Source organism: Molothrus aeneus, chromosome 6 (genome assembly GCF_037042795.1).
Source record: "Molothrus aeneus isolate 106 chromosome 6, BPBGC_Maene_1.0, whole genome shotgun sequence".
In the NCBI taxonomy this organism is placed as follows: Eukaryota; Metazoa; Chordata; class Aves; order Passeriformes; family Icteridae; genus Molothrus; species Molothrus aeneus.
The window spans coordinates 56480894-56769251 of NC_089651.1; the positions used below are offsets into that span (position 1 = coordinate 56480894).

The 288358-nt window shown below is 42.4% G+C and overlaps 1 protein-coding gene across 1 annotated transcript; it reads left to right on the plus strand.

Moving 5' to 3' along the window:
• Window positions 1-20054: 20054 nt before the first annotated feature.
• On the plus strand, window positions 20055-170292 carry KCNH5 (potassium voltage-gated channel subfamily H member 5). The gene is made up of 11 exons (XM_066551915.1): window positions 20055-20176; window positions 33337-33460; window positions 40327-40433; window positions 44737-44865; window positions 59130-59245; window positions 63734-64126; window positions 77944-78373; window positions 119085-119284; window positions 130562-130814; window positions 141337-141533; window positions 168899-170292. The coding sequence occupies exons 1-11, from the start codon at window positions 20104-20106 to the stop codon at window positions 169844-169846; spliced, it is 2970 nt and encodes a 989-aa protein (XP_066408012.1). The 5' UTR covers window positions 20055-20103; the 3' UTR covers window positions 169847-170292.
• Window positions 170293-288358: the final 118066 nt, after the last annotated feature.

Consider the following 288358-nt stretch of genomic DNA (forward strand, 5'->3'; position numbering starts at 1 on the left):
GTGGAACATTATGTAACACAACACTATGTATAACATAATATAGTGATACAATTTAATAATAATATAAAATTTAAAATGCATCTGTTCTTCAAAACCAGGGTCCAAAGCTCATATGGCCCTTCTGGGTGGTCTCTTTCCTTATGTGGAATTGAGATGAAAACCCTTACCTCAAGCTTGTGTCTGCACTGAGTGTATGATCAAAGAACAAACCACAACGATCTTTAAAGTCACCAGAAAGCTGCATGTCTATCAGAGACATATTTAATTATGATTCAGAGATGCCAAAAGCATCATTTTCCTTCAAGGTTTGCCAATTAATTTGAAAGAAGATGTAAAGGATGCATCTGTGCAAAGGCTTGGAGTAACAAAGCTGGAAAAGGGGGAAGCCAGTTGTTTATCCCTTCTTGCATTTGCACAAGCAAACACTGCAGAGGCTGGAAAGGATGTGCCCCACTATTGTATTTGCAGGGACCCTCATGGCAGGGAGGAATGATGAATCTGACTCCATGTTCTCAGAAGGCTAATTTATTATTTTATGATACTATATTATATTAAAGAATACTATATTATACTAAAGAATACAGAAAGGATACTTACAGAATGCTAAAAAGTTAAGAATGAAAACTCATAACTCTTTCCAGAGTCCTGACACAGCTTGGCCCTGATTGGCCAAAGAGTCAAAACAACTCACAGCAGAATCCAATGAAACAATCACTGTGGGTAAACAATCTCCAAACACATTCCACGTGAGCAAAACAGAGGAGAAGCAAATGAGATAAGAATTGTTTTCCTTTTCTCTGAGGCTTCTCAGCTTCCCAGGAGAAAAATCCTGGGCAAAGGGATTTTTTTCAGAGAATGTGAATGCTGCACCCCACACTGTGTCTGTGTCCAGATGTGACTGCTCAGAGAGGAAAAGCTGTGCCTGGCTCTGACCAGAAGCTTTTGGAAGCAATAATGAGCAAAGCTCGTGGCAGCACCAGCTCATCTATGAGACACAGTGATGTTCCCACAGAAATACGCTCCTGTGGTTAAGTACACACCAAGAGAAAACATACGCTATGCAGATTTCTTGCTCAGTTGTTTCTGGCAGGGGCAGACAATTAGAAAGAGGAGTTTTCAGACATAAATCAGCTTTGTTTGGGCTGAGCAGCATTTGTGATGTAAGAAATGGAGGCCCCAGCAATGGCAGATGCTTGGCTGTTTCACTGTATTTCAGTGTTAAAGTGGCTGTCCTGGGAGGAGTCAGGAGCTGGAGTTACCTGGGTTTTAGGGAACTACACCAAATTAATTCATTTTGGGGAAATGTGTTTTGCAAACAGTGAATAAAGATCAAAACCCATGAGGTGACATTATCTCTGACAGCCTGCATTTCTATGGGATATTTTTGTCCTCTGAAAGAGAACCTGCTAGTGATGATTGAAATAGGGTGCTTTTTTTGTTGTTGAAACTAAAAAAAGCAAATACTGTCTGCAATTAGAATTTTCAGTTGGAGTGGGGTTTTTTGGGTATTTTTTTCCCCAGTAGGCTCAAGGATGTTTATTGGGAATTACCAGTAGGAGCTATAAAAAGTTGTCTTGCTATGTATGTGTAAAAGTTAGCTCTTTGAGAAGTGCTTGTTGTTTAGGTCTGTTCATTTTGGTTTTGTTTTCCTGGGTGCCAAGTCCATGAATGAAGGGACCTTGAAGACCATCTTGTTCCAAGACAGCTTCCACTATCCCAGGTTGTTCCAAGCCCCATCCAACCTGGCCTTGGACATTTCCAGGAATGGAGCATTCACAACTTCTCTGGGCACACTGTGCCAGGGCCATACCACCCTCACAATCAATAATTTATTCCTATTCTAAACCTCAGATTGTCCTGACCCATGTGCAGGATGTTGCACCTGGCCTTGTTGAATAATAAACCTTTGTGAGATTTATTATAATTTTTGTATGAGATGTATTTTTCTCAGAATCAGTCGTGATGGCAGCTGCTGCCTTCAGATTTCCTATTACAAACAAACAAAAAACCAGAACTTTTGGTTCAGATATTTGTCTCAGTGTTCAAAGAGCAGCTAGATGAACTCACAGAGGAAGAAGCTGCCTGTCAATGTGAAATGCAAAGGAAACATCTCTGGCTGAGGAAACTCCTGGAGTGCAAAATATCTATTTTGGAGTACATGGACTGTACCCTCATATGGCTGCCGGGTGCTTGTATTCCCTCCCATACACCTGTTCTCAGTCAGTGCTGGAAACAGGACAATGGATCTTTTATCTGCAGCAGCACCTCAGGTTTTTGCCCTTGTGTTTTTATTCTGTGTCATGAAAGCACAAAAACTTTGTAGCTTTGAAAATGTTTCTCAGCAGCAACACACCTGATTTTTGGAGCTACTTTGGCTGCATATCACAGCAGAAGATAAACCAGCTTGTTGATATGGTAATCTACATTGCAAAGTTTGCATATGGAACAAACAAAAAAATAGAGTGTATTGAAACAGAAAGGTGCTGCAGTGAGGGGCACCCAGGTAACTGTGGAAACTGTCACATTTTGAAAGTAACCACTAAAAATTAAAAAGAAATGTGACAAAACCTCATGAAAATCCCTTAAAAGCTTAATACAAACTTCATTAAATAACAATCAGAGCAGTCAAGTATTTGTGGTTCACTCTGGTCATATGAGCTCATTTGTGGCTTGATTTTCTCTTGATTAAATTCTTTGTGAGAGCTGCTCTCAAAGGCAGGAAAAACAATGAGTTAGTTTCATATACCTGATTTAATCAGATTCCCCCAAATTATCATTTTTCAATGCTGCCAGGAAGTCAGAAACAACCTCATACTCTTCTCCTCAGTCCCAGTCATTTTGGCATCCACAGAGTTTGGACCAGGGAAGTGTGAAAGGAACATGTGGTAGCAGCTGTGCAGTGGAAAGTGTCAATAAATGATTCAGGCCAATGCAGCACTTACATGGGGTCATCTGGCTGTAGAAGTCTTGGAGAACTTTGTACTTGAAATAATCAGTGGACCCTCAAGGTGCTGTGAGCCCCAGCTGTGACTTCTCCAGCCCCTTGATGCAACCACTGTCAGTGATGCCTCAGGTTTTAGCTTTTATATTTTTCAGATTCTGTGCTGCTTTAGTATGTAATTCCGAGCTTCATATTAAGGGATGGTGAGCTCTCTCCACAGAGCAGGGAGACAAAACAATTCCTGCTCTAGCTGGGGACCAAGGACAAATGATCCAAATCTCAGGCCCAAGAGCATAAACAGCATGGACTGAAGAGAGAAAAACAAGAAGGATGGGACTTCATAATCTAAAGCTATAATTGGACAATTAACTCCAATATGCAAATGGACCAGAACTTATAAAAGTGAGAGACCTCGTGACCAGTCATCGATTTTGTGACCATTTTGGGTTCACCAGGGGTGCAGCCCTGGCTGGGCTCTTGTGATGCCCAAGGTAGATCCATTGAGGCCTTTTAATAAATCCCTTCTCCATTCTTTAACTCTGTCTAGCTGTCTAGTCTCTGCTCTAGGTCAGCCTTCACAAGGCATCATCAGGACAAAGTGGGAGTTCCTCGATGGATTCACTTTGGTTAAAGAACTGCTGATTGTGTGTTAGAGAAGAAAAGGCCTCTCTGCAGATGCCTAAATAATCTAGTTTATCTGTGCTGAGTGCCTCTTGCCCTCACCTGATGCTATTTGGATGAGCTCTGGTCACAGTGATGCCCCTTGAGGGGTGTATTTGCACCCTGTCTTGTGGTAGCCTGCCTGGAAAATATCCCAGCTGTCAAAAATAAACCTATACATCATTCCCTTTTTTTTTTTTTCTTTCCCCTAAATTTTGTACTCAAGACTTCAAGTTTGATAAGTGAAAAACCATTTAATCAAAACACCTTTCAAAAAAGGAAACTACAAATTAAGAGGACATGTTGCCTTAACAAATGTCTTCAGTTAATTTGAACCAGCCAGCTGCTTGAGGAATCCCAGAAGGATGTAACATAAGGCTATGCCTATTTTTCACCAGCAGTCTCCAAGAAAATTTACCAATTTTTCTATTATTTATTAAGGTCTTCTGTGTTCTTTTATAGAAATCTGCCCAGAAAGAAGCAGGACTCCACTTCTGCTTCTGATGGCCCAAGCAGAATCGCATGCTGTGTTTGATATGCTGGTCCCTCAGAGCCTGGAAAACATGAAGAAATTTGAGATGTCCTGCAGGAATGTGGAAGACATCATGTGCCTTGGAGCTTGGTGAATTTCCAGCAAAATTTACTTTTGCTCCAGATTCATATTAATTCCTCAAAATCTGCCAGTTGAGACACTCTTAGCTAGGAAAGCTGGAGGAAATTGAAAATCGGGGTAGAGCAGAGGCACCCTTGCACACAGGGTCTGAGTTATGTGGAAAGAACAACTTTAGGTATCCCTGTGAACCTGGGGAAAATGTCTCCACAATGCAAAGCAGCTGTGAAAAGCCAAGAACGTTATGGAAGCTGTGTTAACAAGGGAATAGGGAGTAATACAGAAAGTCCAGGGGCTTGACAAATTAATCAGAGCTGGGCAGCAGTTTAAGAAACCTCACAAGGATATAAACCAGAGCTGCTCAAGTGATTTCCACCAAGAGCTGCTGGAGAGATGTAAACACTGCAAGGGGTTGGGTTGTTTCACTTCGGAGGGATCTCAGGTTATTCAGGAGTGCTGGGGAGAGGGAGGGGGATTGGCAGCACCAAAGGGAAGCCAGGGGTGATGCTCTGGGGGAGGTGTGTGTGACATTGAGCTCCTGTGTGTGACACAAAGCTGTGTCTGTGCAGGGCACAGATGGGATGCAGAGGGATTGGATCACGTGGGGCCATGGACAAGGGGGAATGGCTTTATGATGAAGGAAGACAGATTTAGATTTTATATGAAATTCTTCCCTGTGAGGGTGCTGAGGCACTGGCACAGGCTGCCCAGAGGAACTGTGGCTGCTTCATCCCTGGAAGTGTTCAAGGCCATTTTGGATGGGGTTTTCAAGAACCGGGTGTAGTGGAAGATGTCCCTGTCCGTGGCAGGAGGTCGGAATGAGATGATCTTTAAGGTCCCTTCCAACCCAAACCATTTGGTGATCCTGTGATTGATTGATTGATCGATTGATTGATTGATTTATTGTGGGCTGAAACAGGATTCAGAACATAAGGACAGCCTGAAGCTGCAGGATTTGAGAAATAAAATAGTAGATGGAGTAAGAAAAAAACATAGATGATCTGAATAAAAAGAATTTCAGGCAATATTTTCTACACTGAGTCTCTCTTCAGATTACACAATATAGGATTAGTAAATCTTATTCATTAAAAGAAGAATTGCATTATTTAATTCCCAGTTTATAGGTATATTTCAACCTCCTAGGCAAAGACAACAGAATAACTGGAGACAGACCTGCTCATGCTGCAGATCAAATTGCTTTTATCTCTTAAGGGTTCCTTACTGATGCAGCTCCTTGTTCCTCTGCCTGCTTATGCCAGCTCACAGATCACCACACTATATTCACATTTCTAAAATACATAATGCTTTGCCTGAAACCTTCTTAAAATTGGCCATGGGTAAAGATTATTTTCAGATCCAGATCACTATTACTCATGATATGGAACATGAAAGAGAGGAGTGTTCTTTTCCCTTTGTAAAAACACCATATCCTTGGGTGAGTTTGGTGGTTCAGTCCATTGCAGTGCTGCTCTCTGAATCCATTGTGTTTATTTGTTCTGAACCTGTTCTACTCTTGGAAGAGGCAGGTGGAGGAGGTAAGTGCAAAAAGAGGAGTTTAATAGGCAAGAGATCAGGGTCAAAAGGAGGAAAAAGGAGAGGGGTGAGAAGAAAAAAAGGGAGGGAGAAAGAAAAGGCTGTACAAGGAGGGAAAGGCACAGATACTCTGAGCTGGGAGGATGGGGGAGCCATTGGAGCCTGGCAGAGGACCCAGCACTGGGCCTGAAGGGCACAGGGAACCTGCAGAGCCTGAACCATCAAGTGCATCCCAATGTCTTCTGCTCAGCCCATGGGACTGGGCTTGGGCATCACCTGGAAGGAGGCTGAAATCATGGAAACACTTCGGTGTCAGGAATTGATGTAACCAGGACAAAAGAATGGTTTAGGAGAGGCAGGCAGTTTTGCTTCACAGCATAGATAATTCTGATTGTATTATGTTTTCTGTTTTTGTTGGCAAATATCTGACAGCATGAGACAACAAATGGCTTTTAACTTATTCTTTTCTCTAAGGAAAGCATTATTTTTTAAAGATCTCCCCATTAAATCTGCATATACTTGGAGCCCGAAGAAAAGAATCTGATGGAGCAAGGGGATGGAAGAGCAGGAAATCTATTTGCTAAGTCCTGCAATGGAGAATATATATTTTAATGCAAATCAGTGATGGCAAGGGAAGCTTTAGACAGCTTCAAAGCTAAAGCATCCAGGCAGGCAGTCCTGCAGGACTTCAAAACCTTGCGTGGAGACAAAGCTTACTGTACATCAGAGCTTGAAATTCAAATCAAGCAGAGATCAAGCCAAGCCAACTTTGAGCATTTTGCACTTACTTGATGTCCTTAAAGGCTGCAAGAGTTTCTTGATCATTTTCTTGCATCATATGCCATTTTCAGTGCTTTTTTGCAGGAGTTTCTTTGCTCCTTTTCTTCCAGTTTCCTTGAGTGGTTACACAGATTTGTAGTGTATCACATGTGTTTTTGAAAGCTTTTGTTCAGCTGGATTCCCCTTCCCTCCCTTCAGCCTCAAAGGCAGATTTACAGGAATCTTTCAGAGATATGACACTGCATTATTTTAAAAGCTTTGCTCTTCTTATCTTCATGGCCTTGGAGGTCACAAAGAACTGCATGTGAGGATAAACATCAGGTTCCCCAGCATGGAATAAAGTCAGGCTGGATTGCAAAAACCACTTTGACACATTAATCCAGATACTCTTTGCAGTGTCTCCCCTCTCTCCTATCACTGATGAGATTTCTTGAATTTATTGAAAAGAAAGGAGGGGAAAGTGCCAGGAAGAGAAAAAATATCACCAAACCTTTTTCAAAGGACCTGAAATAACATTTTAATTCCATCCAAATAATGCTGGTACAAGAGTGGCTCAGTAAAGATATTTTATGACAAAAGCAGCAAAGGAATTTTGTTGCCTAACTACTGATAGGGTTTACATTTCATGAATGAATATCCAAAATATCATCTCATGTAGAATGTTTTCATACTAAGGGCAGAGAGGAAATTACATTTGCTTTTGTTGAAGGAGCAACTGGATATTGGAAAATTGTTGCAGGCTTTGCTGGATTAGATTCAGAGAAATGCTTACAGCTTGGTTCTCTGTTGCCTGTGTTTTTTACTGTAATTTCAGCCATGCTGTTTCTCTATGTGCTGCTGCAATTAAGGAACCTGAGTCTTTTATAACTTACAGCTGGGTCAGGGATGGGAAACTGGGAGACTTTGGGTATGAAACTTAGGTTTGCCCACATCCAGAGACAACTGAGATGGCTGGAGGGGTGTCACCCCAAATCTTGGCTCCCAGGGTGCAATATCAAAACCTGCACCTGCTGCCCCCTGATCTGCTGGATGGGACCCAGGTGGCTGAATTAGCACCAACCCACCCTCTGCCTGGGACAAAGAATGAAAATGGGACAAATCAGCCTGGTTTTGCCAGTGCCACAGTGCCCCTGCAGGGCACCAAGGGGGTGGGTGGCACTTGGGGGGCTCCCAGGCTCCCACTCTGGGTCCCTGGGGATTTCAGCAGTGCTGGGTGCCACTTACAGCCTGGCAGGGAGTGAGGAGAGGGCCCTGAGAAAAGCTGTGCAGGGTTGGGGCAGGCAGAAACAGCTCTGCAGTGATTTAAGCAAGACCAAGGAGCAGTGCTGGTTTTGGCTGTGCCTGCTGAGGCTGAGGGAGATGAGGTTCATGTGGCCAGCAGATACAAAATACCTCCTTGCGTTCCCCAGCATTTCAGGGTTCTGTCTTTTCACAGAGAGTTCAGTTTGTCCCTCTTGCTCCTAACCCTGCTGTCACTGGCATGCTTTTAATCTGAAGACAGAAATTAGGCTGTGCTACAAGGAGAGGAGCTACTCCAGGAGCTGAGCTAAGGGAATGGAGTGGGATTAAGGGGCAATGTTTTCAAACTGAGAGAGGGCTGGCTTAGATTAGATATTAGAAGGAATTTCTGGACTGTGAGGGAGGTGAGGCCCTGGCAGAGGTTGCCCAGAGCAGCTGTGGATGCCCCATCCCTGGAAATGTTCAAGGCCAGGCTGGATGGGACTTTGAGCAACCTGGTCTGGTGGAAGGTGAACCTGACCATAGCAGGGGATTTGGAATAGAGAATCTTTAAGGTCCCTTCCAACCCAAACCATTCTGTAATTCTGTGACACTGGAAGTCCCTTCAGCTCTGAACAGTTCCTCCATCAGTGTGGTGGACACCCCAGGAGGAGGCTGCTGCTGCAGATCCCCAGCCCTGGCCTCCCTGACTCTGAGGAAACCTGGAGTTTGTTGCATCACAGGCTCAAACAAGAGGGGGTGGCACAGGAACCCTCACAAATGGAACAGCCTCAATGGTGGCATTTGCAGTAAAATGTGAGAGGATGGTGATTCCTGCTGTGTGTCTCCAGTTCTGATGGTATTTCCAGCTGAGGACAAGAGGATGATCTTTGCATTTTGCTCTGCTGCATAGGTCTGAGCTATTCATCGCTTCCATAACCTTAAAGGTCTTTTCCAGCTGGAATGGCTCTGTGATTCCATACTGAGTGGTGTCTTTCTGAGGGACAAGGTGCTCAGGAGGATTGGTCCAGCATCTCCTCTGGGGATGTGTCTGCCAGGTAGGAGGGACAGGATGTCACCCTAGGACACGAAAGAACACGAGCGCACACACCGCTGCTCTCAAGGTGAAGAAAAAAGGGCAGTTTATTTTCTGACTCCAACATTTATAGTTTTCCAAAAGTGACAGCGGATTGGAGGGTGACAGTGCCACCTCTCCAATGACACTGGACAAACCAGCAGTCCATCAAATTTCTCCTCCTCCATAAAAGAATGCAAAACAATAAGTTATTTAGGGAAAGTGTGTGAGAAAGTTTGCTGCAAGAATGTCAACATCAGAAGGCTTAGAAAAACTTAAAAAAACAGGGCAACAACAGAGAGTGTTCAGCTGTGGCTGGCAGAGGTTTTTGCTGAAAGGCAGAGGTACAGAGAGGGGTACAAGCAGCCTCCCTTCACTCACAGGAGTGATTCCTGCCTCTGAAGATGTTGGCTCTTGCTGCTCCTGAGACCACAGGCAGCAGGAGTCTCTCAGCATCTTCTGCTGTGCAGACCCAGGTGAGCCACTGTGCTCAATATTCACTCAGCAGAAAATGTGCTACTGGCCAGAGGAATTTTGGTAAAAAGCCCTTCACTTAATTTTGTGTATTTTTGTTTAATCGTTCCTAAGACTTTTTTTTCAAGGAAGGGCAATTCCAAATTTAGGTTAAATTGACTACAGAATACACACCCAGCTGGAGATGCTGTTAGTTTTCAGTTTGGAGCTCTCCTCAGAAACCAGTGAAATGTGTTGTGGAAAGGCCAAAAACCCCAAGTAATTTTGGCTTTAAACACCTGACCCCCAATTAGCATTTTGCCTTTTTCTAACAGGGAACACAGAAGCCCCAGGCTGTGGCTGCTGGCTGCTTAGTCAGGAGAGCAGGAGACTCAGGGGGGACCTTGCTGCTCTCTACAGCTCCCTGCAAGGAGGCTGCAGCCAGGTGGGAGTTGGTCTCTTCTCCCAGGTGATGGGACAAGTGAAAATGTCCTTAAGCTGTGCCAGGGGAGGTTGAGATTAGATTTTTGGAATAGCTTTGTTGCTGAAGGAGTGTCAAGCACTGGAACAGGCTGCCAAGGGCAGTGGTGGAGTCACCATCCCTGGAGGGATCTGAGAGATGTGTAGATGTGGCACCTGGGGACGTGGGTTAGTGGTGGGCTTGGCAGTGCTGGGTTAAAATCCGGGCTCAGTGATCTTAGAGGTGTTTTTGACCCTAATGATTCTATGAATCCATTTTCCTGCAATTTCCATGTGCAGAGATTGAGGACAGGATGTTGCAGAGCACTCTGATGGTATGGGCTGCCCTTGTAGGTACAGAAACAATTCATATACCAGAATGTGACTCTGTGCCTGTGAGGGAGGAGAGAAATTAATTCAGGTGAGTCTGGAGCATAATCTCTGTGCCCATGCAAAGCCTTAAATGTTCTGTGGGATGCTTGAGTCAGCAGGAGGAGATGAGGAGTCCCCGTGGGCGCAGGCGAGGGTTAAAGCTGTGTATAACCAACAGGGGGCATTAGGTTTATGCTTATTAAATGTGTATTTCTATTCCTAGCAGAGAAAAATCTCCGACTACTTTGATTGAAAACAGCAGGATGTGAATCTTGTACCCTATAAAAGATGCAGGATTCTGTTGTTTGGTGGTTTTTTTTTTTCCCCCAGAAGATTTAGTAACTGTATAAATCTGCTTTTCTTTAGGTCTAGCCTGTATCTATTCTGAGACAAAGATAAGTGAGATAGATGTAATTAACAATCAGATGATTTTTGCATGATTTGCAGCTCAAAAAGCACTTGAAAAATAGAAGTGTTTCTGGTACAAATTTGTTTGTATTGATAATTCCCTGTTTTCTAACCAGAAATTAATGCAAGGCTGCAATTATATCTTTCTGATGGAAATGAGATTCAGTAGTGCACAGTCAACTGCTGCCCTTAATTTTGGAGAAATCCTTTCCCTGAATTATTTGATTACTGAATGCAAAGGATTCCAGTGAGCAGCTACAGTGCAAGCACAAATTGCGGTCTTTGGAAATGAAAGTAATATTTATTACAGAGATAATTATTATGGCTACACCACTCATACTCCTGTACATGGCATTATTCATATACATGTTCCTTTTGTATTTATATTTTGTATTCACAGCACTGAGTGTAGGAGCAACATTTTTCTCTTCACACATGAAGTGGAAAACTGTAGCCTGCTCTGCACTCCTGTCACACCCCAGCAGCTGGAAAACTTTTTTAGGTGAAGTGATTTCTACAATCTGTAGTTAACTTGAGCTGCATTTGGAAACATGGAAATAGATAAAGGACTTAGATGTCAAAGAGTCAGGGGATACAGCTGTGACCTGCTTTCATAAAGCAATGTCAAAAAAAATTACTGTCCAAAATGTTCAGATGCTCTTTTTCAATATGTGGATTTAATTACTGCCTTATGTTAAAATGGGTTTTACACCACCTAATAACTTCTTTCAAAGTAAAGTAAAAATTAGGATTTTGAAATAAAGAAATTATCAACCTGTAGCAGTTGCAGACTTTTATCCTGGGATACTCTCAGCACCTCTTGTTCCCCCACTGTCAGAGAAGAGAGATTCTAATGGATCAGGGGCACACAGTAACTCCTTTCCCTTGAGCCCTCTTTAAACCCCTGTCATAAAAAAAAAAAAAAAAAAAAAAAAAAAAAAAAAAAAAAAAAAAAAAAAAAGAAGGCAGGATGAGCTTGGTTCATTTTTGGTTCATTTTTATCCAGCCAGAAATTGTTTGGAGGGGAGGGTTGGATCCGATTAATCAGTGGCTTTACTCTGAGGGACACCTCATCCAAAGACTTTTTCCTACAGTCCCAATGTGCTGCAGGCAGCTCAAGGTCTGTAGGCTTCAGGCTGGTCCCCCACTAGAAACAGAAATGTGTGTTTTATCTTACCCTGTTTGTCAACACAAGGGAAGGAGGGAAGGAACCAGATCACCTAGAAAGAATTATTTTTTTATTTACATTTGCTTGGTCAGTGCCCTGGCACATCCTTCCTTCCCACTGAGCAGAATTTTGTGTCCTCCAGTGCTAAACTCAGGCTGAGCAGCATTATAAGCAGGATCCCATCTGCTGGGCCAGTTTGTGTTAGTGAGGAGTGGTGTTACTCTATGTATCCAACAGAACAGCAAATTAGGAACACCTTTTCCATGCTAATCAATTAGTCACATAAGATGCTCCTGCTTTCCAAAGAAGTGCTGGAGTAGCATCTGTGTGACTTGTTATGAAAGGTCTGTGTGTCAGCAGATTCTGCCTCTATGTTGTGTTTTTCTGCAGAGCCAGCAGCAAATCCTAATAAAACTTAATGTGAGAAAACATTGCCAGTGAGGTGATAGGTTGAGATTAACTGCACTAAAGAGAGGCAATTCCATGCTAAGTCTTTTTTAACTTCTCTGTAGAGTCACTATTATAAACATACCAATTTAAGGGCTTCTTTCTGCTCCCGTGAAAATCAATATGAAAACTCACACTGAATTAATCTAAAAAAGAAAAAGCAGCCAGCCAGCTGCTCATCCTACACTTGGACAGCTACGCTTCCTGGCTTTCCAGTAACACAAGTTCTAACAAGTTTGTTTAAACTCAAAATTAGCCCCATGCTGAGCTCTAATGACAATTTCTAAAAAAAGAATAATAAAATTGCAATTGAGGTAAGCTCTGATGCAAGTAATTTCCTTCTCGAAGATAATTTTTATAAACAAGTGTATATAAATAAGTTTAAAATTGGAAAAAAACACCCAACAACTTGTTCTTAACTGCATCACTGTTATTATAACATATTCCCCCAAACACATAAAACACTTAACTTAGAATTCCTACATTAGAAGCAAATGTTGTGTTTAACACCTTTTTCTGGTGTTTGGGTTTTTAGGTACCTAAGTTCCAGGACTTTTTATGTCACCCACTTATGTCCCTCCTTCATCTGCCAGAAAGTCTTGAGATCTTCAAGTGTTCTTGGGGCACAACCCCCAGGCTCTCAGAGGTTTCCCTGTAACATAAAATGTGGTGAACACAGTGGACTTTCAGTTCTGGGGAAGGTTTTTTTCTGTAGCTCCTGCTGTTTTCAGAAGAGGCCCCAAAACTGGCACGATTCTCACATGGAGAAGGGTCCAGAAGAGGTGTCAGCTATGGAATAACCTGTAGCACCTCTGGGGAGGAAAATGAAGTGTTTCACTTTGCCCCAGGCACCTGTGATCACTGACTGCTCTGTCCCCCTTCCTGCCAGTGCAGTTTCCCATGGGTGGGCTACCACCTGTGGAAGGACAAAAATATTCACCATCCAAAAAAATAAAAAAAGAGCCATGATGAAAATTAGAGCCCCAGATCCCCGAGTCATAGGAGCAGGGACTCTCAGCTTGCCCTTTTTTACCAAAGAAAATGTCTTCACTTTGGAATCCCCCAAAAAGCCTGGTCAGAGCACAGCCTATGAAGCAATTCATGTCTTGGAGTCTGCAGGAAGCCTGAAAAACAGCTCTGATGCAGAAAATGGCTCCATTCTCCTGCAGGGTGCTCGCTCTCCTCTCATCTCCCACATGTGGCCATGGCTCCAAAGAGTGGGGGTTATTTGCTGCTGCTCCTTTCACACTCCCCCAGTTCCCCTCTGACGGGATTGTGACCTTTGGGGTGCAGTGGGGGGTGTCATCCTGTTGGGGCTTCTATCAGACTTAATCCAGGCTATTATCTACTCCTGCCTGAAAAAATATCCCTTTCTGCTACTAGGGTAGCATTTATTTCTGAGTTTCCTGCCCCTCTGGTGCCAAGGATTTATGGTTCAAGTAGTCCAGAGACTTCCCCAAAATGTGGAACCCTGGAGTCAAGAGCAGGGTGTTTTTCAAGTGTATTGCAAACTGTACCCAGGAAGGACCTGTGAGCCTGTGCAGTCCTTGCTTCTGTCATGGATTTCCTCAGAGCATGCCTGCAAGGATGATTTTGGGGTAAAAATCCAGGATTAGTCAAAAAGGTCAAGAGAAGTGGAATGAGCTTCTGTGACATGTTCTTAGATGGACACTGCTTTAAATGCAAAATGCTTCTTCTAAGATAAACCAGTGGATTGTTTCCAATTCTGAATCTTTTCTGTGGTGATTCAGCTATTGGCAAAAATAAGCTGAAGAGTATGATGTTGAAGCACTGTCATCCCATCTTCCCATGATTGTTATTTAATGTATTACCTGTTCAGGGCACAAATATTTTCCCCTTTAAAAAACCACCAACCCCCTCCCCCCCCCAAAAAAAACCCCAACAAACCAAAACCCCCCCCACCAAAAACAACAACAAAAAACCCCAACCCCCCACAAAACAAACAAAAAAACCCCCGACAAAAACCCCAACAAACAAACAAACAAAAACCCAAAAAACCTCCCCCAAAACAACAGCAACAAGAAAAGGGGATGAGTCCATTTCTCTTGGTCCTCTGTAATTAATGCAGTGATTTATCTCTGTAAAGCCTGCCAATAAATTATTGGTTGCTATCAACTTATTCCTCAGGATGAATCCCTGGGAGAGGAAGTTGCCATGGACTCATCAGAGCCCCCAGTGATTAATGTGGGTGCTGATATTTGCTGTCCTTATGATGGAAGAACATTTCCTGCCCTTATTCCACATCCATTTTTGACTACTGAACACCAACCATTTATTTTTCACACCTGACTCTGACTGTGATTTACTTGTCCCAAAAATTGTTTCCTGGGCATCTGCAAGCTGCCATCCTATGGCACTGGTCATCCTGGGGCTTTAGGTTAAATCAGAGGACTCTTCTCTCCTTTCCAAGTAGGAGTTTGAGATTTCCACCTCTTTTCTCCTGAAAGGTCCTGAAGACATGAAAACTTTCACTCTTATCACTGTATGCTTCCCTAGCCCCAGATGTGCTGCAGCAGGTGTCAGGATTTCCTTTCAGGGTTAGAATTATGAGCTCTGTACCCTTAAAAATGAGACACTCCCTTCCTCCCAGGGAGAAAGTACACAGGAGCCTTGGTTTGGGCCTTGCAGCACCTGCCTGATGCTGTGATAATGGACTTTGAAAGTTCAGATGCTGTTCAATTCTAGGTGTTATTTTAGGTCATTTCAGAAGGTTTAATGGCTCCCTGTGTCTGCACAGCTGGACTCATGATAACTGAAGCACAGACCTTGCAGGTGAAGGAATATGAAAAACAGCATTAATAAAATGATGATGTGTTAAAGGCTCTTTTCCTAAGTTCCAGATTCTGGCTAAAGAAAAGGCTGTGGAAAAGAAAAATTTGGTTTCTAGTCAATCCAAAGGGAGGCAATGGCCATATAGTGGCTGGGTTGCTTCTGCCTTTATGTCTGTGCATTGCAACACAGTCTTCAGTTACATTCCCCACAATATTTCATGTATGTGCATGAATAAACTTTGGCCTGTAATATCTTTGTGTGTGCCCACCAGAGAAAATGAAAGTGATGAAATAATAAGGCAAGGGCTATAAAAAGTGTCATGTTAAAAGCAAGCAAGAGGTGTTACTGTTAAATCTCCTGTTAAACAGGGATCCTCATGAAGCTGTGCAAGTCATTCAAGCCTAGGCTCTCCCATTCTTCCTCTATTTTTCATGAGCTCCTGGAGAATGCAGAGGTTGTGATTTGGAGAGTTGCTTTGCTCTCACAGCTGTAACCAAAGCCTCCAGATACTGAATGCACAAACTTCTGCTGAACTGGGACTCCTCTGCTAAAGCATCCTGGATGTCTCAAGTTGGACACTGTTATTTCCCTGACCATTTTGACCTTAATCTCCCTGTGCTCCAGTTTCCTGTCTGATCCTGGTATGACGAGGTAAAATGCAGAAGATATTCAATGGTGCCTACAAAGCACCAGCAGATTAGTGATGAGCACCACACACACAAAAAATTAATCATGCCATCCTTGAGCAGAGGTTGGCTGGGGTCCCAGGAAGGTGGCACAGGGCCATATTGGATGAGAAGTGTAAAAGGGAGAGGCTTAGCCATTATCCATGCACTGAGCCATCCTCAGTGCATCCCAGGTGCAGGATACACAGGGAGCCTTAATTCTTCCTGATTCCTGTGTGCTTGACTCAGCTGAATGCTGTTGCTTGCCTTAAGTTCTTCATTCCTTTGCTTTGCACTGCCAATGGGACTGAGGGACAGGACATTCATAACCTCCAGGTCTAGCTGTCCAGACTTAACTTGCCCAACACAACAGAGAATAAAGAATTCTCATTGGTGCCAAATTAGAACCCAGCGAGTACTTTAGGTCTGAGGTTTCATCAATACTTTCCATCAATTTTTATACCAAAAGCAGCGAGTTTTGTCAAGTTTTTATTGATTTCCTGTCTGCCAAAGTGCTTTTTCAAATTTGTAATGGGGTAAGAAGCAAAACCCCTCAAAACAGGGAAGGAAAGAAACAGCAACTTTTTATTTTTAGGAAAGAAACAGCAACTTATTTCCTTCCTCCCCCTCTCTATTTTTTGTCACCTAAGTATTTTTCTGGTATTATCAGCTGCTGCTGTGAGCAGAGGTATTTCCTCCTTTTTGAAGGCTACTGTCTGAAGGCAATGCAGAAATGCAGATCTGATGCCATCCCCTTAGCAACTTTCAGACTCAGATTCCATTTTTATAGTGAGCAGGATGATGGGCTCAGAGATGCTTCTTTCCTTCCTGCAGATTTCTGACAAACCTCTCCACAGTTCTTGGGTAATGTTCCTGGAGTCAGTAAAAAAACCCCTGACCTAATAGTCCTCCTTGCTGAGGAGAAGTTGCAGTATGAGCTCCCCTGTTGTCCTACCCCAGTATCTGACAACAGATGTACTTCACTCACGGAGAGAGATTTATTAAGGGTCTAATGCCTCTTAGCAGAAAAGTCTCTTCTATCACATCCTTTGGTGTAGATTTTTTTGCCTTTAAGGAGAAAAGTCTACCTGCTTTTCCCCCATTAAATGTTAAGGATGCTAAAATGAAGGACGTTAAATCCTTCAAATGTCTGTCTCTGGCATTTGTTTCCCACTTGAGCTGTTGTTACAGTAATACATGCAGGTCATTGGAAATCAAATAGTGCTGACTTGGAGTTCATATGCACCAATCACATTGTTCATAACAAAAGCCCGCGTTCATCTTGATGGTGGTTTTTAGAATGGGAAGTCTTCTGTGTGCACCTGGGCTAGCACTCAGCTCTGAGCCCTGCCAAGGGTATCCCATGACTCAGCTCTGCTCACAACATTTTTAGACCTACACGGGTGAGTCTCACTGGGTCCCCAGGGCGGTCCCAGGGAACCTGACTCACCTTGTTACACACAGCACTGAGAGCAAAGGAGATGTGGAGCTGTTCAGCAGCTGGGATGTGCCAATGACTCAGGCTGTTGGATTGGATCAGTGCCTGACCTGTTTATGCTGCTCTGTGTCTCCCTCCTCTCCTAGGAGCCCTGGGAGCGATGATTCTTCAATTCATAAATTCACAGAAGACACATTTAAAGCTCTGTGCTGTGAATAAGAACCAGTTCTGAAATGTTTAATAGTCCCTGAAGGAAAATAACCCTCTCCTGTAGGTTTGGATTCCAAGGGTCAGCTCTTCACCACGTGCAGCTGAACTTCATAGTGTGTGCTGTCTCCACTTGCTGTGGGAGCTCGGTGCTTGCCCACTGATGGGTGGATTTGGGGGATTGTGCCTTTTGTAGAAATACCAGAAAAGAGGAAAGTCACCCTGAGCAGGTGCTTCAAATTTCAGAAGAAAGGAAAGGGTGAAGCAGAAGAGGAAGGAATCGTGACTACTTTTACTCTGGTACAGCAATGTGCTCATTCCCTTTCTCCCTTTTTCCTTTTAGGAAAGGAAAACTCATTTCTTCCCTTAAAGAAACAAAGTTTGCAAGCCAGGAAGAAAGAAGAACTAGGAATGCTCTGATCATCCATCAGGAATGTTGTTACATTTAGCTTAAACGACTTTTTTTTTCCTTTTTAATGTTTTAACAATTAATTAATTCCTTAAAATTGAAACTGTTTTGACTTACGTATTCTGGAAAAAAAAAGGCATTTTGAATCACAGTGGGTCTTCTGCCACACTTGAGAACAGCAGGTTGAGACTGGGGTATTTTTGATGTGGAAAGAAGCTCCCTAGCTGTCTTTTTCCTACTTACACTGACCTCAAACCTTTCTGACAGTTTCCTGCGTGGCGGTTCGATGCTGTTTCCAAGCACAATTTGAAGATTCCCAAAAGAAGACAAGAGTCTCTTTGCAGTTCCCAGTTTGCTTTGTTTGTCAGACTTTTCTTTTCAAGATTATCTTTAGCCTTGTCCAGCATTCCAGGAGAAGAAAGAAGTGTCCTCTGGAGTTTTTTGCACCCTTGGTATAGAAACATCTCACCACGTCTTGCCATTTCTATCTGATGTCTGTGACATTTAAAGATATGTTTTTGGAGCTTGTCCCTCTCCATAACCTATTGTTTAATTAGTGCCACTGGAAATACAGCAAGAGAACTTAAAAATAAGGGATCTGAAGTTGAGGAGATGGAGTAGGGAGGGTGAACTGACTCCTGGGCATGAAAAGTTTAGTGGAAAGGGTGAACAAGAAGGAGTTTGATGAAAAGGGGCGTGTGAGGGCAAGTAGCAAGTCTAGGTTTCAAAATGAGGGTGGGAAGTGAGTAGAAAAATTCAGACTTGTTGGGAGGGAGGGAACTGAGGAGCAAGAGGTCCTGGCAGCACTGTCCAGACAGATCAGTCACTCAGTATTTGCCTGTGCACAGCTGGGTTAGGTGAGCTACAGGTCACTTGAAACAAACAAAGGTGTTGCCCTCCACCATCCGATTACCAAGAGAAAAATTCCCCTGCACCTCGGGGCAGCACTCAGCAGGAGCATCTTTTAAACCACACCGCTCTAAGGAAAGCCCTGAAGATGCCAGACCTGGGAGGAAAACAGGAATGTTTGATAAATCGGGCATGGTTCACACCTCAAACTTGTTTTCTGTCAGCATTCCCAATTGAGCTGCTCCTAATTTGCATGTGTTTAAATGAAAGGAAAACCAGACATTTTCCAGGAACAGCAGTAGTGGCACCCAGGAAAGTGCTGCTCCGGCAACAGCTCCTGGTGTTGTAGAGATTTTAAACTTTAAGCCTTGGAGTGCGGGTGACCTCAGTGTGCCTTGCTGGACCAAGACTCAAGCACAGGAAGGAGCAGGTGTTGCAAGCAGAATAAAAAAATAAATAAATTGATTTTTCCACAGTGGAATGATGTCCTCTGGGAGAAGCGCTGCTGCTTGCGCCAAGCAGGGCAGGAGCGTGCGGCACAGCGGGATGTGCTCCGCAGAGCGTGCTCCTGTTCTGGACAAACACTGATTTTCCATGTCTTATTCCTTCTACCATCCTTGCCTGTCTGCAGCAGCATGCTAAATTAGCAGAGGCAGAAGCAGTAGGTCGAGAAATTCCTTCCAGGATTTTACTGTCCATAGCTTTAAAAAATACTGTCCTAGTCAAGAAAGGGCTGGAGGGAGGAGGGCGGCTGGGTCAGGAACAGGGCAGAGCGGACTCGGGAGCTCGGGTGTGGCGGCTCCCGGCACTGACTCACCTGCTCCTCTGGGGCTCCGGCGCGGCAGAGCCTGCTCCCTGAATACGAGGAGAAAAGAGAAAATACGAGGAGAGAAACCCCAAATCCGCCTCCTGTTGCCTCGCACGGAGAGGGGGGAATCCTCCAAGAAATGTCTTGATGCCTTCAGGCAAGGCTAGTGGCGTTTAACACGTTACGTTGCACTTTGCGTTTATCTTTTGCGGGCAAAGCGCGGCCGCCTTCCCGTGTGCCACACAAGCATTCCCGAGTGTTTTCCCTCAAACCCAACCGCTGGGGAAAAAAAAACAAAACCCACACAACCCAAAGAACAACCACAGACAAAACAACGTACAGATGCAAAACCAGGGCGTTTGCTGAGTTTCGCTCGGGGCAGAACTTCGCAGGGGACCAGCGAAGGCGGGGTGGGGTGGGGTGGGATGCTCGGGGGATGCTCGCGGACTCCGCGCGGTGCCTCCCGCATCCTCCCCATCCCGGGGCGTCCTTCCCCATCCCCTCCCGTCCCCCCCGCATCCTCCCCATCCCCTCCCGTCCCCCCCCATCCCCGGGCGTCCCCCGGGCCGGCGGGGCGGGCGCGCAGGCGCAGGGGGGGCGGGCGCGGCGCTGGGAGCGCGGAGCGCGGCGCGGCCCCAGACCGCGCTGCAGCCGCCGCGGGGGCGCCACTACCATGAGCGGCCGCGGCCGCCCCTGCGCGACTCACGGGCACCGGGCGCTGCCGCCGCCGCCGCCGCCGGCCCCCCCCCGCCGCCGCCGCCGCCGCCGCTGCCGCCGCGCACCCCCGGCCCCCGAGCCCGGCGCTGCAGGATGCCGGGGGGCAAGAGAGGGCTGGTGGCACCGCAGAACACCTTCCTGGAGAACATCGTCCGGCGCTCCAGCGGTGAGAGATCCCCCCCGTCATGCGTCCATCCGTCCGTCCGTCCGTCCATCCATCCATCCCTCGGTCCCTCCGGCGTTGCCGCGCCGGTGGGTCCGTGCCAAAGCGGTGCCTTCAAGGAACGCGATCCGCTCGTCCCCTCCGGAGCATCCCCTCGCGGTCCTTGCCCTGTCTCCCCGCACTTCTCACATCGCAATCGCTACTGCCAATTCGAACCTTCTTCTCTTTTATGATTATCTATTTATCCTCTTCGCTCATCGTGTCTTTAAATTTTTAAATATTTTTCTTCTTGTTCTTTAGTTTTGTAATAATTAGGACTTGTAACTATTTCCATTCAGGGGGTTCAAAGTTTTTTTGCAATTCTGTGGCACTTTAAAGTCTGTGGCAAAGGTGCCGGGAAAGCGGTGAGGGAGTGCCTGTGGTTTGGATGATGGCAGTCCTGTGGCTGAGCAAATGGGTTAAGAACTGTCTGCACTTGGTCATTTATGGCTCCTCTGTTAGGTGAATATTTACAGGGCTAGTTCAGGACTGTGGCATCCAGTTATTCCTTGCTGCTGGACTTAATTTCACCCTTTCTATTGCAAAGCAGTGATCAAGAGCACTGTACACAGCTCCATTAAAGTTACGATGTGTTTGCAGCCCACTGCCTCTTTGGGTGTGCTGGTGTAGATGCTGCTTTAGGCAAGTCCTGTGCTACTTATATTAATTTTTTAATGTAGTTTTTGCACTGGCACAGAGCTACTGAGACATAGGAGTGTTTGCAAAATGTAGGAGAGCTTGGCTTTGGGTTTTGCTAAAAGATAACTCCTTGGTAAGCCCAAGTTTAGGGTGATGCTGCCATGGGGAAGCACTGCTGTGCCAGCGTACACCTGGGGACAGGAGTGGGAAAGGTGAGCAGAGCAGAGCATAGAGAAAAATTACTACATTTAGTATTAATCAAGACACCAATGGATTGTGAAATTATGCTGAAAAATGTTCCTTTCCACCTTTCCATTTTGCACAGTGCTGGATGTACCTCTCAGTCACACCAGTGTGGTCTGGTGTGCTGGCTTGGAGTGGATTTAGACAGCAGGTAGTGAACTGGTGATTCATGGATTTTCCTCATGAGCAGGAGTGGGATGAGGAGTTGGAATTTGTTTTAAAATGTTGTGTTAAAATGTTGTTTTGTTTTAAAATGTTGTGTTAAAATGTTTAAAATGTTTAAAATGTTTTAAAATGTTGTGTTAAAATGCCAGCTTTGTATTAAGCTGTTTTTTGGGGTCTTCCTCCCTGTTGTGCTGCCTCTGTCAGTTCTGTGGTCGGCAGCTGACTCCCTGTCAAGCCCTGTGGCTGCCCGATCTCCAAGAGCTGCTTTCCCACAATAGTGTATTTATTTCCCAGAATAGTAAATGCAGGCTTAATTAACAGGCATTTATATAGCACTTTCCCTCTGACAATTTCAAAGTGTTGGGTGGAATTTAATTACACTTCATGGCTCCTTGTGGAAGAGGACATACAGAGGTTTTCTCAACCTGTTCATCCAATTGTGGCGTGAATGGGGGCTTGGGGCATCACAGCTGATTTCCCTAGGTCAGGCAGCATGTCAGTGGTAGGGCTGGGAGCACGGTTTGGGAATGCCATGGTTTTGTATTTTGTATACATGGTTTTGTATTTAATTAAATCCCACATCCTCCCTGGTGAAAGCTCAGTAAAGCTTTGGACATCAAAAACTGGAAAAGCTCAGAAGGCTTTTGAACATTATACTTAAAAAGAATGTATCCCCTCCAGTTTTTAACCTGGTTTAATTTAGGAGCATAAATCATGTTGATCTGGTCATTCATTCTGCTTTTTTTATGCCACTGATGATGTCTAAGCATGGTGCTCACTAGAGAGGTAAATCTTCCCTGTTGGACCCAAAGAGGAAAGTAGACTGGGAATTTGTATTTAACTCATGTAAGTTGTCAGTGTTGTGAGCTGAAACATGATTTAGTTCTTATTTTTGTCATCCAGCCTTATTTATCTTTTATAGAAATAGTAATTTGCATTGGATTCAGTGCTGTTTAATCCAAACTTAATAGTATACAGTGGAGCAAATCTGGTTCGAGTATCTGCCAGTGCTTGGAAGAAGACAAGGATTTGGTCTGCTGGGCTTGTTTTTAGACTTGGATTCACCAAGTTCCAAGGGATTTTTCATTGACAATTTGAGGAATGGGATGAAGGAAAGACTGATGATTGTTTTTTAAAATACATCTTCAACATTCCCCCCAAAAGGTTTTCTGTCACTGTTCCTGGTTCAGGAACATCCTCTTTTGAGATTTGTCACATTTATGCAATCCCACTGCACTTCTTGATCATAAATCTTTTCTTAACAACCAAGAGAGGGTTTGTAGGTACAGGTAATAACTTCTATTAGGCTACGGACACTGCTGAAAAAAATCAGGCAGGTATTTCAGCAGATAGGTTCTTCTTCAGGTGAAATAGAAGCAATGGCTTCAAAATGAAGTGTTGATGGAGATAAATTACTCAGAGTTGCCAGAGATGGATCCTAATAACAAAATTTATAGACAGAATTGTAATAATTTTAAAATGTGGAAAGTCAGGACTGGGAGCGGTGTGCAGGCTTGGTGTGGTGTCTAGCCTGGTGTTAAAAGCAATCATATATAAAATTTTCAGCATTATTTGGGCACTTTCTCTTTAGGAATGTCATGAACCCTTCCTTTTTACCTCATCTTTGGCTGCTCATCAGGTTAAAATTGTGGGAGAAGCCCTCACAGTGTACAGCCATGAGCAAAGCACCAAGGAGCCGAGCAGAAAGAAACAGGGTGGCTGTGGCTGGGCTGGCCATGAAATGGTGACCAAGGCTCTTTGCCCTCTGTGTGGGAGACTGGGAGAGCTGGGCTGCCCTGCTGGATGCCTCTCTCCATGCCAGGGTGTTTGGGAAGGATGGAGCTGCTGCCAGAGCGATGGAGAGGTGCCCACCGTGTTCCCTTGGGGGAACAACGTCTCCTTTTGGAGACAGTTTTACACCTTGGAGCTTGTGAAGTGTTTTAGGTCAGCGTTGAAGGTTGGTTTATGGGCAGCATCACAGGCTGCAGGTCCTTCCCAAAGCATGGGGGGTGCATGGCAGCCTCTGCTTTGCAGGGTCTTTGCCCTCATCACAGCTGAGCTCCCCTTAAGGAGAGCCAAAGCCCACAGCGAGAGCCCTCTGTCCTTAGGGCTGCTGTGCCTGGTGAAAGGGACAAGCAGACCTGTCTTCAGGGTAATCTCAGTGCACTCCCTGCAATCTTTATTTTCCCCCTTTCTTCTTTTAAAGCACAGGAAAAATACGCTGAGGCTTATCTGAGGCTCACAAAGGTTGATACGATCTCGCTCCAGCCTTGGCTGTGCCCTAGATCTTAAGAGCACCAGGTGTTTTGCTGAGCTGAAAGGTGTTTTGTGAGAGCACTGGGCTAAATCACATTAAGGTGACTGCCTTTTATTGCCATTAGTATTTGGGATGTTTAATAAGGACCATCCTAAGGGCAATGTTCTCTCCCAAGATGTTCTCAGCAGGCTGTGCCCATTATTACTGATATTGTGTTCACTTCTTCAGTGCATTCAGAGCTCTGAGTGATACTGACCTGTGCTCAGCACTGTGCAAGTGCAGAGGGTACAGAATTGGGCAAGTCTCTAGATCAGGGCTGGGATTTATGGACCTGTCCCATGGGCAGAGTCACCCAGCAAGTTGAGCCATACAAGTTTTGTTTCACTTACACAAATTCTATCAGCAGAAAAATTAAGTATATGTTAATGGCATAATTTGCTTTTATGGTAGAGCATGTATTTGTGGAAAGGGTGAGTCTTGGCAGCAATCTGCAATAAAGACTGCTAACAGTTTGGAAGAGGGGATGAATTTAGTGAAAAACTATATAATCTTACCTATATGATAAGAATCATCATTATTTGATATTGTTTCTGTTGCAATAACTCTTAGAAGCTTCCTCATGAAAGTGGGTCTTTTCACAAATGCATTTGGACACTGGGATGAAATTTTGGCTCTCTAAGGCTTACATGGGAATTTCAGCATGAGTTTTAATGAAGCTAGCATTTTATTCCTGGCCTTTTTCAGCTTTATGCTGTGTTCCTAAAAAGCAATTCCTTCCCACAGACCTTTATGCCCTGCTGGGTCCCTGTGACTGGTGGGTGAAAGGATCAGCCCCGTTCACAGGTGGTTTTTGCCAAGGCAGGTTACTTGGAAAGGAAGGGGAAACAAGTGCCACATCTGTATCAGTAAGACACCTTTCTAATTGTTATTCCACTGGTATTACAGCTAAAATAAGTGTCTCTTGTCTCTTCTGTTCTTACTAGCTGTGTAGGGTTCCTGTCTTCCAGGCAGGGATGTGGGACGTGATGCATGTGGGCTTCTCTCCCCTGCATTAACCCAAGCTGCATTTTCATCTGGCACCCATTAAATCACACATGCTGCACAGAGAAAGTTCTTTAAAGCAAAGTACTTCGGGTTTAGTGGGTGTCTCTCACTTGGGATCCTCTGAGAAAAATGCAGAGCTCAGCAGTTCCCTAAATCCCTGCTTGAAAGCAGGATGCACCATGGGGTGAAGGTTTGCATCCTCCAGTTCAACTCAGAAGTTAAAGAAGGGATTGCCAAGGTGCTCATGTCATTGGGGTTTTCTTTGGCATTCGAAGGCACAGGGTTCCTTCTGCAGTTTCTGTGACTGCAGGGAGCTTGCTGACACATAAATCAATGCAAAGTGGATTTTTACACTGACAAGCATTACTAGATGACATATGTGAGGGGTTTGCAATTGCAGACACCCTGTTTTCCTTGCTTTTCAAGTGGGCTCGCTGAGCACAGACAGATTAAGCATCTCTGTTTGCTGCTGCTGAAATTAGGGGAGTTCTGAATGGTCTAAAGCGTTTATTTTTACTTCTAAAAAATAGTTAGGGAAGCTCTGTGCCATTTTATTTAGAAACTTAGAGAATGCCATGTTGTTAGTGAAAGGAAAAGCTGGATTTTCTTGAGATATGATCAGCTGCTTTGTGGTTTTATTTCTAATTGTGGCTCTGCTTTCCCTTCCTTCCTTCCTTCCTTCCTTCCTTCCTTCCTTCCTTCCTTCCTTCCTTCCTTCCTTCCTTCCTTCCTTCCTTCCTTCCTTCCTTCCTTCCTTCCTTCCTTCCTTCCTTCCTTCCTTCCTTCCTTCCTTCCTTCCTTCCTTTTTCTTATTTTTCTTTCTTATCTTTCGTTCTGTTTTTGGTGGGGTGGTGGGAGAGGTTTCCATCCTCTCTTTTTGGGGGAAGTTTGAGAGCTGCTGAGCGCTTGCCACAAGAGGTCACTGCAAGAGTTGCTGCATTCCCAGGTTAATGTTGAAACCTGTGAGAAGGAAAATAATTACATTGATTTTTTTTTTTTTTAGGAAACATTCAGGTTTTCTTGTTGCAGTTGGAAAGATTTTGCAGCCAAAGAATAATTTCAGGAAGTGGAAATACATTTAATTAGCCTGTTTTATAGAGTGCTGTCTGGTGGTAAACTGGGATTTGAAGTTATTCTCTTGGATAGCTGAAGGAAATAGGATTTTCTGATTTGATAACATTAAATAATAGAAGATTTTGGAGTTGGTACTCTAATAATCTGCTTTTCAGATAAAAAACCAGGACAATACTTGTTTAATCAGCACACTCAGGGGACTGGCTATTGGAACTGCTAAGCCCTGGCTATCCCAAGTGCCCAGGGCCTGACTCCCCACCCAGGAGGGGTTCTGGGATCAGTCCTGTGGAAAGCTTTGCTCCAGCCCCTGGCACAGAGAGGAGAGCACAGAGGCTGCAGCTGATTTTCTGCCCAAGCAGTTTTTTGGAGAAGCAGCCAGGCCCTGTGGAACTTCAGCCAGGACTCGCTCAGTGTTTACAAGAGGAGCCCTGTGTCTGAAGAGCTCCTGGTACCACAATTTTCTCCTCTGGGAATGTGAAGGCAGCACTTTCATTTGTGTAAAGCTGCAAGTCTGGATTCTGCTTCTCCCTGAGGGTACCCGTGTGCCTTGAGTGAGAGCTACAGCGTGCTCCAGTTTGAATTTCGTCCCAGTACATCTATGTTGTGTTCTGCATAATTTTATTAGAGAGCAGATTCAGCAGTGGCATTTAGATGATAACTGGGATAGGTGAGGGTTAGTTTAATTCTAGGATAAATGGATGCGTGGGGGAGAAACTGTGATCAGAATTGTGTGAAATGTCATTTTTTCAGGTAATTCATAGAGATGCTCTCATGTCTTTACTGCCTCAGAGCTCTTCCTGGGGTCAGTGATGTGCCACAGGAAAGGCAGGGGCTCTTTGTGGGCTTCCACATTCCAAATGACTGCAGTTCATTTTCTGACTTTTGAGGAGGAAAATTTCAGGCAGGCCCTAATTTTTCTTCTTGAGCTCGCTTGCTAAATTGCTGAAAGCTGCTGTGTTCCCAGCTGAGTGGCTTACATGTGGATTTAATATTTCAGCCAGGGCTGGATTATTCATCTTCTGTTTTAGTTGAGGAGCACGTTTTTGAGGCAGGAAGTAGATAATTTCAGCATAGTCAGTGTGATCACACCTTGCTCTGGCTTTAGCCCTCTGCATCTTCATAATATGAGCATTAAATAAAGACAACACTGGCACAGAAAGATGACGTAAAGAGTCAGTCCTTTGAGAGGTTTTTTTTTGTTTTTTTTCAGGCAAGCAACACTTAATGTACTGGGTAAATTGGATGACACTGATGTTTTGCATGCTTTAAGGACACTGGGGAAACACTAGTTTGTTAGAAAAGAGCGCTGTGGTTTTACAGACAGGAGTACAAAGTGCTGGTGGAGGTTGTGCTTCAAGAGCAGAGGTTTGTCTGCAGCCAGCCCCAGAGCTGGAGGGATGCTGGTGCCTGTTGAGGCAGATTTCAGAGGGCTGTGCCCTCCAAGAGGGTTTAGGATCTTCCTCTGTATTCCATGGGGATGCAGCACATCTGCAGCACGTGGCTGGAGTCAGCAGAAGAAACATCTGGGATTGTCAGGGCCAGGACTTGCGCAGAAAAGCGAAGAAAATTAAAAAAGAGACGTTTTTTATTGCACCTCTCCTGAGCACACCCTTCCCAAGATGCTCTAAACAAGTCTGCAGCAATTTGCTGACCCTGTGTAGTTTTGAGGAGAATCAACTGACAGCAGTTGAAGTGGTTTGGGGCTTTTCTATTAGGGAAAAAAAAGGCAAATTGCAGATATTTCCCAGCCCCCATGAGGTCTGAGCTGCCTTTGCTGTGCAGTGGAAGGTGGCAGTTCTGAAGCTCTGTGTAAAGTTGACAGAGGTAGGAATTTGCCGCTAGATGAAAACGCTGCTGCTTTTTGTTATTATAATCATTACTGTTGTTTGGGTTCTGCCACTACTTTATTTTCTTTAGAACCTCTTTTCAGTGGTGACCTCTCTAAAAGAGGTCAGTTGCCAGTTTCCTTGAGAAGAAAGGGAATTCTCAAAAATGATGATTTAAACAATTTTGGTTGCAAGTGGTACCCAAACATTCTTGAGAAAAGATGATTAGAGACAATGTTTCTCACTTGGTTAAGCATATCTCCTGGAATGAATTAGCTCTTCTTGCTCTCCTGTCATTACATAACAAGAATTTTACACTGCTTTAGGCATTTTGTTAGTTTAAAAAATTGCTCGCCCGCTGTGGTCTTTTTATTTTGTTTTAATAACAAACACAAGGCTCAGCACCGTGTTGAGTGCCAGCTACTGCAAGATAGAGTAAGATTAAAAGCTTGCTGCTCTACAGCATAGGCTGCCTTTATACAAAAGAGCCTTTTTTACAAAATAAAATCGTGGCAACAGCAAATGCAGTGCCTTTTAAAAAATTGTTTTCTTCAGTTGTGTTTTCCAACGTGAAGTTTTGCTGACTGAATGCCTCTAATACCCTGTTTCCTTGCCATCAGCATTAAACCTTGCAAATAGGAGAGTTATGTTAGTTAATAAAAAGCCTGCTGCCTTCCTGAGAGGAATCTGGCAACTCTGAGACAGATAAATCTGCTGGCAGGCCCTGCTTTCCTTACAGACAGACAGACAGACAGACAGACAGAGAGACACTGGTGTTCAGAGGTGTTCAGTCAAGGAGCATGCACAACCTACAGAGCTGTGATTTGGGTTCCCTACAGCGCATCAGAAAGGGGAATGGGTGGAGAAGATGGTTGGTGGAGGCAATGACATCAAGACAAGCTTAGAAATAATAAAAATTGGCCTTTTACCTGTAAGGAAATGGGATGTGGACGTGCACTTTCAGTGCATTGGTGAAATCCAAGAAGGATGAACCATCACCAGGGATTTCTGGATAATCATAATGTGAGTTTTGAAATTAGCTGCATGTAAGTGTTTTCAGAGTACAAGATACCACACCATGGTCATCTGGATCCCAGTTTCCTGGAGTTTCACCACATGCTGGATCAGACCAGAGCCTGCCAGAGTTACTGTCCTGCTTGCAGCAGTCACCAGTGTCTCTCTGACCAGTGGGGAGGTCCCCAGCTTCTGTAGAAAAACACTTGTGAGGTTGGGAGCTTCTCAGAGAGAGATTTTCCTTTCTGGCCACAGCAGGGATGTTGCACAAATTTTGGTTTACAGCACCTTAGAGATGACATCAGCTGTATTTGTGCCCTGCCATTCATAACTTTGGCTGTCCTTGGCAATCCCTGCTGTGATCTTTCAGTGAAGTTGTGACAAAATTAAAGTAAATTCATGTGTTCTGGTGTAGGTGTAGTGACTGGATTCACTGATGCCCAGTTAAAAGTAACTAAACTCTGTTAAGAAACACTTTTTATTGACAATACCTCCAACAGAACATATTCTCTCAAAAGACTTGCTTGCAGAATAAAGTTCTTGTCTATTGGATCTGACAGGAATGTGGCTATGGAGGTTCTAGTGCTGCTGCCATGCCCATCACCCTGCCATTCCAGACATTTTCTTAGCTCCTTTTTCTTCTGAAGAGGGCCTAAAACTCCCCTTTTATCTGTCAAAGACTTGAGCAGGGAAGGAGAGGTTGCCTCTCCCATGAAGGGAGTCTGAACACCTCCAGTTTTGGCTGCCCTGTGGCAACTGGGGATGGAGATAAAATGAGGTTTTTTCCAGCCTTTGTTTCTTACACCTGGGTCAGGCAGCCAGCTGGAAATTGGAGAGAGTGGAATTTGCCATAGACTTGTGGAAATAATAATCAAAGATACAACTGTGATGACCTTTCTTAGCCAGGAAATCATGAATCTGAACTTTGGGAATATGAAAGTCAGCCATGCAGGATTTAGTCCAGAAATGGCTGTGGATCCATCCTCATTGGAGGGAACTGCAGAAATGGACTTTCAATGAATAGTTAGCGGTGATAACATGATTTTATAAAATTACAGTCAAAACCAGAGAGGTTTTCTCAAAATGTCCTGTCATCCAGTACACAGTTTGGATTTTTGCAGCTGGGTATGGACTGGCTCATGTAGAATTAAATCTGCATGGAGTTATGATTTGTTACTGTAGAAATAGGGAAGAATTAATGGTGTCTTGGCTGAAGAAAATAATGACTCATGATAAAATAGGAGGCAGGTTAAATACAGAGGGTCCTGTGAACACTGAGATTTGGGTACTCAATAAAACTGAAGGGTCAGACACTGACCTGTTCTTCCTTCAATTTTATCAAGTTGCTCAGTGAGCAGCTGCATTAATGAAACATGGATTCCTGTGGATTTGTGCATGCACTTGGATTTATTGGTCTCTAACAAGAGGCAAAGATTGATTTAATATTTTCCTTTGACTGGAATTGCACAGACACACACACACACACACACACACACACACACACACACACACACACACACACACACAGATATTGGTAATGGACCTGGCAGTGCTGAGTTTGCAGTTGGGCTCAATAATCTTGGAGGTCTTTTCAAACCTAAAAGATTCTATGATTCATTTTCCTGTGCTGAGAATGGATGAATGAGCTTTGCTTCATTAGGAGACAAGGGTAAAGGAAAAAAGTCAATTAAGTAAAGGAAAATTCAAGGGGACAAAAAAAAACCCCACTGTCTAAAATCAGGTCAAGTTTCTAATATGAATATTATGGATCTGATCTAACATTAAAAATTAAAAATACTAATATCTACCAAGATGTTTCTAGTGTCTTTTTTACTTCAAACTTTATGGGATTGAAAAGAAAAACAGACCTACAACAATTTGTCAATAGCTTGGCTTTACATTTTGTCCCCTCCTAAGTTTCTTGTGTGGATTTGATCAGTTTGTTGAATGCCTTATCAAATATTTTGAGACCCTCAGGTGCAAAGAAGTATAAAATCTATAGAAAACAACCATTAAATGCTATTTACCTGGCTGCACCACATATCTTCTGCTGTGTGCCCTGTGTCGTGAAACAGGGATGTGGTGGGAGTACCCAACTGAGTTCATGTCTGAGGCTGGGGAGGCTTTGCAGGAGCTTTGTCTGCTCTTGGACTGTGGCCCTCTGGGGAGCTCAGGGATGTGCAGAGCATCCCTGAGTGCATCATCACCAGGCTGTGCCTTTTGTGTCAAGGTGTGTTGTTGGAACCCAGGACATCCCTCTGGCTGTCCTGATCAGCCCAGACCCCTGCCAGGGGGCTCAGAGACCCTGGCACAGAGCCCAAGATGCCCCTGTGGTTTTGATTATGACCCATGGAGCAAGTTACCAACCTTAGATGAAGATCTGCAAGCCATGACAAATTAAGTAGAATGAGAGTGAATTTATCACAAGGTGAAAAAGCAGATTTTTGGGTTTTTAGAATGGGGGTTCAGGGTGCAAGATGGAGGGATCTGGGCATGTCCAGCCTTTCTCCTTCTTCTTCTTGGCCTCCATCTTCTGCTGTGATGTTGGCACTTTTGGATTGGTTTAGAGTAGAAGCTCACTGTCTAACATAGGTGATAGGTGTTGGAAAGTAATTGTAAACATTGCACACGTAGTTTTTAGTATAAAGACATAACACTGCCCTGGGGCAGGCAGAGTGCCTGGAACTGCCCTGCTGGATGGACCTCGGCAGGACAGCAGGAAGAATTTTACAGATAAGGAGCAATAAACAACCTTGAGACAGAGAAATGAAGAGCCCTGACTCCTTCTTCAAGCACTGGGCTGGGAAAAGAGACTTTCCAGCTTTTCTTGGGGTCACTCTGACCAGCGAGAGATCCCAAGAGTGTGTGAGCAGAATTTCGGCCAGAGATGGTTCTATAAAGACAATCTTTCCAAATCTAACTTGCAGCCTTGGGTTGTGTCCCTGTGGGATGGGAAATTCAGAATTGCTGATGCTCCCAGCACCTCCAGCTTCTGGAGTGTGGTGGTGATGGGGTGGCAGCCATGGGGACAGCCCAGGTTTGGGGGTGTCTCCCCTTTTCCAAACTGGAGGTGCTGCCTAATGACAAAAGGAAAAAAGCCTTGCAACAGTGTTGAAGTGGTAAAATAAAAAGCAACTCTTTAATGAAAGCTGCAAAATACGGTGCACAAATACGGCTCTGTGCACACATGAGAAAAGATTTTCACAATTTTTTTTAAGGTTAATTAATTAGTGTATCAGGCCAGTGCCTCCAATAGGAAATCAGTTACCCCAGTAACCCACCCTTGGGTCAGCCCTTTGGAGTTGCTCCCAGGGCTTCTTTGCCCTATTTTCTTGTTATATTTTTTAAGTTCTGGTGGAAAACAAAACGTCCTTATGAGAAATTCTCTCCTTAAGTATAAGATTAAACAGAATTTCGAGAATGTGATAGAAAAGGGTTTAGCTCATTACGAGAAAGGGCAGGAAAAGTACTAGAAGGTATACAAATATTAAAAATCTACAAGGCTAAAAATATATGAAAATATGTAAAAAGCTAAAAAATCTTTAGATATCAGTGGAGATGCAGGTGTGGGGGGACTGCAGCCAGTACAGTGAGATGAGCTCCAGCAAACCCAGGGGCCCAGGGGTTTGAGCTGGTGGAATCCAGGGATATTTTATGTAATGCTCAGGTTTTACTCTGTGTCTTCTGCTGTTTGTAGACAGGGCATCTTTCTGGGCAGGAAAGCAAATTTTTAAAGTTGACATTTAGGCTTAAAGACTATTTGTAAAGGATCTGAATAAATGCCTTGAGTGTAAAAGTAGATTTCACAAAATCTAAACTTCTATTTCTTCCATTGGTTGGCTTTTAAATATTTTAAAATCTGCTTTTCTGTGAAAATCCAATAATCTCCAGATTATTTTTTTTTCAAAATTCATGCTTATAAAGAAAAAAGATAGAATTACTGTTTTTTAAAATACATGTTCCATATCCAATAGAATAATATTTGCAGAATGTACAATCCAGTCACAGTTATAAACACTCTGAGTAGGGCATGTGTAGCTCATGCAAACTCAGTGTCACTTTTATGTTTAAATCAGTATGCACACCTGAGTAAATGTCTGTTGTTGTCATAACCATTCTTTGGCTATTATGAGGAAAATTTGTAAAAATATCCCTTTTTTTCCCCACCAAGAACTGCTGAAAAGAACATTTCCTGTAATTTTTATGCAGCAGTGATTGTTAATAGCTACATTTTAATAGCTTTTTAGCAGCAGTGAATGGGACCATATAGTTCCATAGCTGTAGTGAAAATGGAATTGAAAACTAACAGTAAAAATAAGGAAAACTGAAGATTACCATGGACTGCAATTTTAAAACATCTGCTTTCCCCAGCATCACCTGGCACTCTGTCCTTCATCCCAGGGATGCTGGCTGTGTCCTGCAAAACAGACTCAGACCTGTCAGGAAGAAAAAATTCCTTCTCTCAAGCAAAAGAGTCATTATCAGCTTTGGTCATGGATACAATTCAGCATTTAAAACTCAGTTTGCCCGTTAATTTAATGTTGCTTTCAAGATATGTATCAAATAAAAATAAAACGTGCTGTCTTGCCCATATGTGGTTAATAAATGAATGCTTTCTAAATTGTTAAAGTATTGGGGCTTATATTGGTGTTTTGTGGTGTAGGAAGCTCCTTGCATTGCCAGGAGTTATCCTGTTTGATCCCAAATTCTTTTCAGATGTCCACTTGGATTTCCCTCTGAAACGCCAAGGTAGAAATCGCTGTCACAAAAAACTCTGCATCTGCTGTGTAACACAAGAAGGATTTCATTGTGCTTTGCCACTGACAGCAGCCCTTTCTCCCTTGTGCTCTTTGCCTTTTCAGAATCCAGTTTTTTGTTGGGAAACGCCCAGATCGTGGACTGGCCCGTAGTTTACAGTAATGACGGATTTTGCAAACTCTCTGGATACCACCGAGCTGACGTCATGCAGAAGAGCAGCACCTGCAGGTATGCCCATTGCCTTTTTTGCTGCCCCCTGGTGCACTTGGAAACTTTTTAATCTGCTGGGAAGAATGGTGAGGGTTTGGGAGAAAGGATTGAGGTAAGAAAGGCACTGTTTTGTGGGTGTTGAAGTCTTAAAAGAGGATTTAAATGAAGCTGATACAGAATTTATACAGCTCACGACTTATACAGAACATGGTATAAAGCACCTTGAAATTTATCCTGGCTAGTATTGGTGAGAATACACTCTAGCTAATGGTCCAGTAAAGAGGGTGGGGTTTTAGGTGATATAGTTCAAAGGCACTTTTGCTAGATTGTTCTGAGTTCTGCTGTTGCATGCCAGGAGGCAGTGGGCTCTTCTGCTGGCCCCTATTATTAAGCACACACAGAGCCCAGTAATGCACAAAGTGCATCTTTATTCCCAAGAGAGTGATTAGGCTGCTGATATATTTACTCTAAGCATTGCAGCTTTATGGCTTTTTTCTTTTATTGGTGGTCTTTCAGGAGCCAGCAGCTGTGATTTGTGGCTGGATGTGCATTTGAGCTGTGCCTGCTGCCTCCTTTAGAAAGGGATGCTTTTGGAGGAGGACTGGATCCCTGATGTGTGTAAATGTGTGTGAGCAAAGCAAACAAGGGACAGGGGCAAGAAGGGAGGGTTGAGATACAAGTCTGTGTAGGTTTTCCCTTTCTGCCTTCAGGGACTGACCAGTTCCAGGCACTGGGGACAGAGGATGCAATGTTTGGAAGTGTTCAAGGCCAGGCTGGACAGAGCTTGGAGGAACCTGGTCTGGTGGAAGGTGTCCCTGCCCATGGCAGGGGATTTGCATCTTTAAGGTCCCTTTCAACCCAAACCATTCTGTGATTCTGTGATGATTCTGTGATCTAAAGTGTTGATTTCTGGGAGATGATGCTGCCATACACTGGTGATCAGCTGGCAGGGGCAGGGTGGGCAGGGAGCCTGTCCCTGGATGGCAGTCACTGCTTCCTCCAGAAAGCAACATGTGCTGGTTATTGTAAACAAGGTGCCCTGACAAAGGCAGGAATGATGCATCTGACTCCATGTTCTCAGAAGGCTCATTTATTACTTTATTACGTTATATTATATTAAAGAATACCATGCTATACTAAAGAATACAGAAAGGATACTTACTGAACTGTGTTTGCTGTGAGCCAGTGCTTTTATAGCCTGTGCACATTAAAATAATTACAAAACCAGAATGGGATTGTAGGACACTGTTGAGGAAAGGAAGATTTAGCAATACCTGTCTGATAATGATGCACGTGTGCTTCAAATATTGAGGGGACCAAAAGGTTTGTTCCATCTGGGTGCTTACTGTGAACATGATAATCTCCTGTTACTATTTATAAGGATCCTGTTTTGAGCACATTCAAACAGGTCATTGAGATGAATTGTACAAATTGAGGAGGAATAACTGTGGAAAATGGAATTGGTAGTAAAGATTGTTTTTTTTCTTTCACCTTCATTCTAGACACCCATATCTGGATTTTGAGGGGAGCCCTCTCTAGTCAAGGCATGACCAGCACTGTTGTGTCTGGCTCTTGGACAGGCTGGATGGGGCTTTGAGCAAACTGGTCTGGTGGAAGATGTCCCTGCCCATGGCAGGGGGTTGGAACGGGATGATCTGTAGGGTCCCTTCCAACCCAGACCATTCAGGGATTCTATGAGTTACATGAGCAGAGAGATGTTCCTAACTTGTTGGGAGACATTCCAGAGCTGTAAGAGCTGGACAGATTTTGGATTAAGTGAGAGCTGGACAGATTTTCAGTGTAGGTAACATGGAACATGCAGCCTTCCAGAGCAGCTGGAGCTGCTCTCTGATGAGAGGTGTGGAGATGGTTGGTATTAAAGGCCAATGGTGCCTCCTTAGACCATTCAGCAGAATGCCATTGGAGGTTTTTTTGATATCTGGGGCTATTATTTACAGCAGTTTCCGAGTCAGGCTCCCAGTCCAGTTTTGCTATGTTATGCCCAGATTATGTTACATTATATATAAAATTTGATTTAGATGCAGGGTTTGTTTTACTGCTCTAAGACAAGTGCTTTGGGCTAAGAGTGCTGTGGTGCCACCTCCTTTGGAAGGGTCTGCTTTTCAATGCCAAAAATCCAACCAAATTAAATATACAGATACAAACAATGTATATCTAGCTCCTGATCCAAGTTGTTTTTATTACTGATCATGAGTGTGATAAAAGACAATTTATAAATATTGCAATGTTTGGTCAACTGGCCTCAGGCTTTAAGTGTTTCAAAATCATCTTTCAGCCCTACTTTTCTCCTGATAGTCCAGTGAGAATTCACTATATTCTCTTTCCCACCCTATCCCCTGCATTGGGACTGTTCATGTGCTGTGTTGGTGTGGCACTCATGGACATGGTTTAGTGATGGATGTGGCAGTGTTGGGTTAGCAGTTGGATTTGATGATCTTAAAGGTCTTTCCCAACCTAAATAATTCCGTGGTTCTGTGATTTTAAGTCTTAGATGGTCTTGCCTGATACAGATTACAGGGAGGGGTGGATCAGCTGAAGGCATTGTAGGTGTGAGTGAGTTTTGTTCCAGCTCAGGCAGTGAGCTAGTCCTGTGACAGGCTGGTAATTCCTTTGAATTTGTACTTCCCTCATCTTTTTAATCAGCAACAGGATGCTCACTGGCAGGAAAATCACTTAGAAATCCCTCACAGTATGAGTGCCAGTCTCCTTAGTTTCACAGGCACTATATAAAAAGCACATTGTACATAGGAGTCAGGCTATATTGGATGATGGGAGTTGATATCTGTTCTTTCTGAGCTCACATGGCACTCAAAACTGCATGTGTAGCTTGGGCTGATATATAGAATAATTGGTATAAGTGAGTGCTAAAATGCAGAGAATTTTTAGGTGGAAGAACTTTTCATCTGCTGTGCCAGGTGAAAATGAGCTGGCAGTCCAGGAGGAATGGGGTTCATGTGTGACTGAGACACCTCTAACATCCATTTAACCAAAAAAAAGCCCTGCCTGGAGGTGTAGGTCAACCAGCATCCAGGAAAATCACTGTGCCCAGTTGTCCCCAGACATGACCATGTGTGTCTTCATGAAAGAATAAACAGTTGTAAAACACTGAAATGCAGTTTAATGTTGCAGGTTATTTCAGTGTTCTCTAAATATTGCTGCTTGTCAGCTAAGCTCTGTGATTTCATCATACCTTAGGAAGAGCAGGCATCCTTTAATGGACCCACCCTGGCATTTGGCACTTGGCATTCACCTCAGGCTTTGCTCTGCTTGCCTTTCCTTGCACATGAGATTTTCACAGCCACTGTTCCCACTGGAACACTTGGTCAGCATCTCTGCCCTGCCTTGTTTTGATTTACTGGCCTGACAAGTGGGATTAAAAACCAGTCTGCAAGGGAAATCCTGGCTCCAGTGAAGCTAAAGGCAAAATTCCCACTGTGCTCAAAGAAATGGGATTGTGTGTGGTGGGTACAGCTGGACTTGAAGAAGGGTGGATTTGGTGCTGGGATGGCACCTCTGTGGCCTGAGTTTTGTGTTCTTGCAGTGCCAATGGTGTTTGCTCTTCACCTTGCAGAGTTTTGAAGCTAAATGTGTACAGATGTGTATCTGTATTTGCTGTTCCTGCTCTGCGGGTGTTTGTCTCCTGTAATTGATGCCCTGTCTGCTTTTGGATGAAGAGAGCTGTAAATTTGGTGTAGGGTTGGATGCCTTCTGTGCTTCACTTTTCCTCTGTCCTGGATAATTCCAGTCAAAGGAAGGAGGAATTTTTGCAGTATGCTGCTGCCCTGCAAACCCAGACCTGCTCTGATGCTGCTGCTCTGCATCCTGGCAAAGGACAGAGCAGCACGATGTGAACCTTCAGATGAGGCTTTTCTGTGCCAAGAGATGCTTTAACAGGAAAGTGGGAGCCCAGGCATCCTAAATGACAACTGGTCTGTTTTAGAGGTGGAGAAAATATCTAAGATTGTGCCTCTCTCTCTGTGTACTTCAGCAAGTCTTGCTTCTCTTTGATAAGTGTGTTTTCTGTGTAGTAAGATTCCCAGTAGCAGAGTGGGTTTGATATTTATGTCTTGTACAGCTTGCACTCAAGGCATTTGACAAGCACAAAATAACAAAAAAAAAAAAAAAAAAGAAAAGGCAGAAAAAGACAGAGTGATTGACTAAAGAAGTAGGAGTCCCTCCATGTGTACAAAATAGGACAGACTAAATTAAATTAAACTTGTGATAAGCAAAAATCTTATATAACTCATGCAGTAAAAGGCTCAGAGTTTCCTTTGGTGCTGTTAAAAATTGCCTTCTGAAAAATGTTTTTATTGTTCCAGAAGCCTTTATAATGTCTCTTTATGTGTGAATATAATATGAGATTTGAGCATTACAGGTTTACAGCAGCAATAAGCTGCTTGTAATTTAAAACATAAAGTTGATTGATCATGTTCTGCAGCACTAACTGGTATCGTCCACCTCTCATCATCAAGTAGGATTTGTCATTTTAACACTAATTAGTGATGACTTTCTGTATTATAAATGATGGAAAATCAAGCACTCAACAAATTCTTGCTATTTTTTCCTTCAGGATTATGAGAAACATTGTTTTAAGTCTCAAGAAAACAAAAAAGAGATGCATCAGAGCATTAAAAAGGCATAGATTAAAAAAAAAAATATGAAACTCTTTTTGTTGTCCTCTCCTGTATAAAGGTATAAAAGGTTATCAGGTGAAATGAGAAAAGGCAGATCATTTGAAAAGCAGCAGCAGGCTGTGTTCTGCATGTCCTCGAGACACCTGTGCATGTCAATGACAATCAGGGCATTACTGAAGCCTCGTGCCTGGGTAAAACCATTCCCTGCTGTCAGCTCCTCTGGTGGCACCTCCTTTGCCATCCCAAAGGTGACACTACCCCAGCACTGCCACCTTCACCACGCAGCCACGTTCCCAAGTGCCACATCCTCGTGTTTTCTGAGCACTTCCAGGGTTGGTGATCCCACAGCATTCCTGGGCAGCCTGCTCCAGTGCCTGAGCACCCTTTCAGTGATGTTTTTCCCAATACCCCATCTAATCAATGCCTGTGCCTGTGTTAGCAGTGGAGAGGAAGCTGTAGTGACACTCAGATGTTGCAGCCACTCTGGTGCCTCCATCACCCAGACCAGGTGTTGTGTTTGCTGGGAATGTCCCAACAAAGGCAGGAATGATGAATCTGACTCCATGTTCTCAGAAGGCTAATTAATTACTTTATAATATTATATTAAAGAATGATATACTATAATAAAGAATACAGACAGGATACTTATTAAATGCTAAAAAAAGCTAATAATTAAAACTGGTGACTTTTTCTGGAGTCTCAACACAGCTTGGCCCTGACTGGCCAAAAAGTCAAAGCAACTCACAGCAGAATCCAATGGAACAATCACCTGTGGGTAAACAATCTCCAAACACATTCCACGTGAGCAAAACAGAGGAGAAGCAAATGAGATAAGAATTGTTTTCCTTTTCTCTGAGGCTTCTCAGCTTCCCAGGAGAAAAATCCTGGGTGAAGGGATTTTTTCAGAGAATGTGAATGCTACAACCAGGCACCATCCTGTTGTGGGAACAGCTCCATTGCTTCCCTGGGCTGGCTGTGAAGGGAAAAGATTCATGGTCTGGCCTTCATTGAGTACTTTAATGCTTGCTGAGCCTCTAACCACTGTGTTGTTTTATTGTTTCTTTCAGAGCAGTAGACATAAAATAAATGTTTATTGAACCTTTGGAGGTCTGTTGATCAATAAGAGAAGCTGCACTGAAACCACAGAGGCACTGAGAGCTTTTCCCTTTCATATTCTCGGGGTTTTCTGTTGTAGGTTTCATCTGAGGCTCAAACTGTTTGTGAACTAAGAGAATGGGGGGGAAAAAGTCTGATCAATTAAAAGTATATTCATCCAAGTGTCTGGAAGCTTTTATCTGATGCTCCATTTTCTTTCAGTCCTGTAATTGGGAATTTGCACAGAGCAGCCTTCACTTATTTTTAATCCAGAGGAGAATGACAATAAAAGCCTGGCTGTTTCCTTACAAAGGCTGTCAAAAGCAAGGTCAGGGGGTTGGGTTTGCTTACACCAGCTGGAGGTCTGACCTGGAAAAGAATGCAAAGATGAGGTGCTTAAGTGGCAAGAAATAGCAGAGTTAAAATTACATTTTTATATTCTCAGCCTGGAGAGAGATGAGTCTCCAAAAGCTTTTTAGTATTTTCCACTGAACTATTAAAGAAATGCAGTATACAGTAAGGAAAATGAGGATGAATTTGGTTGTCTGATAGTAGTGCAGACATAGCTACACATTGCAGTCATTGCTCCTCACTGTTTAAATCCTACCTCTATTTAGATTGGTATTTAGTAAAAGAATTCCAAATATCTTATTGTCCCAGATGCATCTTGACACGATTAGATTTGCATCCATTGGTTCAGCCAACAGCCTTTACCTGTAGTAGCTTACATCCCTCCTCCAGAAGGATTTTCAGGAGGATTGAAGAAAATTTGGGAGATTTTAGAGGTTTTGTTCAATTTTCTCTGTTTTGACAGGAATACTGCCATGGCCTGCAGCTGTGGTGATAATGGTTTCATAAGCTATCAGCTTTTTCTAACCTTATATCCTTAAAGATATACTCAGTAAAGCACTTAATGAAGCATTATGTTGGATTTATTTCCAGTAAGAAGGTGGTCATGGTTACTCACTATTGTAGGTGTCCTTGTGACACTCTAAATATTTAAGTGGAGTGTAAATCATAATTAAACCTTGGTAAATGACAGTTCATAGCATCTTTAATGCTTCTGCTATTTTGGGTGACTGTAACAATGTTGTTGCTTGTCTAGAAAAAAAGAGAATTTTTTTCTTTTTTCAGTTTTATGTATGGTGAACTGACAGACAAGAAGACCATTGAAAAAGTCAGACAGACTTTTGACAACTATGAGTCAAACTGCTTTGAAATTCTCCTCTACAAGAAAAACAGTATGTATACATTTGTGTGTGGTGCTGGGAGTGATAAAGCATATTTAAAGCATGCAATAGACTGAAAGAAATTTTCATTTTGACATATGGGTAAATTTGGGGCAAGATTTGGAGAAGAAACAGGCATTTTGGTTGCCACAACTCAGAAAGAGATTTCTCTTTTCAGGCCAAGCATTCAGATTGCCAAGAATAGTAGTTGTTCCCTGCTGTCTCTAGTCTGACTCCTTCTTTCAAAAATATATTTAGTTTTGAGGATTGTTTCCCTGAAGGGAAACTGACTGGGTTAAGTGAAAGGAAATGCTGAATGAGATTCCCCCACATCCCTCAGGAAACTCCCCCATGTCTCCAGAAGTGAGAAGCCAGGCCCTGGTTGTGGAGTGGCTGCTCCTGGTGGTGTTGAGATGCCTCTTGTGTGTGTAAACCAACACGTGCCAGCTCTGGGGAGAGCACTAAGCTGGCACATGGCCCAGGGCTTAGTTAGAAAAACAGGGACTTCCATGGCTCAGTGAGATTCAGGGCCTCTGTTCCTTCTTCTTGGTGGCATTGGGTTTGCAGGAAGTTGCCAGAACTGGAGATTTTCTTCATTTTGTCTTAACCACGAGCCATTCCAGCCACATTTTCTGTCCTGGGCAGTACTGGCTTGTTGATTTAGAGCACATTCTGAGCACAGCCCATGCTGTTCTGTGGCCTCCTGCTGGACTTGTGCATGGTGAACAGATCTGCTGAGCTGGTGGTTGTGATTCCTGTTGTTGTCAGTGGAAATGAGCAGTCTCCTTCACTAGCACAGGCCATCTTCCAAGATAGAAAGCCAAAATTCAGATTAAAGGTGGTGGTTCCTCTATCTGCACAGAATTAGTCCAGGTGACTGGATTGGTGGCCAAGAGCAGCCCAAGACCAATCCTGATGGAGATGTTCTCAGTTTGGCTCTCAGTACAGGGTGCAGGTGCTGTGTGGGGCTGGGGATCTTCCTCCCTGGTTCACCTGCCTGGAGCCCAGAATCTGAGGCCATGCTTCCCCTGGGTGGGCTTTGATGCTCACATGGGATTGACAGAGCTTTGCCTTTGATGCTGACAGGGGATTACCAGAGCTTTTCCCTGCATGCTGGGGCTGGGGGAAGGGAATGCTGTGCCTCAGGAAAGAGCTCCCTGTGCCTGACTGCCCCATTTCACTGCAAACTCACCCAAACCTTTCATGACATTGAAGGGAGCGTCCTGGACACCTCCTCTGATGCTTTACCTCTGCTTTCCCTTTTCTAGACTCAATCTTCCTGTGTGGGCACTAAAATAGCAGGAAATGCCTGTAGAGTTCTCAGTTCTGCCTGCATCAAGGCATTTTAGCCAACATATTAATTAAAGAGAGAAGGCAGAGCAGCTCTGAAGTCCAGCTGTTCCTGCAGGTGCCCAGGGGAGCCCTCCAAATGACCTCTCTTTGGTTCCTAAGCATATGGATGTGTCTATTCCACAGATCTTCTGCTTCTCTTCCCATTTCCTGTGCATTCCAGGTCACCTGGATGTCCCCTCACATCAGGGGAATCTCCTGGGACAGGCTCATGTTGGGTATCTTTGCCAGTGGTGGTGCCCAGCACTGCTGTGCCCTGTGTCCATGTGATTTCCAAAGTGGATCCCAGAGACCCTGTGCTCACTCCAACCCTGGCTTCTCTTAGTAAATGCTGCTCTTGGCTCTTGCTCTAGAATGGACCTGAATTTTATTCCTTCCTATTTTATTTATGTATAAAAAGAGAAAAGTCTTCTCGTGGTGACTTTCCTGTAACAAGGCAGATGCTTTTTTGCTTTGGGTTGTGGATTGTCTGCTGGAGCTTGATGATGCTGCAGAGATTTATTGAGCTGCAGTTACCTTAATAAAATCTTCACCTTTGCCCAGATCTCCAAGCCTACACTTTCCATAAATTATGCAGGATTACAGAAGGACTTTATGGAAAATTACTCAGTATTTCTCTCTGGGTTTGAGTCACTTCCCATCCATAACATCTGTTGTCAGCTTTCTTCTCCATCGCCCAAAGCCCAGAACCTCAACCCCTCACTGATGCTAACAGGCTCACTCTGGGCTCAGCAGCTGCTCTGCTCAGGGTTTCCTTCCATTTGTCATTCTCTGAGCCTTGTGGAAGATGCTCCTTAGGAAGACACTGCCTGCTAATCCACCAGCTGAAAATTGGAGCAGAGAAGGAAATAAGGATTAGCTATCTGTTGGTATGAATGTACTTCTGCAGAGTGTAGGTGTGGAAAGGCTTGTGTTTATCACCTACATGAGGCTTGCAATGCCTTCAGAGCACTGTCCCACCCACATTTTCAAACTGAAGGTCCAGATGTGCTGTGAATTTTTGATAATGTGGTACAATATGGGGTTATTTTGTTGATGTTGGGTTTTTTTTGTTTGTTTGGCTTTTTTTTGCCTTTACCCATTCCCTTTTGCTTCTGGCAGAGGGAGATTTTGAGGTTTTCAGGTTGTTTTCCCATCCTTCTCTGCTGTGTTAGAGATGATCTTTAAGGGCTGATGTTCTCTTGCAGCATCTGTTTCACTGCTGCCTTCAGCATTCCCCTTGGTGTTCTAACCCAGCTTGTAGATTCCAGCTTCAAGACTTGAAAGCTTGCTGCAACTCTCTTCTGCTTTGCTGCATTCCCTTATTACATAGTCCTTACATATGCCCACACAACTATTCACCAACCACATTAGGCATGCCTACATATATATATACACATGTATATGCATGCCTCTCTCTATATCTCTATATATGAATATCTATATGGTAATACGGGAAACATCTTCACTGCTTTTTCTCATTTTGCTGCTTCTACAGCAGTAGCCACCTTGCCTCTGTCTTGGATTTTTGTCAGCACCCTTGTGCAGGGTGTTTTGCCCACTTGCTTTTATCTCCAAGGGTACCAATGGATTCCCAGGTATAAGTGCAAATTACTTCTCCAGAAAGCTGCAGCACTCTGTTTTAGTAGTTATGAAAAGTCTTTTGTCTTGGGTTAGCAACTGGGAATTAAGATGATCAAGTAATCAGCATAATAGCTTTGGAATTATCACAAAAAGCAGTCCCACATCTCTCCCACTTCTCCAGTTAACTGGTAGTGAGTTACTGGTTTAATCTGGGTTGAATTTCAATAAACCCTTGTGGGTTTTAACCTTCCCCACAGTAATCCTAGCCCAAATGGTTTTCTCTGCCCTCTGGGATCTGTGCTGCAGCTCCTGGCACAGCTCCCGGACCTGGTGCATCAGAGGAGATTTGGGGGGGCCAGGAGTGCCCCTGTGGGATAACAGTGGGCAAGAGGCTTGTGTCAGTGTGTCAGCTCTCAGGCAGCTCAGGAGAAAAGCCATTCTGTCAACTGGCTGAAAGCACATCAAATCCCAGAGGTAATTATCTGGCTGTGAAGGCTTTTATGGCGCAGCGTGCGTAGGTGCTCATTTGGGAGGGAGGGACACAGAGCTCTGCTGGATGGAGAACATCTGACATTCCCAGCCCTGCAGGGAAACAGGGTTTTCCAAGAAAATTGCTCCAGTGTTCTGGGATTTCACCTCTGCATATATGTAGGGGACTGCCATGTGTGTGTTAGCCTGGAAGCTGCAGCTCCTGAGCACCTGCAGGAGCTCTCTGGGATTTACCAAAAGCCAAGCTGGCCATTCTAAAACCAAGGGCTCTTTTTAGCTGTTTATTTGGTGGGTGGTAGGATTTGAAAAACACTTGGTTTTATTTCAGAAGTTAGGTAGAGATAACTGTGCTGGGAGAGTGCTGCACTGGGCAGGGCAGTGAGGAGGTGGAGGTGTGACCTGAAACACAAAAAAAAAAAATCAAATCTGATTTGTCCTGATAGGACATTGAGAGTCCAACTCAGGTCCTCTTAAATAATGTAGTCATATAATATTTGGAGCAATTCACAGTATATTCCATCATTTTTGGATTTGATAGCTCCATATTATGTAAAGAGGGAATCAAAGATGCCATTCACCTGGCTTTTTCTCACCTTTCTACATTTCAGACCTCAGTTTGTGCAACATGCTGGGAAAAAACAAGAGCAAGAGGGGAAAAGCAATGCATTTTATTTCAGAATAAATTTTTATATAGCCTTCTGTCTCTGTTTATCATCTAGTTAGATTAATGAATCTGTAAAAATGGGAATATGTTGTTTTCCTTGGAGGAAGTAAAATTAAAAACTCTGAAAAATGCAGAAATATTGAGGTACACAGCTAAACTACGTGTGTGTTTTAATAATGTGTAAATGTTATGGGTTGGGGGTAGTTTGTGCTACACCACATTCCAATGTCACTTTTTTCTCTGCTCCAGGAACCCCAGTTTGGTTCTACATGCAAATTGCACCTATAAGAAATGAGCACGAAAAAGTGGTTTTGTTCTTGTGCACTTTTAAGGATATCACTTTATTCAAGCAACCGATCGAAGATGATTCAACAAAAGGTAAACATGAAATACATTTTTATTTTTGTGAAGGATAGAAGTAAATGCTTGAGCTCAGACCTGTCATGTCTGTGATCTGTGTCTTGAACTGAGGAAATGTTTTGTGACCTGTCAGAGTTTCAATGCCACTCTCCTAAATTATTTAGGAAAAAAAGGTTAAATCACCATGAGTGGAAATTCCCTACCAATATTTTTGTAGAGTCACAAACCTTCATTTTTCTTTGTAATTCACTTCTTCATCACTACAGCAGGCATTTCCTAAAAATTACACAGTTTTGAGTGGTTTGAATGCTGTTCTGTTTTGGGAGATCTTTCTGTTATGGGACAGGTGTCATCTTTTCAGGAAAAAAATAATTCCAGCTCCTTGTGATGAGATGCTGATATTTCTTCCCATTCTCCCTCTTGGAGGTGAAATGTGAGACATCCTGCTTGAGTAATTTATTACTGCTGAGGAGTGATGACTGCATGGCAGTGGGCATTGTGCTTGTTACTTATCAGCTGCAGGGCAGGATTTTGTTGGAATGCTCTTGTCACTGAACAGCTCCTGGCCAGGCCTGCAGCCTTGCAGGAGAAATTTGTGGGGAAAGGTACAGAGGATCTGACAGCATCATCCTCTGCTTTAGTTACAAAACACGTGTCTTGTGTCAGGTTTACATGTGTATTGCTTTGGGTGAAACAATGCATGCTTGCATAAAGAAGGACATTATCCACATCTCTTGGAAGTTGCCTCCTGATGATTAATTCTTTACTATGTTTTTCCCTTCATGCTTGAAGAAGGTATGATATCTCACTTGGAGCTGGTGTGCTCTAAGCCATCTTCTTTAGGATAAAACGTTGGTGCCATTTGAATGCAAACAGCTTCTTAATATCTAGATAGCACTTATTGCAAGTGTTTGGATAACTGAGAAATCAGTTTATAAAGGCAGACTCAAAATGAAAGGCTCCCCTCTGAGCTAACACTAAATATGACAGGGTTTTTTTTTGTCTAGAGAGTATTATCCATAAAATTATAAGATCCTGATATAGGAATACCTTCTCAGCCATCATAAACTTTATTGCCTTTACAATTTAGCTAGCAACCTGCAAATGTTCTGTATTTCACTTTCAGCTCCATAATGTGGAATTCTTCTGCCTGGAAAGAATCAGAATTTTTTAGGGTAAATGTCAGTTAATTAAAAGGACTTTATAGGTATCTGAAGGCATGGGACTGGCTCCTTGCTGCAGTGTATGTAATACATAGTGTGAGCCCATCAAGGAAAAAGCCAGTCTTTGCAAGAATCCTCTTGTAAGGTTCCCTATTTGATGCTTTCTGGGGGAACCAAGATGAATCTCACATGGAATAGCTCCCAAATCTCCCCTTTTTCCCAGCTCTGCCCCACTTCCCACAGGACTGAGTTGCACTGAGAAGTGTTGGTCTGCAGCAGGACAGAGAGAACATACTGAAGGTGGCTCTCAGATGCAGAAATGATGAATGTTGCCTCCTTTGGATTCTCAGCCTGGGGGATTCTCAAACTCTGCTGCCTTCCCAGGGGAGGCAGGGATGTGCTCTAGAGGCTGAGCTCTTCCCCTCCCCATCTTGTGGCTGAGGAGGAGCAGAACCCACGTGGCATCCAGAACAGGAATATGTGTTCCTATGGGAAAGAGCAGTAGCAGTGAAATGCATGACTTGAGTGCTGCTGCTCTGCACTGGAGAGCACCATTAATTAAAATGCCAGGTATTAATGATGGGCATCACAAAATACTGCCCTCAGAAGCCAGAGAGGCTTGACTCTATGTCTAAAGAGCCCTTATTTCTGTCAAAGTTATACTCTAAAACCCCCAAAACTCAAACAGAACATTGCAGAAGGAGTGCAGCCACATTTCCCACATTTCTTTAAAGCACAGAATTGGAGCCTTAAGAATCTGCTTTGGTTAGAGCATTGAAGTGCATTGATCTGTTCCTCCAAGAAACCTCATCATCACAAACCACTGACCCAATTTTTCTTCTGCTTCTGTATAAATTAAAGCTTGTCTTTTGCATCCTTGATATAAGGAAAACATATTCAAATATTTGCAGCACTTTGCTACAGGGTGGGAAAACAGCACTGTTGCATCACCCTGTGTGTCTCAGCTGTGTGGGTCTCTGGGATCCCACGGCACTGGGATCATAGTGGTTTTGTGTCAGACATGGTGCTATGAGAGATACATAATTCATTGTCCCTGCAGATAACGTTACAATGTGCTTAGAAGCTGCCAGGCCACTTCCTTTTTGAATTATGAGATTGGTAAATATTCACGTTAAAATTTAGCAGAGAATTTTTAGTGTCTTGTGGGAAAGGGTTTCAATAAGATGCTGCTGTTGAGTGCTGGGATTTGCCATTGAAAAGGCTATTTTTTTTTTCCTTTTTAAAAGAAGGATATTTCTTAAGAAATTCTGCCAGGACCATGCAATACATAATACATAAGTAACTATGGTGCAGATGAGTTACTGTGTGTTACTTATGGGAGCAGTAAATTTGAGATAAAAAATTCAGCAGGAATAAAATATTGATGTCATTATGCAATAATCTCTCCATACCAAAATGTTCTGCACTGTTCAAAGGTGTGTTGCTTTGTTGTGAAGCTTCAGTATATCATGCCATGTGAGGTATTTAAATCATGCCACTGGTTGTATCTACACTGCAGAGTGTCTGTGTGTCCCCACTCCTGGAAATACCTGGTGGGGTTGGCATCTCGTGGAGACCTTGCCAAGGAACAGCAGGTTTGGGGGACAGAGAGTGGTGCTGAGGATGCAGATCTGCCCAAAAGTGTCAAGCAGCTTGTTGGGTTTGGAAAACAGGACACACAAATGAAACAGTTGTCTTACTACAAAGCACTTTGGCAGGGTGAGGTGGGATTTTTTGTTTTCCTGATGTGGGTTTAAAAATGTCTTTGTTGAGCGCAAAAAATGCAGTTGACTTCACGGGGAGAAGCCTCGTGTGAGCAGAGGGAGTCAGAGAGGTCTGGGACACTGTGACAGATGGTGTGTCTCTGCTTACCTGTGTGCTCACCATTTACTCTGTTAATGCTGAAAGGAGGAGGAGGAGGAGGAGGAAGAAGGGAGGAGGAGGGAGCTTTGCTTGCCAGAGGGAGTAAGAGTAATGAAAACTTTTCCTGGGCTCACCCAGGGGGCTGTGAATTTGCTGCAGACCAGAAAGCTGTTGAAACTTTCTGGACTGTAAGCAAGACTTGAGAAAAGGGATATTTTAAAGCCACCTTCCTCTCATAAAATACAGTGACAGAGATCAAGACCCTTGTTTTCTGAGAGGGTACAGGCAGTTGACTGAAGATTGGACTGACTTTTCTTGTTACTTGTGCTCCAGTCTGTTATTGCTGGGTGATGCGTGGGAGACCTATGATGTATGGCAATATAACAGTGACCAAAACCTGCTGTAAAGCCATTCCTTGTAAATGGAAAATTACTTCAAAAAGTGTCTAACCAGTCAAAAGTGTCAAAACCCCCCAGCAACTCCAGCAGAAGCAGCAAAACTGATGATGGAAGGAAGGATCGGCCTCCTGGTTGAAGGAAGGATCAGCCTCCTGGTTGATGTGTTCCCTCTGGGGTAAAGGTGCCACTGGCAGCTTGGAGGTCTGGAGGGTAGAGAGAACCCCCTCCATTGGTTTGGGTTTGGATTTTTAGTGCCCCAGCTCCTGAGCCAGTGGTTGATGAGCCGTGGATATGGGGGCAGTGTGGAAGAAGAAGAGGTGTGAGAATTCATGGTGAGGCAGGAGGTGATGGCTGCCCTTGGTGGTCACTGGGCCAGTGCTTTATTTTCTGGTTAAGGAGCTGTGCTCTGCTTGTCTGATCTCTCCTTTCCTTCTGCTCCTCTTTGCTAATGGGAGTGTTTTTCTGATGTGGATTCAGAAACAAGCAGCAGGTCCCACCTGTGGTAGCAGAGGGCCAGATGCCCAGGTCTCTGTGCTCAGCAGAGGTGGAAGGCCATTACAAGCATATGAAAGATCCTATTATGTATTTTCTTTAGGCGAATAAAACCCAAAGGATCTTTTTTTTTTTAATGTTTGTACCATTGTCAGGTCACAGTTGGATGCTTTTATCAGCTTGCTGAGCTTTTATTCTGTCTTTACCCAATGGCCTTTTAAAAACATCTGAAGACTTTCAATTCCTCCAAAGACACACAGTGGTAATAATCTTCTGTTTATTTGTCAGGAAAAAAATTAAGCCATTTTTTTGGGCTCTAACTATTGGAAGGGTGAATGGGGCCACTTAAAATGTTAACACCATTTGAAGCCAGGAGGGCTGTAGAGTCTATGGAACAAAAAGTTTAAGTATAGGGAAAAAAAAAAAAAGACCAGCAATTTTGGTTAATAGTGGAGTTTCACCTAGTTGTGCAATGATTTTATTCGCTTTGTTATCATCAGTGAAGAAAAAACGTGGCCTCTATGTAAACTTTGAATTTTTTGTTGGCTGGGATTCTCACTTGTTATCTGGAGCCTCTGTGGAGTGAGACATCAGGCTTGTCACATCTGTAGTGATGGGGAAGTTCTAGTGAATAGCGATGGGATGTAGAATCAGGATGCAAAGTTGTGTTAATGAGCCCCCTACAACTCAGAATGGTGTGCTGTTAACAGATGGGATCAGGAAATGGCACAGCAGGATCCTGAAGTTGCTTTTTTTTTTCTTTTCCCTTTTCACTTGCTAGAGCCAGACTCTGATAATCAAGTCTGTCTGGGACAATGCTGTAATGCTTCCAGTGATATAACTCTTCATGGTTATATAACTCTATATAATGATACAACTCTATCTCAGAGTGTGACAGGGCTATAAAAAGTGTAGTAGTTGCAGAAATATGCACTTATGGCTTGCTAATCCTTCCTAAGCCTATAATTCTGATCCTTTTTTATCTTTAATAAGTGCAAGTTATTAAGCATATATAACTAGTTGCACATGGGAACCTTTTTTTCCTTGAGGAGATATCCATCCTGATAATAGAAGAAGTGGGTGGAGAGATTAGAGCATGAAAATAAGGTTTCTACCTTTAGCTGAAGCACAGTGTACCCTGTTGAGTACATCACCTTGACAGTAATCCATCACAGTAATTTAATAGGTTACAATTTGGATATCCTTAACATGTTTTTATTGCTCTTTTCTATGGCTGTAATAACAAGGGTCACAATAGAGACCCACTTGTTCTCATGCTGCTTCCTTCTGCTGTGATCTGAATTTTCCCTCCCTTCCAGGCAGCAAGGAGATCACCCCCAGTTCTCCATTCTCCCCTGGGTCTAGAGTGCAGCAGAAAGGGCTTTGGTTTGGGAGGGGTGGCAAGAATGGGCGTTTGCCAGGACACCAGGTGGGTTTTCAGTGCCAAGAGCAGACAACTCAGAGCAGTGATGCTGAGAGGGAATATCTTTTAGTATTTAGACTGTTAGATAGTATTCAGATAAAATACTATTTTAGGTAGTATTTTAAACCATCCATTTGGGATAGGCACAGCTTGCCATTTACCTGGAAGACCTTCCAAGGTTGCTTTTTTCCTGTTCCTGCAGGACAAGCATCCCTGTTATTCATCCCTGTTAATGTCTTCAGTGGTGTGCTGCTGGCACTTTCTGCAGACACTGCACAGGCTGAATAGTCCCAGAGAGATTTACTTCCTCACTTTCAGGAGTGATGCTCCAAGGCCTTATTTCCACTCCCTCTTCCCTCTCTGTATCCTTTTTTGCTTTACTGCTGCTGGAGACCCACCGTGTTGAAGAAGGGGGAATTTCCATTTCCATATTCAGGGCTGTTTAGTTTCTTTCACAGAAATGAAATACTTTTTCTCTGAATCTGTTACAGCCTTTGGAGCCCTTTGTGTGCTCCATCAGCAACCTATCAATGCACATTAACTGTCTGCAAATTTCTGGAAGTTTAATGTGCAATGAAAATGAAATCCCATTGAAATGAAATCTAGCCCTGTGAGAGATTGAATTAAACTGGAAGCTGATCTTTGAAGCAGAAGCTGTTTGTAGATGGATACACTTTGTGTGTAGAAAACTGAACACTCATCATTAGCCAAATCTAAAATAATAACTATAAATGTAGTGGGGTTTAAAAGTCTGATCTGTGTAACACAGGCCATTCCACTTCACTAAGTTGCTCCTCTGCTGAACCCATGAACTTGTGTGTAACTAAATCATCCCCTCCAGGGAGGCATCCAGTATTGATTTAGAAGAGGCTGAGCATGCACTACATTACTTACTATGTTTTGTGCTTCTCCATTAGGCTTTTGGCATTAAAGAAGTGTCAAATTAGCCTGGCTTCAGCTTCTTGAAATGGCATCTTCTTATGTCTCCTTTCCCACTGTATTAAGAAAGTCCCACTAAGGCACTTACACATATAATCAGCTCATCACTGTGCCTCCATTTGATAAAGTAAATGAGTTCAGCTCCTTAAACCTCTGTCTAGACTGAGTTTGAAGGTCTGGTGATGGCAGATACGTGGATATTTTAGGTCCCCTTTAATCCAGATCATTGGCAGCAGTAGGGATGAAGCTGTGGTGGCCTGGATTTCATCCCCCCAGGTCCCCAGTGAGTTTCTGCAGCAATTATTGTGGCCAGGTGGGTTTCCAGCTAATTCCTCATTATTGCTCATTGCTCAGCCTCCAAGCCGAGTTCTTACTGTTATGTATCCAAGGAGCAGGTGACTTTTTGCCAAAGCCAATTACATGCTGAATTGCTCATCTACCCAGACCTTTGGATCCTTTTCAGACCTATTCTTTCCCTGGGACATTTCCCCCTCCTGTGCTGGAGTTAAAATTTTCATTGCTTTTCTCTGGATGACTGTTTTCCATTTTAAACGTGTTTTAATGGCACGTGCCCAGGCATCAAGCACAGCCTCCTGACTGTCCTCAGTGCTGTTTAACATTCCTCTAATCCTCCTGTCATTTGACACTTCTATCAGTCATTTTATAAGGACTTTCATACCCTGGAGATAAGCACTGAATAGGATGCCTGGCCACTGGTGTCCAGAAGGATCCCAGTAATAAATTTTTACTATTTCCCACTGCTCCTCGTTTGATGCTTGCCAAGAAATAAATTTTTCACCCATTTAACCTGTAATTTACTGAACTGTGTGGTCTCAATATCTTGTTGAGAGTGTCACACAAGGGTCAATTTGGTGAAGATTGCTGTGCAAGAGGCTTTGGCCACTCTGTGTCTCTGGGGTGATTCAAATGCAGAGCCAGAATGAGATGATGTGATGGGATGAGCACTTTGCTATCTGACCAACTAGTAAAAGCCAGTTAACGGATATTTACACTAATTAGTATTTTTCCCCCTTCTTCTTCCCCAAAATTGCACCTGTTTTTCTACACTTATGGAAACTAATACCCCAGTGGCCCTGTGTTTGTGTATAAAATTTCTGCCTTATTTGCAGAAAAGTGAAATGTAAGAAGTTGGGCACTGTACATTTAAGGCTATTTGAGAATTAAATTAAAAAATATTTTGCAATTTTAAAATGTATGCCTAGTGTAGTCTAGAGTTATATAAATCTTAGCTCTCCTTATCAGTAGATCTCAAAATGGCTTGCAAATTAGATAATTAGCATTATCTTCATTTTAAGGAGGAGAAGCTGAAGCTCAGAGAGGTAAAATGATATGCCCAAGATTACCCAATAGTTCTTCATCCATACTGAGCTCCCCAGCAGTTGCAGTGGGTGGATAGTAACTGGGAAGACAACACTGAGCAAGAAGGGAGGTTGGATGTAAAAATTATCCCAGGAGTGCTGTGCATTTTCAGACAGTGGAACACACAGAGTTTTAATTCCAGAAATTTATCCCAATATTTTGAATTTCATTTTAATAGGCTCTAAGTCCAGAAATATTTTTACTGCACCATGGGAATGATTGAACATTGTTTGACTATTAAGCTGTTTATTCAGAAATCTTGTTTATTCCCCTGTGTCTCTAAAAACCCAATACTGGGATTATCAAGTTTTTCAGAGAGACAGTGAACTCTTTCAGACATACTTTGCCTGCAGTAAAGAGCAAACAGCCAGCCATTGTCATGATTTTACTGCTTGAGAGCCTAGAAATAGTTAGGATTTATACATGCTAACTATTTATGCCAAAGGATGATCTGTGTTACCAATTGAATTCCACACTTCCTAACTCTGAGCAGTGCTAGCTCTTTGCTCTTGTGGGTAAGTCATAAATTATGTATTATTTAAGCATTCTGCATGTTAACTGCTTTGTGCTTCTCAATTACATCAGAACAATCTTCCCATGGCTGGGATCTGTTCCCTGTGCTCCTGCAGGCAGGAATCAACACAAGCACTGCTGGAATTGTTTTTTTACACTGAATATAATTCTTAACCCAAGTGTATTCCCTGTAATCTAAGGTAGGGGATAGTTCCCTGTTATACTGATTTAAAAGTCATTATTATTTAAGACCAGACAAACCCTGACAAAAAGGTTAATTGCAACCCAGTAGAGTTGCATTAATGCTTTATTAGGGGCAGCTAGTCATGTCGAGGTTTTTCAGAGCAAGTGCACCATAAAGGACATTAACATTTCACCTTGAGATTTTAAACTCTTCATAAACTCTGATATATGAATTTAGCTTTAAAATAACATAATGTAGTTTATGAACTAAGTATTTTTTTTTCAGTGTGGATGCTAGCTGGGTGGTTAGATCTGCATTTGAAACTGTGCACAAACCCAGTCAGAGAGACTGCAAATTTTCAACTCCTAATTAAATTATGGTGAGAGTTCTAAAGGTTTTATCACTTGCATTTAGTTATATTTGAAAATATTTTCTGTTTTGTGAGCTTTGTGAGCGTGGATATCCTTCTGATTCCAAGGTTTTGTCTCCACATAACCTTCAGGAAAGAGTCTCAGATGTCTTTTCCAACCTAAACGATTCAATGATTCTGTCTCATCCATTCCAGCATCACTTCTGCTTGGGGAAGCCTCTCTTGCTGCACTTTCTTTGGAAAGATTTTAGTCTGTTTTTTGTTTTTTTTTATGCTCTGCCATACACTGCATCAATGTCTTGGAGCTGGCTGATGTTTCTCCCTGCCCAGGGAAGGCAGCAGGGATGAGGAGCAGTGTTGGAGCTGCTGGGGGTGTTTGTGTGCTGGACCCATCTGCAGGGTGTGTTGTTGGGGAGCAGGCTGGTGACCAGAAGGGCACAGAGAGGTCCCTGTGGCAGTGCAAGGGTGCAGCTGGCAGAAATGTGAAAATGTGAAGCCTCTAAATGAGTCTGGAAAGGATTTTGCACACAGAGAAAGCAGCGAGTGCGGCTGTGGAGGGGAGGCTTGTCCAGAGCAGCTGCCCCAGAGCTGTGCCCATCCCAGAGATGCTGCACAGATGTGCCCATCCCAGCAGTCCAGTGTAAAACAGAAGGATGGATTTGGGATCCCAGGGAGAGAGATGTGTGGGCATAATAATTTTATTGGAGGAGGAGCTGATGGAAAGGCATGTGCTGTGAGTGGGATATTTTGGACTTCCTGGTGGTGGAGGGACAAAAGGATCAACTTCTAACCTTGAAATACCATTTCCCCCTCAGGAGCCATGTAGTTTCTGTAGGGGTGTAAGAATCTATACATTCATAAATCACTGAATTCATCAGACCCTTCTGGAAAGCTTTTCCTCCTCTGTGCTCTGTGGAGGTGTTTGGGTGCTCTGACTGCTTCACCTGACTATTCCCTACCTCCCCCCTGTGCTCCTGCACTCCCCCAGGAATCCTGTCACAACATCAACAGCTTCAACCAGTGTCACAGCATCTAAGGTTTAGAAAAAATACCTTTTTTAAAAATTAATTTGGTATTCCTGTTTTTATTTCTCTTCAGAGAAACCTCTGGCTCAGCTGTTGTGTAAAGGACATCACAAAGTCATCTCTGTCTCAGTTAGACCCACAGTCAGAGGGCTGTCAAATTGGCAGTGTGGTTTAGGGCAAGAGGCATGGAGAATAGTGGATGTAAAATATTTAATTGTGTCTAAAATGCATGGAGGAAGAAGGAAGTTTCCTGCTTGGGAGGGCAGCATTACAGCTGGGCCAAGGCAGAGAGTAGTTTAGCCCATGTCTATCAGCATGCTTGCCTTCTTCATGTCCTGTTCTTGTAACTGTTAAACCTCCAGTTTACTGAGAATGCAGTAATTATACTTTGAATAATGGATAGAAACAGGCAAATATTTTGCTAGGTTTCTGTTTAAGAGATCATTGTTTTGGATCCTGAGAGTGAATGCAGATCACGAGGGTTTTTTTTTTAAAGCAGGGAACAAACGCTTCTTATTTTGTCCCTGGATAAGAAAGTAATTAAAGAGAATCAGGGGAAACAATAATTTTATTTATAAGCTACTCCAGAATTTTCCATTTGAGGTGGTCTCTGTGTGAAACACCCAGTTTAACTGCTTGTAAGGAGAAGCAGCTGCTGGCCTGATCTGGTGTGTGACCTGATGATGATGCTTTTATTCCCCAGAATCTGAGTGCAGTGGTGCAAGTTCAGGGTGCTTTTTTCAGGCAGTGCTGTGGAAGAAAGATGCAATCCAGCTGAGCTGAAGAAAGGATCAAAAGTGTTGCATTTTCTCATAAGTACATTTTTGTTTTTGCCCCTCTTGCACCTGCTATTTGTGCATCTCCTTTACTCCTTCCAGACTGAAAATATCTGTGAGGACAGACGGTCACTAATACTTGAGATAAAATTATCATTCTTTTCAAGTGTCTGTCTAAAGAGGAAAAGAAAGGAGAGAATCTTTTGAAGAAACATTGACAGCAGTAGGCAGCTATGCAAATTTTCCCTGGTCTATTTAAACATACACATTGGTTTCAAATATAATTCTGAACTTGTCTAGTCTACAACAAGGTCAAGAAAGAGAGAAATGTACCCTGTGCAGATTATTTCAGACACAAGGCAGCCTGTGTGCATTTTCACCTTCCCACTCATAACCCAGCATCTTTCTGTTGCTGTGTTTTTATTTCTCTGGGGTTGTAAATAGGAAACAAAAGAACTTGGTACTTTTTTTCACACTATTGCAGATGGGTAGATTGGAGCAGGTAAAATAATGCTGGACTTGGTGCTGAATTGGAGATAAAAGTCATGTTAGTGTATTCTGTGCTTCCAGTGTCCAGAATCATGGGCTTCACAGGGCTGAAAGAAATGTGAAAATGTGAAGTCTCTAAATGAGGCTGGGAGGGTTTTGCAGAAGGTCTGCTCTGGCACAAAGCAAAGCTTTGGTCTTGGTGGAGAAAGGACACGATGAAATGGTTTGTCCTGTGAAAAGAAGAGGTCACAGCAGATGAGCAGAGGAGTAACCTTGAATGCTAAAATATGTGGCTTCTTTCTTTCACATGACATTGATGATTTCATGTGGTGGTAAAGAAGGATTGAAAAAAATCATAGTTTTTCCTTTCTTCTTATTTTTACAGCAAAAGGGTTGCTGTTGTCTGGTGTGCAGCTTATTGCTCCATCTTCCCTAACTCCCCCAGGAATTCTGCATTTATGGTTATTGCAGGACAGATGCTTTTCTTACCTAGAACAGTGACAAGGGATTTCTTACCAGTTCTGCTTTTATAAGAGAGGTATTTTAAATCCTGTATTTTTATGAGAGGGATCTCTCAGCCTGCAAAGCACCATGACAGAGGGTTTCTAGAGAGTGCATGAAGCATCTCCTGTCATTGGCAGCCTCTGACTCTTCTCCAAATCCTCCTCACTGCAGGAACTGGCCTGAGCAGTGAGGAGGAGATGGGAGGGATCACCCTCCTGGACCTGCTGGCAGTTCTGTGTCTCACTCAGCCAAGGATTTCCACCATGGACACATTCAGCTCAGTCCTCTGGGAATTCCCACACCATTTTCTGCCAAACCACTTCTCAGCATATATTGTCCATGGGGTTGTACCTCCTTAGGTACAGGGCTTTTCACTTCTCCCTGCTGGACATCCCCATGGCCCTGTCACTACTGCATGGAGCTGGAGTAGTGACAACACTGGGATTTGACAAATGAGAGTGACTTGGGCTGCACCCAGCAGTTTGTCTGTGGTGGTTTTGTTTTTGCTGAGCACTTTTCCATCACTCTTGTACTAGCTGTGAGGCAGGATGACAAAGGTTGGCTGGACCATATTTGTCCTTCTGGACCACAGGGAAATATTTTTCCAGGGGAAGAGGACCATGACTGAGTACATGCTGGTACCTGTGAGTACCTGCCCAGGACTGGAAGTGAATGAACACCTTCCTCGAGGAGAGCTGTTCTTTTTCCCTGGTTCTTGCTGTGTGTGTGCAGTGACCCAAAATAAATCACCTGCATGCAATGTGGCCTCCAGCAATTACTAGAAATGCTGGGGCAGAGCTGTCACAATGCTGTTACCAGGCTCACTTGAAATTGCTGGTTTAGAAAAATAAAGAACAGTTCTGACTTCTGTCTTAAAGCTTCTGCAGTTTTAGAGACAATTAGGAGAAGGAAAAGTGCAAGGACTTTTTAAATAGAAATTAATAGTTCACAGATCACTGTATTCTGCCTTGAACTTGTTAAATAGAGAAAGTGCATATTCCTAATTGAATATCCCTGTAATCTCCAGAAGCATGAGACATATCCAAACCTCACATTTAAAGTTTACATTTGAAAAGTTAATAAAATGCTTCTATTTTTTACCTTTTCCCAGTGAATTTTTTATGTGCATTTTTGAGGTCATGTATAAATAGCCAGACACAAATGTTTGTGCAGTGCTGGTGGCGTGTCATGGTATTTTAAGCTGTTCTGATTGTGAAATGATGAACAATGGATTTACATTTATGTGAATGCGATATGTATGTGGTAAATGGCAAAGCCAAGTTTGTGCATCATTTTTTCTTGAAGTTTTGCTGTCTTTTCTCTTCCCTGCTTGATATTTCGTCTCCCTCAGGGCTTCCCTTAACATTCCAAGTCCCTGACTTGGAATTTAAAGCATTTAAAATATAAAGCATTTAAAAATAAGCCTAGCACTGGCACAGGTTGCCCAGAGCAGCTGTGGGTGCCCCATCCCTGGGAGTGTTCAGGGCCAGGTTGGATGGGGCATGGAGGAACCTGGTGTGGTGGAAGATGTCCCTGTCCATGGCAGGAAGTTGGAATGAGATGGTCTTTAAGGTCCCTTCCAACCCAAGCCATGCTGTGGTTCTGAGATGATTCTAACGTAGAAATGCTATGTTTCCTTTCTCAAATATGAATGTTTTTCCTAATTTTCACCTACTCAGTATTCAAATTAAATAGAAGTTAAACCTTCTCCTGAACCCCTTTTCTGTCTGTAACTTGTTTGATATTTTATCCATAACTCTCTGATAAAACAATGACATTATACCTGGCTAAAATGAATGTTCAGCATCTCCTTCCATGTCCTTGGGAATATATTTCCTTCCTAAAGATACTTGGATTTTCAATTTTTCTGCTTAATACTGAGGTGCTATGCTGCTGAAAATCCTGGTGTTTTCTTTGCTGTACCCATCTGCCCCATCAACTGATGCATCCACACCATCACAAACACTGGGGTGTTTTTCCAGCAGGAATGACTTGCTGACATGTCCCTGGGCTGGTGCTGCTGTCAGTAACAAAGTGCTCCTTGTCAGGTGTTGCAGGAAAATGTTCCTCAGGGGCATCTCACTGTGTGGGTCCCAGGCTACAATTAAAGCAGATGTTTATCATTAGTATAATAGCTAAATGTATTTCTTAATGCCATTTGAAATCAAGTTCTTAAACTGAATTCAAATGCTTAATGATTTTTTTTTTTTTTTTTTAGTTTGAAGCATTGCTGCTGGTACAGTCTTTTTAATTTTTTTCCAGTTTATTTTTGTCCCTGAAGTCTAGCTGGGGCAAAAACCAGTAAAGACTTAAGGATCAGACTTCTGGGGCTGCTCCAGTGGTCCTGAATCAGCAGGAGCCTTTCTGTAGCTGGGAAGGATTTTCCTTCAGCAGGATTTGCAGGCTTGGGAAGCTTCTGCCTGAACTTCAGTGGCTTAGAATTAAATTTCAGCAGCAGAGAATGTCCCCAGAAGGCTGAAAATGGGATGTCACCCCTCTAACACAATGTCTCCAGAAGGCAGAAGAAAGAATGTTTTGATTCCTTTCACATTTACCTGTGCTGCCTTGAAGGAGCAGCATTTTCCCTCTTTTACAAGCTCTTTAAGCCCGGAGCCTGAAGCTGCTCTTTCTCTGTGGCAATATAGAGAAACCATTCATGTCTGAGACTGAATATCACTGAGCAGAAAGGATCTTAACTAGCACTGGATGATGCCTGAGTAGTTCTGATGTGATTTCTGACCCGGTTCCCTTCTTTTCCTGCAGGCTGGACCAAGTTTGCCCGGCTGACGCGGGCGCTGACCAACAGCCGCAGCGTGCTGCAGCAGCTGACGCCCATGAACAAGGCTGAGGTGGTGCACAAGCACTCCCGCTTGGCCGAAGTAAGTGCCTGTCCTGGGCTGACTCTATGATGCTTTTATCCCCCATCATCTTGTCCTGTTGATGCTGAATAATAAGATTTGCACCTTTAAGACTTGTTCCAGAGAGTGAAGGGGGGAGAGGAGAAGCTGCAGTTTGTTTTCAGACACTGCACTCACTCCTCCACATTCCTGCTCCTGGACTGTGTTGTCTGTGGATGGACAGACAGTGGGACAGAGCTCTCCTTTCTCCTTTGTTTTAGTTAGTTTAGCTAGCTGAGGCAAAGAAGTTCCTTGGACTGGGGTTTTTTTCCCTTTTCTTTGGGCCTGTTCAAACCTGCTCTGGCCTGAACACCCAGCAGAGCACGGGCAGCTCCACCTGAGGCCCACTAGGCCAGGCCTGGGCTGCGGCATTTCCAGCACTGGAGGGGCTGATAAGAGACTGAGTGAGCTGAACTGCACCATGGGGAGGGACTTTCCCAGTTTGTCACCTCTTTTGGAGCAGCAATGGGTTTTATTGTTTAATATTGTTTAGGTTTTATTGTTTAATAAACAGGTTTTTTTCCACTTTTCTCCAAGGAGGTATTTTTCTCCCGGAGCAGCTGTGGAAAGGGGCCGATTGAATCTGCTTTCCTAGAGGAGCCCCTTTGGGGGGTTCTCTCCTAAATTTGCCCTGAACCAGGACAGTGGGGTGGACACCAGCCTGCTCCTTTCCTGGGGAGGTGGGGGGAAGAAAACCCACCCTGATTCCTATTGGCAAAGGATGTTAGAGGAAAATATTCCTGACTCTAATTTTTTCAGCCTTGCCTCTACTTGTCGTAAAGCAGCATCACGTGTCAAGCTCACGTGTTTAGGACAGGTCATAAAAACCCTTTTACTTAAATGACACTCTTTCTGTGCACACAGTCCTCAGCTTCCTGGGTGTTCCTTAACTTGGGGTGCACAGTGTACTTCTCTACTGTGCTGGAACATGGAACCAGGATTGATGTCCTTGAATCCCTCTCCCAGAAAAATGGGATTGTTTGAGAAACCTCTTTGGAATCATCCCAGTCTGGGTCCCCGTGGACTGTATATATACCCTGATCTTGACTTTCCTGCAAAGCCATTCCTCCAATATTTCCCTCATCACTTTTATCTTCAGAACTGATGAAATGAACTCTTTGGCAGGTTGCAAATGTCTCCTTAACAGTGCAGGTGGTGCAACAAGTGAATACCTTCAGGTTAACTTATGAAACAGAGGTACTGCCTTCATCTTCATGTCCACTGGTAATGAAAAATAAATTGGTCAAAAATACAGGGTCAAAGTATATGAGCTACTGAAAAAGACAGCCCTTTTGCCAGAGAACTTATCCTGTAGAAGTGATAGCAGCTTTAAATGTTTGATTTTTTGGTTTCATTACCTTTCTGGTTTTAGAAAACTTTGATAATAAAAATCTCAAATTATCGTAATGAAAACCCACAGTTTTCAGGTGTTGGCAGTGTGGCATTTTCCCTTGAATGATCCCATACCAATAGCTTGCATAAATGCTGGATTACTGACACCTCATGCTTTTCAAAATCATGATGTTTCAGTGTCCTGTAAATCCAGTTACAGCCATTCTTGGAAATTGTTCACTAGGAGCACTATAGCTAGAGGAAAAAAAAATGGCAAGGGAGATTTAGATCAGGCAGCAGCAAAACCTCAGGTAAGGGAGTAGGTGTGCTCAGGAATAGCTGGGATGAGGTTGTACTCAGGAGTAGTTGCTTGCAGAGTGTGCAAACTCCTCTCTTGAAAGTAGTTTATGGATGGAAAGAGCTTTGTGGGCAAAGTGCTGTGAGGAAGGCAGACTGAGGGGGGTTCACCATTGCTGTACAGGCCCCATTTTCCATATTTCTGTTTCTGAGGAGGAGCATTACTTCCATGGCTCATCCTTTGCAGAATGTGCTGCTCACCTTATCAGACTTAACAGTTACCAGTCATTTTTATTAGCTGTACACAGGAATAATTCAGACAGTCTGTGGTGAATGCAGCTGACTAACAAGATATTGTGTATTCTTTGGTGATTAAAAATCCATGCAGCATGAAAGAAATAATCATTATAGTTCAGTGGTCTCCACAGCCGCTTGCCACCCACTCACCATGTCAAACTCAGCATGAGATTATGTTAAGAATAATAATTATGCTTTTACAGTATCGTGGGAGCTCCCAAGCACTCCACCACCAGAGGCACAGGGAACTATCAAGCATATGCTAATCACATTCTGCTTGAGCCCTAAGTAGTTTATTTTTCCAGCTCTGGTGAGGACATTTCCAGCTCCTGCCCCAGTGAACAAGGCAAGGAACAAACAGGCCTGAAGAAACCAGGGAAAGAAGTCCCAGTGCTGATTTATCAGCAAAGTGTTGGGCACTAATGTGTCCAAAGAGATATCTGGAGATAACAACCAAATTACGAGGCAAAGCCAAAATGGTATGTTAAGTGCAGGTGGAAATTTTCACTTTGAAAGAAATTTTCACAACGCTGCTGTGAGAAAATGACTGTGTTGATTGCTGCTTTAATTCCAGGGAAAACCCCATGGATCCACCAACAAGTTCAGTGTGCTGCAGTGGTTGTAGGAGTGTAGAAGTGCTGACAGTGAGTCTGTCCTGGGCACTGGGAGAGGGACACCTGGAGTTTGATGGTTTATAGGTCTCACCAGGGGTTTGGCATCTGTGCTTGTCTCTGGCAAGTGCCATTGGGACCACACCACTCCACAGAGGGCTCTGGGTTACACTGGGGCTGGTGTGACATGAGGCTGTTGGCAAAGGGAGCAGCCATGGGCTCCTGGAGGTCTCTGCTGCTCTCTCACTGCTGCCTATGTGGTGGGTGCAGTGCTTTTCTGGCCATGGGATAAATCTGTGCAATTCTGCTGATCCTGTAGAAAAGAATTGGCTAATTAATGTAACAAGTTAGTTTTTCATTGTGTCAGCTCCACTGACTTTCCCTACAGATCCTGATTGCTAAATATGGGCTGAGGGAGAGTGGGACCAGGTAGGCAGGAGCAGGTTTGCATCCCTTCAGCCTGACATTGGCCCAGATTTGACATCTTGGGAAGTCATATCCCCCATCACAGAATGAGGGAGGCTGCTGTAGTTGTCCCTTGGTGTTTCCTGGAGAACAGATTTTCAGCAGAGCCAGACTTTTACTGTCTGATCTCAGCAAAAGCTTTCTCTTAAAAGCATCTAAAATACAAGACTGCAAAGAATTAATGGAGAATCCCAATTTGTGGTGCTTGAGTTCATATTCTTAGTTATTATACAGTTTATTCAGAGCCATTTACTCCTCTCCATTGACGAAAGATCCTGTGTTTCATCAACTTTATACATCTGAGGCTGCTGTTTTCAATCCTGAAAATATGGTGCATCACCCAGTATGGGGCAGGTGTAGGGCTGAAATGAGTTTTAAAGTTGTTGTAATTACTTATTTTATCCCATACAGACTTCAGATCCCCAGATGGATCCCCAAATGCATCTTTCAGTTGTCAGTGCAATAAATTGCCATGTGTGCATTCCTTTGTGCTTTTGTCTCTTGTGTTGGACTGAGATAAGAGGTAATTAGATTAGCTGGGAATGCCTTAAGTGAATTTGGCTTGGTTTTTGCAGTGTTTCCAGTTCCACTATTTTACAGCAGTGAGCATGCAGGAGATTATAGTCCTATGCAGAAAAAATGAGAAGTAATTACAGGAAATAAAGGAGAACCCACTAGTGATATTGAGCTTGTGGGAGCAACAACTTTTTGAAGAAAATATGAAGGAAGTGTGATATTGGCAGGGTTTTAGGCAGAGGTTGTGCACATGATGCCTCATTTTAGGGATCAGCCAGCAAGGCTGGGGTCACCTTTGATAGGGTGTTGCTCTAGCTCAGCGGTGATTTAAAAAAGAGGTCAGGCACAAAGAATTAGTCTTGTAACTATTACAAATCTGAATGAGTGTTCATGTTTAGATTACCTGTTAGGAAGAAACTCCTTTCTGTGAGGCTGGTGAGGCACAGGAGCAGGTTGCCAGAGAAGCTGTGGCTGCCCCATCCCTGAAAATGTTCAAGGCCAGGCTGTATAGGGCTTGGAACAACCTGATGTAGTGGAAGATTCCCTGCCCATGGCAGGAGGGTTGGAGATAGATCATCTTTTAGGTCCCTTCCTACCTTAACCATTCTATGATTCTATGTTCATAACTGCAAACCATCTGCTGGTGTGGCAGTACCCAAAACCTCTGTATGGAGCCTCTCTTCCCTTGCTGTTGGCATGGTTTCCCCTCAGTCCATCTGCAAAGACCTTCCTTTTTGCAGGAATATCCTCAGATGCCATGCTGCTCCCTTTCATTGAGTGATAGCTGCCTCTACATGTCCTAAATAAATCAGATTATTTAGAAACTGTGGGTTGCCTTGCAATGTCCAACAAGCACAGTCCCATCTCTGCTGCTCCTCACAGAAATCTGTAAGACCCCTCTCTGGATCCTATTGACTAAAAACTGTAACATTTTCCTCTCTGCCTCTTACAGGTTCTCCAGCTGGGATCTGATATTCTTCCTCAGTACAAGCAAGAAGCTCCAAAGACTCCACCACACATTATACTCCACTATTGTGCTTTTAAGACCACCTGGGACTGGGTCATCTTAATTCTAACCTTCTACACAGCAATCATGGTTCCATATAACGTGTCCTTCAAGACAAAGCAGAACAACATTGCCTGGCTGGTGCTGGACAGTGTCGTGGATGTTATTTTTCTGGTGGACATTGTTTTGAACTTTCACACCACCTTTGTTGGCCCTGGGGGAGAGGTTATATCTGATCCCAAGCTCATAAGGATGAACTACCTGAAGACGTGGTTTGTGATTGATCTTCTGTCCTGTTTACCATATGACATCATCAATGCCTTTGAGAATGTGGATGAGGTGAGTGGCTGTAGTCTGTCTCAAAAGGGTTGTTTTAATTAAGGATTCGTTTAGAAGCTTCTTCCCTGATGCCTTGTGAAGGCTGACCTAGAGACTAGACAGAGTTAAAGAATAAAGTAGGGATTTATTAAAAGGCCTCAGTGGATCCATCTTGGGCAGCACAACAGCCCAACCAGGGCTACACCCAAAATGAACCCAAAATGGTCACAAAATGGACAACTGGTCATAGGGTCTCTCACTTTTATAAGTTCTGCTCCATTTGCATATTGGAGTTAATTGTCCAATTACAGCTCCAGCCCGTGAATTCCCATCCTTCTTGTTTTTCTCTCTTCAGTCCATGTTGTTTGTGCTCTTGGGCCTGAGATTCGGATCATTTGTCCTTGGTCCCCAGCTAGAGAAGGAATTGTTTTGTCTCTCTATTCTGTGAAGAGAGCTCACCATCCCTTAATAAGAAGCTCAGAACTAAACACTAAAGTGGCACAGAATCTCAAAAATATAAAAGCTAAAACCTGAGGCATCACCCAGTGAGGCAGCTCATGTTCTGTGCAAATACAAGGGGGTGGCCTTGAGCTGCTGGGATTTACCAGCAAGACATTCCTGTGTTGGTGAAGAGGGGTCTGAGGGTTCCAGCACCATGTGTGGATTTTTATTTTAGAGATGGGGGTTTTAGAATGGCTTGAGTGTCATCCAAAACCATCTGCAATATTTGTGACAGGGAAGAGAATCTTGACACAGAGCATTATAATTGAGATACACCTAAAGTGACAAACTTTAATCAAAATGTAATAACCATAGCAAGGTATCATGAACTCCAGTGATCCTAGAGCAGCTGTCATTTGCTTTCAAACAAATGAAACATTAACTCCTTTTTAATAAAGGAGACAACAGTAAGATTCCCTTGTCATGAAGAGCTGTGTTATGGCTCTGGAGCCTCCAGCAGGTTTGTATTTGTTTGATTTCCCTCCCCTCCATCTCCATCTTTCCCTAGTGTCTGAAAAGAATTTAAGTGATTTTGAAAACAGGTATGTAAACAGTCAGCCTTTCCTCCCTGGGTCCACATTTTCTCTTTTCCCTGTCCTTCAGGGAAGATCTTGTTATTTTTTTTGTGATATGTCTTCATTTGTGACATTTAAGTCTTTCAAGCTGGTTGGTGTGTTCTGGGTGGTTGCAGTTATTAATGCTCTTTATCTTCATTTGGTTTTTAACATTTATTTTAGCTGGTGCTTCTTGCCTGGGATTTAACTTTTTGGCCCCCCAGCAGCAGGGTGTTCAAACACTGCTCACAGGTAAAGAATAAGGAAATCCATAATCTTAATTTGGGAGAGATACTCTGATTAAAAGCAATGTTTCTCATTAGATAGTGGGTGTTTCCTTCTTAAGGCAAGCAGGAGAGAGAAGAGTTCTTTTAGGTCTTGATTCTGCAAGGTTTTAGCTCTTTGTCTTGGCCCTGGGTGTTGGATAAAAGTCTTAAAGTTGATGATTGTGGCATTTCAGATAAAGTTGCAGAAAATGAGCTTAGCAATAAAGACCTTGGGTGCAGGTCCTGGTGCTCTTTGAGTTCTTGGTATGGTGGTGAGGGATGGACCCAAATCAGAGTGAACAGCCCTAAATGCCAGCTGAGTGAAAGGTGACTTCCCAAATTTCCCTTGTTTTTCCTACATCTGACCCTTGTTTCCACATAAAGCATCAAATGCTTTTTTACTAGTTGTTAAGGAGCTGGATGAGAAGGGGGAGCACCATTGGGGGGGGTTTCATTTCCTCCCTATGGGCAAATCTCTCACTCATGAAGAAGGATATGGCCAAGGAGGGTTGGGATTTTGTCTCTCTGTTGTATCTGTAGACTGCTCTATGTGATACAGGTGCTTGAAATGAACTAAGATGCCTTAAGCACTGGAGTGTTTTTTATGATGCCAAAATTAAGGAAATAAATTGGAAGATTAAAAAAAAAGGCTGATAAAAGGAAATGTGTGGTTTTTTACCAAGGGTTTTAGTCCTTCAAATGCATCCAAGGTAGGAACTGTGTCATTGCCCTCACAGACAGCTTCAGGTGAAGGCTGGAGTTCCCACCTGAGGCAATCATGACTGCAAATCAAAGTTTTTGTTGCTGACTACATGTAGAGCCTTGTTAGAAGGATTTGATGGAGAGGATTCTGACACACAAATTGAGACCTGGGGGGGATTAAGATGATTTGAGGCAGAATTAGAGCTGTTGGTTTCCAAGCCTGGAGTTACAGAGCCAGGCTGTTGGAGTCTGCTCAGGAGGATTGGGATGTGTGAGAGGGAGGGGGAAAGTAACATAATGAGAAACACCTTGTTGACATCTAAGTTATGTGATGGATGAGGAATTAAGTGCCTAAGTGGTATTGAAAGGGCAGGAAAACAAGGTAAAATAGGCTGGAGAAAAATGAACTAATGGGGAGGAAAGTGGAATCCTTAGTGGGACATTTGATTTAGGAAACTTGCTAGGATGATAGTCCCAGAAAATCAGAAAAATGCATGATATCTTCTCTAATTAGGCAGCATATCCTGCACTGAAATACGTTTTGGCTGAATCAAAACCATACAGAAAAACTTTCCTTTACATAAGTGAGACAGGGGACAGCATAGTACATACTGGGGAATCCAGGCAGTTTTCAAGCAACAAACCAGAACAGAGTGTGTGTGCTCAGAGTCTCTGAAACGTGGCTGAAATTTTTTTTTTTAGTATAAGGGTTCTCTGAAACTTCAGATTTAGTTAAAAAAAATAATAAAAATACACTAAACTTTGGATTAAAGGGGAATATCGTGTTTGGATCCAAAGATTTTGGTCCCATCAGGTTCCTGTAGGTATTAGGATGTGAAGTGTGTAGAGACTGGAAATTAGATTTTTGTCTTGAAGTTCCATGTTGCTTGTAGTGCTTCTAATTTTCTTTTCCCTGAGTAATGACCTGCATGTAACAACTCTTCCACTCCTGTATGGCCCAGTTTATAAAATTTATAAAATCACGACTCCCTGCTTTTGAAGCTGGAAAATTATGTTACCTTGAGACTTAGCCTTTTTATGTTCTGCCTGTTGGAGAGAGAAATATCCAACCTCTCTCTGGGCTACCAAACAATTGTTTGTAACCATTTTTTCCATACAAGTCAGAATTATCAAATTTATATTATGGTGAAATTGTCAGCAAATTTGCAGGATGCAAGGATGCTGATCAGGTATGGTCAAACTATGCTAAAATCTCCCTTCGGGACCAAATACATTGATTGACATACCAGGACACCAGGATGTTGGGCAGGTGTTTGGTTCTTTTCTTCACATGCATTTGAGCCTCTGGAAGTAAGTATTTTGAGTAAATATTCCTCAAACTAGATGGATAGACAAGCTTTTGGCCAAATGGAAAATTCTTCCACAAATTAAGGGTTAAACTCAGCTGAGAAAGCCTCTTATTATTTTGAAACATATGATTTTTTTTCTGGGAATTTTAACTGAGATTCATGAATTTCTGAGTCATGAAATAATACCTAGAAGCTAGATCTCCTCTGTGCCAGCAACATGGTCCTGAAATGACAAATCATGAACTGTGAAGAAAGGGACGCAAAGTCAGGGTGGGGTCCAGATGGTTTTCAGATGAGTTGTATAAAAGATCATCCTTTCTGCAGAAATTAATTTTTGCAAGCCAGTGGCTGGAAATGAAAGCAGAGAAATTCAAATGACCTAAACCAAAGTTCTGTGCCTGTTGTTTAATAATGTAAGACTACATGACCCAGTGGCCTTTAAAATTTAGTGATCTATGCAGGGCACATAAAGCACGGACTCCTTGTAATTGTAATTTTCTTTTAATTGCTATTATCGATCTATTTCAGCACTGTCAGGAACTTCTTTGTATCACTGCAATTAATAGAAACTAAAATTGCAATGCCTGTAAATTGAAAGCAAATAAAAGCTGATTAAGCTGGTGCAGCCATGTTCACACCTGCAGTGCTGTACTGCAAACATTCCCTTTGTGGGAGGTATTTGAAGGAGAGTTTTTGGGCACCAGGCTGAGTGATGCATGCAAGGTGAAGATAAATTGGTGTCTTTCAAGAGTGTGACTTTGGCTCTGAAGTACAGTCTGTGGCTAACTAGCTTTTTTAAATCTTGGTGGCTGACATGGAGAAAATAATTCCCAGAACTAAATCCTGGCTGCAACCAGTGTTAAACTACAATGCAAATTCCCAGCAAGTAATGACAGAAGAACTAACCCTGGGACCTGGCATTTCCCCCCTTGTTATGCACTCAGAAGACAATTAAATGTGGAGAATGCTGTCATTGTTGTAGTGAATGAAAACCCATAGTAGAATAATACAGTGGCATGGGTATGGTATTAAGTTATACATGTATCTACTGTAGGTATATATTTTGTAAAATTTCCACCATTTTCACTCCTTTCACTTAGTCATCTCTATCACCCATTGCACTGACTCGCAGAATTGCATCTATTTGGCTTTTATTCTAAGGTTTTATTAAAGTTCTGCCACCGTTTAATTAATCAGCTTTTAATTTTTTTTTTCTTAATTAATTAACCAGCTACTTTAATGCTGTACAAGGTCTGGGATATGTCTGCAGGTTTCCCTGTGGGAACACCTGAAAGTCTCCATGATGTGAGAGGCAACTTGTGAAAGGAAGGAGCTGAGCCAGAGCCAGGGCAGGGGGTGGTGGGTGACCTGACAGCCTCATACACCTCTCTGATGTGGGTTCTGGCATATGAACTGTAATTAGATGTCCCAGTGGTCTTCTTTTGTTTCATTTTTTAAAATATTTTATTTTAATGTGATGTATATATATCTGGGAAGCAGATGTTGGGTACAAGCCATTTAAATCAAATCTTCCGTCAGAGCTGTATAAGCTCTGAGTCAGAGTCCAGCAGAGGAAATTGTTTGTGGAGCACTTTCAAGGGAAGCTTGGAGTCCTGTGTGATCCCTTTTGCTCACAAAGGAAGGGAAGGCTTACAAAGGAGATGAGGAAATGAAATCATCTGATCAGATGCTCACTGAAGTGATGGTGATGGGAGTAGCACAAATTCCCATTTTGTCCTCTGCCCACCTTCTCTACGTGAGTGAAAATTATAATATTTCATGATGCTGTCTTTTTTCTCTTTTTTGGGCACAGTCATGCACTAACAAATAAGTAGTTCAAGATGCCACATCCCCCTTCTATCTGAAAGAAATATTTTGTAATCACCCTTCTCTTCTCTTTATAACCTCAGTTATTTACTGTTTGTCATGTGCTGCACTGTAGGGTTGTGCCATAAACAGTTCACTGGAATTTTATTTATAATGTTACAGCTTATTGACATTTGTGTTAGAGGAAAAAAAAAGGAAAGTTTCTCCATGCCCCTGGTAAAAAACCAGAAGATAAATCCCAAGCAATAAATTTAGGGGTACTTTTGGAAAATGCACTAAGAAACCTGCTTGCTTTCATTTTGCTGTAAGGACTGAAATCTTTGCTCACTGAAGTCGCTACTCCCATTACTTCCAGTGGTGCAGGGTCATGTATTAACTGGGCTCTGCTTGTATCTGGACCTGGGATCTAGGTAGCTGCTGCAGAAGGAAAGCCCTTTACTCCTGTGTGTATCTACATAATTGAATACAACTCTAAATTCTGCTTTTAAAGTCGTGATAAATCAGAAATGTTGCTGTTTTTTGTTTTGTTTTTTGTCATTTGCTTGTTTTGACATGTAGCTCCATAGCTCTGCAGCTTTATTGTATTAATTGTTTACCAAGAAATAAAGATTTCTGATACAAGTTAGAAGATTTATTTTAACATTAACTCCAGGAAAGCAGAATTAAGGAGCTAACCAGGGATTTTGGAGCTAAGCTCTATTTAAGTAGCTAAGCTCGAAAATTTCTTTTGGGAATGATTTTCTGGTTGCATTTCAAAGAGCCTTTACCTCCTCCAAGATACTCCTCCTGCTCTGCACAGAATAGAAGTTTTTGGTTGTGTGCCTGCAGGCTCACCTGCTGATGTTGGCAGGGCTCACCATTTCAGTCATTCCCAAAATCTGTAAGCACTTTGTTTCCTCTTACATCGTGGAACAACTGTTTGGTGGAGATTGCCCAAGGTTTACAAAAATCCTGCCTCTTTCACCACTTCAATGCTTTAATTACAGAATTCACAGAATCAGCCATGTGATTTATTTCAGAGATTTTTTGTTTTTGTTTTTTTACTTCTGGTGAGAGAAAGGTAAGGAAAATTTTGCCCACGCATCTTTAAGGAAAGTTTTTGGAAAGTGTTTCAAAATGTGCTAAGCATGGGATTCACCTGATGAAACATGGGGCCAGGCATTGTCCACAAGGAGGTACAGGCACATTTGGGGCATGGCTCCTCCTGTTCTAAGATTCAACTCCAGTGTAGGTCTGAGGAGTCATTCTGCCCTAAAACTTCCATTTCTCACCCTTGAATGTAGTGACACTGCTGTGATAGCTCAGATGCAAATTCCTCTGTGGTCTAGTTTAGGCTGGGGTGAAATATATCCCCCCTTGAGACTGTATTTGCTTCACTTTGATTTTTCAAAGGATAAAAGCTAAAGCAGAAAAAAAATATAAAACTCATGGGGTCCTTTTGAGTCTCTGAGTCATCAGCTTTGGTGAGCAGGTTCATTGTATCACCCATCCTATAAACTGGTCAAAAATCCACCTTTCCTCATGATGTCTTAATAAATCTCTCTTAATTTGCAGTCTGTACATTCCTCCCTGTGCTAACCTCCTTGGTTAAATATTTCTTTTCCCTCCCTCATGTTTGTCTCCTTGATGTACTTAGAAAGAAGTGTCATCCCTCCCCTGCATAAACACCCCTATTTTCCTTTCCTTAGTTGAGGCAAACTGATCTTGTCTAGACAACTCATTTATGAAATTTTATGAGCATTTTTGTGGCTGTTCCAGCTGCCTCTCTCTGCAGGAAGTGAAATTCAAATACATCTCTTTAGGGCAGAGCTTTACAGGTTACTCCAGGTGGAGAATTCATCTTCACTTTGCAACTGGGGTTTGGCTTTTCCTGTTGATGGTGGAAACATTCAGCAGATCTGTCCTGGAGCTGGATTAGCCTCTTCTGTGAGTGCAGCTCACTGATTGCTCTGAGTTATGTGGGCTGGGTATGTGGGATTAACCCATATATTCAAATATTTCTTTTTCTCAGTAATCTACAGTTAAAGACCCTTGTAGTTGTAGACATTTTTGATAATTTGTGCTGTAATGGATGCCTTGGGACTCTATATTGCCAAGCTTTATCATATTTTCCTTTATTCCCACAAGGTTATTCTCTGTTCCTGACAGTGTGTTCCAAAGGTGCCATTAGCAGGTTCTGTGACCATATACTATTTATGTTTATGTCACTAAGAAGCCAGAAAAATCACTAGGAGTCACCACTTGTAACCCCTGCTAGACTTCCCTTTTAGTATTTCCATTTTTCCACTCGGTCCACAAGTTCTTCAGTCACCCTGATATCACAGTGGTGGTCCCTGTTTTCCCTGTGTTTCATAATAATTTCACTTCTTATGTTACTGAAATACTACATTTCTTATATTTAGAAAATGGTTTGTGTTATCAGAGAAAGCTATCAGGAAACCTTGGATAGATCCCAGCTAGCCTGAGCTCAGCTAACGTACTGCTCCACTGATTGCATTTTGATTTATCTCAAAGTTTCTAATTACTCTTTCCCTTAACATTTGTTCAGGTAATGTATTTGTTTATTTCCTTCTTGATGCATTAGATTTTATGGGAAATAGCAACATCATTTTTGGAAACTAATGCTCTGGATTCATTTAATTTTTAGCCCAAGCCTATTTTTACTTCATTGCAGCTTGATCACTTTAGGGATTTTGTTTTGTTTTTGTCGTTTTCTTTTGTTGTTGTTGTTTTTTTTTTTTGTGTCTGCATGGTTTTTTTGTTTGTTTGTTTGTTTGTTTTTCAATTTTGAATTTGAAGGATCTTTGGGTATTTGTTTTAGTGTTCTTTGGAATGAAAAGTAGTTCAACCTGGCATTTGGCACTTCTTACTTTAATTCCTCTCAAAAGTGTAGTTTTCTGTTCATCAGTTTTTATTTCATATATATTGTCAGTTCTGTTTGTTTTCTTCCTCTGGGTGATTATTTACTCATTTATAACTGATGCTCAGCTTTACAAGTTTTTCCATTTCTTTGAGTTACAACCTTTTGTACCTTTTGATGTAAGGGCATTCCAGGTGCCTGACTCTTCTACCTCTCATAGTCCACCTGTCTTCACTTTTTCCTATCTCTAGTTCAATATTTATCATTTACCAGCTCTTGCCCTTTGGAGAGCAAGAACCCCAGTCCAGTTTACTTTGTGATTGTTCACTTTTTTATGAACTGATTCAATTCCTTCCTCAAGCCAATGGGGACTTGTGCAAAGCCCTGCCAGAACCGTAGGTAGTGTAGCATCACATTATGTGGAGTAATTGGCTGTTAAATGAAGAAATGAGCATGCTGCTGCATCTGCAGAGCCTCTCAGCCTCCTGTTATTAATAGCATTTATTCCCCAAGCTCCCCTGGAGCAGGATCAGTCTCACCTTGGGAGGCAGTGCTCTGTATTTTCTGTTTCTCTGGTGCACAGCACAGATTGGGTTGTGTGCAGATCCATCTCTCTGGGTTTCTGGGGGTGGGTTTGATTTCTCCTCACAGCAGCAGTGCCAGCAATAGCCCTCAGCTCCCGTGTGCTCAGTGGCAGGGGAGGGAGGTGATTCATCCCCTCCCCATCTGGCAGAGGTGGATGGGGTGAATCACTCCCCTGACATGCCCCACTCCTCCTCTCTGGGAGGAAGGATGGGCTGCTCACAGGGACAGGGTGCTTGGCCACCAGCTTGCAGCGTTCTGTGGGATCCAGAGGGTGCTTGGAGCTCAGTCCATGCTGTGGCCACACAAAACCCATTTTGCTCTTGCACACAAGTGAGCCCTGGCTGCAAAATCCCCTGAGGATTTGATCACTTTGATGGAAGTTTTGCTGTAGTTGCTTGTGTCCAGCATAAAGATACTAGCTTAAATTCAGTTTAACATTTGTATATGGTGCAATCACCCTTTCACTGCTTTTGCAACACATCCTACCAACATTTCATAGCTCTGGTTCTTGGCCACCCCATAAATTCTTCAAAGCCATAGTGTGCTGAACATTAAAATTGAGTGAAAAGTTGTTTTTTTCCTCTGACCTTTTCTGAGACAGTGCTTTCTATTAAATGATGCAGTACTGATCCCCATTTTCAAAGCTCAGAGTATTTCAGTTTTAGAACACATTTAAAATGCATACTTAGTTTCTTTTTGTTGTTGTCATTGCGTGTGTACCCACAGCTAACAACAAATAAATAAATAATCATGGAGTGAAATCTAATTGAAAAAGTGCCTAGAGTTAAAAACACATTGTTCCCTAGCAGAAAGAAAAAGATATGCATGATTTACCATTCCAGTATACTGGGATTTAATTTTGAGGTTTAAGCAGAATTTTGTAAATTTAGATGGTTGAAACTAATGGCTGTTTTTGTTTTTTATTTTACTTTAAAAAATAATTTATGCAATAATTTCCAACTTCAGAAAAGATTAATTAGATTAGCAAGTAACCAGCTATTCTTTTTCAGATTTTACAAACATGCAACTCTGCTATTCTGCTGCTGCTTCAGTGTAGAACAGACTCCACTCTTTTCCCTGGTTTAGGAGGTTTTAGGTAGAGTCATTTTGGACTCAGATGATTTCCTGCCCCTGTTAACCTTCCTTTTCCTTTGGTGACAGTGTTCCCTTCATCCTCTTGCATGTTTGGCTCTTGACCCCTGTATAACACAACTTTATCAGCTTCATCCTTCCTGCTGCCTGGCTTGTCAGGGATTCATTAAGTGCAAGAGAACTTTGCTCCCTGTTCTTGCTGGAGGTGCAAAGATCTGTTCCCACGCCATTCATGGCAATTTTGGGAAACATCTGTCTCACTGCTGTGTCTGGAAAAGTTCAGCTGGATGCAGACACACAGCTTAGACACTTCTTTCATTCTGGAGAACAACAGTTTGACAGTGTGGTTACATCTAGGGTCTGAAATGGCAAGAGTCAGGTAGTTTGAAAGGAAGGATTGGTCCCTCTGCATGTCAGACTGAGTGCTGTTATCAGTTGTGGCTCCACTATTAATTTCCCTTCTTAGTGTATCAAGAGGATTTGAGAACACAGACTTTGCAAGGTGCTTGTGTCAAGCAACCTGGGCTTTGTTTAATCATGAATGTCTGAGTTAATTCCAAAGTTAAACATCCATCCCTCAAAAATATCTTTGTGGATAAATTTGACAGAGTCTACATCTTTTGTAGAGCTTCAGCTGTCTCCTGAATTGAAATGGTGGCACAAAAATGGCTGGTTCAGAGTCACTGCTCTTGTCCTCTCCTGATCCAGTGGCTTTAGAAGTCCCTGGGAAGGACTCCTGTGATTCACATTTGGAATAGTTAAGTGGATGATGTGTGTCAGATGGGAATTTGGTTCCAAACTTGACACCCAAAGCGCAGTTTTGGAGTAGGTGGTTTTTCAGTGGAAAGATTTTTGCAGCTGAGATGATTGATGATGAGCAGGCTGAGTGTCCTCATCTGATTAGGAGGTGATAAAATACATTATCCAAAACCCCAAGGGGCTGGATTGGATGGTTGATAACATAAGGAGATATTCTCAATTAGAGAACACAGCCCAGCAGCTGTTACAGACAGTTGGCCCAGTTGAAATGGCAATGGAGTCACAAATGCTCCTCTCAGAAGGCTGGATCTCCAGGATCCAACATGTGCTTTATTCACAGGATAAATAAATCCAAACTGGATTACATGCCCCATTCACAATTTCTAATCACCTCTCTGTTCCTTGAATGCTGAAGTTACTTCTGTCAGAGGAGATGCTCATCCTGGAGCAGGAGGGTTTCCAAAGTATTCATTATGAAGCATAAATACAGTTAAAAGAAAAATGAAATTAAAGGCATCCTGCAATCAATTGAGTTTAGAAAACTGAATTTCTTAATTGCCCAAACGTAATTCAAGGCAGTTAAGTCTATCACATAACTTCTGTCAAAGATGTTGCTGAGTCTGAGGCAGAGATTTGCATATTAACAATTGTGTATTAATTGTTGGTGATTTTGTAAGTATGAAGGTACCAGCTTGACCCAACGGTAGTTAGTGCATATGTGATTTATATATATATATATATATATATGTATATACACACACACATATATACTCTATACCTGATATATCACATATTCATTTAGCATTTGTTTAGTTGCTGTTTCCTACAAAGTGCTTTATGGAAGAAGCTTTTGAAGCTGCCAATATTGTCTTCCTATTTTGGAAGATTAGACATAAAATGTCAATGTTCAATATGTCTTGTTTTTTTGGCCTTAATTAAGGGGTCAAACTGAAGAGGTTTTAAGATTTACAGTGAAAGTTTTAACAATTAATTTGTTAAATTAAATGAATTGCTACTTGGAAATAATACATTTCAATGTCAGCTAAAATGAAGTATTTCTCTTTGTTTTATACATAAGAGATGTGATTGTTACCTGTGCTTAGGGAAAAAGAAAAAGACAGCACAAACTTTCTCCCAGACTTTGAAATAAATGCTGTATTTTTGTATTATTTGTATAACTGCTAAATTGTCCATGTAACTTAGAGAAGATGAAGTGTGGGTGGGGGATGGAGGTGAGGTCACTCTGTAAACTCTTATGTTCAAGGGTTGTTTGGGCAGTAAAAAGTGCAGTGTAAGCTGTGCCACTGGGACAAACTTAAACTACTGGGTGTAAAAATGGGCCCCCCAAGTTTGAATCCCAGGTTTTTAGCTCCTTCCCTAGCCTTAATCCTGGAAATGAATGGTCACAATTTAATAAAAAACAGAATTAATGCATCTCTGTTTGACCAATGCAACAGGATTGGGTCCTAAGAGAAAAACACTGTGCTGTCTTCTCCCTCTTTTGTCAGTTGTAACCTTTCAAAGTCAAGGTTAACTCAGTAAAATATACTGACAATTTTCAGAATAACTATGAAATTAGTTTAAAGTTCTCTCTTTTTTTTTTAATGTATATATTTTTATTATGGTGTTGGACCCTCGTTCAGTAGTCCATTGGCCACAGTCCATTGTGTCAGGAATATTGGAAGGGACTTCCCAGTTTATTGGAAAAGTTGGTTGCTCAGAGTGTCTCCCGGTCATAAATCCTAAAGCAAATAAGTAGATATACATTTAGATGGAAATAAGGATGATACTCTGATCTCTGTCTTGTGTAAATGCAAAATGCAGAAATCAGAATTGGGAAAATTCCACTTCCCTCTGTGGTATTAGTCATCATGAGAGCTTGAATGCAAATATAGAGCTTCAATTTATTAAGGATTTGGGGATCTGAAACACATTCCAACAGGATTTAAAAAGCATACAAGAACTGTGCCAAACAGATTACATCTAGAAATATCAGATGTATGTTACCCTTCAAATGCTGGGAAAAGGGAGGGAAGGTGCAAAAGAAAGAGAAACAGAGGTGCAAAAGAGACAAATGTTTTTCTGGTATGGAAAACTCCAGAAACTCCAGTCTTTTACTGTTTGATAATATAATTAGCCAGTGTTTTGACTAGACTGATTTGATAATGATGCATAGAAAAGGGCAATTTAATCTTGGCACAGTAACGAGGAATGTTTGCCTCATTGCTTTCTATGTCTTAATTTCTACTTTAAATTAAATGTCTTCAGCTTCTGAATGTTTTATATTAGAAACCTTCCTTTACAAACCTTCTATTTTGAGCCACTAGTTAATTTAATGCACAAGTTAGTTATATCATGGGATTGCAGTAGATCAAGAGCATATTTTTGTTCTCTTTCTGCATCTCCAAACTCCCAAACCATTTGTGCATTGAGAAGGACATACGCATTTCTCATCCCTTCTCAGATGTTTCTATTAACTTTCTGATGGTCCTTGTGGTCTTATTCCCTAAATATTTGTATTTCCATTTATTTGTATGTCATCTATCTTGCATGACAGGAAAAAACAACAACACTGCACCAACACTTGCTTTAGGAAAATATCTGTTGATTGGAAAGGAAATTAACCCTATAAGGCCTTGTGGTCTGTGTTTCCCTTGCTCAAGGAAGGTGATGTGCCCCCAGTTGTTTAATTCCATGGTCAATCAGTGAGGCTTCTTGTAAATAAAAAAATATCTAGAGTTATGTTTGAAGGATAATAAGAGGTGGAGAGTCTTGTACTGGAGGAAATTACTCAGCTCCTGTTTGGGGGATGAGAGTAGCAATAGGAAGATTTCTCTGAGTTTCCCACTGAGATTACATTCTGATGTTTCTCTTGAGCATCTCTTAATGTTGAGGGTTCTTAAAGTAGGTGTGCCTCCATTTTGGCCAGAATAACAATCCTCTGCTTGGGTTTAATAGAAGGCTGTTCTCTGGGAAGACTCCACAGGGTTGCTGTAGTCCCATCTGTGACTCCTCTTCCACTTCCTTTTATCTTCTTGGGGTCAAAAGAGTCTCCAATTTACTTCAAACTGGTGAAGCATTGAACCACTCCTTTTGTAATAAACTTGCTGTTTCCACTTTGGATTCTACAGAACCCTTCTGTTGCTTTGAAAGACCGAGTTTGAACAAAGTAATTTATCCACCTAGTGAGTGCCAAACTCAATTTAGCCTGACGAGGACAAAAGCACTGGAGGGACAGGAGGGTTTGATCTTGTATTCTGTTATCTGAGGCCTGAAAAATTACATAGAAAGATTTTAAGCAGATGCAGGAATTGCTGTATAGCCTTCTGTGCTAAACCAGCAGGATATTTCAGATCAAATAATGCTTTTTATTCCTTTCCAGGGAATCAGTAGCCTCTTCAGCTCCTTAAAAGTGGTGCGCCTTCTGCGGCTGGGCCGGGTGGCCAGGAAGCTGGACCATTACCTGGAATATGGTGCTGCTGTGCTGGTGCTCCTGGTGTGTGTGTTTGGGCTGGTGGCCCACTGGCTGGCCTGCATCTGGTACAGCATTGGGGACTACGAAGTGATTGATGAACTGACCAACACCATCAAAACAGACAGCTGGCTCTACCAGCTGGCCCTGAGCATCGGGACCCCATATCGCTACAACACCACGGGCTCGGGCCAGTGGGAAGGAGGGCCCAGCAAAGACTCCTTGTACATATCCTCCCTCTACTTTACCATGACAAGCCTTACAACCATAGGATTTGGGAACATAGCACCCACCACCGATGGGGAGAAGATTTTTTCGGTGGCTATGATGATGGTTGGCTGTAAGTAAAATCTGATTTTCTTGTGTTCTGTGGCCAATACCGTGCTTGTAGAGGACACAGTATCAAGCTATGCCAGGGAAGGTATAGGTTGGATATTAGGAAAAAATTTTTCACCAAAAGAATAATAAAGTACTGGAATGCTCTTCCCAGGGAGGTGGTAGAATCACCATCTCTGGATGTGTTTAAAAATGTCTGGACATGGCACTTGGTGCTATAGCCTAGTTAGGGTGTTAGGGCATAGATTGGGCTCAATGATCTTAGAAGTCTCTTCCAACCTCATTATTCTGTGTGTGATTCTGTGTGATTCTTGTATAGTGCACTTTCTTTAAGCTTTCTGGACATCCTAAAAAAACCTGTGTTGCCTGTAAATAATCATGAAATGAACTTGGAATTCTTGAAAATAGGTATTGAAATTATGTAGTTGCTGTACCTTTTAAATTGCTGGCAGGGCTAAGTGGTCTGGGTACATAAGTGTGCCCAGTGGCAAGTTTATACTTGGAGACTCATCTTTGCACTTTAAAGATGGCTTTTATCATGTTTGTAAGGTCTTTGCTAGAATTTGGTTCAAAGTTACAAAGTGTATTTGAATTCAGGTAGTCTGTGTTTTGCTTATAAACTTACACAAGCCTGGAATTGTTTGATGTGGTTTTATCCAATTCTTGAAACATTTAGTGATTCCATAAATTGATTGTTTACTTTATGGCACTGCTTTGAGATATAAATCCAGAGTTTGTCTTCTGAGTGTGGTGGCCTTTGTCACCAGCAAAGCTGGAAGTGTAGGAAATGATGAGACAATGTATTGCACCTTTTTTTCTGCTTCCTGCTATTTCACAGCTCTGCTGAAATAGTCCAAAATCAAGGAGTGGTAAGGCACAACTCTCATTTCATGGTTACATCACTGCCAAGGTTACATCACTGAGGGGCTCTACAGATAACCAGAAATCTTCAAAATATAGTAGAGACAACTTAAAATGTTAATACTATTTGGAGAATTATTTTTCTGTTAAATCAATAACTCGTGGTATTTATCTGGTGCTTTCTATTTCCTGAGCACCATGCAAACACTAAGCAATTATGTAACAAGAGAGCAAACAAAACCTTTTGATAATAAGATCTGCATAATCTCTCTGATAATTATCTCAGCTAACACTTTGAGCTCATCTCTGAGAAATACTGAACTATAAAAAGGAAGTTTTCTCGCCACAGTCTTTCTAGATCTTTAGAAGATTAAAGACATTTGTTTGGAGATTTTAAAATGTTTTTTAAAAAGAGAGGTTGCAATTTTAGGACTCTTGCAGCATGGTGCAATGAAATTTCTGCTGAACACCTTCTATACATGATGGGCTGATGTGTTGCAAAACATTTCCAAGTCCATAAAAAGCAAATGCCCAAGCCAGAGCACTAGTGAGCTATTGCAGATAGGTCATCAAAAGCCCATAGGAGCTGATGTGCTGTTTGTTGACACTGATTTGTGGTATTTACAGAACCTGGGGATTTGGAGAATAAAGTAGATATAGAACATTTTTATACATTGTAATAGTTGCTTCCCTTGTTTTGTTTTGGGTTTGGGGTTTTTTTTTTGGTTTTTTTGGTTGGTTTGTTTGTTTGTTTGTTTTGGTTTTGTTTTGTTTTTTTTTTTTATTTGTGGGGACTTCTGTTGTCCTATTGAGGGAGATTTGACAGAAAAAGCTGTGGTAAATGACTTAGGGTGTGATGAGAGCCATAAAAACATAATGCCACTACTACTATTTATGATGATAACAACAACAAAATACATGCATGGCCTCAGCAGGTGAAAAGGAAGGGGAGATTGTAACCTGCTTTGTGTCTGTTCTAGGTGGGTTGCTTCCTTGCTTTTTCATCTCTGAAACTCATCCTAAAGGTGGGGAATACAAAGTAGCAGCATCAAAATTGGCACTGACAAGAGCCTGTGTATGTGGCACAGGCTAATAATTTCCATAAGTATTACCTACAAAATTAATAAATGTTCACATCAAATTTATAAGTGGCAACTGTGAATTTAGCAGTTGGAAATTGTGTGTAGGATTACAAGCTTTCAGACAAAGTCACAAGTAGAATCTAAAATTTAAGAAGTGTGGCAAAAGGACTACTGAGTTGCTTATTGCATCAAAATAATAACACCAAAATAAATGTGCCTTCCCTTGTGGAGTGAAAAGCACTGTGGCAGGCAGGAAAGCTACAGACAGGAGAAACCTTTTTGGTTTATTTACAAGTAAAATTTACAAGTAAAAGTGTTCAATTATCATCAAATAGTGAATCTTCTTCAACAACATCAGTGCAGATTTAAAGATTCCTAATCCATGCACATCAGTGTGATGAGTGCTCCTGACTGAAATCCAAACCTTGATTGATCTTTTTCCACTGGTTAGAAAATAAACCAGCTTTGGAACAGGCTCTGGTCATAAGCTTAATATTTGCAATATTTGTGCAGATAGATTAGACCTGCAGGATTGTAGAGACATGCTTTTCAGAGCCAGCTGCTGAAAGCCTGGCACTCTGAGCTCCAAAATGAAACAGAGAGGCACAACAAATAGTTGAGGGAAAATGCAATTTCCCAGGCATTCAGTGTCCACTGAGCTCGGGAGAAGGATTTGGCCTCGTGAAAAGGTGTAACTAAGAACTGAGTTATTTTCAAACCAAGATGATTTAGTTTCTCTTTTGAAACAGTGTTTTGAGATAAACATTCAGTAAAATTCAATTACAGTTCAGTCAATAAATATGTCTGGTCCACAAACACGCTCCTGTTATAAGCAGAGAGAGGCTGTGAAATTCCTTTGGTATTTCTCCTGAAGAAGTTTGCTAATACCGATAGCTGATATTGGCAGTGGGTTTTTTTCTAACAGACTATGCCAAATAAATGTTTTAAACTTAGCACTGGAATCAGAGATAGTAATTCATCACAATCCCAGCTGCCTACTCATGCAAACTGGAGATAGGAAAGGAAATCTTGCCAGCCTTGTCAGCGAGCTGCAGCTTGTTCTGAAAGCCCCAAGTTTCCTATTCATGCTGGCAAAGTTATCAGGACCTGGGAGGAGTATTTGGAGAGGTTTGCAAATCCTTCTGGGTGGGCAGGATTGCAGGATGGTGTTCTTGTTAAAAATAGCCAGATTCAGATTCTGTAGGTGCTGATGAAGCACTGCTTGGTGCGGGGCAGGGGCGGGGGAAGCCCTGATGGATGGGGAGCTTTTCAGCTGGATTGGCAGCTTGTCACCTGCTTGTTCACTGAGGACAGATCGAGTGGGATATTTAAGCTGAAATACATCACCTGTCTTGCAGGAAAGAGAGCTTTGAATAACTTAACCTCATCTTGTGGAGCTTGCTTCAGATTTCTTTTTCCCTCACTTGTTTTATCTTGGTGTCCAGTGCTGTTCAGCAGTATTTTTTTCTGTTGCTTCTTGACACTTGAAAAGCTAAAAATAGACAACAAAGCATCCTATGACAAGGGAGCAAGGTTTTTTACCAGGGTTGTTGTTTGAATACCTATTGTGTGTTTGCTGCCTAGAGTTGCTGAATATGCATTGAAAATCTGATTTTTGTAGCGCCTTTTGTGTTGATCTAGGTCATTTCATCCCCTCTCTATGCAGAGCAGAACAAATAGGTAGGTCTGTCAGATCCTTCGAATGCACCAGGAACCATTTATCATTCAGGAAGGACCTTTGTTGTAAACCCCCCATTATCTTCTGTCAGCTCAGAGCCTCCAAACAAAATCTCAGCCTGTTCTGCTGCGTGTTGCTCTACTTCTGTCCACAAGCAGCTCTAAGGCTCCTGCAGCACAGCCATAGATGCAGAGGTAAAACTGACTAGGATTGTGTCTTTCACAAAAAGAATCCCAAAAAACCCCAAGAAAACCAACAACAACCCCCTCAAAAAAACCCCCAAAAAACCCCAAACACCAAAAAACCCCAAATCTTATCATGAAAGAGAACAGAAAGAAACTTTTGGTGCATACACCACTATCACTATCTTGATACTCAGCACAAACCAGGCCTTTAGTGAGCAGAAAATAAAAGGGAGAAAGCATTTTGGGGAAGGTGTCAGTGTGGTTGGGTGAAATAGCTTGAAAAGTTCAGGAGAGATGGGGTTTTTTGAAGGAACGAGTGTGATTATTTAAACAACACCAGTACAGTCATATGCTTTCTTCCTTCCCGTACTTTCACTGTGAGGGCAGCAGGCAGCTTCCCAAAGTCCTTGTTTAGGCAGGGATAGAGTTAGTTTTCTTCCCAGTAACTGGTACAGTGCTGTGTGTTGGATTTAGAATGAGAATGATGTTGCTGTTGCTGGGCAGTGCTCTCTGGAAGTCAAGGACTTTTCAGCTCCTCATTCCCTGCCAGCGAGGAGGCTGGGGGGCACAGGAGCCGTCAGGGGACACAGCTGGGACAGTGACCCAAACTGGCCAAAGGGACTTGCATACCATATGGCATCATGTTAAACAATAAAACTGGGAGGGCTGGAGGGTGGCTGGTCAGCAGGCAGTGAGCAATAGCATTGTGCATCACTCGCTTGTTGTATTCTTTTATCATTATTATTATTTTTTTCCCACTTCCTTTTCTGTCCTGTGAAGCTGTGCTTATATCAGCCCATGAGTTTTGCCTTTTTTTCTGATTCTTTCCCCATTCCAGTGGGGGAGAGGGAGTGAGCAGGTGGCTGGGGGAGTTTTAGCTGCCTGCTAGGTTGAAGCACAGCACCCAGCCTGGGGCTCAGAGGGTCTCTGACACATTTCATGCTGCTGCTGTAATCTGGAGTAATGGGTTTGGCCCTGTCCATGTGCACCAGTGAAATGGCTCAGTGTGGCACAGAGCAGATTGCAGCATCAGTCTGGCCCCATAAATACAGCAATTACAGGAGTTTATTTGTCCAGCTGAGTGGAGCTGGCATGTACATCCAGGCAGTTGGAGAAATCCAGTATATTCCACTGATCACTGAAATGCTCTGATGATCTGTGCAGCAAGGGAAGGGCAGAATGAGACATTGAAGGCAGGGTGTCAGTGAACATTGAATAATTCACTGTTTCTCAGGCTGTGAAAAACTCAGAAGAATCTCTTAGTTATCCATTGGTCCCCAGAATGGCTGAGCAAAGCATGCTTTGTTGTTCTTCCTTTAGGGAAATACTTTTATCTATATACATAATTATTTTGGCTCCTATTTACTCCAGTTTTATGGGGAGATGTTGTGAGAGAGATGATATTTTTCAGTGACTGGTTTTAAATTATGGTGAAAACAGGCCTGGCAATTCACATTGGTTTTGCATATGAGCAGAAGAATTTGTTGTAGTGATTGTACAGGAAACCTCCTCTGGAAAATGGGATTCATTTCTAGATTACTCTTTCCAGGAGTTTCTAGTTTAATGGCTCAAAATGCTAACTTCTTGTTTTCCTCTTAAAATACCCAGGTTCATGATTTTCAGCTCTGAGAAGGAGACAGAAGTGATTGCTGTCACTTGGACCCCAAGTTATTATTGCTCATGGGAGAGATGATGAAGGAGAGTGTGGGTGGGTTCCTCTTGATATCCCACAATCACAGAATGCTTTGGGTTGGAAAGGACCTTAAAGATCATCCTGTATCAACCTCCCTGCCATGTGCTGGGACTTGTGTCACCAGAAGGTGTCTGCTAGACGCATAAATATAGATATCAGTGATATCTCAGTTATCTCTATTAAACACATAGGTGTCCTGCCCTCCTTCTAATTTTATTAAACAGAGAGAATAGAGGACACAGTCTCAAGCTATGTCAGGGAAGGTATAGGTTGGATATTAGGAAAAAATTTTTCACCAAAAGAATAATAAAGTACTGGAATGCTCTTCCCAGGGGGATGGCAGAATCACCATCTCTGGATGTGTTTAAAAAAAGTCTGGACATGGCACTTGGTGCTATAGCCTAGTTGAGGTGTTAGGGCACAGGTTGGACTCAATGATCTTAGAGGTCTCTTCCAACCTCATTATTCTGTGATTCTGTGACTTGCTCTTTCCTTTTTAAAATCAGTCAGATGCTCTCATCTGAGCCACCTCTGGCCCTAAACCCTCCTGTATTAGGGAAACAGCACTGAGAGGCTGCTGACTGCTCATGGCACCCCCCTTGCTGCTGCTCAGCTTGTTCAGAGCTGTGATTTGGGGTGCCAGAGGCTGTCAGTCAAGCCTCCATTGATCTGTCAAACCAAATTCATGATTTGAGTGGCTTTTCTCATTGTTCCAGCAGCATTCAGCAGTTCCCTGCCAATATTTGGTAGTTAGCCACTTGAATGCTGTTTGGATGAATCATGGAAGTTTATCCAGCAAATTTTTTAAGCAGTGGCTGAGCCCACGCGCTGCCACAACAGTGTATCATTGTAGGGAAGCGCTTGTCTGGCAGCCTCCCAGACAAGCAATCCCAAGAGCCCATAGGATTTAATTTTTGATCCTGAGGAAAGTGTGTAAGATAGCACCTTCTAGCAAAAATCACTGCCAGCAATGTGGATTGAATTGTATTTTTCCTAGCAACAGATACTAATATGAGAAGGTTTTACACCTGTAGGAATTGATAGGTTGGAGTGTTTAGCTGTGGTTGAAATCCAGGTCTGCCCCTAAGGGTGTCCTACAAGAGTCAGTTCTGTGGAAGGGCAGTTTCTTTTCCTTTCTTTCTTTCTTTTCCTTCCTTTTCCAGAGGTCTGGGATGTGGGAGAGACGTGGCTCTGCATCAAGGAGCTGCAGAAGGGTTTGTTTGACCTCTTCAGCAGTAGAGGACTGGTGCCATTTTTGTGCCACTCCTAAAGTTTCTTAAAATAGGGGCCAGCAAGGGCAACGTCTCTTCCAACAATACAGCCCTGCTAGCAAGCTCTTAATTTTTTCTTAGAATCACAAAGTGATAAAATTATTTGAGCTGGAAGGAACCTTTAAGATCATCTGGGTGCAAACCCCTGGCATGAGCAGGGACATCTTCTACCAGGTTGCTGAGGGTCCAGTCCCTGGCCTTGAACACTTCCAGGGATGGTACATCCACAATTTCACTGTGCAACCTGGTCTGCTACAAACAGATGTAATCCTTAAGCAATGAGAAAGGTGATAAGTTCTTCAATATCCAAATCAGGAGAGAGTAAAACTGTACATTCACATTTACCCATTAGTGCAAAAAGAAGAAAGTGGCACAGAAAGTTACAAGAAGTTGCCTTGCAAGGGAAAATTTCTCCTCTTGAGTGCTATTGAAAAAGCATTTTGACACTTCTGGATTGCTGAACCATAGCCCAAGTGCTATTAGCTCTACAAAGAAAGGATATCAGGGTCTTTCTGTGATATCTTTTAGCTGTTACCAATCTTACTTATGTCTCACAGCTGGGGCAGATGAAGTATTTTGAGCCAGGTTATTGGTGTCAGTGCAGCAGTTGAACTTGGCAATCTCAATATTCTCTGAGCAGCTGCATGGAAAAGCCTTAAGAGTATAATCACATCTCAATAGCCTACAGTAAAAAAAAAAATCAAATTACTCTTAGGGAGTAAAAGATGTAGCATCATCTACTTTTTAATGGAACTTGAGTGTAAGAGTGAGATTGTAAAATCATCGTTTAAGTTGGAAAAGAGTTGTAATGTCATTGAGCCAAACCATTACTGTGGGGTAAGCTGCCAAGCCCACCACTAAACCACATCCCCAAATACCACATCTACATGTCTTCTAAATATCTCTAGGGATGGTGATTTTACCACTGCCCTGGGCAGCCTGTTCTGGTGCTTGACACCCCTTCCATGAAGAAATTGTTCCTAATATCCAATCTAAACCTCCCCTGGTGCAGCCTGAGGCTGTTTCCTCATGTCCTGTGGCTTGCTTGTGGGAGAAGATGCTACCACCCTCTGGCTACACCCTCCTTTCAGGGATTTGTAGGGAGCAATGAGATCCCTCGCATCTTTCTTTTCTCCAGGCTAAACACCCCCAGCTCCCTCAGCTGCTCCTCATCAGGTTTATGCTCCAGACCCTTCCCCAGCTCTGTTTCCCCTCTCAGGACATGCTTCAGCACCTGGTTGTATCCATCAGATTGGGGCCATATGTGCTTTGTTTTGCTGTACTTCTGTCAGAGCAGGAGATTTTTAGATATTCAGGTTCTAGTTTATAGCAAAAACATGTGTCTTTATATAAAGAGCTTTAAAACTGTAAAACAGCCTCCTTGGGAAGCTTTATGGGATTTTTTTTTCTCAAGGTTATAGCTAGCGTGTGTTTATATAAGGTTCACTTTTATTGTCATTGGCTTGAAGTGTTTAAAGGAAATTATGGTATCAAGAGAGATAGGACAGTGAGTGGAAGAGGTAACAATGAAGAAGGAAATGTTATTTCATGCTACTGGGCTATATTATTTAAAACAACTGAAAATTGTTATTGAATAAATGATACGTAAATGTTGAAAATGAACTTTTATGCTCACACACAGAATGCAGGCAATCACCTGAGATGGTCCCAGAGGGATTATCAAGTAGTCCTGGATTACTCAAAACAACAGTATCTCTCAGGAAACAGAAAGTTTTAATTAGCCCAGCTAGATCAGCAAATATATCTGACTGGCTAAGAACACAACACAGCCCAGTTTTATAGCTTTATAGAGGGATAAACAAATCTGAGATAAAAGATAACCCCCAGGGTGTCACACTGCTTGGATGGAAGGGGCTCGGGAGCCCCTTTGTGTTTGCCTGTTCTGAAGTTTCAGGGAGCCAAGTGAGCGATCTGAGTCTGTGTCTGCACAGAGATCCTTGGTTAATTTTGTGTACCCAGGAGATAATACTTCTGTGTGGCTGGCATTTGAAAGGGAGAGTTACCCAAGTAAGTCAGGCCAGTGAACAGGTAAGTCCTGCCTGAAAAAGAGGTATTTTCTCTTAAATCTCATTAATATTGGCCCAATTCTGCTTGCAGATAATTGCTGTGTTTTATCAGCTGGAGTGGAAATTAGGATGGGCAGTTCAGCAAGGAGACAACTTGTTTTAACAAGTGTCCTGTTGCAGAAAATTTGAATCATGCCACTTAAGCAGGCCTTAAAATACCATTTTTCATGTCCAGCAATAGATTTCCATGCTTAAATTTTATTAGGTTGACTTTCAGAAAATTTTATTAGGTTGACTTTCAGAAAATCCGTGTGACATTGTCACACATCCAGAGACGCTGACCGAGCTGGGGGATTTTGTGTTGTTTCTGTAGAATATACAAAAATCCTCAGTCTCTGGGAGGTTTCATTATCACAGTACTGCCTGTGGTGCTGAAACACATTTGGTGGTACTGGGAGATATCAGATAAATTGGATGAAAGATGACAGATACCAGTTCTTGTTTTCTAGTTGCTTCCCTTCTGTAGATCTGAACTGGTGCAATGTCATGTTCCTCTTGAACATTCTGAGCACTGAGGACTCAGCCTCTGTGTCTCTCATCCTCGTTCATCTTTCCTGTGGCTTTTTCTGCAAAAACTTTGGTAGAACCAGGAAAAACAAGCATCCTCTGTGTGGGAGAATGACTGTGGATTACTCCTTAAAGAGCTTTACTCCTTTCCCTTCCATTTTGGAGGAAGGATGGGAGAGCATCCAAACTGGCATCTCTCCCCTGGGTACCTGCTGTGCATCCCTGCGAGTGCTGAGTCAAATCCAGTTGTGTTTCAGTAGGAATATTTTGGTCAGGAATGATTAAGACTAATTTTCTTCCACTGGCCAGCAGCCAGCGTGGATTTGTCAAGAGGAGTTCATGGAAAATTAATCTGATTTCTCTCTTTGACAAGATAACTGCCTAGAGAATAAAAGGAATTGAGTAGATACAATATATCTGAACTTTTTAGAAGTCTTTCTGACAGTTTTTTACTTAGTGGCCTTACAGCAAATGTGTGAAAGATGATCTCAACACAGTCATAACAAAGTTGGTGATCACTGATTGAACAATCTCTCTCAAAATATAATCAAGGGCTTTGCTGTCAAACTTGGAGGGAATTGCCAGCGAGATTTTTGCCCTGCGTGTGATTCTGCTCAACACTTTCATTAGCAGAGATGAGTGACAGAACAGAGAGAGCACATTGGGAGAGTTCTGGGCAGGGTTGCAAGCAGTTCAGATGACAGCATCAGAATCCATAATCATCCCAATCTATTGGAAAGGCGTCCCCAAACCAGCAAGGTGAATGTCAAGAGAGGGAAATGCAGTGCACCACATGCAAAGAGGGCAAATCAAATGCATAAGCACAGTCTAGCACAGTCTATGGAATAACTGGGTCTGCTGCTGCAAGGCTGGAGAGGATTTTGGAGGGTATTGGAGGAGAAAAGGGATAGGTGACTGTAGACTGAATGTAGCCGCAAAGCAGTGGGGTAAAACCTGTAAATTTCACTCTGGAAGCTATCAGGAGCAGTGCTACAAACAAGCTGAAAAGGTATTTATTCTGCTGGGACTAGGACTGGGTAGGCACCTTTTTCCTTTCTTTTTTACAAAGGAAACAGCACTTTAAGGGAGCTGTAGACCAGCTGGAGGGAGAGGAGATCATAAAAATGTGTTACAAGGCAGGATCTCAAGGGAACAGTTGGAAGAACTGACTTTGGCTTAAGCTGATGGAAGCTTAAGGGGAGCATGAAGATTGACTTCTATCATGGAAAGAATGTGCTTGAAAGGAAAAAAATGTTGATCTTCTGTGTTTCCTGGAGGGCAGTCAGGTCACTTAGAAGGGAACAAAAGACTGATGTTGGAAACAGGGATTTCCAACACCTGTCCACCAAAAATTTTACAGCTTGGGCAAAACTTTGCAGATCATGGGCAGAGCCAGCACCAGATTTGGTAGACTTCAGTTCATTGATGAGCATTGCTACAGGTAATCCTTGCTCCTCCCTCAGGATTGCAGTCCCTTGAGGTCCCTCCCAAGCCCACAAATCTCTGATGCTGGAGGGAGAGTGAGGCACAGCTACAAATCCATGTTTTGTCTTAGCAAGGCCAAGCTGGCAAAGCTCATTTTTCTAGTGGTTGACCATCCCTAAACATCTAGTGATTAATTTCAGTACAAGAGTTCTGACTTTTTTTGACTTTAAAAATTTTTGTAACTGAAATACAGCTCTGAGCTAAAAGTTCTTGCCTCTGGGTTTTCATAATGACTTTTTCATTAATAAAGGTTTACACTAAGGAAAGAAAAAAATAATGTAAGACATTTTGTTCCTCTCCCCCCATTTTTTTTCCTTGTCTTTATTTCTTTAAAGTTTGGTGTTTTTTAAAAATACTGCATATTTTGGTATAACATGCTGAAAGTATAGTAGAAGAATGGAAGTAAAATTTTCCTTGAAGACTGAGAAAAAAAAAAAAGAGAAATTTGGGAGCAATTTTTTTACTTTCAGCCATTTCTCTCTTTTTTCTAGGGGAAACTAAGCAAGTAGGTAAAAAGAAGACCAACAGAGAGAAAAAGATATTTTAAAAAAATTGAAAGATCAGTAAGCTTTTATCTTACTTTGTCTACATTTTTGTTGCATAACAACATGAAGGATTTTCTAATAGAGCAGAATATTTAATTTCTTCCAAAGTGTCTCATGAAAATTAAAACACATCTCAAAGCTCCATTGTGAAGTGTAATCAGAATCGAAATAGGATGAAGTTGATGGAAAAGGGTTTATAAATATATGCTGCTGATTTCTGCATGGTGATGTGACAAAGGGAGATGGAGTGGAGGCTGCATCCCTCTGCAGGAAAAGCCCAGCTCTGTACTGATGGCATCATGGTGGGAGAATTTTGTCAGCTCTTCCTCAGTGGAAGATGGTCAGTTCTGAGGTAAAAGCCCCTTAAAGTGATTTTTTCATGTATTTGGAACACTGGGAGGAGCAATCATACCCATGGCCCTACAAAATCTGTGGTTTTGCCTGTACATTCCAACAGTAATGGTGGCAGCTACAGAAAAATTGTGATTCTGACATTGTATGGGCAAGGTTGAACAACCTGAACTCAGCATCAGTGTCACCCAGGCAAACACTGCCTCCCTGTGAATGGGTGCTGCATCCCTCAGGCCTCATCTCTCTTGCCTCATATGTGATCAAAGGATGTTAAGTTAAAGGCTAGGAGGGCAGAATGAGGTGTGATGAATTCCTGTCTATTTTTAAAATTCATTTTACCCAGTCCTTCAGTGCTTCCTGAACTGGGAACTTTAAACTCATGGTGTGTTTTTAAGTCCCATTGACCTCATTGTTGCTCAATGAGAACTTACCTTTATGTGTTCTCTGGCCACAAACCGTGATGAAGGGAACATTTCTGACATTTCAGGTTTATTGGTGAATCTTCCAAGTATTGGCAAGAGGGAATTAGGGGGTTAAGCCCCATTTTTAGGCTCATGCCTAAAATCCATGTAGGTGTGTTGTAAAAACCTCAGCATCCATTTCAATGAGGTCCCATGTATGAAAATTATTTTTTTTTACATTATATGTTTGAATGAGATGGGATTGGTAAAGACATTGGAAAACACCATCATTCCTGTATATGGTGAAAGGACAAGCTTAATTTTCCTCCTTCTTCCTCCTCATCCAGGAATATTTCAAAGCACAAAATCTGATGCCTCTTTCCACTCCCTTACTTTTGAATAGGAGATGGAGGCATAAAGAAGTTTACTACTGAGCTTCATTAATGCAAGCATTTCCTGCTGAAATTGATAATCCACCTTTACCTAAAGGAAATGTAACTTCCTAGTTAATCAAACATAATCTATCTTTTAAGGGGAAAAAAAAGGGCAAGACCATAATGTAAGAAAGAAGTTCAGGATAAAGCTGCTGGCAGCAGTGCCAAGATAGGAAACTATTTAATGGCTGTGAGTCTGAGATAATTAAGTGTGAGTGAAGATTGGTCATGCAAGAAGGATCTTGTAATCAAATCTTCTTGTCTGAAAATGAATAAAGGAGGAGAGAAGGGGAAGACAAGCGTGTGAGATCCCTACAAAACCTGTGGCATGGCCACAGCCCTTGGAGATTGTTGGCCAGCCCTGCCCTGCCCTGTGCACAAGGTGATTTCAGCAGAGCCCTGTCCAGTGAGGAGCCAGGCTGGGTGTGTGTGATTCCATGGCAGTGATGCTGTGCTGAGCCCCATCACATCTTGCACTTCCTCTGGGAAGTCAAGGGTTGGCACTGGCTGTTAAATGGGATGTAAAATGATAGAATTGGAGAGATTTATCTGAAACATTACTCTGTGTCAAAATAATAAATCTTCATTGGCTGAACTTAATATTTTTCAGGGGTTGCAACAGATGCTCTTTATTTGTGTGTGTGTTGATGAGCAGGGTTGGAGCAGGGTTACAGTTTTACTTTGTAGATCCCACAGACTGATTTGAATATTTTTGAAGAAATTTTTTTTTCCCAAGCTTCTGAGTGGGACCCAGCACTGCAGCTCTTTTTTTATATTCCACCAACTGCTAAGGGAGCAAAGCAAATGAAAGCACAAGCTTAGAACAAGTTTCTGTTTACTCTGTTAAAAACCCAAACAAGCCCAGGAATAGCAGAAAATATTAATGAATTAAATCCTGAGTGCTTTGCTAAACAGAGGATTTAATGATAAATGTTGGGGCCCTCCCACTTCTTCCTGTCTTAGGAACAGCTGAGATTTAAACTCCCCTGCATTACAGACAAAATAGCAAGAAAATTATTCATATGCTTTAAACATGGATGTGCTCTTGTTTAAATGCTTCTTATAAGCATTTAAACAAATGTTTCTAAATGGTTGCAATATTCCATGGGTGATTAGAGGCTTTGGAAGGAGTTTAATGGAAGCTGCAGCAGTACTGAACACCCACATGGACACCCAGAACAGGAGGGACAGGAAGCCGAGCTGAGCAGATTTGATCCAGCCTAATTAGTCAGGTTGTTGTTGTTTTTACAGTCTATTATTGATACACAAACATGCTGCTGAAGAATTAGTAATCTACAACACTGCAGTTCATTAGAGTTTTTAGTGGTGCTCTAATAGCCACGCTCCATCTGGATGATAATAAGAAATAATGGGCCATAGAGAAGTTATGCATCCTCACCTTCTAATCCATTTTCAGCCAGCTGAGAAGGCAACAAAGAGGATGTTTGCTGAAATATTATAAATTCAAAGGGAACAGAGTCCTCTGTTCTTTATCTCTGCAAAAGGCATTTATCTCTTTATTCCTTTGTGTGCAGCTCTACTGTTTGTAACCAAATTTCTGCTGTGGATAAAGGCAGATCATCGTGTCAAAGTGACATAGACATCTCTGCAGTGGCATGATATCTTTAATGGGTTTTATGTTACTACAATGAGAATGTCAGAATTATTCAGACTTTCTCATAAGTTTATTGTCTGTCAGGTTATAATTGCAGCAGCAAGGCATGCTCAGGTGTAATGGCAACACATGGAGGTTGTTTACTGATGGGTTTTCATGTGTACATGAAAAGGAGAAGGACTCAGCTGTGGCTGCTTTTAATTGGCAATGTTTAATATAGAAACAAGGGATTTTGGGTCGAGGTGTCTAAAGGCTGAGGCTTTCATCTAGGAAAGTGAAACTTTTTTGGTTTAATTTCCAGATCTGACATTTTGTAGAATTGTGGACTTTGATGTTTGATAAATATTGTGGCGCTTTATTCCTCTCCAAACCCACACCTGATTTCTTGGTTTAAATGTTAAATGGTTGGGGGCAGGAACTCCACGTTTTTGTAAAGTGTCTACCAAACCATATTATGAGTTACAGGGAATTAAGAAAAACAAATTGCAGTATTCCAGGAATCAAAAGAAAAAAACCTAAAAAAACCATCTGACTGCACTGAATTAATCTGAATTTCTGTAGCTGACTCCACATAACTGGTTCAGACCTTGGGTTAAGTTCAAAGAGCGCAGGAGACATTTAATCTTTGCCAATCTAAGCTTAAAAGCTGAGGTGAAGGCAGAGGTAAATGTAGGATAGTGTGCATTGCTGTGGCTGGCCTAATTGTCTGCAGTCAGGATTTTCCATGATAGCCAAGAGATCACATGGGCCTGGGCTGTAGTATTTGTGGGAATAAATCAGATGAACCTTGTAGTTCATCCTAATTTAAAAAATAATAAAATACATACATTGTTTTGCTTCAGTGGATGGAGCCTAACAAGGAGGCTGGAGGCAATTCTTTCTACCAGGAGCAGTGTGTTCCATGGTAAATAGTTCCAGGATTATTATAGCCAGGGTACATGGGAACTGTACAGATTTGTGCTGAAATTAGTCCCTGTCTCATGCTTCTCAGACAAATGTGATGAACATATGTAGGCATAAAGGCAATGGTCTGATACATCCTGATCTTTTAAATTGATAGAGTAACATGTTTAAGGCAGAGCCAATGTTATTTAGTTGAATGGCAAGAAATACCTGGCTGACATTGCTAAGCCACAACAGCTATCTGCTATAAATATGCCAAAGTCCCCTAACAGACACTGGAAATGGGAGCTATATAGGATAATGTGCAAATATTGAAAACACCAACACAGCTTTGGGGAGTTTTATGTCCCATTCCCTGTCAGAGAGATCTTGGCTTTAACATCATGTCCCTGTGTTCTGTAAGGCTTTCCCATTGCAATCAATATAGAACATTTCAAACTGGTTTAGGATCTGCTCCTTGCTCTCCTTTTGCTCTCCAAACCAACACAATAATATTAGTCACAAAAAGGAAATGTAAGATAATAGCAAGGTTAAGAGAAGCCATCAAGCCACCACTCAGAGGCTCCTGACCTCTGAGCATGAGATCTTGGAGTGCTAAGCCTTAAGAGTAAATTTATATTAGACACTTCTTTTTTGCTTCATAAAGAACAGGAAACCAAAGTCTCACTGGTTTCAGTTTTTATATTGCTTTGCACTTTCTGCATTAGATTTTCATGGTTTTTTGTTCTTTCAACCTGTTTCTGTCTGAAACATTTTGGATTAAGTTTTAAAAAACCCACAATAAATCCAGTTCTTCTGTAGATGAACAAATGTTGGTTTTGAATGCTTTTCATATTACAAGGATATTTCCAAAGTTTTTATGTGCATTTTATCCTACTGTGATCAAAAATTGCGTTGAATTTGAGGTGTGTGTGCCAATAGCTGCTGTTGCTCTTAGACATACTTCCAAAAATTAATGAAAAAGTCTGTATTTTTCATGTAGAGCGACAACAGATCAAAACCAGCCAAAATAATTTTCCCTCAGATTTCCTAGGAACATTCACCTTGACGTTGGAAAATATCAGGCCAAAACAAATTAGTCTGACGAAAGGAAGGAAGTTTAGAGTGGGAGGCGAAACTGTCTCAGCTGTGGAATGCAGTGTTCAGTCTGCAGATGATAGTTTAATTTTCTTACTTTTTAATTAAAAAAAAACCAATGCTGACTATACTTTTGTGAGACATAGTATTGCCTTACTTCAATTTCCTGCCCCAAATGAAATTTGGCAATCAGCTTTATATTTGCAATATCCTCTTTCCTTCTTTTTATAGTTGCTTCACATTCAAGACACCTAAATAAAAATATCCAGAAAATTATTATCCTACTCAGCAGATTTGGTTGAGAGTATCACAAAATAAGGACAGATTTGATTTTTGACAAATCCATTTCTTAGGTTTTGATTCTGTTAGTTCATTTCAGAACCCAGTACTAACCAATGGACTTTACTCAATTCCATTTAAGCAGTCTGGGTGTCTCATTGATCAGATTGAGATGTTTTGTCAATAATTCTGTTGTTATCCTCAGAGATTTATACACTGTTTTTCTTGAAATGGTTTCTGTGAAGATGATAATTAATATTTTTCCTAATCTTTCTCCCGAAATTGCTGTTGTGGCACAACTATGGAGTTCTGTTTGGCTATAATTGGGATCAGACCATCTGTGTTGTCCCAGGGCAAAATCCTGAAATTAACCCTGTTGTTTTGACAATAAGGGAAAACCTACAGGATGCATGGGCTCAGCTATGCAACATGATAATAATTTCAACTTACTTTCTGTGACAAGGTAGAACATGGAGTGTGTTACCTTGGAGGCTGATCCTTTCAATAAAACAAGGAAATCCTCAATCCTTCTCCTCTTCTCTTCTTCTCTTCTCTCTTCTCTCTTCTCTCTCACCAAGCCAGCTTTAGTCAGGGTGTATTTGTGATGTTGAGATGTAAAAGTGAGTATCTCTCAAATCAGAGTTATTTTTTATGGCTGATCTGTTTCTATAAGCCTGTGTTGTGCATCACAGTAGAATATGGAATTGCAAGAAAAATACTTTTTTTTTTGTTTCGTTATGAGATAATCCATGTGATCCCATCATGCAGTGGAAATAGCATGGAACATGGGAAATAATTGCTGCTAATTAAACCTTCCTGATTTAAAACCATTTCTGTAATCTAATTAGGCTAAGTATGTAGCTCAGTACTGTATGGATTAGTTAATGAAAATATTTTTGAACATGAATCATGATGAAATTAGAAAAGGTTAAAATTAATTATGGTCAGGAATTTTTCTTCCTCTTTTCCAATCCTATCCATGTAAATTAACTGGGATGTGAGGTCTCCTCCCTGTGTTTCTTTGTGCTAGCAGAGGAGAGAGATTCTGCTGTTGTCTGAAACATTTATCACAGCAACAGCCATAAGTATTTTCTTTCCTTTGGGAGGTGAGTGCTCTGTGTTCTTTATGCAGGATAAATAAGCTTTTTCACAGAATTATGTTGTCAAAGTCTTTAAGTACAGAATATTGGAGACATTTTAAACATCTATTAAAAAGGCACTTTGGGCCCATTTCGTAGCAGTCATTCTGTTTGCTTTGGCTTTAATCTTGCCCATTTCTCACTAGAAAATCTGATGCACACTTTTCCCACACAAAGGACAGACTCCCACCTTTTTGTAGTCAGCACCTACAGAGCTGTCCATTAATCAAGTACTTAACAGAGAGTACAGCAAACTTATTTCAGATGCAAAGGACTCCCACTTTTAAGGAAATACAGGTACCAAATAGCTGTGCTAAATGCTCCAAGGAGGAGGATTCAGTTTGCCTTCTCCTTCCAGTGGCTGCATTGGCAGAGCTTGTTTCTGTGTGTTTTATGCATATCCCTGAGATTTCACCTCAGCAAAGGATGAGCAAAACTACAGGCAGAGATGGTCCAAGGGAAAAATGGCAGAGAAGTGTGGTTTTCCTCATCCAGACCTCATGGAAATAAAAGGGCCCAGACTTTGGAGTGTCAGTAGTGACCTGGATGAAACTGGAATGGTTGTTCTGTGCAAGGGGCTTGTTTGCAGTGGTAGTGCCTTCATAGAAAGGACAGTGCATAATTTTGTTTATAATAAAATAAGTGCATTTCAATTCTAAAATTTCCATAAGTGAAGCAATCAACATAGTCAGATTGAAATGTTCTGAGCTTTTAGTCTGTCAGTTCTTTTATTAGCCTGAAAAAAAAAAAAGCAGTGGGGAAAGAAGGAAAAAAGAAGGACAGCATCTTCTGCTTGGAGAATGCAGTGGGGAATTTCAAGGTCCTTTCTCCTCCTCCTCGAGAAGTTTATTCCTTTACCTCAGGATCCTAATTCCATCAGAAATTTTGTTGCTCAACCTCGTGGTTTTAATCCCTTTGCTAATTCCACTCCAGGGCTCCAGGTTGAGTGGAGTTTTGTGTAAGCACATCTTTAAATCTGGTACAGTGCCTTTTTACCTTGTTTCTGATTAAAGGCTGACATGGTGGGAAGAGAATTAGAAAATGCTTTTGTGCACATACCCAAAAACATTCCAAGGGACAACCAGTGATTTCTGATCTCAGGAGTTATTGTGGGACATTTAGGGCAGGAAATGTTGGCAAGCAGTGGCAAGTTACCTTACCAGGGGTATCATTGGCTTAGATGAACGTTAAACTGCTCCTGTGATGAGTCTTGTGAATGTGATTATCATATTATTGCAGCAGTGTCCTCTGGGAGGATCTGAGTTAGGAAGATTTGCAATGAAGAGTTGGATGTTGAGGCTCAGAGAGTACCAGGAAGGTTTGGGTTTGAGTGTGCTGTGCCTGTATTTGAACCCAGCCAGGAATATGGATTTACTGGCCAGCACTGAGCAGAGGCTGAGGATGGAGAGATGAAAGCCTGTACATCCTAAAATTCCTCTCCTTTTGAGCTTTTCAGCTTCCCAGGATGCATCAATTTTTAAAATGAGACTTCAATCTACAATATTTTAGCCCCTTTAATGAAGGTTTGGGTTTTTTCCTTTACTTTTCCCTTTTCGCCACTTATGTAAAACCATCTGCTATTTACATTCTGCCACTTTGAGTGCTCAATCCCTTTCTTTATTTTGTTTCCTTCTGTCTTTCACTTTGTGGAAATAATCCTGCAATTTGTAAGTTTGATTTGGAAGTTGCTTTGTGTTTGTCTGTGGTGAGTCCAAAGGCTGGCAAGCACACTAAGGCTTGGAGGTCCTGTGACACCCTTGATACTCAGGGTTGATGCTCAGGGTTGATTTTCCAAGGGCAGAGTGAGTGCAGGAGGCTGGCAATGGCTCCCAGCATCCACAGGAGCAGCTCTGCAGGGATGTGCTGTTGTGCAGCTGTGGCCTAGAACTGGTTTTCAGGATAGCCTGCAGCTCAGCATTGTAGTAATTTATTTTCTGGGCCCTGTGAAGATCTGGTTTTTCTTCCACCTTCTGTAGAAGATGTAGGGGAGAAAAGGTTAATGTGAGTAAATTTGGGGTTTGATGCTCAACTACTGCTAAGCAATTATTCCTACTGACAGCAGGAAGGCATTTTTCAAATGCTGGTTTATTTTTTACTCTCACTTTGCTGGAAAATCCACAGATTACTGCTTTACAACTTCTCCATTTGCTTATCCCAGCTTTTGATCAGCTCTAGAGGTACATATTAAAACTGCTGACAAGATGTTCATCAAGAGCATCAAACAAAAAAGAGGAGGAAATGGATTGTCAAATTTGTTCCTGAACATCCTCTTCTTCCTTTTTATCCCAATGACTCTGTTTCTTAGTCTTGCCTGACTTGGGGTAAAATTCATCAGTGCAAATTATCATCCCAATTATTATTTAAATACCACTGGTTTTAATTAAAGAGAAGATTTTTGTCTGCTATTCTTCCACTTCTCCTGTTTTTTATTTCCATCCTCTTTTTAAAAAATTAAATGCCAGCTGTGTATGCACTGAACAGCCTTTGCAGTGTAAACATTAAATACCTGACAGTACATTGACTCTCAAAGATGATACATTGGAAGAGCTCTAATGCAAAAAACCCTTGGAAAAACCCCCCAAAACCAAGAATGTCAGTGCAGTCTACATTTTAGTGTTGGTCTTAGTTGTGTTTCATTTGTTAAATGCAGAAGCAGTGGTGTGAAAGACAAGAGACCTGATGTTAGACAGGTCTGGCTCTTTAACCTGTCTTGTTCACTGGGTTAAGCTGAGGGATCATTTAACCTCTTCCCTGAGATGATGTGATAGTGCAAAGACTGAATCCCTATTTTATAGAAATATTGCAGCGAGAAGAAGCTTTGATATTATGACAAAATCACAAATGCTGCATAATCTGATGTTAAAGTAGCTTAGATAATAATTTCTTAATTATGAAGAAGAGTTGAAATGGACTGTGTTTGTAGTCTGATGGAAGCCATAGCTTAGTTATGCTGGAGATTTTTAATTGCAGTTTTCCAGGGTGGTTCTCAGCCCAGAGTTTTCTCTATGCTTTATCTTGTGGCAGATGCTTTACAGGCATTTCAGTCACTAGGCTGCTATATTTAATTCCTGTATTACTGTTACCACAGAAGGTGTTATTATCCATAATGATATTTCCCCTTGAAAAAGCCAGCAGCATTTATTCTTGCTCTTTGTCTTTAAGGTGATTGTCAAGATTTTGCTATGTTTGGAGAAGGAAATTATGACATTCAAGCCACCTCAGAGTAGTAATTCCATTAGAGTACTTTTCAATTCCTTAGCTATAGCCTTGACTTCTTTAATTAGCAGAGAAATTTAATAGAGATGTATTAGTGAAAGGAAACTAGCTTTGGAGTGTTATCTGAAGACAAAAATAAATACCCACTTTCAAGGGTGACTGAATGTGGACAGCTAAACTGGATCCACAGGATTTTCTCCAAGGATTTGTCTTGCAGGATGAACACCAGAGGTTACAAAAATGCCCCACCATGTCAAATCCTCAAAGCACTGGCTGAGGCTACAAACCTTATAAATTCTGTCCAGGGGAAGGAGCGTTTTCCCTGCCTTCTGCATGGGAGCATGGGGCAGAACTATGGAAATGGCCAAATGAGTTCAAGGTTTAGTGGATTTCTTGTTGAACACAGTGAGTATTTAAATGCTGGGAATCCCACGAGCAGAAGGTTATAAGGCAGGGTGGCTGCCAGGATGCTCTGCCCATCTGGGACCCAGCCCCACAAGGGCAGCTGGAGTCAGGAGCTGCTCTTTGAGCCAGGGGTGATTCCCCATGGAAGAGTCACTACCCTCCCCTGGGTCCTGAGGGGGAGCTGGGCATCTGCTTCCCTAGGAAAATCTCCCTGAAGAACCATCTCTGGGCTGAGGGGTTTCAGTCCCTCATCATTCACCCTCTAGAGGTTCCAGGTCACCTTTCTGGCTTATCCCTCTTCCTGCCCTGGGCTCCTGCCTGTTTTTTCCCCAGGTGTTCCCTCCCAGGTGAACTCACTCATCTAGGACCAAGCCTGGCCACTCTTCTGAACCCTTTCCCACATCCTCTGAGTTTTCAGCAACCTCCACTGATTGCAGGTCCTTCTGCCTGGTCCCTCCCATATCTTTGCTGAGTCTCTCAGTCTCTGCAGAAAAGCAACATTCAAGGTGACTCGGGAATATTTAGATTAAAAAGAGAAGCAGCTGATGGTTCTGAGTAATTCCAGGGTTAGCCCTTATTGCAACACAATGATGCAGGCATCAGAATTTTCTTAAAGTTTGTTTTCTGCTTCTGTTTTTGCTCTGGATCTGTTCCACGCTGTCCAAAGACCCTAACAATGATTCAGTTTTCACTTTGCACGGCACTCATCCAAGTGAAATTCTGCATCCTGAATGTTTATGCTGAAATGCTCTGGCATCACAGCAAAGCTGCCTGTACAGACCAGTTTTGCCTGCAGTACCCTGCCCCTGGTTCTTTTTTTAAAAAAAAAAATTCTGTGACTAAGAGCATTTAATACAATTACATAATTGCATTAGGAGAAAAAGTAAATTTTTTTTAAGTGGAGTGCTTCTTCCAAAATTGGTATTTTAAAAGACTTAAAAAAAAGCCTGCTTCTTGGAAAAAATCAAATTATCAAGATGGTGTTTTTTGTGCAAATGCTTCCTACTTTTGAAGGCTTTATTTTTCAACTTTTGCAAAAACAGTTGAGTACATTAACAAGCAATTAAAAAACATCTGAGAACACCGTAGCCATTTTATACTCCTTACGAAGAAGGGAGAAAATGAAGATAATGTTTTGCCTTTTTTTAAAAAGGTATACTTTTTGCATAAGTAATAGGCTTTTATTTGTCAAATGCCTTTCCCTGCATGTTTACTCCTATTTGTGGGAAAAGCAGCAGCTATAGTATGTTTCTTGAGAAGAAAAGCTGAAAACAGGCAGCTTAAAATAACCACGGTCAGGTGCTTGTTGTGGATACGGGTAGAGAGGAGAAGATTGCACCTGTGTTTGCCATCGCAGTGCAGCTGACTTCTTAAAATCTTTGATCACCCAGTTTGTCATGTCTTTTCTCAGTCAGAAATAGTGCTTGGCTAGCAAAGCAAAGCACTATCTAAATTCTTTTGCCTTTTCCCTTTCATTTCCTCTTTACTTCTGCCGGTGCTAAAATCAATACACAACTCCCAGAAACATCTCTGGAGTTGCCTGGAGCAAAGGAGTCAGTCAGGAGGTTTTGTTGTCAGTGGTGTTAATTCAGCACCTCCAACAATGCAGATAATGTCAAACTGTCAGGATACAGACACTTTTTGGGTTCTCAAAATAGGTGGCAGCTTTTCTGTATCGATTTTGAATGGATCATGAAAAGTTCATGTAGCGAAGGTAAAAAGATTCTAAAACCGTTACTACCAACAACAGGAAAAAATATTAAAAATTTTCAGTCTTGCCTCAGTCCTCCTTCCTCATCTTTCACCCTTTTCCATCCCCTTCCTTTCCCTTCCCAGCCAGGGACTGTTTAAAAGTTCTGTCAGCTCTTAGGGAAGGACTGCGGCAATCACTGGAGTTTGATTCTTCTGATTCCAGTTTTATGTAACCTTTTTTCCTCCAGAACGTCTATTGTCACTCTTCTCTGAATAGAAGACATTACACTTAATACAGATTCTTCTTGTCTTTTTGTCATTTAAATGTAAAGCCCATAAATTTAGAACCTGTTAAAAATTATTTTTAGTTAGGAAAAGAAAGTGCTGGGTAATGTTCTTTTCTCTGACCAACTGCTGGATACAAAGAGCTGGTGAACAGCCTCCAGAGCCTCCAGTTCATCAGTGACAGTGACAGCATTAAGTCATCTTTTAGATCCATGCAGAGGACAAAGCCACTGCTCCTCTGTGGACAGGTGTGCTTGCCCCTGTCATGATTGTAACAAAGAGGAGTTTTAATGATTCAGTTTCTATTTGAAATAAAGTAGGTGAAACACACTGAGAAATAGACTTGCTTCTGAAAGATTGTGCTGTGTATTTTTAGAAGTTGGCACTGAGAAGTTCTATTTTTTATTTTTCTCTGAAGGAAAGTGAAAAATATCATGTGGGGATCAGTCATGGTAAATGTGCTCAGTAGCCTTTCCCAGATGTCATCTCAGCCCATGTGAGGATCTGAGATCAAAAAGAGAAGAGTTTTCTTCTTCCACTAATTAAGAAAAATCAAGGTACTGGATGAACAATTGCTTTCAAATTGCTTGGAGTAATTTAGTACTGGACTGTGCCACAGTGGTAACTGGCCTGAACATCCTCATGAGTTTCAATACACGGATATTCAGTGTGGCCCTTGTGAGTCTGAATGCTCTGAATGCAAATACCATTGGAGCATTGCAGAAATCCCTTCCTATGAAACAAATTGGGAGATTATTAAAGCCAGTTAAAATCTTTGAAGGAGAATATTATATCAATAGAAGAAGCTAATTTGTCAAAAAAGGAGGCATTTAACTGATCTTGCCAAAATATCTTTAAAAACCTTGTTAGCACTCCGTGTCCCCTTCATTCCATTATGAACTGGTAAATTCCATATGGGACAAACTGACCTATCAATTTTGTCATTAACCATCCTTAACTTTGAGATTTTTATTGTCTCATGTTACCTAGTGGAATATAAAATAGTGCAAAACCAATTTAATTTTAATTTCTATCACCATAACCCAACCCCACCTGCCCACAGTTTTTAAATCTAAAAGTTATTCTTTCTTTCCCATTTGGACTCAAAATCAAAGCTTCCTGGGAAGAAGAAAATCTGAGCCATATCAATCTCTACATATTTTTGAGGGGGATGGCAAAGGCAAATATAAAAATATATATGGTACCTATTAATTAGGAGACCATGAGGGGACACACTTTGCCATATGTGCTTCATTAATGTCTTGGTGACATTAATTTATTTTACTTATCAAATTATGGAGCAATTAATGACTCCATGTCTGCTTGTGGCAGTAGATTTATAGGGTAGACACAGGTTTGCTTAAATTATCTGTTGGCTCTGAGCAGGGTCAAAAAGATCATTTCTCACTCTCCACACAGTCCTTCTGAGTCTATGTTCTTTGAAATACTTGCTGTTGGCTGACTGCTTGTAGGGGAGGAACCTGGAAGTGGACTGTAAATTCATTTTGTGTAAATGAGATGGGAGATGGGCAAGCTCTTAGTAATTATAGTCAGTAAATTGTAGCTTTTGAGAATTTTAATTTGCTGTTACTTTGGTTGCAGCACTCAGAAATGTTTCACAAATTAAAATAAATATATTAGCTGAAGAAATCAGTTATCGAATCTGGTGTGAATCTGCCCCAAATAATAATTTAAAAAATGGAATTTCATAATAGCCTTATGCCTCTGAAGTGTGAAAGGGAGATAACATGAAGGACTTCAGATACAGTTTTGTTATTTGACTTTTTCCTTAAGTTTTCATTAGCTTTTTATCCTAGCCTTGTGAATGAATCTTCATCAACAACAATAAAAGCAGGTTTTACTCAGCAAGTTTCTTAGTAATGTATAAATGAAAATAAATGGATTTTTTTCTTACGTGCAAAGCTTGGCTATCCCCAATCTGTATAATTTCTGCAGTATTGAGTGCATAGTTTTGAAGAGCAGTAGCACAACTCCAATGGTGTGTGTAAGTAAAAATAATGAATATAGTTAATATTCTGTTTTGCTAGAGACATTCACAAGGACAAATGGACTGTGTCCATGCTGTGCATTTCTGACTGCCTCAGATACAAACTGTGGTCCTCTAAACTGTTCATAATTGCCCAGAGGGTTGGAATATCAGCAGTGTGATTACTGTCCAAAGCCAGGCCAAAAGGGACTGTAGGGATTGAGCTGTGAATGTTGCTTGTGGTGTACTTAACATGCTTTGGCTTCATTTCATGTTTTCCAATTAATTTTCTAATTATGTTTTCCTGGTTGGAAAGGTCTGGGTCAGGAGGTAGAGGAGGTTGTGAGAAAATTGGGATTAAAGTTTGGAGTGATATAGGGGCCAGGCAGGAGGGGTTGGGGTTGTCAGAATTGAGGGGAACTTGTACCAAGGACCACCCTTCTAATTAGGATGTCAAATTAGTCTGGAGCTCCTGGCTGTGCTCCTACTCTTTGCAGGAACTCCTCTCAAGGTGAACCTTTTTCTGTAGCTGTACACCTCCTCAAGAGCTGCAGAGCTCTGAAAATCAGCTCAGCCATTCATGTCTGCTCTGAAATGCACTGTCTTAAATCACATTGCTGGAAATTCAGGAAGCTTGCCTGGCCCTTTAGGGTGAGGCTCCATCTTAGGCATCTGTGTACTGAAAACTGCATTTTCTTCCTTCCATGTTTTTAATTGATGTGAATGGCGAGGGGTCTTTGCAAAAGGACTCAGCTGTCACCCAGCTTGTCTCCTAAACCATATCCTCATCAGCTGCCTCATGCTGATGGTGCTGTGCCACCTCATTGCTTGTTGCCTTCCTCTGGGTGCCCTTGGCTTGTCACACCAAGCATGGCCTATGTCCCTCCACATCCTGGATTGTACCAGCAGCAGTGTGGCCAGCAGGACCAGGCAGTGATTGTCCCCCTGTGCTGGACACTGCTGAGGCTGCACCTCAAATCCTGTGTCCAATTTTGGGGCCCTCTTGACAAGATGGATGTGGAGGGGCTGGAGCATGTGCAGAGAAGGGAACAGAGCTGGGGAAGGGTATGGAGCACAAGTCAGATGAGGAGCAGCTGAGGGAGCTGGGAGTGTTTAGCCTGGAGAAAAGCAGGTTCAGGGAAGAGCTCATCACTCTGTACAACTCCCTGATAGGAGGATGCAGCCAGGTGGGGGTTGGGCTCTGCTCCTGGGTAAAAGGTGATGGGGAAAAGGAAATGGTGTCCAGTTGCTCCAGGAGAGGTTTAAATTGAATACTAGGAATAATTTCTTCATGGAAGGGTTTGTCAAGCACTGGCACAGGCTGCCCAGGGCCGTGGTGTTTCGGGGTCTCTTGCTGGTCAGAGTGACCCCGAGAAATGTTAGAAAGTCTCTTTTCCCAGGCCAGTGCTTGAAGAAGGAGTCAGGGCTCTTCATTTCTCTGTCTCAAGGTTGTTTATTGTTCCTTATCTATAAAATTCCTTCTCCTGTCCAGCTGAGATCAGCTCAGCAACAGTCCAGGCACTCTGCCTGCCCCTGGGGCAGTGTTATGTCTTTATACCAAAAACTGTGTACAATGTTTACAATTACTTTTCAATACCTATCGTCTATGTTAGACAGTGAGCTTCTACTCTAAACCAATCTAAAAGTGCCAGCATCACAGCAGAAGATGGAGGCCAAGAAGAAGAAGAAGAAGGAGAAAGGCTGGACATGCCCAGATCCCTCCATCTTGCCTCCTGAATCCCCATTCTAAAAAACCCCAAAATCTCCTTTTTCACCTCGTGATAAATTCACTGTCATCCTACTTAATTTGTCATGGCTTACAGATCTTCATCTAAGGTTGGTAACTTGCTCCAGGGGTCATAATCAAAACCACAGGGGCATCTTGGGCTCTGTGCCAGGGTCTCTGAGCCTGGACAGCCAGAGGGATGTCCTGGGTCCTGATAGTGGTGGAGTCTCCATCCCTGGTAGGATTTGAAATAGATGTGAACGTGGCACTTGGGGTTTAATGGTGGCCTTGCAGTGTTGGGTGAAGAGTTGGACTCAGCGATCTCAAGGGTCTTCTCCAACCTAAACAATTCTGTGATTGCATAAAGCTGTGCAGTCTTGGTTACTATCAGCAGAGGAAGGCTTTACAAAAAACCACCCCCAATTTTAGCCCTATTATTCCAGTGAAATCTGCCTGCAAGGATTAGCTCATTAATTATTTTTTATGGATGTGCGAAGGTAGGGAGCTGGTGAAGATGTTCTGCATAAATTCTTCAGGAAGATCCAGGAATGGAGAAATATGGAGTAATTTCTTACAGTGTCATGGCAACCAGCTCTATCCAGAGGAGGCATCCTATCAATTAGGCTAAATAATTATGAGCAACATTGAGTAAAATGAAGAAAAACAGCTTAGAGTCATGTCAGGTGGGAGGCAGCTGAGCTACTAAACAAAATAAAAAATAAGCTATATCACTTCTGGAAGAATTCATGAGAGGCTGAAGGCAGATGTAGAGAGGAGGGAGAAATGAGGGGAGTTAATGAGATAGTTTCCACCACAAGTTTTTTTTTTCACTTACTCAGATAAAATAAGAAGTGTTTGGGAAAATCCTTAGTTTTGTTGAAAATTTATTCTTATTCTTAATTATGTATTTTGAGGAAAAGAATTGATATACACAAGGGTTTTTCTTTTAATATCTGAACTAATATCCTTGTTTTCCAGAAAACTGAAAAGTCCTCTCTTGACCATTCTCTTGCTCTGCTATTCAGATTTTTCTTTTCACACTACAGTGAAATGAAAAAAATCCTTCCCTTGGTTTTTCTGCTGGAAAAATGGGAGGAAATCTTAATTTATTATAAAAAAATCTTTACTTGGATGTTGGAAAAGTAGAACATATTGAAGAAAAATAGGACATTTGACTTCTACTTTGACTTTAGAAGGTCTTCTGCAGTTATTAATTCAGACTAAGACTCAGGTTAAGGTTTTTTTTTTTTTTTTTTACTAAAGCTTATCCTCTTTCATAGAATAAAAGCAGCAAAATAATGAAGTGGGAAATAGTAATTTTTAAAACCAAGACTGCACGTCTCAATTTTATAAAATATTTCATTCTGAATTTCGTAATGAAAAATAGAACAGGAACAATTGACATGAATGATTAAGTGTGGAACTTAATCATAAATGTTTAAGTATGGAACAAAATTGAATAATTTACCTTTCTTTGTAAAATGTATGTATTAATGAGAAATGTGAAGTGACTGTGAAATGATGATGATGATTGTTATTATTCCTAATTCTAACTATGAATAGGCATGAAGAAAATTAAAATTGTGTCCCAAAGGCCTTTTCTCCTGCCTTTGGGAAATTTCTCATACAGCTTCTCAAAGGAAAATACACTCCTACATGTTTATTGCCAGCCCTAAAACTCACTAACATCAGCAGCTACTTTTTATTGACCTCAGTGAATTATGGACCACAACCTCTGGGAAAAATGACTTCAGATTAATATCATTAAGAACTAAAGCAGGTTAGCTTGCAAATTTGGTTCAAACTGTTTTTATTTAGGTTAGGTAAAAGTGTTTTAATGTTATGCTTACTAATATGTGGTCGCAGGAACGAGCACTTGTATAAAATGAGAAATATGTGAAAGATTGTTTCTCCCAGACCATGAGTAGAGGAGATGAAGAGGCTCTGCTCCATAGTTAATAAATCTGAATGCCTGAAAAGATTAAAGGAAATATTTGCAATTTGATCAAACAACTGTGGGGAATAAGATGAACTCCTTTGGGATTAGGTTTGCGAAACTGAATAAAAAATGTAAAGAAAAGAGCTTTGCAAAGTCAACTGCAATTAATAGTTCAGTATAAAATTAATGCACTATACTGCAAGGGCTTGGGGAGAAGCAGGCTGGAAGGCCTGAAGAGATGTGCTAATAGGTGGATTGTTGAATATCATTTTCCTGAGGTTTGAAGACTCCATCCTGCAGGGCTTCCAGCAGTTTCTTACAGAAGTGGTTGGTGGTAGGACAGCTCAATGTGAGTGATATTTGCAGGTGTTTAGAAGCACACAAAAACCACGAATGTATTGTCAAACTCCCCATTCCATGTGCAATGCCTGTTTTGTATGTAATTTCAGATGTCATTGTCTCTAAAAAAGGACATTATTGGCACACATGACCAGCTGTGAGTGCCTTGCAACAGCTGAGAAACAACTGAGGGTGGCAAAATAACTGGGGGGAGAGACCCTGCAGTCATTGTCTCAGCTCTTAACATGTGAACAAATATGTCAAAGGCATCAAGGCCAGTGAAATGAACCTCTTGCATTTGTGGCTGATCTCACTGGTGTGTGAGTAAAGAAAACAAGATGTTCAGTGTTAATGGCACATTCAGGCTACCAGACTGGAGGGCTGGACGTGTCTTTTAGAAATTCATGCTTTCTCCTGCTGCTAAAGAGTTAATGCTTGAGAGATATCCCATCCCATAACTGTTATAACTGTTGGGTCAAATCTTGGTATTTTTATTCTGTCAAATCTCTCGTTTATTTTTACTGGACTTTCAGGGTTGGCTTAGTCACTCTTGGGTAACATCCAAGAACAGCTTTGTCTTGCTCTGGGAAATAGTCAGTCCTGCTTGTAGTAGAAAGATGATAAAATCTTCCCAATTATTGTGACCTAAGCTGTGATACCGGCATAAACCTAAAAAAAAATTAAAAATATTAAATTTTGCACAGACTTCTATTTTTAACTCATAGTTGTATTTAAATGCAGCTTAGGAGACAACTTAGCTTAGGAGAAGCATAGGAGAAAACTCCCTTGTGCTGCAGGTCTGCTGAAATCTGAAATCAGGATTTCTGGTTTGGTCCAGCAATCCCCACCACAGGATTGTGAAAAGGACTGATGAAATTCAGTGTCAATGCACACAAATGAGGAGGTAGCTATACCTACACAGTAATGTTTTCTAAATTAGCAGTTCCCACTGAGGGATGACACCTGACTCTTGCTGCTGAGACTCTCTTGAAAATATCGGTGCAATATTCAGTACCAGTCAACAAAAGGCAAATAGGATTCCTGGGCAGGCAATTGAAATTAATGTTGTTGCACTACACTGCACTGCTCTGCAGCAAGATGCTGTAAGATTAAAAAGGGTGTCTGAAAGGTGACAGGAATGAGGCATGGCATGAGGGCTGCAAACACAGAGTGGGCAATGGTTTAAAAATCAAGAGTGGTGTGGAGGAGATGGAGAGGAGCAATTACTCTCTTTCTAGAAAGGGTGGCTGAGGGTGGTCAGTGTAAAGGCTGGGGCAGGCAGGCTTGCAGAATAGCACCAAAAAAATAATGTTTTGGTGAGGAAAAAAAACCCAGAAATGGATTTGTGGAGTGGTATGAGATATTCTGGTTGGAGATAGTCGGTGTGAGCGCAGTCCCTGGGCTCTCTGGGTTTGTGGAAACCTGAAAGGAGTGGCCCAGGGCAGGAGTGCACTCTGCACCCTCTTTCTTGAGCTCTTCTCATACATATCTGGAGGGGGCTGCAGTCAGGAGATGGGTTTTGGCTGGGTGAGCAGTTAGTGTGGTGCTGCTTGTCACATTTATCACTGTCCACATCTCTGTGTTCCCATCCCTGGCATCCTCCAGGCACTGTCTGGAGCTTTACAGCAAGAACTCCTTGGTCCCACAGAGCAACTTCACTGCAGCATCCCAGAGCAGAGTGAGTGCATTTTAGTGAAATGGGACATTTTAAAACGCCATGAAACAGTCATCAAAAAAGTCGAAGGAAAGTGGTAAAATACACTCAATTATTCTCCTCAGACACTCTCCAGACACCAGTGTAATTTCATTGACTTCAGTGAAATTAGTGTTAATGTAGGAATGGAAATGCAGCAAATCTAATTCCAGCATCTCCTTCCTGGAATAGTGAGCAAGAAAAACAGAGAGGTAATCAGGTAGAAACAAGTGCTGATCAGAAGGAGTTGGACAGGGAGGAGAGGAGCTCCAGGAGCTGCTGCCAGGAAATAAAGATACTTTTCCAGTCTCACATAGTCATGGAGAGTTCAGCAGTATGTGCACTGATGCCAAAATAAAAAAACAGGCTTTTTTTTTCTCTTAATTTGACAGTATATGCAGTCTGTTGTTCTTTTGAATATTCTTAAACCCCTTTTGCCAGGACAACACTGATGGCTAGAAATGTTTTGGTATTGATGCCTAGCTAGTCCTGTGCAAACATTTACCTTTGCACAGGACTTTGTGCAGTGTGCTAGCAATGTTTCCAGGAATGTTTTTTATTTTTGGTGGTATGGAGAAGGGAATGGTACAGAGCTGTGGGACTGGTGGAGAGAAGTGGAGGTAATGTGACTATTACAATACTTGGACAGCTTGTTTTACCTCAAAATAGATCTTTTTATAGCCTTCAGAGTGCTGATGGCCAGTTCTACATATAAATTTATAAATAAATAAAAAAATAAAAAGATCTATTACTATCTGGCTTTATGTCCTCTGATGCAAGTGCAAAAACATTTTGGGGTGTTGCCTGCCATTTTGCCCTGCACAAGGGTGCTTTGTGTCACTTGGCAAAGGTGAGCACAGAGTCTTCGTAGGACCATAGGTGTTCTCTGAAATGCTGTAAAAACTCCCCAAATATACTGGAATTCAAATCAACATCATTTAGGGAATGAAGCCTTTTCCTTAAGCACATTCACCTTCCCCACAGAGCCTTCTCCCCTGGTAAAAAGTGGTTTTGTGGCAGCTCTGAGTGACTGCCAAGCCACAGACCTGTGACAAACGCGGTCCCACCAACATGTCAGGCAGGGGGGTGGATGATGTGCTTTGAGTACACAAAGGGTTAATTGATAGTGCTGAGTGCCAAATTGAGAGGCCAGTTTCTTTCCTCCTCCCAGAGGGATGCAGCACAGAGCAGGACAAGTGATTTCATAGAGTATGAAAGTGGGAAACGTGCTTGTTTTCACAGTTGGGTTTCCCTTGGCGATTGGCTGTTCTACAAGACAGCCACAGAGGAAGCTCTGAAGAAGCTGTCAGCATTGGTGACAGCTCAGCATCTGTCACAGCTAAATCAATACTGCCATGGAGGACAGGTTTCCAGAGTGAATAATCAAAGTAGAGTAAAGCTAATTCACCTTGAAAGTCTGAAAACGTTGGTGTGAAATTTTTTAGACAAAACCAGCATTATTCCAGCAAAAGACAAGAGGTGCTGAGGCCCAGCCCTGAGCTCTGCCCCAGAGTGGGAGTGGGGAGCAGGTTTCACACTAGTCATGTGCACAAATGTGCTGATAAAATGGAAATCTGGTGCTAATGAATTGGGCAATAAGGAGTTTCGATTGGCCCTTATTGCTACCAGTGTTCTAGGAACTCATGGCTTGGTTTTGTGGAAAATATTCCATTGCAGTATAAACTGAGGGTATGTGTGAAGATAATGAATGTTCCACTTTTTTTTAGGCTGTTAAGGCTCTTTATTTGCACCAAAATGTGATTTTCTTCCATTGTTCAGGTTTCTAATATTTAAAATTTAAAGACAGGAAAAATGTTTTGCTGTGGTTGGTTTTAGTTTTATAAAACCTGGAGGTGAATTGTTTCAACTTTTTGTGAGACTTTTTTTTTTCCATTAGTTTTAGTGCAAACATGTCAGGGAAGAGAAATTTAATCAGAGTTAATCTGTCAGCATCAGATGGAAACTTTTGGATACAAAAGTTTGCTAAGCTCTGTCAGGAAGTGCTGAATTGGCTGGATAGAGAATTAGAGGGAAAGTGCTTCTGTAGATGACTTAGATGAGTAAGAAATATTATTCTTGAGTTGAGTGAAGCAGTTTTGTGGTCATTTTATGAAGCAGAATTACTCTGCAAATAATAGGATGGAAACATCATCTCCAAATTTGAGGCTTTTAATATTAAGTGTTAAGTACTTTACTTTGTTCCTAAAAATACCCTATAATTATTCACAAAAATCCATCTTCACACAGAGTTCAGGCTGAGTTCTACTGAATGGAAGCAATATTGCTTTACCTGTTCTCTGTCTCATTAATATTTTCAGACAGATATTGTATAAATACTCACTGTTGTGGTAACAGGCATTTTTACCACATCTCTCAGGGCTGTACATGGCCTGGATTTCATAGCTGGAATAATTCCTTTAATTGTCTCAAATCCATTCTTGTTATTTGTGTAAAGATAAAACCGAACATTTAAGTAAATGAACAAACAAAATTGGATTTTAAAGAACTAGAAAGAATGAGCAAATTAGAAGAGTCAAAGGAAAATTTGCACCTGCCAAAATTCCGAGCCCACTGCTGTTGTATGATCATTCACCTTTGCACTGTGTATGTGTGTATGTACATATTATATGTATATCTATGAGTATCTAAACCACACCAGCACACAGATTTATACAGCACAAACTTCTGCACTGGCATACACATAAAAAAAGAGCCCAGGAGCGCAGAGCTGGAAGCACCTTTTCATACAGTGCAGTACTTTGAAGGTGTGTTTACAAACTTTCCATTATATTTTAACAAGACAGGCAATTTAGGTGGTGTTCTCAGTGTGCAAGTGATGTTCTGGCATCCTGCCTCCAGCAACATTGCTATCCTGAGTTCATCTTAATGTGACAAGGACTTGGTGTCCCACTAAAAAAAAAAAAAAATCCTTTAAAAGTATTAAAGGGGAAAAAAATCAACAAGAGAAAAAAGCCTCGCGGCTCAAATGCAGCAAGGAGCTGTGAAGTCATTTCACACAGGGATACTGACAGCTGCCAACTTTGCTCAGGAAACTTTTTTCTTTGAGATGATCCCTTTGGCTCCTGTGCTACAGTTCAGTAGTGCTGGAGACCCTTTGTGTCCTGTGCTTGTTATTGGTGACAGTTTTGACACACTGAGGCACAGAGAGGAAGGCTCAGGATGGTTTTGATCCCTGGGTCTTAGTTCTGGACAGTAACAAGAGTAAGGACAGCACTCTGGGATTATTTTTTTGATGGAGAATGGAAAGAGAAAGATTGATGTGATAGGTGGATGATTGTCTGACAGACACAATTCAGTTTTTTCTGAAATACTGGAGAGATTTGCATGGAAATGAGGCAATGTTGGAGATAATATTCAAAATGGAGAAGATGATAAATAAGGATGGAGCAAAGTGTGCTAGAGGCACAGAACTTGCTGGAATTTTTGGTGAATGTAATTCTCATGAACTTTGGTTAACTTCTTCTTCTTTACTTTCCTCCTGCACCCACTGTAATTACTTTAGGGAAGTGATTGTGTTTTAATTACCATTTACCTTTGCACAGGACTTTGTGCAGTGTGTGAAATGTTAGATGTGCCATTTGGTAAGGAGGTGATGGCTTTTTGAAGAAACAGGAATGATGAAGCATTACTATAAGAAATGGTTTGACTCATTTCACTAGTTAATTCTTATCTGTGTTTGTGTCACTCTCTTCTGGTAAGTGGTAAGTTAAATATTCCTGCCCCAACTGTCTACTTCAAAAGCTGTGACCCATTAAACCCAAATTCTATTGCATATCAAATGTGTAAAAAAAGCCCTAATCAGCCTTTTACTTCAGAGCTCTTAGAGGGAAAGATTCTAGAATTACGGTCTCTTCACTGCAAAATAAGGATTTTTCCAGCAAAGTGGTGCTTTTACCATTCAGTTAACAGGGTACTGCTGTTTGCCCTGCTGCCTGTTGTGGTGTAATTACCACCATTTTTCAGGCTGTGCATTCCCATATGTTGCTTAACACCCTTGACTAATGTGATGAGGAAGAAGCAGACCCTGGCAGTCCCAAGACCTGTAAAGCTTTCAGATGGAAAGAAATGCAGGAAATTCAATCCAACAGAGACCCCCTGAGCTTGTGCAGGGCTCTCTTTCTGATGGCTGGCACTGTTTCTCAGGTGAAAGAATAAAGTAATCTAGTAAGCTGAGGTGGCTCTGGAAGGAGATGTTGGGCAGGGAATGTGTGTGCAAACTGATTTGAAGCTGCTTAGCATCAGACTTTGGAGCCCTTGGCCGCTCATCCTCAGGGGGTTGAAATGAGGAATTTTCTTGTCTGTGCTGCTGAATGATCTTATCCAACTCCAGCTCTTGTCCAGCACTGCCACAGGACTGGAAGCCAAACTCACTCATATCTGTGGACAATCGTGGCTTTAATTTATGACTGTGCTTTGCAATACCATTTCAGCCAGTCCTGGCTTGCAGCTCTGTGCAAAAGTGCAGGTGGTCAGGTCATCACATCTGTGTGGCAGTAAGGCATTGGAGCTTTAAAGTAAACATGTTCCATTAGCTGAGTGTGTTCATGGAAAAAACCCAAAAAGCTCTCAGGTTCACCATTTAAACATCAGTGACTGACCATACAAGTGGGATTGAAAGCCTTCATTTTAATAAGAATTTATTCAAAAGGAATGCCAAATGCCCAACTGCCTCCAAAGCAGCTGTCCCTCCCTTCTGTGCAGTGTCCCCTGCAAGGGGAAGAACAGTGGGAGCTCCTACATTTTACTACTGATAGTCATCTAATTTAAATATTCATTAAGTTCTTGTCAAACAAATATCAATGGTAACAGGGATTTTACAGGCCTATCTTTATTATCACTATTATCTTAATTTAGGATTTGCACTACTGTAGTATCAGGAAGGTTTAAAAAAAGCCTGGATGTGGCACTGGGTGCCATGGTTGACTTGAGGTGTTGGGGCATGGGTTGGACTCAATGATTTTTACTGGCCCAGTGATTCTGTGAATTCTGTGAAGCTGCTGGGCCAGGGAAGCAGGGGTGGATGTCAGCTGGACCCAGGGAGGAGCTGTGCACCTTGTGTGGCTGTAGAGTGGGATGTAGGAATGCCACCCAATGCAGGACACACATCTGGGCCAGGCTGCTGGTGGGATCAGACTAGAACCTGCAGTCATGGTGGGCTTTTGACCAGACACAGCTGTGTGCAATTCTGCCCTGATTTCAGCAGTCAGGTGGTTTTGGTGAGGAGTTCAGAGCTGAATTTCATGGCTGAATCCAGAGCTTTGCCCATTAGCTTCTCCTCTGCAAAGTGGGTATGACAATGCACACTTATAGGAGGATAATAAATACATTGGATGATTGTGCCATGCGATAATACAGTGATCTGGCTGCAGGGGTAATTGGAGGAAAGTTTTTTTTTAAATGCTTTGGATGGTTTTGGAAGAAAAATGTAAAAGTTAGTGTGCTCTGGTGTTGGCATCTCCCTGTAAATGGGGAAAAACAGCTATTGAACACTGATGTAAAACATTGCTGGGATGGGGGAGAGTATTTTAACAGCAAAATATTAAATGGGGCCAAGGATTTAGAATCAGGGTTGGCCTTTTGGAGAGCTGTAAAAGCACGGGGCTGTGTTGGTGCTTTCACTGGCACAGCTGGCAGACAGGAGTGTCCCTGAGGGGGAGAGGTGGGAGGCTGGGGCTGGCATCAAAGAAGTGCTATAAAACACTGATGGGGGAGGGGGCTTAGCAGGATTATTTTCTCCCAAGTAGTAACTTGGTTGAAATGTGTTGGTGGATCTGAGGAAAGCTATTTCTGTTAAGAAAGTGGCAGCTTTTTGCTGCTGCTGCAGCATCTCAGCGAGGCTGTTTGAGATGTAGGAGATGGCCACTGCCTGGTGTTGCACCAAACAGAGCCTGCAAATATTTTGCAGTCTAACCAGATGTATTAAGGTGAGGTGGAAAGAAATAACAGAAAACTGCTCAGCTTCTAAAAATGTAAATCAGATATTTGGGTACTGGGTTTCTCTCTATTTATATTTATATTTATGGTTTGAGCCTGTCTGGATGCCAGATACCCACCTTGTTTCTGTCACATATTCTCACCCTTCTCTGGCTGCAGTTACATCTGTACAATGCCTATTTTTTTTCTTTATTATTCTTAAATATGATACCACAGAGTTGTTACCATCATTTCTAATTGGCCCAGCCTTGGCCAGTGGCACATCTTTCCTGGAGCTGCCTGGCATTAGCTCTGCTGGACGTGGAGGAAGCTTCCAGCAGCTTCTCACAGATGCCACCCTGTGTACACAGAAGCCACCCTCTCAGTACCAAAATTAGGCTGTGCAAACCCAGTGCAAAAAAATATATGTTGGAGTTTTTATTTAATCTCTCCTGAATGATAGAAATTTAATAATTATCTAAAAATCTTGCAGGAATAGCTAATTTCAAAAATTAGTTGAAGAAGTCACAGCTAGCCTCAACATGCAGAAATGAAAATCTATATTTTTCCAGGATCACAGCCTCATAGAATTGTTTAAGTTGGCAAATGGTCATTGAGTTGGACTCTGTGGTCATTGAGTCCAACCATTAAGCCAGCACTGCCCAGCCCACCACTAAACCAAGTCCCCAAGTGCCACATTTGCATGTCACTTAAATCCCTGCAGGGATGGTGACTCCACCACTGCCCTGAGCAGCCTGTTCCACTGCTGGACACTCCTTCACTGAAGAAATTTTTCCTAATTTCCAATCTAACTCTCCCTTGGCACAACTTGAGGCCATTTCCACTTGTCCTGTTGACTGATATTGGGAAGAAGAGGCTGGTACCCCCTTACTAATCTTCTTCACAATTGCAGTTTAGAGGAACATTGTATATGCTTGGATTAATAATACTTCAGGATGTAAGGAAAATCAGATCTCTCAATTAAGCCTTCAGTTCCTTAAGGCAGATGTTCTTATCTGGATGTATTTAGCATACAGTCAGGATAATAAGAGATCTGAAATGCTTTGGGATTATTTAGGCAAGTCTGAGTAATTTTTTCTTCCAGAAAGTTCCTTATTTTTAAATAGGCTAAAACATTTATGTAACACCATTGCTAAATCATTCAGAAATGTTTTATAAAAGTACAAATGTAATAACATTTTATATGTAAAAATATATAGTACTTGGGTTCTTGTATATAATTTTGGGGAGATTTTCCACACTTAAGAGTAAAAATAGAAACTACAATCACAGTTGAACCACTTACCTCACCTTTAGGACTGAGAAAAAAATATTTCTGCATCATTGCACCAAATTTATCTCTATAAAATTTAGCGAAGACTGTTCCAGATCTACACACATAGAACAATTGAGTTAATGAGTGTTGCATGACTGTAGGAACATAACAGGAAATGTTTGGAGAAATTCAAGTCATTAAAGAGAAGGTGAATAAATGCAGTTTGACCTAAGCAGTCTTTTCATAAAATTAGGCAATTTCACCTTCAACCTTGTCTCTCCTGTTTATTGTAAACGGAGTGACTAAATTAAAACTATTGAGTTTTAAGTGTATGAATAACTTCAGAGATTTCTTTAGAGGTTGTTTAAATACTTTTACTGTAAAGAGAGGCACAGCATTTTATTTTCTTTCCTTTCAGAACCTTTTGCACATGTTTTTTACTGCCAATTCCACCTGCCAAAAGTAATTAAAATACAGCAAAAGTGGAATGCCCTTGATAGTGCTTATCTGCCTTTGTTTTTTTAATAGGTGAGGAGTAAGACTCACACTTGTCACTTCAATATTTTCTCATTAAATAGAGATTCTCTGACAAATCTTCACTTGCTAATTATGGACAATATGGGTTATTGATGGAGAGCCTTAACCCATTGAAGGTGCCAGCAGCATTAGATGCTTGTCAGCATCTCCAAAATTTTATTGCATACCAAGGCCTGCAAAATGATAAAATCAGCTTTTTATAAATGACCTCCTTTTCTAGTTATCATGTAGGGAAGAGGGATGGAGAGAGGATTTACAGAGAGAGGTAAATTATGAAAAATCTTCTCTCCCCCCAAAACCTGCAAACCACCCTCAGCAGGGTGTGGGCATGGGGAAGCACCATGAGTGAGGAGATTCCTTTGAGGCACAGCTCCAAAGCTGTGAACATCTAAGCAGGTTCCCTTTAACTCTTTGCCAAAGATCCCCCATGCAGTAACCTGTGAGAGAAGTGGAGTATTTGGATGAACTCATGAACCATTTTTACCATTTCCAATTCAAAAGGAAGGCTTTCGTTTCCAACAGAGCAACAACGCTGAGTTTGTCAGTGCAGACTCCACAGTCTGGTGGATTCTGCCTTAGTGAGGTATTGCTGGGTGGTGTTTACAGGGATTTTGTGTGCTTGATTCAATGATTTATTCTACCCATAATTTCTTGAAGAAACTTTTTTTTTTAAGTACAACTTTTCCAGGACCCTATATTATGAGACATAAACCCAGAATTTCTTCTCTGGCTTTATATTTTTCTACAAATCCTCTCTGCCAAGAGGAGGTAATAGGTGCCAGTTGCTTCAGACAAGCTGTTTTCACCATGGCATCCTTAGCTGTTTCCAGCCTGGCAGGTGACAGAGTTGCATCTCTTTGTGCCAGTCTTGCAGGGCACATTTTCAATCAGCCTGTGTGCTCTGGGTAAGTCTGCATGGCCAGCTGGGTTGTAGGTATGGGATTTGCAGGTGCAGTCTAGCTGTAGTTAGAGGTTGTAGGAATTCTATTTCTGCAGAAAAACATTTTGGGGGCAATTGGGGCTTCTCTATACATTTATAATGATTTGCAGTAACATCTAACATCAGGGATATTGTGCCCTCACATACTTGATGAGATGAGTGCATGATAAATCAGCAACTGTTCAAAAGGATGAGGGATGTTGCACTTAAGAGAAGTGATATTTCATCAGGTTTGTCCTGTTGCAAAAGTCCAAAAGAGCAGAGAAAGCTAAAGAAATAAAAAAAGTCATGTGGCATTCATCCATTTAAACTTTTTTATAATCCATATGCTTGTACTCTTAAGTGTTGATATATGTCTGAATGGATTTAGAGGTATAGAAAGATCTTTCTGTAGCTTGCAGATATGACACAGCAATCAGAAAAGCAAGGAAACAATCTGCCCTTGCAACATCACGCAGGCTGTTATTCTGCTCTGTTTTCTTAAACACAAATCTTGTGCTCATTTGTGCTACACATTGTGTGACTTTGTTTGGTTTGAATCCTGTATTTGTGATGAACTTTGACATCTGATTTCCAGCTGGACACATAAATATCACAGTGTGAAATGGGAGTACAGTTCCTCTATTAGATAGGTTTTAGGGGAACACCATGTTGCTTTAAAAATGCCACCTCTCACGTAGGGGTGATGTACAATAGTAAATTGCTTTGAAACAAAGTGAGATTTCTGGAATGAGGTAGAAATGGGTTGTGTAGAGGGAAGACATTAAGCGCTGAGTGATAGAAGGCATTTTTTCCTTTCACAGTGGTTTATTTCTTACCATTTGTAGGCTGCAGTTGTTTTGTTTTTTGGTTTTTTTTTTTTTTGTTTGTTTTAAAGCAATATGGAAATGCATAGCTGAATTCTGCTATAAAGTACGTCTGAGCAAAGGTTATTAAAAATGACAGGCACATTTCTGTGTATTTGATAATGTCAAAAACAGAAGTAGTGCAGCACATTGGTATTATGAGATACCAGAATATTTCTCTTTTCTGAAGTCTGTAATGTCTAATGTTAGAGTGTAAAACATAAACTTCTCTGACATTATCTTTGAATTATGATTAGCATTTACTAGAGCATACATATTTATTTTCAATTTTTATTTTTATTTTCCAGCTCTTCTTTATGCAACTATTTTTGGAAACGTCACCACCATTTTCCAGCAAATGTATGCCAACACCAACCGGTACCACGAGATGCTGAACAATGTGAGGGATTTCCTAAAATTATATCAAGTCCCAAAAGGCCTTAGTGAAAGAGTCATGGATTACATTGTCTCAACCTGGTCCATGTCTAAAGGAATTGACACAGAAAAGGTATGAGTACCTGAGGTAACAGTTTAGATAGCAAGAGTTGGTGTCCATTGTGTGCTTTCTTCTATATAGCAGCTTATAATTTACTAACAAATTCTTAACTGCATGTTACACCTTTATTATGTCTGTGTTTGGAAAAAAAATGGTTGTTTTTAGAGTAGACTGTTTTGCTACTTGGAATGTATGCCTTTATTTTTCATTGTTGTAAATGTTTTCTGCTTTCCTTCCAGTCTTGGTTCATCTAAATGCTAAATAATTTTAATGTACTTAACTGTTGAAATCAATGGGAAATTGGTCTTCAAATTAACCCAAGAACATAGTTTGGTGTATAAACTACATCTGTATTATCCTGAGAAGTATTGGCATCTGTGCATTGCAATTAAATGAGTTTGATTGGCTTGGACCTTTTGCTGATGCCCAGGACATTGGAGTATCCATCAGCATAATTAGTATAAGATTTAATGGCAGTAGAGATTGATCTCCCTGAGCTCAGATCTCTGGACTGGCACTTCAGCCCTTTGGTAGGGAGGTACAGAGACTGTGATACCCTTGGCATCCATGCCAGGGTGGAAGTCCTGCAGGACTTTAGCCCTCAGAAGGAACTGATCATTTAGGTTTCTTCAAAAGCTGGTTTAAGAAGATCATCTTTGGAGAGTGATTCATCATGTGCCAGGACTGACCTTATGGCTTGTCCTCAAGAATTCTTTCTGCATTGCATGTGCAGTGAGCCTGTCCAGCCTTGGATATTTCAGAGAGCTGAAGTCAGATGAGGGAAGGGCTCCAGCTGCAATGCCTTGAACATAAGGCAAGATAAAACAGCTTTAGGTTCAGATTTTTGTTCACTGAGGATCAGCCATGCTCTTGTGGCTCCTGTGGACCTGGTACACGTCAGCTTAAATTAGGCATTCAAACTCCAGTATCCATGATTTCCCTCCTGAGAACTTAAAGGCCAAGGGTCCAAAGAAGTTAAGGAAGAGTCATGACAGATGACAGATGACTCTTGAAATGTGCTTGCAGAGCTTTAAAGTTCTTTCTTCAGCTGAATCTCTGGTGCAATATGGGAGGGTGATGCAGACTGTTCAGGTGTGCCAGGATGAAGTCTCTGCACAGAAAAATTTAGTCTTACATCATGCTGATGCAACACCAGATCTCTGATTTATCATCTGCTGTGAAATTCAGTTTACCACTACACATACAACTACTCTAAGTAACAAAAATCTTTATTTCTTTGATTCTTGTGCTTCAGTATGCCACATTCTTTAATATGTTAACTTCTTATACACTAATACCCTAACTTCCTAATCCTGATTCACAAGTGTTAAAAGTGAGCTTTTCTATTCTAAACTCCTGTAAATGCATTCAGTCCTACTGTATAAACTTCCAACTACATGAAAATTCAACTGCCATTTGCATTTATCTCCTTGCTATTAAGCCAGAGTCCTGTGTTACTCCACTACAGTTTCATTAGATTTTAATGATGCTTTGCAGTTAATTAGGAGAACCTATGCTTTAATTACTGAAATTTCCTACCATAGTTTCCGCATGTCCGGTTTTATAGATGATAAAAACACAGTTAGAGCCCTAATCTCTGACTCATGGCAAGCATTGTTCTCTGGTCTTTAAGATGGAGTGGCTGCTTAGCTAGATAATTAATTTACCTGTAAAATCTGTGACTTAGGTTTTTAACAATTTTCCCTTGGTGAAGACTTGCCTAAACCTAGGCCTGGATGCAAACCCAGTTTAAAACAGTGGAAGGATTTCAGGAACCTCTGCATCTGGACATCAGTAGTTGAACTAATGGAGCTTCCCAGAAAAGCCCATGATGCAGAAGAACAGAGACAAGAGAAACGTAAGAACTTGAGCACCGGGTTGGATATTTTGGTATTTTGTGTCCCTTACAACCTGCAAGTCTGCAAAAGCAGCAGCTCCAGTGGTCTGTAGTGCCTGCAAAGAGCAGCCCAGGGGCTGAATGAGGGCAAGGACAGGGCAGTTTGCTTTCTTCTTTCTGCAAAAACTTTGCCTTTAGCAAAAGCTTGGGAAGCTGTGTTGCAGCCAGCCTTACATTTATCTTCACTCAGGAAGGTGTTATGCTGTACTTTACCCAAATAAATGAGAAAGCGTTGTAAATTCCAGCTGAAAAATCATAGAAACAGAGGTACAGTCCTAGATTGGTCATCCAAGGTGGGAGGTCTCTCTTGCCTCAGGTCTTTCATTAACCCTTCCAGCCTTGCTGTAAGACCCTCTGTACTTACATCCATCTGTGCCAAACCTAGAGCAGCCAGAGGGTGGGAGCAGAGGGACCCCCAGGCACCCAGTGTCACATCAGATTTATTTTTGTGGGTGCAGAGGGGCCGGTGGGATGCACTGCCCCTGCAGCTGAGCTGCTGAGTCCAGGCAGTGCTCCAGCTTGCAAGAGGGGATTCTTCTTCCAGGTCTTGGATTGCTTCTCTGCACTGCTTCTTCTGACAGCCTGGACCTGACCTTAGAGGTTTCTGCCAGTTTTATTTTCAAAGCTCCAACAATGACATTCTGAGCAGTCTGTTGTGAGGATATATTTGGATCACATGATTTCCCATTTTCCTTATTTTTTATGAACTTTTCATTAAGGTTCTTATTATCCTGCAAAACATATATGTGCTCATGACACAGGATAATTACTGAGGAATTTCAGCTTTTCATTTTCCACCAGACAGATCAGACAATTTCTATCATCCAAGGATGTTTTTCAACCTAATATACTCTATTACATCCTAAATTGTTCCACATATATCTCCATGGTCACACTGGAGTGTGTTTTGGGACATCATTTGGCCACAATACATTTCATTCAGTCACTCAGCATGTTGAAATAGCTGTGTTTTGAACCCCAAAATTAAAGAACAAGTAGAAAGAGTTTTTTATTTGAGTATTACAGTAGGTTTCTATGGTGTTGAACAATCCCAGCATTGATTGAGCAAGAGTTAACATGTGTTTCTGATAACTAAAGACTTTAAATTAATGTGCTTGAAATCAAAATATAAGTTAAAAACTTGATTGAAATTACTACCACTTCACATCTGTTGATTTGTTGCCTCAAATATTTATCCCTGAATAGCACATTCAGTGTGCAGTCCCAAAGAAGATCTTGGCTAAAAGTGAAGAGTCCTTACATGAGAACTGAAGGCAAAATGGAAATTAGAGTGAAGGAGGTTAAGTTAAGATCTAGTCCTTGCTGTCTGTGTAGCAGGATGTCCTGAAAAGAATTTAAAACCTCAGTGTGTTTTCCTTGTATGTGGAAGAGGATTTGGTCTCCCACACTGAAGTGGAGGTGCTTTAAGCTCAGAATTTTGGCTTCCCTTATCTCCTTGGGAATAACTCATCTTCAAATCCTGCCTTCAGACCACATTGCTTCAGCTTGTCTCTGAGTGCTCACAAACAAGGAATTAACAATGACACTAAAAGCATTAGCATATTTATTATTATTACCTAAGGGGAAGCAAGTGGCCTCTGATCCATAATCTTAAATCACTTAAACATGAGAGCCCTCCTCTGACAGCTGGGATGAGATATTTAATACATGGACAATTATCTCCTGGTGTAACTGTGGCTCAAACAAGATGGGATGGGTTTTGTTTTTAATTTTTTTTAAATGTTTAGTGATGCAGATTTTGGGGTTACTCGTCTAATAATAAACAGGGTTAAAAACATGACAAAACTGAAAAGCTTTTATATATTAAGCAATATCTCTCATCCATCAGAACCTGGGGTTGTTTTGTGAGAGGTAAAAGAGGCAGTGCTTTCTGTGTATATGACCATTGTAAAGTAGATTAAAAAAAATCTTTGCAGAAATAATTTGGTATATGAAACACACTAATCCAAATATCTTAGTTTTTATTAAAGTATCCAGGCAGCAAATGAGAAATTTATAGATACTAGCTCTTCTGTAAGAAATAGGTCATTATCCAGGAAAGCAGAACAACCATTAACTAACATGCAGATGTCTCAAGGTCTTATCTAATGATAACACTCTGAAATGTCTGTAAAATCCAAAGATTTTCTCATCTTGACCTTTTTTGCTGTTGTATGGCTTACAATTTGCCCAGAAGGCAATTAAATAAATGTCTGTCATGTTTTAACAGTAGTTTCCTTCAGAAAAGCCATAGGTTGAACGAGAAAAAAGTAATCTTATTTAGTTTCAACCTGAACATCAATGGCAATTGGGATAATGAAAGCCAATTCCACATTGCACTGGCTGAAATGGAAGTCACAGGAACATAACACAGTATTAGAATTATTCACTGCTAAGCTTTCATAATGGAGATGGGTTTATGTTAAATAGACACAGGTTGTAACTTCATTAAACATGAATCTACATGAGGACAATGCAACTTACTCATGTTTGTTGTTAAGAAGAGCTTCAAGAGCTGTAGAAAAAATTAGTGAAACCCTGAGACAAATTGAGGAATCAGGCTGCCATTCCTGCCATGTCCCATCACACTGAGGTGTCCATCAGTGCTGGCTGGATTTCCTTGTGGATGACCAGGAGTAGAAGCCTGCCAAGCTTCATGGCCAAAGAAAACTTCCACAACATTATCTGTGACAGTTGCACACAGTTCCCTGCTGGGAAGAACAGGTAAAAATCATTTGGACAAGCATTTTTTTTTGTTGTAGAGGCTGCAGAGGTTGTTGGTCGTTCCTTGCAGATAAGGACGAGGTGAACAAGGAGTTGTGGCTCACCTCCCAGAGCTGAGCTAGGAACAGGTACAGTGGGAATCCACAGATCTCTGGAGAGTGAGAGACAGGAGAGATGCTCAAGATCTCATGGTCCTTCCCACAGGTCCATGAGTGGGGCCTGTGCCCTGGTAGAGCTTTCTGTTTCCCCTTTAAGGATTGTTTGCCTCTTGGATGCACTCTGCAGAACCAGGAAAGAGTATTCAGTTATCTCTGCCTCTTGCATGTGATATCTTGGGATTAATACAGAATAAATGGTGAATTTGTCATGCTTGAGGAGATGCCAGGGCTATGGAGTCACTCATGAGCTTAATTCCTGAGGGAGTAAGTCCCTGAGTGGATGGGCCAGGCAATTTCCTGGGCACTGCCACCAAAGGGATGGAGCAGACAAAGGGGCTCTCAGTTCCACACCACATCTCAGGGAAGGTCTATCCACATCTGTTTTCATCCTTCATTTCCCTGAGTGTCTTTACACAAAATGAAGCCCAGAAGAAGCACAAAATGAAATAATGTACTGAACAATTCCATTCTTCCAAGGGTGCACAGAAACTGTTGTGACTTGAGAAATTCTTCGGTGTATGACACATTCTTTCTGATATTTCTTTTTCTTGTTTTATCTAAAAAGCCGGTTTTTGAGAATAGATTTCCCAGTAATGTGCTATCCCTTGCCCCATTAGAAGGCTGTGCAATAAGTTTGCTTGCTGTAGTTATGAGAACAAAACTGAAAACTATAAAACCTTTAAATATGCAACCTTTAGGCAACCTGGGATCTACTACTTGAGATGATCCATGGATGTTATTAGTGTGCCACTTTTCAGTGCATTAGACAGACCAGTAGCCCCTGTGCAGGGGAACCACTTGATTCCTTAAAGGACATTTTGTTGCCTTTCATCTTGCCCTGATTTGCAAACCCTTAGCCACATTCTATCTGTGTTGACAAAACTGAATTTAATGGACTCTACAGCCAAATTCTAGGGATTTTTAAATTTCTCTAACCAGTTACTTGGTTAAAAAAACAAGTTAATTTTGTTATGATAGCACTAAATCTCTCAATTTGAATCACTGCTTCAGCTCATATATTATTAATAAGAAAACAAGCCAAACTCAACTTAGATGTGATTTTCAGATCTCAATTTCAGAGCATTTAAATCCAAGTGACCTTGGATCTTAGTGCAGTTGAAACAGAGCACAGCATTGCTGCTGACATTCAGTTCTTAGGGCCAAGATACTCAGTGATGTGCTAAAGACTACCCTAATGCATGCAGGGTTAATTACTGCTCAGCTCCATACATCATCTTTGAGATCCTTACAGAATTACCTGATTATTACAGAAAAATGCTGTGATTTGCCAATCAGATGTTTTCTTACCTTTGTCTCTTTGGCCTCCATCCAGTGCTGAATGTTTTTGCCAGGCCTGAAATAGAATTCCATACTCATATGAGCCAAATCTTTCTAAAAAATCTGAGTAACTTGGTCAGCTGCCTAGAGAGTATTGTGGGGTTTTTGTAAAGAGCTGACCTTGATTCTGACTGCTGAATATGTCTGAAAACCCAGAGTGGCCTTTCTCCACAAAATAAAAAGACCTATCTGTGGCCTCAAATGGGTTTGAGGTTGGAGTTAATTTTCTTTATTTTCAAAGGTGGCATTTTTAGTATCTCTGATATTTGTTACAGTTATTCATTCAGGAAACAGTCCCAGTTATTGCACCATAGAATGTCAAAGCTCTTGGCTTGGTTATCAGTCAATATATTCCCAACATACAACCCCTAAAGTGTGGGAATCCTGTGTGCTGAAAGAGGATTGATAGCTAATGTTCATTATTCATTGGCCTCTGCCTTTTTTGTTGACAAGTCTTAACAGATTCTGTTCAGCCATCCTGTAGTGTTTTCCAGCTGGGGAAGATTTTTTAACAAATACTTAAACCTGTAAACCCATCCTAAAAGTTACTGTTTGGACGCGCTCTTAATCTGTGCAGTTTTTGTTTTGATTCATTTGCTTTTGTTTGAATTTTTTATAATCTCTGCTCCCTGTAGAGCTCTTTGAGCTGTTCAGGAAGCTTATCTTGAACTGCCTGCACATGCTGAGGAAATGGATGAGAGAGTTAAAAAATCAGATGGAACCTCCTGGGGAGTTTAATTCTACAGATCTCGAGCTGAAAAGACTGTGAGACCTTTTGTGCTAATTCCCTGTGAGTCTTCCAGAGCTGGTTCCTGCCTTTCCCAATTTATAGCAGCAACCACAAGCCATTCTCTCACTGTCAGCATTTTCCATATGAGATGGTCTGGAGATGATGGTGCTGTTGAGTCTTTGCTCTGGGAGTCGTCGTGCTGGGGTCTGTATGAGCTGGGTGCCAGGTGGGGATGGCAGAGCTCAGCAATTGTCTTATACTGACTTGGAGGAGATTGAGTTTCCTGTGCAAAGAGGGAAAGTGATAAATATTATTCTGTGCTTTCCTTTCTCCTCCCTCAGCTTTGGAGTGGGTCAGGTCTTTGTGGATACCCGTGTGCTGTTTAGGGAGCCTTGCTTCTTCTTTCCTGGTGAAATCAGAGAAGGTACAGCCAGCAAAGATTCTCCTCTGGGTAGAATTCAGCTTTCTCCTCTGATTTTGCACTGATATATAGAAGGTTCTGTTCTTTCATGATGCCTGGACACATAGGGGAGAGCTGGCTGCAAAGTCTGTGGCTGCAGATTTATTGTAGAGCAAATTCTGTAGCAGCACAAGCACCTGTCGCCTCCAAGAGCTCCAAACCCCTCAGTTAGCCCCTGAATACCCTGCCTGCTTACAAACTGCATATTTCACTGCAAAAGGCCATGGGATCTCCAAGGAAATCTCCTCTTAAGAAATTTATCTTGGTGGGTTTTTGTTGTGCTGTTGGAAGAACACACAGGGAAGAACCAATGTCCCAGCTGAGCTTTGGTTCTGTTACCAGGATGTGTTGGAGGTATTTCCCTCACAGTGAAAAGACTGACTGAGCATTTCAGGATATCCTCTCCCTTAACCTATTTTTTTTCATTTGTACCCATATATGTGCATTTGTACACAATATGAACTCAGGGACAGCCATGGTGCTACTAGTTTGTATTTCTGTGGCTGCATGTTGCCTTAAAAATGCTGAGATCTCAGTGAGAGCAATTCACAATAAGAATGTCCAAAGTCTTATATTCTCAGTAATGGGTCATTTTCATGAATATTCACCTGAATTTGAAGTGCTCATTTGAAGAGTGTGCAGTAAACACATAGCTGAATGTTGCAATTGTCTATCTTTGCTCTCTTTTTTCCCTACGTGTATCTACATTTATCTACGGCAGTCAAAAATGCCTTGCCAAATCTTCTAGTATTAAATATTTGTTTTACTTGTCATCTGTTTCATTCTCTGTTCTCAATGCCTATGTAGCAGGCAAGAAAAATCAAATTAAGCATATTTGTTCCTGGCTAACTTTTAGATCATTACTCATTCACTGCTGATGTTGATAACTGCTGATATCTCCATATATCTCTGTACAGTGATTTGTCCTTAGGAGAATCACTTTATCATGACATCAGAAAATTCCTGAATTATGCTTTCTAAGACTGGCTTTTCTATGTGCAATGGATTTTTTTCTCTCTCTTCATATTACAGCATGTAATGATAGATATGCTTCTCGTGTCTATTAAAAGAATAATTCTTTGAGTGTTCATTTTTAATACTCTATATTTAAGTCTGCATTTGTGAGGAAATTGTATGCTGCTTTGCATCCAAGTGGCTTTTATTTTTGAGGGACACAACTATTTTACAGTCCAAACAAGCAAAGGGTCTTGGAATATCTCAGAATCTTACAGGAACAACCTCTGCATCAGTTTAACCAATTTTTTCTGCAGTTTGGAAGCTCAAAAGCTCAAGTTTGGTAATCAGTCATGTATGAACACAGACATTTTTCTTAAGAGCAATGTTTGAGAATTCCTAGCTCGTGGCCTTGTTAAGTCAAAAGCACTTAAATTTCTGAAAGTATTAAAGGGACATAAAAAACTTATAACCATGATTCAGGCCCAAGAGTAGATAAAAATGTTCAAAATCATCAATCATGGTAGAAAAGAAAGCAGAATTTTTCATTAAGTTACTATTGAGATGAAGAAAGATGGCATGTTTCTGTTTTATTGTAATAAAGACAAACTTTCTGTTTGATCCTCAGGTAAGGCTGAGGTGAAACAATCACTCTCAAAAGTAATTTTTTTTTTTACTGAGAAACTAAGGTGTGCCCATATTTCTACTGGTAAATGGAATGACTCAGGTAAATAGACTTTTGTAGAATTGGCATTTGCCCCTGTTAAATTATGGAAATGTGATACAGAACATGGTCTACAGTGACTCAGACAAGATACTATTACTAATGCAAATGATGGCTTATAGAGAATATGCCTCGTCAAATGTGTTTATTACTATTTTTCATGATAAAACATACTTATGCAGGGGATTTTAGTGTGTTCTGTACAGCATTTTGTTACAGAAAAATGCCATTAACTCAAATTGACTTACTCTGTGTTAACTAAAATAAAAACTAATGATCTGGTAGCTCTGGGAAGTTGGTTGTAAGTGAGAAAACCTCATGCAGGGGGAAGTTTCCAAAGAGAGCCTGTGCTTCATCGTGTTAGGCAGAAAAAGCATCTTCTATCTCTCTTGTTTTTTCAAAATTGAGAGGTAACCTGGTCATATTCTATGAACACCTGCATTTGGTAGAGATTTATGAGTATTGCAGTTCTTTTATCTCAACAAGATCATAGATTCTCTGACTGTTGGCTGAAAATGGAAAAAAAAAATTAGTTCAGAAACAACACATGTTTTGAAAGAGAGAGTAGCTGTCCATTGGAACAAATACCCTGTATCATTTGCAAACTTCCAGGCTATAATTTTACCAGGTATTCTGGGATTGATGGGAATATTTGGAGTGGAAGAGGTTAGTGCAGATGGATACAGCAGCCCCTTCTCACCACACACTGTCATAGTACAGAGAATGGGAGAATAACTTCTGTTTCACCTTTCTGCATTCATTATGTCTTTGATTCCAAAGGCACTTTGATCTATCTGGATAAGAAAAGGACTAATTATTATTATTAAAATAGAAGTTATTTATTCTTTTCACATTCTGTGCTTTAGGAGATTTAGTAATGCTTTGCAGTAATTTGTTTTATACCTCTCCTGCATTAAACAGAAATTAAAATCGTGGCTTGAGTTCATTAACATGACCGTTTACCTCAAAGCTTAGTCAGGGTTACCAGAGTCTCCCTCTGCTATTATTCCATGATAGTCAACTCATTAACCCAGTGTCCCTGTCTCCTGCATTGTCTGCAGAGCAAGCTGCCAGATTAATTCCATATGATGGGAAATTAATCAGTACTATTGATCTGCAGTCTTCTTGATATGAGACTTCCAGGGTGCTCTTAGTCTCATGCTCTTTTCTATCATTTATTCTAGAAAAACATTAAGAGGCTTTATATGTTTCTAAGTGCAATTAGCTACTGTGGATTTTGGGGCTGTGAGAATGTTAGTGTGTTTAGGAGGGTGTGCAGATATTAAACACACAGTTTACAAACACAACAAAACCTACGGGTTTTCACTTTCTTTCTTCAGGTGTATTTGTGTTACTGTTTCAATAGGGAAAGCTATTTAAGGTAAGAAACTAGGTGAAGGTCTTATTTAATTGATCTACAATGAAGATGTCTTCATAATGGACAGTTCTTGACTCACCTTTACTATACATTTCATGAGGTTTCAACATACTTGCTTTTTCCTCCAATCTCTTTGGATTTTCTGGTCTAGTAGGCCCTCCTGAGAGGGTAATTCCTTGTATATCTCACTGAAACTGAGCCCTGGCTGTGTTTGGACATGTGTTGGTAAGTGGTCACTACATCAAGACTTCAGAAAGTCGGGTTTTCTGAGAGTGAACAAAATGTGGTGGTTTTCTAGTGTGGATGGTCTGTCTTAGCATGTCCTCGAGCTCCTTCAGCTCTGTGAGTCTGTTCTGTGCTCCTGCAGGGATTGAGCATAGCAGCAGGCAGACAGTCTGGGCACCAGGTGTGGAGGGACACCCACAGACAGGACAGAGCATTTCCACCTCTGGAAATGAGTGTGAGATTCTGGAAATGAGTGTGAGGGCAGTGAGGAGTGAGCAGAGTGTAACAGAACAGTCCTGTCTTCCACATCACCCTTTCAGACAAAGTGAAAGCAGTAGATGGGTGGGAAAAGACTACCCCAAAACAGGATGAAACTCCCACCACAAGCTTTATCAAATGACAGGATGGATGGATGGATGGATGGATGGATGGATGGATGGATGGATGGATGGATGGATGGATGGATGGATGGAGATGGATGGATGGATGCATGCATGCATGCATGGATGGAGATGGATGGATGCATGGATGGATACATGGATGGATGGATGGATACATTGATGGTTGGATGGATGCATGGATGGATTTCAAGATCCCCCTCAGGCACATCTTCAGACCCACCCATCTGGTTTATATCAAACAGTGGTGGCCTTGGTGTCCCATGCCCAGCTGATTATTCTTCCATCTTTTCTTTCACCCAGGTCCTGTCGATCTGCCCCAAGGACATGAGAGCAGACATCTGCGTGCACCTGAACAGGAAGGTTTTCAATGAGCACCCTGCCTTCCGGCTGGCCAGCGACGGCTGCCTGCGAGCCCTGGCTGTGGAGTTCCAGACCATCCATTGTGCCCCGGGGGACCTCATCTACCACGCTGGGGAAAGCGTCGATGCTCTCTGCTTTGTGGTCTCAGGATCCTTGGAAGTCATCCAGGACGACGAGGTGGTGGCTATTTTAGGTACTGTGATCTCTGCTGTGGTCTGTGTGTGTTTTCCTTTTGCTGAGGTTTGAATATTAACGAGTCTTGCCTAACATCAGCTGGGACTATGGGAAGGTAGCAGCTGTCATAAGATGGAGATGCGGTGCCTCCAGAGATCCTTCTCTAGAAGCAAATCCTTCATGTTTTGTGCCATTGGGAGTGCTCTTTCTGCCCAGTGGTCACAGCTACAGTGTCTCTGAGCAGAAGAGAATGGCATCTGTGTGCTTGACATGCTTTAAACAGAGGAAATGCACATTGTTTTATCTTACTCCCTCAGGAGGATTTCCACATTAACCTTCACACTGAATTTTAATTTTCCTGTGTTCTAGCCCAGAATAACACCTGCAAACAGTCTCTGCAAGGAGGCGAAATTTTTGCTTGTAGTGAACTGGCTTTACAGAAAATAGAGTCTGATCTGACTTTGCAAAGGGATGGGGTTACACCATGTATCAAACCACAGTCATGAGAAGTCTGAGTAATGGGGGAATTCAGGTAAATCACCCTTCCACTCCACTGTGCTGTCTGGTTTTGGGAAAGTGCCCAGTGCAGACCCTCATTAGCTTGTATGGGACTGGGAAAGGTGTGGCATGTGGTGGGACTGAGTGGTCAGCACCATTGTGGAGGCAGGAATCCTCCTCAGAGGCAGAACTATGTGGAGGAAAAACTGGTGGCTCTGCAGAAAAAACTACCCAGAGTCTGTCTTGCCTGTTTCAAAAAGACCCATTTATTGCAGAACTTATATCCTGTTGAATATTTGCCTTCTCTTAAGGTGGAGCTGAGGGCAAATCCAGTGGGTTCCTGGTCCTAGGGCAGCTGTCAGACCCCACTGAAGCTCTGTGCTGCTTCTTCCCTCTAAGGGTGGCTCCAGAGGGCTCCTGATGCGAGTCCCTAAAAATGTGTGTGTGCCTGGGGCTGGGGTGGGACTGGGCAGAGTGTGGATGGGGCTGCATGGGAACAGCTGCCCCAGAGCATCACTTGCATTCTCCCAGCTGGAGTAGGAGCTCAGGAAAACTCACATCCATGCTCTTTGGAAATATCTGCTGCACCTTTCTGTATTCTAGTATACACTAAGTTTTTAAAAAGAGAGGTTTAGTGTAAGATTGAATCTGTTTCCATATTCAGACATGAAGTCATTATGATGAAAGCTCCTAAATCAACAATTTCCATAGGAAATTATTCCTTGTATTCCAGCTCACTGGACCATTTCATTTTTATAATTAATCTCAGTGATGATATCTTATATTTGCTTACAGTTATTTAAAAAACAAAAGGCTTAAGAAGTAGCAGTATTTAAACAAATACATGTTTTTTACAATGAAAACAATAAGTATGTAATTTACTGAACTAAGAGCTATCACTCTTGGATTACATGCAAAACTTGATTGCAGTTACTAATGAATACTGTGTGTTTGGAATGTCAAGACAGTAAGAACTTTTTGTTTCTACCTTTTAGATGTATTAAATCTAGTATCTATGTTAATCCCCGTTTGACCAGATAAAATTTTAACCATATCTGGTTAAATTAATTACCTTTAAGTGCCAAAAGTGCTTTCAATTCTTCCATGACTCAGAGCTGTGTTCATCATGTACTACAGGGATTGGCAGAACATGTAAATGTAACTTAAAGCAAGATAAACTGCTTCCTCTAGTCCTAGAACACACTGAAGAGTTTTTTCATGCTCTGACAGATTATTTAGCAGCATAGTGAACTGAGTAATTATGGGATATTTTGTCCTAAAAATTCACTTGTGGAAGAAAATCTCTCCCAGATGTAGCTGCAAAGGCATTTCTAGTGGCAGCTGTGGCACCTGAAACAGCAACTGCAGATCAGACACTGGAAAACATAATTTTTATTGATCTATTCTGCCTTGAGAAGTTCAAGCACAAGGAACCTGAATCTGCCTAAGGGGGAGACCAGGTTTAAAAAACTGACTAATGGGAAAACCTCACCACCTGCTTTGAACGCTCCAAGCATCTGCTGCCACACTGGTTTTCCCAGGGAAAGTCAACTTGCAGGATTATGCTGCCAGTCTGTCCATCTTCTCCACCTCCCAGTAGTGACCTAGAGTAGAGGAAATGCAATAAGTATCCTTTGGAAACTTGTCCTCATTAATTTCCTCTCTGAGACCAGGAATGAACAGGACATTCTGTCTGCAGCCTCTGCTCCTCGCAGAGGAAATAATAGTGCAATGTAGTTGAATACAGTAGTGTGTGATTTGCCTTACTTAAGGAAAGAGAGAGGGAGAAGGGGTGTTTTGTCTTTTTTCAACCATGCTCACCCACAGGTGGATAGTCTGGTGTATTTTTACATGTGCAATATCCAAGAGAAGTGAGTCAGGTGGGGACATTAAAACAGGTTAAGAACCATCATGTCCTATCTCTGACATTCGTGCTTCCGTCTGAAGTGCAGGGCTTCATCCTCCCTCAGGTCCTGGCATGAATCACTCCATGGATTTTGCTGCCTTTTCCCTTTGTCCATCTTCCCTTATCATGTTCCTTTGCCTGCAGCCAGGGTGAGTTGGCACATCCAGCCTCCCTGCCTGCAGAAACGGTGTCCTCAGGAGACTTGGCATCCTGTCCAGGTGCTTTCCTTTTTTTTCCACCTTCATGAAACAACCACTCTTTCTTTCAGCAGCTTTCTTCCTGCCTCAGCAGTGCCAGCTTTGGTGTTCCCTGTGCTTGAAATCAGGTGGAGCCTGGTGATTGACAGGGAAACTTGCAGCACTGTGAAATTTGGTTTCCCCCCAGTTTGATTTTGTTCTCATTTGTGGATAATTAAACACCCAGCCGCTGCAGTAATCAGCATTACAGAAAACACTGACAGTAAGAGAATGAGTCCAATTGTAGACCTGCAGATTTTAGGACTCATTAAAGGAGATATCCAGGTGCCCCATTATGTTCTCCTCATTAGTTACCTTCCCTTCTTGAGGGCAGTGTCCCACCTTTTGCAGGTCCTGGCTGTAGCAGGGAGCTCTCCATGTGCAGAGCTGGGGTGCTGCTGCTACACTGGGGAAAAGGAGACACAGAAATTTTAACATAACTCATCTGCAGCTGCCAGGAGAATGGAGAAGGGCAAACAGTCTTGTCTCTAATTACCCAAACTTTCCCAGCAAGGGAGGTGACCCTGAGAAGGCACGTCAGTAATTTTCCACCATCTCAAGCAGGAGTAAACAATTTAACTGGCATTGCTCTGCATGGGGAGGTGTTACCAGCAAAGCATCTCAGGGAGGACCAGGGGTTTGGAGTCCCCAGGCTAATGAAAAGAGGCATCAGCTACCAGAGGGCACCTCATAATTCACCCTGCTGCAATTAACCTGAATTTGCTCCTGATGAGGAGTTACACATCGGTGGCAATGCCAACCCAGTGGCTTTGAAAGTTGCTTTCCAGCTCCTGTTATTTGCACAGCTGGCTGTTTAAGTTGTGCAGTAACTTAAACTGGGCATATTGATTAACAAGGTTTAAAGAAGTTGTTTTTTCAGCAGAAAAATAATGGTCTACTGCGTTCAGATGTTGATTGTAGGAATTGATCAAAAATATTGTTCAAGCTGCATAGCGATAAAAATATATTGAGCAGTGAAATCCTGGTGGGGGTTGCTACTGAGTGAACTCAGTATGATAGTCAAGTCAAAATGAATATAAATGTAAATGTTTCAGCCACACTTTGGGTCCTGATCTCATAGTATTCAGTTATTTGCCTTCATGTATTGCATGTTAATTTGCAGCATGTTCTGCATAAAATTCCAGAGTAACCCATTGTTAATTGTTAGAGAAACCAGACCTTATTAAAGGTCTGCTTCATTAATCATTTCCTAATTTTTTATCTGGGAAGGGGATATGATGCAGTAGCAGAGGAGTAAAGGAAGTTTCTTGAGTTTGGTATGGCGGGTGAAAATCAGGATGAGTCTTTTTCTGTGCTTAATGCTACTTGTGTTAGGAGATCAAAAGATTGATAAAAGATCTCCCACCAAATGACACAGAGGAAAGTTCTTTAGAGGAAGAGCAAGTAGCAGCTCCCATTTGGGTGAGCAGGAATCCCAGGAGCTCCATAGCTCTCATCCATGGCATTAGCAAGATGATATTTGGTATCCATGCTCCAGTACTCTGAATTTCCAGGCCTGGGCAGCCGGGCATGTGCTTTTGTACAGGACAAGACTGACTGTGCATGTGGTGCACTTTGTGGCATGAAAACCTGCTAGTCCAGTTCCATCTCACAGTATTAGTGGCTAATTGCCTGATTTTAATTTGTTTAGTTGCAGCTTGGGTTTCTTCTCAAGTGGAATGAGGGTGGCAGAATTGGCCCCTGTGTCAAATCAGCTCTTGCTAATTTATACTGAACTTTTGTGTTGTTTTCCATGTGAAGTTGACCAAGGCAGACTAATTGTGAACATTTCCCCAGGTTAGTAGCATGCACCTGGTAGCAATTTACAGAACAGGCTGTGTCCTATTTCATCTATAGGGAGAGTCCCCTGTGTTCCAATGAGTTAAAGCTCTAAATTAACTAAGAGGAAAATTCATAGAGGAAGGAGTTGGGGTTTTTTTTCAGCTATCAGAACTGAAATAATTAATGTGATTTAGGCTGGGTTTTAAGTGCTGAATCTGAAAGTATTTTGCAAAATATGAAGGGTTACTGGTCTGAAAACGAGTGTGATTTGCTGGTCTGCACTGTGCAGTTCTCCTTAAGTGCCTTGGAAACAGTCAGATCTTCCAGGTCTGGGTTGACATCTGCAGTCCTGTTGTAAGATTTAGTCCTACTGATGCTTGTTCAAAAGTGTCATTAGTTCTTGCTGACAAACCTGAATTTTTCATATTGTTTTGTAAATTTAATATATTTTTGTGTCTCTGCATGATGGTTAATTATGATAAGAAACATCAGTCTTAATCTAGTGCCAGCTAGTGTGTTACAGATTTGATCCACAGCCTCCAGAGTCAGAAAGATTCCTTTCTCTGAATTGATATGTTTTTGGATTAGACCTGCATGCTTCACTGCCAAAACTTGAAAGTCTTGCCAGCACAAGAATAGGAAAATTATTTAAAAATCGTGTAGTACAGTTCTTTTAAATCAGACTAACAGTTTGAGGCAATCTGATTTGCCCTATGAGTTTTCAAGGTGGTAGGAATGGTCATGATTTCATGGTTTATTTCCTCAGTCAGGAAAGATAGAAACCTATTTCTATATAAAATCAAAATGGAAATAACCTGTCTCTAGGAGCTGGGGCTTTTAGAAGGATGTGAGGCAGTGATGATACTTGCACAAAATCTTTCTGGTCTTTGGGCCCTGCTTGCAGCAGTCCTGAATGCTGGAAGAAAGGTAATTCCTTTGTGTTTCCAGGTGCAGATGGGGAAGGTTGCGCTGTGTTAAATAATGCAAAGTACCTTTGCCAGCATGGACCAGGGCTTTGGCACAGTTTCTTGTCATTGCTGCTTTAGTGACTGTTTGACAGTGCCTCAGAGGCTGGAAATGCTGTTTTCTCCTGTCATTCTGCCCTTTCACGTGCAGCCCCACAGAAGTTTATGTGGGTTTATGGGTTTATGTGGGTATATGGGTTTATGCACAGCTCAGTGATCAGCTCTGGTCTGATTTTCAAGGAAGTTCTGGCCCTTCTGGATGCCCCAGAAGAAGTTGAGGCAGAAACATTCACAGGGGCAAGAAGACCTCTCTCACAATTTGGTATCATCTCTGCACATCTTGGGCTGTGCTGGCAGTGATGTTCCAGATGGGAAGTGCACCCGATGGATTTGCACCACTGCATCACCTTCTCCAGACACCCTCTTTAAGGAGAAGCCACCATTTCAGCTAAGCCAAATATCTTGGGGTGACTTCATGGTTTGGTGTCCCCTATTTTTCCCAGATTTGTTTCCTCCCAAATTTGTCTCCAACCAGGACACCCAGAAATCCAGCCAGCCCAGCATCCTGTCTCCAAAAGTGGTCAATAGCAGAAGTGCAGGAGAAAGTAGGAAGGTGAAGTAAGGAAACTGTGATGCTTCCCCAGAATGTTTCCAACCCTCCACTGGACAGTGTTTCACTCAGAGGGAAATCTTTTGTGTTTAGTAGCCACAGATGTATTTTATTCCATGAATATATCACATCATTTTGTAAACCTGTGCTACCAGTCCCAGTGTGCCATGGTAAGGAGATGCAGAACTGCTCACTGACCCATCTCAGAGCTGCTCTGGGTGACAGGAGCTGATTCACTCCCTGCTCATTGGGTTTCTACATCAGTTTGGGACATGTCTGTCCTGCAGCAGGAGGTTTCACTGCAGATACACAGAAATATGAATTTGTATGAATATAGACACCAATATATGTAATTATGACCTCCACTTGTGTGCATGCTGCCATCACTTCATGGTATTTGGCCCTTGAGCTGATTGAATGAACATTTTCTCTCTGTGGTACAGTTTTACTGATCTGCAAACAACATCAGCCTTTGCTTTTCATGAGCAGTGTAAGATTTGAATGCATCCTGATGGGAAGCCAACATCATTCATCATGTCTGGCTCGTGCTAGCGTGACTGATGAGGCTTTGGAGATATTTTCAAATGGTTAAAGGGTAGCTGGTTTATTAGCTAAGACTGCACAAAAAAAAAACCCACCTCCTTAAGAAGACTTGGTCCTCTTTATGTGTTTTACCCAGTGCTATTTCCCACCAAGAATTTATTCTTTAACTGCCTGCCTAAGCTTTCTTCCAAAGAATCCATCAAGCTCTTATTTCTGCTAGGATATTTATTAGCTCAGTTTCTGTCCCCATCTGAAGGAGGATAAATTTTGTCTCTGCATAAATACACATGTGGATTCTGAGATGTTGTTTAAACAGAATGTTTCTGAGTGTTTCATTCCATCTGCAAGCTCTGGAGGGTTCCATAAAGCCTTTAAGAATTTTTCTACCTGAAAGGTCCTGGCATGAACTCCTGTCTGGCAAATTGGCAGGTCAGTCATGGTGTAAGGCTGCAGAGAACATCTGTCCCCCCAAATGTATTTGGCAAGGTTATCAGAATATAGAAGATAGAACAGTGCATAGAAATATCCTGACAGCTGCCTACCATCTGATTGTCCCTGAATATATTTATGTGAATATGCATGAATATATATGTATATTTTATGTACATACATAGTATTAAGAATTATAGCAATGTTGGTATTTCAGCAAAAATTATGCCTGCCACCTTCACATGTCCTCTTGTTGCAAAAATCTGAATCTTTATGATCTTAGTGGTCTTTTCCAACCCAATGATTCCATAATTCTGTACATGTGGCATTTAGGGGCATGTTTTAGTGTGGATTTGGCATTGCTGGGTTAAGGGTTCGACTTGATGGTCTTACAGGTCTTTTCCAACCCAAAGGATTTTATGTTTCTATGATGTGCAAAATGCATGCAAGCAGGTTCCTTGCACTCTAATTTACAGCATTCCTTCTTCCAGCAATGCTTTGGGCACTGTGAGCAGGGGCAGGAAGGTTTCCCAGAGGGAAAGGGGTTTGGGAAGGGTTTGCCCTCATTCAGAAAGTACTCAGGACAGGGCAGATTTGGGAGGGCATGTACTGAGGTCTCAATAAATCTCCAGAGAATCTTTGGATATTGTGCAGGCTGCATAAATATCCATCTCTGCATTCCCAGCTCAGCCCCAGCAGCACTTCTCCTGGAGCTCTGAACATCCCCTGCAAGTGAAAAATTCTTGTCTGTGTCTCTGGGTAGCTGTGTCAGACCTAGACAGTTAAATTTTCCGTTTTGCCACCCTGAAAATTTTGTTTTTATTTAGTTGCAATGTGTAAAATTACCCTCAGAATCATGGAATGGGTTGAGACACCTTCACTAGACCAAGTTGCTCAAAGCTCCATCCAGCCTGGCCCCGAGCATTTCAGGGATGGGGCACCCACAGCTTTTCTGAACATCCTGTTCAATGCCTCACCACCCACTGAGTAAAGAATCCTTTCCTAACTTCTGATCTTGTCCTGAGTGAGAAATTACCTCTCTGCACAGTGAACTCCAGTTAACAGGGATAAAGTATAGTGCATTAATCTTTGTATTTATGAAAAAAGAGGCATTGTTTTGGAGAATCTGGTATGTTTTGTTTTCATTCTGTACATTCCTTAGCACATTTATAACCAGCAGACAAGCTCAGAAGTGTGTGTGGGAAATGTGAAATTCAAGATCCCTTAAAGGCTTCCAAGATTTTGTGCTTTCTGAGGAGTATAAACCATGATGTAAGAGGAGTTTAGAGTTTCACCCTTCAAATCCAGTGAGTGATGGCTCATGGAAGAGTGAATAAATTCAGTTCATTGTGTCCCTACCTTTAAGTCCCAACCAGTGCAGTCCCACATCCCTGCCACACTGAAGGACACCAAGATCTTCTCAAGCTTATGAATATTATTTCATTTATCCATGGTCTATATACAGATTCTGTAACACACTGTTGTCCTGAGTTTTGGGGTGAGCATCCACTGCTTTCAACCTCTTGGTTAAATTAACTACATATTAGCCTAAATTTGAAAAGAGAACAGGTGGTTTGCTCACATTTCAGTGATAAAACCAAGGTCTTTTAACTGCACTCTGCATTGAAAGCAGGACTCAGCTCTGTCCTGTGTCCACCTCAGAGAGCAAATCCATTAGGCAATTTTCTGCATTTCAGAGATGGACTGTTTTCTATAAATTATGTAACTCTGTTGAGCATGTCTGTAAACTGGGTTTTGAACTCTAAGTAGAGACAAGGACAATTAACTGCAAAAGGTAATTTTAAAACAGTACATTGGATAAATTATAATGTTACTATAAAATGCTCTGTATTAAGGAAAACATTTTAAAGCACCTTGTTTTATAAATTATACCAGCTGTGTTATGTATTGTAGTTAAATTTAATTACATAAAAATATGTAGAATCAAAAGCAGCTCAATGAGATACAGTTATAACCTTTCTAAGGGATGATTCTGTTATAGAGACATTTTTTGGAAAATAAAAACAGAGAAGGGAAGAGAAGGACTTGCACATTTTATTTCACTCTGCCTGAGAAATGTTAGATATGTTCTACTGGGTACAATACCGAAAGCAGAATTGGAAATAGAGAAATAGAGCCTCTGACCCCTAAAATTAATAAGGTTGGATAGATTACCCCTCTGGTCTGTGTTTCCACAATGAGTGGAGCAAAATGTTAAAAGTTCTTAAAAGAGGAAATACTAAAATCCATTACCTTTTTTATGCCAAAACCGGAACATCTCTAACCTTCACCAAGGGGCTGCTCAAGGTGCCTGAAATCAATAGCCACTGTCTGACTGATCTGAGTTCTCTTTTAATAACTGCTAAAATATAGAGCTGGGATATCTCTGGGATCTGAAACAAAAAAAACACCCTTTGTACCATGGTTTCTGCTTCAGGATTTGAGGTGTCAGCCGCAAACCACACACCAGGGTCCTGGCCAAACCCAGGCAGCAAGGGGCAGCTTTGGAATGTTTCAGTGTGTTTTCTGTTGCCTCTTCTCAGAACAACCAGAAGATCCAAACCTGAAAGCTTATCTCCAACCTGCACCCATGCTGGGCTTCTGGTTGGGTCGGAAGTGTGATTTTGAATCTGGTGTCCTCATCCTCTTCTCCTGCCTGAGTGTCTAGCACAGGTGTGGGAGGTGTGGATTCCTTGCAGAGGAAAAAAAAACTGGGCTAAGTCAGAGAATTCCCAGTCCCTGGAGCTCTTCTGTCCATGGCACTGGACTACAGCTAGTCCCAAATCCTCCTCAATCAGCTGTTCTGCTACACTGCAAAACTAGCCTTAGGTGTAATTTTCCCCCCTGGTTAAGGGGGAGTATACATGTAAGTGTCTCAGGTGTCAAACGCTCTCTTACTCAGCAAACACTGAAATACAGACTTAAGCCTAATCCTTCACTTAAATGGATGAATTTGGGTTTAGAACTATACTTTTGGATGTGTTTAAGATTTAGGAGTGGTTATTTTAAAGTTAACAGTCTCAGTGAGGCTTTTGGTGGGTTTTCCAGAAGGAGTGTTACCAATGACCCTGAATTAAAAATGTTAAAATGTCCTTTAAAATGTGGTCCTTGGGCCCTGGAAGCTGGCTCCTGCCCCTCACTGTAGAGTCATGAGGATGAAAGAAGCTAGATGTCAGAAGGTTTTTGTAAGACCAGGACTCCTAAATCACTTGGGAACAGACACCTGAAATATTCAATCACCTGAACATTATTTAAGTGCTCATTATATTTGGTAGCCTTTGAAAAATCCATTACTTGAATCCTCAGCTACAAGGAGACCTTTACAATCTGGCTCTTATGCTTTGTGACACTTCACAGAGCAATCTCTAAATACCTTAAAAACCTGGGGCTACTGCTAAGGATGCTCAAGTACCTCAGCTAATTTTAAAACTTTTACCCCCATTAGTTTTCATGGCTGGGAGCTTGCACTGGGATAATTGGGAGCATAACACAGGTTGTGAAAAAATCATCTGTGTGCTGAGAAACTCTGGCTAAGCATTACCTTTTAACAAATCTGCCCTGCTGTTTTTCAGGTAAAGGTGATGTGTTTGGTGATATCTTCTGGAAGGAAACCAGCCTGGCCCATGCCTGTGCCAACGTTCGGGCTCTGACCTACTGCGATTTGCATATAATTAAGCGGGAAGCCTTGCTCAAAGTGCTGGACTTTTACACTGCTTTTGCCAACTCCTTCTCGAGGAACCTCACGCTCACCTGCAACCTGAGGAAGAGGGTAAGCTCCTTATTTTCCCCTTCCTCTCACCAGGTGCTTGCAGTGTTTAACAACCCCCCATTTCCCCCTGGTGTTTTCAGGTCATCGCAGATTGAGTGGCCTTTCGATAAATGCTCTTGTCACTGTTGGTAATGATGGCTCAATAAAAGTTACCTGTAGATTTGCAGCTCTGGAGAGCAGTCCTAGCAGGATGACATATGGATTGCATTTCTTTCCCTTTTCTTCATAGTTGCTGGTTTTCATTTTGTTGGTTTTTTTCCATCCCGTCGCATAAATGTATAAAGTTATATTTTATAGAATCCAGATTTTGGATTTGTCAAAGTTGAAGTCTCTAAGATACAGTTCAGAGGACAATCTGATAGATGTCCATGTTATAGACCAACTAAGAGAAATTTGTTGATGTTATATAAATAAAATACACTCATCAAAGGTACTGTATTAATACCTGCTTCTCACAGTTGCATAGTCTAGAATTTTAATATGGCAAAGTTAATAAAGCTGGGTAGTGATTTTATATTCACAGCTCACTTCTTAAACCCTCCTGCTCATTTTATAATCAATCAGCAATGCTCACTATCCATTAGTCCTTTCAAAGAACACTCCATCTGAAAATTAATTAGCTATAAAGACGTATCTTGAAAACAGGTTAAGGGATCCTTTAATTCACATTGCGGCTGCAAAATTTCATCTTTATGATTTTTTTTTTACGATTGATGAGAGTTATATAAATTTCATTTGCATAGAGAAATCTCATAACAATGATTTATGGATTGCTGAGCATTAGCTGTGATCCTCTAGCTGCTGAAACACGTTTTTCTGCAGCTCTACCTTGGGCATCTCACCTGATAATGTACCAAGGCTACCTCAGTATTTCACAAGACCATTTCAGCCTCTGCAGTAAGAGGATTTCAACACAACTACAATTTTACTTTTTTAAGTCTAGTTTCTCTCTGGCCACTGGAGCTGCTTTCAGAGGAGGTTTCAATTTCTGTGCATCACTTGTGCTCATTAATACCCCAAGTGTAGCACAAAATACCCATGGCAAGAAGAAGATGCAATGGGATTACAGTGCCCCTCTGTCTGTGCTGGAGCCTGAAGGAGCTGAGCTATAGTCAGGTTTGGTTCCAGCTTGTCAGCTTACCTCTGACTCAAGGTTGTTAGCTCCACTTCAGACCTGAAGGAGGGCTTTGGGGCTTGGAAGCTGGTTCATGATTTCTAGCTTATCACTTCTCTGTTGATAAGAAGTGCTCCAAGCCTTGACTTCAGCGTTCCCCCTCTTGCCATCTCACCAGCTACAGCCCTGCAATGACAGCTCTGCTCAGGCATTGCTGATGGTGATTTCATGGGACAAGATAATGCCACTATATTGTACCAAAATGTATTCTTTCCTTCTTAAAACTGTGAACCTGTCACTCCAGCTGGCTTCCTGAGAAAAAACATGGACATGTCTATTCTTGACAGGGCAGTGAGCTGCAGTTCAGCTCTACAGTCCAGGGATGCATATGGGGAGTAGCCTCTTGGCTAAGTCGTCACAGAATTTCTTCTAATTTTCTCTCTTTCTTCTCAGAATTTGTTCCTCATTTTTTTAAGGAAAATTGGTTTTCCTGCAGGGCCCTGGCATGGAGAATCACCCAGGAGAAACTCATGGAATTCCAGTTGCCAGTATAGCTGCTGTTTAGCTCAGTGTCAGGTACACAGACTTTGACATGGGGCAGTGACTCCCAGTGAGAAGGAACAGCATTCCTAAAGAAACTTGGGATTTTGCAGAAAGAAAGGAAATGCTGTTTGGGGGAATGTGTGGGCAATATGTGAGAGTGGATAAAGAGTCAAAGAAGGGTTGTGTCAATGTGGGACATGCAGAGTTGAGTTCATTTCATTAAAAATTGGTTGATGGTGTCAAGGGTAGTCACCAATCACCTTCATAGCTCATGAAGGATGGCTCTTCTGGGAGGAACCAGTTTGGGTTCCCAGTTTGGGATTGGAAAACCATCCCCTTTTAATTTCACAGAGTCCATGATCACTAACTTTTAAATACCTCACGTCCATCAGCTGAACTCCACCCCCCTGCTGCAGTTCCAGTCAATAACTGTTTGGGAAGCAGCCTGGCATTGCAGTCAGATGCGCTCAGCCAGAGCCTGCTTTGCAGAAATTCTGTGTTTTGTTCCTGGGCACAAAATAGATCGTGCTACATTCAACACCAGGGACACAACCCAAGTCCTGTTACATAAAGATATTCAGGGGATTGTTTCAAACCTCCTATCTGCTGGAGGGATGCGTGATTCCCTCTTGGGAATCACAGAAGCGTTTGGTGGTGAGTTCACCCCAGAGGAAAATCGGTGCCATTCAGGACAGGTCCATCAGGTGAACAGAAAGCAATTTTCAGGCACTGAGGCTGGGCTGACAGCTGTACTGTGCTGCAGCAGCTTGTGCTGGAGTCATGGAGCCTAAATGGAAAGAAAATCATTGTCTCCTTTAATTGATTTCTATAGAAATATATACTTAGCACTTTTTCTACATAGTCATCACTCATAAGGTTTGACATTTAATTATAACTTAAATAAACTCCTTGGGGGTTTGTGCCTGAGAAAATGGCTGTTCTCACTGTCAAAAATACATAGGCAGAAGTGTTGTTGCACCAGATCTGCTTTTTGAAACACATATCCATGGATTTGGGTGCACACACAATGTGTTTGTGCTGCCCTGTCCCTCAGCCAGCACTTTGATGCAGTCCACAGACTGCAAAACATTTAGACGTTCAAAAGGCTAATAAATTAATAATAGCACTGAGCACAAAAGGTTATTTCCACATGACAGGGAAGCTAAAGTCTTGTTGAAGTGGGGAAATAATGTTTTCTCACTCCCAAATAGCATTTAGAGCCTGGCATGTTGAATGACCTCCTTAAGGCATCTGCTCAGCAAAAGTATTGCAGCATATCATGTTTAGTGCTCTGATATCTTTACAGCATGCCTGATATCATTAATCACACTCCAAGGCAGTACCACGACTCTGAACCTTTTTTTTTTCCTTTTTTCAATCAAGGAAAATAATTATTCTGAAAAGATATTCTTTAAAATCACAATAAGATTACATAGCTGCCTCTGAGGATTGAGTAATAAAGCAGGGTTTGGGATAAGTCTTCAAAGAGTTAATTACTGCCTTCTGATGCTGGAAGAGAATATTAACAATATCTAATTCATTAATTAGAATGAATTAATTTCTTGCCTCTCAAGATTTCACACAGCTGGAAGGAGCCCTCTCTGAAAGCCTGATTTCACACAGCTGGAAGGAGCCCTCTCTGAAAGCCTGAGCCATGGAGTTTGGCCCGAGGAGGGGAGTCATGACTGACTTTTAGGAGGCTCTGTAGCATCCAAACATCAAAGGGAAGTGAGCACCCAGAGTGGGAATCTTGGGTTGAAAGGAACAACAGAAGTCAGGGGGTCTGCAAATGTTTGCAAAGTTTCATTAGTAAATTACACACTTGGCATGGGAATTTTTATGAGTTAGTCCCTGCTCTCCTTGTGTAAGCACACAGCAGTGGGTTTTGGATAAAGGAGTGGGGTGAAAGGGAGCAGAGAAAGAGAGAGATGAATGAAAGCAAGCAAACAAGCTAAAGAAGTGTGAGGAAGAGGGATCACCAGTCCTGACTCCAGTTGTTCCAGCTGGGGTGTACTGGGTTGTGGGGTGCACACATGCCCAGTGGAGGTACCTGTTTGTAAATAGGTTTTCCCATCCTGGAGATAAGTTTCTTATTTTCTAACTAATTTTCTAAATTTGTAATCATGCACAGTCAGTTCTTCCAGACCTTCCTGGCACTGGGTTGGAAGGTTTTGAGGGTCTTGGGTGGTCTTGATCCCCTGCTACTGTCCATGCCCACATCTCAATCTCATTCCTGCGCTTGTGCTCTGCTGTGTTGTTTTTATTTCCAGGAGCCAGAACAAGGATGTTTGTCCTGGAAAAGTGCTGCCCTACCTACCTCCATATGGCCCCTGCTCCAGCCACATTCTGTTTTTTTTCTCTTTTTCCTTTTCTCATCATTGCTTCCATTTGCTAATGTACCACCTCTGCTGAACTGCCAGCCCAGCACAGCCTGTGCAAGTGCGGGGGAAAATCCAGATGAAACCTTGTCCCTGCTGAAATCACAGCTAAAATTCTCCTGTGCTTCCATACAGCAAAGATTTCAGGCACAGCTTTTAAGGCACACAGTCACATCCTGCTGCTTTCTGCTGTGGCCAGAATGAGCTGTGTTAAAGGAATGAGTCAGGAGCAGCCGGGGAAGAGGACAATTGTTCCTGTCTGACCCCTGGTGCGTTTGCTCCTGGAAGGTGTGCTGAGAGCAAGCCAGGAGATATGAGGAGAGATGAGTGCCTTTAAGGCAGTGAAATCCCATTTGGGGAGCTCAGATTTTTCTCCCTGTGATGCTCTTAAAGCCAGGGACAACACTGTGAGCAACTGATGCTATCTAATACCTCCAGCACATGGAATCTCTGGGGCTTTTTAGCGGGCGAGGCCATCAGACTGTGTTAACACACACGTCCTATTTTCCCTTTTTCCTTCAGATTAGAATAATTTCTTTTTAAATTGCCTTCCTCTTCTCGCTTGAGGTTTTAATGCATCACATATGGTTTCTTGACTGAATCACTCGTCAGTTCTGTGTCATGTGGTCTTTAGAAAAGCTTTATTTTAAGTTGAATTCTGCATTCACGTGTCCTAAAAGTGAAGGTTGTCCCAAGGTTCAATCACCATCCCTATTTTCATTTTCCAGACCCTCCCAATGGTGTGCTGTATTAGTGACAGTCCTGATGCAGAATGGCAGAGGCAGAGAGCATTGTTCAGGTATCAGCCCTTGCCCCTGAAGGTCACTTGTGTTCTGGTGACCCTGAGGACTTCCACACTTTTTGAGCCCTGAATTGAGCTACTCACAATTGCAGGAGCTAAGTTCAGAGCTGTTAGCACTTCACCAGCTGGTGCTTACACACAGTCCCCACCAGTCCTGGGGGCTGACTTGCTTACATGGAAAGGGGTCAGAGCATTGTCCTTGTCTCAGGCCTTTTCTCTCCCTCTCTGGTTTTAAGTTGTCTGTTTTGTTTTTTTTTTTCCTTTTATATGAACGTGTTATCCCAAAAATTAAATCCTATAGGGATAGTTTAGTGACTGTTTATGTGATTACCAAGCAAGTAAGTTATACCTTCAAAAGTCAATTTGGTTTTATTTTGTTCACATTTTAGATGAACTTGCAGCTGCCATTATGCTTGGAAAGATTTTCACTTCAGAACATTTTTGAAGATTTTTATTGTTTAGCTTTATTTCATTCACCACTCTCTCCAGATATGTTAATACTCAATTGCAATATTTCCTAAAGTACTGTTCCACTGATTTATATCTAACACCACCTCTGATGGTGTCTACAGATGTATGTCAATTGGGCTTGGGTGGGAAGAGCCCACTCCAAACCTTCAAATAAACTGACCATGTCCAAATTGTTGATTGGTGCTCTTGGGCTGGAAATTTCTGGAGAAACTGCTCAGGAATCTGAGCAATCTGAGCAATCCAAACCCATGTGAGGAATTTATCAGTACAGGTAGTGCAGCAATTCCTTGTGTATTTGTAGCTGTGTGGTTACAGACAGCCCAGCAAAGGCCATCCTCCACCTTCTGCCACTGAGAGCCCCAAGGATCCTTCCAAGTGAGAATTACAGATCTGAGGCCAGAGTTTTTCCTGCAGCTCTTCCTTCCCATCTCCTGCTCTCCTGAGCAATTCCTTGTGTCTTTGCCCCTCTTCAGGGACATGGGGATTTGAATTTAAGGCATTCAAAGCAAGGAAGTGAGTCCTTGGAGGACTGTGTGTGACTTTTCTAGGTAGAAGAACAGCATAAAAATTGAAAGGGAGAACTGCAGCAGCTTCAAGTTCAGCCCCTGCCAGACAGGGTGGGACAGCTGGAGCAGAGTGAGTGCTGCAGGAGCTGCTGTGGGTTTGCTGTCTCACTTCTGTAGCTGTGACAGAGCTGGACTCTTTTCCCTGAGCCTCACTCCTTTCCCTCCCCTTTCTGCCACTGCTTCATCTCCTGTGCACTCATCCGTTCTTCAGGTCATCTCTTCTGGGTGCTCTTCAGGTCATTCTGACTGTGGGAAATGAGGTGCAGTGAATCCCCTCTGAATCCCCTCCCTGGAGGAGCAGAGGGATCTCAGAGGTTTTCTCTTGCTTGGCTGTGCAGAACTTGGTGCTAAGTGTGAAACTCTTGAATACACCAGGGCAGCAAAGCTGGTGAAAGGGCTGGAAGGAGTGTGGGGAGCAGCTGAGCACTTTGGGCTTGTCTAGTGTGGAGAAAAGGAGGCTGAGGGGTGGCCTCATTTCCCCCTGCAGCTGCTTGAGGAGGGGAAGGGCAGAGAGAGAACTGCTGATCTCTTCTCTCTGGGGTCCAGTGGCAGGATGTGTGGGGATGGTTCAGAGCTGCTCCAGGAAAGGCTTACTGGCAATTAGGAAGCATTTATTTACTGACAGAATGGTCAAACACTGGAATGGGCTTCCTAGAGAGAGGGTCAATACCCTCAACTCATCAGTGTTTATGAAGCATTTGGATATTGCCCTTAAGATCATGCTGTAACTGTTGATCAGCCCTGAAATGGTCAGGCAACTGAATTACATGATGGTTGTAGACCTCTCCTCTCCTCTCCTCTCCTCTCCTCTCCTCTCCTCTCCTCTCCTCTCCTCTCCTCTCCTCTCCTCTCCTCTCCTCTCCTCTCCTCTCCTCTCCTCTCCTCTCCTCTCCTCTCCTCTCCTCTCCTCTCCTCTCCTCTCCTCTCCTCTCCTCTCCTCTCTTTCAATACTCACCTCAAACCCAGGGCACTGAATGTCCCCTGGGAGGTTTGGGGTGCTCTGGATTCACAGCACAGTCTGGATTAGCACATTTTGCCTTCAGAGTGCAGGCAGATGCAGAGATCAGCCAGTGCACTATCATCTTTAGGAGTGTTTCAGAGCCACATAAATCCCCCAGAGTACCAGCAGGCCAATATTCTATTCTGGATATAATCTCTGAGTTAAATACCTTCCTCAGACATCCTGGCCATGCTTCTGTAGGAGCAAGAGACAAATCACCAGCTCTGTTAAAAGCAGGACTGAACCCAATTCTGATAATCCTGTGGCATTACAGAGGTAGACTTATTATTTTCCTGTATGTGGAACTTCCCTGTCTAAATCTAAATCAAAAGGTCATTTTATGTTGTTTTTCTGCTGGTCTTTATTGAGAAATGCAAGGCAATTTAGCATACTTCTCATTCAAGGATCTTGGAGCAGCATTGTCTGGCTGAGAAAAAAGAATCCTGTGTGCTGGTGTGATGATTTCTGCACTCAGAGACTCAGCAGCTGATGCTGAAGGCACTCAGCTGATGGACCCCAGTGAAAGGTGTGAGCATCCCCTCCTCAGGCAGGCAGTGCAGTCTGGGTGATTTGTTTGTGTGTGGAAAGATTAAACAGGAATGTCAGGGATGGGCAGGTCCATAGGGAGACCAAAATGTAACTGGCTGTGTTTGAGTGAAGATCCAGATTGATGATTATTTGCTATTGTGCTTTCTGTGAATTAATATTATTTTCTTGTTTAGAAAGCTCTAATAATTAAGAATTACTCCTTGGTTGACACAGAAAGCATTCTGCAGGCTGTCTGCTGATACTAGTTCAAGGCAGCATTGCTTGCACAGGACATGACTGCTAATAAAAAAAAATAAATCAAAGGTTTGCTATTTTTAATCTTGTAAATATTAAAAAATAAACATTTTGTGTTTACCTTCCGTCATCAATTAAAATTGATGCTTTTAATCTCTTCCCACTGCAAAGGAAAGGGAGGGAATGTGCATGGTGCAATGGGAAGGAACGTTGCCATTTCATTTTTGATTTCCAGTCAAGGAAGCTTTTACCAGCAGGCAGGATTCACACAGAAAGTGGGGACAGAGGTTACCTCACACCCCTCCAAACAATTATTCCAGAGCAATGGATTTCTTCTTGCAGGGGCTGCTGAGTCTAATTACTGTGTAAATCTATGATTTTTTTCAACCTGATAATTTCATGAAAACGGGGAGATGTTAAAAAACTGAGATGGTTTATTCTGTCATTGCTCCCTGGAGCTGAACACCAGACATTTTAGCAACAGCAAAATATGACTTGAAGGTATAAAATGAGCTTCTACCCCAGACTTCTCATTCCCTAAACCTTATTTCTGCCAGATTGGGAATGCAGGTAGAAATGCACCCAAAGCCATGGATGGGGAAAGAGAACCTCTGCCTGTTCACTTCGATCATATCACTGGATCCCCATGGGCTTCACAAGGCACAGGCAGAGCTTGAGCATTCATCCAAGTGGGAGTTATCTGGCTCTGCCCAAAATGGGATCCATTTTGACCCACCTAGAAATGATCAGTAACAATTTCACAGCAGTTTTGCAATGGAGACAGCACTGATTTTATTTATTAGGTTTTTGCCTTGGCTTGAACAAAAAGCCTCCTCAAATAAATAAATAAATAGCTTCTCAAATGCTAAATAAAACTCCCTGTGTAAGGCCTTTCTTTTCAATGCAAGTATAAATCCATTAATCTATTATTTTTCAGCTCACACTACACAGATGCAATAATACCCAAATGTGCTTGTTCAGCACACAATAATCATTGCAGTCCTGAAAATCCCAGATTTACCTTGCTTTCAGTGCTTCCTACAGTGCATGTAGGAAAGTATTAAATTGCAAACAAAGTGCAAGAGGAACTTTGTGGGAAAGGTTGCATAAATCCCACTAGTTTTAGTTAAAAATAAAACCCAGCCTGTCACTTCCAACTTGATGATGGCTGATTGACTGTGCCTTTTTTAATTGTCTGCCAGTGGCTGTGATTAGCAAGCTGGCTCAGTTTAGGTCCCATGTAAAGAAACTCTGGAGGAACAAATTCAGGAGATGCTTAAATATATTCCAGAGGTGGGCATAGCTGTCAGGAGGGACAGGGACATTCTGGGAAGCACCTGAAATAAGCTGAGTCCCCTATTATTGCACTTCTGAGCAACTTACTGAAAGCTAAAAATATTCTGTGCTTTTAGGAAGGAATATATATTATTCATTTGTTTTTTCCCCATATTTTTATTTCTCAGAGCTTACAGCCCTAGCTCTTAATTTGTTTCCCTTCTTGAAGATAGCAAAACCATAATATAGGTTTTAGTTGTAGGTTACTGTTAAAAAAAGGAGCACAGTGTGAGCAGTTATAAAAGCCTCTGATTCTCTCAACTCTTAATTAAACTGTCAGTGATCTTTTGATATTTTGAACTTTGGGACCTCCCCTCTGACTTCTGGGTGAATATCAGATTTTTTATTAGTACTCCACAAAGCTGTCTCAGCTGCCAAAAAGGTTCTATAACTGTTTCCTGTATTAAATTTCCATCAGTCACTGTACCTGCAGAGCAGGGGGACTTTTCCTCTCTGTGCTCTCTGAGTACATGTCTCTTTGGAAGCAGTCCATTGTCCTCTTTTTTATTATGAACAGCACTCCAGTTACCTCAGGAACAGGCTCTGGCTTCTTCTGAGAGCCCAAAACACTTCACACTCCCTTAAAAATGTGAAAATGGGGACCTAAGCAGCCAGCCCATGACAGCAGCAAAGAACAGCCATTTCTAATCAGGATATTTCTAACTGATCAGATGAAATGAAAGCCTTTTTATTATGATTAAATTTGCTTTTCCATTCATGCCCACTCCTTCCCTCTCAGTGCACAGACATCCACTTTTCCTTGTCCATGTCCCTGACCCTAACAGAGCAGCATCCTGTCATTTCCATTATTAATTTCTTGTCTAACCTCACTATTTTCACCAATTCTGCCTTCCTTGACTTGATGCCACTGTAGTGAATTTCCATCTCCATCATTTATCTGAGGTAAATCCATTTTTAAATGGGGCAGTTGTTGGTCAGAGCAGCTCAGCTATGAATGACCATCCTTCTCCCAGGCTGTATTGGCCATCCTGCCAAGGAAGGCCACACTAGAAATATAAATGGATGAACTGAATCATGCATGTTTTTCATGTGTGGATAATTGTCCCTGCTCCCATTCCATGAAGGACTCAGCCAACAACCTTAAGGAGTTCTACAAAAGTCCATGAATAAGAATTTACAAGCTCAGTGCAGCCATGCATTAATGTCCCAAACAGATGCCTGGCTGAGCCTGATGAACCATCAGCTGTAACTTTAAGCATTTGTTAGAAATTCTGTAGTATGTGTCCCATGAAGAGCTTCTTGCCAGACCAGTTGGGCTCAAATTCAGTCCAACATGTCAGCAGCTGCTAATGGGGATGGTCAGGAATCTGCCAGGACAGAGACTGTGCTTGCAAGACCCCAATAACCTTCTTTAGCCTTGCTGGCCTTCTTGAGGACAAGATGCTCTGGCCCCATAGATCAGCCCTGCCCCATGGTGGAATACAGAATTAAAGAATCACTGAATAGTTTGGGTCAGTTTGGCTTTAAAGATCATTTCCACACCCCCTGCCATGGGCAGGGTCACCTTCCACTACAGCCGGTTGCTCTGAGCCCCATCCACTGAGACCTTGAATACTTCCAGAGATGGAACAGCCAGAGCTTCTCTGGGCAACATGTACAAATCCTCCTCAGAGGGGAGATTTCTTCCTTAAATTTAATCTAAACCTGCCCTCTGGCTGGATAAAGCCACTTCCCCTTGTCCTGTTACTGCATGCCTCTGTCAAAAGTCCTTCTCCAGCTCTCTTGTAGCCCCTTTGGATGCTGGAAGGGGCTCTCAGGTCTGTGTCCCTGGAGCCTTGTCCAGGCTGAGCAAGCCCAGCTCTCTCTGCCTGTCATCACAGGTGAGGTGCTGCAGCCCTGTGAGCACCTTCATGGTGCTGACATCCAACACAGTTGTACATTTGTCCCCCAGTGTAAGAGCCTGAATGAGAGATGTGGGACTCCAGGCAGCTCTTCAAAGTGCAGTTTATTCCATCCAAGAGTTACAGCAGTCCAGGGCTGTGGGTGACAGAGCTGTGCCTACAGCTGTCAGCTCCAGCTGCAGGCAGGCCTGGACACCCTTAGTTTAGGTTACAAATGCATTATAAACTTTTCTTTGCTGAGCATCTCAATACAGTAGAACCAATCCATACCTGAACTTTTATCTATAGCCTATCATAACTCCTATAATTACCATATTCATGTTGCTATTCTCCAATCACTAAAAGTTAGTACATTACAGTTTAAGCTAGAAGTTGTTTTTCAGTTTTCTTGCAGTGGAAAATTCGGACAGTTTTTTTTCCCACTTGCAACTTTGCTGACTTTGCCTGTGCTCTCTTTCTGCTTGGTAAAAACATCTTCTTGTTTGAGGTGAGTTTATCCTTTGCTCTAAGCCATTAAAACTCCTTCTAACTAACACACCCTTTGCCTTCTTGGCTATCCAGTAAGACTGGCTCAGCAATTCTTTTCCTCTATATCAAAACTTGCTTCCATCTCTATTCCTTCATCAGACTCTACATTTAAAAATCTTTCTGCTAAACATACATATCTGTGAGACTTTCTTATCAAACTTTCATCCTTCCCAACACCCCAGCATCTAAGGTGAGTGACAAACCCCACTGAGGAGAGTCAGCCTCCTGGACAAGGCTTTCCTGGGAGAAGGTGACTGAAGAACTGCTGTCTTGTGTGGGAGGCTTGGAGTTAGCTGGATTTTTTGGATCTTAGACAAAAAAAAAATTCAAAGAGAAAACCATGGAGATGCTTTACCCAAAGTTTCTGAGCTCAGAAGGAGCTCTGGGAGGCAAACACAGCATCTGAGATGGAAAATAACAGAGGTAGAGATCTGTACTTCTGTGTAGTGTCTTTTTACATCCCTGCAGCAGTGTTTATCTTGCACCAGCTGGTGTTTCATTAATTGTGTGTGCACAGGGAGTGGTAGAAAGCAATACAAACTGTGTGTAAACAGGGTGAAGCATGGCCAAAAATAGGGAAATACAGAATCATCAATATTATTGATTGCAAAGACCTGTTATTTGTGCAGGTACAGGGTTTTCTTCTGGCCCCAGACAGGAAGAGGAGATTGACTCCAGTTTTACATGAAGTAATTTCTGATCAGTTTTAAAGCCAGGTTTTCCAGAGCATACAATACTGAGGATTACAAACTAATTTGTTTAGGTCTGGAGCAATGAGATAAGCAAAGGCTGCAAAACCAGCAGGCTCAGCCCCTATGGAGCATCCTGTGTCAGTGCCTGAGTACATGGATGGGAACAAAAACACTGCTGGTGAGCTTTACAGAGATCCACAGCTGGCAAAGAGGCAATGGCTGCCATACAGATGGCAGGGAAGATCACCAAGAAGCACGTGAGAAAAATGGAAGGAGCTTCCCTGAGAGTAAATAAAGAGTGGAGACCCAACAGAATGATACCCACAAGCAGGAGATGGTCAGGTTGTTAAAACCCCTCACTGCACACCCTCAGCTCATTGCCATGAAAGCCCAGGGATTGATTTAATGTAGTCAGTGTGCAAGTGGGAAGGAAATGGCTCTTCACCACACCATCTGTTCATGCCATCCCCATAACCTCACCAGCTAACTCCCTTGTGCTGCCTCTTCTTCCTGTGGGTGCCCTTCAGAAATAAATGCAAGGCTCTGCAGAGTTCCCACGTGCCAAGTGCCTCAGTGACATCTCCTGAGCTGGGAAAACATGCAGTGCTCCCTTTGGGGACAGGGAGAGCACTTCATCCTCAGGGGCTGAGTGTCACAGAGGCAGCCCCGTGGTGCTGTCCAGGAGTGGCTCTGCCACAGCTGTCATCAGCAGCTCCATCTCTGCACAAGGGGCTGCAGGGAGCAGCACTCTGAATTTTCACATGGCTGATGCTGTGTGTCTGTGCTGTGGTAGGGTAGCTTTCCTCCTGGCTTTCCCAGCTGTGGGTGATTTCCCTTGACTCTGCACCAGGAAGGAAGAGCTCTTCTCTGGTGCGCATTCAAGTATGAGGAAACATCAGCAAAATCTTTGAAATGGCATCTTTGCTCTCTAAAAATTAATTTAATTTGATCCTGCCATAAATAGAAGGCCCCTGCTCTGCTGACAATTACAAATGCCTCTAAAAAGCTGTAATTCCTTCAGTCTCCTGAGCTAAAGCACCCTCAGAGGCAGAGCTATGCCAGACACTTCAGGCTAAAGGAAGAAGTTTTAGGTGAAAGCAGCACATCCTCTTCATGGTATATTTCTTCTTGACAGCATCCTCCTTAATGTTTGCATGCTTGTGTCTGGGGCCTTTTTTTTTTCTCCCCAAGTGGTTCCTCCCCACTGAAGCAGTGACTGTCATCATATTAAAGGCAATTTCAGCATGTTCCAACAGCCAGCACTCCTTAATCACACACTGCCAACCAAGAGCTCCCAACTGGGAAAAGCTTTGCTCTTGCTGGGCAAGATGTTTCACTTGAAGAATCCCTGGGATACTTTTTAAGGTTATTTCACCAAACTTTCTGTAGTTAAATGAAGTAGATATTAAAAGTTTAAATAACCTTTTGGTCTTCTTTTCCTGTCAAATTTGGATTTTCCAATGGTTCAACTGAGTTAATTCAGATCTCTTGCACAGTGGGCTGACCCTGTCTTTCAGGAGTGTTAATCCTTTCTAAGTCTTGATTTCAAATGAAAAGAATTGTCAGGTTACCCTGCCAGTGGATTTTGTGCTGTGTCTCTGAGTTGAGAAGCAGAGATGTTGCTGAATTGTCCCAGCTCATTCTCCCTGGCAGCATCCCTATGGCTTCCCTTGCAGGGCATCCCATGGGTAAGGTGGGCTCTGGGGTATGATCAGTGGTCATTTGAACTTAGGTTTCATCCAAAAGATCTGTGGGAAGGGAGTGAACAGTGGCTGAGTTTGGTTTAGACAGCTTCAGTCTTCTCTGATTTGGCAATAGGCTGTATGGGAAAAGAAATAACTGAGGTAATTTTGGCATGATTGGCTGGCTGAGAGCAGAACCATGGTGCAGTGTGAGCTTCAGGCTTGAACACAGAGAGAGATGAGAGCAGTTCTGAGTGCAGCCTGATCAGAGAATCACAGAATCCCAGGATGGTTCAGGTTGGAAGGGATCTCGTCTCACCTCCCTGCTCCAGCAGGGCCATCCCAGAGCACAGGGCACAAGGGTGTGTCCAGATGGTTCTGGAATGTCCCCAGTGAGGGTTACCCCACACCCTCTCTGGGCAACCTGTTCCAGTGCTCAGTCACTGCATAGGAAAGAAGTTTTTCCCTCCTGTTCAGGTGGAACTCCTGTGCATCAGTTTCTGCCCATTTTCTCCTGCTTGGCACCACTGAGAAGAGCCTGGCTTCATCCTCCTGGGTCCTGCCTTTGTGCAGGGGGACACTGCTGTGGGACAAAAGGAGTCCTGGTGCCCTTCCACCTGCTGTGACATAGGCAGCCCCTCACTTTTAGCCCCAAAAGGTCAGGTCCTTGACTGGAATCTAGAAGCAAATGGGAAAGAAGCAAATGACTGCCCATCCAGCAGTGTAAATCTGCTCCAGTCAGGAATACTGGAATGTTTTTCAGCTAGCTTGGATGTGGAGTCATTGACTCTCTCCCCTAAACTGGTCTCTGTTACTAGCCCTGGTTGAGGTGAGGGATATCTGAGAGTGACTGAGCAGCATTTTTTACCTCCCTATATTGTAATACAACCTGGTGTCTTGGCTCTTCTAGGTACAGAGGCTGCCCCTTGTCCCTTCCATTTGGGTTTTCAAAATGATTTCTTCATTTCTGACTTAGCACTTCCAAACAAAACTGATGGTGGGTGTTCTACCTTGCATGGCAATGGAAATTCATTGTTCTAATTGAAGCTCCTGCTGTAAAAGCTTTTCAATAAATTAACAAAACCTTGAAAGTGATGAAGTCAACAGAGTAGCTGGTTGCACATTCCATATAAAACCAAAGTTTCTGAAAGCCAGGTGGAATGTTCTCAACGTCAGAAGCAAGGCTGATAGCAATGGGTGTTATTTTTTATTGGGCCAGTGGATATAGCTGGAAAAACATCAAAAATCTTTCCGTTGCAAAACGCTTTTTTCAGGTCTGAAGACTTCAGATTAAATTCCAGGCACTTTATAGTCTGGTACAGTAATATTTAAGTTAAAAAAGAAAGCCATAATGATTCCAATTAATTTAAATTTCCACTTAAAGCAGACAGCAGAGAGTAGTATATTTGGGGAACAATTTGCAATTCTTTTGCTGATGTATTACTTTGTAAATGGAGAGACTCTCTTAGGCATTTAGTGAGACCATTTAGTCTTCAGGCAAAAAGCAATAAGAGGCAAAAATGCAGAGAAGAAAACACAAATTCTGCAAATCCTCTGTGCCTGTGTTCTGAGTGGCTTTGTGCTGGGGATGTGCAGGAACACTGCACAAACAGGGCTGGCCAGAAGCCAAACATGAAGATTTTTATATTTTTCATTGGAATAAAAGCACAACCTTTGTCACTAAGTAAACAGAAATAGTTCTGCCTCCCTCCTCACCCCTCTTCCAACAAAAACCTGAGCAGCAGTAAGTTGTCCTGGTCTGGATTTTATTTCAGCAATTAACTGCAATTAAAGGTGAGCCCTTTCAATTATTTCAAATCCAGAACTCTACACACCAGACAGGACAGTGGTGCAAAGAAAGGTTGTTATTATATTAATAATCTTCTTTTACTTCTAAAAAATATATTTGTATGCTTAATCTTTTTGCAGTATGGATTTCCCTACTTTAGGGGCTTTAGGTTGGAAACCTTGGTTCCATCCCCCCAGCTTATCCACTGAGCAGCTCAGTGACCCTGGGCCAGTGATGCATGACCTCTCTGTGCCCTGGTGCTGGCCTCTGGCACCAATGGCAGCTACGTAAATCCAACTTCCTCCAATGCAGGGAGAGGGGAGGGCTGCATTAGTGCTGCATATTATTATTGATGATTGATTTTCTGCTCCAAGTTAAATCAGGCTGAAGAGCAACTTGTAAAGTCTTCTGGCACTTTTCCCCTGTTTCTGCAGTGTGCCCCAAGCTCAAACCACCCTGCTGTCATCTGCAGGCTTTGAACTGTGCTTCCCTCTCCCTGCCCAGGAGCGTGGCCCCCTTAGGAGATCCTGGGAGAACTGAAGGCTGTTTTCTTCTTTTAATCATCTCCGGTAAAATGCAGAGACAGTGACTAATGTGCAGCACAGATGAGTGTGGATCAATTGGCAGTGCTGCTGACTGACATTTCATTAGGCCAGTGCCAATAGCAGATATTGATCCAGCAGCCAGTCAATATAAGTTTGCAAGGACCCAGGCTGCCTAATGGAGTTGGGAGCTGTGCTGTGGAAGAGGAAACTCTCTGGCAGTGAGCACAGCACCCCTCAGCTGGGCTGGGAGGCAGTGGGAAGCTCCCTCTGGCTCCTAAACCCTGGGGTACCTAATGGTGATGTGCAGGCAGGGTTGGTGGGGACAGCATGGCCCTAGTGTGCCACGTGGTGCCACATGTCACCATCTCCTTACATCTGTGGGGTTCTCTAAAAGTCATGAGATGGTCTGGTTGGGGTGGGTGGAGGCTGTCTTTGCTGGGATTCACTTCCACATTCTGTGAAAGATCTTGGGTCTAATGGGCTTGGATTTTTAGCCATCTGCAAGGCTCCTCTTTCTCCCTCTGTAAGTACCTCAGCTTCCCTTCTTGCAGGAGAAAGAAGCATCTGCAAAATGGAAAAAAAAAGAAATTCTGTCAAGAGAAATCTGCTTTTCCCTCTGCCTTAATGCCTGATAAAGAAATAGGATAAATATCTCCCTTGCCCTTTGCTCTCTAATAATTGCATCTGCAAGGAAGAAAAGAGAAAGGGGAAGGAGAGATGAATATGTGATATTCTTTATCAAGAGCACATCTGCAAGTCGTTTACTCACCCACAAAAGGACCAGTCCAGATTAGACTTGTTTACATGGGAGGGGTGTTAGGGAGTGAAGGAAGGCCTGAGTTTAAATCCCAAAGTGGATAAAAGTAACCAGTGGGAGGGAACAGGGGTCCCCACAAGACACTGCTCAGTAATAGTTACACTGCAGCAGTCAGGCTCAAATTGTCCTCTGCTCAATTTCCCCATGTTTAACCAACTCTGTGTTATATACAGAAAACAGAATAGACTCTGATTCAATGCATTATTTCAGCTCCCAAATCCAGTTTTGTCCTTTTATTGAGTTCAGTGTAGGATTTAGGGTCCTGAAAAGGAGTTAGGAGGCTAAAGCTGGGCTTCCAGTTGTGACAGGAGCCCAAGAGGAGCTGTGACCATGGTCACAGTCCTTCTGAGGCCACACAGATGAATACTTCACTCTCCAACAGACTGATCCTACAAGGCCAAGCAGCAACAGACCCTGGTTGAAACCCACCATACATTCATAAACAAAGTAGCCTTTCTGGTTTATTGATTGAAATGATTTTGTATGTGGAAGGAGCATTTTGCTCACTTGGATAGTATTGCAGAAATCATTCTGAATCTGTCTGCTCTGCAACATGCTAAAGCATCTGCTGTTTGGTTACAGCAAAGAAAACAGAAAATACTGAGTGAAAAAGCAGCAAAAATAAGCAATCAATTCCAATTCCAGTCTCATTTAAAAACAGTGGCAAAGCTCCCCACTTCCAAAGGAGCACAGTGCCCTTCTTCAGCATCTTTTTCCAAGCAGACAGAGAGAGCCCGGCAGACATCAGAGACAACAGCTGAACCTGCTGAAGAACAAGAAATCCATGAGTTGTTTTCCCCTGGGATATGAGCAAGTGGAGGCATCTCTGGGCAGGAGGAGCTCAGGCCTGAGTGACTGAAAGAACAGAAGAGGAAACTGAGCTGCTCTCAGATAACACTCTTGTAGTTGGTGGAAAACTGTATAATTTTGCCAAGGGAGGAGAAGGTGTTGGCATTTCTTTAGGAAATCTGACTCCATAGCTCAGCCCACACTTGGCTGAAGGTGTAACCACACTGATTAAAGAATCCATCAGGCCAGCTGAGTGATCTGAGTGATCCTTCTTTGCAGAGTAGGTGTCAGAAGGTGTCAGTGCCTTTAATCAATCTGAGACTGATGTCTCAGGGGATGAGACCAGGACTTCATGTAGCACTGTACATCCATTGTGCACTGCCCTAAACATCTCAGGGCAGCAGTGCCCTGGCCCTTGATCTTGAGCTGAAACCCTGAGGACACCTATGTGCATTCTTTCTGTGCCTGGTTTTTGTTTTGTTTTTTTTTTTTTAATGAATTGCCTCAGTTTTGGCAACAGGCCAGCACAGTGACCTCTCTCTGCTGTCAGCCATGGGTTTTAGTCTCTCAGTTGTAAATAGTTAGCAGTGACAGAGGGATTTCCAGTTAATTGGGGAAATGAGGGCAGTGTTATTATCCTGTCTTACACCGGGGGAGATGGAGACATGAAGAGTGATTTGTCCAGGACTTCCCACTTGGCTGAAGGTCAGGCCAGCAGGATAATCCATCCCTGTGAATCCCAGCCTGCTGCTCTGTGTGTTTGGCCACGATGCTCCAGGGATGTGACAAATGAGACTTGGATCTCTGCCCGCTTCTCTCCTCTTTCTTCTTGCATCCAGACGTGTTTTAAATGAAACCAGGATGACTTCAGATCCATACCAAGTATAAAGAGGATGGGTCAAGCTCTCAACCACTTTCTTCTTAATATTCATGATTTTTCACAAATGCAGATCAGTCTAATTGGCTGCCAGCGTGCACAGATGTCTCTCTGCAAGAGTACTCAGGTGCTGTGAGTGTTGATTGTGAACATGAAATGGAATCAGATTAAAATTTGACCTACAGTAATCAATTTCTAAACAGTAGGACAAGCAGCAAGGAGATGATGGAATTTCTGGACTTTGGAAATCAGTTATTGGCTGTTGTTGTGCTTTTCTGAAGGGTGTCTCCCTCATTACATGTCCTGATTTTTCTTTAGATGAGCAATTTGGGGGACAAAGATCTTTACTAAGTCATCATAAAAGAATGAACCTCTTCCTTGCACATAAAATGCCACTAAATATCCCTTAAAAGGGCTTTTTCAGCGTCATGGAAATAATTCTCATTTCCTTGAAGCGACATCACTTTGTTACTTGGATTGGAAATCTTCACATCTTTTGCAGGTCAATTCAATAGTTGCTGAGGAAGAATGTATGTGAATACAGTTTCTCCAAAGAAAAATTAAAATGTGCTTGGTAGGAAGCTTTTGCTGTAGCATGTTATTGTGTCTGTGAAGTGAGGATCAATGGAGATTTGCAGAAAGACTATTATTTACTGTTTCTTTCAAGCAGCTGGAAGACTAACCTGCAGAAATCTTCTTTTCCTCCAAAATCCAGCATGAAAGACTGTTTAGTGAGACATCCCTATCCTGGAGATTAACTAATTGCTCAGCAGTCAGTCATTTTCACTGCACAGCCAAGGACAGTGATTCCTTTCTCACATGCAGATGGAGCAGTGGTTTAACACAGAACAGTTCCTGGGACAGGAGGATTAAGGGGAATTTACTGGAGAGCAATTAAAAGAGTTGTTAGAGCAGTTTGTTTTTGAGGCTGAATTTCACATCAAAGTGAAGCTATCTGAGGAGTGTACAGAGCAGAAGAACAATAAAGCCATCATTTCAAACCATCTACTCTGCATCCTTGGAGTGCAGATTAATAAAGTGAGCTATGAGTTTATGGAGATTTGCAGGAGTGAATTAGGGGAAGCAGCCTAAAGGCTTGTGTGGGGTCATTTCCTGTTAATCCATTTCTGTCTAGTCTTTCATAGTTTGACTTTTTAAATTCACTTTTTAATTAGACAAAAAAGGAAGATTTTTTAATATAATGGAGGTTTTTTGGTTTTTTAAAAATAATATCTGGAAAATAAGATTTAAAAGCATTTTAGCATCAGGTATTAGTAATGTCTTGGGAGCTTTCTGAAGAAGAAAATCTGAAAAATAAGATTTAAAAGCATTTTAACATCAAGTATTAATAGTGAGTCTAGTTCTCTGGGACCTGCCTAGATTTTAAAAACGCGTTCATTTTGGAGCAAGCCTTTTCACCAAGGGTTATACATTAGGAATTGGGTTTGACTGGCCTAGTTTGCAGAATATCAGAAAAGAGGATCCCAGATATGCCCTGTTTTGACAGCTAAAGGCTCCTAGAGAGGACCAGTCCTCGAGGACTGAGGGATGCAGCATCCCAGAGCTCCCTGAGCCCATCAGAGCAATGGCCTGGGAAGGGTTTGCTGGGTTTGCTGGGTTTGGCAGTGCCAGAGGTGGGAGTGATCCAAGCAGGGTCTGTCCTACAACACCTGGAGTGGGATGAGCTTTGCAGTGCAAAAGGGTGGGTGTGCAGAACAGACACATCTCAGGTGGTCTCCAGTTTCCCAGGGGCTGTGGGAAGGGCATCTCCATTTCCCTGCTGGAAGGTCTTCCTGGGAAGTGTAGTGAGAACAAGGAGGAAGGGGTGGGTTTCCTCCAGAAAATTGGAGACCACCTGAGATGTGTCTGTTCTGCACACCCACCCCTTTTGCACTGCAAAGCTCATCCCACTCCAGGTGTTGTAGGACAGATCCTGCTGGGATCATTCCCACCACTGGCACTGCCAAACCCAGCAAACCCTTCCCAGGCCATTGCTCTGATGGGCTCAGAGGGTCTGGGATGCTCCATCTGATTTTCCACAAGCTCTCACTGAGAGCCACCAGGCTGGCAGGGTCTCCTGGGCAGTCATGGCTTGTCCTCCCTCTGCAGCTTTTGGGAGAATAAAGTTTGTCTGTAAGGACTGGCTGGGCCCTGAGGCTGTGGGGAATTCATCCCAGCCAGGAACTGGCAATATCCCAACAGCCTGGGGTGGAAATAAAACCAGATGAAGGGTGCAAAACACACATGCATACACAGAGAATAACTACAGGAGGCTTTTTTATACACTCTGCACCAAACCCTGACATTTTCACTGCCCCGGGTGGGGATTTGAATCCTCCACCCCCACCATCCATGGAGGGTGTCTGCTCAGAGGCGACAGGCACGGAGCTGGCTGTGCAGACACCAGAGACAAGCAGGCAGCTCAGGGTACAGCTTGTCTGACCTGCTTTAACATCCAGCTGCAGGTGAAAGAAATGACTCACACCTTCCAAGTGCCTTTGTCTTCCTCTCTCTGCTGTGCAGGGCTCCTGGAGGGTGAGTTCAGATGCAGACAGAGGCTTTATAGGTGAGCCCTGTTCCGAGTGTCTGTGCTCTGGAAATTGGGTGTATTTTATGGGGCAGGAAATGTATTTATGTATTTATGTATTATGTATTTTCAGAAGCAGGAAATAGCACACACGTCTCTGCTGGGGTATCCTGTGTCTGTCTAAATCCTGGATCTGACATAAATCTGCCTTCCACATTAGCATGACAAAAATGTAAATTACTTTTGTACAGTGCACTCCAAGATGTGAAAATTAATAGTATTTTTTGCAGACATCTTTATGGAAATTTATGTTGTACAGCCTTGTAGCATTATTTCCAAAGAAAATGAGATCTGTGTTATTGCAGTATTGGATATTAGTTATACCACTCAAAACTTTTAAAATCCATTTGCCAGCTTTGGCTAAGCTTGTGTAATTGTAATTTCAGGCCAAGAAGGCAAGGGAAGGCAGCTCTCCTATTTCCAAAAAAAAAAAAAAAAAGGCTTATATAAAAGCAAGCCAAGGCCAACACACCTTGTGAGGACACTCTAATTCCCTTTTTGAATGGGAATTAGACATTCCTGGGGGAGGTGGACCAGTCCAAATCCTTCTGGTGGGCTCTGAAAGCTGGTGAAGGAGCTGCTGGGTGGGTCTAAGCCAGCTGCAATCCAGCTGCCAGCTATGCAATGTGGTTCAAAGAAGGGTGCATTTCCCTGAGATCCTGCCTCCATCACTTGGGAAGCTCCAACTCACTTTGTCTGCTCATCCCACTTGCTCCATCTGCAGTGTTTTCAAGTACAGCTCTGGACCTGTGCTGTCAGGTGGGTCCAGGTTAAAAAGAGTCCTCTATTTATTCAAATTTATTAACCTGATGAATAAATCAAGATCATCAACCATTAACTTGATTATCTTCATTCTAGCCTTAATGATTCTGTGGTTCTCTGATTCTTATCTCACTGATCTCAGATGCCCTCTCAGAAGTTGCTGTAATAAATAGGAACAAAAATACAGGGATCTGGACAAATACATTGGGTTGTGAACAATCAGATGCAAGGGAGATGGGGCTCCTACAAGACATTGAATCAGACAAGATAATTACCCCTGAAACAAAGTTTTGAGAGATGATCAGCACTGACATCAGCCTGGTCTGTGCTGTAACGAGAGTGACCTGTGGTTACTGAGTGGATGTGGCTGTGGGGACTGAAGTGTGGTGTTTCTGCTGCAGAAATGTCCAGTGAGCTGAGTCAAACCAATTCTCCCAGGACAGGCTCTTCACACTGTGAAATCTTTGCTTTTTGGTGGCTTTGTGTGGCTCTCCCTCCCTCCTTCCCTCCCAGTCAGTGCACACACACTGCATCCATCACCATGACAACTGTGCTCCCTGTGGATCCATGGCTGTCCCTTTCTGTGCATTTCTGTGGAGAGGAGCAGGCACACCTTGAACACCACTAACAACAGCATGGGACGTTCCAGCACAGGACAGGATGATCTCTGGTCAAACAGCTGCCACTTTTTATGAACTCCCTGTAATTCTTCAAGACTTTTACCAGCTCTGTAATCCCTTCACGTACCTGCCTTGGAGTCACTTATTAAGGGATCTTTGTGCAGATCTCCTGGATGGAGCAAGGTCATGGAGGGATGATTTCCACAGTACTGCTGCAAAAAAAGACAGCAGACAAGGGATGCATTTCAAAGCACCTGAAAAGGCCACAGCTTTACTCTTTAATTCAGTGTGTGTGTCTCAGCTTTGAGCTGCCTCCCTGACTCCTCATTGCTGTTGCCCTCATCTGCACTTGGCTTTGGGGCTGGTTATATGAGCTGGCACCTCACAGGAGCTGCTCCAGCAGTGACACATCCATTGCCAGGACCTGGGGTAAGGTCCCCCTTTGGAAGGGACAGAGTTCACACTCACATCAGTTACCTCTTGGTGTGGAAGGGAGGGAAAGAAGGCTGAGGTTGAGATCAGATGGAGAATCTCAAATTGCTGTTTTCTCCTCCATACCTGCCTCATAAATAACTTGAGTATTTCAGTCCCCATTGCTGAATGTCAGTTAACTTCTGCTTCATCTTTGCCAGCTCAGTAATTAATGTCATCTCTATTGCCCCTTCTTCCCAAAATAAATACACTAAGAGAAACCCAGGAATCTGGTCCCCTGGGACAAAATTTGTGCCACATGGAAGAGTCTTTCACAATCTGATCCATAAAGGAAATGGAGTCCTGCACTTAATGTCTATTATATTAATGAATTTAGAACTTGGTGTAAGAGAGGAGTGTGACTCTTTACTCCTTGAAATAAACTCTATACACTTAATTCAGCTTCTTCTTTGAAGATTGTGACTGATCCTGGGACATGCATTTGGGCAGGCCTATGTGTGACTTCTCTGAGAAGGGTCAGGGACAAATTTAATAGCTCATACAATTAAAGATTTCAAAATAATGCTCTCTCAATCTGCAGAGAAATGTCAGATTGCATGAGAGGTTTTTCAATTCTTATTTATAAAGAAAAAAAGCTGGTTAAAGTTATTAGACATTAATAGAATTAAGTTTCCATGTAAACATTTGTAAATGTAAACACATTTTAACTATTCTGGTTTAGTTTAAACCACTGTGGAAGCAGATTAAATCCAGCCACATGAAAAATCTCCTTATATGGAAAAAATTGGTAATGAAAAATAAATATTGCCCTGTTAGTGCTAGAATTCACATCTTGTTTTTTTGTTTTTTTCTTCAGTTCTTTGTCTGTGTAGGATCTTTCTTTTCTTTTACTTGTACATATTCTACTGCTCTCAAGTACTCCTGACCAAAACTGGATCCTTGCTGTGCTAGGGGTGCATCTTCCTTGGTTGAGGAGAAGGAAGAGGGGGAAGTTCTCCATGGGGTGAAATGATTTCCTTGGCAGAGTAGTTCAGTGGGAGAGTGAAGACCAAGACCTCAGTCTCCATCCAAAGTGCCATTGCCCCACATGGTCAGTTGGGATGTGAGGGTCTGCTTGGTTATGCATTTCAGAGTGAAAAAGAAAATAGCAAACAGCTATGAACACCTACAGGTTACATAGAGAGCCAAGGGGAGGGTAGGCCCAGAGCTGTGCACCACCCCACCTTTGCTCCATTGGAAACAGGGCTCCACTGAGGCAGATCACTCCTGAATTCTTGACTCTCAGCTAACCCCTGGATTTCTGAGTCTCTGGGCATTTTCTGCCCTAATCAGCATGTGGCAGATCTGCTTCTTCAAAGGAGCTGCCCAGAACCATTCCAGGCTGGAGCATCTTCTGTCCCACGAGAAGAAAAGGGAAATAACTCATTGAAGAGCTCTGTCAGCTTGTGTCCTGCAGGAAGCTGAGAGGACACGTTCTGAGGAGGTGACAGCAGGGCTTTGGGAGTGTGTCTTCTCCACTGCATGGCCATAAAGCTTCACCATGGGGTAAAGCTCATGGCTGTGAGTGGTCAGTGCGTCCTTGGCCTCACACAGCAGACCAGATTTGCATCCTGTATTTGATGGCATTTGCCACCTTGGCCATCATCCCTTTTTGCTGTTCCCAAAGTGTTTGCTCTGCTCTGAGTCACAGCAGCACTCATGCTCAGACCCCTCTGCCACTGGGCTCAACCCATCCAAAAGACACCTGGCCAAGTGGTTCTGGGGTAAAAAGCTTCACAGTAATTTCCTGAATTTTATAAGGACACACTTCAGGAGTGTGAGGTACAGGTGGTGTCAGATTAGAGAGGTTTTGGCTTTTCTTCTGCCAAACCCAGCACCAGCAGTCACTGGTAATTATATTCTGTGCAGGGAGATAACCTCTGTCTGGGGAAGGTTTAAACTGAGTCTAGAAGAGGGATAAAAGAACCAAGACTGGACTGGGGGAGAAAGGGAGGTGAGGGTAATTTTCAATGAAGTGCAAGCTTTGGGAGAGGAATCAAAACCTGCTGCTGTGGTCTTTGTTGCTGTCAATCTGGTTATTATAAACATGCAGTAGGACAGAAGTTGTCAGAGGTGCCTCCTGCCTTTCCCAATGGCACATCCAGTGCCACGCTGGCCAGGGAAGCACTGTGGGCCCATGCCAGGCTGCTGGAGCTGCCTCCCTTCCAGCATCCCCCACTGCCTCTGGACAGCAGCTGCCAGGCACAGGCCACCTGCAGGGAGCAGGAGGCTCAAGCTGTGACACAGATTCGTGGCCAGAAAGCAGGGCAATAATGGAAACATAGAATGCTTTGGGTTGAAAGGGACTTTAAAGATCACCCTGCCGTGGGCAGGGACATCTTCCACTATCCCAGCTTGCTCCAAGCCTCCTCCAACCTGGCCTGGAAAACTGCCAGGGATGGGGCAGCCACAGCTGCTCTGGGCACCCTGTGCCAGGCCCTCACCATGGTCACAGTAAATAATTTCTTCCTGGGGTCCAGTCTAAGCCTACTCTCATTTTCCTGTCCCTGCACAACCTTGTAAAGCATTGGGTAGAGGATGTTTCCCCCCTGCAGATGTTTTCAGGGACTCAGCACTCGGCACAGCAGCACAGCCAAACGGGGACACCAGGAGAGGAACCAGCCATGTCCCCTGAGACACTCCTTGGGGACACATCCTTGCAGCTGCTTGCTTTCACTGCTGCATCTTCTGCCAGAGGTGCTGTGCTGCCCTCTGGGGCAAGAGAGGCACAAACAAAACATCACACACAACCCACCTTCCAAATGTGCCTTTAGAGAGCGTGGCTTCAATTAAATGTGATCACTCAATTTTGAATCAAGGGCAGTTTCTCTTGCCATTATTTGCTCTTGAGAGTGGCCTGAGAGAGAGAGAGAGAGAGAGAGAGTAGCTCCATGAGGGCAGCTGCTAATGAAGGGGAGCCTCCAAATGAGGGAATGTGTCACTGCATCTAGGTCAGAGTAGTCAGATTAAAGTAACTTCCATGGTTGTCCCTTGGTTTTGTTTATATTTTTTTAACTGGGCTTCTAATAAGCAAGTTAACCAAATTATTATAAGCAGCTGTGCCTATCAGCAGCAGGCAAGGAGATATCTACTGCATTTGAAAACTCTCTAATGAAGCTTTGAAGTCCAGCTCATCCCAGATTCATGCAGTGAAAGATCTGTTGCCATCGTGGCACTTCTCTGCTGACTTCTGAAGATGTGAGACTTGAAAGTAAATAGATTCTCAAATATGGATACTCAAGTTGATATTTCAAAAGCCTACAGCTGGCTGACACAGAGTTTTGTTTGTGTATTTCAAGGGCTTTGTTTTCCTTTTCTTACCACACGATCCCTTCACAGTCCATATTTGTATTTAATCACAGGCTGCTTTTCGCAGTGTTGTCAAACAGAGAACCAGTTTCCCAGATTCCCAGTCCCACATTCAAGAAAACTGGATGAACCTAAAAATTAAAAAAAAATCATATGAGTAACATGCAGAAAATCAACAAAAAGATTTTGCTCTGTGGATCCTCCTCCCTCAGCTTGAGGCTCAGATTCCTTTTTCTGTAGCAGCCTGAGACATGCTGCTGGGTGAAATAACTCAGCATTAAATGGCATGATGAGATGGTGGATATTGCTGGGATTTAGAGCCACACACAGCCCTGTTCTGCTGCTTCTCCACGATGCTTCCAGTTCACCTACACATATTAGACATACTAATTCTGCAGTAAACACTTGTAAAGTGTGTGAAGCCACACATGTGGCCCATGGGGAACCTAACTGCACCCTCCAACACTCCTAAAAACCCCTAACCCTAACAGCAAAACCAAAAAGAATTGAGCAAACTGGGATTTTCCAGCCTCTGGAAGTGTGTGTACATTGAATTTATCTTGCAGCTGTGTAGTCCCTGCTGAATTACTGTTTCCTTTTGATCTGTACTAAAGATAGTGACAGAGCAGGTATGAGTGTGAGTAATGGGTAGGTTGGCATCACAGTATTTGGGTTCTTTGTCAAGGGCTTTCTTCTCTTTGTTCTGTTTCTTTCCTTCCGTTGGTGTCGGGATATTTTTAGTTCTTCAAGCAGTAGTACCTTCTGCATCAGGAAAAAAGGTGAAACCCACTTTTAATGTATCCTGTTAAGAAAGTGTGTGTGTGTCTGTGTAAGTACCCTGTCTATAGTGGTTAACATTAAGGTTGCTGTGTCTTGATCAGCTCCATTTGAATTCACTACAAAAAATTAAGATGGAAAGGAAGATGAGAATTAAGAATAAAGAGAGAAATGGCTGTTCTCAAGACTTTTTACCCATCTCAAATTAATATTTTCATGCGGTGTCCTTTGGGTCCTGACTCTGTCGTGGATTTATCCCCCCACAGATCATCTTCAGGAAGATCAGCGATGTCAAGAAGGAGGAAGAGGAGCGCCTGCGCCAGAAGAACGAGGTGACCCTGAGCATCCCCGTGGACCACCCCGTGCGGAAACTCTTCCAGAAATTCAAGCAGCAGAAGGAGATGCGCAACCAGGGCTCCACCCACGCCGACCCCGAGCGGAACCAGCTGCAGGTGGAAAGCAGGAGCGTGCAGAACGGGGCCTCCATCACGGGCACCAGCGTGGTCACCGTGTCCCAGATCACGCCCATCCAGACCACCCTGGCCTACATGAAAAGCAGCGAGGCCGTGAAGCAGAACAACCGCGACGTGATGGAGCTGAAGCCGAACGGGAACGGAGAGCAGAAATGCCTCAAGGTGAACAGCCCCATGAGGATGAAGAATGGGAACGGGAAGGGCTGGCTCCGGCTGAAGAACACCATGGGCGCCCACGAGGAGAAGAAGGAGGACTGGAACAATGTCACAAAGGCCGAGTCCATGGGGTTGCTGTCCGATGACCCCAAGTCCAATGACTCGGAGAACGGTGTAAATAAAAACCCACTGAGGAAAACAGACTCTTGTGACAGTGGAATCACAAAAAGTGACCTTCGCTTGGATAAAGCTGGTGAGACTCGCAGCCCCCTGGAGCACAGCCCCATCCAGGCGGATGCTAGGTGTCCTTTCTACCCCATTCCTGAGCAGGCCTTACAAACCACGCTGCAGGAAGTCAAGCACGAACTCAAAGAAGATATCCAGCTGCTAAGCAGCAGGATGGCTGCCCTTGAGAAGCAGGTGGCAGAAATTTTAAAAATATTGTCTGAAAAGAACGTATCCCAGCTCTCTTCCCCCAAGTCTCATTTATCACCCCAGTCCCCTCCCCAGATACCCTGTCAGGATATTTTTAGTGTTTCGAGGCCTGCATCACCCGAATCTGAAAAAGATGAAATCCACTTTTAGCATATACCTATGTGTATATATGTATACAGTATATATGCAGAGGTGTATATATACCTTTATACATATATATATATAAATGTGTGTGTATACGGTAAATATATATACATATATATTTTCACTTGCATCCAATATGACTTGAACACACTAAGGATTTTGATATGTAAATATTGCATGTCCAGCTGGATTCTGGCCTGCCAAAGAAAGCAATTATTAACATAGATATTGCTTGTATAATATGCAGTTGACTGCATGCACACTTTACATTTATTTATAATCTCTATTATGTAATAAAAGAATGACTTTTGTTTAACAAAGGCAATGTACTATTTAAAGAATCAGGGTCTAACCTGCCAATATTGCCATGACAGTTTTGATCTCAGGCTGGGTGAATTGAGCTTTTATTTCCTCACTGTCAGTAGATTAATATGACGTGAAGGACACGTTCAGACTCCTGTTAGTATTGTTTGTTTCCTGGTATCATTCCATGACAATATACTGTATATTTGGTGATGAATTCCCCTACTCCTCCTAAAGGGAGGGCTCAGCTCAGTGGGCAGGGAAGGGCACCATGCCTGGTGCTAGGGTGGATCACTGGAATTTATTTGTGTGGGTATTGTGCATGCACAGCCTTTTATTTCAAGTATTCTCCTGCTCTTTTAACATCGTAAGGTAAGAAATAATAATAATAAGAATAATAACAATGGTGATTTATGTAACAAAATGAAACTAACAGAAACTCTCTTGGTTGCACTCCCTGAGTGTTTGGGGGTAACTTATTTCTTGAAAGCCTCCTTTTACTGATGCCATTTTTACTGAACTGTTAGAGTAACATTATGTAAATTCTCTTTGCAGCACTCAGTGGTGGTGTCTGGTTCTGTCAGTATCTTCATTAGCATGTCCCATTTTTGTGGGGTTGAGGTTGCTCTCCCCCTGTCCCCCCTATTGCCCCTGGCAGAAAGACTTTGCACGAGGTCTGAGCAAGGGAGAGAACATCCATAGTTCAGCTTCTTGGGAACCATGTGAGCAGGTTTGAAAGCCTGAAGTTAAAAGGCTGCAGTAAATCCCCCTCCACTCTCTTTCATGAGGACATTTATCAGTGTGCAGCTGCCTTTAGATAGAGAGACAATAACTGGTCAGGATGTAGTTGTGTGTAGTCCAAGGTGCGTGGATGATCGTGGGTGGCTGGGAGAGTGGTGAGTGTGCTGGGGGAGGGAGCCCTGCCTGGAGTGCTGCTCCTGCCTGGGGCTCCTGCAGGTTTCAGTGCATGGAGGGGCCACATTTCAGGAGCAGGCTTGCAGTGCCCACAGGTCCCACACACACTGAGTCCCTCAGGTTGGTGTCAGAGGCTCTGTCCCTCCTCTTAGCTGCCTCCCATTGGCATCTCCCAGCCTTGGGCTGTGCTCAGACCCCCTCTCCACTCCTGGGCTGGAGCTGCTGGCTTTGCAGTGCTGCAGCAGGGCAGGCTTTGCACTGCATCTTGTTTGAGCTCCTCTTTGGAGCTGGACTTTTGGACTCTGCCCCTGAGTGTGGTGCGGGTTTTTGCCTCTCCATTTCCACTGGTTTGAATCCAGGTACACAAGATGCATAGCAGAAATTGCCATTGCAGCTTCAGAGGTGTTACCTGGTGTAGTTTGAGGCCAGCCCAGCAGAGCACAGTGGCTCCTTCAGAGAAGGATTCCCCCTGGCTATGGCTTAAATGACCTCTTGTATCAAGATCCTGTGTTTTCAAAAGTGCCTGGAGTAAAATATGTATGTACTACAAGGCATCACTATGAATCAGGTATATCAAACACATGGGTATAATTAGTGAGCATTCTAAACACACACCAGTATTACGTCTATTTTTTAACATTAGAAAACTAGGCTAAACAAATTCACTTCCTGAAAAACTAAAAAATTCCCTAAAACCCAAACAAACCGTCATTTGCAGTAGTGGCAATTATGAATCTACATCTTAGAGTGAACATATCTTCTTCATATTGTAAAATCCAAACCCATAGAGCTCCAAAAGCTCATAAGAAAACCAGAGAAGTCATTGCTTCTGTTGTGTCAACTCATGGAGGCTTTTGGGAGATGACAGTTTTTTCTGTCCTGTTTCTGCCCCTTTCTTAGGGAAATTAGAGAAAAAAAAAAGGCGGGGGGAGAAAGAACAAAAAGCCACAGTAGGGGACAGCTCTTCCCAAAGCCTGGTGGTCAGGCCACCTGCTCATTTTAGTTCTCTGCAGCTGCAGTTGCCTCTGTCAGAATTTTCAGCTGTAATTTGCAGCTGCTGTTCTGACACAAGTGCAAGTCCATGACTCTGCAGCCATGGTTTGGAGTGCAAGAACAACCTGCACCTGCAAAACAACAGGGCTTGCCATTCCTGTGACAAGTCCCACCCTGGGATTCTGAAAGAATGGGGGGGTTATGGGGTTAGGGAGTTACAGGGTTGCTGCAGGAGTCTGCACAGACCTTGTGGGTACAGTTTAAGTGCCAAGATGTCAAGTGTTGAATGTTCTTGCCTGACTTGGTCTGCTGGCGTAGACAGACACACAGCCACTGCCCAGGGCTGCCTGGTGAATAGCTGAGCCACTCAGGCTCAGTCTGGGGGCCAGACTTTGTTAAAATTCCTGGAATGCATCATGAAGTGATGCTGTAAAAGAGACAGCAGGATAATGGGGGTTGGCTTTGTTAGAAAGCTTTAGCCTTAATTCCTCTGCCTTTGTGACAGACTGCTTTTCTTTCTCTATGACTGATATTAATTCTAGGTAGAACTGCATGGCATGCAAAGGGATCTCTGTTTAGATTTATCTTGCAAGTCAGGTGTAACTTTGTGCCACTTTACAATGAGAGAGTGTGTTAACAGGATTAGTCTGACCTTGAAAATCATTTGGGCAGGCCCAGAATGTCTATTACAGTTCAAGTGCAGCTTGAGTGGTTTAAATGTGTAGTGAGTGGCTAAATAGTGTAAAATACCAAGTTCATGAAACAAATACAGTGTCTCCAGGTCTGTTTCTAGTGCTGCTTTGACTCTGATGTCCCAGCACTGTCCATTGCAAGTTCAGTGGAACCAGCTTGTACCTTGCACAAAGCAGTGGAGTGTGTGATGGGTGCCCTGGAGGCACAGCCTGTGGATGGGCTGTCCCAGCCTCTGTGTGCTGAGGGAGGCCCAGTTTGGGGGGTTGGCAATGGCTGGTGCAATTCTGAAGGACTTTGCCTCCAAAATCCGTGTTGGGAGCGTTACATGTTGCTTCATGGAGTCGTCAGCAGTTCGTCTCCCATGGGGTTGTCATTGTCCCCTCGTGGAGATGTCATTGTGCATGATGTGATGAGTAACTGGGGCTTTCCTTCTCTGTTAAAAAGCATGATTCACACTCCTGTAGTCCAGGTTGGACTGAAAGCAGCCACCTGTACTCATTAAGTGCAATAAGGACACCAAGGTGTCACTTCCACCCAGGCCAGTGCTCAAGCAGTGACACACCATGGGGAGGGAGCTCTTGGCTGCATGCTTTCCTTTCCTTTCCTGTAAGAGCTCAAAACCTGTACAGATGTTCCTGCCAGATGCTGGGAACAGCATCCTTAGCACCTACCCTGTGCTTTGTGTGTCCAAAGCATTTTACCTGCACACCAGTGGATTTTATCTTTCTGGACTCTGGAATAGAAATAAAATGTGTACAGAAAATGTGTACAGAAAAGTAAACACTTCCCAAAGCAAATGAACTAGAGTACTTTTAATAGCTTTTTTTGTGTAATGTTGCATATAAGAGATAGAACAGCACTTCAGGATAATTACTGGGAAAAAAAATTGTGTTGTTGTGAGGATTCAGTTCTTCTGAATTTGTATTTGTAAATCTTTTTTTTTCCTGTCTTTGCCAGGGCACGGGGGTTAGAGCAGAGCTGATTCTGGAGGTGACAAACTTAAGCTTTGTCCATTTTTCTTTTCTGTGTTCTGCAGAAGTAGCACAACTGTAGGGGCTTGATGCTGCACCAGTTTGGGCTCACTGCTAGACTCAGGTTCAGTCTTCATTTACCACCACATGGAGAGTAACCCTGCTGCACAGGTGTGAAGGCTGAATCTGATAACCAGATCAGACTTTAATATGCATTTTGGATCCCAGGACAGTTTCAGAAGCTGCAGAAATAATGTTGTACTCTTTGCAAAGCCAAGAGCAGTTGCCCTGGAAGTAACTGAGACCATTCCACAGATGTCATCATTGCTTGGGTCAGAAAACAGATGTTGTGCTCATGAAATAGCTTAGAGGCTTCTGGGGGAAAAGATGTCCTGAACTGGAAGGGAAAACAAAAAAAAAAGCCAAAGGTTTAATTGGAATTTGGGAGTGAGGACATAGAAGGATATATTGTGAGAAATTTACATTTTTTTAACTTGGATTTAGAACATTTAGCAAACTCAAGCCTATCTTTTTGGATGTCAGAATTGGCCAGATTGTCTTTTAAAATAAATACATTTTTCCCTAAGTGAGGTGGTGTCAAAGTGATACCTGGTTTATTTTTTAAAAAAAGGTTTTCAAATACCATTTTCCTGCAGAGGAGGGTTTGAATGGGTTTTGTTAACATTGCTCTTAATAGGCTGTAGGAGGAAAACTTTGATCCATCTAGATTTCCACATCTGGGAATATTTTTTATAACTCTCCCCTAATTTTTTTGGTGCAAGCAGATAACACAATCTCTACATGTTTTATTTGGTTTAATATGCTATGGTGCATTTAAATGAAATATGTTCTTAAAGCAAAGTGCTGAATGGAGCTAAAACTGACAAAAAATCCATATTTCTTCTGGCAGAGAAGCAGTGAATGTTCTTACTGACATAAAGAATATTGTGCAAAGATCAGTGCTGTGCTATCTAACAAATGACAAACAAACTAAAATCATCCTTACTGAGGGTGCATTTAGCCAGGCAGAAAATTGACCTTGTAGTGCACAGTGGGACAAGAAGGCACATATTGATTTTGTACACTCAAATAGCAGAAGCATTTAAAAAGGGCTTGACCAGGCCATGCTGAATAAATTGTATTTATTTCTTATATTATGCTAATCAGCCCCCTGATGCATGGCACGTGGAACCAGGGATCTGAGGCAGTATTCTCACAAACCTTTTTATCTGTTTGCTATAAAGCAGATATGTTATTTTCTTTGTTATTTTCTTCTTGGAGATGCAAGCTTGTTTGGCCCACAGTCTGAGACTACTGGTGTGCACCAACTCTGTGTCTGGCTTTCTGCCATGAATTCATCAATTAGCCTTAATTAAAAGCCCTATAAAAAGGATTTTGTGCTAGGTTGGGCTCAGCCCTCCCTGCTCCAGGACAGGATGAGGCTGGCAGACTTTTTTTCCCTGTGGGACAGGGAAAGTCCATTAAAGGATATTCAAAAATCTGCTATTAGGGGAAAATGTGGGCTTCAGGAGAGCCAAAGCTCTTCCAGTATCCCAAAATCCTGTTGGAAAGGGGCACAGAGTATCTAAAATATGTAGCATCAGTGTATGGACTCTCTATTTGCAGCTGGCCCTGAACAGAGAGGGTTGGACCAAGTGATTTCCAGAAAGTCCCAAGTTCTGTTTTATCATTTGGTGATTCTGTAGATTTTAATAGCACAAACAGGAGGTAAAATTTGAAGGTTTTTAGTTATGTCCTTTTTTTTTCTGGTTTTCAGTTTAAATACCTTGTGAAGGAGCATGTTGCCAATTTTCCAGATAATAGCTGTGAGAGCCAATACTCATCAAACAGACAGCAGAGAAATCTGGCATATTCTAAAACTATGGCATAGAAATAAATTAAGCATTTAGTCAGGCATCAGCTAAAATCCACACTTGGTGCCAAACACTGAGAATAGTGTCTCAGTGACTATGCAGTTTCTGGAAGCAGTGGGCTGATATGGATACATCAACAACACCCACACCCTCTTCCAGCCTCTTCCCCAGTCCAGTGGAAGGTGATTACAGTGTCTGAAAATGCCATCAAAATATCAATAGCATTTGAGCTGGTTTTCAGTGCTGCCCTGGCAGACCTGCACATCCAAGGCTGTAGGAAATGTGCAGGTTTCTCATTAGTGGCTGGATCTGGAGGTGATTCTCATCCCTCTGGATTCTCATCCCTCTGGATTCAGCCTGCTCCTCAATGTGTGCACACCATTGATGAAAAGACCTGGGCTTGTCCAAAGGGTCTGGGCACATCCATGGGCTCTGGGCACATTCCTAGGGTCTGCCCAAGCCCCATTCCCAGGCTTATTCCCTGCTTGTCAAGGCACATTCAAAGGTTTACACCTGGCTCTGTTATTAGATATTTTCCTGGACTCTGTAATGTCCTCAATCTCTGTGATGGCTCACAGGGTTACTCACAAAATCCTTCTCAATCTGTGGCTTAGCAACAAGTCTCCAGATTAAACAGGAATAACAGGGCAAGGTTTCTGCCATTCTCAGGGCATTGTTTTATTAAACAAACCTTCATTTTTATTTTATTTTATTTTATTTTATTTTATTTTATTTTATTTTATTTTATTTTATTTTATTTTATTTTATTCGTGGCTCTTTTGTACACCCTTGAGTAGTGCAGTGTTCCATGGAATGGCAGGGACTGGGGTGTTTGTGGGTTGTAATGAGCCACTCTGAGAAGGGGAACTGGAGTGAGACACCAGCTTCTGCCTTGTGTGTGACCATTCCTGCTCCAGTTACACTTTGGGTGAACTTCAGCCCCAGCAGCAATTTGAACCAGTGCCATGTAGGGATAGTAACATTTCTCTGTATTTCCCCAGGCAAACCTAAGGCTCTGCTCAGCTTCTCCACGTGTCCTGTGCCAAGACATGTGGGCATTTTCCTGTTCTGGACTTGTTTTCAGTAGATTTTCCTGACATGTTCCACCTCTTTTCTCTGTCACCACTTTTATTTCCTAGAAAAAGGAAAAAAAAAATCAGTTTCTGACTAATCATTGGGAATTCAATTGCATCCAAGGCTGCTGCCAGGACCATTAGTTGGAGGTCACAGTTCAGTTTGTAAATTGGGTATCTTATCTGAGCTCTCATGGAAAAAGGCTTTTTTTTTTCTAAAGGAAAACAAAATTTCTGCTCTGTTTCTAATTAGTCCTCTGTTGTCCCTGCAGGATTAATTACTGCCTTCTTCACTCGAATCATCAAATGCTATTCGGCAACAGCTTCTTTTATTTTATTTTATTTTATTTTATTTTATTTTATTTTATTTTATTTTATTTTATTTTAGGTATAATTAGGAGTCCTGGAATTACAAACAAGCTCAGTCAGGTTGTACCTTAAAATTTCAGAGCTGAAATATCACCTCAACTAGTTGTTTATACCCAGCTTTTTGAATGCCAACAACCCCATTGCACTCAGTGCATGTTCAGAGCTCATCCCTTTGAGGTCATCAGTAGGTGAGTGTGAACATCCTTCTCCTGAAATCAGTCACAAAAGGGGTTTTATTCTGCAGGATCCCCCCACAATGGGACTTTTAAAAAAGGATTATGGGTGCAAGGATGGAATGGCACCTCCCAACCCTTCCTGCTGCCTGTGGATGGCCTGTAGATTCCCAGACACATCTCTTTTCTATTTAAAGGAAAGGCTGAGGGCCACCAACTGCCTAATTCTATCAAGGGGTAAATTGAATTTATCGGGTGAGAGAGGCAGTAGCCAGCAATAAGGCAGGATTTGGGTTTTAAAAATCTGCCTGGTGGGAATTGGGCAAGCTACCAGAAAGACAATAAAGGATTTATCTGGCAATGCATGCCAAAGGAATGCTAAACTTGTGAGCAGGAGAATTTATTGATACCAGTGGAAAAGCTCATTAGCATTGAAGTCTGAAGCAGGTCTGTAAATGTTCCTTTCAGCTGTCCCAATAAAATCCCTGCTCTCAGACAAGGGGAGCTGTGGCTCATTTCTGTGGAGGGCACAACTGGCTAATGAGCTTTCCCAGAAAACTTGCACACAAACCATGTTTTCTCCAATGTAACAGTTGGCACTATTTCCCTTCCATGGACACATTTCACAGCTGACCTCAGTGTCAGCCTCCCCCTGCCCCTGGTTTCACAGGGATTCAGAGATGCTCCTAAAGCTGGGAATGCTGCAGCATTTCTCCTAGGGCAGCTTTGTTCCCCCCTTACTTGGTGATTGTTGATTATTTGCCCTCTAAGAGATCTGTAGTCCTGTAAGGGATGTGGGGCAGCTTGTGGGGCTGCAAGCAGAGGTAAAGGTTCATCATATCTTGTCTGGAAAACATCCCAGCCATAAAAATACTCTTGCTAACAGTTTAAAGCTCCAATGCCTTATCAGCACAGTTTATGTAACAAAATCCCATTAGTCCTGCCAACCACCCTCACATGAATTAGGACATGATATGCTTCATAAACCTTACATACCCATTGACTGTTCTTCTGCACAGAGACTTGCCTGGGTTTTTATGTGCAGGTGTAGCTGAGTATCTTGAGTTAATTTCTGTGCTTTGAAAGCTACATAATACGAAGCAGGATATTTTCCACAATGAAATGCAGTGTTTTCCTTCCTTATTTGTTTCTTTATATCCTTTTCTTTCTCCTTCCTTCCTCCCATGTTTTCTTGCCTAGATCATTAGGCTAGCAAATTGTAGAAATGGGGAGATTGATTAAGTGATGTTGCATCAGCAGATTTAATGAGGTAATGATCTGTTTTGCTGTTTGTGTTCAGGAGAAATAATATGCTAATAAGAATTGTAGCAAGAGCAGATTTTTTAATGTCCTGCTAAATACCAGCCAGTGACTGAGTGGTTCAGTAAAGTGGTCTCAGCAGATCTTCTAAATTGTGTTCTCTGTTTTGGAGGTAAATATTTTCAAGCTTTGAGCATCTTGTGTAAATATTCCTTGTAAGGTCAGTGGAAGTCTTTCCATTAATTCCTCTAACCCAGTTCGTGCAGAGGGACCAGGACACTGAGTCCCAGCGTGGGCTGAGCTTTCTCAAAACTGAGAACTGTGGGTACTAGAATTTTAATTTCAGGCCCTTGTCTAATGCAAATGGGTCCAAGATTTCATGCCCTACTAAATGCTGCATGCTGAATGCAGAAATGTAGAGGATGTCTTTGAAGATTGGGACAGCAAGGTGGATTGCCATAAAAATCAACTGACCCGATCAGGGAAAGGGCACTTTTTAATTAACACATATTGGAATCCAAAAGACACATTCTTGGTGTCTGAACTGTCAGTAATTTCCATCCAAAGTAACTGCTCAAAATTCATGGCTGTCTGGAATATCCTTGCACAAGCCAGATATGTGCATAAGCTGTGCAAACTCTCTCTGGGGAGAAGCACAGTTAAAAATAAAGCTATTATTGCTACTGCAGAGAGAGATGATGACAAAGACAAGGGGCTGAGCACCAGGTGCTGTGAGGCTGAATCCTGCCATGCAGCCCTCCATCTGAGCATTGCTGATCCAGCTGTGGGCAGATGTGCTCAACTTTTGGGTCCTGTTTGTGTCCACACCTGGAGCAGAGCAGAGCAGGGAAGGGAAGGGGCAGCTTATGGGGGGTTCCTGAAGTGTAGCCCCCACCCCAGACCAGGCTTTGAAGGCTGAAATCCTGGCTCTGGGAGGGACACATGGGGTCTAGGCTTCCTCCCCTGCCTCCCCCATCCCTTTGATATGCTTATGAGTTCCCACACGTTTAGGCAACTAGTCATCCTAGGCTCCTAAATGAAGAAAAATCTAGGGGATTTATACTGGGAAGAAAGAGGGACAAGGGGTGGGCACGATCTGTGCACCCTCAGCTTTGCAGAAGTATCCTGGTAGGAGCATGGTGACAGAATAATCACAATTAGTGGCAGGGGGAGATTATTTTTTAATGAATTGTCATCGCAGGGGACCTCATTACAGTCAAAACATTGTACTGTTTTTCTAGGTTTTCTTCCCTAGGCTTCCCCCCCTCACCCAAAATGACAACAAAACTAAACTGAGCAGGAGCTGCTGTACGAGCCTGCACAGAGATGTTGAACCTAAAAACCAGCCTGCCCTCACAAGGTACCCACGGGGCTGTGCTGAGCACCCCACTTTGGCATAACCTGCCTTCTATTTATTCTACTTTTTTTTTTTTTCTGCTGAAATTGTAATGTGCATCTTTTTCCTTCCCTTGTATCACCAGCTCAGCACTCCCCACCCCACATTTGTGGCACATTTGTGCTGTGGTGTGTCTCTCCACCCTCCAGCACCTAACAGGGACTAATCCCTTGCTTGTAGGAATCTTTCCATGAACATTAGCAGGACTTTGAAAGCATAGTGAGCTTTAAATCCTATTTTTTTTTTTACCCTGAGGTCCTTACTTTCTGTGTTCAAGTTTCAAGGTGTCCCATTAGCTGAAAAAGCACCAGCTGGTATAATTGTGTTTGTGCAACCCTCGTGGAGAAGTTGGGCAAAACAACTGGTTTTAAAAGCTCATGTTGGGAAACCTGATCTACAGAGTGACTGCTGCTTTTGAATGTATGTGATTCACAGACACGGGACTGTGGGGAGGAAAAGTATTTTGAGAAAACTCTTTTTTTTTGCAAGGAAGAAATTGGGGGAAAGGGTTATTGCTGGGGTGATGTTTCTTTTGTTACTACTTGCTGCTCTTTGTACACTCGCCAATGCAAATGACATTCATGTTCCCAACAATATTTTTCAACAGCCCAGCTATCTTTTTTGCTGTTGTTAATATACTGAGGATTTGGGAGGATTTTAAATGCCTCTGCCTTTCAGGATTATTTCTACAAAAGCAATTGAGAACTGTGTTTTGACAGCAGGAAGCTTATAAAAACCTAGAGGAAAAGAAAAAAGAAATAAAGTGTTTGAAAATGAACAGCTATGAAAGGAATGCATCTCTGCTACCATATCTGAAACCTGCAAAGCAATCAGGAATTGCAGCAAGGAAGGACCATCTTTCTGCTGGAAATCACACAGTTTGTGCAGAGTGGATGCTCCCTTGGCCACCTGTGTGCTGCCCAGGAGGAAGCTTGGGATGCTTTTCTTGGTTGTGACTCTCCTGTCACCCCTGGACGTTGCCGTGTGTGCTCGGGGGAAATTGGTTTATCTGTAGGAAGCTTCTTGTTGCACTTTTCTGTTTGCTAAAATTCAACAACAAGGAAAATCGTGGGTCACTTTAAAGCATTGGCAGACAACTGTTTCTAACCCAAAGGAAAATGGGTTTTAGCACAATGAACTGTACTTCTTCAGGGAGGATCAATGTTGATTTTTTTTTCCACACGTCTTTATTTACATGTGGCTATATTTTCATTGATACAGAATAAAAAGTGCATTTTATTGACCTTCAGTGTTTGTGTCCTTACTTTTCTTGAGCACCATAAAAGCCATAGCTCTTGTTTTCCTGAACAAAGCAGAACACAATTTGTTGAGATTAATGAGCAAAACATAATCTTATTTTTAGGTGGTTTGGGGATGAGGGAGATACATAAATCTATTGTTACAATGGAGCTCCTCAACAGGACAATAGGAACAGTTCTTGACCCTCCTCCTTGTTAGCCTGAAGACAATAGGAAATAAATCAAGCTGAGCTGGTCACAGATACCTCATCCATAAAACTTCTGTAGCATCTAATTCCCTCTCCCAAGCAAATCAGGCTGAAGAGGGAATACTTTATCTAAGTAGAAAATAAGTATTTTCTTTCAACCTTTTGTTCATAAATGGTTCCATTTTATTTGCTGCAAATGGGTAACCTTGCTTCAAAAAAATTACACTTCAGATACAAAATGAAGATTTTGAAGGACGATGGGATTATTTAAATTTCCAAGGCTTCACTTGGAAATTTAAATAATTTCTAAGACACGGCTCCCTTTGCTTCTTGCATCATTAGCTTGGTTGCAAATGCATTCCCAAAAGAACTGCCTATGCCAAGGTACAAGAGATTTTTTGACATAAACACACACAACATTGCTGACCTGTTCTTGAAACCACCATTGCTTTGGGGCTCCTTCAGTGCAGAAACAGAGCTGTTAAATTGGTCGAGCTTTTTCTATTCCCTTGCAACTGGCTTTTACCAGACCCTACAGGTTTTGTCCCAGCCAGGAATGGTGTCTGGGTGTGGAGTAATCACAGCTGTGAGAGACAGAGTGGCATTAATTCAATTTGAGGATAAAGCATCCAAATCTACTTGTCCACAGATAGGTTTTGCCATCTGTAGGGACAGGTGCAGAAAACTTCTTCAATTTATGATGTAAAATATTCATTGGGGAGCTCTTAATTTTTTGACTCTCTGAGCCTACTCTCAGCATCCTCAGCTGGGGTGAGGAGACCCTGGGCTCAGCACAGGAGGGAGAACAGGCTAAAGCCTTCAAACCCTGGTAGAACAGGCCATCATTCCCACTGCTGAAGAAAACAGTGCCAGGGACTGCTCCTGCTGCTTGTCTTTTGTAATTGGGGTTGGCTTTTGCCAGACTGGGAGCTGGCAGCATCAGCACAGCAGCTTTTTCCAAGTGGGCATTTGGGAGAGTGTCAAGGCTGTACATCCCAGCCCTGGGAGCCTTGCTGGAAAGGGAACTGTCAGGATGAGGTATGAAGCACGAATGGATTTATTTGCAGCACTGGTTTGTGTGGCCTTGCAGCTGTGCCTGAGCAAGCTGGCAACTCCTGTCATTATCCATGGGATGAGCCCTCACCAGATCCCAGACTCCTTCCACAACCCCAGACAGAGTTTGCATTGTAACCTGCAGTGGAAAGGATGCTCCCCAAAATTCAAGATCAACCACAAACATTTCTGAGGCCCTGGGGTACCCATTTTGCTTTGCAGACTGCTTTGCCTGTGCTCATAACCTCTGCCTAAACAGGCCCTGTGGAGCCAGGGAAACAAGTTAATATATGCACATCTCAATCCCTTTAGGAGAGCATCATCCAACACACCAGGATGAAGATTTATTCTCCATGGCTGATGCTACTCCTGATTTAGGATCCAGGTATAAACAACATGTAGAAGCCAACACAGGGCAAAGACAGAGGTTTAGTTCAGTCCAGCTCCCTCCTCACATCAGAGCACCCTTTACAGGCGCCTTTCCTACAGGAGTTTTTCCTAATTCTCCACAGTTTTTCCTAATTCTGCACAGATGTTGCACTGGCTGAGCTGGATGGGGCTTGGAGCAGCCTGGTCTGGTGAGAGGTGTCCCTGCCCATGGAAGGAGCTGGAACTGAATGAGCTTTAAGGCTCCTTCCAGCCCAAACCATTCTGTAACTCTGTCATTCTCTTATTTGGCAGAGAATGAGGCTAAAACGATCATCTTACACATCTGATTAGCTGAAGTAATGAAGATGGACCAAGCAAGTTCTTCAGCACTGAAAATTCTCTGTCTGCATAGAAATAAAACAGCTGCTCAGTTCAGGGCACAAATTGAGCCAGGCATTGAATGCCACCTGAACTTTTGTAATGCACAACTCAGAAATGGATAAAGAGAGGTATGCCACTGGTGTCAGCTATTTCTCTAGACACTTTGAGACCCTCTCCTGGTCAATAATTTCCATCTAGCCAGGTCTGTCTGAGTAAAGCCTCTTGCTCACATGGTTGCACTAAAGGAAATTTATAAATCATTACTTTCAAGTGTGACTGTGGTCACAAGGGTTTTCAGGATGAAGAAGAGATGAGAATGTTGACTCCATGATCAGAAGGCTTGATTTATTATTTTATGATATATGTTACATTAAGACTATACTAAAAAGCAATAGAAAGGAAAAGGTTTCTTGAGAAGCTAGCTAAGCTAAGAATAGAAAAGAATGAATAACAAAGATCTGTGTCTCAGACAGAGCAAGAGCCAGCTCTGCCATGAGTGGTCAAGAAATGCAAACACCCACAGGAGACCAATCACGGCTCTACCTGTTGCATTCCACAGCAGCAGATAACCATTGTTTACTTTGGTTGCTGAAACTGCAGCTTGTCACAAGGAAAAATCCTAAGAAAGGATTTTTCATGAAAGATGTCTGCGACATTCAAGCATGAGCAGGCTGGTCCTGCAAGCCTGAGAGGGATGTTTGTGTGTGGGCAGCAGGGGACAGAGGCACTGAGGCGACATTCCCAAAGAGCAGCAAAGCTGTCCCAGGGAGGATTCCTTCCCAAGTGCTGCTGCAGGGATTACTGCTGCTCAACACCTCCTTTAGCAAGAGCTGTCTGTGGTGCTCACAGAGGGGAACACATCAGGAGGAAAAGTGATCAGGCAGCAGGGCAGAGCACAGGAGGAGTGGCTCTGAGTGCTCCTGACCTGGGAAGGTGCTGGCTGTGAACATCATCAAGGCTGGCAGCACATCACCAGGCACTTGGGAAACATTGCTGGAGCAGAGCTGGAGTGTGCCCTGCCAGGAAGGGCCACTGATTGGCAGGAAGATGGACTGACCAATTTAATGAACTTCTGCCATCCCTCCCCAGGTAATCCTGTGACATTTTCTCCAGGAAAGTAACATGGTTCCAAATTAATCTGATTGCAGTGAAGCAGGCTGTCATCAGCTCCTGGGGAGAGCAGAAGGGTGTGATCCATCCCAGCTGAGAGCAGGTGAGACTGCTGCTCCAAAGGTACCCAAAGGGCAGAGGGTGCTGAGTCTGTCTACTAATAATTAGCAGAGAAATAAGAAAGACAGGATGAGGAAATAGATTGAATCAATTTATTTCCTGCTAGGTAAATAAATAATGGGAAAGAAAAGAACTGAGATGAGAAATAGATGGACAGAAAGAAATGAGGGATTAATCGGTCTTGCAATCTACTTATAGGATTATAGATCAGTGATATAGACACTACTCAAAGAAAAGCACATCTCTGTGTGAGATCTAGGGCTGCAGAGCAGACACTATTCAACATGGGAGGAGAATTTGGACATATTTATCTGTTTTTCTTATATATATATATAGATATATATATATGTGTGTGTGTGTGTGTGTGTGTGTGTTGTAACATTCAAAGCCCTCAGCTCCACTACTCCAGAGCCGGCAGGTGAGGCAGGAGGTACCAGTGGGAAGAGCTGCAGGGAGCTGAATGGATGCAGCTCTGCTCCCTGCCTGTTCTCAGGTTATTCCAGCCATTAGGAAGCACCAGAGTGAAGAGCTAGGTAGTGCAGACTTGGGAAAGCACATCTTTCACTTAACAGGCAACAAGAGAAAATCCAAATCTGTCATCATGCAGCACATGAACATTCAGAAGTCACATAAAGGATTCAACACCAATGACAAGGTTTTGTTTTGTTGAGATGTAAAGGAAGGAGGCAAGAGGATTGGAGAAACATAATTCTGTCCCTGATGATTTCCCTCTTCTTCAGTTTCTTATATTCTTCCATTCAGGTGCCGTAAATTAAGGGCTTCCATCAGGAGTGTAGAAAATATTCACTTGAAATAATTTTCCACAGGAACAGAACAGTGAAGAATGACACCCCTGATTTCATGGGTGGCAGAAAGTCAAGGAGTCTGAGAATATCCACAGCCTTTCAGAAGTAGCTCAGCCTGTTGTTATATTCCAAACTCTCTCACAAGGGTTCTGCTTCGTGCTTGGGACTTCCTTCTCCACCAGAAGTTTTCAAATGGGAAAAGCCCTGGATCAATGGGTATAAGGAGACTCTGAATCCCATTTGAGGCTCACAATCCAATAACACAAATTGTATTGTTTATCTAAAATGCCCTCATCATCCTTATCTGCTATTTACATTAACAAAGCCAGGAACAGCTCAGATTTCCTGCAGTCAACAGATTACCCTAAAGATTCAAAAATGCTACCTCAGCCTTTCACAGTGTAATTTTTTAATTGTCTATGCAGTCAGCTTTTCTTAATGAAAAATGAAATATGCCAAACCATGGCTTCTAAGCCATGATCAGACTTCTGCATCCCTGTGAAGGAGGAGGCCTGACTCAACATAGGCTCATTTCTAATAAACCTACAGTTTCAACAGGTTGGTCAACTTTGTCCTGGGAGCTTATGAAAGTGCAGTGCCTTCCCAGAAGAATTAGTTTTCCTTCAGTAAAGTGATGCCTCTTTCCATTTCCCTTTCCTTTTTCTCTTCCCTTTCCCTTTATTCTTTCCTTTTCTCTCTTTTTTCCCCCCCTTCTTCTTCTTTAGCTTTCTTTTCCTCTGTCCTTTGCTTTATCCTTTTGAGCTCCATGCAGAAATGCAGACATTTGTTCAGCCCAGTCTGACCTGCAGCATTCAGCTTGGCTTTTTATTCTGGCCAGATGACTTTCTAGCTGTACCAGGGAAAGGAAAAAGAATGGAAGAGGTCCAAGACATCAATTGTGACAGCAACTGTATGCTGGCAGTCTAGCACACTCTATATTTCTAGATAAGCTTGCTTGAAACAAAGACAACTAAAGAAAACAAACAAACAGAAACCCCCCAACCTCTCAGAACTTGACAGAGCTAACCCCTCACCATATGATATTTGCTAATGAACTGCATGCAGTGAAAAATGTGTGAGAATCCTTTCTGTGCCTTTTTGGGGAGGGTGATAAATTAATTTGAGTAATGTAATAAGCGAGTCTGAAAATGGGTTGTGGTGGGTGGCTGCTTGCCCCCCCTCTGCTAAATCATGCCATAAATGTTTCCCTCAGCAGATGCAGACGCACATAATTTCTTTCGGGATTTTATAACCATGACAACCAGTTTTAAAGGAACGTTTTCAGTTTCCACAGTTTAAATTAGAAGTGTATCCAAAAAACAGGGTTGTAAAACGAGCAGAACTCAGCTACTATTGCCACACCTTCCTCAGAACAATGGGGTGTTGCATTTTTGCTTTTGTTTTTACATACAAATATGATAACACATAAAATAAACCTTCTGTGCCCCCTTTTACTTTAAAAATATTTCTTAAAGAAAATTTTATTCCCATGCTAAAATGCCTCCATTTTAAAGATAGTGAAATTAAATCTTTCCCATTTAACTCATGTTAGATTTAATGATACTGTAATTTATAATGAGTAAAGCATGTTGACATTTAATGCATATGCCTTCTTTGAAGTTACATCCTTTTAGTAGAGATGAATTTTGATGAGTTTTACCAAAGGGGTTGAAAGAGTTTAGGCAAGCTAAAAATAACTCAGGAGCAAGTTTAATCTGGGTTAGACAATGTTCCTTTTATTTTACATTGAAATCTCATTAGCAGCAAGGTGCAGAGAACCTTTCAGGGCTTTCAAATACTTTAAAAATCGATGCCAAGCCTTTAGGCTGGAGTCACGGAGAGGACACTACCCAAGCCCAACATGCTGCCAGTGCTGCTGTCCTGGTCACCTGCTGAACCTGGGTTTCACCCCAAAAGGCTCTGCTGAGCTCCCATTTCTGTTTAAGGCCATGTCCAGCTCCAACCTGGGCTCTTCAGCCCTGACCTGCTCACCTGGAGCCCAGCAGGGCTCAGGTACTGCCCATTTGAGCACCTGAAGACCCAGGGTAATAGACAAAAGATTTGTGCAACACCCATAGAAAGAGAGAAGAAGAGAGAAGATGATCCTGTCCCAGAATTTCCCTAAGCAAAACTTTTTCTTGAAATAAAACATTTAGATAGATCAGATGAGCCATGCTGCATGAGCATCTCCTCCTCTCTTGTTTTAAATCAGGCCTCACAGAGAGGCCGGTGCATGCTTTTGCATGGATAAATCCCATCTGTTCTTGGAGGCTCTGATCCCACTGTGACCAGCAGATAACTAAAAACTTTTGGTCCCAGGGCTCTCAGAGTGCAGCAGTGCTCCCAGCCTCTGGTTACAGCACCCTGGTTACTGCCCTCGTGCTTTTGCTCCTTTTTTTGGCTACAAGAACTTTTATTACTCAGATTATCACTTTGAAACTCTGCTGGGCTCATTGGGGTTTAAACAGGGTGCTCAGTAGGGCTTTCCCAGTGCTGCTGCTTTGTGAGTACCTCTTCCCTTTGCATGTTTCACATGATTAGCCCCTGGTTTGGCATCTGCAGCTCCTATTTCTAACCCATCTTGAAGTGGTTTGCATAATGTCTCTGTGGAGTTTGTTTGCCCCATTGCCAGAACTCTGTGCCAGCCTGGGTGGGTGGTGCAGCCCCTCTTCTTCTCCCAGGGCAGGGTAAAACTCACCTACAAGGTCCTGGGCAATCCCAGAGTTCACTTACCACGTGGCACACATGAAAACCTGCTTCCCAAAGAGGCAGCACACAACATTCTGCATAATGATCCTTTCTGCATAAATCCTTTCTGCATGATCCTTTCTGCATAAATCAGCATTACTCTGGCACTACTAAGAGGTGCAGGTTGTTCTGTGCTCAGCTGTAGCAAACAACAAATTCTTCACCCTTGTGACTGGGGATCCACCAAAGGAAGATGAGCTTGTTGGGTTGTTTATTAGAAAACCACTGAGGACTCAGTACTTGTGTAACTTCTCCTTAGAGATGAGTAAGGTGTCTTGGTAATTCCTCCATTGCAGTGGAAGTCTCCAGCCTTATCCTGAGAAAGCAATTTCAGCCTACATTGCAGCCCAGGTTTCCAGGCTGAGGTTCTCCATCATCAGAGGGGCTTCTTCTACAGACCCAGTTGCACACTGTGAAATTCACATTCTCTGGAAAAAGCTCTTTGCCCATGATTTTTCTCCTCGGAAGCTGAGAAGCCTCAGAGAAAAGGAGAACAGTTCTTATCTCATTTGCTTCTCCTGTGTTTTGCACTTGTGGAATGTGTTTGGAGATTGTTTACCCACAGGTGATTGTTCCATTGGGTTCTGGTGTGAGTTGTTTTGACTCTTTGGCCAACCAGGGCCAAGCTGTGTTCAGACTCTGGAGAGAGTCATGAGTTTTCATTATTAGCTTTTTAGCATTTGTAAGGATCCTTTCTGTATTCTTTAGTATAGTTTAGCATAGTATTCTTGAATATAATACAATATCATAAAGTAATAAATTAGCCTTCTGAGAACATGGAGTCAGATGCATCATTACTGCCTTGGTCTGGGGAGAATGCAGATACAAGAGAACACCACTGCTGGCTCTGCTAATTGAAGGTCCACTCCAGCTGCCTGCCCAGCTGGGCACAGTCCCTGGGAGCACATTTCCCCTCCTGCAGAATCACCTCAGTGGGCCCTGTGCTGAGAGTATTCAGACCTGTGCCTTGATTCCTCAGGCTTGCAGTTGTGTGTTCCATTTAAACCCTGGTGTCCAGCCAAAACAAGCTGCTGGTACAGGGCTACAGCAATCAGCTCATGTTTCCTTTATCTAATCACATCTTTGCACGCTGAGCAATACAATCCCAAATAAATGAAGCAAAGGGTTGACTTCAGAGAAGTGTGGCAGACAATTGTAACTAGGAGCTGGTAATCAGGAGAGCAGCACACCAGGCACAAGCAGGTAGCACAGAGGTATTCAGAGGAGAGGTGGGGTTTAATCTAGAACAAAGCCTGCTTAGGCTGAGAGTTACAGAAAATAATAACCTTGCTTTTTTTATTACTATTTTTATGGAAAATTTCTTGATGCATGGCAGCTGTGCAAGCATTAGACCCTACAGCTATTTGAGCACACCAGAGCCATCATTTACAGGTTTTCAAGGTAAATGAATGCTCACCAACCCTTGGGAATAACATGGAAACATCAGAAGGAATTATGACCTCAAACTGCTGTGTGCACCACCTGGATCTCTGAGGGGAACCAGGCTCATGGATATTGGCAGTGCAGTGCTCACCATGCTGGCTACCATGAATTGACACTAAACTTGGTGCTCTGAAACACCTTTGATTTCCTTCCTGTTTAAACATAAATTCAACCTAACTTTGATATGGAGAGAGACTGTGCACAACTGAATTTCACAGTGATACAGATTTTTTTATCAGAGCCCAGCTGAATTTTCAGTTCACTGCTGAGCCCTCATTGCTCCCCTGCCCTGTGCACCCTCTCAGCTTTGCTGGAGCTGTGCTCTGGGTACAGCATCAGACCTGCAGCACACCAGGCAAAGCCAGGAGCAGCAGCCACTCCTTTGGAAGCAGGACCGAGCACAGCAAAGGTAATCAGCCCCATTTCCCTTCCCTTTTAGCAGCAGGTCAGTGATGCAGTGTCTCTAATTAGCACTCACAGCTGGCCATTGCTGAGTGTTGGGAAATGTTCAGTGCCCTGCAGGTATTTTGCCATCCTCCCCTTCCACTGCTGATTGCTTTCAATGCTCCTTCTCCTGACTGCTGTTAGTTGAGCTGCAGAGCCAGCTGTTACACTCTGGATGAGGTCAGGGGATTTTTGTTACCTGAGTGAACAAAGGAGTGGGCAGAACACAGAGAGAATCTTTCACAGACACATCAAACCTTCACCATGTCAGGAATTAAAAACAGGTTTGGGTTAGGGGGCAATGTAAATTCCTTCCCCGTGAAGATCTGGTCTAGTAAGACCAGACCCCCTAGATCTGGTCTAATAAGACCAGACCCCCTAGATCTGGTCTAATAAGAAAATGCTGGGTGTGATTTTCAAGCAGAAGTGAATATTTATGAAAATTCACCATTTAGAACAGGGTCCTTAGTCTGTGAGAGAAAAGCACCAATATGATTTCAGCTCAAATCAAAATGTACACACACTCCTATATAAAAATGTGTGCTGTACACATGAATGTATACCTGTGTGCTCCCATATTCCCATGTGCATGCAAATAAAATTATTGAAGGCTGTCCTGGTTTAGGGCAAATTTGGGAGAAAACCTCCAAAAGGGGCCCCTCCAGAAAGCAAACCCACACAGCCCCTGCCCCCAACCGGTTCGGGAAGGATTCCTCAGAGAGAAGTGGAAAGAACCTGTTTATTTAACAGGCACAGCACCCCCAGCACACAAAATGAACAATACTGGGTGACACCACTGTGTCACTGCTCTGAAAAAGATGACAAATTCAGAAAGTCTCTCTGGGGGTGCTCGCTCTGTTCTCAGTCCCTCCGGCGCTGGGGCAGCTGCTGCCCAGAGTAGGCCCCGCTCGGCCACAAGGGGCAAACTCTCGGTGTTTGCCAGGCCCCAGCCCGGAGCAGGTTCAAAAAAAGGAAAGGAGAAGCAGTCCAGGAAGAAATTTGGACTGTTTAGCTAAACTAACTAATGAGCAGAAGCAAAAAGCAGAAGCAAAGCAGAAACAAGAGCAAGAGCAAAGCGAAAAGCCAAGCAAAAAGCAAAAGCAGCACCATGTACTGCCCTGTCTGTGTGTCCTGCCAGCTGTGAGGGAGCGGCTGATAACAAAACCAAAACAAAACTTTCACTCTTCAGAGCCAGTCTTGAAGGCTCTGAACATAATATCCAGCATAAACAGAACACACGAATGGGGATATAAACATCATAACATCACCCTAGGACAAAGGCATGGACTGAAGAGAGAAAGAAAAAAGTAGAGGAAGATGGCAAGTTTTCACCCTCTGGAACAAAGCCTGGCTTAGAATAACTGCTCAGGAGACAGCAGTGTAAAGCAGTGATGTTCCCACAGTGTTTCTCCCCTAGCTAGTGCTGCTCTTTCCTTTATGGCCTCTGCAAAATAAATTAAGCTTAAGGAAATGCTTCCCAGCCTCAGTGATGCAGGACTCCTCCAGGGCTCTGCTCTCCTTGGGAGGAGCAGCCTTTTCCAGCACCAGCCTGTGAAGAGCAAATGCTAAAGGCAGCCAAGCCCACTGCAGTGCTGGGGTCTGCAGTGCCACAGGAGGGGATTTTTCACAGCTTTTCACAGAGCTGGGGGCTGGCTGCAGGAGTGAAGGGCTGGTCTTGTCCCTAGTTACTGACAAAGAGCACCAGTGTTTTCACTAAGCAATATTGCACAAAAATATCATTCAGTTCTGTGAATGGCAGTGCTCAGAAAGACAAGAACTCTTAAAAGAGCAAAAATAGAATATTCCGCAGGTTGGGGTTTTTTTTAGGAATCATCCTTTCAAATCAGCTATGACACACCTAGCAAACCTGTAAGGCTTGATAGGGCTGAGTGGTGTATTAAACTCTCTTCCCAGGGCTCTTATCTTAATTTTATCACAGCTGTCAGGAAATTAAATATATTTTATACCATTTCTTCATTTGTGATATACCTGACCTTGGTCTAGATTTAGTTTTTTCCAGCTGGCTCGAATTGGGCACTGATAATCCCTCCTTTCTGCTGTTGCTGAATCTGAAATACCTGAATTAATGAAGTCTCTTGTTTCGCTATCACATGATCTAGGCTGCCAAAATATTTACTTTCTCCCTGAGTGATGTACAAAAGAAGGAAAATGTAAATTGTCTACGTGCTCCTTCAAGCTCTACTTTACATATAAACTACTAACCTTGCTGCCTTCTACTTTCCCAGCTGTACACTGCAATACACAAAGAATGCTCAAATTCTGTCAAATTTAACCACAAGTATAAATATAATCCTGGACATGATGGGCTTTAGACCCACTTAAACTGCAAAAAATCAGCTTAACCAAACTATCTGCTTATACTGTATCTTTGGGCTAAGTCCCTCAAATATATAGCTCCCAGCTCACAGGATAAAGCAAATGATATATTAGGAACTCGAAGGAAACCATAAAGATTAGGGATAGCTAAGACTTTAAAGTCCTTCCAACATTAATTTGAAAGTGGAACCTTTCCCTAATGGGAGAGGAGAGATGAAAACCTAATAAAAATACTTGTACTTTATGCCTCATCTAATGAATGATCCCATAACAAATGTTAATAGTTAAATAAGGCAAAAACCATTAAAGTGCTGTTGCTCAGGCCCTGCTGTCGACTGGAATAACTCCACATCTTCAATGAAGTGAAAGCCAACCCAGGAACAGCAGAAGATCTGGTCCACTGTGTTTCTAAGGAGGCAGAGAAGCATCTCAGCAAAAAAACTTTCCTTCACATTTTCTCTATACTTCTGAACATACAGATGGCTGGAGCAACTTTCCACTTTTCAGCTTGCAGCCTGGTGAAAGGAGAGAAAAGTGATAGAATCCAGACCCAGTTCATTACCATGGCTGTGTCCCCACCTGTTTGGTGCCACAGCCAAAGGCAGGTATCACCAAGCTACTCTGGTGCCCCAGTATCTCTGCTTCTGCAAGCTAGCTCTGTGCCCTAGCTACCAATAAATTTGTATTTAAGAACACAAATAGTGTTTCTTCCACCCCAGTCTGTAGGAAATACACTTGGGGTAAGATAATTTGGTGTAAATAAAGAATTTATTGGGATCGAATCAAGGAGGTGCCTTGTATTTAGCACAAAATACACAGAAAAAGAATTTTATCTCTTGATGCTTCACTTTGGTCCAGGGGGGATCTTGAGAAATTTGAGTGGGACAACAGAAAACTCATGGAGTGCAAAGAAAAGGTGGAAATTCCTGCAACTGGAATTACAAATGCAGGTCAAGTAGAAGCAGACAATGTAGCAGGGGAAAATCCCCACAAATTGCCATTTTGGAGGTTCAGGGAAAAACCTTCCATCAGGAGGTTGCTACAATGCTACAGCAAGCTGCACAGGCAGGTAATTTCAGGTTCATTCTTGGTGGCTTTCAAGACACAGACAAAATCACATCTGCCTGGTAAATCAGACTATAGATCTCCAGGGTGATTCCTGCAACAGATGTGTCATTCTGTCCCACCTTCCTCTGCTGGTAAAACCTTCATTCTCCCAGGTAAATGGAACTTTTGTGATATATCACAAAGTTCTGACAAAGCACAGGTGTCTTTGAGCCCCTGAGGAAACTTTTGATCAGAAATTTGTTTTCTTTGTGGCAATCTGTTTTTGTCCTTCATGTCCCCTGAGTATTGAAAATGGAGAAGTACTTCAAATATCAACATAATAAAAAAAATTAACTGGTAGTAGGGTATCTTCTGCTTTCACTACAGGAACTTTGTCTCATTTGAAAGAAGAGTTCTAGCTAGAGAGCAAAAAATCATTGTAATGGGTAGGGATACCAATAGACCCTTGCTCGCATTAATCCAAATGGAGGATGGGCCACAGGCTCAGCCAGTTCAGCATCTCACAGTCAGTGGAAATTCTGTGATTTACACCAGCTGAGATGTGGCTTTCTATTTTAATAAATCAGATGAGAGAATAAGTTTCTCCTTACTAGCCTGGCATGGTTCTAACACAGTGACTATGATTTTAGTGCAAACCACAAATGAAACATCTTCTGTGCCTTATAAAGCACATCTTCTAGCTCAGACTGATTGTAGAGGTGCTAATTATATTAGTGTTGCAGGAACTGCAGTAATTCACTTCTAAAATCCATTTAATTTCTTTTTAATTACTCATGTTTACCAATTCCTTTCGATTCAGAAAAGGCTCAAAATTGCAGTTAGCAAAGGAGGCTTGAAGTGGAATGATTAAGAGCATCTGGCATATACATAATTATACCAGGCAATTTATTCCACCATTACCATTTCACTATAGCCATGGTAATGAGCTGGGGCTGGATTCTATCACTTTTCTGAACATTTCCAAGTACCTTACTACACAGACAGCTTCACTGATATGACTGGCAATAATTAAAGGGTATAGCACCAAACCTTGGGAGAAACAATGGTAGATTCTTTCTCTTGCTTAATAAAAATGCCAGCTCCAGATGTGTGGTCAGCTTTGTCCATCAACAGATCCAGGAAAGTTTGAATTTATCCGAAAAAAATGTTACCTGAATGTAATTAAATATAGCTTAAGAAAAGAATGAATCAATACTAAAGTCATGTTGGTTTTCTGCAAGAATTTTGTCTTTGTAAGAAAACAAAAGGAAAAAGTCAGGCTATCTCACACCCTAGTGTGAGATAGGAACTTTGAAGGATCTTTTCAAGGATCTTTGAAGTTTAACATTTCATTCTTGCTTTAAAATGTTACGTGAACATAAAGGAGAAATTAATTAAAGAATTTTACTTTCAAACGATGTTCAACCTTATTTTCTTTCACAGGATACTTAAAAGATTTACCTTACTTGAAATTTGTGCAAGGCCAAATTTCCAAAGCAACTCAAAGAAGGACTCTGATCTTCATAAATATATTTCTGCCTCAGTAAGTGTTTCATTATGTAAATGATGAGGCTGGTTGATCAGAGTGACTCCTTGTGGCCAAGGATCTCTAAATTTTACTCCCTAATTACCATCTTTCTGGATTTCTTTGTGCTTTGCAGCCACTGACCAGCACAGCTCAGACCATCTCCTGGGAAGTGCCATGAGCCACAGGGTCACCAACAGCTCCTATTTCCTATGGCCCTGGGGTAACATGGAAGAAAACATTCCTGAAAGTATTCCAGGAGGATTTGTCCAGTGTCAGGAGTTGTGATAACCCAGGAGAAAACATCTTCTGAGAGAACTGCAGGATCACTTGACCAGTGTCAGGAGTAACCTTAAGACCCAGATGCCTGCAGAGAGCCTGACTCCTGTACAGATTCTTAACAGAGAAAAATGAGCAAAAAAGAAACCAGTGGAATCTAAGTTCTTTTCTCTGCAGCATTTCACAGGAAAAATATTGCCATCCCATTAATTTAGCATCTCAATAGTCCAATTTGAAAATTCTGCATTATGGATTTCCATGAGACACGTAATGGAAAAATCCAGCCCTACTGTGCAGTCAGAACAGCTCCAGCTGCAGTGAGCCAGGGCTGAGTAATTAAATTTGAGAGGGATATTATTTGAGAGTTTGGAAGTTTTGAGGTGCTCAGACTGTTGTCACCACCACCACAATCCAGGCTCACCACTGTGGCCAGCTGGGGGAGGGACCGCTCAGCCCAACTCCCCCTGCACTGCTCACCTCATCTCTGTGCACCAGCAAGGGCTTGGAGGGCATGGGCTTCTGATCCTGACAAAATTATCTTCTCACCAGGAAACTAATTACAAAAAGAGTGCTGATCCAGGCCACAGCCACTCAGCTTTATTTTTAAGACAATATTGGTCCTGCAATATTGTCCAGGACCATTTCCTCATGCCATTTCTTCAACTTCTTAGCCCAAGATCTTTTGCAGTCTCCTGTTCTTATCAATCATTTGTTATTGGCTCCTAGCTGCCATGTGGAACTGATTTCCTTTTTCATTTAGGCAGTCTGTCAATTCTGCTACAAAATTGACCCTTACTTATCTTTTCTTGTGGTTTTGTGTGCCCTTTGCTCCATCTTCCTGTTTGTTCCTTTGTGCAGTTTCAACGCACCTCACTGTGGTCTGTATTACTCTTGTGAATAGGAGTGACAATTTTATTGAAGATTCAGCTTTTCTTCTGTGTTCTCTGTCTGCCAAATATTGAACCAAGTTATTTCAGAGACTAGTTTTCAAATCCAGGCACCAAAAATGCATATGCTTCCTCCAGACAGACTTTATAGGATGCAGTCCAAACCTGATTTGAGTTGGCCCAGCAGCTGCCTCTACACAGTAACATTAGCATTTCCCTGCATAAACTGAGTCCTAAAAAATTCATTGAAGAATGTTTTATTCTGAAAAAAAACCAACTCAACCAAAAACCAACCAAACAACAACAACAACAAAAAACAAACAACAAAACCAAAAAACCTCACAACATTTTTATATGAGATGCATGTTCCTACCTCAAATTTAGATTTCTTTCCATATATATCTTGCCTGGGCGTACATTCAAATTTCTGCAAGGGAATTTCTTTCATGCTCTTTCAAAGGCTGAATGGAAAGAATTTTATTTTTTGTTTTGTTCATTCTAGTGGCTGTTGTTTTCATGTGAAATACTTTATTGACATATTTGCATGTTTCTTGACGTGTGCAAATTTTGCATCTGTGGCCAAGTTGTGATTTGATTTTCCTTACACAGTCAGAATGACTTCTTATGTTTTAGCTGTGGAACCCCTGATTTCAGTCTGGAGTGTTCTGTTCTAAGTCTGGCCTGCACAGCTCAGTGACTGTCAGTTTTCCTGGTTAACACAAGTCTGTACACTGGTGCAAATGGCACCTTAAATCTTCCTTTCTGCAAGCCATCCTTTGGTCACCAGTTCTCAACCCATTGAGACAACCAAGATAATTTTCAGGAATGTCTGATGAAGATGCTCAAGCACAGAACAGTGTCAGTTAGCTTTACCATTGGGGTAAAGATATAAATATTGTGGATTTTTAAATTTACATGGATACTTCTGGCTACAGCATCAGTCCACTTAGCACATTTCCCATGAAGACAGATCTCAACAGACTCATCAGTCCAGCCTATTTTTTTTTTTTTTTTTGGAACTACAGTGTTGCTGTGAACAACAAAAAACAAGGAAAAAATGTAAAAAGGTAAGGAAGGAAAAATAACTGAAGTAAGTAGCAAAATGGAAACTCAAAAATTAGCTGGTCCAAAGATTTTATTTCTATTAAGTGCTTGTTTTCCTTGTTTCAGATAGCCCATTTCTTACCCTGTGTAAATACAAACATGCCACTACTGTTCAGTCTATCTACTTTGCAGACAAAATGGAAATGTAAGCCCTTAACAATGGCAATTTCCATTCTTTCATCAGATTTTAGACATAACCTTTATGATGTTATAAATCAGTGTTGGCATCAAACGTTGCTGAGCTGTGCTGCTTTTGGCTGGCTAGAGTTAATTTTCTTCACAGCAGCTGGTGTGGGGCTGTGTCTTGGATTTGTGCTGAACAGGGTGTTGGTAACACAGAGATGCTTTTGTTATTGCTCACACAAAGCCTTTTCTGCTTCTCCGACAGCCACACTGAAAAGGAAGTTGGGAGTGCAGGGAGGGTTTGGAGGAGACACAGCCAGGACAGGTGACCCCAACTTTTCCTCTCTGAGAATTCATATACTGAGGGGTTGCTTGGGCTTTTTGTTTCTGTTTTGATTATTATGGTTTGGGTTTTTTTTTTCATATTTCTTTTTAGGTCAAAAAAAGGTTGAGGAAATAATTTAGAGCTTTGAAACAAGAATTAAAGAGAAGAGGAAGCATATTTTCCTTTGCTGTCTTAAAATAATATTGGCAAGCCTTTCTGTTTTGTTTTGCTTTGCTTTTCTTGGTTTCAATAGAAACTGTGAGCGCACTTGGATTTAGTGCAGGTGTGTTTTTTGGGGTTACAGCTCTGCTGTGAAAATCCACCAAGGCTCAGTTTAATGTTTTTTTGTTTTGGTTTTTTTTTTCTGAATTTGGCTGTTCATGCTTTTGAAGGTGGCATTTTTCACCTCAGAAGATTTGCACATTTCCGATGTGTGTGATCCATGGGGCAGCACCTGCTGCAGCCAGGAGTGGTGGATGTGGAGCTGGAATTTCTCTTCCCCCACTGCTGAATCTCACTGTGCAGCACTCAAATGAGGGACAGAAAGGACCAGGTGAGGAAAATGAAGAGCACACAAAACTTGAAGCCCTGGTGAGGCAGGGAAGGCAGGGAAGAAAAGGGGAGATGAGTTTGGGAGGAGGAGCCATCAAAGGGACAGAATGGAGAAAGAGCAAAGAGACAAGACAGGGTCTGAATTAAGGAGAAAGGTTTAAGGCAGGATTGAACGACAAAAGAAGAAAAAAAGAACAAAAAACCAGGTTGAATGTGGAGAGCTGAAGAGCTCAGGTTTGTGGATGGAAGAGCAGAAGGATCTAGTTGGGAATTCCAAGGAAAAACAATGAAAGTTTGGAAACTTCCATTAGAACTCTCTCAACACCTTCAGACACCCCAAAATCTGGTTATGTTACTACAGGGATAATCCCAGTTGGTGAGGGGCTCTTGAGCAGCAGTAAAAAGGCTTGAAGCCACACTTTGCCCTGTGAGGAGACAAAAATTGTGTCCACTCAGGTGCTGAAAGGTCAGGAGGATTAGATGACGGTCAGTCAGTTGAAGACCACATCAAAAATTGTCTGCAGAAATGGACTTTGCACGAGTTCTTTAACCCTGGCAGTCACCTGTGAGTGCATAACTCTGCAGCTGATGGTACCCCTGGGAAATGACAGTTTTCCCTGTGTCCAGGGATGGTTTAAGGGTTTTGATCACTTCATGGTGGTAGTTTTCCACTGACTGTAAGTGAGCTCAATCCCAAGCTGTGCTAAAAGTCTCACCTTTATTTTATGTAAATTTTACTAAGGGAAGAAAAGCTCCTTAAGATGTGGAAAAGCAGCAGTGTCAACAAGACCATACTGAGGTGGGAACCAAGGCAGAAAAGAAGAGAAAAATCTGCATTTTTTTTCCTTAGAAAATGCAACATATACCAGTTTGGAACTCTAAGGGTACTTTAAATCCATTTCACACTGCACTTAAACTTGTTCCATTTAAGAATTAGCTGATAATACCATTTTCTGTCTGTCTTTTTCCTCTTAGTTGATGAATAGAGGCAAGGAAGTCTTTATCAGTAAATAATAAAGCAATTATTTTTTAACAATTTCAGTTTCTCAGTTGAAATAAATAATGAAACAATTATTTTTTTCTCGAGTCCTTCACAGAAAATCAGCACACCCTGTCTCTGAAATATACATGTAGCTCACAGGCTTTTACTTCTAACCACAAGAAGAAGACCTTGCTCCCTTCTTTAGCATTGCTACCACTTGCAGGGATGGTAAATGCTTTAACTTCAGCAACTGATAACCTCACATCAGCCTACAAGGTGAACATGAATTGTTTGCACAGCACAGCTTTTAATTTAAATATCAAAATTTTCCTTGATTAAAATACTTTTTACCTTCTTCTGTGCTGCCAGGGTTCTGCCTGCAAGCACCCAAACTGCAAGTGGCCAGACAGATTAAAAAGGACACAAACATGGGAGAGCACAGCACATTTCAGACATGACATCAGTCATGTAAAAAGTGCCATTTTTGGAGGGATGGGGTATGCAAATATCCTGTTAAATTCAGCTGACTTGGTGTTGCTGATTTAAACAATAAGCCCAAAGAAGCTCTCCAGGTTATTGATTTTTGCCATGCATTGTGTGCATTTACGTAAATCTAATTAAAACCCTGGGCCTAACCCAATTACGAGCTCTTCCCTTAAAGCAAGTTTTATATTTATCTAAGCCAAGCTGTGCCAGCTGTGAGAATAACCCTGGATTTGCATATAGTTATTGTGTAACAGCTGAAGTGGTCAGAGAAATACACTGAAGATTTTTGCCTTTTTTCTAACGGAGCATGTACTTGTGGATCAGGACTGGATTTGGCTTTATCAGGTCACTGAGTGGCATTGGCATATTTCTGCTATCAGATTGTTCAGAACAAGTTAAAGATAAAACTTAAGATCAAGTTTCAACTTTAGGGTTAGATGAGGGACAACAGAAAACCCTCTATAAAACCCAGTACTAGTAAGTCTTCCTAGAGTAGTTCTCCACCATGGTTCTGACAGTAATAGACTATCCATAATCTTTTCTACCATTGGATGAAATATAAGATTCAGGAGGAGCAAACACTGCACTGAACTTTTCTATCCAGGAGTAGAGCCAGCTCTGAACCTCCTTGTCCTGTCCAGGAGCACTTTGAAGAAGTGCCCTCACTCAAGGCTCAAATCTGTGCTCTCCAGTTTAGGAGGAAGAGCTGTCACAGAAAAACCCTTCCTAAGCCTGGGGAATGGGAGAAGGAGGATAAAACCCTCTATAAAACCCAGTACTATGCATGAGTCCTCCTACAGTAGTTCTCCACCATGGTTCTGACAGTAATAGACTATAGTAATAGACCTTTTCTACCATTGGATTCAGGAGGAGCAAACACTGCACTGAACTTTTCTTTCCAGGAGTAGAGCCAGCCCTGAACCTCCTTGTCCTCTCCAGGAGCACTTTGAGAAGTGCCTTCACTCAGGGCTCAAATCTGTGCTCTCCACTTTAGGAAGAAGAGCTGGCACAGAAGAACCCTTCCTAAGCCTGGGGAATTGGAGAAGGAGGATAAATCTGGTTGAACCGTGTAGGAGAAGGGGCAGTGAAGCAGGAAAGCCCAGTTAGGCATATGCAGAACCAGTGAGAGAAGAAGGGGAAAGAAGACGACAGGGAGGCAGAGCACTGGGAGGGTGAAACAGAGCCAAAGTGACTGAGAGCAGATCCTGACTGGGACAGCACAGAGGGACAGTGGGAAGAAAGGATACAAGATTTTCTCCAGTGAATTAAACACTGTTCATCACTCTCAGGCAGGAACTGATGCTGTTAGGTGGAAAGCCCAGGTAAATTCTCACCTGTGACTCTCAGTAAATTACTTTTCCTTTCCCTTCTCCATTTCCATGCTCTTGGGGACATCTTAGCTGATCAGCAGCTTAGAAACCATCCCAACCCAAGCAGCACTTCCCCAAGCAAGACTTCAGCTCCCAGCAGAGTGTCTGCAGAGGCAAAGCTGCTGCTGCAGAGCAGCATGACAAGGAGAAGCCTCTCCTCGTGTGACCTTTGTGTGTGGGCTTGGTACAGTGCTGGAAGCATCCCCCTGGGGCAAACAAGATTGACTTGGCAGCTGAGCACATGTACTGCCCAACCCCAGGATTTCAACTACATCCCACTTCCTTCCAGTTGGAGACAAGTTTATGAGCCTGAGCAGGCAATAAAAGCTCCTCTCTGCATGCTAATGAAATGTCCAAGTCCTAATGGATTAGTAGTTTTCATATCAGATTATACATGCATTTTTTGCTGATAAAGACAGAGAAGTCACTCCTATAAGGCTTTCAGATTCTGTTAGTAAAAATACACCTCAATAGAGCTCAGTGCCTGTGGGATGCAGACAGGACAGAAAAGGCAGTGACACGTGATGGGGGACTGCTCAAAAACTCTGCTTTCCTCCAGCTGGGCAGAACACAGTCAGGCAATGTGCAGAAAGATATTGCTGGTGGGGAGAAACCCTGTGGACACTTTCCTAGAAGACCATGCACAGCCCCAGTCCCTGGAGCTCTTCTGCAGCCATGGTGAGATATGAGACCCCTGGAGCCATGGAAAATTCTCCCCCTCCCTTCAAAGACTCCAGGAGATTCTGGAATCTGCTCCACATGTCTCTTTGTGAAGCCTCTGAATGAGCAGTGACCCCAAACTCAATCCTCATCAGTAACCTTCCACCCTAAAGAACAGCAAGTGTTATTTTGGGGTACAACATCAACCCCAATTGCTCCAGAAAGCTGCTTGAGCCCTGACTGTGCTGCTAAAGGAAACAGCCTCAGACACCAAGCACAGGTGGAAGCAGCTGGCTCACATCTCTGCTGTTTACAGCTCACCCCTTCTGTCCTGAATTTGTCTAGAAGTGAGTTTCATGGGTCGACAACAGAGTTGAAAAGTGAATTATCAGCTAAGCAATGTGAACAGTAGATGTACAGCACTTAAGCTGGTTCCATACCTTTCATTCAGCAGCACAGAAATTCCCTGGGAGCCTGGCAAAGGGTGGGATGTCACTGTGTGGTTGGACTACACTGAAAATGTCATGCAGGAGAGTGAGGTCCCTGCACAGGGCAGTGACCCAGCACAGCCACTCCAAAACTCCATGGCAGGACAGAATTCCTGGCTGTGGATCCCCTGCCTGCAGCTCCCTATGGGTGTCCAAATGTTGCATCTGAGATCCTGAATCCCCCTTGCAGCAGTGCCTTGTCACCTGTCCCTTTGTGCTTTGCAAGCCAAACATTCAAAGTCTCTTCTGTGGAAGTAGTTTAATAATTGTGCAGGAAAAAATTGACTCAACCAGGGGGAACTTTGCTGATATTTTATACTCATGTCTGTTTTTTTAGGGTTTTTTTTCCTTTTAATTCTTTACCTTTTGGAAACTTTTGTTGTTTTGGATCTTAATACAGTGATGCCATTTTCCATTTCAATCAGTGACCCCGCTCGCTCCCCCTCTTCGATTTCTGACTGAGTCCAAGGAATAAAAAGTGATAGATGAATTATGGCATTTGAAGTCGGAGAAAAAACTCTGAAAGGAAAATGTAATTAAGTAATAAATTGAAAAATGGAAGCACCTGTGATACAGTGACCAGGAATGATTATTTTAGGGGAGAGACCATCACAGGCAGCCTAATTCCATTTCATTCTGTTGCTTTGGGATTTGGACTGTTTGCTCATTTATTTGGATAAATGGTAAGCCTATTCTACTTGCACTGTTAGATGTAATGAGTATTATTTTGCATTTAATTAAAATACTGACACATTCCCACTGATAGAAAAGTTTCCATTGCTTTTCAGAAAGTGCTGGGTCATTTGATTTATAAGACATAGTTATTAACTGCTCAGCAAATACTTGCAATGGAAATAATTTTACCTGTTGGGAAAAGCACTGCTACTCCTGTAAAAACAGAGGTTTCAAAGAGACTGAAATGTCTGGAAAAAATTCAAAGTGGGAAGGGAAAATTCACAGGAGGGCGACTGCAAAAATGGTAAAGTGACATTTTGAGTGTCATTTGTATCAGTCATTTTGATCAATGACTGATACAAATGTAATTACACATGAAAATATGACTACACTGGGACAGGAAGCACTGCCGAACCTCTGTAAAATCTGGATTCAGTAGCTGAAGTGGGATGAGTTGCAATAAAAGAACTAATATCTGAAAAATTACAGAAAGGGACTGAGCCAAAGCTTCCCACAATCTGAATTTGCATGATTTAAAAGGGAACCTTTTCCAAGGTGAGTTTGTTGGTTTTACAGTAGCATTCACAGTTGCTTCATTACTGTGGGAGAAGGTGAGAAGAATAGGAGACAAATCAAAAATTGACCCAAAGTTCAGAATTAAAAGTCAGAGGAATTCTGCCCAACAGCAACCCTGTCCTATCATTCTCTTCCAGCTGCCTCTTGACATTTCTTCTTCTGCCCAAAAGCAAAACCACTCTTCCCAATACCAGGACTCTCATTCCTACCAAAGATTGGCTAAACATCTGGAAATCAGGGAGGGGAGCAGTGGCTCTCTCTGGAAGTGCCTGCTCAGTTCAGAGCTACACCTAACAAACTTACAGCATCTTTTCTGGTGATGTTTAAAAATAAAATTACTCCATTTTCCAGGGTTTTTGTTTTTTGGAACAAGAAGGGACTGGAGAGCAGCCACAGCCCTATGCTACAAGGGAAGAAAAAGGTTCTTTCATGTCTTGATGGACTCAACCATCACTTGGTGATGGGAGCATCCAGGAGATCCCTTGATGTGATGGGAACAGACTCTATCCTGGAATCCTGTATGAGCACCAGAGCTTCTCTCCAGCCCCTCACACTTGCAGGTCCCACTTACAGGACCTGGAAGCAAGGTCCCATGGAAGAGCTTGTCTAACAACACAGAAGTACATTTCTCAGATGGATGTGAGGCTATCCCGTCACCACAGAGTGCTAAATCCTGTCACTATTTTTTTTTCCCAAAGGTGCAGGAAACTTCTGACCTCTTTTCTTTTATATTATCAGTGGCACAGGGAATCTTTGGTAGAAATTAACACTGTAGCATAAGAAAGGCTGCCAGAATGTGCCAATATTCCTACTTCCTGGTCAAACTAGTTTTTTTTTTAAAACCTCTAAAGAGAGAGAGGTGTCTCATGTCTAATATCTGTACCTCAAATGATTTCAACATGGCTTAGTTGAAAGGCTGAAGAAAAACATGATGAACAAATCAGGAATACAAATACAACAAATGCTATAAGTAATTTCAATTCCCAACTTTTAACTGCACTTTCAGGATGCTGTTCACTTCGGTGCTGTTACACACTTAGGAATAAAACCTTAACAGCTGAAAAAAAGGCTGAAGCTGCATAATCCCACCAAAGCATCACAGGAGAAACCAGGGAAATGGATGAGATGACATTAGCCTAGTCACTGGGTTTATTAAATCTAAAGTACTTCCAAAAAATAGAGATGAAAATTTTAAAATTGCTGCAATTAGTTGTTACCAGAACTCTGAGGCTTTGAGACAGCAACAACCTCCATAGAGAGTAACTGAGGTGAACCTATAACATTTATTTTGTCCTAAATTTCCATGAAAAACATGCACAGAGTCCAGTTAGGAGTACATCAGACTTGGAAGGAACCTAGAACTGGTGTAGACAGCAATGTTCCAAGTACTGGTGTCTCTGCCTCCAGAGCTGAGCAGTTTATTATGGATGGGGAAGTTTTTACACAGCAACTCTGGGAATTACAGCAGGTGAAAGTTTTGTGGAAGTGCTTTTACACTAGGAAAAATTGCACTGTAGCAGATTGAAACCACATAAGGACATACTGAGGGGGAAAAATACAACAGCAAACCAACACACATAAGTGTTTTCAAAACAAATATTTCAATATTGTTGCAACTGAACAGAATCACAGCTTATGGAATGGATGAGGCTGGAAATATCCCTGGAAGCCACCTAGTCCCACACTGCCATGCTCAAGAAGAGTCTCCCAGGGCAGGCTGCTCAGGGCTGCTCATCTAACAAGCCTGTTTTTCACCCATTCCCCCAGAACATGACCCATCTGCATTTTACAAGAAGTCCTCAGATGCTTCTGAAACAAACAATGATGGTCAGGACCGTGGATTTGTTAAAGTCGCAGTATGAGGCTTATTGAACAATATAACAATAAACTTAAACTTATTAAATATAATAAAAATTAATAAACCTAACATTAAACATAACTTATTAAATATAACATAACAGTATAATACCTTTTTCAATATATCTATGAATTTATTGGCTGATGCCAACAGCGGTCCAAGGGAGTAGAGAAATCCTAGGTAGTTTTAAGGATTTGTTTCCCAAATATTTGGCTCAGTGGAATCATGGGGAGTGGGTGGTCCTTGATGGACTGCACAAAGCACATGCACAGAGGGGACATATTTATGAATGTTCATTTTTATTTCAGTTCCATGGCTCAGCGCTGAGCTTTTACTACAGCCCTGTGAGTCTCAGCCTCTGGGGGCCTGCAGGGCAGCCCAAGGCCACTGCTTTGATGGGAAGATTTCTTCAAATGACCACTTGATGTCACTTGACACCACGCTAATAATCTTGTTAAAGCCCACTTCTGGGCAGTAACTAAAGGTTCTTAGAAAAAGGTGTCTGAAAAAGAGAAAGCAAAGTGCTAAAAAAGTCCTATAAAAAGGTCATATTTATTTTGCTTACTTGATCTTGTAAACTGATACTGACCATTGCCAAATTATTTACAAATCCACAGGTTTTTTGTCCAGAGAACCCCAGGATCATAAAATCATTTAGGTTGGAAAAGATCTCCAAGATCATTGATCCAACATTTGACTGATCCCCACCTTGTCAACTAAACCATAACTCTTGAGTGCCACATCCAGCTGGTTCTTGCACAGCTCCAGGGATGGTGACTCCAGAGCCCATTCCAATGCTCAACAACCTTTTCCATGGACAAATTTTTCCTGATGTCCAAGCTCAGCCTCCCCTGACACAGCTTGAGGCCATTCCTTCTCCTCCTGTTGGTGGTTGCCTGAGAGAAGAGGCCAAACTCCACCTTGGTATTGGTGCCCACTTTCTCCTCCAGAAATTATCTAGAATTAACCACTAAGACAATATTTTACTAAACTGGGATGTGTTCCTCATTTTTTGGATGCCCAGTTCTGAAGAGGCATCAAAGAGACACGGATGTTTCTGGATTACTCTTGCACAAATAAGATTCCATCAGCAATCCAGAGTCACCAGTCCCTTTAAAAGTTTCGGCTAAGCCTTAGATTTTCTCTCCCCTACAGCTTCATTCCTGACTGGCGCTGAGAATTTCACATTTCCCATGCATGTGAAATGCCAGCTCTGAAAACTAATGCAAGATTCCATATTTCCTCATCTATCTAGTCCAAAGGAAAGTGGATTATTGTTCCCTGACAACATTTTTCATACATCAGCATGACCTGAATCCTAATAGAGTCACATGATCAGGGCCTTAAGGTCTCTCCTTTTCCACTTTCCATTTATGTGCTGTTGGGACATTGATTTATTTGTGACAGAAACCTTTGTCGTGAGACTTGTATATGTTGGTTTTATCTCCTGGTATTCACCAGCCAGGTGGTCTAGGGTGAAAATAGATCTGTCTGTAAAATAAATGTTAACCCAGAATTTTTTCAATCCCAAAGCTGGTTGAAATATTTTAGCCAGAAGAAATTTTCCCTGCAAGTTTCACTGCAAGTGAAATGTTTCTCTGGGTGCTGTTTTCGAACTATTATTAGATAGAAAAAAAAGTAAATGACTTATTGAGGTTGTCCCATTTTATTTTGAAAATGTCACAAGAAATTTGTTCTTACTTTAATCAAAGCAAAATGAATAAGCCATACTGAACTATATTTAAAAAATATTTTATATTGGTTTTGATGTCTTTTTAGTATTTGAGTCGTTCCAAATTTAAATAGTTTGGGAACTCTGTTATCCTAAATTTTGGAGAACAGAGTAGATTCTGCTTCTTGCTTGCCTTTCAGCATTGGTATTTATCACAAAAAGAAAATAGCCAGCCTGGTCATATAAATGTTGGGCACTTGTTCTCATTTATGATGTGTTTTATTTGGAGGTTACACAATTTCTCCCAGGTAACAACATTTTCCTTGGCAAGGCAGCCTAAATCTGTACCAACAGGCCAGTGACACTCCTCATTCCCTGCAATCAGCTGAAAACAGCAGAAATTCACTCCTTATGCTTGAGGGCTGCCTAAGCCCCTGCAGGTATCTCATTTATGATTTGCTGTGCCTTATCAGCTATCACTCCTCCTGCTCTGCCCTTCCCCTCTTGGCTGGGACCAGAATGAGCCATGGCAGATCCTGCTGTGAGCTGTGCCGGGTGAGAGGTTGGACAGGAGCTGGCAAAGGGCATTTTCAGCCCAGAAAGCCAATCCCATTGTCTTGGTTTGGAAAGACAGGAGTCTGCTAAGGAAGGCAGGAGCCTCCCCTGAAATGGAGAATGTAAACCCTCCCCATCCCTCTGAATTGCTATAAATTTTAAATTAAGGGGCTCTCAGGCAAAAATATGGGAGCAGGAAATAACAGTTCTTTAACAGGGAAGAAAAAAATAAAAGGATAAAATAAACAGTGCAGTACACTGGAACAGCACTGACAGAGTCAGAACCCAACCTGACACCCTGTGGGTCAGGGTGTTGGTAGCAGTGGCATTGGAAATGTGGCTCAGCCCTCCTGCAGTGTCAGGGGTGGTTCTGCTGGAGCAATGGGGTCCTGTAGAAAAGGGTGAAGTCATCCTCTGAAGATCCACTGGAAGAAGAGGCAGCTGCTGTTCCTCTGGGAAATCCAGTGGAGAAGCTGTGCAGTTATTCCAAGATCTCCAGATTATATCCAGGCAGGAATGCTTGGCTCCTCCCTCTGGGCTCACATCTCCCAATGGGATGCTGTAGTTCTTATCAGCCATGCAGTGACATTCAATAGCTGTTATCAGCAGATGTCCCCTCCTGAGGGAGGTTTGATTATGGTCACTCAGAGAGAGAGATAAGGCAAACTGCCCACTGACAAAAGATAATCTGCCATACAGATGGTAATGGAATACATCTTGCCTTGCAATCTGGAACACCCATCCTGGGCTGCAGCCCCAGCAGCGTGGGCAGCAGGGCCAGGGAGGGCATTCTGTCCCTCTGTCCCTCTGCTGAGAGCCACCTGCGGTGCTGCACCCAGCTCTGGGACCCCCAGCACAGGAAGGTCCCTGGGACACTGGAGCCAGTCCAGGGGAGGCCACCAAGAGGATGAGGATGGGTGGAATGTAGCAGCTCTGCTATGAGGGAAGGCTGAAAGCATTGGATTGCTCAGCCTGGAAAAGAAAAGGCTTTGAGGTGACCCAAATACAGAATTCCATGTTCTGAAGGGAGCCTACGAGAGAAATGTGGAGAGCCAGGACAAGGGGCAATGGCTTCAAATTGGAAGTAAGTAGGTTTGGATTAGATATTGGGAAAAAATATTTGCTGTGGGGGTGGTGAAGCCCTGGCACAGGTTGTTCAGAGAAGCTATGGCTGCTTCATCCCTGAGAGTGTTCCAGACCAGGTTGGATGGGGCTTTGAGCAACTTGGGATAGTAGAAGGTGTCCTCCTCCAAGACAGGGGAGTGGAATTGGATGACTTTTAAAGTCCCTCCCAACCTAAACCATTCTTGGTTTCTATTATTCTATAACTCCTTCAAGAAACGAGGGAGATACAGAACCTTTCCATAAAACTTCAAGGTCATACATGTAATGTCCATAAATGTCCATAACAAATTTACCTCTACTCAGTAGCTGAGGTTATCTTTTCTTTAATGCATGTCAAGCCAAAAAATCCCCAAAGTTGAGTGTCTGTACACACACCATGAAGTTTTCTGGAGAGTTCTTTGATGATACTGAGTGGAGCCACAACTTGGAGGCCCCTTCCACAAATATGTGTTGCTCTATAATACTGAGTATAATACTGAGTATAATATAATGCTGAGTATTGACATGGTTGGACAAGGGGAGAGTGGTCAGCAAGAGAGTCAAGCTTGCAGGTTTTCAAGCAATCCAAACTAAATTTGTTGCATATTGAATCTGTCTGTAAATTAGAGCTGGCTGTGACTCCTTCAAAAGGACCAAGATCATAAAAATGAACTTTACATAGCGCTTTTTGGACATCTTAAACTCCTTTACTTTCTACAGGAACAATAAACTGGAGTATTTTCAAAGATCAAGAAATAATTTTGTTTGAGAGAATTAGGAAAAGTATCCTACAAGATCTCATCTCTGGAAGGTGGAGTCTTGAACACCACAGTTTTTCTATTTGGGGTAATTTCTAGATTTTTCTGCCTATACCCCAGCTCAGACCCATTTCCAAAGTTCTGGTCCCCAAAGAATTGAAGGAATAACTATATAATTATCATAATTAACCCTCTTGCTTAGGGAGGTAACTTTAGAGACAGACTGCCTTCCAGCACCATCCTCTCTAGCTGCCAGTGTTTGCAGTTCTCTAGTGCTTTATAACCTCAGTTTCCACAAACACTGTGCAGATATTGGTGATTTATTCCTGTAATTATTGTGCTCTTGAAGCTGTACCAAATGGAGTGTGCAGTTCTGTTCTAAACACTGTGAGTTAAATCCCGCTGGTCAGGAAGGAGAAAAGCAGCACCACTCAAGGATGTCAAAGCACATTTCAGCCCTTGCTTGGCAGTCCATCAAGCAAGATGGTCTACAAGACAAAGATGAGACAAGGAAACACACACAATCCATCTTCTTCCAGTGCAGGCAGTGCGTGCAAGTTATTTATCTTGTGCTTTAAACTGTGTCCCTTGCCCCATTGTTTTAAAATGAGAGCTTATGACAATTTCTAGGCCCAGGAAATTTTGTTATTTCATTGCAAATTGGAATGAAAGCTGCAAGTATTTTAAGAAATCATGAAAATAATTGGTAAAGCCACTTTGTTGCAGTCAGAGAGTTGGGTTTCCAACTCGAGATGTGATAATGGTGAAAACTGACAGAAAGCAAAAGCTTAACAAAAACCAACAGAGATAATGACCATATCCTACCAAAACAAGACATTCTGCAGACACAGAAATTATCAAACCATCTGTTCCCATAGAAAAGCATATTTGCAGATATTTTTATTAAAAGTAGATGTGAAAATTTATTTATTTACTTAACTTGGGACTCCTGACTTCATGGGTTAGGTGACAGTGCACTGCAATCTTAATATTAAATAAAAAGCAAGAGTCAGACAGGCAGTGTATTCCTGGAGCCAACAACTGCAGAACCAGGGCATGGTCAATGTTCTCTTTCTTCCCACCAGGTTGGCAACCCAAAATGAAGGGGGTTGGCACTTTTCTGATGAGTTTTTCAGCTCCCTCAGCCTTTCCCTATAAGAGAGGTGCTGCAGTGCCCTAACAACCTGAACATAAATCCGAATGTCACTGCTTCAGCTCAGTGATGCTGTGCATTGGATCACCAGTTACCCATAATTATTCCTCTCATTAGCAGCCATTACAGTGCATTTTCCTTCCCATTTTTTTCCTCCCAGCTATGTTTCCACTTGCATTAATTCAAAAAACTCTTAGGGCTAAATCTGGTCTCGGAGAGTTGTAAATCAGGGCAGCATCGTAAATCAGGTGTCCACAGTGGTATAACAGCCACGAAAATGAGATTGGAAGAGACTTGCAATTTCACTCTGTGCAGAGAAAGCTCTTTGCTTTTTCAGCAAGTTAACTTAGCCTTCCTTCTGAGAGATGACCACACTTAAATATGTATCTGTGAGGAAGTGGAATGAGCCCAAGCAGCACACAGCAAGCTCTGAATGCAAAGCAGCCACAAGCAGCTCCCCCATCCAGCCAAAAATCTGAGGAACTGCACCAGCAATAGTTAATGTTCTATTGAACACCTTTGAACTGTGATGAAGCAAGCCTAGGGAAGACTCTTGCTTTGGTTAAAATCACAAATTGAAATGAAAGACTGTGGAATAGGTTCACAGCTGTGTTTCATGTCTGTGCTCATTTGAAGGAAGCAGACTTGAAGGCAGTGGTGGAAAGCAATTTATTTACTGGATGTACTTTCCACCCAAAGGCATCAGGAAGGCACACAGGTAGCTCATTAGGCTTGAGGAAAGATGGCAGCTCAGCTGCAGACATTAACCTTATAATGTCTTATAACCTTCCAAATCTTCATATCAATATGTAGAGTCAATTACTGGAGATGGAGAGCAGGAATGCCACCCAGAGTTCTCCCTGCATTGATCAAACTCAACTGAGTGTTGCTCCACACAATTCCCCCTCTGTGAGCAAATGTCTGCTGGAATTCCAGAATTGGATGTGGCACATTAATCACCCTAGGCTGGCACAGCTGAGACCTGCAGGGTGCTGGAGGTGGTGCCTCACCAGGGGCTTGTCAAAGATCTCTTGGCTGTCTCTACATGGACATGGGAGCTCAAAAAGGAAAACTAACATAAATAGCTAGTGCTCAAGTGCTTCCCATCTCTGCAGCTCAAGAGGTGACCTGCACAATATTCATCACATTGCACATGTGAAGGAGTCACGTGTTGGGTGTGTGAAAGAATGGATGGACCAGAGGGTGCTGTGATATTCTGCACACCTGACAGTGCAGTGGGGTGTTTGTCATCCTAGTCCTTCCCTGAAATGGCCTGTGGCTCTCACCATGCTTTGTGTGAGCCAAGACTCCTTCCATCCTCAGACTGACGCTGCTCCTCACGAATTGTTCTGGGCTGAGGTACACCTTTACTAAAATCTCTTTATAATCAAGAATTTTGGGCCATAAATCCCTGCACTCTGTGACAAGCACAGGCTGAAAGTGACCTCCAGAAGTCACCCCTGAAAGAGGTAGCTTTTGAGAGGAATTTGCAAATAGTGGTTTCCCTTTTCACTTGTCAGAATCAGATTTCTGTTGATTATGTGTTTGACATGGACACAGATATCAGTAATTAATATCTTGTGTCAAGGTCATCTTACAGGGCTGAAATAAATAATGTGAGTGCCACTCTAATTCATTTGAACTATTGAACTCTGCATCATTTTCAGAAGGAAAATGCAGGCTGACTGTATTTACAGGACAGAAAGCACAGAAAGCCACCTATTTGTTTTCCTGAGAGGTTTCCTAGGGCACACATCTGCACAGATTCAATTTACAAAGGATTTTTGAAAGCCAGGATACTACTCTAAAGTGAAGCACTATGGAGGTAACAGACCTGCTATTTTGTAAAAGGATTACACATTCTTCCTGGTCCCTCTGGAGACAATCTGCTTTGTACCTGCTTTGCCCCTCACCTTTCCAGTGCTCCTCTTTTTGGACTCCAAATACTTCTCAGATTTCCTTAACCTTGTTTAATACCCACAAGACCATGTGTGGGTTATGTATTTGTCCCTAAAAAACACTTGACTGATCATGTCTTCAGGCCTTTCATGAGCTGCAACATCTGCAGTGCAAGAGCAGTAAAGATAGTGAGAAACCATGCAAAAACCTTCTCCTTTCCTTTCACAAAACATCTGAGCCAAGGAAGTCTCATTCTCAGGATAGGGCTGCTCCTCATATGAGGAACTCAAGTTGCCTCAGAAGGCATAAAGCAAATGTAAAATCCTGCAGTGAATCAGAAGAGGGAAGAGTGAGGACAGTGGACACCACAGACTAAAGTCAGGCATCCTGCCCTGCAGAAGTGATGGGAAATGGGAGTGAAAGCAATGAGAGAGGAGAGATGCCTAACAAACTCAGGAGATCAGTGGTTTCCTGACTTGTTACTCTCTGGTGGTTAGCAAAGCTCAGCAGGATGAGGTCAGCCCACAGTATCCCCATTTTCAGACAGACACAAAGGGAATTTTCTGACTTTACCACCACTTTCTAAGGAATTGTTGGCTGCAGCTGTCTCTCTTTGGCCACAATAATTTCATTCCTATGTTTCCTTACAACTTCGTATGTTAAGTTTCTGAATACTTCATCTTTTTGCTACATGATGTGTCCATACCTAAATGTGCAGAAACTGAGTGAACTTCAGACAAACCCTTCCCAGACCCAACAGAGGGCACTTGATCCTGAAAGCAGTGAGGATGGATGGGGAGCACACTTCTTCTGTCTCCTTGATCAGATCCTACAGGTGACATCCAGGTAGCCTAATTTCTGCTCAGGTCCCAGAACTGCTGCAGCCTCTCTGCTCTCCAGCACTGCTGAACCCTTGAATCTCAGTGTGCTCTGAGGTGGCCAGAGGGTTCCTTGTGTATACAAAAGAAAAGGCAACACTTCCTTCACTAAACTATTGTGTTTGGTTACTTGTGGTGGTGTTCGCAGGGGTTCCAGGACCAGGGAAGAGACGAGAATGTTGACTCCATGTTTCAGAAGGCTTGATTTATTATTTTATGTTATATATTAGATTAAAACTATATTAAAAGAAGAAAGGACTTCATCAGAAGGCTAGCTAAGAATACAAAAGGAATGATAACAAAGGCTTGTGACTGACTGAGACAGTCCAGACAGCTGGACTGTGATTGGCCATTAATTAGAAACAACCACATGAGACCAATCACAGAGAAAAAATCCTAAGGAAAGGATTTTTCATAGAACATGTCTGTGACAGTTACTGGCTACTGTGGGTTGTACACCTGGCTACTGTGGGATGGGGCTGCTGGGTGGATGAGGATGGGGTCTCTCTGTTGAGGAAGATGAAACAGGAAAGCCTTATAAATATGATTGTCTAGCAAAAGATTTTGAGAATATAGAAACTATAAGTGAGATTGGAATGAAAGCAAGCTTTGAGATACCTCAGTTACTGAACAACTGGAAAACAATGGTGTGGCCAACTGAAGGTAATCCCCTTTTGATGAAGCAAGACTCTGCTTGCAGACAGGTCCAAGGGTCAGAGCAAACCCTACTCGCTTAGCAGAAGGGGTCCAAAGAGTAGTTTTCAGGGTTTAAAATGTAACACAGTATGGTAATGTAGTGATTCTTATAGGCTGTATGTAAATGCTATAGGATTTGTATATTGTACTAGATTAGTTAGTGAGAATCAGAATATTCAACACAGAAGAAGATTTATTGTATTGTAACAGGAACTTTGCTCTCTTACCTCTTCTACTCTCTTACTCCTTTTTACTCTCTTATGCTTTTGCTCTCTTACCTTTTTACACTCTTATCCTCTCTTCTCTCAGGCCTGCTCTGAGCTGTGGCTGGCAGCTCCCAGAAGGGCCCTGCACCCAGGCCCTTTGCAATAAACCACAAGTTCCACGACCTGGCTTCAGAGATCTCTCGTCTCCGTCCGTCTGTCCCAACAGTCCTACCCCCCGATGCTCCCACACCTTTCCTGGGACATGGAGCAGCCAGAAGCACAGGAATTACAGGGCAGTGGAAGAACAACTTGGATGGAGAGAAAGCGACCAGGACTCCCAAGTTTGGACACTCAGATGCCTCTGTGTGGCCTGGAGCTGATCCAGCTGGATTTTCTCCTGGCTGTCAGGGCCTCCTGTCAGATGCTGACAGCTGAGCTACAGCTGTGGTTGGTGTGAGGACAAACTTCAGCACTGCTCAGGAGAGATGAGCCCAATGAACCCGCTGAGGGCAAAACACTCACATGGACCTGACATTTACTTTTGGGAAAGTATTTTAATAGATATTTTGTATTTCTTCAGTTTACTTCTGACTAATGATTTGCTTCATGCCCCCAGAATTGGGGCTGAAATCAGACAGGCAGAAACTAATGCAATGAAATTGGTTTAATGTCCTCCACAGCATTGGAATAAAATTTGAACAGAGTGAACAGAACTACAGATAGTACATTTATATTGAAGTGGAAGAAAGAAAATTCTTCACTCATCAGAAGTGTCCTAAAATAAGCACAGCAGTATCAAAGCCAATTAGGGAGACAGCAACGTGATTCAAAGACAAAATAAGGAGCATTCTGTGATGTGGTTTATGAACAATTTATCACCACACTTTGGCTCCATCAGGAATATAGTCCAATAAGCTACTGGCTTCAACTTACCTTTAGATCTCTATATCTGACTCAAAATGATGGAGCCAGGACCTTAGAGTGGTGATAAAATGAACTATTTCTAATTATTCAAACTCAACAAAGGGTCTTCTAACAAACACATCGAATATATTAAACTGAATTAATTTCCTTTAATGGATTCCCAGCGCTGCTAAAATCAGTAGATCAGTGGAGTGAAAAAAAAAAAAAGAAGAAAAATCTGTGTGTTGAAGTGACAGCACAAATCCATTAGCAGATACAAAACTGCAGACCCCCAGCAGTGTGGGAAGGGAGCAGACTAGGCTAAACAGAGGATGACCACTGCTGGAGGGAGGAAAGGACAGTGGATATTGTGCACCCTTTGCCTAATGCACCAAATTGACACAAAACCAGTGTTTACTCTAAAAGATCACTGCAGCGGTAGAAGAATTTGAAAATCCTGTTTCAGACAAGAGAAACCATGGTGAGTGTGCTGGAAATGCTCAGATACAAAATAAGTGGTCACTTGAGGAAGGCTTTAGCAAGGAATAAACAGAGAAGTGCACACATAAAATTTCCCTGATCTTTCCTCCTACAAATCAGGAAGTTATAGCAGGAGAGATTACAAGCCTAGGCCTGGTTTTGAGTGAGCTGGAAGCCCAAAGTAGGCCAAGGATTTGTTTGATTTCTGATTCCAGACTCACATTCTTAGGAATGAGGCTTCTCAGAGAGACATTTAAGAGCAGGACACAGCAGCCAGACCAAACTTCTTGGTCCAGGATTACAGAAAGTGAAACATCATCAGGGAAATGGAATGGCATCAGGGTCAAGTCACCCTTTCCTATTGCAAAGATGCTGTGAGGATTGAGACTCTGATGTTACTGTTGGAAAAAACCCATGGACAGGTGGTCCCAAACTACCATCCAGTGATTTGGACACCAGCCTGCCAAATCCCTGCTTCCCACCAAGATTTTTCTCATGAATGACCCTGAGCACCAGCAGCATGCTGAGGGACACTTTGATCCAGGCCTTTCCATCAGTGTCACCATGTCTTGCTTGTCCTGAGCATGATGGGACACATGGGAGGGCAGGAGGCTGCACAAACACCAATTAATCTTTGATTCTAAAGTTTGGGGCAAAGCCTGAACCTTGCTCTGTAGAAAGCCAACCTCAGAATTTTGCAACTTAGCCAGAAATGTTCTGCAGTTGCAGCACACAAAGCAATCCCCACTCCAATGGCACAAGGCAGAAATGCAGACACTGATTTGCCCTGCACAGTCTGGAAAGAAAAGCAAAAGAAGCACAGGGGGAGGCTGATTGAGCTACAACACACAGGGAGCTGCAGGCAACCATCAAACCATCACACAGGACAGGGACAAATTCCTCACACTGTGATACATGGAGAAAGCAAACAACTACATTTGTTTGTAGCAACTCCCCATGCTCAGAGGATCCTCACCTTCTGTGTCCCATTTCCTTTTGTTAAACTGCTCAAATCCTCTCTCTCCTCCTTTTTTAGGAAGATTGATCCCTTTTTTCACATGGACTTATTGGTTATAAACCAAAAAATAATAGCTAAACTTGCTGTAAGGTGGTGCATTCATTCTTTTGAGTTTCTTAGCTCCAGAGCCACCACAAAAAAACCCCAAAACTCAGAGTTGAAGAGGTAATAATTTTAGTTATATCAGCAAAGCAAAGGGCTGATACATTCCTTACCGAGTGACAAATTAAAATAAGCCTAAAGCAACAAGAAATTTCTGACTTTTCCATGTGTGTTTTTATTTCCAGGTCTCTGGTGGCTACCTACAAGGAGGAATATGTCAAAATCTTCCCTTAACTCTGAATTTCAAGTCTCAATTATATGATTAGTGCCAGCAGATGCTCCACCATGCTTATTTAACTGATGCAGCATGCATCCTGCCTGTTTTCCAGCCAGGCTTCCTGGGATGCCTGTCCGAACCTGGGCAGGAGAATCTTCCCTCAGGAGGAGCCCTGTGGGAACTGGGGAGTCCTCAGCAGCATGAAGGGATCTGGCCTCAGCTGTGTGAGTCTCAAAATAAAAACCTCCTTGCTGCAGTCCCTTCTGAGGACACCCCAGCAAATCTCACATCTGTCCCTCCACTTGGCCTGCTCCCATCCTACTGCATCAAATTTTCACTGGGCAGTCAATCTAAACTAAGGGAATAATTAGCTCAGATGGTTTTCCAGAAATGAAGAATAATCATGAAGGATTGGAAGAATTACAGACTGTGCTGTGGCATTTCCCCACTGCCACAAACCTTGTGTCACTGATGCCAACAGGATGTGCAGTCCTGTCTTCCCTGTCGCCATGATGTTTTCTGAAAAATCTCTTTGCCAGGATTTTTCTCCTCAGAAGCTGAGAAGCCTCAGAGGAAAAGAAAAATAATAATTATCTGCTGCTGTGGAATGCAACAGGTGCATCTTTGTTTGGTCCATGTTGGTTGTTTTTAATTAATGGCCAATCACAGTCCAGCTGTCTCAGACCCTCTGGTCAGTCACAAGATTTTATTATCATTCCATTCCACTTCTTTTCTTGCTAGCCTTCTGATGAAATCCTTTCTTCTATTCTTTTAGTATAGTTTTAATATATAATTATAATATAATATAATATAAATAATAAAATAATAAATCAGCCTTCTGAAACATGGAGTCAAGATTCTCATCTCTTCCCTCGTCCTGGGACCCCTGCAAACACCACCACACTTCCCAACCTGCAGTGAATTTATCTGTACACCTCCACCTGCCTCCAAGCCTGTGAGTAAATCCTGCTGCTCACTTTGGAGGAAAAACTGCTCCCAGTTTTCAGCCTGCCACTCTGCAGACAGTCAGACCTCAACATCTGTAGCGCTCAGCCAGCAGCAATCAAAGCCACAAACTATTCTTTGCCACTTCACTCCTCCATCACAGCCCCAGCCAGGCTTGTTCTCCACTCCTGTGAGTCAAAAAAAGGGACAGAGAGCACAAGTTCAACTTGGGAAATGTTTCACGGATAAGTTCTGCTTTGTAAGCCTGCTTGACTTTGTTCACTGCCATCTGAACTGCCTGAAAAGGAATCAAACACAGGCTTTCCTAGCAACAGGGTGTTAGAAGAGGATCAGACTTACAATACCTGCAGTGCCTAAAAATGGAGCATTGTAATGACTACAGTCAGTCAGTTAAACCTAAAAATCCTAAAATTAGAGCCTACAATTCCAGCATTTAAAGGGATGATTTTCCCCTTGAAGATTTTTAGATTTGAACACTTTTCTCCCAGCTTGCTGAGGGAGCAGCTTGCCTTATGAAGAAAGCTGTGCTGCTCCCCAATTTCTCCTTCTGGGGAATGAAACCTGGATTTTCCTGACACCTCACCTTGCACTGCTTTTCTGTACAGTGACTCTGTTGTAAATTCCATGTAAGAAGCAATGAATAGCACATGGTTGTTTTCATCCAGCAGCAGCAAAATTAATCTCCAAGGATAAGATTAGCAGTGGTTAAACTGTTCTAAACTATGGCCAAAACTTTCAAAAACAACTGCACCATAAGTTTGTGCAGGTTTGGGAAAATCTAACAGCCTCCTTTTTCATTACTACTATTATTATTATTATTATTATTATTATTATTATTATTATTATTATTATTTCTAAACATTTTCTGTGTTCAGCCTTCACCAGGAATACTGAGACTACAAATGCTTTTTGGCATGTGTAGACAGTAATATCCCTCATTGTCTGATGGCAATGTACTTTTCAAGCCTCATATTCATAAATCTCCTCAATGCCCTGGGGATAACCAAGCACCACTGGGTACCACTATGATAACCCAAGGCATAAAGAGGGTAAGAAACTTTTCATGCATTACCAACAGAATCAGAGCTGGGCATGGAACCTCCAAGGGCTGATCCCTCATTTTTCTTCCAGCCACCCCTTTTCCAGTAACCAAGCATGATTTCCAAACTTTAGCTGCTGGTTCTTCTTGTCACCTTCAGCAAAATCATTCACTGGCAAGACTTCATACATTGCTTATGTAGATGGAAAAGGCATTTAAAAAATTTAGCGTGGAGAACTTGGATTTTTATTAAGGAAAATCCACCTCCTGCACCATTCACTTTCTCTCTTCCCTTCTAGGGATCCACCTTGCAAGTAAAATGATCCAGCAGCCACCCTGCTGCCTTGCAGCCACTTTTGGAGGCTCAGCCTGATGCCAAATGTGCATTATGACACCAGAGAGACAGTGGGAGGAGGTGAGATCTCACAGCAAGGTACAGGGAGAGGAGGGGAGGGAGAAGGAAAGGCAGTGGAGTAGGAGCACCACAGACAGGCTGCATCTCCTCAGATGAAAGCATTTGAATGTCCCTGGTGCAGCATCAGCCCCTTCTTGAGCCCTCTTGTACAAAATGAGGAGGACAGGCATTTTTGTATTGCCCTGGCTCTCTGCCAGTGGTGGGCACACAGTCAGGTTGGACACATTGAATTTAGGCCTTTTCCAAAGCAATTCCTATAAGGTGAGGCCAGCAGATGTATTTTTCATTTTAAAACAAGCAGGCTATTTTAGCAGGGATTAATCCAGGTCTGGAAGGGGGGAAAAAAAAGTCTTAGGAACAAGTTTTAGACATTGAATTTTTTGAATCAATGTGTGTAAAGGTCACCATCCACTGCATCTCCTGGGGCCTACAGCCCTGCCCCTTTGGGGTATCCAAAAGGGAGGTACCCATGGGCTGTCTCCTCAGCTGAAAACTCCTCCACGATCCAGGCTCATGGGGGCTGGAGGGCAGAGGACAAACCTGTTTAGTGGGGAGCTGCTTCACTTTGCTAAATAAAATGAATAACTCCACAAGCCTCCTGGTGAGGAGGTGATAGGGAAGAGACTTTTAACCCTCCATGTGTTCAGTTGCTGCTCTGGTAAGACTGGCCCTCAGCCTGCCAGCTGCAGTCTCTGACATGGGGAGAGCTGAGGCCTCACAAATGGGATGGTTTGTTCCCATTTGTGCTCCATTCTTACAGGCAGAGCTGACAGAAGTGATGTTATCCTTTACAGGGTCAGCACTGGGGGCTCTCGTGGGGAAACAAGGAGGGAGAGGTGTCAAGGAAGCTCCCCCTGAGAAATCACCTATGGGGCTGTGGAGAGGCCACAGAAAGAACTGGAATACTGGAGACAGAGGCTCTGCCAGGTTCCTGAGCTCTGCTGGATGCCCCTTGATCACTTCTTGCCCCATTCTCCCCAAAACATGCCTTACTTGAAGGAAACATTTGTGACCTCAGATGTCCAAAAGAGAAACAGAACACTAAACCACAGCTGCCCACCAAAAATGGCTTCAAACAGGTTTGTTACAGATGGTGATGTCTTGTGAAGGCTGACCTAGAGCAGAGGCTAGACAGAGTTAAAAAGTAATGGAGGGATTTATTAAAATGGATCCACCTTGGGCAGCACAAGAGCCCAGCCAGGGCTACACCCAAGATGAACCAAAATGGTCACAAAAATGGACAACTGGTCACAGGGTCTCACTTTTATAAGTTCTGGTCCATTTGCATGTAGGAGTTCATTGTCCAATTACAGCTTTAGTCTATGCTGTCCCATCCTTCTTGTTTTTCTCTCTTCAGCCCACATTGTTTGTTCTCTTGAGCCTGAGATTTGGATCCTTTGTCCTTGGTCCCAAGCTAGAGAAGGAATTGTTTTGTCTCCCTACTCTATGAAGAGAACTCACCATCCCGTCATATAAAGCTCAGAAATACACACTAAAGCAGTACAGAATCTGAAAAATATAAAAAACTAAAACCTGAGGCACCAATGGGAAGACCATAAAAAGTGAAGGTTGTTGGTACCTATCCCCAAATCCAAGGATCAGCCCTTACAGCACCTGCCAAGCCCCTGAGGGTCTGGGAGCTGAGCAGATGCTGCCCCTGCTCTGCTTGAAGCTGCTGAAGGAGCAGGAGTTTGTACAGCCCTTGTGGCCAAAGGGGTGAGAAGAGGACAGCAGTGAGAAAACAAAGCCATTCCCTGTGGAGTGGTTGCTGGAGGAGTGGGAGAACCTGGCTCAAAGAGAATCCATGCTTCAGTTTTATTGCTCTGGTGTAAAAGTGAAATTGTACGTCCAGGGGACACATGCTGCAGTGCTGTTTTCCACATTAACTTCAGAAAGAGAAGAAGCACTTCTTGCAGTGCAGCTAAAGGGAGACATCCTCTCCAGGGAGTCTGACTAGATTTTAACAGCATTTGTTGGCCAAAGCTGCCAGTATATGTTTAAAACCCTATACTTGGATTAAAATCAACTCTAAGCAGTTACTTGAAGGCTTCCTCTCCACCTGAGAGATTTTTTCCAGAAACTCTGGTTGACCATCACCATAATTTTACTAATTATTTTTAAAAATAACAGGTCCAGCAGAGAATTTGTTTGGATATGTAGTAAAAGTAAAAAAAGACCTAGACCCATTCCTCTTCAACAAAGAAAGCACAAAACAGCCTAAAAAATGATAGCCACTCCTGGTCTGGCAGCATAACACCTACATAATTACAGATGCACTGAGGGAGTCAAGGTCTTGGCAAAATTAAAAGCAATTAAGACAATAAACTGATTGTGTTAGAGAGCAAAACCAGCACTCATTTGCAGAGTCATTGTGGAAATACTGACCAGAATGTCTCTGCCTTACACTCCCTCTAAGACTCTCTCATGCTCTATTTTTATCATCCTAGATTTTCCATGAGAATAAAGCATTTTTTATAATCTGTTATACACCCAGGCAGGTTTGTAAGGGGAGACAGTAGCCAGGGACTCTTTTTTTAGCCACATGATAGAAACCTCAGACTTCAGGGCTACTGCTGGTACATGCAGCAGACAGTAAGAATCTCACATTTCTCTCTTATCTTGCTGCATAATATAATTTCTGGTCGGTGGAATTTTTTTTCCCGCTTTCTCTGGACACCAAAGAGCAGCCAAATTTCAACATGAGAGAGAGGCTGATTTTCTGGGGCTCTCAATGAAATTCTATTCTCTGAAGTGTGCAGGGCTTGCACTCCAACAGGTTTGGAACTCCCTAGGAGGGAATTTTCCCCCTAGGTAAGATAAGCAAGAATTTTGAAGCATTTCTGGCTTGCCCCCTTCATGTTCCTTTTCTCTCTTCCATAATCTCAAGGAAAATCTGTTCATTGAGTTCTCTGGTATCAAAGGAGTGTAATTGCTGATTCCCTCAATCTCTTCTGTTCTCTTTCTGTCACACATTTAAGGCATTTTATTTCTTACTACAGGCCCAAATGGGACATGATTTCAATGCTTCTTGTTGTGAGGATAAGCCTGTGGATTTTTTGAGTATTTCTTGGTCTCCTGCTCTTGCAAAGGACCAAATTCAATGCCCTGGGGTCCCTCTTCCAAGCCTGTGCCTTTATATTTCATTTATCTTTCATTAAATGCAAAACATACAACAAGCCACATGAATCAGATTAAATATTACCAGGCAGCTGAAATTGTACTATAGCTATACATGAGCCTAAAAGTTCTAAAGTATCACCTGAATCTACCCAAAAACTGAATTCTAAGGGTTAAAAAAATGCTTGATAATATCTATGCTGCCTGAAATCATTCTATGCTGACAGTGCCATGAACACAAAGGCTTGAGAAAAGAGAAGGAGGGCCAAACTTTTTGCTAAAAATATCCAGATATTGGTTGCTTCAGGCTATGCCAGCAACATTTAGTTTCCCTTAGTACAAGAGCTCTTTCAAGCAGCATTTTAACCATGCAGTTAAAAAGGACAGTCTTTTAGGAGCCCCAGTCTTCTATGAGGATTTTATTTGCCACTCATCCTGATTGCCACCTCCCACCTTGCAGATTCTCTAGAGCAATGGCTAATGTTACAGTGCCAGTTTATATAACATAATTTACAGGCAATTCAGTTTCAGTCTCTAAAAATAAAAATTGCATGGAAAAAAAACCCTTGCTTGTTTTTCCCTAAGAGACACAGCAGTGAGCGTGCTGGCTTTCTATTCTGATCATTTTTATTTGCTTGTGGTTCATATTTGAAGGATATGGCACCCACAAGGGCAGGGCATGAATATTCACAGAATCACAGAGTAATCAAGGTTGGAAGAGACCTTCAAGATCATCTAGTCCAGCTGTCAGCCTAATCACCCCCAAACCATATCCCCAAGAGCCTCTGGATTGCTCTTGGACACTTCCAGAGTGTTCACCCCACATGGAAACTTATTCCAATTCCTAACCAGTCTTTCAGTGATTTTTTTTTTTTTTTTACTAATATCTAATCTGAACTTCCCCTGGGCACTCCTAGAGGCCATTTCTTCTTCTCCTTTCACTTGGGCCATCCTTACCAGCCCTTGTGTCTAGCTGGGCTCTCCCTGCCTTTGTTCTCCTCAGCCTCTGCCTTTCTGATCTGCAGTACCAAGCTCTGTGGAAAGGGCAAACCAAATAATACAACAATACAAATAACACAATACAATACAATACAATGCAGTACAACAATAATACAATTTTTTCATGCACAGGCTGTGCCCTGCAAGCAGACCATCCAGTTTGAGCAGAGTCCATTATTTGTTCCTTTAAAAAATGACACAAAATTCCAACCAAAGCTGAAAAGCTGTGAAACACTCCAGAAATCATTGCAACCCTCTGGCCCTGTGGTCAGCAAGGAGCTTGTTTGCCTCACACTTGGTGACAAATCTCAGGTGTTTTCAAGGATTACCAGTCTCAAAGACAGAGTGAACAAGAAATAGAGTATTTGAGCACCAGTCTTTGGAAATATCCTGTGGCAAGGCACTCTGCTTCCTTTAGATATGGGCCACCACTCTGATGGATTGAAGTGCTCTGAGCAACTACATTGACAATGACACATCCACTCTGTCCTTGGGGTCACCACTGACTGCACTGGCCCAGCCAAGTTCATCCAGAACAACATTTTTCTCACTTCCACCTGCCAGTGCTGCAGGGCTGCAAGCAAGGAACAGCCTCGACAGCCTGTTAATCAAAGGCCAGGAACAAAGAAATTAAGAAGCTTCAGCAGCCCTCACCAGCAGATTCTGAAATCTGTGTGTTGGGGTGAGCTTGTTGCTTGTGAAATAACGTCTGCAGAGTTTTTTTTATTTTGCCACAGGCAGAAAATCAGTGAAGGCCTCAGCACCATGTGGTTTTCTCTAGCAAACCCCTAGTTTCCTTGAGTTTATCCCGATGCTATGAGATCTAAAGATCTTAAAGATCTCAGGATCTAAAGGTCTCAAAGCTTAGTGAATAAATCATTATGCTCTACATCCAGGCATTTTAGTGTCTGTATAGCATAACACAAAACCTTTCATAAACTGACCCCACTTTAAACAGTCACCAGTTTATCTGGATTGCAAAGTTTACTGAATGAACACCACTACACCCACATCACTGTTTGTACATTCCTGCATTTGATCACTACCTCAATGCAGATGTCCTATCACAACAAGTGATTGAGGTGCAACCAAACCAAGGACCTTGATATGAGGTCTATGATTAATATTTAGATCCTTCTGAAAGATCAGCAAAATGTTGTCTAGCAGAGAGGGTCCTATTAGACAAAGGTAATGCAGTTTCTGAACAAATTCTATTATTATAATAGAAGCACAAATGGTCTTTCCCCTGAAAAAAAAAATCCACCATTGCATGTCTGTGATTTTGAAGAAAATATGCTGAAGAAGAGCATTTGTTAGCTGTCCTCAGAGATAGCCTGAGTGGGCAGTCAACCCAAGCTATTTTCTTTTCATCAGAATATGAACCAAGGCATGACTAACAAAAAACAACAACTAGATCAAAGCTCTTGGTTTTGTATCTTGTTCAAAAGATAGCACATACCAACTGAAAGTGTGCAGATTTTTTATTAAATTGCTAAATCTCCACCAGCATGCAGCTGTCCATTTCAGGGTAAACTCTGTATTTCAAACACTACAGACTCAGGCAAGGATGCAGCATTACTGCAACATTCTCAATCTTGATTAAAACAGGATAAATTGGAGGCCAATTCTCTCATATGGTCAATTAACCCAGACAGACACTAAAGGACTAGGAGCCCAAAAGCCATGGAATGTCTTTGTAATGCCACTTTAATTATGATCTTTGTTGTCTTAAAATATTAATTGTGTAATTCCATATAATAGCAACATGCAAATTTGTTGTGGTATTATTTCGTAGTGTTTTCATTTGCAATCTCCCAAGACATGAACAGTGAAAGAAAACATCAGTTCCTAATGGTTAGAGACACAAACAGAAGATCTGCTCTCTGGTTTCAGAACAAGTCATGCCTCTCCCTTATGTTTGCCAGCTGCAAGGACAGCCAAGCCTCCTCTGCTCTGCACTGTGGATCCCACCTCTCTGTATTATCAGAGAAACACAGATCACAGAATGGTTTGGGTTGGAAGGGACCTCAAATATCATCTATTCCCAACCCCCTGCCATGGGCAGGGACAGCTTCCACCCGGCCAGGTTGCTCCAAGCTCCATCCAGCCTGGCCTGGAACACTTCCAGGGATGGGGCATCCACAGCTCCTCTGGGCAGTGTGGGCCAGGGCCTTACCAAACCCACAGTAAAGAATCTTTTCTTAATATCTTACCTAAATCTACTCTGAGGTCAAAGCTGTTCCCCCTTGTCCTGACACTACATGCTTTTGTAACAAGTCCCTTTCCTTGTAGGCTGACTTCAGGTACTGGAAGACTGCATTATTAAGGATAAACAATAGGAATTAAAACAGATTTCACTGCACATTTGAGTGAAGAGTGTATGAGATGAACTTCTCCTGAGGTGTCTGATGATCCATCATTAGAATGCATGCCTTACCTCCCCTTGCCAGCCTCTCCCAAAGTTAATACCTGTGGTCTAATGACAAATTTTCTTTTCACGCTTTTTCTCATTTCCTGAACCATCTTTCCACTTCCAGCACTTTCAGATCACAGTGTTTAAATCCATCAGTAAATTCATTGAGTCATTTCATTTTATTATTCACTTCCCTCCTCACTAAGGTAAATGATGCATCAAACCCCCATGCTAACCCCAACTTGCTGTGCCACCTCTCAAAGAGATCAGAAATTCTTGCAGAAAACTCACCCCAGCATTTCTGATTTGACACATTTAGGTGAATTTAACTACTGGCTTGTGTAACAAAAGCAAAAATACCCCTTTGACATGAGCAGAGTTAGAGGCCATACAGGCATTTCTGAGGCATGGTCTGGCAGAGAGTTTGCATAACACTAAGTGTTATAAAAGCACAAATACTTGATGGCTGTGGAGTTATTTTACAATATCCCTGCAGGGTACATAAAGCGTGGGTGCCTGACAACCTGGGCAAGTGACTCCCACTGGAGGAGTGAGCGTCTGTGTTTGAAGACATTACTTTCTATTTGAGTTTGGAGAGAGTGTTGCTGGTTTTTGTTGTTGCTATAGCTGACTGATCCTATACTCTGGTGATATGTTACTCTCCCTTGCCTGCCTTCACCAATCACTGCACGTCTGTCAAAAATGTTAGAATCGGTTGGCACAGCTGCATCATGAGTTGGAACAAGCCAGGTCATTTGGAAATCTTTTGAATTTTCATAGCCTGAACCAGTTAGCTACAGCACCTGGCTGAAATTTTAATGTTCTTTAAGGCATTGAAAAAAATCAGCCACCACTTAACAGGTCTGAATTATTGAGGCTGGAGGTTTAAAAAAAAACCCAAACCCAATAACAAAAAAACAGTCAGTCACAGAGGACAATTGTGAATTCTGAGAAAGCAATTGGAACATTTAATAGACTTTTTAAAAGGCCTGAATGAAGTCATGAAGTCCTCAGACATTGAATTAAGATATCCACAATAGGCTCTTCCAAAGTGGAGCCTGGGATGTTTCAGAAGTAGAATAAATTCCAGACTTTGTACTCAGTGCCAAGACTTCAATCCAACTTTTAGTTGCTTCACTTCAATATTGTCTAAACTTACTTTTTTTTTCCCTGTGTGTTGAGATTTAGAATTGGTGCTGTGCTGGCAGGAACTGTTATTAGGTGCTGAAGAATTCAATCATGCAGAGGGGAGTGGGGTGGGAATGAACTCACCAGTTTATTTATTATCTCTCTATAGGTGCCCTGCATTTTGCCCAGGCAGCATCCTGAGGAAAATTTCACTGTGCTCATAAAGACAAGGCAACAATGGAAAATATGGTTAACAGTCTAGAAATTCTGATAGCAGCTCTGCATTCAGTCTGGTTTAATTCAGCTACATATCTTCAATATATGTCAGTCTAATTAAGAACTGGTGAGCAGCTATTAATAGACATGTATCTTGGATGCTAATATTGTGGGCTTTGTGCTCCTGCCTAGCAAAGCTGAGATGTTAGAGGTGATAGGAGTATTAGTGTCAGAGAGCTGTCACAATTTCCAAGGTGGGTGAGGATCTTCCTCTCCAGGAGCCCCCATGAGCACTCAGGGTGCCCCTCTGCCTACCTGATGCAAAAACTCAACATTTATAGTTCCCAAGTGGTTCAAAGGAGTGGCTGGTCTTCGAAAAGCATCGATGAGAAGGAGGTTAAGCAGCAATGGAAGCACTTTGTGAAGCAGTATCTAACAGGTGTCACCTCCTCCACCCCTACACACGACCCTGCCTGGCTGTTACAGCCCCCTGAGCTCAGTTCCAAAGAAATGAATAAAGTCGCAGCCTCCATCAGGAGAAGTGGAGCACATCCTGTGCAAAGACAGACTCTAAGAGACTGCCAAAACCCACTGAGTTTAGCAGACATGGCGGGCAGTCCTGTCAGGAGGGAGAGAGAAAATCTTCTCAGGTCTGGTGCCTGCCTGGTGCCGCAGAAACTCCAGGTTAGAGGGAAGGTGATCATCTCAGAGCTTTGATGGGTTTTCCTGCCATCATAGGCTAGATGTTCATCATGCTAAGACCAATACTTGAGAGGATGAAGGGAACTCTGAGATAAAATATTTAGGTCAACTGAACAGAAAATCAGATGGAAAAGAGATCTAAATCTCTGTGATGCCTTTCTCCCTGCTGGTTATCAAGATCAGCCTTTCCAGCTATTGGCACTGTTTTTACACAAAATATCACAGATGACAGTGGAATAATGAGTTCAAAGGGCTGCTTGGCCAAGTTTTACAACAATAAGAGTTTTTTTGACTGAAGTGTGAAAATTGGGAAATGCTGGAGGAAGGTATCAAATTCCATCAGTTCTTTCACCAGAAATTACATTTCACTGTGATAGATTCAATCATTTTGTTTCAATAGAATAATTTCAGCTACCATTGTGACAAGCAGAAATAAGAGCAAAATGTTCTAAATTACCATTACGAAGCATTTCAATCAAGACATTTCAATGTTTCAGGAACAAAAAAATTCCCCAACTTCACTTGGTATTTAATTTTGACTTCTAGTGCTTGTTTGAAAATAAAATTGTAAGTTTCCTACAGAATGAATATTTCATTTTCTGACCTGTCACGTTCAGTAAAGATATTTCAAATGTAATTTAGAGGAATAAAATGGGTCTATTTCCACACACTGCTATGGGACACTGTTCCAGTTGTCTCTTGGTCTGCCAAGAACCTCCTCCTCTTCTCACTGGGCATCAAATAATATTTCATGGGCAGCAGCTGTGAGCTGCACACAGCCCATTAGCCTGCAAAACTAGCCAGGAGGGGTCTTCATCACTTTAAAATATTACAAAGCCAAAATCAGACAAATCTAATAAACCAAGGGAAAGGAAACCCATTTCAGAGAGCACTAGAAGGGAAGAAACGGAGAGGAAATAGAGTTAAAAGAACCCATTTACCCATCACAGGATTGACAGTGGGTCTCATACATAATTTGCAGAGATAGAATGGGGTGCAAATGTTTGATCTCTAGGTTTGATAAACAGCTCAGACTCAGACCTTCCAATATTTTATGTTTTTACACTTATTTGTTTTTGAGAAAGAGTGGAGGGAGACAGCCCTAAGGAATTTTAGTTTGCATTTCCTTTTCCCACATACTTGGTGTGCACCTCTGTGCTTTTCTGGGATGGTGAATGCCTCATGAAAAAGCCCTTTGGAAAGGCTTTTTTTTCGGTGGAGAACAGACCAGACAGGTATTTCTGTGGTTCCTTCTCTCCCGCTCATGCTCAGGCCCCACACCTGGATGGGGGGAGCAGTGGAGATGAAGGTCCCTGGAGGAACCACAGGGAGGAGTTTAATTGAAGAACCTCTTCCCATCCAACATGCTCCAGGATTTGCACAGTTTGAAGACATTTAAACGTTCCAGTATTTTTTTTTCACTTGCTGATATGTTTCACATCTCAAAATAGCAAAGGATAGCATGCAGGGTTACAGAAATGAGCATTGCATTCCACAGAAGTCTTGAGCACATTTGCCCAAGAGAAAGGGGAGAAGGCAGCAGGTACATGCAGGGGCTGTGGTGCACAGCTCTGCACTGGGGCAGCAGCACAGCACGCTGTTCCACCCCAGGCACCATGGAGAAACCAGCTGGGATTCATTTGGGCTGGCACTCAAATGTGTGCTCTCAGTGTCCCACACGGCCCTGAGCAGGGAGAGAGGTACAGAAGGGATGTCCAGGCTGCTCCTCCTCTTTTTCTGCTTCCACGTGGTATAAAGGCCAGAAACTACTGTTGGGTCACTTTTGCCACTCTGGAGAGACCCCTCAGTCTGCTGCCTGGCCCCTCAAGTGGGCGGTATGCCCACATGAAGTCAAAACACTAAGTTTGGGGGTGACCAGAGATATGGTTAACAACAAAGGGGCTGCTAATGGGACCTTTACCAGCACACACATGTCCTTCTGTCTGCCTCCATACCAAACCATCCCTCCCATCCAGCAAGGATCCAGGTCTTTCAGCCTGATCTTCTGGAGATCCTTGCACTGGGAACAAGTTCTGTAGGTTGTCTAAAGCATCCCCTCTTTCCTGTGCTTTCCATCTCCTCCCTGAGCCACAACAGCTAAAATAGGTAGGAAAAGGAAGGGGGTAGGAAAAGGTAAAGGATGAACCTGGGGATAACAGACACCAACACACAGCCCAATGCCTTTGAAGCCAACACACAGCCCAGTGCCTGTGGAGAGGTTGCAGAGCTGGCTGCACTGCACCAAACGCCACTTTCAGCAGAGGGCACGCTGCCAAGACATGGTCATCTGCAGTTCTGAGTCCTGTCTGTGCCTTTCCTGGTGTGACAGACACGCTCCTGCTGCAGGCTGTGCAGTAGGGATGGATTTCATCTGCTTTTCAGAGGCAGCTGGCCTGAGCACCAGCCAGCATGCAGAGGTGTGACGCTGACAAGGCAGCCATCAGCAGGGCTTTGTTTCCTAGACTCTTTCAATTGCAGTGTTAACTTGTGCAATACCACCACACTGCTTTCCCATGACCTTTGCTGTTAGCCAGAGACTTCAGGGCAAGTTGGATTGCTTCTCATCCTCAGCAGCAGCTGTGGGAGCAGCCGACTGCGTTTAGGCAATCTGCAACCAGAGGGACTGACTCAAAAGCATTAATTGAAGTGTGAAATTTGCCTTCCCCTCTCCTCCTAATCAGCCCTTCACATTTAAAACCCCTGTAAGTACTTTGATGCCACCATAGAGGGGGAAGCAATAGCTGCCTGAATACAAATTATGGTTTATGCATTAATGATGAATATTCATTAAGTGGGCCAGCCAGTGCTAGTGTGCTCCTGTTTGGAGGGGTCTCAGCAGCATGACGAAGGCTCTTTAAAAAGCAGCATTACTTTTAGGACAAATCAACAGTTGTCCAAAAGGCCAGAACTTGTAATACACATCCACACCCTGCTGGGAGATTTTCTTGCAGGAAATTTGTGTGTCTTCCATGTCCATTAGGTCTAACTCTGCTCTGTCTGTATTCCCTGCTGATGCTTCATGTCTGAATCATGCAAGCACGCATAAAGCTTGTGTTGCTTCGGGCCATGCAACAGCTCTGATTCAAAGGAAATCTTTTCTGTGGTCACATCACAGCTCTGCTGGCTTTTATGTGCATTCCTGTTCCAAGGATGGGTGGTCCAGTTCACAAAATGAAAATATCATTCCAAAGAAAATTTAAATTTTCCACCTGAGACACAGTCAGTTGCAATTATTTTATCAAATATTACCAATATGGTTTACAAGAAAAAAAACCCCACTCACTGGAAATATTAGCAATACAGGATAATAATAAAAATATTTAAAACACCAGATAAATTAATGGCTCCAAAGCTTCCAAAGGGCTTCAAACCTTCCAAAATCACTTTCTCTTGGCAGAGGAACATGGCTACCTTCCTCACACACTCCTCAAGGAGAGGCTGCCAGAACCAGACATAGCTTTTGTTATCTCCTTGTTATCTCTGTGCAGTCTTGAGCTTTGTGTCTAGCATAGGATAAAATGGTTACACTTTCCCCAAATAAAATGAAATATTCTGGGTTCATACCATTCCACATGCAAACTGTATTGCCTCCACTGCTCTGATGGGGCAATACAGGCAGAGAGGGAGGGCTCCATGCCAGCAGTGATGTGGTGAGTTGGTGATGGACTGGAGAATGACACAGAACCCTCCAAGCCGGTGCTGCATCAGCCTTCTGGGGCCAGTGGTGTCCCAGACTGTCCCTGCCCTGGGATCATGGGGAAGGGATCACCTGGGTGCCCACTTCTTTTTCAGGCTCTGGACCAGCACACAAAGGAGAAGTACAGCCAAGCCAAGCCAGACTCTCGGCAGCAGCACAGTGAATGGTCTTTTAGTGATAACAAGTTGCAACATTTTCAAAATATTTCCCTTGTGGGCTTTTCATACGCTGTGCTGCCTGTGGGACATCTGGGGTTGATTTTGGGGCAGGATAGGTTTCTTCTCAAAAAGCAAGAGGCAGGTAAAGAACTACTGTGGTTTGCAAACAGGAGATCCTTCTCTCAGTTACATCAGGGCACACACAGCAGAACACATGGTGTCTTCATAACACTTTGTCTGAAGTGAATCAATTCTTTTAGAAGAAGTTCAAATCCTGGCACAGTTCAATCACCACTTCAGAGTTCTTGAATGAAGAAGAAGTGTTTAATCAGCCTTGGTCCTTCAGATGAGAGCAAAATCCTTCTTGTGCTGAGGGAAGTTCACAGAATATCCTGTCCTCAGGATGTGATTTCATTATGATTTGGAACCTCTCCTACAAAGACAGAGGGGCCTGGGGCAGTTCAGACCCTTAGAGAACCTTCCAGTACCTGAAGGGGCTCAGGAGAGCTGGAGAGGGACTTTTGACAAGGGCATGGACTGACTGGACAAGGAGGAATGGCCTCAAACTGAAAGAGAGTGGATTTAGACAGGATATAAGGAAGAAATTCTTCCCTGTGAGGGTGGTTGGCCCTGGCACAGGTTACCCAGAGAAGCTGTGGATGCCCCATCTCAGAAGGTGTTCAAGGCCAGGTTAGAGGGACTTTTGAGCAGCCTGGTATGGTGGAAAGTGTCCCTGCCCATGGCAGGGGGAGTGGAATGAGATGATCTTTAAGGCCCCTTCCAACCCAGACCATTCTATGATTCTGTGATACTTATCCATGTACCCACAGCTACACCTCATGTGTCACTACTTAAAATGGTGACACTTCACTGGTGTAGGGTATTTATAATGAAAGAGAGAAATCTGAGGCTTCTCCCTTCACTGCTCTTTGAACCAGCTTGTGCACACATAGCAAACACAGTGTAATCCTCAAATATTTCTATCTCAGGGCCACACAAGTGGGATAAGTTGGTGCAACAAGATCAGTAAAATATATCCAGCTGATCTGAAAACTTCGGTTTAATTAGAAGGAGATGAACTCTCCTGATTCAGTCTTCAATAAAAAGCAGGCTCCTCTATAACCTTCCCTGAGAGTTTTGATAAGCAGCACCACAGCTCAGCTGTTAGTTTGTGATCAGGAGCTGCTTGGGATGGGAACAGCAGAGGATGCTTCACACCAAGGGATCAACACATCTATCTGGGGCAGTCTCAACACAGCCCACAGTCCTGTGTCTGCCTCATCTCCACACTACTCAATCCCTTGCTCCCTTATGAACTGAGCTCCATCTGCAAACTTAAAAATGGAAAAAAAAAAAAAAACAAGCAAACTTTTTTTCCTCCCCCTATCAAATTCTGTCTGAGCAGACAGCTTTCAGAAGGCTCAGCATTTTCTGACTTGCAGGTTCCCTTTGGATTTCTCACAAAGTGGTTGCCCACAGTCATCAGATCTGCTTGAAAACCTTTGCCTTCACCAGTAGGAAATTAGATGCACAATTGCATTTCCCTGGGGTTTGGAATGGTCTCTGTGGCTCACAAAACAGAGCATGAAAGAGGCAGGTTTATGTCAGAAATGCAGAAAATAAGTGGTAGCTCTCAGTGTGAAGATTTATTTATTTAGCAAAGTCTCAGAGTGAAAAAGGACGACTTGAAAGGAAAGGGCAAATGTATTTCTTATTTTGTCCACCACATGGAACTTCTTTTCCTAATCCTTCACCATTTGAATATGACTGCTCCTGGAGGCTGCCAGGATCAGGGAGATGAAAGGGCAATCCTTCATGTAAGCACCAGCCCTCCACTTTAAAAGCTCCCCATGCACTCCTTCAGCTTTCAACTGCCCCCAATTACATGTTTTTAACATTTGAAAATGCTTTAGGACAGCAGGTGCCTCTGTACTCGTGTATTGTTCACCTGTCATCACCTTCTTCCTGCCCTCTCCCACTGTAAACCCTCTCCTTTTTATGACAAATGCCATAATAGTCTTGTATCCCAAAGGGGTAAAGGTGGGAGGACAGAGGAGGTGCAGTCCTCTGGTACCTGCTGCTGTTTCAGAGCCTGAGCTCTGTGCTCTGAGGTGCTCTGTGTGATTACAGCTCTTGTGCTACAGGAGAAGGAGCCAAGCTGGGTGCACTCCTGCATTACCAGGACTGTTGTCAGGACCCAGGACATCCCTCTGGCTGTCCTGAGCAGCCCAGACCCCTGCCAGGGGGCTCAGAGACCCTGGCACAGAGCCCAAAATGCCTCTGTGGTTTTGATTATGACCCCTGGAGCAAGTTACCAACCTTAGATGAAGATCTGCAAGCCAAAACAGTTTAGGTAGAATGATAGTAAAGTTATCACAGGGTGGAAAAGTAGATTTTGGGGTTTTTGGTATGGAGGTTCAGGAGACAAGATGGAGGGAACCGGGCATGTCCAGCCTATCCCCTTCTCCTTCTTGGCCTCTATCTTCTGCTGTGATGTTGGCACTTTTAGATTGGTTTAGAGTAGAAGCTCATTGTCTAACATAGGTGATAGGTGTTGGAAAGTAATTGTAAACATTGTACATGTAGTTTTTAGTATAAAGACATAACACTGCCCCGGGGGCAGGCAGAGTGCCTGGAACTGCCCCTGCTGGATGGACCTCGGCAGGGCAGGAGAAAGAATTTTATAGATAAGGAACAATAAACAACCTTGAGACCAAGAAATCAAGAGCCCTGACTCTTTCTTCAAGTGCTGGGCTGGGAAAAGAGACTTTCTAACATTTCTCAGGGTCACTCTGACAAGCTAGAGATCCTGACAGACTGTGACTGCAAAACACTGGTCCCTCATCTCTGGGACTCTGCCTGCTGCAGCCAAGCCAGAAGCTGCTGCTGGCTCCATGACTGGAGCTCCAGAAGCTGCTGCTGGCTCCATGACTGGAGTTCCAGAAGCTGCTGCTGGCTCCATGACTGGAGCTCCAGAAGCTGCTGCTGGCTCCGTGATTGGAGCTCCAGAAGCTGCTGCTGGCTCCATGATTGGAGCTCCAGAAGCTGTTGCTGGCTCCATGATTGGAGCTCCAGGTGGAGCTGGCAGAGCTGGAGAGAGGAGAGGGTGAGGTGCACACAGCCCCTGAGCCACTGTGGCTGTGGGACTGAAGATGGGGCAGTGAATCTCACCTGAGAGGGTGAGGGAGAGCAGAGCATGCAGGGCAGGGTGGCTGTTTCTTTTCAGGGTGTGAACACACAGGGCCACGTTCTCTCTGTATAAAATGTGTGGATAGCTGGTGCAGGCACTCTGCCTTCCAAAATTCTCTGAGGAAGATGATGCTGGGAGGGCCATGCCACTTATCAAGGAGGGCCTGTGCTCAACTTGAGTGATGAATCCCACACAAGGGGATTCCTGGGGCTACAACAAAGTGGGACAAAAGCTTAGCTTTCAACTCCCTCTGCTGCATTTTACACTCACAAAAACTCAGCTGAAGGTTCATCTAGTCCCACATCCATCCTCCATGCTGTTTGAAGCTAATAAACCAAAACTACCAAAACAGCCTGGCAGCATCTTCTGATGAAGGCTGGACAGTCCCTAAAAGACCCCGGGAGAGAGCTCCTGTACCTTGGGCTACCCAGCAGTGGAGTCTGTGTAGAAAACCAGAAGGTAATAAAACCACACCATTTAAAAATTCATATCTGCATAATGAGTCCTGCAACTGCTCTCTGTACCCAGAGTGAGTCAGGCCCACATGGCTGGGGAGAGCTTTCAGAGCAATAAAGGCAGCACTGCCTGCTCCAGGTTGCTCACACAGACATTAACACTGCAGAGAGGGTCTGCAAATCACAGGGCCTGCCCTGCTGCAGAGCAGCCAGCACAGCACATGGGCTGCCATCTTGGCCATTGTTATTAAAGAATAAATCATGTGCAGAAAGAGGGGGGGGTGTCTTTGTGCTGCTCTGCAAGGGCTCCTGATTAAGCTTTTAATGACCCTCGAGTCTGACCTTTGAGTGCCTGGCAGGGGTGCAGTGCTTTGATTTCACAGCATCAAGGGAACATGATAAACAGATTCAGATGATTAAGGTAATCAATAAAACCTTTTGATTCCCATTTCTTTGTAGAAAACTGAATAGCTTAAGGCAACAAGGAGAGACAAAACTGTCCTGGTGTGTCCTCATTACCTCGAGCCTCATCACAGATCTTATACACTAATAGCTCAGACACAACCAGTGACTATCAAATACTCATTTTTACCTGTGGATGAAGCCTGGGAAGGACTAATGAAAACATTAAAGTGGGAAGGAGAAAGTTTAATCCCTGTGCAATTCCTGTGCCATCCTGGAAGAATTTCACTGGTCCATCCTGACTAGAAATCCTGAAAAATGGAAAATATGTAATCCCAACTACTTCCAATGCTCACCCTCCTTCCACCTGAACAAGATGTCAAGTCTAAGCTCCATCAGGATATGAGGAAAGGGAGAGGAAGGGAAAAGCTTTGCCAGTGTCTCTCATCCCCCTCAGCCAAGGCTTCAGGGGATGCCCTTAGGGAACCTACCCACCCAGGAGTGGCCCCTTGAGGCTCATGGGCAGAGCAGGAGAAATGGGCAGGGCTTTTCTCTCAGCAGGATTGCAGCCGTAAAGCCAGAGGGAATCTCTCTGAATCCAAATTCATCACAGTGTAAATCTCTAAATTCCCACTCCCCTTCCTCTCTGGTGGCACAGCCTTGCCAGGTGGTGTAGAATATATCTTCAGATGGCAAGGTCAGGAGAAAATACTGCAATTATCTAGGCTGGCTTTCTGTGTAATATACACCTGAGAACTTCCTGGGACTTTTCCCCATTTGGAGTTGAGCTCCATTTTGAAAAACACTGAATCTCATTTTAAGACATGCCAGCAACAGACAGCTGGCAAGGATATTCCACATGTGCTCCACTGGTTATCTGCCACTGCCATGGAAAACACACTCTGGTCCTGGCCTGGTTTTGGCTTCTCTGGAAATCTCAGTGCCTGCATTCAAGGCTCTGAAATGGAAATGCAGGTTTAGCAAAGATGCACAAAATGTGATAACCTTTTAGAACACCTACAGCATGAGGAAAAGCTCTTTTTCTGGGCTTGTAACCAATTTTTCTCAAAGACCTCAAGTACCAGCCCTTCACCAAGATATTAGACCCAAGTGGCATTTTCTACTCTCCATTTAAGTCTGTCTCTGTAGCAAAGATTCCCTTTAAAGACCTTGATCACAGAGGTTATTGCAGACACCAGTATTTCAAATAGCCTGACCTACCCATTAAAATTATAACCTCAGTGTATGTTCAATAAGTACTAACAGTGCTTTGAGTTCAGTGAAGTCCCCAACTTTTATCATTTTATCCCATTTTTCTCCATTTTACAAAAACTGATTTTAGGCATTTTTCTCATATTCTCTCTTTCTCTTTTTTATTTATTTTTTTTTACTTGAAACCAGCTTGTTTTACATAAGAATATTAAAAATACAGCTCTGTGATACTTATCTCTCACCTTCCAACCCGTGTTAGCAACTCAGGTTGCAGTGAACCCAAAGTGTCAGTTTTGGACTGTCTCAGAAGATGGAGTAGATGCAATTACTTGCATTCTTTAAAACATGATTGATCTAATGCTGTCACAGGAGAATTCACACTGGATTCTGATGGCACAAACACTGCTGAAATGAACCTAAAGTGTCAGTCTGTGACTAAGATACATAATGAAAGACAGAATAATTTTTTTCAGCTTGGGTCAAAGATCCTTCCTGATGCCTCATGGAAAATTCTGAAACAGGCTTGGAGGTGATTTTGATGACAGAAAATTTTCTATATTTTTCTGTTTATTTGAGGCACAATCTTGTGCTCTCTTTGTCATCAATAGCCTACATACTTATGCAATATCCTGGGTTATGCATCCTGATACCTGGATGAACAGATGATCTTTGGAAGATTCAAACCACACCTGCTACAATTAGGTCTTAAACCATCTTTTGCAATCTTTTGTTGGACATGTAATTAGGAAACATAGCAGGAATTTTTTGAGGGAGGGAAATAAAATTACTATGATTGTTCATCAAAACCTGCTGACTGAAACCAAACCCTTTCAAGGAAATATACTGATTTTGATGGAAGGTTTGTTAACATTAGTGCAGAATTCAAAGTTTTGCTCAACCCAAACACAAAATTATTCTTCCTCAATATGAGTGTGCCAGTTTAAGGTTAATAAGTTATCAGTAAAGATTCAGAACCTGCAGACCCCCTGCAATCTGGGGAAAAGTCCTTATATTCAAGTACTTGTTTGGTTTCTGACTGACTCCTTTCCACAATTCTCCTGTTGGAGCTGTTAGCTTCTACATTGTACATAAAATGTTGTAGGGAAAGCAGCAATTCTGGAGACTCAGATCCAGGACACTCTCCCCAAGAACAGGGAGGAGTTTATGTGTCAGCAGAACAGCAGACATGCAAAAGAAACTAGAAATGATGCTGAAGTGGCCATTTGTTACTTAGAAACTGGACAAATTCACCCTAGGAATAAAAATAGAGAGAGAAATATATTCTGGAGCTGGAAGCACACTTGGGCCGAATCTCATCTCATGGACATGTCTCTATCTCAGGTCCTTTCCCCTTTGATCAAGACATTTCACAGTTCTCATCTGCCATGGCAGATCAAAAGCTTCTGATCTCCTTAGAATGGAGTTTCCCCACAAGATACACATCACTGTCTGGAATGAGAACCAGCAGGGAACAAGGATCACAGACTAACTAGGGCAGCACAGCCCCAGCCTTCAGACCCTGGGTTATAAATACCTTGTATTCTGATTCTTCTGACAATCAGAAGAAATGTTAAAGTTTTCTCACCAAAGATGCCAGAGCAGCACCTGTGTGTAAAGGAAATGTGGCTGTGGGACCTTGACAGGAAGGTCTCTTAGGTCCCTAACCCAGTGCCTTGGTGTGCACCTCAGCTTCCCAAAACTGTGCACTGGCCCCATCTTCCATCATGCCCACACCTCTAAGGGATCCCATTCCCACTGGGCTTCTCCATCCACATGAGAGTCTTATCAGTGAGGTAGCCACAAAATAAACTCATTCCTGGCCATTTTTGGGATGGACTCACTGCTAAAGCCAGGCTAATAGAAAAGAAAGTGTATGAAATTTGGAGGAGAAATTGTCTGGGGCCAAATTCTGAGCAGTTCCACGCTGGGTGGAGCTCATCCACAACAATGTCCATGGATTTATAGGAGTGTTGATAATCAACTGTGTACCAAACAATAAGGGTAGCAAAGCCCTTGTGAAAATATTCAGAGACCAAGGATACACAGATGTCTACAGTTTGCAAAATAAAGGAGAATTGTTCATGAAGCAGCAGCTATTTGGATCCCAAGAGGGTTGTGTAATGAAGCTGAGGGCAACAAGTGGCCGTGAGGTGGTTTGCTGGTTAATAAAATCACTGACAATGAAACCACTGAGCTGCATTTATGAAAGATGGATTAACATCTCATTTGGCAGAGTAAGTGGCAGAGAGACTCGAAGCAAGGTGGCATGGCAAGTCTAATCAAGTCAAACTATGCACAGCAATGACACGAGCAGACAGCAAATTACTTCCCTGGCAATTCATTTGGGTAATTGACCAAGAAGATACAGAAAACTATTGAAAAAGAAGCTGTTGGAGGAAAATTAACTAAGTGGAACAAAACATAAAGAGCTCCTACAAGGTCTTTGTTTTCATAAAGGGGTGTCATAGACTCTGTTTATGTCTTCACATATGGACTTACAAAGCCATTGAGGGAAAATCTTCTAAAAGGATGTTGAGAAACTGCATTGTCTTAAAGATACATCTTGAAAGAAAAAAGAAGCCCAAGCAAAGCAGAAATTTGCCAACATAATAATCTCACATCTGAAGCTATCTTTTCATAAGAGAAGTTTTCAATACAAAAATCATCTGTTTAAATGAAATTTCCCTCAGAAACACACCAACTGAAATATTTGAGTCACATTAAAACATTGCAGTTTAATGTTGCTCCACCAGGTTACCTGCATTTTGCAGTAGTTTAATAGAAGTTGTGCTCTGACACAATTCATGTGAATATCCCAACCCATTATCCTTCATGGAACAGAACTTTTGACTTCCATTTATGCTATTTTCTTTATCAGAGAGAAAATTAAGGTGTGATTTAAGTGAATTAAAGAGACAGGAGGAGTGGAAACAGGCCTCATGAAAAGGACACTTCAAACCAGCAAATGTAGCAAGCCTTGGAGGTTAAACCTGCAAAATCCAAATATAGAATAAGACATTTTGAATGGTGACAATAACTAAGCATTGGAGGAGAATATAAAAACCTGGAGAAAAACCAGGCTCACAGGAGTGCCAGAGGCTCTGGGAAACTCTTGTGGCATGGCTTTTAACTATTTCTGCTACTGTAATCCAGTTCTGGATTATCATAATAAAAACCCTTTTGCACTGGTATCTCCATCACTAGAGACTCTTAACTGTAAAACAGAGATTGTGCTGTCCTTGGGACTGAACAGGAATGTGTTTGCACATGGAGTTTGCCAGGGGTGTGCTTTGTAACCAGGTATGACACCTGTCTGTGCTGGAAAAGTGCTTAAATATTTTACTTTCTAAAAAAGGGTGAGTGAAAAGAATAAAGGGACATGAGGTGCACCATCACCACCCCAATTTAAACTGTAAGGAGATCCTGCAGAGTTTCTGGTATCATCTTAGACCCTATTCTTGTACCCAAAATCTTTGCAGCTGTGATCACACAAACAATCTTGTAGGGCACATCTTAATTGTGTGAGCAATTCCCAGAAGTAAAGGTCGGGAGTTCATAACAAATAAATTAACTCAAGTGGAAAGATCCTTGCAGGTACCAACACCACATTCCCAGATGGAATCCTGCCTGTGCTCCAGCCAGTCCTCTGCTGTCAGGGGGACACAGCTCTCCTTTTGTCTCTTTTTGATGCCCCTGCTCTCAGAGAACACCTTGGAGTCACCACACAGAGGAGTTCACGATGAAGCTCCAGTCATGGGAATGAAATACACCGATGACTCCACTACAGAGATCTTAATAATCTCTCAAAAAGAACAATTATCCTGGTTTCTCTGGCTCTGAGCAACATGTTTGTGCAGAAGTTTCCTGATTTCCTTCTACTCCTGTTCTTGTTTGCTTACATAGCTCAAACACTTCTGAGATTTTACACCTGCCTCAGGCCACAGCCCCATGGAGCCTGGAACTTCAGCCCTGAGATCTGGGATTGATTTGATTGCTGGAGACCCTGAGGAATACAGGACATCCCTAATATGTATACCAAAACAATTTTGAAAAATTGTCCAGGGCATCGTTTTCCTCAATTTTTTGAGGCAACCAGTGTTTCCTGCACAGCTGGTCTCCAAATGGCTGCAAAGATGCACAAATATCATAGAAAGGTGTGGGTTGGAAGGGACCCTAAAGAGCATCTCATTCCAACCTTACACTAGATCAGGTTGCTCAGATATTCCCAAAGTCCAGCCCTCATCTGGGTCTCACCCAGATCTCAGGCTGCATTTAGGAAAAAAAAGCAATGTTCAAATGACATTTTATAAACTACTGACATGAGAGAACAGGACTGTCATGCTGCTGGTCAATGATACAGGAAAACCATTTGATTTATCAACAATTGCATAGGCAATGAGTGCTCGTGACAAAAACATCAAGATTTTGTAATTTGGGTTTAGGTTTTGATTTTTTTTTTGCCTGACTGGCATCTGCATGCTGGGTCAGCATGTTACCAAATGAGAATAAATTAACAAATATTTATAATTTATATCAGTAAAATATTTGCCTTATTGTAAAGGCTAATGTCTATAAGAATAACCTTAAGATAGTGGAGCAATTATAGCATTTCTTAGTGAAATGAAATGGTCTTACAGTCCCTGCCAGGTCTGCTGCTGATGTCAAGACACCTTTTTCCAGATAAACAATTCTAAGATTAAGCTCCAAATAGCTACCAAATCTATTTTAAAATATTTCATAGAATATTTTAAAGTTCCAGTTTATTCTGGAATAATCTGAAGTCTATTCTCCCACTCAGGGGCTTGTTTAGATGAAAAAGATTATCAGGGGAAGTTGTAAATTCTGCAGCTCATAGTGTTGTTAAAAGATGGGTAAATCTGGGTGTCTGAGAGGTCTGTTCCAGCTGAAACAAAGGCGGGGATGCAATGCACAGGGCAGGAATTACTGGGAGCAATTCTCTGGTGTTTTAGGCAGAGGTTTAGAACAAAGTACTAAACAGCCTCTTTTATATTGAAATGATGGCTTTCTGGTGCAGAGAAGTACAAAACTTATCACCTTGAGGATGTGAGGGCTCTCAAGGGCTGCAGCCTGTGGGGAGGACAGATGGATGTGACCCTTTACCCTTTATATTCTGCTGCATCCACAGCTCTAGCCCACACCCGAGGAAGCATTAAATAAACTCCCTCAGCATTGCTGCTTTCACACCCCATCCTGGCTGTCCCTCCCACCTGGGGCTCTGTGCAACAGCAGATTTCTGGAGAAGAGAGGAATATTGGTGTTTCTTCCCATTGCAGCCTCCCTCGAGGGCAAACTTGGCTTTAGTTAATGTTCAAAAAAGAGCAACCAAGCGTAGCTACTGAGGAAAGGGAAACCATCCTTCCCCTCAATTCAGACCCTACATCTGGGGGCCTCTGCCTGCTCCGGACTAGAAAACCTCCTGACATCCCTTCTGACCCAAATTATTCATTTATTACCAAGGTACTGCCACGCCTAACCCCAGGCATTGCCTGCTTCATCACACATAGCAACAACAGGGATCTCTCCTGGGGTTTCACAATGAATTTCATTGGGGAAGGTGGTGCCAGGCAGCAGAGAGTGGAACATGCCCTAGAACTGATAATAGGTTCATGTTCAGTCACTAGGGATGCACAGAGAGGAGCAGGAGGGGTAAAAACAGCAATTCAGGTGAATGTGAAGGTGGAAAATACTGGATAGTGGGAAAAATTTTAAGGCCTGTTATAGGACTGATACAGAGAAGGGTATTTTAATTAATCCTATTAATTGTTAATAAAATTCTAATAAAGCTAAAAAATCACAAACAACCTGTTTTCAATAACTTCCTATTATGCCTTTAGTTAGGGCAAAAATACCCTGCCAAGTGACATTTAGGTTTAAGATGAGCAAGCAAAAGTAGCAATAAACAAGGACAACTACAAAAAAATGCAAAAGTTAAGAGCCCTCGTTCCTTTTGCAAGTCCAGAACACGTCCCAAACTTGAAGTTTATCATAGAGGAGATACAGAAGCTGCAGAAATCCTTCCATTCCTGGACTAAATTCACTCCTCCTCAGAAACAAGCAGGGGCACTGAGTGTACAGTTGCAGTTCAGTCTGGGTGTTGCTTTGAACAGATGATATTGCACAAAGCTTGACTTGGAGATATTTTTAAATCAGATGCTAGACAGATTTATTTAAGAGTAGTCACAAGGCAAAGGTCCATGAGACCTGATCCAAGATGGGAAATGAGACAGTGAGGTTCTCTCTTGTACTTCTCAACCCAGGGGCTTGGTCTGTGATGGGGAAAGGGTGATAAAACCAGGACAGAAAGTGGAATTCAACATATTGGGAGCCACACTCCCTGTAGACTCTGAGCACATCATTGTCTCTTGGCAGACTTAAGTAGGTTTGACTTAAGACAGACATTTCTGGGGACAGAGCTGTCAGTTCACTGTCTGGACTGTGTCTGGTGTCTCCATGTGGCAGGAAGGAGTCTGAGTGCAGGCTGAGGCTTTTCCTCAGAGAAATCTCTTGGTGCCTGACTGGTGCCTCCAAAGGTGTCCTGGGCCACCAGCCTGAGCCCAGGAAAGGGCCTGGACCTGCCCTTGCAGCATGGACATGGTCTGCTCTGTGCCCATCACTGCTCTAAATAGCCACAGGAACAGGGCAGGACTTGGGAACACGACTGGGAGGAGGAGCCACAGGAAAATGTGAGAAATAATACCTGTACAAAACTCTTCCCTCAGCCAGGGCATTTATACAGCATTAAATGCCTGGCATGGATAATATTTTCACCCTGAATGGGAAAAAGAACCCTTTTTAATTGACTCAAAACCCACACCACCACTCAGGCTGCATTTTTTTCACTTAGCCCTATTCACTCTTATTAGCTTGGGGCTTTTCTGATACAAACCTTGGTAATATTTTTAAATGGTAGAAATTGCAATCTCAAACAGAATCTTTCTTTCTTTATACTGGTGTTCCATCTTCAAATGCAGCTCAGCTAAAAGTTTCTTACTTCAGGTAATCCAGAGAAAAATATAGAGACGAAACCTCAGAGGAAATTCAAGTTAAAAAAAGGAAACCACATACCAGGAAAATCACTTTCAAGAAATCTTTCACAGGCAAAGCTTCTTCTTCAGGAAACTGCTAACAAAATTACTTCATTTTATTTATCCCAAGTGAATGTTTCTCCTATGGGGTGTTTGAGTTAGACAGAAGGTGGCTGCAGGAAAGGGTAGAACTGGGAATTTTTCATTCCTCTAAAGCACAAAATGATAAAAAGCTATACCAGGTACTGAGCATGGATTAAAAAATAACTTATTCTGACCAGTGAAATTTTGGAATGCCCAGGTGATCCTGCCATACATTGGGATAAATCATGCCTCAATTTTTTTTTTTTTTTTGCTTTGGCAAAGAGAAGAGTCCATGGCTGATTGCATGAAGGGTGCTCAGCTGGACTCTGGCAAGCTGAAGGACAGGCACTGCTCTGCCAGCAAGAGCTAATCCTGGCTCCTCTGTCATCTCTGATTGCTCTGAGGACTGAGATGAGGAGCTGTTCCAGCTCTTGGAGGAGAAATTCCACTTTTTAATCAGACTTTGGGCAGAAGGAGCAGGCAGGCTGATGCTCTGGGCTGCCAGGCAGTAGCTCAGTGCTCAGGGGGCCAGCTGGGCAGCAGCAGAGCTCACCTGGCTTTGTGCAGGTGAGGCAACACAGCTGGTCACAGCACCTGCCTCAGGGGAGATGCTGAGCCAGGTTAATTCTGGTCTCCTTTGTCCAGGGGCAGATCCACAAGACCTGTTACTTATACAGGTGTAGTGTGTTCTTTAGAAGGATCATATTCTTCATAGTCCCTAAATATAGGGCAAGATGTGTAATTCACAGTGCAGCTTCTGACAAAAAGTGTGCCAGATACTGGGGCCAATCCAGCTGCTGCTGCCTGTTTTCAGTGCAGCTAAGAACACTCTAAAAATAGAAACCAGTCAAAGGACCAAAACCCTACAGCAGCCCGTGTCACTGCTGGATATCTTCAAACCATAGCAATATGAGATGATAAATAAAAAAGAGAGAGAAAACCTCCAGGCCATAAAAACAGAGAAAAGACATAAGTTTCTAAGAGGAAAAAAAAAAACTCCCTCAAATGTTGCAATTTTAAATGAAAAACAACAGAACATTAAGATTAGCATTTTATCCATTGCAGGACAGAGAGAAATATCCCAAGTGTGTAAAGAAAAACATGTTGTGGCCCAGAAAGTGTTTCCCATAAAGAAGTGCATGGAATTATTTAGATCCTACAGCTTGGGGATCAAAGATCCTCCACCCCAAAACCACCATCAAGCACAGGTTCTTTGAAATATGCCCATGTTTTAGAAGGCTGATTAATCAAGTCTAGGATGGTGATGTTCCTTTGTATTTCCTCATAAGCAGTTTCAGTGCTCAATAATCCTCATTATCAAAATCACACTCTCTGTTTTCAGCATGAATTAGTCTGAGTTTCCTGTTCCACTTCTTTGACCACATTCTGTCTTCATTAATTTGAAGACCATTCCCCAGTCTCAGATGCCATCCATCATCAGAGATGGAAAACTAACTCACCTTCAAGCTCAGCCTCTCCAGGGCACAGTCCAATGCCTACAGACATTTCTGTAGCTCTTTTCTAAGTTTTCAAACCTCTGTTTTCAGGATGGCTACCAGAACACAACATCTTCCAGCCATGGGCTTGCTAATGCCACCTCTCCTCTCCTCCCAACCAACAGCACCTGGTCCTTGAACCCAAGGGTCACATCTTGAAATCAGGGGAATGGGGGATGGCATTTGGGCCATGGGAATGTGAGCAGAGCAGGCAGAGCTCCCCCTTGCAATAAATAAGTGACCCAGGATGGGGAACTGGCTACTCCAATTGCCCAGAGAGCTGCTGAGTGGGTCTTTGGCTGGGGCTGAAGGGGATCATAGGCAGCAATCTTGGCTTACGTGGACTCCAAATATTGGCTGCCAGACTGCCCTCCTTCTTTCTCAGTGGGAAAATAATGAATATTCTGTCTGCTGCCTCTCCCACCCTTGCTGTTTGTCACACTCAGGCAGTCAGCAGGGTTGCTGCCCCAGCCACAAAGTGATTATTTTTCTCCCTTTTTATGCTAACCTAAATGCTTAAAAAATGAGCAGTTATTAATGCACAAACACTTTTTTAGCAATGAGGGGGAAAGCAGGGTGTTGTTTTCCTTTCCTTTCATGGTTACTACCCATGGTACCATGAGCAGAATCTTCATTGACTTCACGCCTGTATGGAAACTGGGGACCCTGCTGTACAGGGGCAACCATCTCCTTGTCCTGCAAAATGAATGCTAAATTTAAATGTCATTAAAACTACATCAGACTGAAGCTTTCTAAACAAAGCTGGATAAATAGAATCCCAGAAAAAGCTGTTTCTGGAAGATAGTGTTTAGTTATTCACTTTCTTTCTAATAGCATTATCACTTAACTCTTCAGAAACAAGTTTTAGAGAAAAAAAACCACCCTGATCACAGGTCCAAATTTATTATTCTGCATTTTCTTCTAGATGTTACAATTATGTTAAGAATGTGACTTTTTTTTGTGTAAAAGCTACAGAGGACAGCTTTGTGCACCTTCAGTAAATTGAAATACAAAATACAAACAGTTGTGCTTGGTAAGGTTTATCGAGTCCTGTAAATTAAAATTTCTTCTCAATTCCTACTGCTATTTCTAGGCTGCTGCATAATAACAACAAAAATATTATGTGGCTAAAAATAGGTCAATGAAATTTACATAGTCCAAGCTGAAACTAAAAGCAGAATTGATGCTAGAAACCACTGAAAATGAGTAACATATTAGAAACGCTTCCTGGAAAATTTGACAGAAGGAAAAATATTGAGGTCTTTCATGCATTTTTTCCTCAAGAGTTTCAGTAATTTTAGAGAAATTGGGAACCCCAGCCTGGCTGATCATTGTTTCAGTTTTGGGGAAGCAATGATGTTTTCTTCCTGACTCACCTCTCACTTCTGGGATTTTGCCTATCTCAGCTTTAGCCTCAGATGAAGTAAAGGAGGGGATTTTTGACGTAAATTGCTAAAGAACAAAAGTCTCACTGATTTTCAGTGTATCAGCTGTCACCCAAGACACCCAGCTGATTTTGAAAGTCATGAAGTCCTTGTTTGTGGTTTTTATGATGGGATTTTCAGCCCTGTAGACTCTTTGATAACAGCTCAGTGTCTCAGAAGAAAGCAGCTCCTTTAGTCTGCCAGTGATCACTTCTAATCACAGAGCCACAAAATGGTTTGGTTTGGAATAAAAAAAAATCATCCAGCTCCAACCCCTGCCATGGGCAGGGACACCTTCCACCAGACCAGGTTGCTCCAAGCCCTGTCCAACCTAAACTCCATCTGCAAACCTAACCTCTTTTAGGTTTATAAATGGAATCAGTGAGGTTTTCAAATGTTAGCACAGTTTCAAGAATGAAAATTTAAACTGACATTTCTCATTGATAATTCTATGGGCATTAAATGAAAGCAAAATGAGAACTCAAAGAACTCAAAGAACAGCTGTCCCCTGCCCCAGATGCCACAACACCAAGGAATGCAGCATGAAAACACCTCTCTACATCCACTGGCACCTTTCAAGGAACAGATAAATATCAATTAATGTGATAATATGTATGTATATTGCATGGTGACAAATTATAGTAGTATTTTCTTTGATTTCTTAGCTCCCTTACCTGGGCTTGTGTCTTCTGAAATATACATCAAGCACTGAGAAATTTTGAAGAGTCTCTCTAAAAGTACTGTAGAACCCTCTGCATTACTAGCACTATTCTCTTGACAGAGCTTCTGTGTCGAGGTATTAAAAAAATAAGGAAAACAAGGATTGTTTCTTAAATTTGCCTTCTCCAGTACCACTAAGCCAAAAACAACTGAGAAATCACATTGCTGCAGGACTCAGGGATAGAAAACACATTAAACAAACAAGAGATCAATGAAAAGAAGGGATGAAATGTTGCCTAACAGATCACTGGAAGCCCAGTGTGCCAGTGGGAGGCAATGGATTAAGTGTAGTTTATAGCCATGAGTTTAAAGGCAGAAGTAGCACCAAATTGTTCCCTGAATGAGAAAGGGACGTGTCTAACTTCAAATGTGAAATCTTATATGAGGAAACTTGATTGAAGATTGTGTTGTGATCCTGATTATAAATTCCCCAGGTTCTCCTGGGGCCAATTTGCAAAGGTTTGTGTGCAAGTCTAGTGCTGGGAGATGAGAACACAATGTTGTGTAACACACAAAGAAAACTTAACCAGGGTGCTGTGATCAGGGGACTTCAGGAGTACCAAAACCAAAAAAAAGCCTGTTGAGCTTGGAGCCGGCATACCTTAGAGAGATGTCCCAAGAAAAGTCACATTTAAGGCTATTTTACGTGTTGCAGAAATCAGTTTGTTGATAAAAAACATTTGAAGAGAAATTGAGGGAATGAAAATCCCTTGTGATTGTTAGGGGCTTTTTTTCCCATAAAAAGAGAGATTCTGCTTTTTAAAATAAAAAATCAATGCACTAGAAAAAATGGAAAGGCGAAACATTTGTATTCTGAAAATTTATCAGATTTAAGCCAAAGAAATGACAGGTGACTTGATGTTGAAATGTCACTTGCTCTTTCCATCTCTCCAGTCTGGGTTTCCTGTGGGAAGCATGGAGATGGGATGCAGGAGGCTCCTGGAGAGCTGCCCTGGTGGGGGAGAGGTCAGGAAGCCTCGTGAGAGAATGGATGCACCAAATGTTGAACTACAGCTCCCACCTTGTGCTGCAGCAGCATTTCCAACAAGACTGGGAGGAAGAAGTGAGGGATTGCTTTCTTTTTTTTCCTTTTTGAACAGGAAGAAGGAAATATGTGGTATTCACATTCTCTAAAAATATCCCTTCGCCCAGGATTTTTCTCCTGTGAAACTGAGAAGCCTCAGAGAAAAAGGGAAACAATTCTTATCTCATTTGCTTCTCCTGTGTGGAATGTGTTTGGAGATTGTTTACCCACAGGTGATGGTTTCATTGGATTCTGGTGTGAGTTGTTTTGACTCATTGGACAACTGGGGCCAAGCTGTGTGAGGATTCTGAAAAGAGTCACGAGTTTTCATTCTTATCTTTTTAGCATTCTGTAAGTATCCTTTCTGTATTCTTTAGTATAGTATAGTATTTTTTAATATAATATAGGATTATAAAATAATAAATTAACCTTTTAAGAACATGGAGTCAGATGCATCATTCCTGCCTTTGTCGGGGCATTCCCAACAAATACAACAGAAATACCCTAAAAAACCTAAACACCCAACAAATACCCTAAATTCCCAACAAACAGAAATACTCTAAATAAGTCAGTTATATTGGCTGAAAAGTCAAAAAACCTCAGTAGGAAGGCCTAGCACCCCCTCTCTGATCCCCATCCCCATTTCTTTGACCAGGCCTCCTGCATGCTGGCGTGCTGGTGCAGTGTTTCTTTTTAGAGAGAAGGAGGAGACTGTAGTCTGTCATATCTGAGGGAACTGGGTTAGAGACAAGAGGCAGATGACAGGGGTGGCTGGGCATGGTGTTGGCAGGGTGTCAAGGGGAGCTGGGAGGGGGTGGGAGCCATCTGCCTGGAGAGGAAGGTTGCTGAGATGGAGGTAAAGGGGGTGGCAGAAGGAGAACAAGCCTGTTCTGTGCTTCAGAAACACTTTTGGTTGAAGTTTGGGAGTGGGGTAGATGTGGACACATCCCCACATGCAGGGAAGTTATTAATGGTGCTCGAGATGAGATTATTTTCCTTGAAGAAAAGGTGGGTGAACTCACCCTGGGGGAGCTGACAAGGCAATATTGACTCAACCTGCAGGGAAGCTGATTTCAGCTACAGAAAAGCTTCAAGTGGGTGATTCATGCTCCTTCTGAGTATACAAGCCAGAGGGTCTAATCACAGGAATCTGAATGGCAACCCAAGATTCCTTCCCAGGTTTAAGTTGTCCTTTCTCTGCATGCATCATTCATCCCCACACAAACAGCTTTGGAGAGAAAAGCTTCAGGTGTGTCTGTATCTATAACCCTAAATAGGAAAGTCAGCAGAAACCAAATCCTTGCAGGTTTTCTGGCCTTACAAAGTAGAGGGGATGTTAATGAAAATTGATGTGCATTCCTAGCTCATACCAGCCCAGATAAATGACAGGGGAGGACCTTCCAGAGGAAAGCAGAGCTATGGACCATGTGGGAACAAGAGCAGCTTGAAGAGGAAAGTGAATTCAAGCAATAATTGATAAGGAAAGTGGCATTTTCTGTGGCTGTTCAAAATACTAAACTGTAAACAAGTGTTCTAATACAAAACTGAGAATTCAGTGTCAGGCAAAGCAACAAAACATCCCAGAGCTGCAGGACATTCAGCACTACCGAAAAATCACAAACCTTGGTCAACAGATTTGTGGTGGTGTGAGATGAGCCCAGAGGTCTCAGGTGGGTTTGTGCTAGTCTTTCCTACCTGCTAAAAGAAAAGGAAAAACTAAGAAACGTCAAGTTTTAGAAGAACTTGAAGCAGAATACTTCAAATCTAACAGAAAGGATAGTTGAAAATCACCAAGAAAGCCAGAAAGGTAGAACACAAAAAGGTTATTAGGGAAAATTTCTGAATGGAAACGTAGCCACAGAAATAGAGATTAGATTTCTTCTCCTCTGGACAAATGGAGGGGGAGGATGGAAAATGTTGAGGTTCAGCACCCTGAGCCTGTCTGGTTCACAGCCAAGCTCCTCATACATCAGGTCTCTGATACAGGCAGGACACAGCACTGCAGAGTTTTCTCCTGCCAGCCCAGCCAGAGCCCTAAATACTGGCAGTGGAGTCTCCATCCCTTCTTCCCTTATGTCCTCTCAAAAGAAAATATCATTATAAACAGCTCACCTCTATAGAAAACTGTAGTTGTGAATGCACTGTTTCATCAGAATGATAAAAATTAACTAGATTTGTGATCTCAGAATCAGCAGAACATTAAAGCATATGCTAAAATCCCATTGAGGTCAAACTACCTGGTTCAGTTCCATGAAGTATTTCCATTAAATAAAATTAGACTAAGGGTGGCAGGCTTGCATATTTGGCAGCTCATTTCTCCTGTTCCTGGAATCCATGAAACCCCTCCCCATCTGGAATTCAGGATTCTTTTACACAGGCCTGGCTGTATCACATTCAGCTCCAGGGACAGACTGATATGCCACCTCTCCTCAGTAATAATTTTTGTATACTGTGACTCCAAATGTGCAAGTGTGGGCTTGCACACTAAATGGAATTGCAAATATTTGAATTATCACAGTTTTAAAAGAATGGTTCTACTTCTATCACAGTCTGAAAACACTGAAGGGGAGGAAAAAAACTGGAGATCTTATCAAATTCTCAAACCCCAAATAAAACTAAGCCAAATTTCATGAAAAGTTATCTTTGTTCTGCAGAGCACTGACAGTGCTGGATAAACCTGTCTTGGACAGGAGGTCTAAGTGGAAAAGAGGAGATAATTGCTGCCACAAAGGCAAATATAAAAATTCATTTGGGGATTAATCAAAACAGCCAGTACAGAACCAACCTTCCTGCAGTCAGACTGAATGGAAACTGGAAAAATCCACGTCTCATGTCCCAAAAATATTTTATCATTCTATAGCAGAGTGACCTGTTTGAACCACCACCAGCAAAGCCACTGAGGAGCAAGAAAGGCCAAAGGATGCCAGGGGACATAAAGGCATGTCTGTGAGTGACATGAGTGCTCCAGAATGTGTCAGGTAAATAATTTGATCAATACTTGCAGAAATGTACCTTCCTTTCACACCAGGGGAAACAAACAAACAAACAAACAAAAAAATCTGGGAGGTGACTTGTTCTCAATGATTAATTCAGTTAGGTCTAATCAATTCCACTATTTAGTCTTCCTATGTCCTACTGCTCTGAATCTCTTTTCCCCACCTCTGAAGAAATCCTGTGAAAAAAACCCCAGAGGAATGATTAATGTTTTAGTATGAGACAGCCTGACCTTGTACTCCATTAAGCAGAGTGTTTCCATAGTTTCCATGTAATTTGTTATGGATGAGTTCACCTATGTATCAAACTCTTTATATTACCAGAGTTGTGTAGGAAAAAATATCTGAATTGCTGCTGTTCAATGAAAATATAAAACCCAAGGTGAAACCTCAAAAACCAAACATTCACATTGTCTGTAGGTGGCCAAAACCCACGGTACTTTTTGTTCTGCCTCCTTGTAAACTTGGAAGGCTCTTCACCAAATGAACAGACACTGTGACACTCTGAGCATTTCTGAGGGTGTGAGTACAGCAGAAACACCTCAGGAGAAAGCCTGGATCCACTGTAATCAATAGGATTTGGGCCATTGGTTTCAAAGGACCATAAAGCTACATGGCAACTTGTTAGAATTTAATTTCAGGCCTTTAATTAAACGTTTATCAACAGAGTCCCATTTATGCTGCTTTCCTGGCAGCATTAAATGGTGTCACTCATTTGGGGATTTACAATTGTGTTTGCAGGTCTCCTTTCTGGTGAAGGCAAAGGGGACACAGTTGGAAAAGTCCAGCATCCCATGCCATCCCATCCCATCCCAAAGGCTGGAGCAAACCAGCAGAGGACTAGGGCAAAAGCAAAGGCAGCAGCAGAGCATGGGCTGGCTCAGGTGAGGATGCCAGAATCCACACTTAAAAAGGAATATTGGGGTTTTCTCCCCTAAATTTGCTGAAGGAGAATAATTTCTAGTGAAAAACAGCAACCAGAGGCAGGAATAAAGTTTCTGTGCAAAATTTCACAGGTCCAGATGAAAGATGTGTGATCTTCCCTCATCTCTCTGTGCAAAACACAAAGAAGTGAAGCTGGCTTGAGACAGCTCTCAGAAAGTACCCAGCAGTTGTGGACTCCCAGTTTTGGGAGTTTCAAAGACTGGATCTTTTTCATACAGATGACAGTAGAACAGATGCCATCCTTCCTTAATGTATTGGCAGCTGATTTAAAAGATAAAAGTATATTGCAGCCTTCAAACTCACCTCCAAGCCAGATGAAAACACCAGCTGACAGAAAAGGAAGTATTTCCACATTAGAACAGATGCTCAGGAAATGTAAAATGACTTCACTCCATCGATTTCAAAAGGGCAGGATCAGTTTAATCAGACAAGGATTGATACAAGGAATAATGCTGCAGAACACTCAGGTAGGTGCTGACCTGGAAATGCCCAACCAGGGAGTCAACACTTTTCCAAAAGTGATAAACAAGAAATTGCCATTGCTAGGCTCAGGAAATTTTCTTCTGTCTTTGAGAAATCAGTGATTCCTGTACTAATTCATACACAAAAGCCACTGCAATATAGATCTTTATTGGCATCCTTGAAAAACAAAATGAAACAATGCAAAACCATCTGTAAAGCAATAACTGTACAAAGCCATATTAATGTGAAGAAAATTCCCCCACCTTCAAACTTGTCATGAGTTTTGATATGATAAAGTTACACTGGTGTAATGTATCTGCACTGTGAGTGTGTGCGTGTGCATTCCTCTCTAACTTCATTGTGGTTTTGGGTTCTGTGAGCCATGGTAGGGAAATGATTGATATCAGTGATGGTAACTCAATTCTACATCAGCATCAAGTCGTCAGTCTTCTGGCACTCTTAAACAAAAAGAGCCTGAATAATTTTCTATTGATGTTCTGTGGAGCTTCTCCTTTCTGATGTTATGTATTATTGCTGCAGTTTCTTCCAAAATTGTAAGGACCTTTATTGTTTACAAAGTGAATTATGCTTCCATATCTTTTGCCTTACTGTTTTCCCAATTGCTTAGCAACAATTCTCCACAAAGAACAAAAAACCCAGAGCACTCTTTCTTTTATGTTGCACATCAGCAGCATTGCTGGAACAGCAGTGACCTCAGACAGCTGCACACCCAGCACACATTTGTTCCATTATCATAATCCTGGCGTTCTGCACAGAGTCTATACCTGTTAATATAGAAATATTTCCTTTCTGAATCTGTAGCTGCTCTAGTCCTGGGGCTACAGCTTTGTGAGCACTGTCTTCCACCTTCAGCGTTTTAAAAACTGCTATTCATTTCCAGTTCTTACTTTTCAAGAGGAATCAGCCCAATTCCAGAACTTGAGGAAGCCAGACTTGTGCTAGGTTGAAAAATCCTGTAGCTACTGATTCACCAAGTTCATACACACAACACTGGGAGGATATCTCTCTAGCTATAACCAGCATATAATATCTACAAAATCAGCATTATTGTTGTTGTTTTAGACCCAAACAGCCACAGTGATGCCTATCATGAAAGACATATTTTTTTATACCTTGACAGCTGCATCTCCTTTCTTCTTTGTCTTACAGCAAGTCCAGTCAAATGTCTACTGACAATTGACATATGCTAAAAGAGAGGTCAATAGCTGGAAAACTCTTTCTGTTTAGGTATTCTGTCCTCCTAAAAATGTCTGTATGGGGAAAGACAAACTAGGTGAAAGCAATGCACAAATAGTATGGGGAGGAATGAGAGAAAATATCCCAAATAACATGAAAATAAATCTTCACAAAACAACACAAAGGGTCAAACTGGAACATCAAGGAGGTGCCAGCCCTATGTTGCCAAGGGAAAAGCACTGCATTATCCAATATTATTTTCTGTCTTTAATTTTAATGAACATCAGGCTGCCATCTTCCAACGAAATGCATTCCCAGATGGGAAGGTTAAATAGGTTTAGAGGCTGATATTGGTTTTAGAGTGCACCAAGTCAGATGACTGCTAAGATAGGCTGGTGCAGCTCAATCAATCTTTAATACAACTGAGATAAACAATAGATACACAGTGTGTACACCTCTGCACTGCTTTGATGGGTTTGCCAGTGGCTGGAACTTTTAACAATAGCCTGCTGTGATATTTTGGTTTGCTGGAGGGTTTCTGCTACTCAGGTGGCAAATTCGGTAAAAAATGCCCCAAATTTCCATGCTGAAACCTCCTTCCCACTCTGTCCTGACCCCTCAGTGTGTGTGTGCAATCCTGCTCTGGTACAGCACCACAGCAGGTAAAACCCCAAGTGGAATTCCTGTATTGTGGAGAAACAAAGACATTTCACTGAAAACCTGCAACCATGTTCAAAGCAGGAGTCCTACAAGGTTGTGTCTCCTACTAAGGACCCAGAATTTCCAGTTTATAAAGTCCTTTTCTTTAGCATTTGGAAGACAGCCATCTCATCCCTGTTAAATTAGCATAGGGGTGTTTTTCCAGCAGCAGGAACAGGCAGCATTTAAATGGCTTTTGGGAATGAGTGCATTTTCTGGATTTTGATTAAAATATATTTTCACATATATATGTAAATGTATATGTGAATATACAAATACATATTAATATAAATACTATAATATAAAAATACAAAACTGTTACTGGCTCATGCTGTCCATTTCCATGGCTCTCATTTTATGCTTCCAGGTGCATTTAATTTTTTCATGCAAAGTAGAACTTCCCAAGAGAAAGGGAATGCCCAAAGATGCTGGCAGAGCTGGGCATTCTTGCAGGAAGGTCTCTGAATATTGTATGTTCAGGATGGATGCTGAGGATATAGAATGATAAAGTTCTGTAAACTCAAGGGAAGAGTTTTCAGATCCCTGGAGGATTTAACTCTAAAGAGCAGAACCCATATTTCCTTACCTTGAAATGTGAGCCAGTCTCCTCTGAACTTAATGCACTCAGGGCTTTTAGAGCACAGTACTTGCATTGACAAAAGGTAGGTGAGCAATATTTGTAAGGGATTCTGGTAAACACAGGATAAACAGCAAGACTCCAGGACATGATTAATTACCGATAATGACAAGGGTTGTTATCCACAGGCTAACACAAGCTGCAGTTTTGCTGAGTGAGACAGTTATCAGGACATGCTATTACACACAGTTCAACTCCAGAACACTTGAAAAAAGTTTGGGCAGGGGAATGGCTCTGGGATGTCCTGCAATTTGGGCACAAGCCCATTATAAGGACTAACCTCAGGTTCCATCCCTTCAAAAATGGGACAGAAACCACATCTTTTTCTGGGAGTCACCACCAGACTCCAAGTTTTCCCCTTGTTCATGCACTGAGCATCACTGATGGCCACACTGAGAAAGAGCAGCCAGGAACTGACTTGGCTCTGCTCAAGGCTCACCCCTTCACAAGCAGGGAGAGCAGAGCACAGAGGTGGCAGACAGAAGCTGTGCTCCATATTCCTCAGAAAAAGACCATGCACACCTGGGAAAAGGTGTGGGTAGTCCAGGAGAAAGAGTCTTCAGTGTGGTAGCTCTGCTCTGTGCATTAGAAAATCTCCTGACAAGAATAGTGAGAGGTCCTCATTTGCATCAAGAGAACTAGACACTGCTGGAATCTGTAGTTCAAGTCACAGTTCAGCTGTGTATGGGCTGCACAACCTCACAGAAATTACCTGGATCTGACAGAGATCTCAGCTTCTGCAGCTGTAAATGGAAATTATCACTCCACCTTTGTTCCTTTGCAGAACTCAGCAAGGCTCAGCTCCAGTGCTGACTGCAAGGTGCTGCCATTCAAACAAAGACCATGGAACATTCACACCTTGCACAGCAAGCAAAAGTGTTTACCATGAGCTCAGTTCAGTTCACTGCTGCCTATTCCTGTGCCTGGAAAGGTGGGAAGGTGCATGACTCTCCAGGATACCTTCCAGAAGTGCACTAGAGCAAGTCAGGGTGGAAATAACTCTGTCCAACAGCACAGGCATTTCAAAACTAAAGCAGATATCCTCTCTCACCCCATGTGCAAGCTAAAAGAGCAAACAGTTAATATTTTCTAATCCTTTCCCACATCTGCCACTGCAGGTAAGGGCCAGAAGGACTTATTCCAGCAGCTCACTTGGTGCTGTAACACTCTTTCAGACTAAAAGCTGAATGAACAACCACCCCAGGCTCATATTTACAGCAGCATTTAAGCAGTTATGTGAAAGCAAATATCCTTATTTGCAAAGCAATCACAGCTAAGGGAAGTATACCTGCAGGGTATGGGCAAGGCAATGTGGCAAGACAAATCATTCCCCAGGGGAATGTTACATTCCACGAACATTATTTTACACAGAGTTGATTACTTCCAACACCAAGCAAAAAGGCTGGCAAAGAGTCCTTCAACGACTGTTATTAGTTCTGATTTACAAGAAATCTATTGTAATTTTTTAAGTATTGCAGGTTGGGAGAAGACATTATAGTGCAGCAACTTGAACATGAAGACTTAAAAAACCCACGCTGAGTTTCTGCTGCAGCTCCCCTTGAATTGATTCACCTGATACACAGCTTGGGGTTTGCTGCTTTCAATAATTCTGCTCTGCTTTTGTTCACTTCTCTGAGTGTGATGAGTCTGTGTTGATTTCTTCCAAACAAACAGATCAGCCATTGCATATGTACAAGGTTAGGATCATGTCTAGTTATTTCTTACACAACCCAAGAGGTCTTTACCTTCTTTGATGTTTCTTCAGCAAAACAAACAAACCTTGGCTTATTAGAGTAAGGCTTCCTAGCCTGAAAGATCAAAGGACCTTCAGCAGAAGAAGAAGCAGAGAGAAATATCTCATACCCACCCATATTCCAGGTACCTGAGAATCATTCATTCACATTGAAAGGCAGAGGGTTCCAGAACCTGCCAAGATCCCCATGGGCAACACCCCACAAGTTTGGGAGAGACAGGGATGTTTGTATTCCACAGAGGCTGGAGGGGAGCTGAGGAACTCTGAGGACACGTTGAGACAGCAGAACACAGCATGTCACCAGCAAGATTTCCTCATCCTTTCAGCCACAGGGCAGCTCTGGGCTGGAAGCAGTGTGCAGGCTGGAGCAGATGACTACAGGGGCACTAATAATTTGTATAATTTGTCTGGTCTTCCCATTACAGACAGGACTCCACAGAGCCCAACTTCCTCTCTGCAGACACCAAGCTCCTGCCAGTCCTAAAGGGGAGCTGAGATTTGATTGAACCTGGGTATATCCACAGGCTGTTGGTTATCCAGGGTGGGGCATCTAAAGTCTGTTTGAGACATGCCTAGAGGAGGATTTTTGTCACGATGGCTTTACCACATCCTTTGGTCCATGGCCAAAGGTCCCAATCCCGGGAGGTGCTTAAGGAAAGGCTGGATGTGGCACTTGGTGTTCTTCTCTGCTTGGCAAGCTCAAAGGTTGGACTCGATGATTCCAGAGGTCTTTCCCAGCCTACCTGATGTTTGATGGCATCTTCAGAAACCCAGAACTGCAACCCAGCAAGGACAGGCCCTGCCTGTTCCATAATTCCTCACAAGAGACTTTCACCACTGCAGGGACCAAACCTGGCTCTGCTCAGGTAGGGAAAACTTCATGTTCTCACATGAAGTTACAGAAAAGGTGTTGCTGACCTGAAAAGCTGCCACTAGACTTTGGGAGACTGAAGAGAGAATGGACAAATTTAGGAGAGGTATTAAGACACATTCTGTCCTGGCAGTACTTGGGATATCTTGAATTTTAGGTCAATGTGAGGGAAAAAGGAAGGAAATCCACAGTTCTTGTCCCAATTCCTTCTTGCTGACTGCACACTACTATAAGTACTATGGCTGGGTGAGTCATTCAGAAGAAATTGGTAATTTGACATTGCTGACCCATTTCCGTTTCACAAATCACTTCCACCATCATATTTTAATTCAGTTTTTTTTACAGTTACATTTCAGCAAGTCTTTCTCAACTTCTGTCAGGGTGCTGATGCTCATGCATTATTTATTGTTCAGTAAATAGAGTGTACTGATTTGTCACCAAATCTTGAAGGTGCTGTGGAGGTTCATGGGTCAGCTTCAAAATGAAGAGCAAGTAAAATTTGTTTTGTTAATTTTTACCTTGGTAATTTCAGATGAGACTCTCAGATACTTAAACTGATTTCATTAAAAATATTTTTAACCAAAAGTTTGGGTTATCGAATGTAGGAAAATAATTTAAAAATTGTAGAAACCATGAGAGACAGCTCTAAGACTATTTTGTGTAAATATGCCTATGTGTGGATTTTTATTCTGCATGTGGATGGTGGTCTTCTCAATCAGCATTTTTTACACATTCTTGGAAATAAAATTGCATGCCAATAATTCTACATCTAATTTTATAATATTTGCAATCAAAATACCCAAATAATTTACCAACAATACTAAAAATACATCTCCCAAGCTTTTTTTCTTTATAACCTATAAAAGCTACAGACATCAATTTCAACACTTATTTGGTACATTACTCCTTTGCCACATTGCTATCATAATCATAAAATGTGATTGATGGACCTTCATCCACTGTGTCTTTTAGACAGGTTTATTGACTAAGCTACAAATGTTCCAGCTCAAAGGCTGTGTTTGTTCCTTTTGCAGAGGAATATTTTAGCAACACATGTTTCAAAATGAAAAACCTATTGGAATTCCATCTCTAATCTGAATAAGACCTCAGAGTCAGCCTTCAGACAAAACTCCCACAGATGTGTATTTGCTAAAGTGTTGCACCTCAAACTTGTTTCATACTTATCCCTTCTAAAAATCTATCATCTGGGTATTTGTTTATTTATTTATTACAGCTCTGCCCAAAAGTCAGGGATAATCTCTGACAAACTGCTTTATTTATTTTGCTGTTGACAAGACAATAAATCATGTGCCCAGTTTTATTGCATATGTAAATATGACTGTATGAGATAATTTGCAGATTCAAAGCAGAACAGCAAATAATTATGATGATAAAATAATGTGGGGAAAGGAATTTATCAAAGCCAGTGTACTGCTCAAATTATCAGCAAGGAATTTGAATTTGGATAAGAGCAATAAGGGTTTAACTATTTATACTGATGGTGATGACTTGAATTTACTGTCCTTCATGTAAATTACAAAATTTCCATAAAGAGCAACTGGGACCTTAAATAAACCTGATCTTAGGTTCTAAAGAATCTGGGCCTCAGCAAGTGCAGAAGATTGCCACAAGGAAACTACAAAAATGTAAATTTTGGCTTTGATGTTTTGGTACTTTGTTGTTGGTTCTTTGGTTGTTTTTTTTTTTGGTTGGTTTTTGTTGTTTTTTGTTTTGTTTTGTTTTGGTTTGGTTTGGTTTTTTTTGAGAAGAGCAGGGATTGATTTTAATTAACCAGATTGAAATCTGGAATTATCCTTTCCCATCACACAGAGGTTCAAACAAAGGTCCCCAATGTCTTTGAGGTAATATTGATAAAGTCAAGGCTAACACACATCAGATCATCACAAGATGGGTTACAAATGATCTTATTTTTTCCCTTTCAGCAAAGCCAGAGTGAGGTTTAGAATGAAATTAGCCCATGGAAGTGCAATTTCACTTTAGATCAGCCACCAGGGTCAGTGTTCAGCCTGAGAAGGTGAACTGCCATTGATCCAGCTCAGCTGGGACAGCACCTGGAGCAGCACAACTCATGGTGTCAGGAGTAGAAGAGGTCATGATGTGATGGGGGCTTGAGACTTTCACCAAGTCTCCCATGGAGGGTGAAAGAAGGAATTTTCCAAGGGACAGGAACAGGGTCAAAAAGCCAAAGTGGTACTGTGTGCACTGACAGGACGAGCAGCACTCCTGCAGTGCAAAGGGGCTGGGGACAAGTCACACGTCACCTGTGATGACATGGGACTGGGATCCAAGATGCACAACCTCAAATTCTCTATTTTAAACCACTGGCAAACTCCCTGGAAAGTATGAAACAGCCCAAAGTTAAAACTTCAGCGTGGCTGAGTCAGCCCTACCCCTACCAGAGAGTTCAGCTGTGTCCCCAAAACCAGGCAGTGTCACTGCAGGGACTGCAGGAGCACCTTCTGGTTTTTCTCTAGATGGGAATTGAATGCCAACACCTTTTAGTTTCTGCCAAAGAAACCCAAGCTAGTCTGCTGATCAAAGCTTTGGAGGCTTGAGCTCAATTTAAATCTCAGCTTCAAATTCTGAGTGGCCAATACATGCTAGCAAAAGGATCAGAAGAGGCCAGAGGAGAATTAACCACTGATTATTAAATTAGAGAGAATACTCAAACATCTCAGTCTCTCAAGTTAATGCTGAGCAGAAACATGTGGGCAAAGGCACATCCTTTATTAAAAACACTGCACCAAAGTGAAGCTTGATCTATTATTCAGTCAATGCTCTTTTGAAGCAAATGGTCATTTTACATCAAACCCTTTTATCTTTTTTGTTTTCTTTTTAATGCCATGTCTACTGAGGGGGCGGAGGGCACTCAATGTCCCTGGATGGTATTCATTCAGCTGCCCTGAGCAAGCAGGGAAAGGAAAGGAACAGTCTATTTATAAAGCTATAGAAAATACACTAGTAGAGTGGTTTTGCACTTTTTGTGGGTGCAGACAGATAAAAGAGCTTTGTTTAAATTTATTTTTTTGTCTGAGATCACAGGTAAGATATTTATACTTCTGGCCTCAGTGGAAGTCCATTTTTGCTGACAATAGAGGCCTCCCAGGTATACCTGCCTTCACCTTTCTGTGAGGAGAGAAAAGCTGCAGGAAGTAAACAGAGCCAGAGACCTGACAGCATGGAGACTGAGCAGGGAGAGCTGGCAAGACAAATCAATAAAGAGCTTGCAGGTGCCTGTAAGACAAAGGCTGCAGCAAAGGAAGTTTCTGCGGGGGAAAAAAAAGACATGGCACATGGTTATGAATGCTAAGAAATAGGCAATAATAAACCAGAAATCTGTCCTTCCAAATGAAAAGGCAAAGCGTTCTCAGAGCAGTGCCCATCATGATGAAGATGGTGGAGTGGGATGAAAAGCAAAGCAGCTCCAAGTGGGGGAAGAGCTCCCTGCCCATGAGAGGGAGGGATGGCATCAGTGAGAGACGTGTGTGAGCAAAGGCAGCAAAGCAGGAGACAAAACAGAAGGCAGCTTTGCAAAAATAGCTGCCAGTCAGAGAGGATGGACTGGCAGGAAGTGTGTGTGCATGCACACACTCAGTGAGGCTCCATGGAGCACAGCACAGCAGTATTTTCTGCAGACAAATCACTTTGGAGGGTGATTAATTTGTGTGTCCCAAGCAGTGCCATCAACTGCCTCAAAACTGAGGTTTTCCCCCAGGTTTTTCCTTTAGAGAGACCCAGAACAGCAGTTTCCATCAGATCCTGTCTTAGAATAGCCAGGCAGCATCTTGAGACTCAGTCATTAATGAGGAAAATGTCTCCTCTGTACAATCCAGATTTGCCACCAGCAGAGAACAAAGCTAGATTAGGATCTGAATCCCTGCTTGCCAAAATCAGAAGGAAACAGGACAGAAACTTCACCTGGCTTTAGAGTGGGCCACTGTAAAGGATGGAACGTACTGGGATGTTGGGAAGTAGGACTCAAGGTTGAATAGTGATAGTTGAAGGACAGACAAAGGAGAATCCAGCAGAAGAAAATGTTTAATACATAAAATTTTTCAGGTTATCTGTGCACACTCCGTCTTTCTTTATCCACAGGGCATTAGACTAGAAACAGCACACAGGGCAGACTGGCCACTCTGGTCTGGGGGAGTTTCTGATCCCAGCATGGCAGGGGCTGGGAGGAAGCTCTGGTTGAAATCCCCTGCTCAGAACACAGCCAAGGAGAGCAGACTGTGCCCAGTCAGGTTTTGAACAGTTCCAAGGATGAAGATTACATCACCCCCATGGGAAATCTATTTCACTCTTTGACCACATTTACAGCAAAAGTATTTTCATATGTTTAAACAAAATTTCCTTCCCATTTGTGCCCGTAATGCAAGGTCTAAACATTCATTCACATAAGGATGGCCCATCTTGGCCTATGCTGCACTGACCCTCTCCTCTTCCTCAGAAGGAACAGTTATCAAATAAATTCTATGTGCTCCCATTGGGAGAGACTTAGTTCTCAGCTAAGCAATCAGAAAAACATCATTATGAACAAATTACAGCGTTGACTTTGCAAATAACATGAGATAAGACACATCAGTCCATCTCTCTTGAGGGAGCATCAGCTGTCTACAGCCATCTCTGAGCAACTAACTGTGCCTCATCTTGTGCCATGAGGGTGATAACCATTGTCTTTTCTATAAAAACACATCCCACCCCAGAGCCTTCCCTGGGGCAGAGACCAAGGAGATAAGGCCACTGCACTACATACCCCATATTTAATTATAGCAGCATTCCCAGATTCTTTTGACTGTCCAGATTTCCAAAGGAAATGGAAGATGGAGAGAAACAGGAGTTTACTTACCAAATCCTGTATATGAACTGAAAAGTATAATTTCTGTCACTCTAAGGATTATTTAGCACAATTATGGGAACAAAATATTGAAGACATACCGAAATACATAAAATCTATCACACATTATATCTAATTCTGTCTCCCATACTTCAGCTTTGGATTGCTTGACTTACATATTCAGGTATATTAAATGTGTTACAGCTTTCTAAACCTAAATAAATAGAGTATTCTTCATGGGATAGGAAATGCACCAAACCATGAGGAACCATGAAACCTTGTCTCACAATATTTCCTCACTCTCCAGCTGAGCTTTCTCTTTTTCACATCCATTATAGTCTGGATTACTGCAGTCAAACAACCAGACAAAATTATTTATTTATTTACTTAGAAGAGAAGCAACCTTTGCAGGAAAATGGTGCTTTAAAGCTGTTTCCACCAGAAAGCCTTCTCCCTTTTGTGAAAGCCTGCCCCATTCTGCTTGTGATTTTTGGGACAAGGACACATAAGAAGAGGAGCAGAGAAAGTTCTGCACAGCTCTGCTGAAGCAATTCCACTACGGACAATCCACCCAAAGAAAGAACTGTAGCCTTTCCCCACATGCTGTGAAAACCCCTTAACAGTCTGTTTCAACTTGTTCCAGATACATAAGCAAGCTGATAAACAAATCTTGCTGATTTTATTCCTCTAACTTTAATAATGTTTTAATATAGCATTGACAAGCTTGTGCCTAGTAATTATTTAGAAGCTGCCTCATGGACAGGTTTTGTACCTTATTGCTGCTGTTTTTCAATCATCAACAACTGAAAAAGGGCCATTATTAAAATACCTCACCTAAAGTATCTTTGCTTATTGTGCCTTGTGATATAAAAATAACTGGGGAAAAAAATTCTTGCATATTTATGCCTTTCAAATTCTCATATTATTAAAGAACAGGAATAGAGGAACAAAACTACATCCTCATTGTGCCAGGTCCTTTTATCACCTGGAAATTTCAAATCAGGTAGTGAGATGCACATATCTTTTTTTTTTTTTTTTTTAATAAAGGGTTGCTCATTGTGTTTTACCACATTACGTAGTGTCTGCTTTAGAGACTGGCACTTTGCACCTATTCTAATTCTTTTGGGGGAAAGATTTCAGATACAGCTGAGTACCTGACAGTGGAGCAAAACAAGATGGAAAGACTGAAAGCTGAAGTTCAAAAAGAAATGAGCAAAAGGTATGGTGAGTTTAGCCACAGTCCAAGGTAAAATATGCCAGAACTCTTGCATTTGAGTTCTTTCAATCAAGGTGGGGAACTTTTACATAAGATGTTTTTCTTTAGAACTCTACCAGTAAAAGACAAAAGTTATTTGAGAGAGAACCCAAATCACATTTTTCAAAGCCTCAGAAACACCCCAGCTGAGCTCAAACATTGCATCAGACAGAGCCCCAGCATTTTGAGGCCAGAAGCTAAAAGGGCACGAGTGTGATGGCAAAATCTGCAAGTGCATAGAAACGTTGTTCAGATGATAAAATTCTCACTGCTCAGTTATACTTTGCGCGAGGTTCGCACCTCGATGCGCTGAGTGAGCAATGCTCAAAGCCAACCACTGCTGAAGTCAAGAGGACACATATCAAACTGCCACACTCTTGGACACAGGTCCGTCCTGGGATTGCAGAAAAGAGCATCAGGGAAATCAAAATTCAGGTAGAAGCCTTCTACACTTAGCAGCTGATATGTCTATCCTGATTTCTGCCTTCTGTATACGAGCATATGAATTTAAAACCCTTTTCTAGGGAATAACCCAGGAGTTGTAAGGTCAGAGGAAGAGCAATGAGGACAGAGACTCATCTACTCAGTGCCAGGAAGTCAAGAGACAGCAGGCAGATCTGCATACCAATTCCTACCTCCATGGGGAAATGTTATTGCTTCAAAGATATGCCTGATTGGATCATAGGAGACATAGTTTAATGTTTCTCTCAGTGTGTTCTCAAACAGATTTCACAAAGATTTCTTCTGTATTCAGTTCTCCTCTGAATTATGACTGAAAGATGAAAATCTGATGAGGACCTGACCTCCTGAACTTAAGTCCAACTTCATTGTTGTCAACATACTATTTTTGTCCAGATGAAACATCTCATTGGAAGAAAAGAAAAAAAGAAAACAAATTCAAAGAGCAAAAAAAGCTCCCTAACATTTGCCTGATCTCCTTACTGGATCTAAAAGTCATGGAGTCTTCCCAGATTAGAACTGGTTTGATGTTTCTCCTCCTTCTTTTCAGGGTATTTCTCCTCCATGCCCTCCATATTTCTCCTCATTGTTTTTTTCATTTATTGGAGCTCATTTGTGATGCTTTCTGGTACCATACCAAGGACCATGACTGACTTTGTCAATAGTTTATTCTCACTCTTCCTCTCTGGAAAGATATGATGCAAGGAGTATCTTATGATTTAAATAAACAACCACAACAACAAAATCCTTGCTCTTGAAATGGAGGGAGTGTTAAAAATGAAAACAGCTTTGGCTGACAGTAACCCTCCTGTTACTGCTCTTTGGTCTCCAGCCACATCAGTGGTGGTGGGGGTCACCTCCCACCCCTATTTCTGTGTTCCCACAACCCAGAGAGCAGCTGCACATGTCTTGTGTCATTACAGGAAACACACAACTCTATTTTATAGCTGTTTTTCCAATGGAAATTTACCAACCATTACAAGAATTGATACCAAGCACTGCACTAATCTATCATCCTGATTTTGGAAGCTTCATTGCTCTCCAATTTCTACTCCTATTACAACCCCCAAATTCAACATTAATTTCCCCCATTGCTAAGCAGAATGTAGAGTGACTCTCCCACTTTGAAAGCCACAAGTAACATTTCCACATACCCAAACATGTTATACTTCAATTTTCCATTTAAACCCCTTTATGTCAGCAAGAAGCCATTAGGATCCATTTTCTCCAAGGAGTTCAAGCTTATAATCAGCACATTTAGCACCAGTACAGCTTTTGTTGCTGCAGCAACCTCTCTTCTCTCATTCCCTACTCCATACTTTAGTCACGAGTTTTACTAATTAGAACAGCCTTCTCTCACAGGTCTTCCTCAGATGTCAAAATCATTCCCTGTAACTCAACACTTCCATTCATTACAGACTTCACTAGCCCAGTAGGGTACAATCCCAAGGAGGATTTGTACCCCTGACCAAGATTCAGATCTGGGAAGTCAAGTGACTACAAAACACAGGGAAAAGAAAAGAAGAAAGAAATTAAGTTCCTAAGGTCTGAGTTCTCCATGAGTGTTTGCAGAGGTTTCTGTCAATGCAGGTGAGCTGGGATGGGGAAGTGATAACTTCGACATGAAAATCTGAGGACTATCAGGTTTTATATGAGAAAAAAATCCCATCAATTCTTATTTGTGTCTCTTGTTAACCTGATCTACACCCACTGCCATTTCTAGAGGACATTGATTTTTTGTACTGATCCCAGTGGGACAGAGCACAGCCACCAGAAGAAAAAGGTGGTGAAGGAAGGTGCCAATTCCTCACCAGGGGAAGGCTGTGAACACCCGGCCCCAGTACACTCCCAGTCAGAAGAACCATGTGAGCTCTGACCTACAAAAACCTGCATGAAATTAGATCTGAGAGCTTGCTTCATTCCCCAGGAACAACAGGGCTGGCTGGGGTTGCCCTGCCAAACCCAGCATATTGCTGGCAAAAATCTCTGGAAGGGCCCCACTTCCCTCCCCAGTGTGAGAAACAGGTCCTGCACCACGTCTGGCTGCCTGCAGGCAGCAAATCCAACCTTTCCCAGCAGGAATTCATTCAAAGCTCAAGCCTGACATGTCTTTGGAGAAACAAAGATCTGAGAAGTTTTTGCAGTAACACGGATGTGTCAAAGAGCTTCTAACACAGGAGAGCCAGCGCTTCTATTTCTGTCGTATAGCCTTAGATGGTAGCCAAGATTTTTCCTAGGCTGAGCAGGGATTTGGGGTGCCTCTGCTTTGGGAGACCTCTTAAAGAAATTCAATCTTATGGAAATGGAAAGCACTCATTTACAGGTAGGCAGCAGCATTCATGTCAATGCATCTGGGAGGGATCCCAGAAGCCAGGGCACTGTGATTTGTATTTTTATGGAAGGCAAAACTTGGATACATAGACCCATCGTCTGAATGAATATATTCCAAGAACATTATTTCATCTTTCCACCACTAAGGGGTTAATTTTCTAGGCAAGAACACTGCTAAATTTGATAGAAAAGGGCAATTACTTCACAATACTTCACTGATGTTTTATGGTGAATATCCCCTCAGCCCAACTGCTCCAGATACAAGCACAACTGCAAGGGAAATTTACTCAAATATTAATTGAGTACTTCATATAGCATGCTGATGAGTTAAACATCCCTCATGTTTTTTAAACATATTTTCAGAGATGTGTAGTCTAACAGACTACAATTAGCTTAATGAGATTTAAATTGCACTAATGGACCTCATTAGGAGGAAAAAAGTTATGAAGTCTTCAGCAGTTACTCAAAGGCTCGTGTCAGCACAAGGAGAAAAGGTTCCCAAGCTTCATCCATAGTCAGTGAAGAGAAACAGATTCCTGTAGAAAGAGACAGACCTAGTTCAGATGTCTTGATGCAACCTCAGAGGATCACAGCTCTTACCATCAACTCTGAATTGAGCTTAAAAATGCTGCCTTTCCAGAAAGGGAATAGGCTTTGTGGTCACCCACAACTCTCCAAAGCCAGATTTTAGGATCTCCACCATTATTTCAAAACCTAGTATGGAAAGAGGCATTGTGCTAAACTGAGTGAAATCCACTGAAATACTAATTTTCCATAGAACAGTAGTGACCAAAGCAATTAAAGAAATAACTTCCCATATTTCATAAGTAGAATGAGAGATCCAATTATGTAATTCCTGGTAAAACAAAAGACTGAGTCTTCAGCCAGTCTGCTGTTTGAATCTATTTGGATAAAGTATCAAGTGAATCCATTACACCCAGTCAATAGCAGAATCAGTGAAAGTAAGGCAGAGACTGCAATACTGAACTCAAAGCCTTCTCCTACACTCCAAGTTATTTTAAGAAAGTAAAGATTTTCTGCTTCTTTATAGTCATTATAGAACATCTCTGAGATGCATAGGGAATTATTTTAATGATTGAAACATTTGATAAACTGTTCTACAAACAGAAATCTACTACTATGTAGGGAACAAAGCATGGTAAAGACTGTAAATAGGTGCAGTTTGGTACATAAAGCTCTAAAATCACATTATTGCATGTCTGTAAGAGCTTGAAGTCTCCTAAATATTGTTTCTTATGGCTATAAAGGGCAGCTATGAAGAATTAAACATTCCCATGTTTCTTTCTCAGTGGCAGCCTTTTACTCCCTTCTGAACCTCATCCAATGACTAAGAGGTCTCTGTGAATTAAGTATTTCAGTTTTAACCTCCTCTTTTGAACCTTTTAAATGTTTTTTTTTCTGGATAAAAGAAGGCTCTGGGGAGACCTTAGAGCATGTGTGAGTACCTAAAGGGGATACAAGAGGAGGAGAGGGACCTTTGGCAAAGGCATGCAATGACAGGATAAGGAGGAATGGCTTCAAACTGAAAGAGGGCCGGGTTTGATTAGAGATTTGGAAGAAATTCTTGACTGTGAGGGTGGTGAGATACTGGAAGAGGTTGCCCAGGGAAGCTGTGAATGCCCCATCTCGGTGTTCCAGGCCAGGTTGGAAGGAGCTTAGAGCAACCTGGTGCAGTGAAATGTGTCCCTGCCCATGGCAGGGGTTGTGGAACAAGCAGGTCTTTAAGGAGTCCCTTCCAACACAAACTGTTCCATGGTTCTATGACTTGCAAAAAAAAGGTCAATATCCCATTTAAAAGGCTAAGATATTACCCATTCAGCAGTAACCAAATTGGTAACACTTCTTGGTACTGCTCAGACCTTTCCAACCCACTTTGTACTCACCTCTGATTACACTGAGGTGGCCAGGACCCTTCCTGTCCCCTCCTCATTTATAGCAGTGCTGCCCTGGACTTTCCTGTGATCCCCTCCCAGCCAGTGTCCTCTTATGAACTCTCCACACCCAAATTCAGCACAAATGCAAATGTCTTTCTGCTGCTATTCTAGTGGTTTGCACGTTTTCTCAACCAGTCCATATTCTCCTCCTTGCCTTCCAACACCAGACCTAGTTCCTAAAAGTGACAAGCTTAAACAGTTTAGCTTTTGAAGGAAGCTTTCATAACCCTGAAGTTTTTTTTTTCCTTTTTATTTTTATTTATTTTAACAGCATGCCAGTATTCTGTCTGGCTTGATACTTAGGATGTCACTAATAGCTTTATTGGGCTTTAGATCATGGTAAAAATGTTGCTACAGTAAAGATCACCTATAAAGGAAAAAACCCAAGTTTTATACCATGATCTGTTTTGTTTGGGTTTTTTCAGCTATTATTTTTAGGTGGTTTTTTGTTGTTTTTTTTTTTTAAATTATCAGATGAAACAATCTAATTGCAAAACCAGAGAAGCTTGTTGGCATTCTTGGTATCAAAGGACATGACCCTGCCATCTGTCTGCTTAGAAAGATCTAATTATTTCTTCAGTTTATTAGCTTATTTCTCAGGCTGATAACCCCTTGCCTGTTAAATAGGACCAAAGCTGTTACAGAAGTGTGTTCACATAAACCAAACAAACTGAGTTAATCAGCCTCACAAGAATTTGTTTAAACTAACTCCAGCCCAAACTCCATTGTGTTAGAAACATGATTAGCAGCAGGCAAGATGCCACATCATCTTCAGAAACAGATCCAAAATCCCCTTTTCATCTTCATGTTTACTTATTAACTATGTATTTTGCATATAATCTGACAGATATGGAGTAGTCAATTGGTTAGGATAAGTGCATTAGTTTGTATCACAGTAATATTAAAATATGTTTACTTAATTGCAGCAATATTCTATAATGAAAAAATATTGCACAATATCTTGTATAATACCAAGATCCTTCATTTCGTCTAAAAAGATCCCACATTAAACAAGTTTGTCCTTTGGAAAAAATGCCTGAATTCCAGACCTGCCACTTCATATTCTTTCTTATTGTGTTCTCTAATTTCTCAATCTAACATTAATTAATCTATCAAACATTAGCTACACCAAGGGGGACTTACTTTTGCCATGTATTCCATGTCATACCAATGTAAAGTCCCTGCTTTTCTTTACCTCTTAAAGATTTTGGGGTAAAATATTGAGCTATGAGCAACTTCTTGTTTCTCCTTATAAATCAATCTCTTTCCTGAGAGAAACGACTATAGTTTGTTCATCTAATATTTTGCCAGTTTTAAATTACAAATCCTCACCTCCAGTGAGTAAGATTAACATTATGAAATTTCAAGAAACAATCTCTTCTTCACATGCTTCCCCACATTAAGCCAAAGCTGCAACTGGAAAATCAGCTTTTGGTCCCTTCTTCATATGAAGAAAAGCTATGTGGTCCCAAGTTTCAACACTATTGTGGTTAAAACACTGCTATCAACACCTATCATTTGCATATCACAAAGGAAGATCAGGAAGAACCCTCAACAAATATACACAGGCAGCAGTGCCAATACAGACATCTCCAGGATGTGGGAAATCTGTTCTCCTGATCCAAGGTGCAGCCAGAGATGCCCAATGGAAAGAACATGGAAGGGTTTTAACTGGAAATGGCCTGCATGAGTCTAGAAAGGGTGACTTTAGGGCTCAGATCTAAAGATTCAGTAGGAGGTAAGGAACCTCTGCAGCACTTGCACATCATGTTTGGCAAATTTAGTGACACAGGGAATTGATATGTATACAAAGTCCCTTAAAAAAACCACAGGAAATGCAGAAGTAAGAACATGGACGACAAAATGTAATCTATGTAGGACCTAAAAAAGCACTGCCTGAAAAGTTTTCCCAGTTTTTCCAGATTTTAAAACAGATTTATAGAGCTAAAGAGCATTCACAACAAAAACAGCATTACTTTTCAACTGAAGAAATGCAAGTTTTCAAAGTGTTATTTCTAGCTTGAATCACAACCTTTTTATTGGCAACACTCTGAAGCTGTAAAATAGGGAACATTTTACCCATGCCAGAAGTTGCACAGGTGTGAAGGATAAAAAAATACAGTCCATGTCAAGCTTGCAGTGCCACAAGAGTTTAGTCAAGAGACTCCTGTAAGCAGGAAAGGAACAGCCCTGAGTCCCAACATACATCACTTTATCTGGAAGCTTACCAAGATCTTGACCAGAAAGTAAGAAAATAGATGCAGATTGTCTCAGGAAATCAACATTGTATTTAAGATAGGCTGTGAAGGAAGTATACAGATCAGATATTTAAGAAACAGGAGAGATTTTGTTCTTTGTGAGAACTCAAACTCAGCCCACCACAACAGGGATGCAGACATTAATTAGAGAGCCACTGGAGGAATTAATGCTTCCACAGTGGATGCAGTGCTTCAAAAATGGTTTATTTTCTAGTTGTTTGGAGGATTAACTGTTCTTGAGCTAGATCCAGTTCCTACTGATAATTCTCAGAGAGAGAATTTTGTCTGTATAGCACCAAGCAAAAGAAGGTCCTGGAAGGAATAAACCCAACAAAGCTCTGAAGAGTAGTCATAAAAGAGGACCTGTGCACAGGTGAAACCATCTTCTGTAGAGGTTTGTTTGAACAAACATCTTCAGAAAATTATTTGAGCAAAGTAAAGTGTCCAGAGAGTCTTGACAGCTCTAGAGTTTCAATTCATTGGGTATGAAGTCAGTGTTAAATGGTTGTTGCCATCTTTTTCTTTCTTTCCCAAGGGTCCCAATAGCAATTTCTCAGCACACGCTTATTTTCCACTGGTGTACTAGAGCCCAGAAGACTTCTACCTAATACAGAGACAAGCCTGGAAAGGTTTGAATTTCAGTATGAGCCAGGGGTGGCTCTGTGCCTACAGGGTTTAAGAGGAGAGGGAAGAGCAGAGGTGACAGAGGTAAGGCTGATCTTCATGTAAGATGAGACCCAAGACTTTAACTGTCCAGTTTGAGAGACTCTCCCCTCATTTTCTTTCAGCACTAAGATAACTCCAGGGACATTCCAGGAACATGAAGCCTTCTTGGCTAATCAAGATAGCAATCAAACACGAACACTCGCATGAAGGCAGCGTAAGTGACAGAGCTGCTAACTGGCAGCTCCCTGTAGCCTGCTATGCCAACAGGAGTTCAGCTACTGCTGTAACAAGGACAGCATTACTGACAGATCCCCCACACACAGGATACTGAAATCTTGACCCCTGTGAAGTGGGTGGGTGTCTGTCATTAAGTTAAGTGGGGATGTGACTCCGTCAGAACGCGCTGATGTTTCTTTTTTTATTCCCCACACACACACACACCCCTTCCTTCAGAAATACTCAAGTCTCAACAAAACCACCCTTTTCTGGATCAGGCACACAGAGAGTGGTGAGAGGAGGAAACATCCTTCAGCAACCTGCTTTTTATATGGGGCTTACAGAAACGGGGCAGCCCCGTCTCGTTGGATAGCAGCACGTACATCCCCAAGGTTTGCTGCAGGGCTTTCAGCTGGCCCAGGGACACTCCTAAACAAGCTGCAGTCCCCCTGCCTGCTCTCTGTGCACAGAGACAAGGCAGGACTCCAGTGGAGTGGTTGGCAGGACTGAGCCATCTTGCAGGGGAATAATCTCTGATTCAGGCTGGCAGCAGCACTCCTCCTGCTCTTCCAACCCCACCAAGCACCCAAGTGGAGATAACACATGTGACTACCAAGCTGCAATCCAGACACAAAGCTAACATGGGAATGCAGGGTATCCCAGGGACTCTGGAATTGGGTTTGTGGCCTGACACATCTCTGGGTGCTCCAAGTAGTGCCCAGCTTCGCTGCTCTTTCCCTTGTCCTGAAGCCACCTATGCATTGTCTCTCCCTGCTTAACTCTGATTTACCCCAGGAGCTGCAGCTCCTCCCAGAAACACCTGGAATGTCCTTAGTGCCACCTCTGCAGACTCTCAGGAGACCCTCTGGGCAGGAGCACAAGGTAGACAGCAAAGCAAAGCTCACTGCACTTGCTGAACCATGTTTTTTACACTTCTGGCTCTGTCAGAAGTGCTACTGGGAACCAGTTAAATAAAACATAAATGTAACTGCCCACCACAGCAGAGAAACAGGGGCAAACTTCTGCTCTTTGTACCTGTGTAAGCTGCTGTCTTCTCTTTGTACTTCAAATACAAACCTTGCACAGAAGCAACATGCAGAAAAAAAGTCTGCTGCCCAGGCTGTGCTGCAATCAGCAGGTTTGAGGCATTTGAAATCTGTGGGGGGGAAAAAGCATGTTTTTACTCTGTCAATCCCATGCTGAGGCATGCCAGAAAGGCCATTCCAGAAGCATAGTCGGTCAAAGTGGACTATAAATTGTTTAAAAATCTCTGGATCCAGCACTCTAAAGCAGGGCTGGAGACAGCAGTTCTCTCAAACTACTTTTCTGATGTATAAACCATCATTTATAACACAGAAAGTTCCTACAAAAAAAGCATAGCATTTTTGTTTGGCACATTCTAGAGGGACTTTATTATTGGCATGGTGGTTGCTATTATGTGAAACATATAAAGTGGTTTAAATATTATACAATTCCTGCATTAAGGCAATTGGTGAAGCAAAGAGCCTACTCTGAGCTCACATCAGATCCTGAGCAGCTTTCTGATAAAACTCTAGTCTTTGATTCTGAAAGCTGAATTTAAGCCCAGATCCTCCCATGCCCAAACATGGAAACATAATAGGGGAATCCATTTCATCCCCTCCCCAAGCCTGCAAGGGACCTGTTTGCAGAGCATTGTATTCCTTCCAAAATCTGATCCTCTGCCTAGGGAGGTCAAATGGAAGCTTTGTGTTACTCACAGACTCTGTATCCTATCAGTTCTAATAACAGCAGATCCAGGCAGTTCAGTATCTGATTTCATCATCCTGACACAGACAGCACAGAACTAGAGGTTATCACCAGACATGTCAGATAACAAGAGGGGAGGAAATTTCTCACCTACGGAATTTAAACTTATTACACCTCTAAATGCAGTGCACATCTCCTTTTGTAATTCAATAGGTTTCTAATAAAAGAAAATAAATCATTTTACTTTTTGCTTGCCAGAAAAATCAATTTAAGAATACAGCAGCTCTCACATTGTCTGCTTGTGAGTGGACAAGGATCCTGTGCTGTTCCTTCTCTGATCTCAAGGAGTTTTATATCATCCACAAAGCACATCTTGTAAAGGAGTTCAATCCAACTATAATAGACTGTCTTTGTTAACACAAACCAGGAATTCACAAAAACTGCCAATTTTTCTCTAGACATGGTCCCAAAGCTTATGCTTTTGACAGCAAGGTCTTCTTTAGTCCAGCAGTGATTTAATTTTCCTATGTCAAATTCAAACCTCATTCAATCTCTTTTGGAAGAAAAACATCTTTCTGTCACCATTACCATTCTTGCTTCATTTTTAAGCAGAATTAAGCTTGCACAATAGATGCCACTTGGCAGTGTGTGTGCATACATAACTCCTCCAAAAGTTTTGAGCCCCTCAGCCGATTTGTTGCAGGAGTAAAATATCTCAAAACACATTGAGTCCCACAGTTCTAATAATTACCCATTTCACTAACAGAGAGGAAAGATTCCAAAACCTTGCCTTTGAGTACAGAAACTCATTGAATGGTGTTTTCCCTCTAGATGCTCTTCCATATCCTGTCCTCTGGCTGGGGACGAAATGAGCACCTGCAGGAGGTGGAAACCAGAGGATGGGAGTTCTAGGTCCTTCTGCAAGGTGTGTTCTGTCCAATGACCAGACACAGAAACACTCGGCAGGAATGGGATGTGAAGGTTTTGCCTGCAGTTTTAGGTGCTGTATTTTTAAGCTTGATAAGGTTATTTTCAGCTCTACAATTGGTGTTATTTCTACACTTTGCAATTGTTTCCAATTGTGTTTTTGAGAGCTGAACTTGGTACAGTGGAGGAGAGGCAGTAGTTTGGTTTCTGTAACAGAACATCCCAGAGTAAATACCACAGCACTGAGCTTTGTCTGTCACCAGTCCATATTGACTAAATAAGTGTCTGTTTCTTTCTTCTGAAAATTAAATGACAAAAAAGTGCTCTTTTGTTGTTTGTTTGTTCTTGCACAAATATTCACAACATTCCTGAGCAAATTCTCACATCTCACATCAATATTGGTGTGAGATGGTACTCACTCATTGTGTGGTACTGACATTTCCACAGAGAAGACAACTTCATGCAACAAATGTTTTTTGTATCTAGAGCCTTTTTTCCCTCCTTTAGTACAAAACCAGTGTTTCAAGTCCTCTCCCTTAATATTATTATTACTTATGAATTTTCAGGATGGATGTGAAATAAATAATTTAATTGCACTTCTTCCAAAGTGTTGTATCTGGGTCTCCAAAAACTGAAGTAGTTAATAATAGTCTCAGCAGATAAATTTTTATGCTGTTATGAAATAAAAGCAAATTGATCTAGGATTAAAGTACTAGCCTACATTTCTTTTTAAGTCTTAATTAGAAGTTCATTGATTTTTCTATACTGTTATAGAGACGTAAAATAAAATGGTTTTGTGAGCAATAAACTCCTGGTATTGCAGCACCAATAGGAAATGCAACTGCTATGCATGTTCTATCATGCTAAGTGGAAATGCTTATATGAGGTATTTTTGACATAAAATTTTTAAATAAAGGTAAGTGAAAGGCAGACAAAGAAAAGTGTATTATGCCTGTTTTTTTGAGGAAAAACCTGATACAAAAAGTTTAGGTGCCGGTCAACTTCTCAATTTCACCAAATCTAAATCATGTCTCCTCAGTTTCAATGCCACTCACATTATTGCTCTCCTTTTTATCTCTCAGATTAATCAAAAGCCCTGAACTACCCAGAAGTCAGGTTATGATTTCAAACCCCACCTTCTACCATGCTCCCTCCCACCAAGAGAAGCTCCCCAAGGCCTTCCAGAAAACAACTTTGGGCCTCTCCCCCCTCTCCCTGTAGTGCATCACCTGGTGAGGGTTACAGGAAGCAGCCACAAGAATTTACAAACATTTATAAAGCCAGTGCCCCAGCTCAGTCCACAGAGGATCTGAGGCAGAAACGCTCTTTTTGTGTCATGTCACAGCAGTGAGTGATCCACTTCATCAAGTTTAGCTCCTACCCATGGCTGGCTACGAGCCTTCACCCATGCTCCCCGTGTAGCAAAGCTGTGCAAAGGAATTCATACTTGCAGACAGATTTCCTTCTCCAGTTTAGCAGGAGAGGTTAGATGTGCACTGCTCCTTTCTGCCCCACACATCAGCTGGTGACTCAGCCTCAACCAACAAAAAGCATCTGGGAGAGAAGAGTTAATGCTTCAGCAGAGAGCTGTGCTCAAGGTTGCAATTTACACTGTTTGTGATGTGAACTTGCTGCAGTTTGGGCTTTCAGGGGTTCTCCAGGTTCACATTCCCATGAGTCAATATTGGTTCCTAATGAGAACCAATGGTTCACTCTTTTTGGTTGTCTAATCAGCCGAAAATGAAGTGGCTCATAGAGACTGCACCAGCTTCACTTACTCTTTTGCAAGCTTAGAGATTACTTAAAACTTCAAGTTTTAAGAGTGAAACTTGCACAATTTTGCATCCAGAATTGGGATAGATTTTGGGGTGACCTAGAAAATACTGAGGGGCTTTTTAATAGCATATGGGAATATTTATTCTCCTGCCTCAGAAGGAAGTTTTATTCATAGTCTACATAGCAGACAGTTTTAAAAAGAGAGACTCCTCTTTTGGAAGAGATTCTCTTCTCACAGAATCTTAGAATCATTTGGGCAGGAAAAGACCTTTAAGATCATCAGCAGTTGAATCAGCACAGCCAAGCCCATCACTACACCAGGTCCCCAAGTGCCACATCTACACTATTTTAAATACTTCCAGGGGTGGTGACTCCCCCTGGGCAGACTGTGCCAGTGCTTGACATCCCTTCAGTGAAGAAATCCTTCCAAATATCCAATCTAAACCTTTCCTGGCACAAACTGAGCACTCTTCCCACAGCCTGCAGTGGTACCTGGGGTTGTTGTGATCCAAATGCAGGACCTGGTATTTGGTCTTGTTGAGTCTCATACAATTGGCCTCACTCCATTGATCCAGCCTGTCCAGATCCCTCTGTAGAGCTTTCCTACCCTCCAGCAGATCAACACTCCTGCCAACCTTGGGGATTGGCATGGAATGGAATAGAAATCTGAGTCATAAACCAAGATCTAAGGGCTACTGTTGAATTAGCAAAATAAGCCTCTGGGTTTATTTCCAGATTTTCATCTTTTAACTCAAACCTAGGTGAGCTTAGAAGAGATATTTGAGCTGTTTGATATCTTAATTTATACAGACAACCTCATTGGCTCACACCATCCTGAAATACTTGTACTGTTTAAAAATAGCAAGAAGTTGCCAATTTGAGAAAACATCAAACTCAGCAGGGCACTGGCCTGCCCTCAGTGATTTTGAGGAATGCACACATTGTGGCAACAGCTCTTTTGCTGGAGCCTTTTATTTCCTCTCCTGGTCAGGTGGCAAGTGGCATTCATTGCTGCTGCTCTAGATTCCACAGCACTGCATGTTCCAAAATTAATTCAACCCTTGGGCCAGACTCAGCTAAAATTTCCCCAAATTTGCTTTCAAGCCAAGCCCTGTTACAATCTAGAAAGATGGAGGGATGAGATGATGTCATGCCTCCAGCTGAAGAAAGAGAAGAGGGGGAAGCAAGCACTTGCTGATGGAGAAATATTTAAGAGCAGACACCCAGGAGGATTTGGGATGGCTTTTGGCAGTGAGAATTGTCCAACAGAGCATGTTTCCAAATCTGCACACTGGTAACTGGGCAAAGATTACAGTGCCATAAATAAAAGTCACAAGTCCCTTCAGCACTGATGAAAAAAAAAAAATCCAGCATCAAATAATTATGAGCTAAGCAAATGTGCCCAGCTCTGCAAACAGGCCCAGCCAGGACAGACAGCAGGCACACAGTCAGCAGTACTTCCCAACACCAGGGCATGAATCACTCAATCCTCAACAGGCAGATGAACCCTGCCAAAGCTCCTGGCAGCTGCCCAGGAATGTGGTAGTGGCCAGACACTGCATTGCTGCCAGGAGAGGTGAATACTGGGCTTTGAAATACTTCCAAGAACATATCAAATCAGGCCTATCCTGTCTCCTAACTGCTGTGGGAACACCAGAATCACAGATAGAATCATGTTTGTTTGAATATAATAATGTTTTTTGAATATGAGCTGTTGCTGTGAGTGCTGCAGGAGTGTGTTCCATGTGCAGCCCATGGAAGATGTGAGGTTGGCATCTGTCCATCCCTGCTTAGCCACAGCTCACTAGAGAGACCTCCCAGCAGACACAAAGGTGGATGAGCTCAGCTCTTCAACAGCTTTATTTCTGCCTCCCACATCAGCTTTTGCAAGACTTCTGCCTTCATTTCTGATGATTCCCTGTTTGCCAGTGAGGGGAGGAAGATCATAAATCTGCTGGTTCTCATCAACACTGGCACCCCTGTGAAAGCCTCAGGTTTGGAAACCCTCCTGCCATTAAGAGATGAACCCTTCATGAAATATTAACATTTGCTTTTCACATGCACAGTCCTCCCACACAAAGTAAAATGCCTTCACCATTCATATCCCAGTAATTTTCAAAGAACACATTCAGGGTGGGAAAAAAATGCTGAGGGGCATTACTGAGCATTGTCAGAAACTCCTCTCCTGTTCCAGGTCCCATCAGTAGGAACTGATTTGGGACAGACAGAATTACATCAGTCTCACCTCCTCAAGGACAGTCTTGCAGGGGTGGAGCAAATGAGTTGAGAGGAGATTCAGAGGGCACAAGTCTGTCTGCTGTCACACAGGGAAAGGAGGCCTCTGCAGCATCACTCACTGCACTCTAGGGCATCCCCTGGGGTAGGTACATCCCTAGTGCTGACCAGCATTCACCAATCCAGCCAGGAAATGAACAGTGCCTCTCCATCACACATCTCTCAGTATTTATCAATTTAACCTGCCATTTACACCAGAGTAAACATTTGAACTCTCTTGATTTCACCAGTGTAAGAACATAATTTAAGTTTGCATTTTTCTTCCTCTGCCCATGACCAGCTGTCTGAGGGTGATGTTATGATGCTTGTATCCCCATTCGTGTGCTCTGTTTATGCTGGATATTATATTCTGTGCCTTCAAGACTGGCTCTGAAGAGTGAAAGTTTTGTTTGGGTTTTGTTACCAGCCGCTCCCCCATGGCTGGCGGGACACAGAGACAGGGCAGTACATGGTGCTGCTTTTGCTTTTCGCTTTGCTCTCTCGCTCTTGCTTCTGCTTGCTCTTGTTTCTGCTCATTAGCTAGTTCAGCTAAGCAGTCCAAATTTCTTCCTGGACTTTTGGAACCAACTTGAACCAACCTTTTTGGAACCAACTTGAACCTGCTCCGGGCTGGGGCCTGGCAAACACCGAGAGTTTGCCCCTTGTGGCCGAGCGGGGCCTACTCTGGGCAGCAGCTGCCCCAGCGCCGGAGGGACTGAGAACAGAGCGAGCACCCCCAGAGAGACTTTCTGAATTTGTCATCTTTTTCAGAGCAGTGACACAGTGGTGTCACCCAGTATTGTTCATTCTGTGTGCTGGGGGTGCTGTGCCTGTTAAATAAACAGGTTCTTTCCACTGCTCTCTGAGGAATCCTTCCCGAACCGGTTGGGGGCAGGGGCTGTGTGGGTTTGCTTTCTGGAGGGGCCCCTTTTGGAGGTTTTCTCCCAAATTTGCCCTAAACCAGGACACCAGCAGAGAAGCGCCACCACCCCTGAGGTGGTGGCTGCAGAACTGTGCTGTGCCTTCCCCAGGACAAGGAAGTGCCACTGTAATGTCCATGTACCTCAGCTGTCCACAGCATAAGAACATCCTCTCACAGGAGGGCACACACAGCCCAGCTATTTATGTTTGGTTGCAGAAGTTTTAAACCTAAACACGTCATATATGACAAGAAAGACACATGGAAAAAACCTAACAAACCTAAAATGGGAGGGATGGGAACTGCAGATGGTCTCGGAGCTAATTTGGAGACAGAGCCTTCAGGCATGCAAGTGAGGCCTGTGCTATGGCTGGGTCAACACATTTCTTGTTTCTTCAGCTTTAGCAGGTAGCTGACAGCTACACCTTGGAAAGTGTTCACTCTAGGGCAAAAAAATGAAACAAAAACCTGTCAGCTTTTGTCTAGGAAAATACAGTTGAGCAGCCATCCAGCTGATCCTTGCAAATATTCACAAGGCCATGTGTCTGTATCACTAGAAAAGTTAAAGGTAATTCACTCAGGGCAAGAATATGTGGCCAGCACATTTTGTCACAAAAAAGACAAGCAAAGAACAGCTTATCCTCTGTTAGATGTTAGCCTCCTTTGACTGAAATATGCCTTATATAAATAATACAACTTGCAAGGTTTGGATTTAACTGAGCAAAATGTAAACAGACAAAGAAAAAGTTGTTTGTCCAGACTCCTTTCTCACCAATGAAGGAAGAGAAACTTCTAAGGCTCAATACATCTGACTGATTTTGGATAGCTGTCATGGTATGAAATAAATCACTTCTTAAATATATCCAGTTCTCTCCATCAGCTTTGAAAGGAGCCTCAACAACAAGTCTGTTTGAAGTGCAGATGTCTACCAGCTGAAGCTGATGAATCCCAGCTCAAAATGCCATCCCAACCCCAGGCATTTCTCTACATTACTGGAGGTGAAAGCTGCACTAATAAAGATGGGAGAGCGTTTGCCACACTTGCAGCCTGCAGACAAAGGAAGCTTCCAGTCAGCTAGAGTTGTAATTCCCAGCGGTAAAGCAGGAAAAGCAATCTCTTGGTTGTCAGCTTGTTCCTCTGTGAAGTTTCAGAGTTTTGCAGACAGGATATAGGGTATAACTTCTACTCAGCTTCAGCACTGTTGATGTTTTGTTCTCTCAACAGACACAGCTCTCTATTGCTACTTCCAGAAGAACCCCACAATTATTTTAAATCTCTCTGCAAAATTATTGTTCACACAAGAGAAACCCCCACACAGTGAGGTACAGCCTGTGGCACACAAAGTGACACAGAAAAACCCCTTCAGGAGCAGCTCTTTACTGGCCTGTGGCCAAATCAAGGAAGGACATGGAGGCAGCTGAGGGATGAGATCCTCACCCCGCTGAGTGCATTGCTGTAAGTCTCTGTCCAAGGTTTCTCTCATCTGCCTCACGACTGTTGTGAAAGGACAGAAACTGACAGAACTGGCACCATCAAAAAGATCCTGGTGGGAATTCTGGCCTTGCTTGAGATGGTTGCTCTCCGAGATCCTGAGAACCCTGCTGGTTTGCCAGTGTATTTGCTGTTGTTTGCAGGTGTATTTGCTGCCATGGAACACTGAGCCTGGTAAAGGGAGGTGACTTGCCCTGAATGCTTGCACCTGCTTCATGGTTCCTGCTCCAATAGCTTGTGAATTTCCCCACCTCTTGGCCTGGTTGGACTTTTCTGGGGTAACCTTTGGTGGTCCCCCACAGAAGACTCCTCATCTGCTTTTCAACCACCATGAGGGATGGACTGAGATGGGAGAAGCCTCTCTCTCAAGGACTGAGACATGAGACCCCTATACGGAGAAGCTCCCACCTCCCAAGGACTGAGACTGAAACTCCTAACATGGGGGACGTGTATGGGGGAGCTGACCTGACCAAAGCGAGATATTTGCCTGCAGGTATGGCCATTGGACCAAGAAGAAAATGGTTCTTGCCTACTGCTGAGAACATGGACTACCTGTTACATCTATTCTTTATTGTATCTGTTTCCCCCCTCAGCAATTTGCAGTAGACTTACCTGTTCCCCCCAGGATGGTTTATCATAATAAAAACCCCTGAGTTAACCAGAGATTTTGAGATCTCCCCAACATAACAGGCGGATCCTCAGCCGGACTACAAAGGACTTTGTCTCTACATTTGGTAGTTATAATGCCCCCGCTTTCTCTCTCGCCCTTTATCTTTTTTCTCTCCCTTAATCACTCTATGGCATTTTCTGTGGTCATTCAATAAAAGGTGCATCTGTTTTGATTGACACTGCAATCCCTTTTCTGTGTTGTGTTTTTTGCACTCTGAGATCAGTAAAAGGAACCATCACGACTCCCTGCTCGTATCAGCGGATTGTGACAATCGTGTGGTCCCAAGCAGCAGCTCAGAGCAGATCCTCAAAGCCCCATGCTACTGGTGTGGCCAGCACAGTTCTGACAGCCTCTCTCTTTTTTGGAAGGGCTTCCTGACAATCCCAGGCTCCCTACCCAAGCCTCTGTCTTGGGTACCCAAGCCCTTTGTAACCATGAAATTTTCTGAAAAATCCTCTTTGCTAGGGTTTTCTCCTGGGAAGCTGAGAGGCCTTAGAAAAGAATGAAAACAATAATTATCTGATTGCTTGGGAATGTGGTCTGGAAATCGTTTACCAACAGGTGCATCTTTGATTGGTTCCATGTGAATTGTTTTTAATTAATGACCAATGACCATCAGCTCTGTCAGACTCTGAGGAGTCAGTCATAAGCTTTCATTATCATTCTTTTTAGCCTTCTGATGTATCCTATCCTTTCTCTATAGTTTAGTATAGTTTTAGTATATAATTTCTTTTATTGTAATATCATATCCTATCATAAAATAATAAATCAGCCTTCTGAAAACATGGAGTCAAATTCTCATCTCTCACCTCATCCTGGGGACCCTCACAACACCACAACCCTTCTCTCATTCCCTAACTCATCTCACCCCTCACACACTTGCAGTGGAGCCCTCTGGAAGGAGGAGCTGGAGACCTGAAGGATCAGCTGAAGGAGCCTCTCACAGGAATCCTGACTGATTGCAAGCCCAGCAGCACAAGCCCAGGAGCTCCAGCAGGTTTTTGGCAGCCTTTCCCATCAGGAGTCCACTGATCCATGGAACTGGTGCAGAATGAGACAGGCACAAGTATGATCAGAAAAACTCTTGCCTACCCAGCTCCACAGCACTGAAAGCTCAGACTTTTTGCTCTTCATATCAACTCCAGGTCAATTAAAACCAGCTACACAATAATTGCTTTCAGATTTTCATTAAGGTGGATTTTGTTCCTCAACATTACACTGTCAGTGCAAAATATGAAAGCTTAAAAATCACAATTCCTGCAGCATTGCCCTCATGGAGAGCAATAGATAAGCTTAAAACACTATTGATTTAACCTCTGAGGGAGACATACATCAAAGAGAGCTGACAGTTCCACGAACTGCCAAATTGAAATGAAACTCAGCAAGCAAGCCACATAATCATAGAAGGACAAGGGCAATAAACTCCAGAGAAGTTCCTTAGCTGCTAACAGAGTCAAAGTATCCATAAGACAAATCCCTGGAGGAGAAAAATAAGAAAAGAAAACCCTGAAGAGTCCACACTCTTTAGAGAAATAGCAATACTTTAACCTGAAAACTTGTTGTTTTGGTTGTTTGATTTTTATAATTGTTCAAAACAAAGCAGATAGCATAGAAGGGTTTGGTTGAAAGGGACCATAAAGATCACCCCTGGTTCAGGGACCCCTTCCACTAGACCAAGCTCAGGACCATCCAAGCTGGCCTTGAACACTTCCAGGGATGAGGCATTCCCAGTTTTGGATGTTGAGATTCCCCCCATGTGGGGGAGATCAGAATTTTTGATACTTCAGCAGTTGCCTACAAAAAACTCAGCAACAAAATACAGTTAATGTTCATCAAAACAGATAAATAAAAGGTTTCTCACTGAATACAATTCGAAGCAATCAGGAGAGAGGCATTTACTGCCTGTAGTAAAGCACCACAGACAAGTGTATCCAGCTCTAAGGATCTTGGGCACCATGTTTCCAGCAAAATACAGGTATACAGATTTCTCCAAAGCATTCACTTTTACACAAATGTTTTCCAAAAGAGATGATTAGAAGAAAAATCTCACTTTGAACTGCTATTTACTATACCCATTAAATAGGCACTGAACAGATGGTAAGTATAGGACAACAGCAGTAACATTATCAGCAGCAGAAATATAGAAGCAAATATCAGCAGCACTTATACTTCAAAGCCCTGTCCAGGAACATACATAGTCAATTTTTTAAATAATGTATTAACCATACAGACTCACAAGTGTTCCTAACAATTTACATGCTTCAATCCTTTGTCTGGATGATTTTTTTTTTTAATCAAAGTTACTATTGGATCTTGGGATGTGCATTCTAATTGCTATAAATAAATCATGAATGATTGGCTCAATGTATTTTTCCATGGCAACTCCTGCGTCACACACAGCGTTACATTTTTGAAAGAGAGCTTTGCTCTTTGAGAGAAAGACAAAGATTCACACTTAGGATCGGCCTCAGATCAATTTTACAGTTTCTTCTTGAATAGAACATGTGTGAGCAATGAAACACAACAGTTTTCAACTAATCATAAATTATTTAGGTACCAAAGTCTTTATAGTGCCCTCCACCAGAACAGGGAGCTGCATGGCAACTGCCCATACAAAATGCAAGTTTTCTTGATTCTTCAGGCTCAGATCAACTTGGACTTCCTCAAACACAAAGCATCCCACTCCAGCAAAATCCTGTTCCATTTCTGTCTCACATCAGAGTCCTAAGGAACCTGCCTGCTGAGGATGCCAGCAAGGATGGGGAAGAAATTGCTTCCCCGGTTTCTGTTGTCTGGTCAAAAGCAGGAAGGTGACATCTGTGCATGGTAGGTTATGCCAAGGAAAAGAGAAGGAGCTCTTTCCAACACAGAATTTGGCCCTGGTAAGATAAAACAAAAAACCTTAGATATATTTCCTCTACCTCCAAAAAAATAAAAAAGGACAGTTCTACATTACTTGAAATCGCTCATCTGCATTAGAGAGGAACATTCCCAAAGTGCATATTTCCATCTGTTTTCTGAAAGGGACACATGAAATATTCAGTGATTTACAGAACTAAAATCAGTTTTCCACTTATGAGGTAAGATTTTTTTACACCAGTTTAGAAGATTCAGTATCTAAAGCCAAGAAACCTTCTACTATTAATTAAGAGAAATCAAGTTTAGAGATTAAGTTGTTTGAAACTTTCATCAGCCTCCTAAAGTCCCATTTATAGCATCTTAAGCAAGTTCTGTAGCTCAGATGACACAATTCAGATGCTCTTCCTGAGAGAAAAAGTCAAACAATTTTACATTCTAAACTTTAAAAAAGCAATTTCAGTTCCAGGGCAGGATGAAGCCTTCAAGAGGAACTGTCCCCATCAGACGTGTATCTGACCATGTGTTCATGAATTTTTCAGGTTCCAGGCATCCTTTTCCTTGTTCAGCTTCACCAGAGCCTGCCAACCACCTGAGATTTCATCCTGAATGCAAACCAAACCATGGCTTGGCTTTAGTTTCAACTTGTGCAGATTCAGATGCAGACACCTTGGAGCAACTTACATTAAAGAGAGTTCAGAAAACCCTATTTTGAAAATTAATTGGCATGGCTCTCGATCAAGAAGCTCAAGCTCTTCCTGTTTCATGGTTTTCACACCCTTTGCCTCTGAACAAAGGTTTTGGCATCAATTATTTATTCTGCATTTTCTAAGAGGTGTATATATTTATAAGCAGTGTGTATTTGTGACAACCACTACCCACATTACACAGTTTAATTTCAAATTATTCAGAAGAATTTGTTTTCATGTTAAGTAATCTGCAGGAGATGACATGCCTTTTGTTAAACAGCCATCTGAGGAGTAAAATTTGCAATAATGGGCAAACAAGCTCACTTATTTCCAGTTCATGGTGAGCATCAGGAGCACAGAGTGAATTATCCATGCTGGCAAAAATTCTGCCTTAATTTGTTCCTAGGAGGAAGCTGAGTTTTTATGTGCATCAGAATCTCTTCTTTTCTGATTTCCAGGGAAGATGTTGACCTGGTTTTGAATATCTTAGTCAAAATTTTAGTATTAATTTTTTTCAGTTGTTCAGTGAAGAAATATGCACTTCCCATGTACATCTGTTTTCAAAAAGAAAACACAGAGATAAATATATACTTCCCAAAATCTGCAGTGGACAGCATGCTCCTTATCAGTAAAAAAAAAGAAAGAAGTTCATTTGACAGGAGAGATTTTTCATTATAACCAGCTACATGATTCCAAGTAGAATTGAAACCTTGCAATCCCTCAAGCATTCAGTCTTAAATAAGTTGAACCAACCACGAGCTTCCAGCGACAGGTAAACGTGAGATTTTAGCATGAATTATGTAAAGCCTCTTGATAATTACAAATGATTGTTAACGGCAACAAAGCTCTCCCAATAATAACAATCTGGCTCGTGTTAATTATTACAGCTCTCCTGCTAAGGTGCCTCACTGTCTCAGAGCTTCTAGACATAAGGCCAAACGAGAGTGGCTCGTACTTCATCACGCCAGTAAATCAAAATCACTTTAATTATTCTCCAGTGAAACTCCAAAGCCTTCAAGTCAGCACGGCACGAGCCATATGTTTCCTTCTGTTTGGCCAACGCTGCTAATTAGCAAAGTTGGGAAAATCTTATTTCAAAGTGATAAAGCACAAACCTCGGCATATGTTTACTTGAGAAGGAGGAGATTTCATCGCAATGGGTGCATTTGCTGCTGTGTTAACAAGGAGGCTTTGAGGTGAATCTTTGGAGGAACTTGATTACATCCTCAGCTGGTGCAGGTCAGTGCTGCTTCACAAAACAGCTCTGAGGGGTGAGACTACCCCAGATGCCTGTGCCGATATTCATAAGGTGTGGAAACCTGTCGGAACCCAGGACATTCCTCTGGCTGCCCTGGAGGACTCGAGAATCTGGCAGGGGGCTCAGAGACCTTGGCACCGAGTCAAAAACACCTGTGACTTGGATTTTAGCCCATGGAAACAATTACCAACTTTTTTGTGTGAAGAGTTACAAGCCACAAGAGTTTGAATAGAATCATAGTCAATTTGCCACAGGATGAAAATGTAGAATTTTGGGGTTTTTAGAATGGGTGTTAAAGAAGCAAGATGGAGGAATCTGGGCCTGTCCTGTCCTTCTCCTTCTTTTTCTTAGTCTCCATCCTCTGCTGGGATGGTGACACTTTTGGATTGGTTTAAAGTAGAGACGAACTGTCTAACATAGGTGATAGGTATTGGAAAATTACTGTAAATAATGTACACGTAGTTCTTAGCATAAAAAGATAACACTGCTCTGAGGGTAGTCAGTGTGCCACAGCCCAACCTGCTGGACAGATCCCAGCAGGCCAGAGAAAGAATGTTATAGGTAAGAGAAAATAAACAATCTGGAAAAGCAGAACCAACGAATCTCGACTTCTTCAGTTTTGGGGCTGGAAAAAGAAACTTTCTAACACCTTGGGATCATCTCGACACCAGAGACCTTGTCAGAAACCCCGGACATTGGGGATATTTCTCTGTCTGCTCTGGGGTGTCCTGACCCCCAGGGGAACACTGACTCTGACCCTCATTCATGGAGAAAGTTTCCTAAACTTCAAGATAGACTAGAATCCACTAAAGTGTCAAGTAGATTGTAGAGAGTAGTGTAGGTGTATCACTTAGGTGGGAAATTTAGGTTTTGGGATTTTTAGTATGTTGTGGATGGAAGCAAGATGGAGGGCACAGGGTGTCATCCTAGGCTTCTTCTTCATGCTTCTTCTTCCTTCTTCATGGGTTTGGGTGGCATTTTGTAATTGGATGGAAAAGTCCACATTGCAGGCTCTTGGGGATCAGTTATTGGGTTAAAAGGGGAAATAATCTAGGTGTCAGTTCTTAATTGGATAGTTTAGCTTTAAAAGACCTTGTAATGAAAGATTTTCAGCCATTTCTGTGGTGCTTTTCCAATGCACTGAGCCTGGTGTGGACAGCGTGCGAAACTCTAGATAAGATAACAATAAACAAGAACCTGAAGACTGAAAAAATCCAGTGGGTCTCTCTTTCCTGACACAAGACCACTCCAGGAAGGTGCCCCCTGACAGGGGGGCCCCTGGGAGGGCCCAGCCTGAGTCTCAGAATTCGGGGAATCAGCAACAGGTACCCCGGCAATAAGGGGTTTAGGACCATGTAAAACCTCCCTCAGGTGGGACAGCACAAAGAGAGGTTTTGAGAGAGGAAAAGTGTCCCTTTCAAGGCCTGAGGATGGCTGCAGCCTTAGACCTGGAGGTTCCCTTATCCTGAAGGCAAAACACAATATTTTACAGCTGGAAGATTCCTGCCACAGGCACTAGTGAAGGAGTAGTCATCCCCCATAGCAAACTTGAGGGTAAAGTTTGTTGTCAGCCAGGTGACTGAGGATGTCTGCAAAAGGGCTAAAGAGCAAAGTGT

What these genes read in the sequence shown, in the direction of transcription:
- KCNH5 (XM_066551915.1), top strand. Translation starts at nt 20,104, where the DNA reads ATGCCGGGGGGCAAGAGAGGGCTGGTGGCACCGCAGAACACCTTCCTG. An exon ending in CATCGTCCGGCGCTCCAGCG is followed by an intron (nt 20,177 to 33,336) that starts GTGAGAGATCCC and finishes TTGCCTTTTCAG; the next exon opens with AATCCAGTTTTTTGTTGGGA. An exon ending in CCTTTGAGAATGTGGATGAG is followed by an intron (nt 64,127 to 77,943) that starts GTGAGTGGCTGT and finishes ATTCCTTTCCAG; the next exon opens with GGAATCAGTAGCCTCTTCAG.